Genomic DNA, 288,358 nt, shown 5'->3' on the forward strand with positions numbered 1-288,358 from the left:
GAGAAAAGGAAGTGTTCATTTTATATTTTTTTCCCCCTTCAACCCAAAAGGATGGTGAGGAGCATGAATAACTGTGTATGTCCCAGGGCAGCCAACCCAAGGGGATCTCATTCGCTCCTGCTCAGCAAATACAAAAAGCCATGGCAGAAGAACAGCGTATGAACATCACACCAGTGAAGTCAATGAGAACAGACAATGCCAGAAGGACCTGAGGTCGTTCTGGCCAGCTTGGTGTTTACTTGCTTCCGGCTCCTGTTTTAAATGATGTTACTGAGAACATGGATTTGCAGTGTGTTCCAAATCCAAGGGAGACAAGCAGTAAAAAAATTGCATATAGGCAGTGCAACGGGAGAAGTTTGGTGACTTAAGTACTGAAATTGTCTCACCACAAAACCAAAGCTAGCCTTGCTAGCCTGAGTGTAAAGAGTTTTCCCAGTGGACCCTGAGAGAGGTATCAGGGCCATCAGAGGTAGCCAGATACAGTGCTTTGGCAGTATCAGTTTCTATCTATCATGAGTTACAAAAACTGTTCCTTGACCATGACAGCCTGGAAAGCAGATAGGTGAGAGTGGACACTCGTTTCTTACAATGTGTAAAATGTGTCTGCGTAAAGCTTGGAGCCTCTATTTGTTCTCCTGCCATGAGACTTCGGGAGGTTTGGAGACCCTGGTTTGCATATGTCCTTCTGTGAATCCCAGTGTGGTTCTGCTCCTGATGTAAATACAGTGAGTATAGAATTTATCATTATTCTCACATCAAATACTGCAGGTCAGTGTCTCTGAATTGGTCTGTTTTCTTGCATATCCTGTAGTAACAGCCAGACTATCCCAGTGATCCTGTCTGATGGAGGAGCATTAATTTGCACTTCCTGAGGACACAGACCACCAAACAACAGGAATGTCAGTAACCGAGGACTTTTTATCAGAACAGAACAGAAACAGGTAACTGTTTCAGATAACTATGGGCTAAGCTAGTTATACAAATGGTCTGTTACTGCACTGTATAGACTTTTCCTTGTAATTTAGACTTGTTGAAAACTTGAGCTGTCACAAACAACAACCGGTCTTCAGGCTTTACATGATAGCATTTGATAAAGACTATGTATCAATGAAGGGCTGCTAAACTGCAGAATCGTAAGAATTTCTCTCTCTCATATTCTCTTGACTTTTCTCTACCATTTGCTAATCCATCACTACTCTTTACATCCTAGTCCTTTCTGTTGCTGTAAATGATCCCTGCATAAAAATATCAGAAGAGGCAAATATAATGTTTTCCTTCATTTGGTCAATAATTTTTTAATGTGATTGTTTTCTCACATGGGTGGCTCTGTAGCACCAAATTTATGCTGGTGAACTGTGCATACATATAACATCCTGAGCTCATTCATGGTGGTAGGACCCAGAGACCTAAGCAGGCCTTTCGTATCTAGGTCACCAGTGTGCAAGTAAGTCACAAATAAGTAGGTCTGTAAGGAGCGGAAATAGGTTATCCAATTGTAGCATGGGGTGAGGGGTGCCGGTCCATTTCTTGGGTACATTTCCAGAGTACAATAGCATCACAACTGACATTGATTTTGACTGGTGTCCCCCCTGGCGATCTCTGTGGATATGCCATGAAATAAATGGACAAGGAAACAAAACTACACTGTCACATGGGAGAGGGCACACCCAGGTCTTGGTGCAGGCATATTGGAAGAGCAGCACGTAGCCTGGTTGGTGAAGCTTTTGCTTTTCCATCCATTCTGTGCGTGATTAATGGACAGAAAAAGGACTTCATTTTCCAGGGCTTTATTCTGACACATTTCATCAGCACTATCACTTGCAAATACATATACGACAAATAGTTTCATCCTATTATGTCAGAACAAATGGCAGCCTGCAGGCCTGATATTCTGCTCCATTATGCCACTTTTACACTGATGCAGTTGTACTGAGCACTTACGAGCTCGGCCAGACTAAAACCAGCACTACTCTGCATGAAGATGCAGGGTCTTTATCTTCCAGAGGATACTTTATGTTCCAAGCACCTGGAAGTGCTTGGAATAATAGTAGTGCTCCTAAGCACAGACTTGATGAAAAGTAGAGCCAGATACTGCACTTTGAAGCTAGGACATTTCTACAACAAGGAACGGGAAGACATAGTCATGGTATTTGTGCAGTAGTTATGTTACAGCAAGTCCTGGTTTGGCTCTGTCAGGTTTCCATGCTTTGTGCTGGGAGGCGCAGGTTACAGAAGGAACTGATGGCTTGTTCCCAGAGCTGTACAGGGCTGACGGCAATTCAGAGCAGTGTTGCCCCTCAGCTCTGGCTCTGTTTACCTCTCAGCCCTGGGTAAAAGCATTTCACAAACTGTTTGGAAGAAGGTATGTCTGTAGTATCCATCCAGTGGTTTCTTTGTAAAGAAACAGCTGCTCAGAGGGGGAGAGGAAGCAAGAGAATGCAAAGCAGATGCTATGTGGTGCTTTGTAAGAGGAAAGACTTTTGCAAACTGATATTTATTTTTTTTTTTTATTATTATTAGGGTCCTTAGAAGTACCTGAGGATGATGAATGACTGGATTTGTTAAGTTGGTCCAGAGTTTGTCCTAGTTTCCTAAGTCTCTCCAGGCTAGCCAGTAAGCCAGTGAGCTTGAAGATGAGGAAACGGTCATACTGTTTCCCACCCGCCATATGTAGTTTCTTTGCTCATCTTCCAGTGTACTAGCTCCACATCCAGGCTGATTTAGATATAAAATCAAATTGAAACAGGGAGGAGAGGAATGAAGACATACATTAATCCAAATAAATCAGACAAATTGTGTATGTTACCTTTGCCTCTCTCTGGGAATAGAGTCTGTGTTTATATCCTAGCTTTTAACTGAATTCTCTTTAAGTAGAAATGCATGTGAGCTCTAAGCCTTTCAACAGCTGCAATGAGCCCCAGCTCACTCATAAAGTCTTCTGTGACAGTTTGACAATAGGAATAAGTGAGCAACACATGCAGAAGGGGGGAATGGCAGATGCCCTGTTAAGCAAAGACAAAATATATGACTGCAGTGATCTCAGCTGAAAAAAAAAATAACCTGAAAAGAAACGAGAGTGCTTTCAGTTTTTTTTCATAGGAATTTCATCAATACCCACCCCTGTAGTATCTGACTACTTCATTCAATAGCCTTTCCCTTGCTCTTTCTGCTTTGTCCTAGCCGCATCTCAGGCGCACTACTATTATCTGCAGTTTCCCAGATGCAGCATAACATGTGATCCAAGAACATCCTTCCTCTCTACTTCCCATCTCCGTACATAACAGTGCTTTGAAGAATTCATTTCAGTTATTATTCAGTGCTTCCAAAACCTCTGCTTTTTCTTTTGCTAGGAGCTGAAGACTGCTGGTATGTGTAATCCAGTATGGTTCCCTTCTATTTATGAATTATCTGTTGGATTTGTTCTATGTAGTTCTTGTATGGTAGGGAAAAAATAAAGAACTCACCCCAGTGTAACAAGAGAGTAACCAAGCATGGCTGCTTGGAAATGGCTTGATTTTTATCGGGGAGATAAGCATTCTCAGAAACTTTAGTTAAGCAGCAGCATGCGTCAATCCCTTTAAGACTTTTCCTTAGGAATAAATATTATATTCTATAACATATGCATATGAAGGACAAATTTGAGGACAAATAGTTGCTATATAGCTCCAGATAGAAAATTCCAGAGCACTTAAATGGATGATGATCCCAATTCACTGTAAGGTAGGTAAGCCACAAGAATCTCACTACATTTTTACCCTTCATCAGCTGTACTCTCCCTGAATCAGGGAGGCATGGGCTGCAGCTATACTAGTAATTTAATGCCCAGGACCGCTCTCTGGACTGAAGCCAACTGTGTTCCTATTCTTAAATTCTCCTGCCCTCCAAAACAGGATGGCTGCACCCAAACTGCTTATGGGGAGTGGCACTTGGCCTACCAAAAAGACAGTGGGCCAATCTATGGTGTCACAACCTAAAAAGGTGGTGTTAGCTGTAAATTAGATTATTCTGGTACTTAAGCACCTAAATTCACTGTCACTAACTGTAAGAAGGGCATTGTGTTGACACATTTGCAGGAAAACTCTAAGTGTGACTCTGAGTCACATTTCACTTATATTCACATTTCTATATAGCCTTTTTGCAGTGCTCTTGCTCTAAGCAGAACTTCCTATTAGTCATTCAATTCAAACTAATTATCATGACAAAAGCAGTTTTCCAAGTGCTTGCAGAGAAAGCAATGGCTTTTCATGGACTATTTGCTGTCCTAACATTTCAGGAGAGGGAACAAAACATGGAAAAGAGGAAGAAGGAACAGATTGTAAAGAAACAAAACTAGGGAAATATTTTGATTGCAGAGAAAGTTGGCTAGTCAAAGAGTCCTTATCTGCATATAATACTGTTTATTTTCTGATCAGTCTGGGGTATTGGGTATTATTTATTGGACATTGGATAGTGGATATTGGATAGCAAGACAATTGTGAAGAAAGTTTTCTAGCAGGTGGGACTGGTTTTATTGCTCATTAAGCTGTTGCAGAATAACCATAAAGAGGGCATTAAGTCAGTACCTTCAGCAAAGCTCTGAAAGGCAGAGTTGCACCCTCACATGTGCATATTTCACACACACCCCGCCCTTTTTCATTAAAGGCATTTGTGCATGTGATTTCCTTGTTCTGAGGAAAGAGTATATATTAAGCACACAGTGAGCCAAGGGAAGGGCAGTAATATTGCAAGCTGGTAAAGGGGAACCTCAGTAGGCAAGGGAGACTTTGAACTTCAACAGCCATTTCAAGTCAGAACTATGGGAGATTAAAAAAAATACGTGGGATGCTCCTTATGCAGTTTTACAAGGTGAGAGAATAAGCAGGGTATGCAATGCACACACAATCAGGCCTACATAGTTCTCTACCACCATGCAATAATTCACTGGAAATCCACAGATTTATTTTTTCTTTTTTAGTTGCTGGTACCCTCATAGGGTTTAAGAGTAACAAGAATTGACCAAGAATAATGATGTCACTGAACTAACCTGTGCATACAAGGACAACAGAAAAAAAAAAATCCTAGCTAAGTAAATATAATTTATTATTAGGTTTTCATTAAAGACTTTTTTTCTACATCCTTCTGGTGGGCTATACAGTATATTGCTTGGGGAAAGAAAGGAACTGATTCAAACCCCCTGAGGTCAGTAATGCTAGGTATTAGTTTCTCTTCACACCATTTCCGAGTTAACTCCATCTCTGTCCAAGTATATATTGGCATGATTTTTTTATACCACTTAAAGGGGTAAAGACAGTCATATGCTGGAATGCATCAAAAAGAGTGTGTCCAGCAGGTTGAGGAAGGTGATTCTGCCCCTCTACTCTGCTTTCATGAGATCCCACTTGGAGTACTGTGTTCAGCTTTGGGGCCCCCAACACAAGAGAGATGTGGAGCAAGTTCAGAGAAAGGCCACATTGATGCTCAGAGGGCTGGAGCACCTCTCGTATGAAGACAGGCTGAAAGACCTGGGCTTGTTCAGCCTGGAGAAGAGAAGGCTCCAGGGAGACCTTAGGGCAACTTCCAGTACCTAAAGAGGGCCTGCAAGAAATCTGGAGGGGGACTTTTTACAAGGGCATGTAGGGATGGGACAAGGGGCAATGGCTTTAAACCAAAAGAGGGGAGATTTAGGTAAGACATTAGGAAAGAATTCTTCACTATGAGGATGATGAGACACTGGCACAGCTTGCCTGGAGAAGTTGTGGCTGCGTCATCCCTGGAAGTGTTCAAGGCCAGTTTGGATGGAGCTTTGAGCAACCTGGTCTAGTGGAAGGTGTTGCTGCCCATGGTCCTGGGGTTAGAACTAGGTGATCTTTAAGGTCTCTGCCATCTCAAACCATTCTATAATTCTATGAAATTATACATTTGGGAAGGACCTTTCCTGTTATTGATGTGGCACAATCAGAAATCTGCTGTGTGATCACAAATTGCACACAAATCTTTATTTGTCTTTATTTGTAGGAGCTTAGGTAACACTTTGCAACAGTGTCCTCTCGAGGCTTGGAAAAATCCTGATCACCTAGTCTCAGTAACTGTATTTGTAAAGAAAGGTTGGTTGTATTCATCTGGTAGCTGCAACAGTATCATGACAACCAGTTACTCAGTGTTTGCAAAAGGATCTGATAACGAAATATGCTCAAGACTGCTTGTGTCCTGGGTATAAAGCATTAGGTTGTCTTAATACAGCATTAAAAGGCTGCCCATCTCCAGGGGCTGTTTCCCCTAGATGTAATGCATACCTGTAAAAAGAATGTGCAGAAAGCACACTTAGACTCCCTGTTTTTCATAACTGCCTCAAAAGCCTGTGGTCCACCAGTGAGAAAAAGCAAAGGCTCTCATCAGGCAGAAATAGGTAGGGATGTCATATATTTGTTTCCTCAATGTCTCTCACCCTTTGTGTTTTATCTCCAGAAATATCCAAAGGCTGTAGCTGGGGTCTTCTGAAGACAAAGCTAACAAGTCTTTGCTGTTCTCAGTTCAGGGACTGTACCCCTGAGGAGGCTGGCACTGACATGCTTGGTGTTTCAGTCATTGCTTCAAGCTGTCCCGTGTCAAACCAAACTTTGCTCATGTGTGGAAAATGTGTTCAAACCAGTTAGCTCCCCCTGAAACCATTCAGAGCCACACAGAGGGAAAGTTCTTGAAAAAAAAACTCCAACAAAATGCAACTAAATATATCTGAATATTGATATATCTCTTTCTATATGTATCTGTATATATAGATCTTGGTATTTATATATCTTACTATTTATATATTTATATGTGCATGTAATTACTAACAATCCTCTTGAGAACTGAACAGAAGGAAAGTCTAACTTTCATAATGAAGTGAGCAACATAGAGTCATGTGACAGATAGCTTATTTTCATTATGTGAGTCTGAGAGAGCAGGGCAAAAAAAAAGAGTAAAAACCCCAAGGGGCCTAAACTGCTCCCGGGTTTTGAACTCAAGCCAACATATAATAGTTAAGGCTGGTGCTTTTCAAGAGCTTCTAAAGCACATACAAGATGGAAAATGAGACACGCAGTGAAATCTTGACAGTGTTTTTTTCAACAAATGCAGTTACTAGCTGCAGTGATGAGGCTGTGGTCAACAGCAAGGAAGATTTTGTTGGAATTCTCCAAGGGAATGAATCTGAAGCAGCTGGAAGAGAGAAATTTTCTGTCCTAGCGGGTTATATTCTGAGACTCTGCTGTACTCTCGCTATAAACTTGTGTCATATTTTCCTGTATTTATTCCCACTTCCCAAAACTGTATGAAGAGCTTCTTCTTGTGTCCCCATTGCCTCTTCATCCCTGTATCACTAACAGCTCCCTCAGGTCAATTCTTCCCTACCTCCATCTCCTTCACAGGTCTTCCACCTTTACTTATCCCAGCAGCTGAGCAGAAAGCAGTGTGCTTTGTGGCTTTTCCAGAAGCCATGCAGAAATTGCTGTTTTGGCGGCCATCTACATTAGTGCTAACTGGCCAACTGTTTCTTCTAAATCCCTTTAGAACAAACCAAACGTTGATGACTGTCTTTCTATCACCAGCAGCATTAATGTGGCCACATCTCTATCTCCTTCACAGATTTACATTAAATGTAGGCAGCTTTGAGATCTCTTTCACTACATTTGCTTGAAATTGATTAAAGTTCGAAAGGTATTGCATATAGCAGCATCGATGATGAGGAAAACTGATGGACAGGCAATAGACAGCAGTTCACATAAGTCTAGTTTCCTTAGTAACCAGACTGAAAGCAAATTAGGAATGTTTTTAAAACAAAACAAAACAAGTCCTTCAAACCCCCCACATCTTCTTGTTTTACTTTGTGGTCAACAGATCTGGGATTTATGCTGTTGTTGCAATGGGTTCTTTGTTACTGTGTACTTCATAATATAATAGTACCAAAGAGGGTTAGTGCCAGGAGATAAGAAGTAAGTCTGTTGTCACATCAACTTCAATGCAGTCTAAGGGATATGATGCTGTGCTCTAATTAATACTGACTTCAAACACCTCAATCTCAAATTAACATGCTCAACTGACTTGTGGGTAAGATAGAGATGAGGAATGTGTGCTGTTCAGCCCTGGCCTGTGAGAACCATGAACAGGACGCAGTCCTTCTGGTTTTTTATTTGGCATCCAGACTCATAAGTAAAATACACCCCATGTAGACTTGTCCTTACTTTGTCTTCTGTCTCTGAAAGCCCTGTATGCTTGGCTTCAGCCCTCCCTCTCTCTGGCCAGACACTGTACTTATCTAATGTCCCTCTGGGTGTGCTTGGTGCTGCCCAAGCCCCGGGTGGAGCACAGCAGCAGTGACCTGCCTTCTCACCAGCAAGCCCTCAAAGTGACCTGAAAGGCTCACTCAGCCTTGGAGTAGCTCTGCTGGAATGTCAAAGACCTAGTAGCAGTGCTCATTTCTACCATGTAAAGACAAGCAAGCTGCACCTTCATGCCAATGTTGATCTTTTCTCTCTTCTCACAAAGGGAATTCTTTCAAATTCTTCTCTCTGAGGAGGGATATATCTGCTGTCTACAAATATGAGGAGGGAAACACCCGAAAAGAAATTTTATCCAGAATACATGACTTAGTCAAGAAGAAAGAAATATGAACTGATAATGAATGCCTGTAACCTGGCTATTCAAATGTTTCTAATTGACAGAGGAATGAGGTAATGAATGATTAGAACAGCAAAAGAGACAAAACCCTGGTAATTTAAGCCCAGTCAACATAAAGGGAAAACAAAAGGCAGTTACCTACCAAAGGTTTGTGTCTGTCAACATAGCAGTACCCTCTTTCCTAAACTCTTGGGGGGTGCTCTCATACCAACACGTCCTCCTGACTCAGACGCTGAAGCTGCAATTAAGCAGCAAGTGTGGGCGGTGAGTCATTCCATGCAAAACTATTCCCTTTGTGTGGAGACTGATGTGAGTAAAGGACCACAATGTCACCTAATGGAAGTCATCAGTGCCATAAACTCCATAAACTGCCATCTCTGCCATGGTCACAGGGCCTTTATTTGTGATACTAAGTATGATCCACTACTGCTGCTCAGGATGTACTCTAATTACAGCATTGGCTGCAGCTTTCAGCTTGCCCCTAGTTTCCTACTAAATACTCCTCTTTGAACCCACCATCAGTCTTCATCTCCTGCCAGCTCCTTCCTTTAGGAAGTTCTTGTGCTGGCAAGGACTCCATCAAACTTTCCATCAGAATTATCCACATGCCCCCATCTTCCTTTGAAAATCAAAAAGGAAATAGGTACTCAGATTTCATGGTGACGAAAACCCCTATAAAACCCCTAAGAAGGAAGGGAAACAATCTGTCTTATACCAGCACTCAAAAGGCCTAAAATGACATCTACAGCATGAAACTAAGATGGAGGACCAGGAAAACTGGGTCTCTGCTTTGATTCTGGATTGTCTGCCTGGTGTAAGTCAATGAAAGTCAGATCTGTGGGTCACACACAGCTAGACCCTTGTTGTCTTGCTCCACAATTATCTGCAAAGCAACAGCAGAGACTAGCACAACCCTTTTAAAGGGTCTGTTCCTCATCAGGATTTGATCATGAAAAATCTGCCTGCTGCAGAAGCTTTTGGTCTGAGATTCAGTGGTACAGGCTTATTATGTAAAGGGATACCAGTTTGCCTCTCAGACATGTAACGCTGTGCCTTTCCTCTGCTCAAGCACTCCTCTGGAGCAACTGCTGGCAAATAGAAGTAATAAGTCACTGCTGGGCAACTTTGAGTCCAAATGCTACAGCACATAGGAAAGAGCAATAGCATAATTTTCTTGTTCCAGGAAGAAGTTCAGTCATCTATATCAGGTTAAACTAGGACATGCGGCATGTCTAGAAGTCCTCTAATGTGTTCAGTCTTACATCTCTTGGCCTGTGTCTGTATCTGGCCAGGGTGTTTTGAGTTTTCTTTTTTTGACTTGTCTAAGTAGCCACTAGCTTTTGAGATGCATACAGCCTTCTACTTCACATGTACAAGTGGTCAGAGTGTGCACAACACTTTTCCTACTATTTGCATTTCATGTGCTAATAAGGATCACAGACAGTTAGTTCTTGCATGAGAGGCCTCCAAAGAAACTCTGTGTGTGTGCACCAAGGCTTAAGTTGGCATTCTAGGGCTGGACTCCAGATGACATCTTGGCCCAGGACAACATGTAGGCACATGCTTCAGTCTGTTTAAACCTGTAACCTAATTAGAACACACCCTTTTTTTTTTTTTGAGCCAGCAGTGAATCGATGTAAAAACCAAGTCACAACTGCCTGGCTCTGCCATGGCTCTGAATGCTGGGACAGACAGGAAGGTGGGATGAAAACCATGCAAACGAGTGATAATATTACATGTTTTACTGTGCCTCGAAGTTCATGCCAAAAGTCTGGGCCAGATAGTGTTGATTGTACAAAGAAGTGAGACCTTGTTCTAGTCAGTTTACAAAGCCATGCCTATATGAAGAAAAATATTTTTAAGGAAGCATTGACTATGCATTTTCAACTAATACGTTAAACATGCTTTGGCACCTATTGAGGACTCAAAGGAAAACTGATCTGCAATCATTAGTCATATGACATTTCTTATATGCTTTCTTTACAGATAATAAATACAGCTCTGAAATTGCAAGGAAGAAAGTACAAATGCAAAAGTTTCTTTAAGCAGCATGCTTGTTTTAGAAAGTTAATGTATAAAAAAAATATCAGCTTACTGTATAGTAAATCTGCTCCCTCATTCTATTCGGAGCCATGTCTGCTGCTACCAAGGGAGAAAGGGGAGATTACCCTTTTATTTTTCCTAGCAGCAAGGGGCTATTAATAAGCAGAATTCACAGGAGAACAGGACTTATGTACTACCCACTGTAACAACACTTAAATGAAGTAATGGAGAGCATAGTCCCTCATAGGAGCTGTTTTGTAGGTTGGCATGTGTTAATACAATAATGCAAGTGGAGAGTCTGTAAACACCCTGCTGTGGAAGATAAGATATGTTGTGACTCTGGTATCTTTTCTACCAGTGATGGTATCAGTGTTAGCAGAAGCATTGGTCTCTTTTTGGTTAGGAAAGGGGTTGTGTCAGCAGTCCTGGCGGTTCTGCCACTTCTGACTTGTGATAAAAGCTTGAGAAAGACTTTGATATGGAGTCCCACCAGTCATCACCCCATCAATTTTTTGAGAATGTAAGTATGTGCTAAACCCCAAAGTTTTGGTACCTCAAAGTGAAATTGATATCTCTAAGTGAAATTATTGTCTTGAAGGAGCTGAGGGGCCAGGCTTTGCCTTGCACAGAAGGGGCTTTGTGGAAACTGTGAGCTTTTGGAAACTGTGAAATTAGGCACAACTTTTTGTTTTCCAGAGGCTGCCGTTTCCTTGTCTTCCCCCTCTGTTAGTGTCTAACAGGCCAAACAACCTTCATCAGAGGATGCGCTCATGTTAACAGTCATCTTTGGAAAGAAAATGTTTCTTTTGGGGCCTAAGGTCAATCTGGTTTAACTCAGTATAAAACCACATTGGCTTTACAGACTTCACACAAGGGTAATTTGATGTACCAGAAAAATGCAAGCATCCCAGACTGGCCTCAGAGCACCTGTTTGTTGAAGACTTTGGCCAGGGCATTTTCCATGCAGGCGATGATGGGTGTTAGAGGAGATGAGGACCTGACAGGGTAGGTGAGTCTCTTCCACTCAAAGGATTCTGACTCCAGGGGATCGTGCAGGAGGGTCTCTGAGAGGCTCCATGCATGCTTCACTGTGCACCACTCCCTGACTGTTCTGGCTGGTGTGATGGCTAAAGGACAGAGAAAACATTTTTTGTTCTTGTATAGTTTGCGTGAGATAACAGCCAGGGGCTCTGAAGTAATATAAGAGTGGTGATAAGCTAAACCATGCACACATCAGGGTGAGCACATGGGAGGAGGGGCTGTGCTTGCAGGAACTGCAAGAGACTTTAGGTGAAGATCAGCAGAAATTAGCCCATGTATTGATTATTTTAAAGACCACAATGCCATTGCTTTTATTTGCACTGTCAATGCAAAGAAGTGGCTTTGTCTTGTGGTGGTATAGTCCCGGATACCTACTCACATGGAAAATATTAACAGAGAATAATGCCACGGCCAAGAGCCTTGTCTGAAGTCAGTCTTGCATAGGCACATGAACAAGAGAGGTTTAGGGAGCTTGGATCTTTGCTGCTCATTTTCTCTTTGAGCCCATCAGGTCCCTCATTCAATTTTAAGCTTTCTCTGCCATTTTTGAAGTGGTAAATCTGCAGAACAGCTCCCTATTTTTACATCTTTTTTAAGAGAGATACCTTCAGTTCTTTAAGTGTAACATCTTGAATTAAACTGTACATCAGCGATTTGAACATTCCATAACTTCTTATTTAGTAATTAATAAAAAATGCTTGGTGAATGGGGCAATCTAAACATTTTTAAACTCAAATTGTCCCGTCTCGACATCTTATAGCTTAGAAGACTGCAGATATTACTCAGCAGGCCTCTCAGCTCCACAGCTATGGCAGCTCTGGCCCCTTTCCACACCTGAACCAGGACTGGTGAGTCTTCTGGGGTTTGGATGCGCTTTAAACTGCTTTGCCTTCCTGCTGAAAGATTCTGGCTGGTAAAGCCCAGTCCCACTGATGCCAGTGAGGCCAGTGCAGGTTTCAGCATAGGTCTTCCAGATTATGATCATGGCTCTAATAGAACTTTTATCTAAGTTTTATGCCCTTGTCTGTTTTCCTCTGTGTATGCTTATGCTTGTATCAAATATTTAATTTTACCTTTGTGGATTTTTCCATAATATATTTTTGAAATAACATTTTTCCTTTCAATGCCTAAGATCAAAATATTGACATATTATGTGTATATTTTTACCTATATAGTATACAGAGAGTGAAAACTAAGTTTTCATAATTTATTTTTGATGGGGAAAAATGCATAAAGGAGGAAAGTTTTACATTAACAAATTGGAAATTACAAAGGAATTTATACAACATCCCATCCACAGACATCTATGTTTTGAAGTTGCTCCATTTCTTAGGAATTTTTATGGTGCTCTGTCAGCTTTGGACATCTCTCTTTTAAGATTTAAAAATATTTTGAGTCTGAATGTATGTTTGGGAAAATAATTTTGAAATTACAATTCTGCAGGATTGGTAAACTTATTTATCCTTTGTAGTCATTTTATTAGTGTGGTTAACTAATTTTGCTAATGTGCCAGTACAGTCAGTAATTCCAATACAAATTTTTAAAGTACCTTTGTTAATACAGATGCATAAAGGCCAGCCAGTAGAGGGCACAGAAGCTAAAACACTGTTTTGGTTATGTTATGTTTGGTTACTGGACATAGGCATCTTTTCCTAAGTGTGTTTGTGTATGTGTGCATGTGTGTGCATGCAAAGAGTAGAAAAGAAACATTTTCATATTCTTTAATTTACCGTTGCTAAGTTACTCAGTGAAAATGTGTTCTGTCTTAATTACACTCTAAAGAGACTGTTTCATTAACTACGTTGAAAGAAAGTGTATTTACAGAAGATATATAGCATTGCCCATCTGATGATTTACATCATGTATACAATTTTCCAATAGCAGAGCTAGAAGCTGCCTGTATGCTTCCATACTGTACTGACAAGAAGAGCAGGGGCAATAGAAAGGATCCCAAATATTTAAGGAGTCCCAGGATCCTGAGTGGCAGAATTCCATGATTTTATGAGTTGTCATTTAGGGAATAGCCAGCTCCACAGTCTTTACCCCTTGTGGATGTGAGGCCCACAGGGGAACAGGCAGAGGTAGATGACTACCGCAGCTGGATGGAACATGAATGGCTGCCGGAGAGCAGAGAACAAAAGTAAAGCAGATGCCCAGCAACCAGACATGCAGAGAGGTCAGGAGGGGACAGATAAAGGATTTTGCTACTTAAAACGGGGAGAGAGAGACACTTGGAGGACAAGAAGGAACACCAGCCACTGAGAGAAAATCCACACAAGCACTGACTCAGTCAGACACGCTGCTCCACAGCAAACCAAAGGGAGGAGGATTAAAGAGGTGGTTAAGAGTGAAGAAACATCTAACACCCTTGTGGGGGGAAAACAAGGAACACAGGGAACAAAGTGGAGACTGAATAATCTTACAAAAATAGCACTTTATTTGTACCTTGAGAACCTGGTGTGCACCAGAAACAGCCACAGATGGCGTTCACTAAAGCCTGCTTAGCCAGCACACCGTCGGGTGAATGAAGGCCCATCGGAAGTCCTTCAATAATCTTATATGAGAATTAAGCTCCAAATCTGAAACTTTGGGTCCACATGAGGAACCAGACTGCCTTAAAAGACCAGAGTGTTTCTACCCATTTGGATTTTGATTAATCTCTATCTTTTTTTGTTGCTAAATTCCCATTTACCTCAGTAGATGTTTTGCTTGAGTGACTCATTAGGTAAGGACTGAGCCTCACTGCAAAACATTGCAATATGTGTCTGCATGGGGCATGATGTTTTCAAGAATTTTATTGGTGGTCTTCAGAGTAAATTTACATTTGATGGTGATGCTAGCTTTAAACATTTGTGACAGAGGATGAAAGTTTCTGGTATGACTCTTTCTTGCGTCTTTTGATAGGCAACTGGTTCAGCATTTTTGCAAGAATAAAGATTTTCCTTCCTGGAATACAGTACAAACTGAATTTACTACTAATTTGAGTTCACTATAAACATAATCTATTACAACAGAACAAAGGTATACGGCTACCAACACCACAGATATTAGTATTATAAATGATATTCAGTTTGTTTTTAAATCCCTGGCTCCAAAGGTCATTTGAGTATGAGATAATTTCAAGCTCCCATTTTTTTAAAAAAGTAAGAAGTTAGCTCTCAGGCCCATGAAAGAAAAAAATTGGAAACTCAACCCTGGCCTGATCCTGAAAGTTCAAGAGCTAGGTGTTGAAGAACAAATAGTTTTTAAGGGCTTCCATATGGCTTTTCAGATTACTTTTTCATATGCCATATTAGCAGTACTGCCACTGATCATTTCCAATAGCTATCCATGAGTCTGTTCTGCTCCATCTCCTGCTCAGCACACAGAGCTGACACCATATATATCAGCTGTAAACCTGTCCCTAGAGTCTTTATTGAGGGGTGTTGCATGTAGGCAGAAGAGCATAGGCATTCCCAAGGAGGAGAAGGTGATCTGGAAGAGGGCAAACACCCCAATCCCAAATTAAATGTCCTAATTATGTAACAGATACCCTTGTCCACACAGACATTGGTTAAACCATAACATGGTGCAGATGGCTCCTCTGCCTCTGCATAACCTTCAGCCAGACTCTTTCCATCCTGCACTGGAAAGTCTGCTGCTCTTTTTCTGAGTGATAAATACAATGAAAGAGACTGATTTTTGACTGATAACTAGCCTGATACTTGCCTAGTAAAAAACAGTTGTGCCCTAATAGTTCTGCAGTGTTCTTCTGCTTCCTTCCATCAGTAATGATGACCAGGTATATTCCTAGGTATGTAGAGATGTACTTTAGAGTACATCTTGCTTAAAAATTCTCTGTAAGATCAGGAGAAACCATACCAGTGGGAAATGCTACTCAGCCTTAAAACTGTTTAGTGCTTTATATTTTAAAAGTTCATAGTCACTGTACAGGTTGCTTTATTGAAATGACATAAACACAATTGGCTAAGCTAGTTTGTAGGGCAGGAGTGCTATCAGTATCCCTCACTGACAATACACTTAGGCATCCTACTTTGCACAGGTAGTTTTATCTGACTGTAGGCACTGGCCAGAAGAGTCTCTTCTCTCCTGACAGACTATGATTCTGATGACTCTGTCTTTCACTAGATTACAGAAATGAAATTTCAGGCATGAAGCCAGCAGAAAACTCCAACTAACACAGTATATTGTCTAAGAAGCCAAGCCTACCATGAACATACGTCCATCCTCTGCTTCTCACTTCAGCCTCCTGTAGAGATTCACTTCAATTCAGTTTTGCTACTCATGCAATGGATCTCCCTGCAGATAGGGTATAACCTGCCGGGGGGGGGGAGGCAAAACCTTAAGGGCTGGCTTTGGCATCAGAGCTGATAAATGTGACTTTCAGGAGGGAAGGTCGGTAAACAAAGCCAAATCAAAGGAAACAAAAAATGTCAGGGAAAGAAACCCAAACCAGCTGACTACCTCGAAATAAAGCCCTCCTTCCCCAAGCTTGCAACTGCCCTGGGGAGAGAATGACAGGGCTACCAACATAGCAACGCTCAATTATGTAATATGGAAGTGAACTGTGCTTGCACAGTGCAATAATAGTAATAAATGCGTCAGAACTGAACCCAGCAGACAATTGCAGGTGGTGTGCCCGCTCCTCTGTCCTCTTAGGACTTGGCTGGACAGAGGCAGTGACCTCCCCTAGCTTTCCTCAACATCTGCAAGAATTGCAACTGTGTTGCCAGAGCCGTTCTTTGCAATTTGCCCTGCTGTGGAACCCCTCTTAGAGGAGCTCTCTCAAAAAGAGAAACCTCTTCCACTGAAAACCTGTGTGGGGAAAAACCCGAGAGGTCTGAGGTTTAATTTCTCCTGCTGCTGTTTTAACCGGGTAGACAACTCTCAGTAAGTTTGTAAATAAACGAAGACTAAAACGCAGAAGGGCTCGCTGAGGCAAACGGAGGAGGATGGGGCGGCAACGCCTGCATCCCGCACCTTTTGCTGGCCCTTGCAGGGACCCGGCGGGTACAGGTGAACACCCCCAACCCTACCAGAACAGTACCAGACGCATCCGCCAGCCCGGCATTCTCTCTGCCTGCCGAGCCGTACATGCAGGAACTCCGCGGTACCCGCGCGGAGCGGTGGGGCGGAGTCAGGCTGTGCCTGTCCTCCGTCGCCCTCGATAGAAGAGAGAGAGAGAGGGAGCGGCTGACAGAGGGGATGGGCGGAGAGCAAAGTAGAGGCAGAAACTTGTCGGCTGGGAGCTGGGCGCGTCGCGAAGGCAAAGTCTTCGGGGCGGAGGCGCTCCGCACCCGCGGACAGGTAAGGCGGGGGCCGGCCGGATGGCGGGTTGGCAGCCCCCGGCAGGACCCATCATCTGTCTGTCTGCCTGTGGTGAAGCCTGTCCTCCGCTGTTCACTTCTGTGGCCGGGAGCGGGCGGCTCCGCGGCCGCGGGATGGGGCTCGGGGCTGAGCTCGTGCTCCGCGGGGAGCGGCCGCTCCGGCCTCCGAAGCTGCCGAACAAAGAGCCGCGGGCGCGCACGGGTTCGGGTTCGAGTCCGGCGGCGAGCCTCTGCCCTGAGCACTGGAGGAGGCGCCGCGGGGGGCTGCCGGCCCCGAGTAACGGTGGCAGCCGCCGGAGCCCTATCCCCGCGCGCTCTCACCACCCCAGCTGCTGCGGCCGGAGCCCATCAGCAGGACGCGGGACACCTGGGCTCCGCCAGCGTCCCTGCAGCGGGTCTGGCGCTGCTCTATGCCTGTAGCCGGCGCGGGGATGCGAGGCTTCTAGGGAGCCCCTCTCTATCAGAGGTGTTCGTTGCAACACCGGGCTCAGCGGTTTGAGAAAACACAGATCAAAATTTCAGCAACACGAAAAAGATTCGCTGTCACAGAGCTCTGTTTACAGGTGATGGGGGGGGGGGGGGAGGGAGGATGGGTTTTCAAAGTAAGAAGTGAAAAGTGAAATAGTGCAGTGACTACTGATAATTTCAAAGGTCAGGCTCGTGGAAGTAGTTTTAAGGCTCGTGAAGATGAGTTTTGGATAATTTTTGCATTGAGTTTTAATAACGTGGAGTAAATTTTGCCTTTCTATATATCTGCAGAGGTCTTGTCATTTCCCAAGAGAGCTGCGTGTGTGAATCCAAGGGCACCACGCTGGGCTCCCTATGCATCCAGAACTCCCACTGAAATTAATTTAGTGTTTTGTTTTAAGTTAGCAGTGGGATTGATGGTCATTTTCTTTAATCAGCTTTCAGTAAAGCTATACAAGAAAATCCCACTGGAACCGTTGGGATCTCTTTGTATATGCAAAAAACGTGAAAGGAAACCAGTACTTTGTCTGACCTTTTTTTATCTAATTTTACTTACAATTATGTGCTTTTATGTTTTTGGCATGAGTAAAACTTACAAGCTTGCAAATATTTTGCTATGGATTTGGGTTTACTTCTGTGCCTGGTCCCTATGGGAGGCATTGGCTGGTCCCAGAGAGGCTGTTCTCTGTAGTGGGGAAAATGCAGACATTTTGCTCTGAATGCTTTTGCACTAGGATAAGCTGCTGTGGTCCCATTGCGTCCTTTCTCTGCCTTATACCAGTTCATCTGACCCTGTGGAAAGCCATCTCTGGGAGCCAGTGTAGCAAAAACTTAACCCAAACCAAGAGGGTTTTTTTTCTGTTGTTTTTTTTGAGCTTTGGCTTCCCAGAGGAGTGTCTGAGAGAGCTGCCAAGCCCCAGTGCCATGGAGAAGGAGCCCAGTGATGGGTGGAAGGGGAGGACCACTCTTATTGCTGCACCATCAGCAATGGTCAGATGAGTGTAGCAGGGCTGAAACTACAGTGTTGGGGGTATGATTGTACTTTGGGTGGTTCAGACTGACATAACCTGGTGTCACCCTGGCAGCCTCTGCGTACCTCTGCCTCTTTCTCTGTTCATGCCAGCACAAACGCCTGTGCTGCCCTGCGGTGAACTGGATCTGGGCACTGAGCGAAAACCAGATTTAATTTTAACCTGGATCAGTTCCATTATTTGGTTCACTGGGGGTAAGAGAAGAGGAAAGAGGGTGTGGAAAAGATAGGGCTGCTTTTTTTAAGGTGGCAAAGCTTGATCTTGCTGCCAAAACTGCTTGTGGAGCTCAGTGTGACTGTAGGTGCTCCCAGCTGCCTTTACCCCCACCCTGCTTCCCCTAGAAGCCTCTCCAGTGATTCTGTGCGTAGCCTTGGGAGGCTTCCCTCCCTAGGTAAAAATAAGCCTTTGCAAATTAATTCATTAATCATAATGGAGTAGTTTGTAACAGAAAAATTAAGCAAGTGCCCGAGTGTTTGCATAATTGTTGCTTTGGACAACAGTAAACACACACAACGTGCAGGGTTTTATGAAAAGCATCTGAGTCCAGCTGTTGCTGTTTTTTGCTGTTCTTCGCAGTGTGTCTGTCTAGCACTTTGTGTGCAGGGTGAGCTCAAAGTTTTACAGGCTGTCATGACACCTGTAGTAATAAGTAATTATCACATGGGCTTGTGATAGGAATAGGTGCTGATCCTCCAGGTGAAATAAGCTGCATGTGTTTCTCAATCCTGGAGCTGGTTGAAAAGTAGAAACTGGTTCCCAGTGTAAGGCAGCAAAGTTCTTGCTGCAGGAGCAGATGGGGAATCTGTCCTTTCCCTTCCTGGTTACAACCATCCCAACATAACTCTTGTGCCTGCTGTAGTGGGTCAGAGTCAGCTGAGTCAGATCAGGTGTCTGATAGGGCTGAAAATTAATGCTCACAATTGAAAAAACCCTCAGTATACTGACTGAACTGCTTCTGTTACAACACTGGTAATAGCGTGGCCCGAAGAGAGGATGCGGAAGTCCATGGCCAGAAATGGAGGGTGCTGTGAGACCTCCCCATCTTTTTATAGTGGCAATGTAGTTTTAGATTATATTGACAGTGCAGTTGCTCCTTCCAATTCCCCTTATTGCAGTCCCTTTGAAAAGCTGCAAAAGGTGCTCATGTCCTGGGGAGAACTCACTGTCTCACATTAAACCCTTACTATGAGTATTCTGACTATCTGTAAGTAATAAGTGTTGCTGTAAGTGCAAATGATAATTAGTTCTTATGGCTGGTTATCTACAGGAGAGAGGTAAGCTCTATGTTTGCATGCAGAGCTTGATGATATTGATCTATGGCATTTGGGCACTCTTCCCCTTGGGTCATGGTTCAGCTTGTTGTGAGGCTGACCATGAGTTGGTTGAAGGACTGGTTTTTGTTTTTAATAGCATATGTACTTCTAAAACCTTCATTTGTCAGTGAGATCTGAGTTCTTTCACGCTCAGCTGATGGTGTTACCACCAAGCACTGCTGAAGACCTCTGGGAATCACCTTCAGTGAGATGCCTGCAGAGGGTGTCATGGGTCCTTGCCCACTGATGCACTGGAAATCTCACAGATGCACTGGAACAAATTCAATTCAGACCTTGTGTTTGATAGGCACATTAATAAGGATCCTTCATGCTGCTGTGGAACAAGCTTACAGATTGGCTGGGTTGCCGTACCATTTGGAGCCAAATGTAAGATTCTAATGGTGCCAAAGTAAAGTGCATTGCTTCTGAAAATGGAATAATAATAATATGATGATGATAATAATGGAAGAGAAAAGTTACAACTGTTTCTGTGTATGCTCTCAAATTCTCAGCGGGGTTATTTTTTCTCTCCCCTTTGTAAATTGCAGCGACACAAAGTAATGCACTGGAAAAGTTTGGACAAATGCTACCAATGAGATTATATAATACAATAGCAGAGGAATTTATTATGAAGCCTGTTCATGATTCAAAGACGAAAGATTTTCCCTAGTGGATTGTGGATACTTTATAGCTTCCTCTCCCCTCTCAAAAGTGTATGTGTCGTATTGTGTAATCACAGATGTATATGCTTACTCCTCTTCAGCAAATGGCTTGTGAGGCCTTTAATAGCAGTTACAAAGCTTGTAGTTCATTGCTGGCAATAGCATAGCTGAAAATAGGTTTTGCTGTTGGTGGTTATTAAAATGTGAACACTTCTCTGGGCTTTATTTCTTGTGGACTACGATTAAATATAGGAATGTCTAGATTTAGAAGTGCTCCTATTGTCTATAATGCTGAGATACAATTTGCTAGGTGACCTTGCTGCCTCCTTTCTCTCTTTAGAATTGTCTGTTTCTTTATTTTAAAATAAATTATTTGAAAAAGAGTAATAAGAGTAAAAAAGAGCTTGTGTGTGGTTTTGTTTTGTCACATTTGCCACTGAATCAAATGTGTTGTGATATGCAGTTTGCAAAGCAAATAAGTGATATTGAGAAGCCTTTAAAGTTTTGAGATCATGGGGAAGATCACAGCAAAGGAAGCAAGTTTGCTTTGCTTTAGGTGCAATTCTTATCACTCATCTTTAATTTTTCATTCCTTTCATGGTTTGTCTAGTTTTTTTTTTTTTCTTTCTTCTTTAGTATAGGGTTTCTTATTTCTAGGATGTATGTGCTTATATCCCAAACACCAGGGAAGCATATTTCTCTGCAAACAAAAATAGTATCATTCCAAGGGGTGAAGGGTGAGAATTAAACCCTCACCAGGTGCTCACCTGCTGAGTAAACAGTGTCTTCTCTGTTGTGGATGCTTGGTACCTTGCTGTTGGGACTGGATCAGCCTGTGCTTTGGGTCCAGTGTCATGGGACAGTGCTTTGGCTCCTCTTTGCTCACCTGTGGGCTCCTTTTCCCTGCGCGATGCTGTGGCTGTGTCAGAGAGCCATGGGGTTATGCAGTTGCCCACTGCTCATGTGTCTGTAGTCTGTCAAACTAGATGAAGGAGCACGGCTGCCACATGCCAGCATGCCAATGAGTTGGAGAGAGTCTTGATTTTTGAGGGTACCAGAATGGCCTTTGGCTGCCTTGTCACCTGGTTGTGCTGTGTCCTTTGCTAATGTGGTTTCCTACTTGCTGGCCTGCATCTTAATGGAGTTCTTCAACCACACTAAATAGTTGTAATAACTTTTGCCTGTCTAGACAGGGCCTTACTGTGTCTGATTAGATCCCAGCCTTGTGGCGTGCATCGCTGCCTGTTTCTTATAAATGCGATGAAGGAGAAAAAAAGTGCATGTTAATAGTGCTTAGTCTGTTTTCTTGCTTTACAGTGTTAGTATAAAATGTCTGTAGATGTTTACTTTTTTGCCTGCAGGACAACAGTTTTAGTCAAATGTCTCTAGGACGCAATTTAGAAGTGAACTCCTTATCTCCAGTTAGGAAGGAAAAGACAAATATTCTCACTGAGGATATTCATTGGGGCTCCTCTGATGTCAGTTGCAGAAGTTTGTTGCTCACTCAAGTCAGCAACTTTTTCTCATTTCTCTGAATCATTAATAAAAACTAAAAGCAGGAAAACTTCTCCATGCTTATTTTTCTTCGTTGCTGCTTTTTGGAAATGAAAGAAATTGAATTTAACTTTATCACTGTCGATATTTAAGCCTTGTAGAGAGAAGGCTGTATAGAATAGATTTCTACTGTATTTTTAATTTAGGGTTTTGTTTTGTTTCAATTATTGTCGGGTTTTAGAGAAACCGGTCTTTAAAAAATACAGAGTTTGAGATAAATTTAGTATGGCAATAGGGTCTATCTTGTCTTTTTCTTCCATGCCCTCCCAGAAAAGAAAGATTTGGATTTTAAAGTCTCTTCATTAAAAAAGATGAAACATCTTGGGAGAGAAACAGACTTCTAATTTTGATTCAAAAAATAAATCAGACAGTGCACACAACGTGCATGCTTTTCAGTAGCTTTTGTAAGTGTTTTAAACTCTGTATCACAGTAATGACTACTTCTGTTTTCCTTATACGGTTAGGATGGATTTAAAGAAGAAAGGAAACATGTCAAAAAAGTTAGCAGACTCTTCTGGTGTCCCACAGGAGTGGGAAGTAAAATTGCATTTTTTGGAGCTGGGGGGAAGCAGACGCAGCTTGGCTTGTGTGCAGTGCCTGCCCAGAGGAAATTCCTACTTTATAACGAGAGAGTGGCCAAGGACTAGAGCATATTATGCTAATTAAATCATTTAGATTGCATCATCGTCATTTGAAAGGCTCTGTGCATCTTCTCCGAGTATAAAAGTGAGAGTTATAGACCTGTTCTGCAGGGATGCTGTGAAGAGTTTGGATACTTAAATGCCAAAATGCTGCTTCAGTTGATGCTGTAAAGTTTAAATTGCTGATTTGTTTTGATATTAGTTACTTGAAAATGTTCTTAGAAGCTATTACCTCTTCAGAGGTAGGAGGCATATTTATGTGTATATGAAGAATTAGTTTCCCTTATGAAGCACCATAATATTAATAAAATAGCTTTTAAAATGAAACACTAAATGCAGCCCTATAAAAATAGGACATTCACCTCGCATTCTAGTTAAAAAAACCAGTCTAATGCACAAAGGCTGAGTCCTGGATCTGGAGCTGATGTTGTTGTAGCCATGCTCCTACCAGGGAGTGTTCCTTTAGGCCAGTTGATGCAAATTTTATCTTGACTGCCCATAAACGCAACCTTCCCATAGATACAAAGAGATTGCACTTTAACGTGGTAGTGGTACCAATAATTAGTGTATAATTGTCATGATTTCTAATAGTGCGAGATATTTGTCAGTGTTAACCCCCTTTAATTAACTTGTGTGTTCATTGTAACTACAACAGCAGAAAGAAGAGAAACTTGAACCATTAAGATTACCATTGTTTAGACTACAAAGCTTGTTAAGTAATTATAAACTTTCAAGCTTTACCAACTGACTGCAAGGCATCTTGTTTGAAAAAAGAAACTGTTAAAATTATTTACTTTTTTTTCTGTGGTTTTAAACAACAAGAATGTTGTATTTGAACTAAATCTATTTATTATATATTCCCCTTTATCAGATCTCGAGGGGGAAAATATTTGCCAGAAGATGTTCAAGTTTTCAAATAAGTAATACATTGCTTAGTTTCAGGTGTTTCAGTCTAAACTAATTAAGTTGAAATCATCAATGAATACATGCCTGTGTTGGGTTGACTTGCTCTGAATGTGAGCCTTCTAAAATCATTCTGATTGTGATTAGTTTGATCCTCACACTTCTTTCAGCCAAATTGTGTGTTGACTGATGTTCAGCTCCATCCCACTGCTCACCAGGAGGAATAACTAGATTCAGTTTGAAAGGATTCTGCTTCCATGAGCTTTCATTTCTTGTTGCCAAACAAATGTATGATCTGACTATAAGCCCCTTTAGTTGTCTTTCATATTCAGCTGTTGGTGGAAGAATAGGGTATGTGGGAGATACCTGCCCGTGCTTTTTATTCTCCATGTTATCTTCAACTCAGCATCAGCTTTTGAGGAAGGTGTTAAAAAAAAAAAGGGAAGGAAATTCCCAGTCTGCTGTATACATGCAAGCAAGAGGGCATATTGTCTCTTGAAGTCCAGTGAGTTTTTCTAACACTTTGATGCTCAAAAATTACGGCAGTTAGTTATTTCTGTAGGAGGAATACATTTGTTCATTTAATTGCATCACGCTTTTTGCATGCAAGCTTTGAAGTTCCAGTTGTGGTAGTACTGGTGCTAAATCCAGAAACCAATGGTGGAAGAGATCTCTTGTTTGAGATTAATTTTCACTGACAAAATAAATCAGTGTTGCCTGACCACAGTGATATCAGTGTTGCCTGACCACAGTGATTTCAGTGTAGCTATTTATCCACATAACTGTGGTCCCCATTTGGCATACTGTACCTATAAAATTCTTTGCATGTGGAAAAATGTTAAATGATGCTAAGTGCTTTTATGTTCTTTCATTATCACAAAACACAAATACCACCTGAAAAGCTGTTATGAATAATTATAAGTGTTTTTCTTTTCTTTTTTTAATAGTGCAGTTACTCATGCCGACTTTTCTTTTTCTTTAACTCCTTTGTCTGGGTTTTTGTGACCTCATGTTCATGGTCTTGCTATGAATCTTCCCCTCTCCCTTGGTATATTTTATTTGGTGAGAGTGTCTGTTTATATAATGCCAATAAACATATCGAACATTTGATAAAGGAAGATGCTGCTAGCAGGCAGCATAATCTAAAAATATCCCTCAAGGATAATATAGATTGCAATTGGCAATAGAGATTGAACAAGGGTTTAGCATGTCATATCATGGCTGTGATTTTTATTTTTTGTAATTACTCTGTAGGCTTCTGGTTTTCTCTGCATCTGTGACTTACTTGTCTCAAGCCAGGTCAAGGCCAACACAACATTAGTAAGATTATTAAGGTTTGTCTTCTGACTGGCAAAGTGATAAAACTATTATTTTAAAATTTGAAATTGAGTTGACATTTCAGGGACATAAAATGATGTGAACTTTGATTCTTGGCAATCATGATGTAGGCTACTGATGTATGTTGACACTCCCTTCTTGTTGAGCAGATTTGTTGTAGTTGGCATATTATTGCTAATAGCTCTCAAATTCCTAACAGTAGTCCTGTCCTACCTTTGCTCTCATTATTAACAACCCGTTCCTAGGCTGGCAGCAGGCAGGGAAATTGTAGGGTAGTGGGCAGTGAACTGTTATATCAGCCTTTTGAAAGCGTGCAATAGATAGCAGCAAGGCCTAATTAACAGCTCCAATTGCGCCGTTGGGAAGTATCTGCACATACAGAGGAGCCTTGCAGTCTGCTCAGGGTTGCCTTGATTATTTTACTGGGTAGTGTGGATGCTTGAACCCCAGTAAAAATACTGTGTATCTGATTACTTCTCCAGAAACAACCCCTTAATAGCCATCACAAATACTTAAATGCAGTGTGTCTTCCTAAAGACCAGGTCAGCTGAAGTTTAAATTCAGTTAATGAAATCTATGTTCTATTTTTTTTCTTCCTTTTTTTCCTGTCTGGTCCAAACAGAAGTAGGAAAAAGGAGAGTTGTGCTGCTTTTTCCATTACTGAGAGAAAATTCGCCAGAGCACCTATCTGAACTGAAGTCAGTCCATGTTGGTTGCTTTTAAACTCTGACTCATGGACTTCCTTTCATCAGCAGTAAAGGCTTTACCTTTTTACCTACCCTCTGTTATTATGAACAAACTACTTTTTTTGTTGTTGTTGTCTGAGTTACTGACGTGAACCTAAAACTGTAAGGAAATGACAGAAGGAGTATAGAACAAAATAGGAAATTTGGGACCAGTGTTCATGAACTGCTTTATTTGCTTAGGTGTAGTGCAGGTGTCACTTACTTGAAGAGTGTTTGTTTCCTAAATGAATGAGTAGTGAAAGATGGGTGTTAGTATTTTCTGCCATTCTAAGGTGATGAGGTCTTTTTCGTTTTGTGAGGTAGTAGAAGGCCCTGGAAGAAAGTTATGAGGTGCATGTATTGTTGTTTAATCTTCCTGTTGAGGTATGCAACAACATTATCATCAGTACTGCCTAATGAAGGAAAAGAAAGAGTTGAGTGTTACAGTAGCATATTTGATGCTTAACAATTAATTATAGCATTTCCTAAGCGTTGTGCTTTTTCATAACACTACCAAGCCTGGGTCTTTGAGAAATGTTTTCCTTTACCTTTTTTCTCTGTTGGGAGATACCTTCTAGACAATCCTCTTTCTCCCCTCTATTTCTTTTGGATCCTGACAGCTGCTACATTTGGTCATGGAAAAGACATTTCCCATAGTGGAGAACTACATTAGAAAAACAAACCACTGAACAGTTGCGGTTCTCTTGTTTGACAGTTTATGGAGCAAAGGCTGGCTATGCACCATTTAGCGTTCTCCAAGACAAAGTGCCCACACAGTGCTGCCAATTTCATTAGAGAGCTACACCAGCTACTTTTAAAGTTTGGTCCTGTTTACATAGGAATTTCAGTTTTACTACCATACCCATCAAAAGGTTATTGTCTGCACACAGAGAGTCAACTGTTTTTAGCAAATCTGCCTATAAATCTAAGTAACCAGTAATTAAATGGAAGTCTGAATACCAGGCAAGGAATAAAACTGAGGGTCTCCCTGTGGATTACAAGGTTATGCTTACCATGGGCTGGTTTTAAGCACCAATCAGCCAAAAAATAAATTGTAATTCATCATGAGGACCTACCTTTCCAAGAAACTGAAAGTTAAATTTCAGCAAAAGGTGAGAGATGACTCAAGGAACAAAATGGTCACCATGAAGTGATGATTTTTTTTTTTTTTTTTCCTATCATGGAAAGGTAGCTGGAATTGGTGCTGCTTTTCCAGTTCATGGAACACACATGGGAATAAAAGCTGGGTGCTTGGGGATGGTGTCTGGAAAACTATATCCAAAAGCTTTGCTGTTTTCTCTGTTACAGCCTAGGCCTCATACCGGTCATCCATATCTATCTGCTTTTTCCCTTCCCTCCCCTTTCCATGGCCCAAGATCCACAAAAGGACCTCAGCAGGTTGAGAAGCAGGGTACAGAGTTCACATACTATACACATGAATTATATGTCCACAGTGTATCAGGCTTTGCCAGAATCTGTCTATAGCCAAGGCATAATGTATAGCAACACTTTTTTAATGAGGAACATGCATCTGTTACACGTTTAGCAGAGGATATTTCTGGAGCAGTGTTAAGAAAATATGCTTTGGTTTTACAGTCGCATATCCCTCTGTCTGTCTGTAGAGATGTCATTTTTGAGTCAAAGACCAGACACAAGGGCTTTCAAAGGCTGTAAGTCTTAAAGCCAGATAGAAGCCTTGCAGCTCTACCCACTGTAGACACAGTGTAAGTCTCATTGTCTGCTCTTCTACTTCCCACACCCACCCACTAAACAGGCATGCTGTTCTGAGGGTTGAGGAAGTATTTCCGAAGAAACACTTGAATAAAAATGCTGTTTTGTTTTGGAAGTCTCACACAAATATGTAAATTCCTAATTTTCAATAGAAAAGCTGTTGTGAAACAGCGTAATTCAAAGCTAAAATCAAGTGTATGCTTTAGTTAGACTCTTATTTCCAACATCTTTCATCACCTTCAAAGTGAAATCTTGGTCGAAACATGGACACTTGAGTCAAAAACTGGCTTGAAATGTTTTTTGTTAGATTGATAGGTAATGTTTATTAATGGCCCCAGGATTGAAGTGAAGGCTTAAGGACAAAGCTGTGAGTGTGACAGCAGCTCCCTTGGTGTGTTCCGGACAAGGCAGCTGGGAATGAACTCTGCTCATGTTTTGAGCCAGCACGAAGCATTATGAACACAGCCAGCATGTGCCGAGCCCATGGTAATGGCGCAGAGCTAAAGGTGATGTCCCTGCGGCTCTGCAGAGTTTATTAGTTTGGCCAAGAGCCATACTAAGTGTTCAAAAGGCTTTTGGTTATCTCTGAGTGTGGGCAGGGATTTCTTGTGTCTGTTCAGTACAAGTTTGAACCTGTCGGCATTATAACCTATAGACATATTCTGTGTTTCTGCATCTTTGATGAAAGGAAACTGGCATCGTTTAGTATCTTGCCTCTCTTTGACTGCCTTTGAGTTTGTTAATTTATTTTTTTCCTTTTTTTTTTCTTAACCATGCAAAACTTGCCTCACTGTGTAGAAATATTAAAAGAGGAATAAGCAGTTGATTCCTGATCTGGTGGCTGTCTAAGTTCAGAACACCTAAAGATCTTTTCTGGACAGTGTTTCACCTCCTTCATCAAGCCTTCTTGTTTGAGTCCTGTACCTTTAGACTCGGCAGTCTTCAGTGTAAAGCTTCTTGAAAGCAGTGTTTTCATGTGAGAAGATAGGAGAGAAGTTTTTGAGTCGATGTAATCACACCCTTCCTCATATGCAACTGAGGGCTCCTTTGTTTCCTCTGCTACTTTGGTCTGCCTTGGAGAGAGCCTTTGGGGAAAGATACAGTGGTATAAGGATTTTTTCTGGTGCACATGTCCAGCCATTTTGTGCTTCAGGCTCTGTCTGCTTCAGCTGTGCTTGGATGGCATGTTGCAGGTTCCTCTGGGAACAATTGCCAGATGACCTGAAGAGGAAGAGATGCCGAGGAGACCTCGTAGCTGTATAGTAGAAAGTTGCATTGAGGGAATGGTGGCTTAGTACAAGTTAGAGACGGAGGTCTAATCCTCATCAACAGCACTAGCCAAAGATATTTTGTTGAAGCTGAGAATCAGGTGATGCAGACTTTGCATCTGGTCAGGTTTTCATGGCTCTGTCAGCTAGACAGCTGCAGAGAAGGCCTCTAACAGGCTGATGGCTCTCAAAGTTTTCCCATGAGGCATCCTACTTGGATGACTTGCACGAAGCAGTCTTCTGCACGGTGTCAGGAAGAAAGCATTTGACTTACAGTTACATAGGTCCTTGGTTCATCAGTGTATCTCTGGTTAGGCAGCAGACAGCATAGTGCTGTGCATGGTGAACAGGAGGGAAGGTGTGTTCTTCCTTTCCCAAACAAGTGTTGAGGTTGAATCCCCCTTCTACTCTTGTTCACGGTTTGTGTACAACATTTATATTTGGGAATTGCAGTGATGGCCTGGTTTCTTCCCATGCTTTGGGTGTGACTTTGCATGATGGGGCCAGGGAACAGTGCAGCGCTGTGTCACATGTGGGGTGTGCTGCCAAATCTGGCAAGTGCCCTTTGTGTAACACCTCATGCCCTTCAGTGCTGCTTGGGTGGCTGCCAGCCCAGGCCCGTGTCTAGCCCTTAGGCATCAGGGCTGGGTGCCCTTGCCTGGTGCTGCAGGTCACCCTCAGGTATTGAGAAGTTCCCTGGCCAGCTCCCTCCTCCTGTGGCTCCCCCTGCTCATGTGTGGTAGCACCTTTCGGGTCTCGTACCCCTCACCCGCAGCCGGCATAAGGGCGATTGAGCTCAAGGTGTTGTCTGTTTGCCTTTTTATCTAGGAGCAAAACAGATCAAAGTGTGTTTGGGATGCTGTTTCAGTATATATCAGAATACCTTGCATTATTTTGCTCTACTAGATATTTTAATGCTCTTACACTTTGGCCTGTGTTAGGATAAAAATAAGTATAGGGCTATCAGACTTTCCCCGCAGGACAAAAATTCCATTTTCCAACCATCTCTGATTATTTCCATTCTGCTGTCTGGAAAGGATCTGGAGACAATTTGGGAAGCCAATTTATAATTGACTTGGGAAAAAATTATGTACCCTCCTGAGCCTCCTTAGTTGTGCAGCCAGTGGCATGTGATCAATAAGAAATCTCATGCTGAATGATTTCAATGCTCATGGAAGGACCTTGAGACCATGAACCTCATCCTGGGTCCTGCTTACCTCTATGAGCAATATTTGTAGCTGTGGTGGACTGGACTGCCTGTTTGTTGTAGAGCTTTTTGTGGCGGGCGAAGTGGTGAAGGACCATTAAAAACATGAAAAGGGCATCTGTGCTCTGCAAAATGCCTTGTTGTCTGCTTACTTCCCGTGGGACCTTGGGTGACCTTGCAGCTTCTGGGCCCAGCAGTGGTATCTCCAGGTGCCAGTGGGGCATGCTGCTAGCTCCTGCAGTTCTGAGAGTGCCTATGAGTAGCATATGTAGCTCCGACAACAAAGGGAGGAGTGCACCTTGGGCCACAAGCCACTGCTGCTCCCAGAGCTTTCTGTCTGATCCCTGCTCTACAGATGGATCCAGACTTTTCTTCAGCTTCTCTTACATACCAGGGCTGCATACATCATCCTGCATACCTCTTTAATCCTATTAGGGCTGTGTTTAACTGGGGTTAGGATTTGTCACTAATGAGTGTGTTGAGGTTAGTAATTTTCAATTACAGTTTTCTAACTCTCAATTAAAAAGGTGGTTTACTTTTTATATGGAGAATTTAAAAACTCCAATTTTTCACGTAGGCTGGCTGCAAATTGTAAAATCAGGACTCATGGGTGCACAGAATTAACATTCTTAAAAAATATTGTAAAAAGTGTTCTTCATGGTTAACATTTAGATTTTATTTTAAGACTTTATGTGCATTATGCGATGCTGGCAAATTGAAAAAATATTGGATCCTTATATGGAGAACCAACAATTTCCCACATCCCTGCTTTTACAGTGCTGAACGCATTTCATTTTGTGTGATTTTCCCCAGTTGCCAGCTGACTACATCATACAGTTTTTTTGGCTTGTTCTTTCTGTCTTATGACCATCAGCAGATATTTTGAGTAGCATATTATAAAGCCACAGATCCTTTTTGCTGCCTTGGTTTTCTCCTGTTACCACTGGTAATGGAAAAGTTTTCATTAATTTTGTGGCGTCACTAAGCGTTTCAGATGAGGCTTCGAGAGAGCCTTTGTGCATGACCCCAGCGCTCAGCACTGGTTGCCCTCCACGCTGGCAAAGGAGGAATGCGTCTGACCGTCTCCAGTGCGTTCTTCAAAAGTAGCGCAGGCTTGCTCTGGAGGGGGATGAGGAAAAAGATTGGTACTTGTAAACAGTTCAAGATGCTCTGCAAATCCTTCAGGAAGATCTAAGTGTTGAAGAGACAGAGCTGAATTTGAGGCATACTGATGAAACTGAGAATAACTGGAGGAAAGAGGAGATGGGAACAGGCATGGGGGTGATAGTAGTGGTTGTAGACTTAGTGTTTTCTGGAAATATAGACTGACCACCAGAAACTGAGTTATAGAAATTGGGTAGGGGATAACACTGCTGGTCTCTTGCAATTTTTGTAGGGCTACATAGAATCGCAGAATGGTTTGGGTTGGAAGGGATATTAAAGATCATCCAGTTCCAACCCCCCTGCCATGGACAGGAACACCTTCCACTAGACCAGGTTGCTCAAAGCCTTGTCCAACCTGGCCTTGAAAACTTGCAGGGATGGGGCAGCCACAGCTTCTCTGAGCAGCCTGTTGCTCAGCTGACATCTGGATTATTGGCTTCTGGACTGGGCACTGCAGCAGTAGGAAGGAATATGATGTATATGAACTATCAGGCAGTTGCCAGCAATCTATAAAGATTTATGGTGTTTAGGACCTTGCCTGTATTTTGAAGACAGTTTGTAAGATAGTAACAAGTGATCACGTACTGAAGGCTGATTCAAGTGGAGTAAACTAAGATGTGAACATGGGGTTAGCTTAGCTTAATGGTGATGGGGAGATGGCTAACATACTAATTGGCATACCTGGAAGCTATAACCCTTGTGCAGAAGAGGCTGTTACTAAAGACGCTGTGAGGGATTATGAATGGTGACGATTGGAAGTAGTAAGCTTAGTAGCAAGTTTAATCTGAATAAAAGGAAGAGCATCTTCACAGTTAGATCTGCGAAGTAGTAGGGCATTTCTTTGGAGAAAGGATAGGAGTCCTGTCCCTAGAGACATTTAAATTTAGGCTCTGCAGGACCTCAAGATTGTGCATTGCTAGGAAGCAACCCTTCACTGGCAGGATGAGGATTGGTTGCAGTATTTGGCCATCAGCGATGTTGCTATGATGAAATGTTACTTGGAATGATACACATGGGTTTAATACCATAAAACATTTGTTTTTTTGTTGATATAATGCTTGGGGTGAAAATATCTGTGATGAATTGTCACTGTCAAATCTCTGAGTCAGCGTTTTTATTAGAGAACATGTCCTGCAATATCTCCACATGCAGTTATCTGTGTGGAGAGGGTGTCACCCAAGGCTAATACTGATAGATCATTCACTACATTTTCTGTTGTAAATGGCAGTGTGTATCGAGGACAAGTGTAAAGGGTGTCTTTTATTACTGCTTTCAAATTCGCCTTTAGTCAATTACTTTTGTCCTTTTGCACTTTATGAATGCTGAATCCCAGTCATACAGGAGAGGAGATATTAATTGCTGAATTCAAACTGGGACAATTCTTAATCTGTTGCTACTTCTTACTTGTATAAAACTGGTATAGAAATGAAGACATTTGGCCTGCCACCTATAAAGAGTAACAAATATGGCTGAATCATCACAAAAATTGTTATGGTTATTTAAAATACTTATCTTTTACTACTTATTCCTCCATCACAAGGTCATAATAAAAGATTTTTCTGGTTTCTGAGCTGTGCTCAACCAATAAGCCTATTTAAACATTTTGTTTCTTTTAAACCAATTTACTTTGGTTTGGAACAGTTCTTTGTTTCCTCTGATCTACATGTTGACATTGTTCTTATTTCTTGCAGTGTTTCATGTTTCACTGGGACTTCTGTCTTATAGGGAAGACAGTGTCCCACATAAAATGTTTGGTAAATACTTCAAGCAACTTTGTGGAGCTAACTGGTTTTGTATCTCAGGATGAGAACTTGACATTAACTTCTTGTTTGCTTGTATTCTCTATATCCTCTTAAGACAGAAGGTTCTTACTGTGCACTCATCATCCTCAGCCAAAGAAAGACCTTTCTTATGGAGAACTTTTATGTTTTGCTGATGGTTTTTTCTTTCATCTCAATAGATCTCTTTGTAGAATTGCTGTAGTTAGGTTGTTAGTAGAAGCTGAGTTTGTAGCACATAATATACCACATTGCACTTAATATTATGGTATGAAGTAATATTAATAATATATGCATCATTGTTTTGAGTAAAGGTTTTTCCATTCAGTATTGGCATTTTATTATAAGTATATATATTGTTATACTTATTGAATATGTTAATGATATACACGTATTTATAATACTTTTTATATAAAATGTTGCAGAGAAAAGATAGGAATGATTAAATGGTTCCCTCAAAAGTTCATGGGAAGTTTATGGGGAGAGCTGTGTCAGTAAAGGCACAGTAAAAATTCTTTCTGCTGTATATTATCCTGGTTCCTGCCATGCTTTCTGGACTGATTTTGGCGTAGGAGCCATAATCTCTGAAGCTTTAAGTGCTAAATCCTGAAAAGCTCTAAGTTTGTGGTTTTGCCATGTGAGCTCTTTGTTATCACATGGGTAACAGACATCCTCTTTTGCATTCCCTGCATAAAAAGTGAGTCAACTAGAAGCATATTTTTCCTAAACCACATCAGAGTTAGCCTCTGAATTAAGACTATGTAATAGGTCCTTTAAGAGTAAATTTTTACAAAATGGTTAGGTTTTTTTTTTGTTAGTTCAGATATAATTTGACAGCTCTGGTTTCATCCCTATTAAATTTACTGTTGTATTTCATCTGAATGAATCGGAGTGTGGTTAATTTGTATGCATCTTAATATACCACTAAAAACTTCCGTATGGAATTTAGGTTAGATAAGATTCCAGGAAATGAGAACAAGCTTTATATTTGAATGACTGCAAACATGGTTAAAAGGGTTATTCTGTAAGAATTAAATAATGTTTAAAGTTCATTCTCCTGATTATTTTTTTTTTTCCTTTTAGAGAACATGGCAAACACTGTAATTTGAGTCCTAAAATCCAGATGCTTTGCTGCCTTGTAGTAATTCAAGGGCTGTGCTACTTGACATAGTAAGGCAATAGGTGCTATGCAGAAAAGTCAACAAACGTCTGACTTCTGGAGAAGTTTTTTTTAGTGGATGGGGATTTTGTGTCATAGCTGATTTGGAATAGGAAGTGATGCCTTTGACATTGCTCTAAGTCACTGCCCTGAAGGCAGGGCACCAATTCCCTGGAGTTTTTGCTGTGGAAAAGCCATTTAGTCGATCATTCTTCAGTAAGTGAATGTTGACGCACTCTGCCTGCCCATATGGTAACACTGCTCTTTCTGATGCATGCTTTTAAATTTTTTATTATAATAATGGTTTTAGCTGAATGAAGCTATTGGTTGTTCTAGTGAGCCCAGTATATACCCAGTGCTAAATAGATGACTGTTTCCACTGATTTAGATGGTAGCAGACTTGTGCCTGGGATTATGCCCATGTTAACTGGCTTCTCTGGTTTAAAGCTCATGTGACAGAAGAATGTGACAGTTTAGCAGTCCCTTGTGGCTTTATGCTTCTTTTGCAACAAGAAACACATTTCACCTTGAGGTGTTGTTCTTGGTTGTTGATTTGGTTTGTTTTTACTTTGTGCATGCAAAGTATTCTATTAAGTAGTAAGTATTGTAATTACGGTAGTAATTCTTTGCTTTCTGTTCCCCAGAAACATTAAACATGTTAATCTCCTGAAGCTGTTAATCTATTCCGTCAACCTTTCCTGATGCATCCTTTCTTTTCTTGGTTGTAGATGTATTTTTTGATATTTGTTGTTAAGGCTTCATGGAGTTTTATGATTCTTTGAAACCACCAAGGTGCTGGCTTGCTTTTCTTTAAAGTCCATTTTGCAAATGGTTGGAATGGGGTCTGATACAAACCTCATTGTTTTTTCAGGTTTTTAGTGGATTTATATTGTACTCTATGTTTACCTTTTCTGAAATGCAAAACCATCGAGGAGGCAAATTTCTAAATCGTGAAACATTCCCTTAATGCTTCATAAATGGCAGTCAAGACAGGCTGTGAAGAGTGTGTGGCATGATCACGTCAATTTTGTTTTGTTTTGGGGGGGTTTGATAAATTCATTAACACTTCCTCAAGTCAAATTCTGCAAGTTGCATCCCAGAAATTAGTTTAAACTTTTCAAGTAACAGAAGAATCCCTTCAAAATTAACTTGCCAATCAAGGTATATTAGACTGAGTATTTTAGTAATTAGAATTGATTAAATGTTGAAATCACCCTAGGAATAAAGGGTCAATCATAGGATACAAACATTTCAAGATGTTTCTGGAAAGTAAGTAAAGTAGCCCAGGAGCAGTAGCAGTATGGGATGGGTCACAGGTTGTGGCCATTCTTTCAAGCTCTGTGAACCAGACAGTGCTGACACGTTACAGAACTGACAAGTTACAGAAGCTGAGATGCAGAAAGTTAAATACAAACTAGTCATGGTGCTGTCAGCAAACATAAATGATGTAATACTACCATCATTAGCCCAGTGCAGGATAATTGGCTGGTAAATGCACATTGGTTATCTTCTTAATTTTTAACCCTCTCGGTTCTAGAGTTTGTGTGTGTCAGGGCACTGTCACAGGGAGAGGCTGAAGACCTGCCTGGTGCAGAAGCTGGTCCTTTGGGTAAGACAAAAAAAATGTTCTAAAGGAAAAGTGAAGGAGTTTTGACAAGGTGTTTGTTGTTGGTTAATAGACGAAGTCGCTGTAGTTGGTCAGCCCTGGTTGCTGAGTTTCTTAATAGACTTGACATTGCAGCATGTTGTGCTCTGCCTGAAGAGCAGTAATCTGACTTTCATGGGACCTGCAATAAGCAAAGCTGTGAAAGATTAATATAACTCATGTGCTGATTGCACTTTTCATCCCTGTTATTTGAAATATTTAATGTGTTCTTTTTCTCCTTTTCAGGCCGTGGTCGCCCTTCGGCTCTTAGTATTTGATGTAGTTGAAGCCTATCTTTACGCTAGCAATAAAACAGTTCTGAGCACATCGTATTACTAGGAAGGCTGGCAATCTGAAGCCATTATCTCATCTTTCTTTGTATAGACATGCCTGTGGATAAAATAATCAAATCAAATTTTTCCAGGTAATCTCATAAAGGTTCAAGAAAACTATGAACTTTTTTTTCCTACTGTCCCCACTCACATTTTACATGTAGATGTTCAGTGTGTGTGGAAACTTCCCCTCTGTGCCCCTCATACAAGTTACTGACTTCGAGAGTGTAACTTCTGCAGAGCTGTTCATGATAAAAATGAATTTTTTCCTGTAAAAAAAAAAAAACAAAAAAACAACAACAACAAAAAAAAGGAAACAAAAAAAAACCAACATCAATGCTTTTGGGGTTTTTTTCCCTTTTGCCAATTTTAGCAAGTCTTCTATCCCCTGATAATCCCATCATTTTTGAGTGGTTTTCGAAAGACCCCCCAGGGAATTTTTCTCAGTCTCCTCTCTCACACCTTTTTGGCCACTGATACTTCGTTCCTAAAAAAAAAACCAAAACAAAAAAAAAAAGTTTGCTGGTGTGCCAGGTGGTTCATTGGGCAATCTGTGAGACCATTAAGATAACTCTCAATGGTGTTGACACCCTTGTGTTAACAAGAGTGAAACAAGGAGGGCTGAGGCTTGGGTCTAACTTAAAACCAAAGTGGATTTCATCACCACTTGGCTTTTGCAAATGCTGTAACTTGCTTTGTGGGGAAGGGATCATATGAAGTAGTTTTTCTCTGCTATTACAGCCTGGTGTGGAGCTCATTAAAATCAGTAGAAGTCTCTCCATCAATCTCTTAGCAAGCGATGCCTGCAATCTTCTTGTAATGCACAGCTAGGTGAATGCCTCATATTTTTCTACTGCTGTTGCATAGATATTATTGGACAATCAGAGCTCACATAAAAATGCTGTACAGTAATAGCAACAGGCCTGTGCCTCCACCCTGAGTCAGCCCGAGGGAGATGCAGAAGTAACCAGTGGTTGTTGGGCTGCTGGGCTTCACCCAGCCTTCAGCCCCCTCCTTGCTCTTCTCCTGGCTGCTCTCCTTGTGTGCCAGTTGCGCTGCCAGCAGCAAGTTTGTTAGTCAGGGATTGGAATGCATGGGATGATCAGGGAATGGTAAAGTATAAAGGGAATTCAGGAACTGAACAGGGCAGGGACCTCTCAGATTAATGTGCTACTGCAATATATGTACCAACTGTAGACGCAGTCTGTGTTTAAAAGGGATTAAATGGTTAAGTTCAAAATTCTTTGTATGCTGAGCATGGTCTAGATGGTTTGTAGCTGTGAGCGTGCACAAGGTTTACTTACAAAATTGATTTATATGTTCATTTATGTTCTTCAATATTGAGAACAGGCAAGGAATTAGCAGTGTTGCATGAGCTGCACTAGCACATTTTTCACCTTATATGGAGAATTGCCTGCCACTTATCAGGCAGGGTCAGATTTGCTGTTATTGTCGCATTCCTTAAAGTTGGAAGCAATCATGTTTCTCTGACTGGAGTCAACTCGTAAGCTTATGGTTTTGCAGTTTGAATACTGTTATTTTCATCCAGGAATTGTTGGGATGGGCAGTGCTGCTTTAGAAAAAAATAGCAGAGTGCAAATTTTCACTGCTGTGTTACAGAATTCATTCCTCAGTTCGGGTGGAGAAACTTAGATGCTTGCAAGGGAAAATATGTTTCTGTTTGGAGTTGTATGGAGTTCATCCTGGCTGCCTCACTTGGTCCTGTAGAATGCAACAGGAAGGAAGGTCTTGGAGAGCGAAGAGCAAGACCTGCAGATTGTGTACCCATGGTATTTAAGGGGGGAGACCTCACTGCTTTGTGTTGTCTTTATTTCTGCTGGTGTTTGAAGCAGCCTTTTCATGGGCTTGTTTAGACAGTGACTGACAGCTGTTGGCTGTGAAGTCATCGACCTTATGTAGAAATATCTACGTCACAAATTCATCATCTGAGCGTGAGGTTAAATAAGTGGGAAATATGTAAGTGGAGATGAATCGCTTGTTTAGTCACTGATAACTCAGATTAGAGAAGCCAGAGAAAAGACAAAGAAATGCTTGAAAAATTAAGAGGATGATGATTATGAAATGTCTTATCATGATAGTGTAAAAGTACAGCATAGAAGTGCCAGTGAAGGCTATGTTCACTGAAACACTTGAGTTTGGAAAGTAGAAGATCAGCATCAGGTCTGACTTAGTTAAGTCTTTAAAATTAAAAATTAAATACTTTCTGTTTGAAATATTCCTGGGATTGTGGCATTCAGTAAATCTCACCTACTGCTGCTTCTTTCTTTATGGAATGTAGACAATTATAAATTTTTAGAGTGTGTGCTCCACCACTGTTGTGATTTGAGTTTGCATTGTGTTTGGAGAGATTTTTCTATGGTACTACTTGAAAATGGTAGTGATTAGTTGCAATGATTAGAAAATCTGACCTGAAATTACTGTTCCTGATTTCACTTTCATGCAGATCCACAAGAGTTAACTGGAAAATGATACTCAGGTTTTTCTTGCTCCATAAAGGCAATGTTGGCTGTATTTTTTTGAATAATAAGATGTAAGGAAAAATTCATGAGCCTAGGAACATTTGAAGCCAACAGAAACAAAAGGGTAGTTTATATGGCTAAATACTTTGAAAAACCAACATTTGAAACATTTAGCCAAGTGGTTGCATTGAAGTATCCATGCAATTTCGAAGGAGGAGGGTGAAGATACGGATTTTTATTTTCTGTTTGCTTTTTTGTGGTTTTCCCATTCTTCCCCTTTTACGGCTCACCAGAAATGGGCCAGACTTCTTATCATGTATGGAAATAAAAGATCTTAAACTATATGTACTTATTTTTAGGACTCCACCCTTGGGCTTTGGATTTTGAGAACAGCTATTTCAGTAAATTTACATCTATATGGGGAAACTCACAAATTGAATACTGTGCAAATCCACATTTTAAAAAAAGCAATTGCTATTATAGAAGGTAAATGATATCATAACAAAGCCGAGTAAGAGAAGATTGCTTTTTTGTTTGCTACTAAGGGAATGATCAATGCTTCCTGCTGGCTTTTGCACCCTGCAATTGGAGATTCTGGTGTGCAAATGGTTTAAATAATGCTAGGTTTTGTGACTGGTTGGCGCTGTATAATACTGGGACTGGGGTGACTTAAATATACAGTGTGGGCCAGTCCCAAAGTCCTTTCTCAGGCAGAACACCCACTGAAATCACATTGAAGTGTCGTCAGTGAAAGCCTTGCCAAAGAAATCACTGTGGATTTGACCCTGAAGTTATTACTACTAAATTTCGTATGTAAGCCTTTCATTATTGTGTTTTTTAAGAATGGAGTACTCGAGTGAATCCTGGAATTCATTATAACTTTAAGTTTTTAGCATGGTATTGGCCTCTTAAACTACATTTCCATTCTTTTTTCCTTTTTTTTTTTTTTTTTTTTTTTCTTCAAAAGAGGTAGAAAAAATACTCTGTGGCTCAGATCCGTTTCATCTCAGGCACACAATCTACTGAAGTGCCTAAATTAGGAGCTTGGTCTTCTACCCTCTCCATGTGCACATTGGAGAGAGTCATATCTGGAGGGAATTTTGTTTGGTGTCATCTTCTGGCTGTGACTCACCTACCCCATTAGCGCTAGGGGTGGTGTAGGGTGCACTGATATGGGAACCTGGAGGGATGTGGTTGTCAGCAAAGGACCTGCTGTGATTTGTGCTATAAGCAGTGCGTAATTTGTTTCAAAATCCGTTTTGGGAGTCAGTGGGTTGGTTTTTTAATTAATTATTTCTTTATTTTTACTTTTCCGCATGAGTGATGGGGATTGGCACTTGAGCTGTGTCCTTCAGTATAGAAAATTGCCTGTTGCAGCAGGAGCCTTGTGTGGTCTGCAGTCTCTCTTGCTCTCTCATACACTTTGTGTCTCTGGCTTTGGTGCCTTCCTGCAGCCTGCAGGTTTCATGTTGAATCTCGTATTTTGTGAGTTGTGATGTGGATGGGCAGATTATATGATCCACAGACCCTTCGGACCAGATGTCTGCAGTGCCGGGCTGCTTGTGGCAGGACTGGCTGAACCAGGTGCTGTTTTCCTGTCCTCAGATCCTAAGAGAGGGATTTTCAGCACAGATTCAGGTTAGATATAAGGAAGAAATTCTTTACTGTGAGAGTGGCAAGGCACTGTAACAGGCTGCTCAAGGAAGCTGTGAATGCTTCATCCCTGTCAGTGTTCAAGGCTAGGTTGAATGGAGCTTTGAGCAACCTGGTCTAGTGGAAGGTGTCCCTGCATGAGGCAGGGGGGTTGAAACTAGGGGATCTTAAGGTCCTTTCCAACACAAACCATCCTATGATTCTCTATTTCATACTTCATCTTGCTAAAACTGCAATGATTCTGCCTTTCCATGTTTAAAATATTGAAGCAGCAACAGAAAGGGTGGGTCATTAATGTTTTAAAACTGTTTTAATATGCCTTTACATGTCCAATGCATCATACAATATTATGCATAAAATATGGTAGATAGAGGTGGTAGGAGCACCTTTAAGCATTCCTTCCGTACTCCAACATCATAATTTAACCCATGTTTAGTTCTTGCCAGCCTTCAGTCATTCATATAAATTCATATAAAATAATTTCTATAATGTTTTTTTCTGCTTCAGGCTGAAACCTCTTGGAAAGGTTTTCAACAGAAGAACTTCAACTGTTATTAAAAGAATGCATTACAGAAAATTAGAGAGGTTTGTCAACTTTATTTAGCCAGCCATTCCTTCAAAGAGTTGTTATACCTTCAGGGAGCTGGGGGGGTGAGTCAAGATGCTTTTTACAGCCCCATAGAAATTAACTCAGATTTACCAGCCTGCCAAAGTTGGTGAAAATTGTTATCTGCATGTGCTCGTAAGAGTAGGTTAGAGGATTGCTGATACAATCTCTGAATGCTCCCACTTTATAAAACGTGCTTCAACCCCACCAGCATCTGTCTGTGCCTGGGGTGATGAGTATGATAGGTTGTACTGAGGTACTAGCTGGGTAGCTCCATGGTTCCCATTGCCTTTGCTTTGTCAGAGGAAAAGGTATCTGGGTGTTTAATAGTCTTACAAATTCAGTAAATCTTTATGCCAAGGCATTTTTGAGACAATAATTGAAAAGCAGTTGAAATCACTACTGTTTTACTAGTTATTCATGCAGTTAATTTCTCATGGAGCTGGGAGTAGAATTATACTCTGTTCCATAAACTGCTCTCAGGAGTGCCTAGGATGAGAGGTGCGATGCCCAAAGTTAGGGAACAAGGTTTGACAAATAACTTTGTTTTCCACCTTTCTTTCTTCCAAATTGCAGGGAGGCTCTAGTACTGCTGGGTTTTAGGGTTTTACTGATAATCTTTGTTATTTTAAAGTCACAACTGTTGGAGTTATGACTTCCATAGAAGGGATGGATCTATCTATTTTATTTAAAAATAGCTAAGCATGACAGTACTACTGGAATGTTTTATGAAGATTGAAATAAAACAACAAAATTAAGAATCTGATGTGTGTTATCTTTAAGCTATTGAAGAAATTGGGATGATATTGGCAGATGACTTGAGGCTGATGGCAGGACTATGGTCAGGTCTGAGTCATTCTGTAGGGTGGGAATGAAGTTGCTGCTGATTTGTCAGCATTGCTCTGGGTCTAAAGACTTCATGGACTTTAGGTTCCCTCCTCCCACATTCTTCTTGTTCTTTCATGTTTATAATGGCATTGATAACTCTTGCTTCCCCCTATCTTAAGCGCTTTGAAAATACTCAGCTTGCTCAGAAAGCACAAAATACTCCTCTTAGTGAGAAGTACTTTAGATTTTGCTTTCTCCATTGTGATCCCTGAAAGGCACCAGGAGGTTTTCTGGAAGGGAAATTTATATTTGGGCATGTGAGGTGAAAAGAGATAGAGAAGCTCTTGCCAGCCTCTCGTGTTGACCAAGTTAGTGGACTAAGAAATAGCCCCGGGTAGCAGCAAATAGGTGATTGCTTGCTGACTATAAACGACTAGGTTGTTTTCACAATCTCTCAGCTAATTTGTTGTATTAACCATGATGAAGAATGGTGTTTTGTCCCTCTTCTAATTTGTATTCATTTTTCAAACCCAAAGGTGAATGTTACCATGGATGTCCTAGCAACCTGCAACAGTCATGATAGACCATTTAGTATTTTCAGCCTATTCAGGCTATTTGATATTCTGAAAGGACCGTTCCTTTGCACTAAGAATGCCTGTCTCAAAGCATGCTCCCACCAACAAAAATGCCACTAATTAAAAGTTGTATAAGTGGAAATGTTATCATCAGCATCAACTTTATGCTTTTAATTTGGAAAAAAACATAAGGGTTGTAGAGTGAAATAAAACAATTAAGCAGTTCAAGACCATGTGTTATAAAATCTTAGATAAGACTTAATCAGTATGGAGAATTATAGGTTTGTCTGTTTGGCAGCTGGAGTTAATGGTGAGTAACTTCCCAGGGAGTTTGGGTGCTGAGGTAAGAAGGAAAACTCTAGTGTTTTCCTTAAATATTTATCCTGATTGCTGATTTTTCACAAACTTACTTAAGCAAAAAGATGAAATTTCAGCCTATATTTCAGGTTAATATTTTGAAGTCAGTTTTCCCCAGCATTTCTGTTGCTTTCAACCAATTATGAATGTTCTGATGAAAACACAGAATTAAAACATGGGGCTGTTTTCTTATGCATAACATAGGGTACTTAAAAATTATATGCCGGATGAATGTGCTGGAAAAGGGAAAATGCATACAAAAAAGTACTTTGAAAAGTGTAAGATAATGCAGTATATTCTGAATCACTTTTGCAGCATGTTACCTGTAAAATGTAGATATCTAAGTGTTAAATTTGGTACCTACCACCAAGTGTGAGCAATGACCTGTTGATAATGCCTCTACCTTTATGGGAATCTGAGGCTTGCCTTTCTACACGCAACTTTTTTTGGCGTTTTTAGTTAGCTTCGTGAAGACTTGCACAGGCATAATATCTAACTTATTTTCTACTAAAGGTTTTAATTTCTTTTGAAATTTTGCCTAGGAAATTAAGAGCTTCCCACCCTCAGATCCTTAGCAGCACTGCCTTCTGTGGGTTTTTCCTGGGGTATTCAGCCTGAGTTCTGACAGAGAATAATGCCACTGTTGCTTTAAGCCCACAGCATTGCTTTATATAGATATGGCCTGGTTTATAGTGTTGCTTTAAATACACAATAAGAGAGTTCCTCTCCATTTCAGAAAACGTTTATGACTGATCTCTGCCTGGCTAGGAATGTTTATTTTCTTAAGTTGCTTCACTGTAAAAATGTTTTGTAATTGAGAATCCCAAGCTGGTGATGGGGCCTCACTTTCACTCTCTGCAGATCTGATCTGTTCACGACTAGAAAGCTGTGGTTTTGTGATGGACCTCACATAGATGAGGCTCAGTTCTGGTATTTCTCTGTCCTTTTTCCACTGATTGCTCTCTTTGTAAGTCTGCATCATTGAACTGATCTATGGGTATCGGCAAGACCATCAGAAGCCTCAGTAAGATTTGATTATTGGTCCCAGTACTTTGCAATAACATAGGCTTATTTTTTCTTTTGCCATAACTTGATGATGAAATAACCTTGAAATAAACAATTTTAGAAAAAAAAAAACAAACCAAACCCTTTCTACAAGCAGGCACAATAGCAACAGAGAAGGGGTTCACACTGGATTGATTCTGGATGTTCTTAGAATGGCATGCTGATGTAGGATCAGCTTTTTCCCTTGCCTTCTGCTGATGCCACTTATTGATTATTCCTTAAGTTGACAGGGGCCAATAGAAAAATCCTTTCTAACCATGTACCAGGAGTCTGCAGGCCTGTGGTGTGACCTGCATAGTGACTGGTGCTTTGAAAGTGAATAAATGCCAAGTACAGAAAGAAGCATATACAGGAGAAGAGATGATCTGAAGCATGTAATTTGGGATGTGGAGGAGAAACCTCTGCTTCTCCCTCCCTACCCTGCCTAGCCTGGCTGTCCAGTCTGCCCCGTGTCTGCCTTCCTAATGTCCCTTTCTAGTGACCTGGAAAACGACTGGGCTGCTTGGATACATAGAATCGAGTCACCAGCTTAACGTACCACCTTGCAGGAGACCTTCCTGGATAGAAGGAGATGGAGCAGGAGGGTTATTTGTTTGGAATCACCTGGGGATTGGTGGTTTTGTCTATTGACCTGTGAGAAGGAGATGGCCTCCTCCTTGGTTACAGGGCAGTAAGCAAGGAGAAGGTCATGCCGTTGGGATGCCTTCTTTTAATGTGTAGGGACCAGGAGGGGATTTTCATGGAACTGGAGAAAAGTTAGCCAGTCCTTCTTGCTGTTCAGAGCATCCCCTCACAGAATTGTTACCCTAAGGGCAGATGAAGCATGAGATTTGCCAAAGTAAGGGCAGTGTGAGTTGTGGTGCACAGATACGGTCAGGGAAGACTCACTCATTTGTCAGGGGTAAAAGATTCATGATCAGGCTGTAGGCCAGCCTGCATCTGGAGAAATTTTGATGAGAGCTTAAAAAAAGAATGAGGAAGCCTATAAATAAGGTTTTCTTTTTGACTGTCTTCCTAGGTGGCAGACTGAAACCACTTGCTGCATGAGAGTATACCTGGTTTCAGTTGTGGTATGTACTTAATGCTGTGTACATTCGTGTTAAGTATCAGTGTCATCCTTCATTGCTTGCCCAAGCCAGCTAATTCATGACTGCAGTTCTTTGGCAGGGCTTTGCAAGCACATATTGACCTTCCAGCCTGGGTTTTTTTATTTCGTAAAAACACAGTAATTAAAAAAAATTAAATAGGGGGCTATGAAACCCAAGGCAACAAAACATGAGGCTTCCTAAAGAGTTAAGTGAAATAAAAAATACCTCAGAAGTTTAACACTGAAAGTCTTTTTTTGTGTTGTTGTGTTGTGGGTTTTTGCTCTTTCTGAAGTTGATTAAAGGGGAAAGGAGCTTAATGCAGAACTAATTAATGCACATTTCTCTGGGGTGGAGTGATCTCTGTTCAGTCACACCTTCCCCAAAGTAACTCAATCGATGATCATCTTTCTACTTAAACGGCTGAGTAGAGAGTTAGAAGCTTTAAATAATGATTGTTTGTTGTGTGTAAAATCCAAGATCTTCCTTTTCTCATAGGATCAGTCAAAGGTTAGGAAAAAGGTCAGCACTTGTTCATGTGCTGCCTCTGAAATGTAGATCGTCAATAAAAATAATAAAATACTTTCAGATTCTTGCAGAAATATGTTCTAAAAATAGCAAGAAAGGTGTGAAAAGAAATGCTTCAGATCATCCCAGACACACATACCTGCTTGGCTCGGTTCAGCATCTGGCATATCAGTTAGGGTAGATCCTGAAACTCTGCTTGGGAATGCAAAGTACCCTGAAACAAGCAGCAAGGCACAGAGAAGTGGAGTTTTCCTTGTGCAAACAGCTTCTGCCTTCTGGGCAGAGCTTCACGCTGTGGCACAGCCCTGCCTTTGTGGTCAGGCCAAATGGATGCACTCAGTAAATGGTCCTGACCTGAGGTTTTACTGCCTGTGAACTGAGCTGATGCTCAGTGTGTCACTGGGCAGCCTGGATGACCAACCAGAGTTTTACTGCTGCTTCTACCAAATATATACTGGATGTGTATGTCCAGTACATCGGCACAATTAAAACAGTTCAGTGGGGCTGAAAAAGTTGTGGGATTTTTATTTTCTGTAAGCAGGAGCAGCTTTCCACGGTATTACATCTGATCTGCAGACTGTTCCCAAACTTCTCCAGGGGAAAGGGAAGGTGCTGAAATCCAAGAAAACCCAAGAATACCACATACAGCAAAGTGATGGACTGTTGCAGAGAGCTACAACAGCTGCCAAAGGCTGTTCACTAGTTGTTGGTTGTACACAGGTGGCACAGAAGAAGTTAGAATCTCACTCCTTTCTGATGATTGAGAGGTGAAGGTCTGAATGTGCATAACTATCCTGGAGAGCTCATTGCAGTGCACTTGGTAGGAGAGCACTGTGCTGTCATTAAGTTTGGCTATGAGCAGCTCACCCTCCAGGGGAACCACATGAGCAAGTGTCACCTATCTGCTTCCTTCTTGCCAGACCTGTTGAGATTTGGTAGCATCTCATTACCTCCCTTTTGACAAGATGTACTACAGCTGAAAGGAATGGAAGTGTTTGTTAGGCTGTGATCCTGAATTGCTCAGCACCTGGTCATTGTACATTGGCTTTAACCAGAGGCTATGGTTTGTACTGAAGATGTTTGGGAACCCAGCAGAAAAACCTCCAACAGTTGGTGTTTGCTCCCTGCTTGTGCAGGTGACACCTACCATGAGTTTGCACAGCCCTTCCCAGATAGAAATTGAAGGACTGCATCTGTGACACTGAATGTTGCTATTGAGTGTATATTGTAATTCACTGTTAGTTTACAATAGAGTGAGAAGGACTCATGGTATCTTTGTACTAATGTCTTGTCTTCACTGTTGTACCAGCTAGCCATTTACTGGTGCTTATTTTGATGTAGCCCCCTATTCAGCAGGAAAATCAAAGTGTAAGTACAAGATTCATGACAAACTGAAGTTACAGTACCATAGCACTTACTGTCTAATCTACTTTGTTAAGATATTCACAGCTATGCCTCGCTGTCTGTCTTTAACTAAATGGCAGATCCTATGGTGTTGTATTTTGCCATGTTTAGTGCATGGGATTTTGTCTTTTATATAGTATACAGGGGACAAGAATTTCAGTCTGGGATGTGTGAGGTTTGTGTGACTGTTAATTTAGATAGCAGTTGTCTTTAAAGTGCTACATCATCTTTTATGCCCTTCTCCCTTTCTTTTTTGATGCATGAAATATATATATATTTTTTTTTTTTTTTTAAATTCAGATTGATTTCTTCAGCAGTGCTTTGCTTTTGGTAGAAATTCAATGAGAATCCTTGGTGTTAAAACACTTGTTTTAAGGAAAAGCGAAAGAGGGGTGCTGTAAGATCAGATTATTCAGGACTGTGCAGATAGGGGGAAATGGGTATCACAGAGCTGGCAGAACATTGCTGGGAAGTTTGCGTTCACCATGGCACGCTTGATGGACAGTTTGCAGAGGAGCATTGTGACCTTCCTTAGAGGTAGCTTGCTGGGAGTGCTGGAAGCACTTCAGAAAATCTGGCTCTCTTCCCTGGCCAGGAAGTTTTCTTCAAACAGAGCAGGTTATCATCCTTAGTAAGTCTGTAAGACCTGACCGGTAGGAAGCTCTTGTATTACTTTGCCATAAATTGGTTCTTTTATATCAGAAGTAGTACACTATGTGTGCTTGCTGTAAACACTGTGCTCTCATTTCTGCCTGTTCTTGCCCAGACTGAAATGTTTTAGCTGTACATTTGCAAATCTGAAATGACTGAGTGTTAGTACCTTGAGGTCACCATGACTGTAACTACCTAACAGCCAGCTGCATTTCTCCTATAGTTATAGTCGCAAAAATGCAGGGGTGTCAGGTTTGCTCATGAGGGCAGAGTTTAACTCTACATTGATGAAATTACATGTGTATGCTGACACGGGTCTTGCATTTAGCATTGTATTAGGACTCGCTTCATGTCTATCAAAGCATCAATAAAGAAGCTGTTTTTGTGAGGAGCTGGAAATACAATTCTGGCAGGGAAGGAAAACGCCTGAGCAGCTCTCTGCAGAGAGCTGGAACATTGGGAATAAAAAGGGCACTTCTCAGGGATTCTTCAGTGATTTTGCAGTCATGTGGGTGGGAACAAACCACTGTCCAAGTCTTTTGAGTCTTAGTTGCTGGTGTTTGGGAGCTGGGTTCCATGGTGAAGGAAGCGCTGTCTCTTTGAGGATTGGAACCATGCTGTGCCATTCTGTAGAAAAAGTAAATATGACAAAAGGTCCACGTCAGGCATGGTAGCAGTGCTGTGAACTTTGCAAACAGAAGGGATCTGTGACACATGGGTCACAGTGGTGTTTTCTGAATGCCAGCACCGTGGCACTTGCAGCCCTGCAGTACCTGTCTCTGTCTCTTACAGTGATGATGAGGAGGGTTTTGGTGGTCTGTGCTCTGAATGTTCTGTATAGATAGATGCATACCCTTCCCTGCTGGCAAAGTGAGTCTCTGTTTTTGTATTTGGAACTTTATAAGTGGTTTTACGGCAACAACTGAAAAAAAAAAATAAATTACTTACACCTCATTACTCATGTTTCCTCTTGGGTGTAGCTTGCAGCCCGATACTGCTTTTTTTAGTTTGCCGGTGCATTGTTAGTTTGTCCCTTTTGTAAGCTTGTATTATTTGCTGTTTTGTCTGCATTTTATTTTAATGGGACAACCTTTGTTTTCGATGAAGTCAGTTTGGGATTTTGCTCTAATTCCACTGAGTAATCTTATCAAAAGAAAACTTCTAAGACTGTGTTGCCCTATTTGTATGCTTTAGATGGAGGAGTAACCCCTAATTTCTATTTGACGTATTCATATGTAACATTTTAGGTTTGCTGTATGTTGACTCCATCACCAGGCTTATCAGTAAGATGTGCCTTTTGAAGCACGAGTACGATAAAATCCTTGCTTTGGTTTTAATTCTGTGTTATGTCAGCTTAACTGTTGTAGAAATAAGGATATTTTTATGACAAGGTGCTGTGTGCCATGAAGAAGCTGCTGAAAAATCAGCTGTGCCAATTTAAACCTCACAGAAAATATTGTTGTACAGTCTGACACTTTGCAGCATGGGAATGACAGACTTTGTAGAGCACGAAGTTCTCCTTGCCAGCTTTTGGGAGCTCAGTTAGACACCATCTTCAGTGTATTTGCATTGAACAGGAAGAGTGGCTATGTCTTCTGTCTCACCATTTTAAGGTGATGTGGGCAAAAAAAGCAGCTGGTTCATCCATATGAGTTTGCTCAAAAGCAGTGACCAGCTTCTCAGAGGCTGGCTCAGCTGATGCAAGAAAACTTCCATGGGAGATCTTTTTAGCTGAGGTGCAGCTATACTGTAGAGGTCCTGGCTGGGCTTTTGGTAGTCTGTCCAGGCCTGGAATGTAAGAAACTTTAAAGAAGAAAATATGGGAATGGACCTGAAGGTTCTCTTGCATGATTCACAGTCATGTGCAGGCACCATCCATGGTCAGTGCCACCACTGTAGGAAAGGGACTGTGATGGAGCTGGCCTATTTCAAACCACCTTTCCTGGGTGATATGTTTCCCAAATAGAAACCTGAGAAACAGATATAAACCAGCTTAATGAAAGCTTCTCTTGAAGCACGTGTTTGTAATGTGTTGCATTATCAGTTTTCCAGCTTTCCTTTGTGTACAGAAAGCTTTTGGCTGCTGCTTGTGAGCTGTCTGCACAGAACGTGTAAATTGAGATATGAATTGAGCAGAGGTATCTAGGCACTTTTTTTCACATGTGAGTTGTTGCCTTTGCATGGGAGAGGTTAATGATTTACTTGGCAGTGGTTCAGAATGAAACTTACTTCTAATGTATCTAGGGATATACCTGTTAACAAAACAGTTTTTGTTTTTCAGATTGCCAGTGCTACCAAAACAGAGACTTGCAGCAAAAAGTTCTTCAGTTTGTGGAGCGGCAAGGACAGCGTTAAGAATACATCCCACCCTCCATCTGTGCTTCCACCCCAGGATGCATAGGGAAACAAGGCTTGCAGAGACCAAATAGCGTGCAAGGTTTGTTTGTTTTTATTTCCTCTGTTTGTTTATTTCTGAATGTATAATTTGGATTATGAAACATTATAGGCCAAGGTCCAGGTACAGCCAGCTTAAAATTTGCCGTAGTCCCTGGGTCTTACCATTTTGTTTTGGCAGGTTGCCTTTGAAGTTTTAGAGTCAACCAATAGTGAACACCAGCTCTTGGGGAAATGTAGGCTATCTGAATTGTTTCTTTCAAGGCATTCATCCAACTTTTAATGCCTCTGACTTCAAAATAGGTTGTATATACAAAACTTCAGGCTGACAAGCATCCAAATCTGTAAATAGCATAGATGGAGTTTTCTGTACTTAAGGAGGGAGAGGGAGGGCTTTAGGCTTTTTCCTGCCCACCTATTAAGAGTCCTATGATGTGGGTAGGTGTCTGTCTGTCAAAGGAGGGGGAAGAGATCAGCAGTTTCTGGTGTAGACTGTATAGTTCCAGAATTAGACAGAAAATTACCAGCAAAGAGATGCCCTACTCCTGATGTCTCACTGTCCCCAGAGGATACAGCAGTGATAAAGTTTTGTTCTGGTGATCATCAGATGTTTTTCTGCTGTAGTCACAACTCTTACGCATGGCACACGAGAGAGAGACGCTTTGGTTGAGGGCTTGAAAGACCTGGTGCAACTGAGCTTATGGGAGGGCAGGTTTCCTCCACCCCCTTTAGTTTTGTCATGTGAAATAAAGGGGTTGGTTTAGAGATTCAAAAAGAGTTAACCATGATGCTTTAGAAAAGGGTGATGAGAGTGTTTATTCAACTTTTCATTATTTTTAATTGCTTCTGCATTGTTTGCCATCATTATACTATCTGCTACACCATGTGTGCTACTAGTTAAGACAAAATTCATATGTGTTTGGGCTTTGTAGCAGGAATCCACTGTGCAACCCTGACAAAGCCACCTTTTAAGAAGTTTAGGCCTATGGGCAGTTTTGCACATCACAAAGTCCTAGGGAGTGGGGTTGGACCTCAGCAGATCCAGTTCATCCTCATTCCCTAGGAGTTTAAGCACATCCGCTGGTGAGGGCTGCAGTTTCAGAGGGATTTGGTCTCATCCCTTGCTAGGACAAGATTGCTGTTCTTGCCTGACAAAAATGCTTTGGGGCAAGATGATGCTGAATAAACAAGGGAACTCTCCAAGCGGCAGTTTTTTTCTGACTGATGAGCACTAGGCAGGTGACTGTTAGAGCTGATTGTTATGTAATGTTCAAACAGTTAAAAAAATATGTATTTAGTTTATTTTGTAACCCACTCATCTCTCTCAAAATCAGTATATAATGGAGCATTGCTAGTTTTGTAATGACTTCGAAGTTTTGCCACTTGATTAGGACGCCAGTGCCACAGAAGCAAATATGCACAAGCTCTGTATTTGCTGCTGTTTGGTTAGCAGAGTATTTAGCCCATTCTTTTCTAAAACAGGTTATTTTTAATACTAGCTTATACATTCAGGATATATTATAAAATGAAAATGGATTTTCAGGAGTCATCAGTGTTATGTTGAACATGACTACAACAGTCTAGAAGCTCTTCTGAATTTTTGAGTTTTCCCTCCTCAAAAAGGTAAAGTAATACAAACAACCCACCCCAAAATAAGCAACTGCTAACTGATTTTGGTTAAAGGACAGCTGTGATGCTGTGCCACTGTGATTGATACAACCAGACTTAACTGTTCCAGTATGTTGTGCCATGCTTTATTGCCTCAGGTTAAAAGTGTCACTGAGATATTAGGTGGTGCAGCACTCATAAAAGTCGTAATTTGTCACGTTAGTCAATCTGATGGGGACTTGGGTTTTGGTTTTTTTTGATCTGTATTGGTGAAAGGAAGTATTGGACCTGATTCTAAAATATAATGAGACTAATGTCTGTTGGGGCATTATGTCCCACAACCATCAGAGCATGCTGGTGGTTTTTACCATGTTTCAGTGCTCTGGGATAGATACGCAGTGTGTTGCCTTGCAAGTTCTTCAGCTTTTCAGCAGCCGGTGCGTTTTGTTTCATTTTGGTTGTGATCACATGCAGCTTTCCAAAAAGCAGTGAAAACTGAGTGTGAGTTTGTCAGTGGAAGCAGGTGAGTTTGAGAACCATGTGAAGACATGGAAGAGATAATTATGGTATGCAGATTCCTAGTGATAAACATACCAAGAGCATCCTAAAATTATAAAGCAGTACAGTGCATTAAAGGATTAATTTGCATTTTGGCTAAGGCGTAGCTGTGTTTTTGGACTATCCTTTTAACTCTGCTCTTTTAATTACCTGCTGACCGGTTCCTGGGGTGGACGCAGCAGGAACTGGGCCTGCAGCAGTTCTCTGACGTAGTGGTTTCTAGCAGACAGAACAATGGGATTCCTAAGGTTGCTTTGAAACCTGGGGTCTCCTGCTATAGACCAGCAGACTGACTTGAACAGGAATCTAATTAAAAAGTCCAAGATATTGACTAAAGCTCACAAGTGCCATCTGTTCAGTTTTACAACCTGAAATTACTCTGTGAATCACAGAAACAAGTTTGGTTGTTCCCATGTTTATGTTGCAGCTGAATTTTGTTACAGCAGATGACCTGTACAGGCAGAGGTGTGCAGACTGTGTTAGTGTTAATAACCGCTTGAACTTCCTCAGGTATTCCAACAAAGTATGTGCTGGAGATAGAGGTGCTTTGAAACTTATTCTCATGAGGAAGGCATTAATATCCTGCTGACCCTGTGCTAATTTACCAGCCTAGAGTGTGCTTGGAAAGGGACAATGTGCACTGGGCAATAAGGACGTGCCTGTCAAGGTATGTTTCCTTGGGCTGTGCAGAAGCAAGCTCTTTCTTGCTGCTGGAGTTCCCACAGGACAAAGGCACATGGGCCATTCACTTTGCAGGGTGATGGGCTCTGGTTCTGAGGGCTCCTGGTTTGTGCAGCTGAAGAACCTGCTTGCTGCCCATTGCACATAGGCTTCGAAGTATTGCTCTGCCTCTGCACACCACTCGGAGGACACAAGCATGGACACCCATATTACACATTAACTCTAAAGTTGCTCTGGGGAATGACTTGTTGTGCATGTGTGAGGTGTAGAAAGCCTGAGTTAGGAAAAGAGCTGGTTAGCCTGAGATACAAACATGCTGAAGGTAGTAAGAGAGAAGTACTTACTGGTATGTGTTCACATGGGATCTTCAGTGGTGGTATAGCCTGAGGAAGATGGACACCTAATTTTTCAGAAAAGCCTCTTCTGAAGCATTGCTGATGCATAATTAAGTAGGTCACTGTGTGCTTACTCTAATAGCTGTTTAATTATGGCCAAGACATTGCTGGCATATGCAGTAGGACTGTGAATTCAGATGTTTGATTAAGATATGATCATAACTCCATCTGTAGACTCGTGTAACAAATTGTTCTTAGGTTAAAGTAATTAAAAAGAAGGCTTGGTTCTTTATCTCCTTTCCAAGTGAAAGTCTTACTCATGTGGTTGATTGGATGAGAAAATGCCATAAGTTTGTAGACTCAGGCCCAGGGTGTGTGTGTAGAAACACACTGTGTGTGTGTAGAAATGCATTTGTGATAGAATGATCGGGAAGCCAATCAAACATGAGGAGAATACTCACGAGTGCCTTCACATAAACCATGGAACAAAGCAGCCTTAAAAACTCTCTCAGGAACATATAAGGTTAGTACAGTGTACATTCAAACTTCATGTGAAACAAGATAGAGATATGGCAGAAGGAAGTTTTGTAGCTCTTTGGACAAGCCCCTGTGGCTGATGTTCAGGGACAGTGTACAGGAGGAGAAGTGTGAGGAAGCAGAAGAAAATACCGGTTTGCTGAGGGAAATCTTGTAGCCTGCTGTTAAAGCTCTGTATTCAGGAAACAATTTCTTACTGACAGGCAAAGGTGGATAAACTCAGTACAGCTGAGTAACTGATTTCCTAAAAAGTCAATCTGGTGTATGCATTTTTTGCAGTGTAATTTTAGAAGGAATATATAAGATCCTAAGTATTTGAAGTTGAGATAATATTTCTATCTCCAAAGCTGGCTAACTGTAGTTACTGTCTACCCTTATTTTCTATTTATACATTAATCTCCCCGTTACCTTGGTGTTCTCTGCACAGCTTCATCCTCCACTGCCTAACAACTCTACTATACAGGTAGCAAGGATCATCAGCCTTAGTAAAGATGACACCAAAAAGTTAGGCAAACACCTGACAAAGTTTAATGATGCTGCTCTCCCTGTTATATATTTTTGACACTTCCATAAGCTGGGACTGGTGGGAAGATGCTGGGGTGAAAGGAGCAAAGTGGAACCTTTCCCTTATGGAGATGTTGGGGTGTGTTACGGGAAGGCGAATGCAACTTCCTGGAGAAGTGCAGGGAGCTGACCTGCGGCCCCACTATGATAACTACCTGTGTGCCTGCTATTGCTCTGTGGTCAGCAAGATGTATCTCATCCATCAGGCTGGAGAGCTTATCCTCCTTTGCTGTAACACGAGGTGGCAGGGTTTCGGTATGTTTAGGTAGCGTAGCTGATATGCCTTAATCATCACCCCAGGTTTTTCCCGGTTGATATATCCAGGCCTTGAGCAGAAACAGTGGTACTCTGTGTGTGAACACAGGAGTAGAAGGAGTATTTGTGTTTATATTTCTCCAAGAGGCATTTTAGTGGAGCTCATTGTCAGTCGAGGTAGATCATTGTTCTCCCACCTGAGCCTTACCACTGTCATGAACCGGCTCTGGAAATCACTGCTGGAGGTTCCAACAGCTGCTGCTTTTTTGTCTGCTCAGAGTTGTATTGCTTCTGGTAAGGATGAGCTCTCATTTCTGCTCCCCCTTTACAGTGGCCTGTGAAACCTTACAGTGTGATCTACTGATATATTATCTTCTATTCTGATATATCAGAAAAGTCTGCCTTTGGTTGTATTTTTCTTCTTAAAGTTATGTACATCACATGTTCCCTACAGTCTTGTGTACAGAACTAATCTCTTAAAATGTATGTTACACTTTCATATTGGAGAATGATATATTCCAAAACCAATGACTGTCTAATAAACGATAATGTCAAATAGGATAGTAAAAAGATACTGGAAATAGAAGATCCAGAAAAGAAAATAATGGGTATTGAGTATCCCCACTTAAAAAGAGAGTCAGTGTTTCTTGTTCACATGCTCATGCCTTGCACAACCTTTGATGTCTTATAAAAGCATTGTGGACAGTATTAAAAAGAAATTTGTGGGTATGTTTTCTCTCTAAAAGACAACATTTAAGAAAATGTTGCCTCTTTATATTTGCTGTTACAAGCGAACTTAGTGCCTGGTCCATGTGACATGCTTTTATGTGACCTGAAATTTTATTACTGTTCTGTCTAGCTTCTTGTTGGGATTCAGAATATAAAGATTGATGTGCAAAATTAAAAAGCAAACAAACGAATTAGGTATGCTAAATTTGGGAGTTTTATAAGCACTTCCCTGTAGCAACACTGATCTGGTGGAAGCTGCAGAACTTAGTTTTCAGGTAGCTGGGCTGGTAAATGTAGCTACAGCTCCTCAGCTCATTCATTAGGGTCTTGCAAGAAAGCTCTGCTTTTCATATGCTGATACAGTGCCGTTTATGTCGCCCAGAAGTGGTAGTTTGTGCATGAGTAACAGCTGCTGTTGGAGTCCAGTATCTTATGAAATACATTTGGCCTTTAGGTATATTTCTCCCTTTGGGCCTACTGAGCCAATTGTTTTCCAGAAATGTCCTTTCTTTGAAGTTTGTGCAGTACATTTGAAGAGGTGACAATGTAATTGCAGAACTCCCTTTCATTTGGGACCCGAGTGGAATTTGAATGGAAACCAAATGGTGCCACCCACTTTCCTGCATTGCTGATAAGGTGATAAGGGATCTTGCACACTGATTGCTGAGAACTTCCCTCTAGCCTTAAAAAAACAAAGCAAAAGAAACCCCCAGTTTTAGGAAGTGCAATGGTCTGGATTGAGTCACTGTAAAACTGAGGTTTAATGTTGTGGATCTCTTCCTGCACTATTAAAATGCAACTGATGTAAGAGCTGCTGTGTTGGGTTTCGCTGGGCATGAAACGGTGGAAGGGGCCAGGCATGTTCCAAATCTGCATTACAGGGACCGATAAATCAACTACCTAAGCATTGAACCGTCAGCTTGTCACATCAGAGGGAGGGGCAGAAGTTGCCTGGAAGATCGAAGGCATCAGAAGTGGTGATTATTTGTTGATTTAGTTTTAGGTTGCAAAGCTTTTTCTTTACTCTTTTCTGCTTGATGAGTTGGCACAATGGATGAAATTCTGTAGCTATTCAAGTTAGTGGGAAGTTTGCCATCAGCTTTACTGCGACAGTGGTGTTTTTAAGATGGTTTGTGTGTTTATACAGCATGTGTGTATTTTATGATTCCTTGGTTTTCAGTTATCTGAAGAAAATTATACTTTACAGTGGGAAGTTTCACCAAGTTACAGCCAACTTTGTACTGGTTTTCTCAAAACTTCATTCTTTTTCTACAGGAAAGGGCATTTTGACTGGCAGACTGACTTCCACTTAAGAAAAAAAAAAAAACAGTATCTTTTGACTTTGAAGTTATACAGTAGTAAAACTAGTCCTATATTTCTTTGCTGCTTAACTGACATGCTTTAGGTATTTCACCAGCTATGTGTACATAATGGTAAAATTGCACATGAAATGTTTTGAGGAAAGGACTTCTGTTTCAGAAAAATAACCAAATGAGTGTCATGGAATTACATGGATGTTCTCCTCATTGCTATCTTGAAAAAGCCCTACTTAGGCCTTCTAGTGTGTAAGAAAAAATGGCAAGAAATAATTAACATTTAAAGTGTGTGCTAGTGTAATCTAGGTGCGTAGACCTCTGTGTATGCAAATTCATATAGAATACTTCCGCTTTTTTTTCTATAAAATAATAATATAAAGATTTCTCATATTGATTCTTAGCCTAGGACACTAATGTCAGATGCATTTGTTTGTTTAAATGTATTGTATATATATCTGCATATGTGCCTTTCATTTATTTTAATTTCTATTAAAAGGCTGTATGAAGGGTGAGTGGGAATAGAATATCGAGCAATAATGAGATAGTAGGCTGAGATATATCTTCATTTTCTGGCTATTTTTAACTGGTAAAATTTACTTAGATGAAAAGCAGTTCTCTTTACTGTGCATTTGGTTAAACCTTCATGAACTATGTCCTAGCGTTTCTTAATAAAATCCATGTTAAAATGTTGTGTTCATCTGGCTTCCAGGACATGTCTTCTGTTGCATGCTGGCAAACCCAACTGAGAAGCAGTCATCTCTTTATGACTCTTGGTATCTTGCTGTAACCTGAATTAAGTGTTCTCGAGGGCAGGGACTGATTTTTTTTTTTATTTTTTTTTTTTTTTTACTCTGTCTACTACTTAATGCAGTGGGGAGCTTGTGGCAAGTGAATGAATGCTTTTGAACATCAGAGCAGAGTAATATGTGCTAACATGGTGCTATCTGAATGGATGCGGGGGTAGTTCACAGAATCGCAGGATGGTTTGCGTTGGAAGGGAAAGGACATCTTATCCAAGCCCCCTGCAATGAGCGGAAACGTCTTCGACTAGATAGGTTGCTCAGAACCCTGTCTGAACTGACCTTGAATGTTTCAAGGGGTGGGGCATCTACCACATTTCTGGGCAACCTGTTCCAGTGTTTTCCCGCCCTTGTTGTAAGAAATTCCTTCATTGTATCTAGTCTGAATTTAGCATTCTTTAGTTTAAAACCATTATCCTTTGTCTGTTGCTACAGGCCCTACTAAAAAGTCTATTTCCATCTTACTTATAAGCCCCCTTTCATGAGGGAGACAGATGAGAAGATGAGAAAGCTCTGGCATGAGGCTTACTGCAACTTTTTTCCATGTGGCCTTCTTTTCCCCAGACATTACTTGAGCATTCACCACACATTAATCTTCACCTTTCTTGTTTTCACAGCTGCTACAGGTCCTCCCATTTGTCTATAGCCACTGTAGGTGAACCATGGCAGTCCTGAAAAGTTAATACCCAATAAAGCATATTTCCAGGTGGCAAATAACTAACTATGCCATAACTTGTTGCCTTGTTCATCCTTTTATCCTCTCAGGACCCAGAAACCATGCTGGGAGAGGGAAGCCTTTTTGGTGCTTGTTCATTCCTTGCGTCAGCAGCATCTGGGTTGTTTCAGGAGCTCAGCAGATTGCTGCACTAGAGCTTAGGAAATGATTGTAAGATGTCTGTGTTGGTTTATTTCCTGTGTGTCATTTCCTGTGATATTTCTACAGAATAGCCCTCCTTCTGTTACACAGATATACATCACCTGTGCTATAACGCTGCCATAGAAAATGGAGCAGTATGTTATGTACGCATGCAATAAGACTGCAGTGTTGTCTACTAATGTCATTAATAATACTTAATCTAGTGGTGGGTTTCTGGAAAATCAAAAGTGAATTCCTGTGGGAGTAACAAAATAACAAATTTATGAATATTTATGTTCTCATTTTGTGTTAAGTCTAAATGTATTTCTGTCTTCTGAAATGCTTTTGGAACTAGTTGAATTTTTAGCTGATGTGCATATCCTCTAGCTTTAACAGGCTCAAATTTCTTTACTGTGGTCTTTGTTCTCCCCAGAATATTTTTCATTTCTTCTTAAAATAATGTGAATTTAGATCAAAGTATTAGCAAATAGCACAGGATTGGCTGTATACCCAGAATCTCAACATCAGTATTTATCCAGACTATATATAGCTGATTGATTAAAGTGGTTTCAGGTTTTGTGCAAGTCAAGAAGCTATTTATGTGTGTTGGAATAAAAGCCATAGTGTTGAACAAAGTTTTGATTATTCACAGAAGTCGGGAATGAAAAGATATTTGATTTCCAAAGCTTTTGTAGAATCAATAAAGGAAGATTTATAGTAAAATCCAGGGATGAAGGATAGTTTCATAAGTTCTTTGGACTTCATGGGGAAAAACACAGAGTGAAATTGACTTTTGATAATTTTTTAAAATTGATGTATTGCAAGGCCGGAAGTGGTCACTGTTATCATCCAGTTTGATTTCCTGAGTAACACAGGTTACATGACTGATTTTTGTTTTTTATTTTTTCCTTTTAAAGAAACATTGGTTCACATATTTTTGTTTTTAAAAAAAGATAATAGGCCTCAATCTGTGGTAGACTGCTTCATGATTACTGTATTTTTGTAGTTCCCCCCAAACCATGTTTTGCCTCTGCTGCTGCTGGTCACTGATGGAGACTGGTTCTCCTAAGTGGACCTGTGAGCCTGACCCACCACATCCCCTTTCAGATTCCAGCAGAATGTGATGCAATAAGCAATATATTGTGCTTTACCAGCTGCTGCTTTTCTGCATTTGTTTTGACCAACAGTGTACAACATGAAATCCTTTCTTGCTGCATTAAGAGTCCAGCCTGTAAGAAAAGATGCAACAATAGGGCTTGGGGTAGCTGAGCCCTGTCCATCCCTTGGCTATCATTCTGCTGAGAGAAGCCCTCTTGTCTATGCATCTGTCTTCCCCCTTCCACTCCCCTGCCCTCAAATGGGGATAATTTTACCTCTTCAACATAGCACTTCTAGATTTGAAAATGAAAAGCCTGGCTCATTATGATAATATTCCTTGTATATGGTTTGAACATGCTTTGCCAGGCAGTAGCAGGTGGCATTCAGCAGTAAACAACCTGATTTTTTTTAGCTAGTTATGATAGTGGAAAACTGTAGTAATTTCCCTAAACAAAGTCTTGGCATCACTGAACACTGTGGGGATTATGCCTTCAACGAGATCTGGGTCGGCATTCATCCACTGTTTTTTTTTTCCTTTCTCCCCCTGCCCTTTGTAAATTGAGGAAGATTTGCCCTACTGGGACAGAGATGGCAATCTCTGATTGTTTTGCTGAGTGTTGCTCCTGCAGCAAACACATTTATTGACAGTCCTAGTCAGGACCACATCGTTAGTTAAAATGTTTTAAAATTTTAAACCCCAGGTTTTATAACTGACAGGATTTGGAAATCTGTGTAACTACAGAGTCACTGTAGCTACAGTCTTCTGTCTAGACTGTGGAAAGAAAAGAGCAAGTGTTAGAGTGAAGTGGTAGCTTAGTTTTTGGCTAAAAAGTAACAAAATAATCTGAATGTCATACAGAAAACTGACTTTGTCATGAAGATCAGTTTTCATTAGAGAGAGAAAAAAAAAAGCAGAACTGTGCTGTCAGCTAGTGGATGTTTCTTTCCAAACACTTCTGCAAGGACTGTATGGAAAATTTATACTGTGATTTTTCCCCAAATGCAGTCTAAATCTGAACAGGCTATTTTAAAGCGAATACAGTATTACAAAGTTTCAAAGACATTACTTGTAAGCTGCGCGTTATTTATTTGGAAGTGATTGCCTTTGCCCATTTCTGTGAAAAATGGATCCAACCTGCTGACACTTGCAACAATCATTTTTTGTTTCTTGTTGGCACAGTAAGTTGCTAGAGGCTTTTAGCACCATTGTAAGGGATAATACGTCATTTCCCTGCCGTGTTGCCTCTTTTAGTCATTTGTCTATATGTGTACCCTTTCTAAAGTACCTTGATCTTAGATGTCCTTATACTTAGAAAGCTTTCCCTGACATCTATACAAAGGTTTCCCTACTGAAAATCAAACTATTTTATTTCTCTTCTATTCTTGATGAGGCTGGCCAACAGCTGATCCCAAATCAAGAGATAACAGCCTTTTATATACTGGAAGAATATTATGCATTCCATATTTTGTTCTTTTCTAAACAGGCTTGTCCTTGCTTTTTCATTTCTTCAAATTGCCTGTGTCTTTCTTTTATATAACTGAACAAAGTAGTTCTCTAAAAGTTCTAACACTATTGGTAAAATAATTATCATTTTTGATCATTTTAAAGAAATCAATATTTTCTTTTTCTTTAAAATATTGCTGACTCATTTTGTGAGTCAAATTCTTCAAATTGCCTGTGTCTTTCTTTTATATAACTGAACAAAGTAGTTCTCTAAAAGTTCTAACACTATTGGTAAAATAATTATCATTTTTGATCATTTTAAAGAAATCAATATTTTCTTTTTCTTTAAAATATTGCTGACTCATTTTGTGCCTGTATCTTTTTAGTCGTAGTGTCATTCCTACTCCATGCATACCTGGAAAAAAAAAAAAAGGGTACTAAAAGAAAAAATAAAACAAATAAAAATAAAAAACAAATAAAAAGCAACACAAAAATGATGATTTGCATGAGGAAAGGAAATGTAAATTAACTTCCATTTATTTAAGGAAATTATTTGAGCTACTCTCCGAGCTTGTCCCTTTTTTCCCCTACCTGTTGTCATCATGATGCTTCATTCTGTGACTAACTTACAGGGTGTGCTTTTCAGCCAAATGTTAAAACGTGGACTTCATTTTGGTTCTCAGTTGCACCAATGCGAAAGATACAGGGTGGAGCTGTTGTTTCTGATCGAGAACGTGTCACATGCTCAGAGAAGTTTATTGCTGAAATTCAGCAAATACACAGTTGGGATATTGCTAGCGAGAGAAAGGAAGATGGTAGATGGATATAATTACAAAATGTTATGATGCATTTATCTGTTTAATTGGGTGATGGGGCTTGTGTTTCTATACTTGGCTTCTACAGATCAGATCTCCTTCCTTGCACTTTTGAGAGGGCTCTTGGACTTTGTGCTGGTGTCGAGTTCCTGCATGAAAATGCTTTCAGGCATTTTTGGTAAGATAATAGAGCATTTGGAGACTGGTTGCGCAGTATCGGGTCTGTCAAGGAGCAGCGTGGTCTGGGGTGGGGTTGCTGTTTAGCAGCCGCAACCAGTGCTGGGGTCTGCCTGGGTCACCAGATAGCAGCCAGGAGCTGTTAGAGCTGCTGCAGGAAAGGGGATCCCTCCCGAGGTTTCCCTTTTGTGACCTGGCACCCACTGGAGAGCCTATTGGAGGGGCTAAGCTGTTTGGAAGATAACCTTCCCTTGAAGGTGGGATGCCAAAACACATGAAGAATTGTCTGGGCTGAGCCATTCTTAATGCCCTTACAAAAGGGCCTGATGGTGGCCTTCTCTCAGGTTCAAGTCTTTGAAGCAGTTGGGAAAGGTCCTATGCAAGGGGCGCAAGCAGCACCTTCCTCTGCTCTCCTGTATGCCACAGTTGCGTGATGGTTCAGTTCTGGGGGCCCTCTGCTCTTCTCGGCTGGTAGTTAGGACACATTTGTGCTTGTCCTTTCTGTTTTCAGGGCAACAAAACCCCAGCAACTCAGGTGTCATGGTGCATTTAGCCTGTGAGACAGCTATCTACCAATAACTTTATATTACAGGGGAAAGCTGATCTTGGTTTATTGTCTGATTTTAGAGCTTCAGAGCTGTCTCTGCATAATATATAGCTCATATTTACTGCTTCGTTTTGTTTCTTTAGTAAACTGTTAGAATGGAAGAAAAAAATTATTCAAACATTACTCAAAGCTAGTTTTGATGCCCTTGCACAGACAGAATAAATAAATACAACAGAAGCTGACGCTCCTGCTAGTCAGGGTGGGCAGAGGAACTTGAAATCCAAGGATGTGAGTGGGAGAAAGCCCACATAAGCCCACAGGATGACAGCGTGGCCATCTGGCTGTCTCGCAGGCATAGGCACAGACATCCTTAGTTCTTTTCCTATGAGAGATTTGTAGCAGGCAGCTGTAGTAGAACACGTTACCCATATCCTAAAGGCCAGGTTGCAACAGACAAGTGATGTGGTGAGATAAGAGCGTGAGGAGAGCTAGGCAGTTGTAACGGCCAGGGCGGTGTGGCAGAGGAGTTCCCCTCTGCCAGGAGTTCAGCCTCACTTGCTACTGATGTTCCCAGGCAGCCAGCTTCAGACCAGTGTTCGCAGTAAAAAGCTGCTCTGGGTGAACTAAGGGGGCATGACCTGACCTGCCACATCACCTCATGTGGATAACTGGGTGCGTTTTGGGTCCTCATTCTTGGGCTGTGTTCAGAATGGGAGGTAGGGAGTAGAGGAGTAGGTGGGGTGTGCGTCAAAGAAGGGGGACTTCTGCAAGGGTGGGAGTGGGGATAGAGAATTGTTCAGCAGATGAAGTTTGTGGTGCTGATGTGAGAGTAAGGGAAGATGGGAAGAGGAGGTGACGAAAAATAGCTTGAAGAAGAATCTGGGAAGCACGGGACAGAAAATCAGTACACGGTGCAATTTGTGGTTTATAATTACTTGGTGAGCAAAAAGCCAACTATGAGATGAGAGGCAAATCTTGCCAGTAATTTGGCCAGCTCGACGGCACCCCCTTGTTGCTCAGGTTGTAACATACCTGAATTGCTACACTGGACTACATCCATGAGGATTCTTCTACCTAGAAATCGTTTGACTTTTCAATTAGGTTTTTTGTTAGAGAGGTAGCTTTCATCTAGTAATGCCCCTATGCACAGATGTTTTATTATCTTCTTGAAAAAGGGAGCAGGAGAGTTATTTCAGGGCAGAGAGGATACCCTTATCTGGTGCTCTCCTTTTTCAATTACTGCAAGATGTACAACTTGTCACAAAAGAGGAAAGGCTTATTTCCAGGAAAAGTAGCAGTTGAAAGTGTTGATGAGTACGTTACTGGGGGAAAAAAAAACCAAACCAACAAAAAACCCATACTCAACAAAACTGAAACCACCTCATGGAGTAGGTTGTATCTTGTGTTTTCATAGCAAGAGAGGAGGCATGCATATGTTCTTGCTGCAAGATTATTCAGAAGAGAACAGCTAGTACAAGCACTCAGCTTTCTCTGGCACTTATTTAAAAGGGGATGAATTAGTCTCCGAAATGCCTGGGTCATTCCACTAACTGTAGCAGGAATTTGGATTATTGGTTAATTTACGGAGCCATCTTGGATCAGAGGAGATTAATCCCACTCCCCTCTGCTCACTGCTGGAGGTGCCCAGTGCCGAAGAGCCATGCAGTGGGTGTCCAGGCAGCACTTTGGCAAGGTTTGGCCTGTGTGGCAGAGCCATGTGCTGTACCCAAACAGGAGCAAATACTGGCTCTTGTGCACTGTTCCGTTGCTGCACAGATGGAGTCAAAATGGCATTTCAGGCTGACTTCTCCTCGGTTGTTTATAGCTTGTAGTGGTTTCAGGAAACACTGCAGTATTAGCGTTGCTGGGATTCTTGGATGGTGCCATTTCTGTCACTTGGGGAGCCATTGTTCTGATGTGTAAAGGGTTGCAGAGCATTTGTTTGAGACAGGGATGGTACACAAGCACACAAACATTTGTGCTAGGAGGTACTGCTTTGGGTTTTGGTTTTTTTTGTTTGTTTTGAAACTGCTGTAATTTTTTTATGGCATAAAAATGTCATAAAAAAAGCAAAAGCTTTGTGATTTATCACTCTGTACTTCTTACAGGGCTTAACAAGTACAGTATTATCAAAGCCTTTAGTTAACACAGTTTTTTGTTTTTTTTTGTTTGTTTTTTTTTTTAATGTAAGATATGTTGGAAAACACCACCTTGGAAATTTCCAAACGTGTTGTTTTTACAGACCACAGCAGCTTGTTCACATATTAATAGCAAACGTAAACCTGCACAAAGTGGTGAGAACCCAGTGATAAGAAGCTGATCCGGGAGGTTCATACATTTGCAGTAGATTCAGAAGAAGAAACCTCTCCCTTTTCCAGATGCAGAAAACTCATCCAGGATTGCTACACTCTGCTTTCTTACAAAGTTGTCCTTGGTAGTAATATCAGCATTCACAGTGAGAGCAGAAACCTTCCACCAGCATTCCTGTGAAGCTGTGATTCATGCTTCTGTTGAGGTGCCTCTTGATAGGCTGCATGAACAATGGTAGAGATATTTATGATGAATTATAATATGAATGTGAACACAGTGTGAATTACAATATGAATTATCTTTGATTTGCAGAATGTCATGTCTACTGACCTAATGCTGCTCATAGAGATGGGGTTACCTGCAGTATTTACAAAGAAATGGTCTTTTCCAGTTATGTGGTTGGCCTTGTTAGACCTGCTTGTTAATCACAGAATCTTAACAGCCCCTCCCAGATAGATTAAGTAATATTCTTTTCAATTTGCCACTGGAGAAGCTAAATGTAAGGTGCAAATCACTGGTATTTGAAACCAGGAGCTCCTTCCTGTGTAGGTGGTCTTTTGAGCAAGTCTTTGTTTTTTGTGTGTGTTTTTTAACTCTGGTTTCTCAAATCATGGCTCATTAAAGTGAAATTAATCTAAACCCAGAATTTAGGTAGTTGTAGACACTGTAGTGCCTGATGTTTTCTCACTCGCTTGTACAGAAGTAGTTGTGTTGGAAGGCAGCCTCCGTTGCCTGTTGCGGCTGTGTACTTGGGCATGCAGGAGCTGGTTGCTTCTTCTGAATGATTTTGAAACTTTTGACAAGGACATCACGAGTCTGAATAGACGCTGTTGCTTTATAATTTTCTTCTGTGAAATACTGATCAAAGCAATCTCTTTAACTGCTGTAGGACAATATCTGCCTCTCTTTACTTACCTCATAAGATCCAAGATGATTAAATGATGTGGTTATGGTGCTCCAAGGCACAATATTTGATTGGTATATAGTAGCTCTTGTTTTTCATATGGACTAGTTTATTTCCAGGGCAGCTCCCAGGACAGTTTTGTGCGACTTTGAGGGAAGCCAGGGTAGGCTGCTGGGTCACCTGCAGGGTGACAAAGTGCTGAGGGGTTAGTGGAGTGCAGAGGAGCAGTCCTGGCGACAGCTTTTGCTTTCCTTTCTGAAAGCCAGCTCTTGGGTTTGGATGTTTGTATAAAAATGGACGTGGTCGTATCTGTTGTTCAGCTGGTGGCCGGGCTCTGCTCTGCCAGTGGCTTGCTTGTGCAGGCGCCTGTGCCCAGGGTTGGACTGGGCTGGCTCCTGTGCACTGGGAACTGTGCTTCTGTTACTGCGAGGCTGCTCAGAGTTAAACTGTGGGGGAGCAGAGAGGAGATGGGGAAAGATATGAGACATATTTTTTTAGAGACATCTAAATTTTGATGGAACTTGGAATTGAACATTTGTATGCACTTAATTAAGCTGGGGAGAGTACAGTTTTATTCTTACTGGCAATGATGCTGTCACGGACTCACACGTAGCCAGAAGTGAACGCATAAGAGCCAGAGTGTGACTGTGTGGTCCCTGCGGGTGTGGGCAGCAGGCAAGGTCTTTGTGAATTGCAGGGCTCAGTGCCACCAAGGTCTTGCGGTGCAGCTGACCATCTGCTTGTGCTCTGCTGAGTCCGAGGGCCAGACTGTCATATGCTGCTCTCTTCTCTTACTCCATCTCCTCTAGCTACTCCTCAGTCCTTCCTCTCTTTCTCAGGTATGTTGGCAGAGGTTTTTGTTTTGGTGAGTGCTTTTGTTTGCAGGCAAGAAGCAAGGTACTGTTGCCCTGTCTGCCTACCTACCAAACAGCTTCAGGCAGCGTGTTCTTCTACTCCCACTTATGGTGCAGAACTCTGAGTCAAGTTGAACTATCTGTCTTTAATACACTTTGATTAGAAAATGCCAGCGCCTTCACTGCTCAGCAGGAAGCTAGGCTAGGTGGGCTGCATCCCACACTGGCTATGGAAAATGGCAATTTCCACCCCCCTAGTACTGAACAGCTGTTTTCTGTCATGTATAAATCACAAATCTATCTCCTGCTCCACACCATACAAAACAATGCTGTTTTGTTTTGATGTTTTATTCTCCCTTGGTCAAATGTTTGTGTTTAAGACTTGATTAATTAAAGCACTTTGGGAAAATTAACTGACCGCCTTTTTCAATGGCAGACCAAAACATGAGGTGGTTTCAGTGGAACCAGTGTTTGTGTTGCTCACAAATGAAGGCTCAGATAATACTCTGCACATTATAATTGTTTTCTTTTAGTGCTTTTGGGTGCATCAAATGCCTTAATATGCAGCAGGCATCATCAAAAGCTAGCCTGACAAGCAGCCAGAAACACTGCTTTCAGCAATGTTTGTTCTTTCTTAGTGAGTTTTTAGATCAGTTGAATAATTTCAGCAGCAATTTTCCAGCAGATTGCGGATCACCGTTAGACACCTGTTGTATGTATTTAAGAACCTTCTTTCTTCTGCTTCTCACCTGGCAGCTGGAAACATGTTTTGCCTCTGGTTAACTCTGCAGTCTGACTGTTTGACATCTGACACTGGCAATGTTACCTCCATTACCATCACCATTCATTAAATTTCAATAACGCTAGCTGTTCTCTTATAGCATTTTGTGGTAATGTTGCCCATCACTCCAAATCATCTTAGATGCTTCCCTCTTGAGGGCATCAGAGGGAGGGGAACCAAATCCCCTCTAAGGCAGGGAGCATGAGACATAAGCTGTTTTCGTCCTTGCAAAGACTTCACAAAGAAGCTGTGTAGCCTTGTGCTTGCATACTCCCCTTCAGACTGCCCGGGCTTTCCTCAGTCCACCAGGACAGCCCCCAGGCTCCTGGGTGATCAGAGGAGGTTGTGTTACCTCTGGGGGGAAATTGGTCATGTGCTTCATTTTAAATAAGAAAACAGGGATTGTAATGGGGCAAATCAGTCTGGAAACTGCCCTGGCTATAGATGTGGTCCTAGGTCTCTGTTGCCTGCAAAATGTATGTTGTCCTTTTCTCTCCCTTTTTTCTTGTCAAAGTGATAGACTGCATTTTTGTCCCACCATTTTATTTCAGTCTGTGGAACCATTGAGTTCTCTAGCTTTTTTTCACAGTTAAGAATTCAGCAGAACAGAGGTTTTGATGTCACTGGTCATGACAGTACTGAACAAAGCTGTGCATTTACCTGACAAACATCTGCAGAGGTTTCTGGGCTTGGTCCATGTTGCAGGCTAGGTAGCTGTGTCATCATGGGTTGCGTATAAATATCCTCAGGACAGAGGTTTGATTAGGGGTCCTGCAGAGACCTGCTGCCTTGGCCTCCTGCCAGTACTGGGGCAGTGGCCAACAGCACTGGTGGGTCCCAAGTGAATCATCTGTGCCCTCAGTTGCTGGGGTCATGGGGTTTTGCTCCTGGGATGAACCCTGAGAAAGGGCAGATCACCTGGGGCTGGCCAGTCAGACCCTTCAAAACTTGGGGGGTGGTCAGGGCTGTAAAACCTAGTTAATAAGCACTCTGTTTTACTGGTGGAACAATGCATGAGACCTTTAAGAATCTACTTTATGTGCCATCCCAATTGTACTACAAGTCAGCACCACCTTTTTGGGTTTTATTTTCTTGCCTTTCATCTTCAGATTATTCCTGCAAACAGAGAGGAAATAATTCTGACAATCATTTATCGAAGGTAGCTAATAAAACAATGGAAGGATGTAGGCTGAGGCATAAAATGGGATATTGTGACAGATGTAGATGATTATTAACCAGCTGATGTTTCCGCAAGAGCTTCTAATCATAAACACAGCATGGAGTGAATCTGGGTGTATTAATAGCAAAGGTTTTATGGAAAAACCTAAGTGTGGGCCTTTTCTTTAACATCCCATTTCCTGCTTTAATTGATAGAGTGTGAAGCTTTCATACAAATAATTTGGAAAAGATTATTTTGCTTTTCTGACACTAAGTACATGGTAGAGGCCAGGAACAACATGCTGCAGAAGGGTTTCTTGAAAAGGACTCCCACAGTGATGCTTTTTTAGAGATGTGACTAGTGACAAATGCTAAACTTGGTGATATAATACTGCCAAGTGGCTGTGGTAGAAGAGTATCTATTTGTGTCTATGCAACCTATGTTTTCATGTGACTTTGCAAGAGAGGGGAGAGTATTATCACAGAGAGATCATTATGCTGCAGAACTTGTGGGGTACACTTCCAATTTTTCTCTGGCTTCCTATCAAATGTCCTCCTATTTAGTTTTAGTCCTGTATTGTCCTGCGCTATGGTTTGGGAAATGAAATGCTAGGTTTGTACTGTAATCACTTGGTTAGAGTTGAAATACTTTAAATGTGCACCTTTCTTTCTGAGGCTCTGCTGTAGCTTTAGCCCATCACTCTCATTTTCTGAATTTCTGAGGGGGATAGGGAATGAAAAGGTTAAACAGAAATTACCTAAATAAAGCAATGAAAGCTCTTTCTAATGTCTTATATCACAGCTCTGCAAATATGGAGTCCTAATACCATTTGCAAACATAAACTGTTTGTTTGCCTTATAGCAGCTGGTATTTCTGATGTGTAGAGTGGTTGCTTGCAGTGCATATAAAATGAGGTAGAAAGTGTTGAGGAAGGAAAATATTATACTGCTATTAAAAAGACTATATATGAGTGCTAATGCATGTGTTGTTTTAATAATTTGTATTCTGCCAGTATTGGCCAATGTAGTTCAGGCATTTTGTGACAGGAACGGCCCTATCTTAAAATTTGGAAGTAAGGGACAATAGCATAAGTTAATCAAAAGTTATGGACAGGAACCAGTTTCTCCACTGGTCACACCCAGCACCCCAGAAATGTGATATTAAAGTATAAAACCAAAGGGGACCAGAAGTACTGAACTTGCAGTGGTTCCTCTCGCTGCAGCATGTGCTTTCTGCAGGAATGCTAAAGGGTCCACAGCAAAGCATAGCACTTATGGCACATGGCCTCTTTTTCTTTCTCTTTTTTATGTTCTGATTTTTTTCCACCTCAAAGCTGTTGCTCTGCTAAAGAAATCTGCTTAAATTAAGCAGTCTGTGCCAAGTGAAATCATTCAATTATTGGTGGTTTTTGGTCTTGCCTTTGAATAAACAGAGCCTTCCTGACGACAGGGCAGTTCCTCAGGAATTCCTTTATGGTGAATTAGGCAGGGCAGTGATGAATAACTGGGGGCAAAGGACACTGAGCAGCGGACCAAATTGATTACCTAAGTCCTTAGATAACTTCTTGGGGGTGATTTTGGATGGGCCTGGTGTCCTCTAAGGCATAGGTGGAGCCTTATCTCACCCTAGGGGCCTGATCTTGTGAGTGTTTTCTAATGTCTTATCTATAACTTTAGACTGCTAGAGCTGTGTAATGAATTTAGGGTTTGCAAGAAAGACCAGGACCTGGCATCTTTGCACAGTCATGCTCATGAACCCCTGGTACATGTGGGATGGTGGTGGCAGGATGTTGCTGTGGTGTACTCGGTAGTCCTGTGGCCATCTGCTTCTTCACCCTCTGCTCCCCAGCTGTCTGTTTACCATAGTGGCCTTCCCTCTTGGCACATTGCAGATGTGGGCTTTGCCACTGGGACATTCCCCATTGAGGGGTCCAGGAGCTGCAGAGTCCAGCATGCCCGCACCCCAGCACAGAGTGTGCACCTGCCAGGGGAACACAGCAACTTGATTTCACCATCCTGCCGAGCTTTTAGAGGTTAGAGCATCTGTCAGGAAGCCTAGAAAGCCCTTTACCAATATTACCAAGCACATGATCTGCCCTATCTTGTTATAGGACAGAACTGGATTCCTATAAGAGTTGTGGCATGAACTGTTTTTAAGCGCACTTGGCTTCATAGCAGCCTAATGTGCTCCCTACTGTCTTGACGGACTTGTCATTCCCAGCAGTCATTGCTTTTTTTAACTAATTCTGGACACTGAGGCTATCATTGTAACAGCAGAGCAGTTACAGTGACAGGAGTGTGTAGTCTGTAGGAGTGTGGAGCATGATCCTCCCCTGTGTATCCTGTATAAAACTAACCCACTGTCTGATCACTATCTTGAAAGGCTGAGGTAGAATCAAAGGTTGTTTATTACGTGTATTTTTTTTCTTCCACTGCCCTTTCATCTCTTCTGAATGGTCTTCTCAAGCTCCATTAAAAATATGACCCACGGTTATCCATCTGGTTAGGTTTGAAGAGGCCCTGGATTTAATATTGAGTGCTGCTCCCTGATGAACTTGCTGGGGACATGACTGAAGATGAGTGAGGAAATGGGATATGGGGCTCCGAATGGGAGCAGGAGGGAGTGATGATTTTAGTTGTTTGTGTTTGCGCTGCCAATTCACTATACTGATAAGAAGCTACTTCAGCACTGTCTGGTATTTTCAGAGTTAGGTTGGTGACAAGATATGCTGCTTGTCATGGAAACACTACAGACTTATTGTGAAATAAACTTTGAAATGGATTTGGGAGCATCCCCACTGTTGTTTTCCAAAGAGCATGGACTTGGATGGGTAAGTCTTGATTCCTTTTACTACAGCAGAGCAGCACTAGAAGGGGCAGCAGTCAGACTGGGGATGTTTCCAGGCAATGCTGTAGCAACCCCTCGGCACCTATCCTGGATTTCTTGCCTTTTCTTTAAAAGAATTAAATTCAAAATGGTGCGAAGCTTCGAGGGTAAAACTTGAGCTCACAGGATTTAATCAAATCTGCTAGTGCCTGTGTAGCACAGAAATTCAGTGCCTGCTGGGGAATCATTTTGATCTGTGATATTTAATTCTTTTTTTTAATGTTTTATTTTAAATGGAGTGTTCCAGGAGGAAATAGGGGGAGCAGCAGATTGATGATACACAGGACAGCAGTTAAAGTTAACTCTTCCTAAACTCACTGGTGGCAGACTGGCATGCACTGTTTGGATTTACTTCCAGTTTCCATCCTCTTGCAAACAATTGCCACTTCCAATGGCAGGTCTCAAGGTACCAGCAAATTCCTGGAAGAGTAGCTTTTTCCTTGGAGGAAAGAGGAAGGTGAAACGTTGCAAAAGCTATATTTCATTATCTTGGATATACAGAACGGAAGTGAGTTCTGACACTGGCCTCTTCCTGCTTCAAGGATTAAGTTTTCATGCTCTGTAGAAATATTTCCTGGGGCCGTATGATTCCCACCAGTAAGAATTTAACTAGCTGTATCTTCGTTGGAACCAAACAAGGAACTACCCTTCTTTAGATGGCACATATATATCTTGGGATCTGTGCTTCTTGTTCATTTAAATTGAGCAGAAATGGTAGATGATGTGTGGAGAGGCAGGAAAATGGGAACGGCTGGGTAGGAAACAGTTCATAGATTGTCCAGGTCCAATCCATAGATTATTTTCTTGTCATGACCTTATGCAGAAAGTCATTCTCACATAGATTCACAGGTTGCGTGGTACAGAGGTCACACATGGAAGAGTTTGTCACTCACTAAATTTTGTGTTCAGTTTCTTTGCTTCTTAATGTTGTTTGGTGGAGAAGTCGTGGAAGGAGCATGGGAAGCTTGGCTGGGCTCTGGCCAAGGAATTGCAGCTGGTCTCCTAATTACAGAAAGAGAAAATGATATACAGGCCTGTGGGGATCTGTCAGACACATATTTATTGGACAGGATGGAGAAGGACTTAAAGCTATCGCCTTCTCTTAGTCACCCCCTCCCCTTACAGTGCACGTGCACTGAGTTTCATGACACTTTGCAGCCATGCAAAATTCATCATCTGAAGTATCTTTGTCATCTCCCTTCTCCCTGGTTCCTGCCCAGTTTGCAGGTCCCCCAAGTTCCAACTAATGGCTGCATAATGGAAGAAATAACATGAAAAAAATATCCTTATCAAAATAAGGGATTCTGCAGTTTAGGACTGCTAAGTGATAACCCGACCACCTTTGCTGTGTGTTATGCCTCCTCAGACATCAGTGAGGAAAAGCACATCAAGATTGACACTGATGAAAACAAGAGAACCCACATGTGCTGGCTGCTGCAGCACCAACTAGTTGGAATAGTTACAAAGAATTTTAAAAAGCTTTGTCAAAAGTGGCATGTGTCGTTATATACTGGTTTCTGCAAAGCTTGGGTCCTCAGATTTTTGGGACATTGACTGGGGACAATGGGGAAGAGGGATCAGGTCATATTTGGAGTCTCTGTGCTCTTCTCTTAGAAGACTTGCATGTAATTTGCCTCATGCTTTTTCGTTATGGGAAGGGATGAAAAATGGGTTGGACATGATGATCTTACAGGGAAAGTGGACAAAACCCTGCTTGTCATTTATTTGTGCAGTTCCAGGCTTTAGATAGTGTTCCTTGGACTCCTTGATGCCTTTGCCCTCCCTGCACAGTCCAGCACTCTCATGGAGAATATAGGCAGAAAGATGCACAGCAAGGGTACAGTTCTGTACCGTTTGTCTAATATTCTTGCGCCTCCAAGGACACAGTTTGTCCAAGCTAATCTGAAGAAAATTCTTAACTGAGTGTGAAATCCTAGCTCTGCAGTAAGCGACCTCATGCTAATTTTGGTCCGGCTGGGAGTTCACCTTCAGGAATGTGGAAGAAAATTCATCAAAATAGTGCTTTTTACAAGGAATAAGCATCAGTTAAGCCTTAAGCTGTAGTTCAAGGTACAGGACCTCAGTAGGATAAAGGTACGTTAAAAGTTAAACTTATGCTTAAAATGATTTTCTATAGTTTTTCACAAATGGAAACCTGAGTGCTCCGGTTGTGTACTCTGGCTGCAGTATTCTGGAGTGTATGCACCACCCTAACATATGTTTTTCAAAGCCGGGGGAACTATAGCATAGTATGTCGTTCTTCATTTCATGACACTGTTGATGCAAACCAGGACAGGAAGCTGGCTGGGATCATGATATATCATTTATATTTCTTTTCTCTGTGTGTGTGTATGTGTGTGTGCGTGTATCTTTTCCTTGCTCTCTTGAAGGGAAAAAAGCATTAAAGCTAAAAAGAAAGAAAAACCTTTGAAATCCAAGTGGAGAAATGCTTCCTTTTTGACAGAAACTGCACTTTTTTTTTTTTTGTCTTACTTGCAATGTAATTCTTAAAGACAAAAAAAAAAAAAAAAAAATTAAAAGCAGTGTTAAAAATTGTTTTATGGCTACTGTTTCCTTTTTGACCTTGCTGCTTGACTGTGATTACAGGAGAAGCTGATCAGGAGATCTCAAGAGTTGCAGCTTCCTGGGATTGTCTGTCAGAGGAATGAAGAGCAAAAGAATAACTTTCCGTCATGGAGTATGTGCCAGTATATTTTCAAGTGTCCTTAAAAGACTTTTCTTTGGACATAATAAAGTGGATTCAAGGACCCAAGAGTTCAGACCAACAAACAGATACCAGTCCTTAAGCTTTTTTTTTTTTTTTAATGAAAGTCAGCAGTTGATCTCAGTAACATTTCCTGTGTAAAATAGTGGCCTGCCTTTTTGGGTACTGGTTTGCTGTTTGGGTTGTTTACATTAGGAAGCAGAATGACCTGAAGAATGAAGCATTTCTCTGAGGAAGCATTGTTCCTTTATGGTGAATATATAAAGCTCCCTCTTCAGCAGGCAGCTGGAATCCAGCAGCAGGAGGCAGTAGGATTGATCTTCTCCTTTTCTTTAACATCCAAGTCCTCTTTTCAACTATCACTTTATTGAGACAGCACTGTCTTGATTTATCTCAGGGCCAGGACAAAAGTGTTTCCCTTGATGACCTTGAATTTCTTCAGCTTCCTCCATCTGCTGGTTTGATGTTTCAGGCTAGATGTGCTCATCTTCCCAGCAAATGCAGAGCCTAGCTGCTGCCTGGCCTTGCTTACAGCCTCTATTTGCCATCCTTGTGATTCACATGCTTTGCTCCAAATGGATGAAGTTTCTCGGACAGTGGTGGGATCACTGTCATGTAAATCTGGTATACATGCTTCACTGTAAGTGCAATTGGTGCCTAGGGTATTGTTTTTTGTTGCTGAGGTGTCTCATCTGCAGTTCAGTAATTAGCTGCATAATAAAAATGTTTGTTTACATCTAGAAAGTGACTCATGCCCAATTAAATTGCAAGTAGCACTGCCATGAATCCATCACTTCCCTGGCTGTATGAATGGGCATAAAGAGGCTGTACCCTACCTGTGGGGGATTGTGTGACCTTTCCCCCTCTTTTCAAAATTCTGTTTGTTCTGTTCTGGAAAAATGACAAGAAGAAGCATTAGTTGTCTTTTCAGGTGGCATAAGGTGCCTCAAAGCTAAGTGCTATTGCATCTAGCTGCCATCTGAGGGAAAGAGTCTTGGAAAAGGAGGGTTTTGGAGTTGCCTCCTCATGTGGTTTCCATGCAAAGAGGCCCCCAACTGAGCACAGCTATTGTATGTGCATGAAGCAGTAAATGGCATTTCGTCTGATTCTTATTATGCAATCATATTACCTTCATGTGTGGCCTGGGGAGGGAAGTGGGAAGGGAGGGCAGAATGAACCAACCCACTTACCTCCCTGGTGGTAAACCAGAGCTTTAAATGTGAACTGATTTGGGGAAGGAGAAAACCAGACCAGTGTCTGGCATCCCTGACTGTAGGCTTTTGCTGTGTTCGTATCCTGTATGTATGGAAACCAGCCTTCATCAACACAGGAGGGTTTGGAGCGACTTGTGCTGCTATGCCAAGGGTCACCTATGTATGGTATTAGTGAGTGTGTTACATTTATTTTGTACTGGGTACTAGGTATCTTCATAGAGCTGGGTTGCTTCTCCTTGGTTATTTAGCGTGACAAGCTTAGTTTTGCAGCTGAGAAGCTGTCATCATACTTATACCAAATTATGCTGAACCACATTATGCCGAATCATTCTTGTTTAAACATGTGTATGATTGTACCTAATTTTAGCAAATTCTTAATTTGGCACGTTCATGTGTACTTTTGCACGTGATGCTTTCATGGCTTGTTAATCTGTAGTTGTGGCAAGTTCTATATTTTTGAAATCTGAGGTGTCTTTAAAATGGATAAACAGTATATTTATTTTAGTTTGTTGAGCAGAACATCTTAACTGTGGCAGCTAAAAGATGAGACTAAAGAAAGTTTATCAAAATACACAGTCATTCAACTGAACTAAAAAAAGTTAGTTCAAAGGACCCATGGAAATGTGTCTCTGGTGTCCTCCTTCTCAGCTGTTTCCATGCCACCCAGGCAGGCTACTGCTGGTGGAGGGAGAAGCTAGAAATCAGCAGACCCCTCATGTTTCTGTACCCCTTTTTATTGGCACTGGAGATGTCTTGGCCTCCAGTGCCTTATGAGAAAAGCAAATGATGGTAAGTATGGAAGCAAGTAAATGATGCCTGGAAGCCATGTGATGTTGGCCAAGGAGGAATTTATTGTGGAAGGAGGAAGTAGGACTGCAATGAGTATTTGAGGACAGCATTGGGGAAAAAGATTAAAATTTGCCAGGAAGAAGATGCTTTTTAAGCCAAGTTAAAAGAAGGCACACTAAGATATGTGGTCTGAACAGTGATCTTTGGGTTTTGTTGTTTCTTTTTTGTATGTTTTTTCAATCTAATCTTGGCAAAATCAATTGTCTTAGGTGCTTTAGACTCCCCCTGCCACTCTGCAGATGTTTTGTGAAAACTTTGTGAACACTGAGCAGTCTGTGAACTTAGTCCAGGTCTTGACAACGGTTTTATGGGCTGATTAATGACCTGTGTTACTGTAGGTGCAGGTTTCCTCTTCTGTCTGCTGGTGGTGTAACTAAAACTTCCACAGATGTGGCGTTTGGAAAAAAAAAAAAAACCAAATCAAACAATAAACAACCCACCCCAAACCCTAGGGATGCACTCTTTTAAAGCACAGCTTCCGATGAGAAATCAAAATGGAGAACTTCCCTCCCAAAGGATGAAGAATGAAGAATATGTATGTCATATACTCTGTAGAGTTATGACTTGTGGCTCGTAAGAACTTTAGTGCGTAAAACAGGGAAAAGAAGAGTAGATGCCACCCATTGAACCAGCAGAGGAAGGAGAGCTGCGCTAGTTAGTTGAACTCTTGGTTAGGCAAACAGGATTCATTGTGGTGGATTAAAATTATCAGATCTGAATTTTAACTTTAGTTTAAGTAGGACCGCAGACCACGTGTCTTTGGGGAGCCCCATCTGGTTTCAGGCATTTTTAGTGGGAAAATGAAACAATTATGACACTTTCGTCATCTGTTGTGGGTTCTTTTCAGGCGAGGGGGGAGTTGCCACAGTTTCGATTTGTTCAGTTCATGAAGTTCCTGCTGGATTAATATTCTGTAAGTTAAATGCTTCATCCCTGCTGGTGTTCAAGGCCAGGTTGCACAGAGCCTTGGGTGGCATGGTTTAGTGTGAGGTGTCCCTACCCAAGGCAGGGGGGTTGGAACTAGATGATCTTAAGGTCCTTTCTAACCTTAAGTATTCTATGATTCTATGAAACGTTTTGTTTTTGTTTTCCCATTTGTCAGCTTTACTCTGTGTTTTCTTAAAGGTCAAAGACAGCTTGAAAGCTCAGTGCTCCAGCATCATTTCCCATAGCCTTCCCTGTCTTCAGAAAAATCTGTCGTGACCATTTTTTTAGAAGGAATTAGATTTTTTTTTTTTTCCCTGCTGTTCCCAAATTGACTTACGTAAGTCACTTAAACCTTCCATGTGCTCTTGAAATGCAGTTCTCAGTTCCCCTGTATTCCAGGATCCTTGCAGGTTCAGCCTTCAGCTAACGATACAGAGGAAGAAGAGAAACAGATGAAAATATAGTAAATAAACGAAACACAGTGAATCAGCCTGTTTGTCCTTTTCTCTGTCATTTCTTTGCTTCAGAATAATCGCAGTGTTTTCGTTAGAGTTATTCCTGATGTAAAAATGATGGTCAGGCCTTGTTAGTAGTGGTCTTTGGCATGCAGGTGGACTTGTAGGTGGACTTGTAGGTGTTACTAACTGAATTGCTTTAAAATACTACAAAAGTGTTCTATTTTAAAGAAAAAACTAATATCAATTAAAAAAAAATAAATTTTACACATGGCCTCGTGATTTAGAGTCATCCAAATGATGAAACTGTGAGGTGCACTTGATTTTGCTGAGGATAGGTTCTGGTTTTTGTGTGTTCTACCCCCCATTTCTGCTGTCAACCTGGAGCCTGCAGGGTAAAGTTACTGTTTCATCTGTCACCTCATTTGGATCCTGAATGGCTACATCACCTCATAGAGTACAAAGTAACAATAGAAAACATAAAAAATAATACTGAGCAAGACTTATAAGTGAAAGTGAAAGGAACTGGTGTTTCTAGTCCCCAGGGAGGAGAGGGGAAATAGCAGTACAATGGGTGAGCAGTGTAAGCCAAGCACAGGAAGACGGTTGCTGTTTATGGACTTCCTAAGTGTACCTACATGAAGCTCAATGTAGTATGAGGAATGCAATAATACAGAAAGAAACAAGAAATCAATATTTCTAAATATAAATTTGTTTATAGCAGAAGAACTGCAGAATGCTTTTCTCCAGGGAAATTGTATTTCCTGGTTAGTAAATGGTACTTGGGGTCACCAGAAATTCAGTTTCCCAGATTAACATGATAATGATGGTTTTCTTAGACCATGTTGTACAGTTGCCAGAAATGCCATCCTCTGAGTCTGTACTGTGAACTCAGCTATTTAACCCAGCTTCTCTTATTTTGAAAAAACTACTCTCCTTGCCGAACATACTTGAGACAAGCTCGATTATAACTGTTTCTTATTTTCTAAAACAATAAGAACAAATGACAGAAAGACCAGATCTGCTGTTTCTACTTTGTTCTTGAACAAAAAGTCATTTAAACATGGAACATCTCTCAAGAACCTTCTGTCTTTTGCATTCATTTGTGCTGTACAAAGCAGGAGAAAAGTGCTGCATATTGTGGTGGGTCAAATTTGATGCCCAGCCTGCACTTGCAGAATAAGAAACAGTCTTCTCTAGAGACTACTTTGAAGGGAGCTGAGTGTTCTTCAGAGGAGTGAAGTTTGATTTGTAATCCTGTCTTTGAGAAATGCACATGCATCCTTTTTTTTTTTTTTTTAAATTATTTATAACTTCTTATATTTAAGAGTCAAGGAGAGAAAAACATTTTACTTGTTATTGCCAAATAATGTGCTACATGTAAATAGAACAACTGCTTGCTTTCAGTGTCTATAAAGACCAGGTGTCCATTATAGAAACCTGTAGAAAACAGGCATGAAAAAGGGTACCAAATGTCAGTGAATCAGTGAACCTCATTTACTAGCTTCAGGTATAAATACCTGAAGGAAGGGTGCAAAAAGAATGGAGCCAGGCTCTTTTGAGTGATGCCCAGTGACTGGACCAGAGGTAATGGACAAAAAACTGAAGTACAGGAGGTGCCTGTGAGGCATGGTCCTTGGTTAGTTGACCATTCTTGTTTTCTAGTAATGGAATTGCTCATAGCTTAAATAATTTATTTCTGCATACCTTGACAGAGTAACATGAAACAAGCTCAAAAATGATAGCAGGCTCTACAAGGGTCACTGCTGAGTTTTCACTTCAGTTTGTGTTGAGGTGTTAACTGGGTTGCTGTAGCAGCGACAAGTGAGGTAACTGTAATTAATCTGGTTTATTAAAAGCAATGTACTGTTGCCACACTATTGGTATAGTTTCACTCAGTTCTTCAGATGCTGGTGGATCTGACAGGTGTCTCCCCTGGAGGACTTGCTGCCAGTAAGGGGCATTGAGCACTGACAGTTTATCTTAACCTTGTAAATACAGACCACCGTACTGGAAGTGAGGTGCTTTGCATTGTGTTTCTGTGTGTGTTCATTTATCCATTTCGTAGTTATCAGACTTAGCAGTTTGTTGAAAAATCGTTAGTCACCAGAACATGTTGCAGGTTTTTACATGGACTTTGTATTTTCCAAAGCTTCACATTTCAAGAAAAGTGTTTTACTAAACATGTGATTTTTGAAAAGTTTCAAGCACCTCTACTAAACGTAGTAATTTGTACAAATTAAGATATTACACTGGAACCAGTTTTAAAGTGTAGAGCTGAAATGCAAACTGGACTGTGGATTTCATTTATTCCAGACACAGTTAAGTGAAGCTTTTTGATCCAGACATTCCTACATTCTGAGTATAGTTCAAGATCTACATTGAGAAATGAATCTTACATTTGAAGTTTGACCAATTTGTGTATGTCACTGGGGGATATTTAATACCTGGAAGGTAATGACTGCCTAATATTTGTGATGAATAGACAGCAGTTAAAGATTTCCTGGGGATGGCCCTGAGATCATCTTGCATTTCACGTAAATACAGCCTACAGGAAGATGTTACAGACTGTCCCATACATTGCAAAACCAATGACAGCATTGATAAACTTGGTATATAACAAGGGTGTTGGGTGAGCGAAGTGTTTCTTTTCTGTATTTAGCACAGTTAAATGGGATGATAGTTTGCTTTATGTAAAGGTAACATTTTCTTGATTTTATTTATTTAATGTTTTAAAAAAATTATCTCAAATTTGCAGAAAAGTAAAGATGTAATAATCTGAATTTAAGCTGAGACAAGGGATCTATTTTAGTATGTTGGCTCAGTGTACCTTGCCAGCCCACCATAAAGTCAAGAATATTTTTAAGGGCCATACTGAAATGAAAAACAAATCTGTGTGACTTCATTTTCTGGGTACTTTCACTGGTTTTGGCTTGATCCATAGCCCCCAGAAGTCAATGGGAGCCTTTCTATTATCTGTGGTTGGCTTGGATTGGGCTCTATCTTAATAATGCCATTAGTTCAGCAATAATATTTCAGGAAGCTGAAAGACAGCTTGATAAGGTGGGAGAGAGCAGGCAGGGCTTAGACATCACTGCTTCATGGTAGAATGTTCATGCAGGCAGCGCTGTTTAGAAAGTGCAGAGCATTTTGGAAAAACAGATCTGCTTCTGCAAATTACTTAGGGATACTGAAGTCAAAGAGCATCCAAACATTGCTTTGTGAGTTGCCTTTACTGCAAATAGAGTTAATGTTTCATTATATATGGAAAAATGCTATAGAATTCCCCTCTAGGCCTCATGGAAAAAGTGAACTAGCACAAACGTTAATCTTAACCCCCTTCTCAGATGCCAGGAAGGAGGAAAGAGTCCTTGAGGCTGCCATACCCTAACAAGATATCCTGTTGAGGTCAAGAACGTTTTTTGGTTTTTTTTTTTTTCTTCCTGATCTGAGCCTTCTACCTCAGGCAAGGAGAAAGGAACTCAAATTAGTTGAGAGTAAATGGGAAACATAAAATGCTGATGCCTCACATGAAACTGGGATATGTGGGGAGAAAGGCCTCTGTGACTGGGATATGGATGGAAGCAGGATGACCATGCCTGGGTAGATCTGCTCTGGGGGCTGCAGGCAGTGCTCAGCTGGGACCAGAGTATGCAGAATTTCACAATGATCCAGACATTATGGGCTTCTGCGTATTGGGGTATTAAGGATTACATTCTTAAGTGGCTTATCTTTGAAGGCAGTAAGCATGGGCAAAGAGGACCTTAGAAACCTCTGGTCCCTGATTCCTTTTTGTCCTGGAGCTGAGAATTAAGCTTGGCTTTGCTGCCCTCCACATGGCTCAGACTGGAAGCGGGAAAGGATGCCCTGTACACAGCAAGGGGAAGAGGAAATCTCTGGCCACATGACTTTGTGCAGATGGTCTTAGGCTTCTCACATAATCCTATGCTTTTTTTTTTTCTTGGGAGGGACCCCACCTCTCCTTTGCCTGAGTGTAGGCTTGTGTAGGAGGCTCAGTGGGGGAATCTTACTGATTTAATTATTCCTTACACGTAGTTTGCCTGTGATGGGACAACTGAGCCCGTAATAATCAATCTTGCATGCTCTCAAATAGGAAAATGCTACGTATGATCTAAGCTGCATGCTGAAATGTGGTTATTTGAAGTGAATTTTATGGCTGAATAGGCATCGTGTTGTCTCTTTGCTTTTTTGGGCTTTTGGTTATTTATTCACAATGTCATGCCGGGAAAATATTTTATGTCTTTCCATTTAGCTCACTGCCTCAGTCTTCTGCTTCTGGAAATGCTTATATGCAGATGAAATAATATAGATTTTTCTGTGTAAACTGGTGGCTTACTTTTTGTTCATGTTAATTGAAAGGCTTATCTCTGTAGCATCTTTTTTAAAGAATGGGAAAGGAATTTCCTGAACTCCTATTATATGCATTAAGGTAAATTATTTTTGCTATTTTTTTATGCACGTTGCTGTTGCTTAGGAACAGAAGTAATAAGATTAATTTTGAAGTCTTCTCCTTCCATTTGTACTTCCATCAAACTATTAATTCCTTTTAGCTGTTGTGTTCCATATCGTAATTTACTAAATATTTAAATGTCTTCCCTTATAGCCTTTGAATGCATTTGTAAATCTTTCTTCTCACACATGGTCTGTGCTTTGGTAATAGAGGTCTATTGCAGGCATTTGTAATTACTAACATTCCTTACAAAGTTTACATGAGGAACTTTGTTCAGGTGCTACAATTTGAAGGGATTTCAGATTTAGAAGTGTTTTGATGCTGTGAAGAAAATAAGATAGTCTCTTGATTGTAAGACTGTTGCATTTTTTTCTGTTGTTCAGAAAGGTTAGGTTTACATGGGGTAATTACTGCTGCAGAGCATGTTTGATTACTGTTAAGATAAATGACTGAGAAATAATCCATCATAAGTAAAACTGCTGTTGTTCTGCTTCTTTACTAGTAGTGTTCCCCTTTATTTCTAGGGATATTAGAAGTGTGAATATTGTTGAATGATCTGGCTATTCAAATATGAGTGTCATTTGTCTGTAACCTATCATGCTGCTACATTAATTTGTTTATACCTGTCATCTGTCTTACGGCAGATGAGAAGAAAAACCAATAAATAGCTATTTTGCCTCCCCTTCTCATAACTTTCCATATGTTAACATGCTTACTTTTGTTCACTTAGTGTTCAGGCTTGAAACAGCATGTTTCAGATTTCTCTTTAATATAATTTGTTTACTTCATTTGGTAGGGGCAGTGCTTATCAGCAACATACATCCTCTTTGTTTAAACTGAGTTTTCCTAAAAAATGTTGAGATGATATACTGTGGTGTGTATCCTTGCAGAAGCTGGTGTCCTCCATCTTTTAATATACAGTGGGGATAATAGAAGCCTCTTGCCTGCTTAACTCATGTGATTAAAATGGGACACATTGTGATGTTCTCCTCAATTAGCATGATCGGCTCCCTGGGAGCCCTGGCTGTGGTGGTTCGCATTTTCCTCTCTAACAAGTAGAAAGAGTCTTTTGAGAATTGCTGAATAATTCAGACCATTAGGAACCTGTCAACTTAAACAATGCCCCCTCTGACCAGAAAAATGATTGTGAACAGTTGGACACCCTGGCAGATGTTGAACTTGTTCTCATTGTTCACTTTGCTTTGGACAAATAGCTTTGCAGCCACTCTACAGGATTTGTGCATTGCTCCTTTCAGGCAGTGTGTGTGGGTGTAATCAGTACATGATAGCCAGACTTCTTCTAGGTTTTATACCACAGTACTTCTTTTAGTTAATTTAATGGTATTGTGATAAGCTGCTTATATTGCCATATATCACTTTTTAGTAGGTTGGCCAGCCAGCTATAATGAGAAATCACAATCAAAGCTTAAAAAAAAAAAAAAAAAAAAAGGGAGCAAACAAACACCATCCCCCCCCATTTGACTTCTTTAATATTCCTTCTGTTGTGTTAATTCCTTATTTTGCATTTTGTGCTTATCTACAAACAGAAGGATTAGAGGTATTGTCAAACAGAATTTGCTGTACACTCATATAACCGTAGGATCTGAAATTTCAGGGGAAACATTCATGTCTTGAAACTTCCTATAAAATCATATGCATATGCAGGACTACTTTAGTTAAAACTCATTATGCAACAAGATCTATTTTATATGCCCTTTGGGGCATGCTATTGAAGCAAATACTGATTTAACACAATTTTCTTAGAAACTTTGCCATAATTATCCTTCTGTAATGTTTATTTATGTCTGCAGATTTTTTAACTTAATTGATGAACAAGTGATCAGTATTATAATGAAAATTTATTTAATACATTTAGTTAGAAAACAACCCCTTAAAGATTCCTGCCCCCGGCAACTGTTTGCACTTCTGTCTTGAATGGGTGGTAGCAAATAGTCAAGCTTCCACAAGCGATTAGCTGGTCTGTTGGATCAGTTAATGGAACAAGCTATGGTAGTAATGCAATGTGAAATAACATCTGTGCTTTATAAATATTTATGTTGTAAGATCTCCTAGTGTATTCTTGTGACAAACGACTCCATCTTCAAATATTTTTACATGTCTAATAGGCGTAAGGTTTTTTTAATGGCATGTATGAAGTCTTCAGTTCTCATTTTTTTAACCTAATGCATTGTAGACCTTTCCACTCCTATTTTTGTGGTATTTCAGTTGTTCATTAGATTTTTGTTCCTGCAAAGTTAACAGTATTAAGTTGAGAGCATTTATACATCTACCCGCTGTTGTAAAAGAACTTCTGATTATAACTTGGAAGATACAGTCACCTAGTTAACTAAAATTTGTTTCAGTCCATTAAGTATTGAAAAAGTGTACCGCTGAAATGGGGTGTTTGTCAAAACAAATGCCTCAGTTCTGCTCTAGTGATACAGAAAGTAGCAAATACTTTTCAGAAGGGGTTCCCATCTTGATCTTGTGATTCAGTATTTCTTGCTCACTTTATTTTTCTTAGTTCTGAAGAAAAAAAGACTGTTAAAAAGTGTGAGCCTCTGAGGCTGTGCAGGACAAGCCTCTCTGTAGTGGTAGCTGCCACCACTTGTGAGCTGCCATCACCTGGGTCTCAGAGATTAACTCTTATGCGGGCCTCGTTGATCTTGGACATTGCAATAGCAACCCTCCATTTTTTTTTTTGCTGAGCATGGCATTATATGGTATGGGATGTCCCTTTGGTCCTTTGGGGTCAACTGTCCTGGCTGTGTCCCCTCCCATCCTCTTGCTCACGCCAGCCTGCTTGCTTGTAGGGCAAAGTGAGAAATGGAGAAAATCTTGATGTTGTGCTAGCACTCTTCAGCAATAGCAAAAATTCTGGTGTGCTGTCAACACTGTTTTGGTCACAAATCCAGAACACAGCATCATAGGGGTGCCATGAAGAAAATTAACTTCATCTCAGCAAGACCCAGAGCAAGAGTATTGATTGATCATTGCAGGTCAAGCTTCCCTCTTCTATTGTGCTTAGTCATCTAAATTGAGGAGATAGGTTTGCTGTGTAATTCACCTATCTCTCCTGATTTCCTATTTTTCTGTAATGCTTCTGCCACTTGCCCTGCCATCACATGAGCATGCTTTCTTTCTTCAGTTAATCATACTGAAATTAATAAGACACTAACCAGAAGCACTTTGATTCTCCAACTATTCTCTGTAACTCACTTGAAAATAGATCATAACTGCAAATAGTAAGCCCATGCCTACAGCAGTGCTAAAGAACCACACAGCACAAAAATAAAGTTCATCTTGCTTTAAACATCCGGTATGGCTTATTACATGCCTTAAATGTCAGTGGGTTCTCCCTGTTTCAGATGTTGGGAAAACCGGTTTGAGAGGAGCATTGAGGTACATGTGGAGAGTGCCTGGACAGCAGCCCCTTTCCTCTGCTGAGCTGGGCAAGAACACACTGGCTCCACAGAAAGGTGGAAATGGGGAGCATCCCTTTGATCTCTTGCATTACAGCATTTCACAGGGAGAACTGCGGCCTCTGACAGGAAGGTGGTAGCCATTTAGGGCATTGTAAGTCTCTGTGATAGCTGAAGATATAAAATTGTGCTCATCTGCATAATTTTTCATTGCTTAACATCTATTCTAACCTACAGCCAGAGCTGTTAGACTTGTGTCGATGCTGTCATTCAGTAAGTGAAATGACCTGCTGGGGTCTGTGAACTTTAGTGAGAAGCTCACATAAGCTTCTGTTTACTCATTTCCCACACTCCTCTTAATCAGAGTTAAGTAACTGTCGTAACAGTAGCAGTGCATGAGCACTGGTTTGCAGAAAGGTGAGAAGTTCTCAGAAATGGAATTGACATCTTCTAGAGGAATTTCATGTGGTATAAGGTTTCCCTTCACCACTGGCTGAATGAGAGACTGCTGTATTCTTTTTTTGCAGTTCTCTTTCAAGGCTAAAGATACCAAGGATGGACCTTGAGTACAGCTCAATGAGAATATTTCTCTAGCAGATGTTGCATGATTCAGATGTTTCAGTAATGAAATCATCAAGGCTTTGAATCTCATCTCTGGTTATTATTTTGTTGACAATAACATGTAATTATTTTTTAGCAGCTTAGCTACACTTAGCACAGCTTCCCAGCTTTCTTCAGAGCTCCATTAGAGGTTTTTGATTTGAGAAACCCACTTTCTACTTCAAACTTCTTCAATTCCTACCCAAACTCTGTTTTTGAGAACATAAGTACATGTTTTGGATTTCATAGGAAGTCTTCTTACACCTCTGCCAGTCTATGGTTAAGCCATAATCGGCAAGATACTAAAATTTCTCCATCCATGCCCATCCAGTGCCCATTTGTTGAGTATTGGCAGAGGGACCTTATGGACCAAGGATTTTCACACAGCTCAACTGTATCAATGTCAGGTGAGCCAGGCAGGAGAGGGCAAAAGGCGAAGTGGTGAACTGGCCTTTCAGAAGCAGACTTGAGTGTATCTAAGAAAAGGTATTTTATAGGGGTGGCATATGTTTATACAAGTGGGCTGACTTTAGGGAAGGAGATGTATTGCCTTAGCATGAATGCTGTGATTATGTGCATTTTCTGAGTTTTCCTTAATGAATTTCTATTGCTTAGAAAACAGAACAGTGGTGACAATGGGATGTCTTAGTACTTTCAAAGTAAAATATAAGTGGTTTTGTAGTGTAAAAGTAGTGTAGAACATAGGTTAAAATAGCTGTCTTTATTTTTGATAATTCATTCATCTCCATCTATAAAAATAAGTTCTTGGCTTTAAAACATTCTGTAGAACATATGTTTAACATACAACCTTCATAACACCTTTTTAATCTAGAGTGTTTATATAACCAACCTGCTATCGAAGGCACAACTTTTAATTCCATTACAGACTTCACTGTGCAAACTACAGTTTGTTTTTACTGCAAAACAGAGATGTTAAGAGCCATTAAGCTAGCAGTGACATGCATTAACACAAGCTATGGAGCTTCCTGTTTCTGTATTGAAATACCCTTTAATTTCCTGTGTGACCTAGAAGCTTTCTATAAAATGAGGATAATGGCACCCTTCTCTTTCCCTGCCATGTTGTGAGGATACATTTGTGGAAGATTGTGAAGCACATAAATACTTCGCATAGTAAGAAGAGATTAATGTCATGTGTTCAGCATGGAGCTTGCCTACTCCTTGTTGATTTTCAGAGGATATTTCATTATTAGATTGTCCCAACAGATGATGGCAAGGCAATGGGTAGAAAAAGGGTACAAAGTGGATGTGGAGACTTAGTTTTGGTGGTGTAATAAACAAGGACCATCCTGCTGCAACCAACAAGCTAGACTCTACCAAAGCCTGTCCCCCAAGGAGCTTCTCAGGGATTAAGGCAGGAGGAGGCCCTGTGGTCAGGGCGAGGGCACTTGCAGCAGGCCCGAGTTGGGGGATGTTAAAGCCCCATTAAGTCAAGCCAGAAGAGTATGCCTTCAACATGTAATGCCAGTGTGCTAAAAGGTATGTTAGAGGTGGAAGCAAAAATAAAAAAAACCTGGGGGTATCAACTAGAGTCTTGAGACCAAACTTAATGACTGTTGGTTGCCTTGTCACGAAATGTGGGAATGGCTGATAAGTGGGAGACATAGTAAATACACAGGTAGGTTAGAAATAATGTAGTAAATAGCTGAATGACCTCTAGGATTAGAGCAATAAAACGTAGTGAACTTGAAGGAGAAAGTACAGGGTTGATTGCTTTGCACTAGTAGCAAAAATGCCTGTTGACATTTGGGAGTTACCCTCTGAAAATGAAAGCGGAAGGGAATCGACAGCTTTATTACCCGTTGCTGGAAGATTGTGAAGTACTAATGTGATTCAGCTGGGTCCTAGGTTATGTCAGTGCTGGACAGGCATCTTTGGGAATAGTATTTATACTTCTGAACATTCACCTTTAAGCAAGATAAACTCAACAAAATAGGTAATGATGAAAGGCTTCTGGGCTGGCTGGAGGCTAATCTTATCTAAGGAGTCATGTGAACATGGTTTGTTTAATCAAGTAAGAGGTGGATTAATGGAGGAAATACAGTACTCTTGTGTGAGAAGGGGGATGGGACCAGAGACCAACTATTGCTCCTGAGAGAGACCTCGTGGTTTGACTCGTTAGCTGTCATTGCTTCCACGTTAGTCCCAGGCCTTGGATCTGGCCTGCTAGTGAAATATTTGGACCACAGCAATGCTAAGTGAAGAGAATATAGCTGTACCGGGAACAGGAAAAAGAAAACAGTCTGCTTTTCACAGAGAGCAAAGTTGTTACCAGAACAAGCAGATGTGAAGCCCTCAGATGGGTATTAAATTGTAGAATTAGGAATATGGGCATAAGTCATGTACTGCTTTTTTAAGAGGTGAAATAGGATTTTATTCCAAATTACTCCAAAGCTGCTGGGTTCTGGAGTTCCCTCTGTAATGAGACAGGATAGCAGACACAGTGAAACAGAGGTCCACCTTTAGGTGGCAATTCCTGTGTTGCTATGCAAATTGTTATTTCACTTTTGTGGACATAAATATTGATTTGGGGCTTTTGTGGGCTACCAGTGATTTCTGTTATAGTGTTCATGTGTTTATTTTCAATTGAATACGTCATCTGCAGCATAACTTGGCTGTATTTCCATGCTTGGCACTTGAATGTGACCCTGCGATTTTATTAGAATATTTGAATAAATGCCTTGTTTTTGGGCTGAGTTTGCTCACCGACTGTTGCTGCAATCAATGAAGTGTTCAGCTTTTCTGATAATAAAGCAATTGTTCGTGTGCCTAACTAAAGATTTTACAGCCTCTGTGTATTGAAACTTGGGGATGTCATTTGCATCCAAAGAGACCTGTTTTATCTGAGGTCAATTATTAAAAACCAAGTAATTGTCTCCATAGGTTAGTACAAAAAATCTAACAAAAGCAGTGAGGAAGAGAGTGCCTGAGTTTGCGGTTGTATACGTGATGCTGTTGTGCATTTGTTAGACGCCACTGAGAGCCACTCTTAAGAGCTGGTTTTCATGACTACAGCATTCCCGCTGTGGTTTGGCAAGTTGTGTTTTTGCCAGGGCGTCTCACGCGGATGTTAGGAATACCTACTCCCTCCTAGCAAGTTAAAAAAAAGGATAAAACGAAAAACCTCAGAAAACCAAAAAAAAAAAAAAACAAAAACAAAAACAAAAAGAGGAGACCCTGGAGCTATCTTCAGGCAAGCAAACCCCTGTCCATTCAGCAGCCCTCTGAGGCAGCTTTCCTGTGGAAGCAGCCTGGAGGCTGAGGAATGCGGGGTCAGACAAGAGCCCAGTCACAGCGTATTCCCCGGCGGCTGCCCGGCATCGTGGCAGGCTGGCCCGCATAATCGTTTCAGGCGGCCCGTGGAAAACCACCCTCTGGTTAAGCCTGCATCATGCTGTTCCACCAATGGAAAAAATTGAACGGGAGGAGGGTGTGTAGCCTGCAGACAAAAATACATCCAGCCTCGCGCAGGATCTGTTTTTAGTTCCTAACGGCTGAGCATTTTGAAGTGTTAGGCACAGTTTCCTGGCGTGCCCAAGGCAGGGAGAGTCCCTCTGCCTGCGTGTCCGTGTCCTCATGGCAGAGCTGGGGCAGCTGGGAGGTTGAAGCCAGTGCCCTGGAGAAGGTAAGTGGAAGCGGGAAGGGGGACTGGAGCCAGCGAGGGAGATGCTGGGGGAGAGCATTCAGTTGCCTGCTTGCCTGCTGCTGGACAGACCTGGAAAACTGCAGGAAAAGTAGGGGAAGACTTGGAAAGCCTCTGAAAGCAAAGGGCAGAGCAGGCTATGGCAGCACGAAGTCTTGTAGCCTCCGCGCTGCCCCTGCTATCGCTGGCTGTACCCGTGATGAATGGTTTTCCTTCAGAAAACAGTTCTTGGTGGTCATCTGTCAAACTCAATTGCCTGAATTGCTAAATAAACCACCACTAGGATCATTTTCCAGCTCTGCTATGGCAGGGCTGGATTTTTTTAAAGGCAAATTATGAGAAAGTATGTTTGAGAGTGCTACAGTTTCTGCAACATTAAAGTGACTCTCCTAATACAGGGTGATTAATAATCACTCTGAATCTTTTTTTATTATGCTGTCTATTCTCATGAACACTCAAAGTAACCTGCAGTAAACAGACAGTGTATCCAAGCAAGGGTTATATGTTTGTGAAAATTTAGAGGACAAGTTTCAGTCAGCGCTACTACTACCACTGAACTGGGATGGTAAGGAAAACTGGAGCTCCTGCATCTGACAGAGGTAGGTCCTGCACAGGTTTTGATCTTTCTACATAGATTTTTAATATTATGTAGATTTTTAGTATGTAACTGTACAAAAATTGTGAAAATGCAATCTTCTGTGGCACAGGAAAAGTAAAAAAGAGGGAAATGCCCCGGAAATGGAGAAGTGCTTTCCACTACCACCTCCCCCCCTTTTTTTTTAAGCATGGGGTGATTAATTGCTTGTGCAATGCAACCAAAGTTTGCTACTTTGTTTATGCTTGTTGCTGATGTGGTCACAGAGTTAATTCTGTACACTGGTGACTTACTTCTGGAAATGGTGCATTTCTTTCCCTTTTGGGTGGATGATTCGATAACACTATACAATGTATGGCAAATTATTGGTTAGAGGCAATGGATGGATTGTATTTTTTTTCATGATCACCTTCAGCAGGAAAGGGATATCCACATGTCATGGAAGAGAGGACCGAATAGGGCAGTCTGTGGCTGTGAAGCTGCAAAGCAAGTGTTTCAGTGGGGAAGCCTAATCCTCAGAGTACTTTTTTATTCTTCTGATGTGTGAGTAACGTGCTGGTACTACAGGGATACAGAAAAGGAAGCCCAGAGCTGTGTGACTGCTGTAGGGCTCTTGGCATGCAAAAATCAAGATCTGCTTTTAATTTTCTGAAGGACTGTGTTCTCAGGTTTACCTCTGGTGTCTAACTCCCAGATCCTCTGTCCTTTTCAGGAAGTCCCGGGGCCGAAGGTGGGAAAGCATTTACTTTGGAACTGACACTCTCAAGTGTTTATGAATGTGTAAACTGAGAAGTAGAAAAGACTATGCCAAATGCAGCATGGGTTCCCCTCCCACTTGTGGAGTGGGCTATGTAAAAGGTGGCTGGCAGGGAGTCCCACAGCCATCCCAGGCCCTATCCCACAGCTTGAAGCACACTGTCTTGCAGTTGCTACTAGAAATTTTTCTCTGGTGCCAAGGGTTCAGAGTTGGTCCAATAGACTTGGGTGGGTTTACACCAGAAAGGATCTTTTGGGTCAGAATGGGCTAACGTTCCTGCCTGGAATTGCTCTGCTGTCTTCGCTTCTGCTCTACCTGGGATTGCTTGTCTACAGGGATGCTCAGGGTATGGTGTTGTTAGCTGTGTCCTAGTCCAGAAATAACCTTTCTGTTACCCTCTTCAAAGCTGATATTTTGTCATCTACAGTTTTGGGTGAATACAGGTCAGAGAATATCCCCATAGCTGCCTGCTGACTATGATTGTATTTGATGACATGAGTTGATTGCTACTGAAACAGACAAGAAGAGGGCAGATGTTCCTGGTGGGGATTGAGAATCCCAGTTTGACAACCTCCAGTTGTTACCATGAATAAGGAGATCTGAGGCAGAGATCTCTTCAGGGTTATATCTAGGCTCAGGCAGGAAGTCTGCAGATCTGAGCTTGGTCTCTGAAATGTTGTTACTCACTGGCCCAGGGCAGGCAGTGAGGCTGGAGCTGAAGATCCCTTGCTTGGAGCATTCTTGACTCTTCTCAGGCTCGCCATCCTCTCTGCCCCAGGCCTTGAAATCCTTTGAAAGCACCATATTAATCTACATGGGGACCTGCCAGTATGCTTACAACCAGAGTAGGTGGAGAAGAAAAGACCTTTCAAATCACTGGGTTCATTTCCCCTTCAAGGGTGGGAAATAGACCCTTTGACATATCAACTCTTTAACTACTGCAGCTACTGCATTAAGCCAAGATGTTAGCTGGCATTCCTGGTTGTTGGGGTTTTTTTGTTTCTTTTTTTTTTTTTTCCTTAAGCTAAATGGCTTTTATTTAAATGGATGTGCACTTTAGCCATTGTGTATAATTTCAATAACATTTACAGATGGTGAAATTTGTTTTTCCTGCCAAAGAATAAGTCCCTAGAGATTTAGATTGTATCAGCACTGGTGTAATATGACAAGGATCTCTAGGCTTGACTCAATATTCCATATTGCCCTAACTTGAAAACTGTAGAACATAATTTAATTAAGCTGCCAATGTTTTGGACCCAGAAGAATAGGCTGGGTAAAAGAAGGAGAATCATGTCCCAGGTAAGGAATGTGTAATTCTGATGCAGTATATATGTGATAGTGTAGATCTGTTTGGATTAATGTATTTAAAGAAAAGAAACCAGAAAAGGAGAGTGTTCCTTTCTTGCTTAAACTGTGAAATTAGAAGTCTATATGCCATGTAGGTATGATTCACAGCATGAAAGAAGTTTCTGGAGTCATAATGACTACTGACGTTTAATAAGAAAACTATTTGTTTTAATTTGATCTGTGAGCTACCAAGCAGTTCCTGATGCAGGAGACTGTAGCTTTAAAAAGACTAATGAGTGAGTGAGGAATTCTGGCTTCAAATTGGATTTTTAAGACAAAATAGTCCTATATTTTTTTAAAGAAAGGCATATTTGTGGTGTTTTGGTTATTCATTCTTTGAATACAGTGGTATATAATACAAAATATCCTGCCAAGAATACCATGGTATAATTATTATGGTATATTTTTGTAATAGGAATGTGATTGAGATTGCAGGAATAAGAAATCTGCTTCTGATTTGTGGAAGCATGTGACCGAAGTGCGTAGTTCTAAAAAAATACAGTAAATTGTTTCCAGTAAGAAATTCTACATTTAATCTAGCCACAATGTTGTGCTAACCTGCCTCCCTCATTAATTTCACATATCCATCCATACGTGCAGGAAGGGGAGGACAGGTTCGCATTCTAGCATTCTGTATTACTTTTGTTTTAAAAACTCAAGTAGATTAAAACTTAATTAAACTTCAAACTTGTAATTCCATATCCCTGTAAGAATTCACAAAGCACATTGATTGCATGCAAAGCTTATGAACATGTTAGTATATGAAAGTTAGTTATATACAATTTCTAAGACTTTACAGAAGCCATTTAAAATGGACAGTGTTTTAACAACTAGGTGAAAGAGAATGTAAAATGGAAGAAAAAAATAGGAATTGCTTGGTCAATTAAAAATACCCAAGCCAAACCAAAAACAGAAAAGGCTTTTCCTGATGTAAGAAACCAGTAATGTAGTTGCTGTACATGACAGCATGCAACATTTCTAACTGGATCTGCCATTGAAAGAAAACAAGTTGGTCATTTCATATAAATGAGGGGGCTTTCTGTTTCCTTTTTTATTGCTCTGAAATACTTTCAGATTCTCCATTATCCCAGTTCCACTGATCCTGATGATAGCCTCCTGCTCTGCACTTGTCAACCATGCACTCAGAGCAGCCACCTGTGTACAGACGCTGGTGCAGCCTTCCCTCAATGCCTCCCCTCTCCACCATGTGCAGCCTGGAGATGGCCATCTTAGTCCGACTCTGCAGTTGGGTGTCCTTACCTGCCCATGTGGAAATAGGGTTTTCAAATACAGCAGAAAGCATACAAGACTCTCTCCTCTTGCTTCATTACTAGAGAGCAGTTGATGGGATATCCTCTGCCCTTTGCATGTAAAGGCTCTTTGTACAAGTATTTATATCACCACCAAATGAGTTGGTAGTTCTGCCTTACTTCGGCAGATATTTATACCAATATGGATGGCTGAGAGGGACTGTGTCCAGAGGCAGGTGCCTTCTTTAAAGGTACTGCACTGGTGCAGGTAACAATCCTCCTGTTGATGAAGTTCTGAAGATGTGGTGACGCATGGTGGCTGCGTAAGCTACAAGTATGAATAAAAATACTTGGTTAACTTATTTCTTTCTTGACTAATTTTCTCAAGGAAATTCCTTCTTAAAAAGTTTAAACTGTATCCTCGTGTGTCACTGTAAAGAACTGAAAGGATGTAAGCTTTTACTTTTTAGGAGTGAGACAGGTAGCTCTAGCTCCTACCTATTTTTTTAGCTCTTGATCTAGCGCTTCTTTTAAAAGCCTTTTTGTTGTTAAAGACAGGAGGGTTTAAATTTAAGCTCTTCTGGTGTGCATGAAGAGTTCCTGTTCCTGGTATTGCTGAAGACTCACGAGTTCCTGCATTTCTTAATGAGTCCTCACTCAGTGGTGCTAATTTTCTGGCATGATGTTATCCTCATTTAGACCTGCTGTTTTTCTTTTCTTTTCTTTTCTTTTCTTTTCTTTTCTTTTCTTTTCTTTTCTTTTCTTTTCTTTTCTTTTCTTTTCTTTTCTTTTCTTTTCTTTTCTTTCCTTTCCTTTCCTTTCCTTTCCTTTCCTTTCCTTTCCTTTCCTTTCCTTTCCTTTCCTTTCCTTTCCTTTCCTTTCCTTTCCTTTCCTTTCCTTTCCTTTTCTTTTTTTTTTTTTTTGCCATTGTTTTTCCTGCTTTTGCACTGATGCCATGTTTTGTGAAGGAAGGATCAACTTCCCTGTACTTCATCAGTAGATTTTTTTGGAAAGCTTCAGCAGGTATTGAATGGTTTGTAGATCACTTCTTATACAGCTGCCAGTGAAGATTCATTGTCACCAGCCATCCAGAGGAATAAAAGCATCAAAATACATCAGAGAGATAGCTTTGGTGCATGTGTTTGTGTGCCTCATGAGGGTAACTTCTTGATCCAGGCTAAAGCCTAACTTTGCTCGGGCTGAAATTAGTTGAGCTGTTACAAGATCCCTGGATGGTGAAATTGTCAGTGCCAGTCAGGGAAACCTGCTGAACCTCCCTAGGAAGATGCTACTGCAGTCTCTTGCCTTTTTGTAACTGGTATATAACTACTGCCCAATGCTGACTGTGGTTGTGGAGCATTCAGTCTACTTATGGCTCTGTGCTCGCCCCGTATCAGTCTGGAGCTTGCTGTTTTCTGACCTCTAGTTTTAGAGTCTCAGCCTGGCTAGTGTGACTGCACAGGAAGTGGATGGCTGGCAGTAGCAAAATCATTTTTGTCTGTATTCCTACTGTAGCAGATGAGACCAACACAGGAGCCTATCTCCCTTGACTCAGATCTCCCACTAATTCATAATGTAATAATCCCTTGTTGTATCTTATAAGCAAACCTAGTACTGGGATGTTATTGTTATGGTTTGGTTTTGCTTGCAGTATGGTTAGCAAGTCAAGGTTTCTAAACCTGTATTCTGAGAGATTAAGACTGAGGAGGAAAGCACCCATGCAATTGTAGAGCACTACTTGTACATGCACTCACCTTCATCTTAAGAAAGGCATTTTCCCCTCTAGCATTTAGAGAGCAGTCTAGGTGCGGGGGTAGTAATCATAGAATAGTTAGTCTTGGAAAGGACCTGATCAGGCGCTTCTCCAGAACTGCTCGTGTGTTTGTATTTTGGAGCCCAAAAAGTCTAGGGGAACTTAATGTGGAGAAGCCCAAAGGTGGGGAAATACGTTTTTAGCTCTGGGGTTATGATTTGCGCTAATTATTGGGTGTGGTGGGGAAACATACTAATCACCCTAGATTAGTATGTTTGCATAGCTGGGTTTTTTGAATGTGTTAAGGGGAACCAGGGTGAAGATTAAAAACTTCTTTTTTAGGGAATGTGGTATAATTGAAAGCAAATAAACTCTTAATAGTCATCTTCAGGCACAGTGAGCTGCTTTCTAAATGTGCTGATTATAACTGCAGAAAATATTCATAGAAACTGGTTTTACTCACAAGAAGTATTCATCCCTCTGCATAAGAAGAGAGAAAAGCATGTTTTCTTCTGCCGTGGTAGGTTGCTGTGAGAAATACAGGGGAAGCTGAACTCTGTTCCCTGCATCATAACTTCCATTGCTTCCACAGTTCAAATAGTGTAAAATGTGTGACTGGAGCGAGCGCGGCCAGAGCTTGTCCACATTTACCTGCCAGCCCCAGTGTCCCTCTGCCCTTGGGCACCAGCTGATTCACTCTGCTCTCTCCCCCTACCCCATTCCCTTTGTAATCAGCAGAAAGAAAATTCCTCCACACAAGTGTGAGGCAAGAGAAAGGCATCACAGCTGATTTTCAGGTTAATGGTCTTTGTGCAGCCTCGCAGATGCCCCGATTGGTTATTGCAGTGTGCGTGAATGTTTAGCCTACTGTAGCTTTCTGGACAGCCAGGATGCTGAGAGAAATCCCTTGAGGCTATTTCTATGGGATTTATCAACTGTTCTGTTGCACTGCTGACTGATTCCTTCGCAGACTGAGGCACTGTTTTGTAGACATTGTACCCCGAGATGAATTTATTCGTTCACCCATTGTGTGACCTATGTATTGGATCAGACATATACAATAGACCCTGGTAGCAGCAGTTCGAGCCTTGATGAATTGGATGTCTATCTTCTGAGGTTCATGACAGCAGCTTGCTCGCTACCAACTCTCTTAAAAGGATTACCTAACCATTGCACAATCGCTATGGAGACCAGATGGTCTTTTTGCCTGTTTCTTTAGACAAATTGGGTTCAGTGTTCCCTTATGAATAGATATAAACCCTTCAAAGCCCCCTTGTTGAATGTACTTTCTGCTCCCAGATGAAGAATTCTGAATGTAAACTCATTGCTCATTTGTGGTCTGTGCCTCCTGGATCAAGGAAGGCAGTTTTGCTGGGAGTTCACAATTTGTTCAGCAGCTTGGAGTGTAGGAAGTTTGTGTGTTGTCTTCTGTTTACCTTCAGTCTTTTGTTTAATCCATGTTGCATATGACATTTTTAAAACTATTTACATAAACGGGTGCACTTAACAGTGTAGGCAAATCAAATCCATGAGGCAACGGTGTCTGAAAGAGGAATGTTCCAAATTGTTAGAGTAAGAAATTAGAAAGATAATTTTTTCCCTAGGCTTTTTGAGACTGTTTTTAGCTCTAGTTTGCAATCTTTACCTTTATTTTTGGTAAGGTTAGCAAAATACCTAGGTTACAAGTGAATTCTTTTAAATATCTTCAAGGTTCTTATACAGTAAATAGCCACAAAACAAGTCAAAAAAAGCAAAACTCTGCATATTCAAATCAAGCGGGTATTCAATTGAAAATTATGCACAGCAGCCACTGAATTTGTGCAGAGAAGAAATTTTTTTTTTGGGGTAGTATATTAAGAATGGTTTCTAGCAAAAAATGTGTATTCCAAAACTGAGCCTGAGATTTTCTACATTGTCTTTTCTACTGAGTGTTTCAATCCCTAAACTGCTGGTGTGTTCTGTGAGATTCAGCTTCTGTCTTTTTGATTTGAGTTCTGGCTTTTGTGTGCCAACTGAAGAGAAAATATGTTCAGATGGTCAGGAAGAATTTAGGTCTTGTTCCTTTATGTGTGTGAAGTGCTTGGCGCTGCGTTTTTTTTGTTTTACTGGCAGATTAAGTTAAAAACCAGAACAAACCTGAAGAGGGTGGTTGCTGGGTAGTTGGTGGAGTGAATTGCACAGTGGTCTTTCATGGCAGGGGTCATAGTTGGAATCCAGGCTTGGGGAAGGATATAAACAGGTGCTGTGGGACATTGCTCTGACCAGTTTAGTCCACATTGTAAAGATCACTGCACAGTCCTGCCATCTGTAATTGGTCTTCCAAAAAGAAAATTGGAGGGGGCTCAAAGTTTGCCTTAACTTGTTATTGAGAGGGGACAAGGACAGAATTAGAAAATGAAACACCCAAACAGTGACTTAATTGTATTAATTCAATGTCAGTTATTAAAGTATGTGTATAAAAATATATGTCTAAAGTCCGGGAATCCCTGGAACAGACCTCTCTTCTCCATTTTTAACTTCAGTCTGTGGGGGTTTTTTTTGCAATTGTTTTGCTTATAGCTGGAGTAAAGTGTAAGTTCTATTTGACTGAGAGACCTTCTTTGTCTTTTTGGTGTTTTCTAGGAAGGCTGCGTGCAACCCAATCCTGGTTTTGGCAAGTGTAATGGCTGGCCACAAAGACAATGCCGAACATGTTAACTGCTAACTGTGCCCGTGTTTAAGAGTGATTCTACAGGTTTGCTCTTCATTTTATACTATGCTTTTCATCTAAAAGTGCTAAGGGATAGACGTAGGAATTTTAAAATATGTACAGACTCTAGAAGATAAGATTATGCTTTTGCAGTGGCTTATTTTGACAACATTTTAATGAGGCTATAGTATATTCTCCTAAGAGTGATAGTCTGAGATCTGACATGCAAAGAAGCATAGTGCCAATGGAAAACCACTTCAATGTTGTTTCTGTAAATTACAAAACAATGGAGATTCACGTCTAATAACAAAAAGAGCAGATAAATCTTTTTTACTTTGGGGTACACTTTATGTAGGTCCAAAATCTTCAGTCATCTCACTGGGGCAATTTGACTGCTCCAGTGTGTGCTATTCACTGTGAATTCAGTAAAAAGCTGAAAAGCATTTTACTAACTGAACTACCAAACTGTGCCATGCTGAACGAACATAATGCTGTTTTGTAATGGAAGATGAGGCTATTCAATAACCAAGGTTTTTTTTATTTGGGTCTTCTTTTTCCTTTATCCTGGATTGACTCCACTTAAGCACAAAGTTGAGGTTTGCTGAGCAGTTCACTGAGGCAACACTTGGTTGCAAAGAAACCAGCCAAGCTGAAACTGCAGTGGGCTTGTCTCCTGACAGAAGGGATTTCTTTGAAAGTACCGTTCACTTTATGTCTAAGTTATGATTATCTTGCTGTCTCCCTTTCATTATGCCATTGTTCTGGGGAGCCAGAGATTTTGTAAGTTACAAGAAAAGGACATTGCCAAGGGTGTGGGTGGAGAAAGGTGTTGACATGATTTCAATGGAGTTAGATTCCAGCTTTATAACAGAGGGGCAGTGAACCACACAGAGAATAGGCTTTCCTAGCCTGCCCTTAAAAGAAGTTCAGTTATGAATTTAATGTTGTAAATGGCTATTTAATGGCTTTTTTAAAAAAAACCAATTGTTTCATATTATTTTTAAAGAGGCACTTTCCTGTGTAGATGGTAAAAATGGTCTGTTACTTTTTGCTGTCTAATAGCCATTGTTTCTAATGAAACTCTACTTAATTTAGTGGAAAATGGGGAATTCAGAAAGCCAATACAGTCTGCAGGGATCAAAAAATCATGCTGCTGCTACAGCCGGTGCCAAGCAGAAGCCTTGTTCTCTGAAAATTCGCAGCATTCATGCTAAAGATGAAAAGTCTTGCTCTATGCACGGATGGGGACATACCAATAGTGGCTCAAACTACAAATCAAGGTCCCTTGCCAGAAGCTGCCTTTCGCACTTCAAGAGTAGTCAGCCTTATTCATCTAGACTCGGTGACACTGTGGTGAAGGTCTCTAAAAGCAATGCCCATGCCAAACACAGGACAAATACCTCAGGGGACTACTGCCAAGGAAGTAGCGCAGTGTTTTTGCCAGAGAACGGTTTCCACTATATTGGCCTTCAAGCTGGAAGTAATCACACTGCCTCTCGAGAATGCAATGGGCACATTTTAAATTGCTACGGAAAGAATGAGAGTCTTGCATCAACCTCCCCATCAGAGGACAGGAGAAGTCCGAAAGTTCTCATAAAAACATTGGGGAAGCTGGATGGTTGCTTGAGGGTCGAGTTCCACAATAGCAGCAACAGCAAGGTACCAACTGAGGAGTCCAGTGGACCAGTCCAGTTGCTGAGGTATTCACCTGCGTTGGAATCTAAGCCAAATAACCTGCTCGATGTTAGGAGGAACTCCAGCACAGACTGTTCTTCAAGCCATCGTCTGTCACCTACCGACTCAAGGCTTCGATCTAGTAAAGGAAGCTCCCTCAGTTCTGAGTCTTCATGGTATGACTCTCTCTGGGGAAATGCTGGGGATATCAATGAGCTGGATGGTCCGTACTTGACCAGGAGCACTCCAGATACAAGCTTTCATGCCAGTTTCCCAGCAAGCGACAAGAAGAAGTCCTTCAACCAAAGTTCATCTCTTTCCTCACTCCGAGATCTCTATAAGGATACAAATTTGGAAAGCACTCCTTCACCTGGGATCAGGCTGTCTGACGAGTACATTGACACTCATGGAAGCCTAAGCAACCGTGTCTCATTTGCCTCAGACATTGATGTTCCCTCCCGGGTAGAGCAGGGAAGTCCTGCCCATTACTCCTCCTACACACTCCCATGCAGGAAGTCCAAGCCCCTCAGTGAGGATGCATCCAAGAAGGATACATTAAAAAACCGAATGCGACGCATCAGTGACTGGACGGGAAGCCTCTCGAGGAAGAAAAGGAAGCTGCAGGTATGTAGGAAACCCCAGCTTAAGTGCCTGAAAGTTGATTTGTAGATTCCTCTTACAAATGTAGCGATTGCATCATGTTTGTCTTTCTCACAGGATAATTACTTGCTAATCTGATTTAGTAATTTGTGGAATTCTGAGAAACATTTCATCCCTGGAGCTATCTGAAATTACAATAGCAAAAAAAGATAAATTTTGTATGTGCAAATTTTCCCTTCCTATTTTGTCAGTTTCTTAGTTAACTCCAGTCTCTGCAGCCTAATCTGTCAGTGAATTAGCTTTTGAAATAATTTTTGAAATCATTGCATCACTTAAAAGGTAACTTAGAGTTTTTAAGCCTTCTCTTTTTTTCACCTGTGCCATGAATCAGCTTATGTTTCTGAAGAGTGTGGAAACAGCAGTAGAAGGAGGATGTTATAAATATCTTTGAAGGTATTCTCTATTCATATTATTGGCTTTACCATTCACTTTGGTTTCATTGCCCATCCATCTCTAGCAAGGCAAGCAACTGTTGAGTATGCACCAGGGCTGCTGGTTCTGCCTCCACCTCCACTAAGGCATTAGATGGTGCTTAGTTCACCAGATGGGAAAGCTTGAGTTGCCATCTGGCTCGCTGGGAGATGGTGGTGTGAAGAAGGAGATGGGAGGAGGGCAAGATGGAGGGAAAGGATGTTTCCTTAGAAGAATTTAAGGCTAATCCCATTAACAGGAATTTAGGATGCCTGTGGTTAGTAATGAAGTTCTCATCTCTAGCTGTAGGTCCCAGAATCTGCTCTTTAAATGCCAGACTGTGCCTGGACTTCTGCCTCGGAGTTCACAAGCTGAAATGGAGGGCACAGACTGGTTTTGGTTTTGGTTTGGATCTTTTTTTATTTTTTTTTTTTTTAATCTTCCCTAGTGTTTCTTATACAGGAAGAGTCACTCTGCTTCCCTAAAGGAAGGATCTGTTCCTCTTCAGAAACATTGGAGTGCTGACCACTTCAGAAGTGAACAGAGTGAAGGCAACACCTTCTTCTGTAACTTAGGCAGCAGCTATGTAGTAGATCATAACACGTTTTATGTGGCATGTAAAGCAAATACTGTCTCCCGTGCTTGAAATTCAGACAGGTATCGTGCTTAGCAGGCACCTGTCATTGCGATGTAAACCACTGACAGACCCTTAGGCTTAGAAGTATGGTCGGCATAAGGTTTGACAGCATAAATCCTATGTACAGGCTACAGAACCTGGGAAAATGAGAACGAAAGCTGTTTATTTGGATCACTTCTTTTGTGAGTTGGTGCTCATGTACTTTATCAGATGCTGTCTCTTCACCTTTTTACTTTGCTGTGAAAGAGAAGGCGAGGCAGAAAAACTGGAATCAGTGAAAAGCCTCAGCACCTAGAGCTGGGATTCTTCACTGGTTTCAACATCTGTAGTTGTTCTGGATTTTTCAGCCAGGCTTTACGTATGATCTCTGCATCCAAGACCTTTGCCATGTATTACTTAGTTATGACATTTTCAGAATGGTATTTGTGGTGCACGATTCATAGCTGTTTTGAATTCACTGTGCAGTGAGCTGACTTCAGACGCAGCAAGGAAATCTGGCTGGTGAAATTGCATCAAGCTTGAATCTGATTCTGGAAGAAGGAAATAAGCCCTAGCTCAAAAATGGTGATTTCTTAGAAAAAGGCATAGGATATAGTAATTGATTTTTATCAGACAAATACCCAGTGACAGGAAGGATAAGAGGGATGCTGAGTGCTTTATGATTTTTGCCTTCCTTGTGAGGCTTGGTCAGTTCCTTTCTGCCTTGCATACTTTGAGTAACCTGCCATCTCTTCTGGGGGTTGCTGTGTTGTAGTTTGGTAATGATTAAACTCTCACTGGGTCCTTTGGCTTAAAAATGCAGAAGTACCGTGTGTGGTTATGATGTGTCAGAGGGTTAAATCCCTGTTTGTAAGGCTGTTAATCACAGTGATTGTAGCCTTCGTGCTTTGCTCTGAACAATGTGTCCCTTCCTCAGCACATTACTAATAACTGTGAGTCACTTGGGCTGAAGGTAGGTGAAAGCTGGAATATTTCCCTATAAGTAGGCCTAAACACCGGTGCTGACTGGGTGGATAGGTCCCTCCAGCTGACCCAGTGGAAACAAGTTGGCCAAGACTAATGCTTCGCGGGGCACAGGACCAGGAGGCGCAGTCTTGGGATATTGAGGCCAGTGCCCTGCTGCTAGAATAGCAGTGGAGCTTAATCTCCTTTGTGAGCAAATTGCAATTTAAAATCAAGTGGGCTTTTCACCATCTTGAATTCTGTTCCCAGACCCTCTTACTCCAATACTTGCTAATTTGTAGAGTAAATGTAGTCCTGGCCAGTTTGTTCTGATGCCAACATTGTCTGCTACATTAATTATTCTTCCGTATTATTTAATCTGTTATGATTTGGTTAAAGGGAGAAATGGTATATTTTCTCAGGCCACATTTGAGGGGTTATGCAGACTCTTTTTCGTCTCCTGTCTGAAGATAGGAAGTCTGTTTCCTTTTTAATTCTGGCACCCTTCCTCTGCACCTGTTTTAAATCATCCATAAACAGATTTGGATATGGGATATTTCAGAGGAGCCCGTGGCTGTACCCTGTCTAGTGACTTGGATGTTTCCTTATGTCTGACTTGATCTGATACTTGATCTGATATATCCTGGAATTTAATTTGCGTTTCTAATAATGATCTCATGTTAAGACTTGCAGCCATTCTGTGCCATGACCCAGCTTTCGTGGCATGAGAGTGTCCTAATGTGTTCCCTGGCACTCCACTGCACAGCATGTCCTCACTTGGTTTAATCGTTGCCGAAATGGCATTGGGTAGATGATGTATCAGGATACATTCTGTGTGAGCAGCAAGGTATATATGATGCATGTGCAACCTGTGGAGAGAATTTAGGCAGGCTTGTTGCACAGTCAGCCACTGCTAAGGTGGTGGTCTTAAGTCAGTGTGTAGCTGTGTAACATGGAGAAATTGCTATCTATAATGAAAATCCAGCCACCAGATACTGCTGCTGCAGATAGATTAAATAGTAAATAGGCTTTTTATGAGAATAATTTCTGAAATCTCCTGACTTCATAAGCCAGAGCCCTGAAGTGTGGTGTAAAGAGAATTTAAAGTTAAAGTACTTTGAGACAACCTCTTTCTTTGGCTTGAAAATTAGTATTAGATTCTACTTTGAGCTTGGGCCCTAATGAATTTAGCAGGCTGCATTGTTTCCTGTATTGTTCTTCACAGCTTATTATTGCATACATCACTTTGTCTAATTGATATCTTAGCCTTTTTTTTTTTTTTTGAGCCTCTTTCTTTTGCATAGTCTACAACTATTCCAGGGTGTATCTCAGACACTGAGAGGTCTGCTTGGATGCAGCTGAGCAGAAACAGTGGTAGTTTTCTATCACTAGTAGATGCAACAGAGGGTAAACCAGTGGTGGATCACCTGGCAGGGAAACCACCACCAGCAATAATTTGGGTCAAAGTCAGACCTTTTCAGTGGTGAACAGATACTGCTACAGTGACACCCTCACTGAGGACCAGCAGAGGCTGCATGACTTTGCCGATTCTGTTCTTTTAAAAAAAACCCAAAATACAAGTGAAGTTGTCATGGTGAAGTGTACGTATTAATTTTGGTTCCTGTGTTTACTCTGCTCTGGTACTTCCTCATTTCTACCCTTTCTGCGTGCGTGGAAAAAAAATAGGATGTGGTTAGTGGTTGTTCATGGACAGGTTGTATCCCACCCTTTTCATTAATGCTTGTTGTTTCAGTAGTGACCCTTCACAGCAGACACCATCTCGTGTTGTTTTTCTCACTAGTGCTTTGGGACTGAAAGAAACACATATTTTTCATAAACTGTATGTTAGCCTTCTAGAGGACACTGTCAGTTCCTGGAGAATAATCCAACAATTAAAATAGAGCATTTTGGCACACGTGTACAGTGACAATAATTAAAAAGAGGGTGAAGAAAGCTTCCAGTTTCCCACTGAACTGTAGATGGCTGGTGCGGTTGTATGATCCATGTTGTACAGTCGCTCTGTGGGCATAAACACGTTGCACGTGTGATTATTCCATTCCCCTTATTTCTTTCACTTTACCACATAGAAAGCAGAACTGCTGATGTTTAGAGTAACTCCTTAGGCAGATGTTTCGCGAGTTCTCTCAGAGAACTCTGATTAACAGTCTGCAATAAGATTTGAGGAGGGTGCTCCATTACCAGAAGAATTGAATTGATGTCACCAGACACAGTGATCTGAAAAACCAGACTTGATCTTCAGTGTACTGTAAGAGGATGTGGGTTTCTGTTCAAGTTGGCTTTTGTGAGGCCATGACCAGCAGTGTCCTGCTCTTTGAGAAGTGGCTTGTCTGGTGACACTTGGGAGAGTGTGTGATCCCACTGTTGCTCTTGGCTCCATTCTGGAGGTCCTGATGCTATCAAAACATGGCACAGCTTTTCCACTGAAGTCTTGAAGAGCACTGGGTAGGAAGCAAAGGAACAAAAAAAGTAGTTGCTTTCAAAGCGGCTGATGAGAGCTCACAGGAGACCAAGGTTTATTTACTTCATTCATGTACAGAAGTCTATGAGCAAATAAATGCTTTTAGAGAGGCAGTCTAAACTTGAAAGCATAATAGCTTTATTATTACTGAGGCTAATAGCTTTGGTTTTTGAATTGTTCATAGCAGTCACTTCCCTCACACTTTTACTGCAAAAGCCATCAGGTTCTTTTGTGTTCTTAAATCGTAGTTGCTTTTAAAAAAGCATCAGCAATGCTTCAGTTGAGACCTCACTTGGAGTATTGTGTACAGTCCTGGTGTCCTCAACATACAAAGGACATGGAACTGTTGGAACAAGGCCAGAGGAGGGCCACGAGGATGATCAGGGGACTGGAGCACCTTCCGTATGGAGATAGGCTGAGAAAGTTGGGGCTGTTCAACCTGGAAGAAGAACCATGGAGAAGAGAAGGCCGTGTGGAGACCTCATAGCAGCCTTCCAGTATCTGAAGGGGGCCTACAAGGATGCTGGGGAGGGACTATTCTTCAGGGACTGTAGTGACAGGACAAGGGGTAATGGGTTCAAACTTAAACAGGGGAAGTTTAGATTGGATCTAAGGAAGAAATTCTTTACTGTTAGGGTGGTGAGGCACTGCAATGGGTTGCCCAGGGAGGTTGTGAACGCTCCATCCCTGGGGGTGTTCAAGTCCAGGTTGGATGAGGCCTTGGGTGACATGGTTTAGTGTGGGGTGTCCCTGCCCATGGCAGGGGGGTTGGAACTAGATGATCTTAAGGTTCTTTCCAACCCTAACTATTCTATGATTCAGTTGGAAAGATGATAAATGGCTTTGTATGATGGATGATGTGATTCTCAATAGTGACGTTAGACCAAGGGATCTAACCAAGGATGAAAATGCCTGTCCATTACTGGACCCTGGGAGAGTTGGGACCATTCAGCACATTACTGGGAAAGACTTAAGAAAGAAAAGGCCTAATCTGCCAACAACGTCCCATGTTAACAAGCAATTGCAAGAAATGGGCCTAGGTTAGCATCTATACCATCAGGTCTGAGTATTTCAAATAACATTAGCCAGCCCTTTCAACACAGGGGATGAAGTTGCACAATGTAATTCGGAGAAAGGCCTGGCAGTGCTTGATGAGGTAGTCAAGCTTCTGGGGGGTTTCCAAGAAGCAAGAAAATGCACACCTCTGTGGTCTGGAGACCGGATTTGTGCCAGTCAGCAAGCATGTCTTTTTTTTTTTTAATCACAAGTTAGATTTTTGTCAATTGGTCAATACTGACTGCTTAAAATAGTCTCAACTTTCGACCCTTTTTGTGTTGGCTAAGCAAAGTTTATATGGCAAATAGAAAGTGAAGGTAAAATCAGCCTAGCTCTGCTGAAGCTAAATATAGGTGTCACTAAAGTATTGAAAACCCTGCAATAATAAAGAAACTTGTTGTGACACTTTTCCTGCTTATATTCAAACAGGCGTGTAAGTAGTGGTTGTTGGGTTTCAGCTGGATGATGTGGTTGTCTCCTGCAGTCCCTCAGGTTTCAGCCAGAGGAAGCCCCAGTAGTTAGTAGTGAATTTGGATATTACTCGCATGTGTCTGACTTACCAAAGCTCACAGACTTAGTGGTTAAGGTTTAACAGGGTCCTTTTGAAAAAACTGTAAGTGGTGGCACTGACAGTGTCAATGACTGCTGAGGCAAAGCCTATGATGTAATGATGAAAAGAGGTGGCCCTTGATGAAGGATCTGGCTGTGCCTAAACTTGAAGCAAATTTAAATACCGAATATGTGTGTCTTTTCATCGTAGCTGTGGCGACTGATCGCTGACAAATTCCTTTTTCCTTTGCGCAGGAGCCAAAGTGTAAAGATGGGAGTGAATACTTTGACAGCAGAATGGACAACTTCACTACAGACATGTTGGCACCGTCACAGCTCTCTGCTTCGCTGTGGTCACCCGGCTCCAGCCATGTCCTATCCCAGAGAAGCGAGTCCACCAACGCAGTCAGCAGTGATGCTCTGAGGCAGAACATTTATGAAAACTTCATGCGGGAGCTGGAGATGAGCAGGACGAACCTGGAGAACACTGAGACTTCTTCAGAAACAGAGGACTCCAGTGGCGAGTCCCTTAGCTCCTTGGAACAGCTGGATTTGTTGTATGAGAAAGAGCAAGGAGTGGTGCGCAAGGCAGGGTGGCTGTTCTTCAAGCCCCTGGTGACCCTGCAGAAGGAGAAGAAGCTGGAGCTGGTCACACGGCGGAAGTGGAAGCAGTACTGGGTCACACTCAAAGGTAAACCATCATGTTGCTCGTTAGGCTTGGCAGTGGCAGTTGTTTCCATTGTGTTTTGGCAACTTTTCATGCATGCTGGTTCCTGTGAGCAGATTAAGTGGGATCAGAAGTTCATGCCTAACTTTACATGGTCTACACATATGCTTAAAGTGGAGCATATGCCTAAACAGCCCGCTTAATCAAGGTGGTGCTCATGTCTTTGGGATTGTATGTGCAGCCTTGTGGTTCATACCATAGCAAGAGTGTTGTTTTGTTTGACTTCCAAGTTCCTGTACTCACACGGAACTGGGGGTTTACAAGATCCTTTTGGATGTTTGGAGGTCCAAGACCAAATTAAACCAAAACTGAGAAAAATACAGAAGCCACTCCATTGTCTCAGGAGGAGTCAGAATTTAAGGATCAGGACAAGTCCTGGGTGCCCAGTTCCCAGTCACAGGCACACAATTCCCTGGGCTTTGCTATGAGGTTTACTTAAACTTAGGTTAAGTTGATGTGAAAATTTTCAGTTCATGTGCACTACTTCATGTGGCAACATAGTGAAGAGGTGAACTGCCCATGCTAGAGCATTTACACTGAAAAGTGTGCAATTCAGGGCAGAGAAGGCTGAAGCAGGAGGAGGGGAAACCCTGAGGTGCCTGAGGCTTAGCTGCCATGGGCAGCATGAATGCCAGGCTTGCCATTCTCCCTCCTTTCCCTGATGACCTTTCACTTTGCCTGCTCCTCACAGTGCCAATCCCTTCTGGCTTTCAGCTTGCCCATTTTCCCATTTTCCATGGCTGCTCCTGCTGTGAAACAGCCCTTTAGGAGCTGAATCTGCTTGAAAGGGGCTGCTGCTAATGGGGCTGTGGTGCGATTGCTGCTCTCACAGTGCACATGCATGGCTCAGAGTAATTGAGCGGGTAGGTGTGCCGCAAGAAGTGCATGGGTGTCAGGCAGTGCGAGACGAAAAATAACATCTATTGTGGGGAGGAAGAGGAATTTAATGAGTGAGTTCATAGTCTTATTTTTATTTTTTGAATTGCATCCAAAGGATTTGCCTTTCAGTAAATATAATGCTAAGTTAATGAGTAAGGAAATGATCAAACTTAATAATTTCCTAGCATATCTGGGACTGGAAGAGAGAAAATAACAGCTTTCCCACAGGTTGCCCTTTTCAAAATCCTGCATGGGTGTAGACCTGAAGGAAAATGAACAGCAAACAGCAAGTGTTGGGCATGTTACCGTTGATAGCGCTGATTTAAAAGAAGCACACATGCAGGAATGTAGCAGTTCTGCCTAATAATTCAGAGACCTGTTATCAAGGGATCAAAATGTAGGCAGTCTTAACAGTTTAAATCACTTATCTTGATCACCAGATAGCATGATTCAGGCTTGCAAGCAGTCTATACAAAAGGGAAACACAATATCTGAGTTCTACCCTCTTATTGTGTGTGTTTGTGTTTTGGAGTATGAATATGAGTTTGATTTGCCTCTTCTAAAATTCAAGTTATTTCTAAACCTATCAACACTCTAAACTGAAGTACATTGTATACTAGTAGTTCATGAATTTCTGGGATAATGAAGCTCTGGAAAGGTATTTAGTACTTCATGTGCAGTTCTTTGCTATAAAATTGGCCCACTGGTGACCTTGAACAAGTGGCATCCCTTCTTCTTCCTGAATTTTCCCAGCTATAAAAAGGAATAATGAAATTCTTTGTAATAAACTTTTATTAACTTCTAACATTATAAGAAGGATTAAGGACAATGCTTTTTACTTCGGGTGCGTGATATAGCTGCGTTCATGGTGCAGAATCTCTTCCGCTTTGTTAGCTGTTTTAAATATACATTCCTCATTTCCTTGATCTTGTACCTTTATTGTCCTGTGGAGACTTCTGATGCCAAAATAAACTTGCCTGTCTGGATATCAAGGCGTAGTTCTGTTTTCATAATATGCTATATCAAGATCAAGGCACTTGCTTTGGTTCTCCTTATACAGAATTTTGAATAAATCTGTATTTAATTTGTTCTTGAAGTTTAAATAGCCAAGGTATTTAAAAATATGGCTAAAAATAGCCACGTATGCAAATGGAGAACAGCATGTTTCTTTGCACTCTGTTGAGATGTGTTTAATTATAAATATGCAGAAGGCTTATAACCATCTGGTTACCTGCCAGACTTCAAAGTATACATGTCCTGAGGCCCCTCGCTCTACTTTCAGGGCCACCAAGACCTGAGCTGGAATAGTAACCCTTTAACAAGAGGAACCCTCTTTTCCATCTGTCCTGTCTAATTAGTTTATTTTAACCAGGGAAATTGCATTCCCATTGCCCTCCCCCTTTGGTTCAAGTTCTGATTAGAATACTTGGATGCTAATCAGTCCCAGTGGGTCTGTCAGAGTTTATGAAACTAGCTGCTTCCTGGGATCACTTGGCTTGACCTAAACATATACCTGGGGTGCCATACACCTGAACACACATGCATGCCCTTCAGAATTTTTTATTAATGTACATATAAACTGTCAGGACAAAAGTGACATACCATTAGTTACGTTTTTGATAACACATAGGGGAACATATGGAAGTTTAAAATAAAACTTAATTTTCTTTCCTAAAATGCAGAAGTTGAAGTGGTTGTACAGTCCTGTTGCTGCTGCTGAGTTCAAGAGGGGACTTGGTTTTGTTGGTGTAGTTTGCCCTGTTGTGTTAAAATGATGACAGGTGCCATGCCTGATATGCAGAATATAACAAACCATATCTTTCTTTTCCAACAGCAGAGATCTCCAAGTGTTTTTGTGTCATAAAGATCGAGTGAGGGCTGCTAAGCGGAAAGGATGGGACCAACTGTATAGGATTTGTTCTTATCCTAAATATTCTGCCAGACACTCTAGACAGTAATAGCAAAAGGTGCACTTAAATAGTATGGAAGCATTTCTATTCGTTGGATTCCTTCCTTTGACAACTGTTCAATTATCAGATGATTTGGTCAGTAAGCTCTGATACATACTTCCTTTTTTCTTGTAACCGTACATTAGCACTGGAGAATGTGATTGCCTGAATGCAGTGGAGGAGCAGGTATAAAGTACTTCCATTGAGGATCAGTGGGATCTGTCTCTGCCAAATATAGTAGCAGAGACCTTCTGGCCCTCTGGAGAGTTGTCCTGGCCGTTTCTGATGCTTGTTCTGTGATGGACCTCACTTTTTGTACGCTTGAAATCTGGGCTGTATGAGGACAAGTGTATTCCATCTCATAACTTGTTACAGCAGATGTGTTCCATAAACTCTAGCATGCCCAGCTTTCCCCTTTATCAGTCAGAAGAATCAAAAAATCCCCTTGATATTGGTTCTGATGTCAGATTTTACCCTTGAGGAAGTTCCCCTCAAATTTATGTGACTTTGGATGATGTATTTGGGATTTTTAGTGCAGCATTAAGTGCAAATGTTAGAGAATTGCTAAAATAAAGTTTGAACTCTGGTTTTACCTAAGTCTTTTGCAAGCATTCACAGAGGAAACATTTCTGCTTTACAAGTTTTGCTATATCCCCTTGATACACTGCTAGGTGCATGTGCATGTGAACACACATTGTGTCACACAGAGAAACAGCGAATGACTGAAAATCAGCATGTCAACCCAGAAATCTCAGTTTTGGTGCTGCCCTGTGTTGTGGTGCCTTTTTGATTTAAAAAAAAAAAACAGCAAAAAGCAGGCTAGAGAGATGACAATGCTGTAGCTCTAGCAAACTCAATCCTTGTATTGGCTGAATTTTAAGTCCTCTACTGAATATGTATCGGTCTTGCAGAAGTAATATATACATGAATTACTAGGCCCTAAGGGACCACTGTGATCCTTTAGTCTGACTTGCTATGTAACACAGCCATAGGTCATCTTTAAATTAATTCCTGAATGAATGTGAGCTTATCTTTTGGGGAAGGCTTGCCTTGCTGGAGAGTCCATCATCAGCCTCAGATTTTTCTAACTGCTTAGATTATCCTCAGTTTTCAAAATGTATTTACAGTATCTGGTCTTAGTTCTTCCAGTTTAAACCTTCAGCCACAGTATGGTATTAATTTATCTTCCAAATTAAAAAGAAGAAAAAGGCACCAAACCCTCCATTATTAAGCTGCCATTTCCCAGGAATGAAAGTGAGGGTTATTTACTTGTTTTTCTGGATGCATAACTAGCCTTAGAAATCCTTGAGAAATCTAATTTAGAACTAGAATATTTTAGTAACACAGTTCAGTCGGTGATTCCTTGAACAGGCAAATTGATGCGTCTCAGGGGACAGTGGATTTTAACATGAGGCAGGAATGGAAGGCTAGTTGGGATGGAGGAGACAAGGCCTTCTTGAGCCAGCTTCGCTTCTAAAGGCAACATGGCGATGTAGTCATATTGTTTGGGACTGGGAACAGGTCTCCTCTGCTGTTCTCCAGAAGTAATTCCTGTTGTTACACTCAGGATTGTCATCATCAAGTTTTGTACCTTGGATATTACACTATTTGCAAAACTGAATATCCTGAAACTCAGCCCCTTTAAACTGTTTTAAATTGATCAGAATTGTCTTAGTCTCCAGTTTGCAGGTAGGTGGAAGGAAATCCAGTTTAAATATGAGAAGTTTATTCACTATAGAATCATACAATCATAGAATAGTTAGGGTTGGAAAGGACCTTGAGATCATCTAGTTCCAACCCCCCTGCCATGGGCAGGGACACCCAACACTAAACCATGCCACCCAAGGCCTCATCCAACCTGGCCTTGAATACCGCTAAGGATGGAGCATTCACAACCTCCCTGGGCAACCCATTGCAGTGCCTCACCACCCTCACAGTAAAGAATTTCTTCCTTAGATCCAATCTAAACTTCCCCTGTTTAAGTTTGAACCCATTACCCCTTGTCCTGTCACTACAGTCCCTGATGAATAGTCCATCCCCAGCATCCTTGTAGGCCCCCTTCAGATACTGGAAGGCTGCTATGAGGTCTCCACGCAGCCTTCTCTTCTCCAGGCTGAACAGCCCCAACTTTCTCAGCTTGTCTCCATACAGAAGGTGCTCCAGTCCCCTGATCATCCTCGTGGCCCTCCTCTGGACTTGCTCCAACAGTTCCATGTCCTTTGTATGTTGAGGACGCCAGAACTGCACACAATACTCCAAGTGAGGTCTCACGAGAACAGAGTAGAGGGGCAGGATCACCTCCTTCGACCTGCTGGTCACGCTCCTTTTGATGCAGCCCAGGATACAGTTGGCTTTCTGGGCTGCGAGCTCACACTGAAGCCGGCTCATGTTCATTTTTTCATCGACCAACACCCCCAAGTCCTTCTCTGCAGGGCTGCTCTGAATCTCTTCTCTGCCCAACCTGTAGCTGTGCCTGGGATTGCTCCGACCCAGGTGTAGGACCTTGCACTTGGCATGGTTAAACTTCATAAGGTTGGCATCAGCCCACCTCACAAGCGTGTCGAGGTCCCTCTGGATGGCATCCCTTCCCTCCAGCGTATCAACCGAACCACACAGCTTGGTGTCATTGGCAGACTTGCTGAGGGTGCACTCAATCCCACTGTCCATGTCACCAACAAAGATGTTGAACAAGATCGGTCCCAACACTGATCCCTTAGGGACACCACTCGTTACCGGTCTCCAGCCGGACATAGAGCCATTGACCACAACTCTTTGCGTGCAGCCATCCAGCCAGTTCTTTATCCACCGAGTGGTCCACCCATCAAATTGATGTCTCTCCAATTTAGAGACAAGGATGTCATGTGGGACAGTGTCAAAGGCTTTGCACAAGTCCAGATAGATGACGTCAACTGCTCTACCCCTGTCCATCAGTTTCGTAGCCCCATCATAGAAGGCCACCAAATTGGTCAGGCAGGATTTCCCCTTAGTGAAGCCATGCTGGCTGTCACCAACCACCTCCTTGTTTTTCATGTGCCTTAGCATGTCTTCCAGGAGAATCTGCTCCAAGAGTTTGCCAGGCACAGAGGTGAGACTGACTGGTCTGTAATTCCCCGGGTCATCCATTTTCCCCTTCTTGAAAATGGGGGTTATATTTCCCTTTTTCCAGTCATGGGGGACTTCACCTGACTGCCATGATTTTTCAAATATGATGGACAGTGGCTTAGCAACTTCATTCGCCAGCTCCTTCAGGACCCACAGATGGAGTCCATCAGGTCCCATGGACTTGTGTACGTTTAGGTTTTTAAGATGGTCTCTAACCAGATCCTCTCCTACAGTGGACCTAGGGTCCTCATTCTCACAGTCCCTGCATCCGTCTTCCAAGACTTGGGTGGTGCGGTCAGAGACTTTGCCAGTGAAGACCGAGGCAAAGAAGTCATTAAGAACCTCAGCCTTCTCCAAATCCAGGGTAGCCAGTTCTCCTGATGTCATGTTGTATAAAGAGAAGAGTTTCTGCAAATCTTTTCAACAAATACAAAGATTTCTTAGGTGGCTCTTTTGAGAAAGTTGGTTTAATTTAATAGAGAAAAGCCGATTTAACTATGCAGGCATGAGTCTTTTCTACAGGCTTTAAAATTTTAATAGGCTGAGTTTATTCACAGAATCACAGAACGGTTTGGGTTAGAAGATACCTTTAAAGATGCAGAGTCCAATCCCCTGTCATGGATATCGACATTTTTCACTAAATCAGGTTACTCAAGCCCCATCCAATCTGACCTTTGACACTTCCATTCTGAGTTATCCTGTTTTATATTTTAAATCCAGGAATGTTTGTTACGTCCCTACTAGATGCCTGTTCCAACTTTTCATTGGCAAATTCATCATTGTCTTTGGCTTTTTTCGAGTTTAGATGATTTTCATTTGTTCTTTTTTAGAAGAGGGACTGATCAGAACTTATGTTCCCAGTTGTTGAAGGATGTCTTAATTCACAAAAGCATTAAAGTGAGAGAACTCAAATGGGAGATCCAGAACTTACCTTCTCCTTGTGTTTTTTTTTTTGTTCTTCTGAACTGCAAAGGTTGCACTCTGCTGTTTTATGAGACCTATGGAAGAAACTCGATGGAGCAGAGCAGTTTGCCTCGATATGCCCTGTTTGCAGAAGACAGTATAGTCCAGTCTGTTCCAGAACATCCCAAGAAAGAAAACGTATTCTGTCTCAGCAATTCTTTTGGAGATGTCTACCTATTTCAGGTAACAGTATGCATACGGAACTTTGTAGTTGTTTCCATTTTAGAATGTATTTATGAGTATGACTTCAGATATATGGTATTACACCAGTTGGCTCAGTCAATTATGGTTCAGATAGAAAAAGAGCAAAGATCACAAATCTGCAAAACCCTTTCAGTACACGATTGTTACAAGCTTCTAAAAAATCGGCTTTTCTATCAATTTCTTTTGCATCTGTTAGCATTCCACCCTTAGAGAATGGTGAACTCAACCCTGAATCTGCAGGCCTTGAAGAGAGTTTGCTTGAGCAAGATGTTCAAAAGTGAAAGCTAAAAATAATGTAAAGATCTTGGCTGGTTATCTGCACCACTGGAATTGTTAATAAAGAACGGTATTATGTAGAACTACCTGCATAGAAACATGTTGATTCATAGTCAACGCTTGTAAATAACTCCAGAAATAGCTTGTGCATAGATACCTGGGTGTCCTCTCTCCACTAACTTAGCATTTTTTAAGGAAGGAAACACTTTTCCTCAGACCTTACATGTAAAATCTTACATGTTGCAATGTTGCTGGCAGAAGAGGAGGTTTATCTTTGCAATCTGGTGGGGTTTACCTTAATTAATTGGATTTACATCTTTCCCACAGCTCATGAGGCACTGTTGTGCTCCTGGAGCTCTCAGACCTTGCAGGTCTAAGAAGCAGAAGGTGAAGGTTGGAAGCAAGTTATGATGGAGTGGAGGAAAAGCTCAAGCTTCCTTTGTTTGCACAGTTTTAAAGATAAAACCTTATTTCACTTGTTTGAAGATAAACTCCTAAGATCACAGAGAACCTGTCAAGCACCTCATGTCCTAGAGCTGCTGATTTTTATTATCTTTTTTTTCCCCTCTTGTCTGGTCATAATGTTGTGCTGTTGATTTGTTTCACAGGCAACAAGCCAGACAGATCTAGAAAACTGGGTGACTGCCATACATTCAGCCTGTGCTTCCCTCTTTGCGAAGAAGCTTGGGAAAGAGGACACTGTTAGGCTGCTGAAAAATCAAACCAAGAGTCTATTCCAGAAGATTGACATGGATGGCAAGATGAAAAAAATGGCAGAGTTGCAGCTCTCAATTGTTAGCGATCCAAAAAACAGGAAGGCCATAGAGAATCAGGTACTGGAAACAATATTTTTACACGAGTGTATTTACCATTATTTTGGGCTCTGACTGATGCTAACAGTTTATTTAGAGTAAGCTGAAGAGTATTAATGCTGCTCTTTAATATCTGCTAATTAGATGCTCTGTCCTTGAACAACTGCCATTGTTTTCCAGCTCAGTCCCTGGAAGAAGTTGGCTGTATTTTCCCAGAATAAAAATCCATCACTAGGGCTGCAGGTTTATGCCTGTTAATCTTCTGCCTATGAAAGAATATTGAATGAGGGCAGACCAGAGGGACAGAGTGTGAGATGGATCATGCGCAAATAGCCACTAGTTAGCAAATGGTAAATTTATAATGAGCCTTTCCTCTGGTCTTGATCCCTTTGATCTTTATAAAATCTTACCTTACTGCTGTTGAAGGTTTCTTGGCAAAGTCACTTCAGAGAAAAGTCAATAGGTAGCTGGGTTTCCTAATCTTCTGATTTGACATCTCAGAGATTGACTTTTGCAAAGAAAAAAAAATCTTGATGCAATTAGTAACCAAGAATTCTTGATATACTTAGTAAGCTAACAGTTCTGAAAAAACATTATTCCTGAGGGAAAAGTTTGCATGCATGTAGTTCAGTTGTTTAGTAACTGTGGTTATTTAGTTGTCTTTTTCCCACTTTGAATAGCAAGACGAATATGAATTCTGGATTTGGTTTTGTGTAAATTTGGTGGTGTTTTCAATCATGTGGCAGCTATCATTCCACCATGCCGATGTATATTGTATTGCCAACACTGTAGTTTACAAGCTTGCCCTACATCCTGTGGTGGAAAACTTCACTGGTGATATATTTTGGGAAGTCAGCGGAAATGGCGTGTTTGACTTCAGAAGGACCGTAGTGGCTTTCTTATGTAGAAAGATGAGGCACAGTCTTAATTTATTTCCACTGGGAAATTATCTTGGAAACTGTGATTTCTATATCCTTTCTCCTTTTCCTTCCTCTTCCTCAGAAAAGCAACCACACAACCTCAAATTTCTATTTTCTTTCACATCTGTATTAATTTAAAACCAATACTTCTCTGTTGAAGACTTAGTAATTCACAGGGCTTTACAAGCAAGCAAAACCTTCTTTTGTTTCACAGTTACCATCACCCAAAAGGCAGTTGCAGTATGGAAACCTGGACTTCTAAAATTGCTATACCTATTTCAATGTACATACATGTTTCTTCTTGGTGTTCAGCAGATGAGCTGGAGAAGCTCATCTGATACAGTCTTTTAAATTTGGTGGATTTGCAGGCTATCAATTGATAAACCTAGTGCTAAACAGAAATGCAACCAAAAAGTTATGAGGAAAATTTGGGTTTTCTAAAGTAATGATTGTATTGAACTGCTTGAAAAATGTCTTCAGCCTTGTGGCCTGAAGACAGGGAGTCTTGTCTGTCTGGTCTGGTAATAATAATAGACTTAATAACTGTTTAAGAGAAAATGGTAACCTTTCACACAGCTGTTGGTATTTTGGGGCAGTTTAGAACAGATAAGTGAAGCATCTGCAAGAGCATTGCACATAGAGCAGCCAGTGCCAGTAGTAGTGCCAGTGCCACTGGCAGCATGGCTGGAAATCCCAAGTTGGCACGTACTACCTACAAGCACATGTGTTTTTGTTTCTATATGCAATAAATATGTTGTGGGTGTTGGTATTCCCCCAGGGTGTAACTTCTCCCCTAAACTGAAGAGAATTAGGATGAAAGTTTGAAAATCCCCTGGCACCAAGATGAATTTCAAAGCCTGTCTTTAAGAAAAAATTACTTTTCCTCACTGTTCAACCTGCTAGAGAAATCACTGTGTTTTCTGTGAATATGGAGCCCTGTCTAACTGCTACTGAAATTAATGAAATGGATTATTAGCACTTATTTGGAGCTCTTTTAACAAAATATTGCACATTAAGTCAGAAGTGGGGCTGTCTGTGCCTGTAGAACTGGTTTTAACGGGATGGAAAATCTACCTCACAGTGAGGGCACTGCAGCTCTGGGTGTACTTTATGTACCTGGTACATAAATCTATTTCATTTTCTCACTTTAGAACAATATTATGAACAATAGTTGCTTGAAAGCATTATGGGGTTTTCTTTTCAAATTTAAATATGTTGGTATAATCATGTTTTCCAAGCTATTCAGAGGTTTCTGATGTGATTCATATTTTCTTTGTACATGATACTCAACTTATCAGATGGGTTATGAACACAGGTATTTACTTGCAGGCGCTGAAATGATAAGGCATTAATGAGAAGAACAGGTGCATGCTTGGAGGTATTTTTAATGGAAGTTTTCATGTGTCCTCCAACTAAAAGTTACTGTAAAAAAGAAAGGGGTGGAGGGTGTAGGTAAAGTGGTGGTCTGTTTACTCTGGGCAGTCATTAAATCTGTTAGTACCTTTCTTCCCTTCCCTTCCCTTTAGCGGTCTTTGGCTTTTTACACAGAGCGTAACTTCATTAAATTTTTTTCATTTAAAATGTACTAGACCCTTTCTCTTTTCCCTCTCACATTTATAGGAAGAAGACAGGTATAGTTTTGGGAATTTTATTCTTCGGGCTTCCCAAATCCCAAATTACACATCTTAATTTTCTATAAAGCATCTGATGAAAACTCACAATAACACTCTCAAAAAGAATCTTTTCAGAGAACTTTGCTAACACTTGCCAGTTTTGCCTCATATAAATTCAACTTGAATCACGATACACAGTTACTTTTCTATCTTCCATACCATCCTACACTAAAAAAAAAATTCATCTAAACTGGTTAGAACAGATCTTCAGGTTGGGTGGTCTTTGAACTGGCTAGAGCAAGGCTCCACTTTCTGAGAGGTTCAGTACTCTTTTCAGGCATCACTCTTCAGTGTAGGATGGTCCCTCCTTGCATCATTCACAAAGTCCTTCTATTTAGTAGTAGTGGACTGTCTCTAAGGAATGAAATGAGTAGGCAGATAAAAGGTTAGAGAAGGTCATCCTCATCCTTCTGACCATTCTAATTACTGTTTTGCAGATGGATGAATTTCAGTCTTTGTATTGCAAGGATTTAGTATAAAATAATGAAAAATTAATAAACTATTCCTGAACATGGAGTTGCACATCATGATCTCATGCAATGAAGCTGGTGGGGGAAATGTGCAGAAAGGGCTCGTCTTCTGGTGGTTTTTTTTTTTTTGGGGGGGGGGGCAGCTGAATAATAAGATTCATTGACTTTCTTAATTGCATCCCTAGCTGTAGATATGCATGTGGTACTGCCAGTTTCGATCAGATTATTAACAAGAATGTAAATTGGGTACATGTGGGCGCAGTTTTGTGCTGTCCGTGGTATTGGGAATAAGATTTCTGCTGTTTTGGTTAGAAATAATGAAAATGCTGTTCTCCCACAACAAGCAGAAAAATAGCATTTATTATGAAAAAAACCCTATTGTTATTTCAGGAAATTTTCTTAATCGTTTTTTAAGTCACTAGGAAGAATTAAGATTAAAGGGTATTTCTAATTACGCATCATTGTTATTGAGCTCTATTGTGTTCCCTTTTTATTTCTTTGAGCTGAAAGTTATGACGGTATCTCTGTCGTGTCCTTTAAAGTAATGGAATTTCTGGGAGAGTAATGTTTTTGCTTCTTTGAGTGTTCTGTAGGAAGTAATGACAATAAAAATCTTTTTCTTGTCCCCAGAAACCAAGTGACTCATTTATCCAGATGGGTACAGTATGAATTGTGTCTGAGAACCAGGGACTGGAATGCAGTTTGGTGTTGTTTGTAATGTGGTTGAAAAGCTGTTCATATAAAACAGCAGCAGAAGTTTCTTTTAAATCCATAGAGTTCCCTACATCAGCTTGCAGAGATACTTTCCATCTGGGAAGAAGATGTTGCATAGGGGAAAATTCTGAATTTTTTACTGCTATAGATAGTGAATTGTGTCAGCCAGGAGTTCGTGTTTCTATATGGTATACAAAGTGTTACTAAATCCAGTCAATTTTTTTTAAGCACTGAGAGAAGGCCCTCCTTCCTGTGCATCTTCTTCTGTGTGGCCTTAAATAAGTGCCAAGTGGAAAACTGATATTTTGTTATTAGCTGAGCTGTCCAGGAAGTTTCTTGCATCCTTCCTCCAGGTTCTTGAAGTATTGCTGCTTCCAGTTGGTATGGTGTCATTTCTGGCACTGCTTTTCACAGTTCGCAATACTGGTTTGGCTTTTATTACACTGAACTGCTCTTGCTTTTTACAAAACAGTTATTTGAAAGTGAGACGGTCCTTCCCCAGCCCCTTAAAAGATGCTATTTGCACTGTAGTGTAAGATGGGCAAGGAGCCAGAGGCCATTTGAGAGCCACACTGTTGGGTCTGCAAACCGTAAGCATGTTCAAGTGAAGGTGACACTAGAAATGTCACCTACAGAGAGAACTGTATAACATGTAAGAGCTATGGATCTCCATATCGCCTGCTGGAAACCACAGATCTGTATTGTCTGGTCTGAATGTATTTACTCCTTTGCTGTTCCCAAGCTCCCACTTCAGAGTTCACCTATAGAAAACCTAGCAGGGTTATTGAATCAGCAGACACCTACTTTCAAGCGTCTTCCTTTATGCCATCTGTTCATGAGATTTAAAATGTAATTAATTTACAATTGTTTCTTGATGTCAGAATAGATTTTTCATTAACCTGGAGAACAATCGGCTATTTATGTTCTGAAAATGATCATTACAATGAAAGTACTGCTGAAAGTATTATGCTGATGTTCCTTTGTATGGTAACTCAGCTCATTCCTGAAACTGTTTCTGATGGAAAAGCTTGTCCCCTCACTTAGCACTCCCCATGTAATTACTGTCTTGCTCCTGCATGAAGCTTTCTTGCATGAGTTCTCCTGGGGGCCCAGGCTAAATAATCAATGACCCTAATTCTTAAGGTTTCCTACATTTTACTCCTTTTTGTCTCTCATCCACAGCCTCCTTTTCATCTCTAACTTACAGGGCTCCTATTAAGCTGAAGACATTTATTTGGGTGTCCCCTCCTTGCTTTTCTCCCAGGCTTTCCCAGGCTGCCACTAAACCCAGAAATTCTTCGCTAGCATGTGCCTGTACTGAGAATGACATCCTCCCTTTCCTCTAGGAAAAGCCTTTAATGCTTTTACTAGAAATTCACATGGAGGTTTTGAAACAGTGACTGAGAGAGGATGGTTTGGATGCCCTGGGTACTGTAGCTGGTAGTACAGGCAACAGCTGAGCAGGTCATGTGGGGAGCATTTCATGTGTGTTTGGTTGTTTTGGTGTGCCTCACATTTGGGATGTCTATCTTATATGTTTGCAGACTTGCTTCACGCTGCTATTAGCCTTTGTCACTCATTCTTGCTCTCATGGCTGCCTGGTGCCTCCACTTTTTCCTGTTTGCTTTCGAGAAGATTTCAAAAGGGCTGTTTTGTCTGTGCATGATTAAGTTAAGTCCTTGAGCATCTTTTGGGCAGTCCTCCCACGTGGGGTCGAGATTTGCCTCACACAATAGCAGAATAAGGGTAGCAGTGGCTACTCTGCAGACTGTAAATTAACTTCATGGACCAGGTCATACTGTGCTTTGAAGTTGTTGCTTTTTTATTTGTGTGCTTCCCCCATTTACTCTTCAAGAATATAAATCTTTAGGAAGAATTATCATAGTTTAAAAGGCTTAGACAAATAGCAGCTGGTATTGCTTCGTGGTCTCCAATTGGTTCCAGACATCCCTGGTTTTGATAAGACTACAAGACAATCCCAGAAATTCCCTGCCTACAGCTTTTGCTAATGCCATTAAATGTAACATTGTGATTACTGATGCTTTTGGAGCTGATTAGCTAGCATCCTGCGTGACTGATAAACATGGTAATTTAATTATTTCTTCAGAGTGTCCTTGTGTTATACCCCACTCCCTCTTCTTTAGATTATTTTTGTTTTAAAATACAACTCAGTACAATGTTTTATGGAGATTTTGAAGAAGGCCACAGAAACAGATGGATGCCTGTGTTCAGCTTGTGCTCAACAGGGACAGGATGCTCTACTCCAGCAGCATCCAGAACAAGCCTTGCTCTGTTCCTGAGCTATTAAAAGTTGGCTTGGCTCTGTACCTATGAAGGTGTCATCCCAAAGGGAAAGACTTCACCTGAGCTTGTAGCTTTTGGCTTTGTGAGAAGCTGACAACCATGTTTTCATTCTAGTTGGGTGTTGACACAGAGAAAGAGCTCATCACAAAACCTCCTATTGGAGTTGTACCATCTGTAAAGTACTGGCAAGCAGAAACTTGTACTCTATGAGGACTGTCTGAGAGCACAAAGGAAGCAAACTAAAGGGCAATGATCAAATAAACTCAAGAAAAAAATCGTTATCCTTTCAAAGATGCATGTTTTGAATGTTTGTGGTGAGAGACTAGATGTGGCATCTTCATAATGTGGATATGTCTGTTCTTTTTCTCTGGACTTTTGGGAATTGCTCTCATAATATTTTGTAAATTCTGTCTTCTGCTTTTAATATTGATTCCCTGAAAAACTTTTTTTTAGTGTACTGTAAATCAGAATTTTGCATTTGCAAACGTACAAAATAGTATCTTGTCTTCCATTTCTTCATCCTACCTGCTTAATAAGATTACCTCTTACTTCCAAAAGTATAGCCATAACTGATACCACAGTTTGTGAGCACACGTGTAAGAAAGCCAGACTAGGTAAGGTTTCTATCAGTTGTAGTACAAGTCTCAGCACTGTTTGTTAACAGGGCCAGTTTTGCCCTTTTATTGCTCACTTCTTCATGGTTGAAAGAAGCAAGATACTTGTTTAGCTCTTGGAATATTTGGCAGCATTATAAGGAAACTGAACTGATTTTGCTTCTAGATGAGTCTGCAGGTCATAGTTCACCTGAGATTTTTATTATGTGTGTCAGCTTGTTTTCTAAGTCACAAAGGTGTTTGCCCAGCCTTGGCTAATCTCAAAGCAGGGTGATAATGTCCTGTGTGGACAGGGTCAGGCAGGGTGTGCCAGGGAAAGGTATGAAGTCAGTGCACCTTACAGAAAATATTATGAACTTTCTCTACAGCCTCAAACCACTGGTTGAACAAACAAAATGCAGTGATTGGAGCTGACATTGAAAGGTCAGCATTGTTAGAGGATTTTCACTATCTTTAGTACATGAACTTGGTGTACATTAACCTAATGAATGTGCCTTTTCTGCCTTCCCATATGTGAATGTACCTACTCCATTAAACGCAACTGCCTTTTTATTTGAACTATTTATTGTTATTAATGGATATTGTACACCACAGGGCAAATTTTAGCTGCAACTACCAATCTGTAAGTTGTGGAAATGAAAAGGAAAATTTTACTTTGTGCAGTGCATAAGCATATGTGCTTGTGTAGATGATTGTGTATGTACACAGATACTGAAGATGTCATCCAAGCCTTGATTCAGAACTTTATCTCTCTAGTAAATATTTGAGTCTCTTTCCTTTTCCTGTTTTTACATTGAAACTGGATTAAGCTGTCTGTTACATCTGTACCTATGTTAGCTATGTTTAAAAGTTGCATGAAGAGTACACGTACGTTCTTGCTTTTGGTCCAGTGGTTTGTGTTGGGTATATATATAGCTCATTTTTGGAGTTTGCCTGAACATAAGCATGTTTTAACCTATTAGTCAGGCAAAGAACCACACATGCTAGTGCTGGCAGTATTGTCTCCTGTTCACAGATAGCAAGGCCATAGGATGGTAGTAAATTATGAGTGAGGCCTATCAGTGTTACTTCACTTTGCCCAGTGTATTGGTGTAGCTATGCTGCTTTGCTTTCAGCCAGCCAGCTATACAATATGAGCTCGTAAAAATGAAGGAAACAAAATTAATTTCCAAAAAGGAGAGAGAGAGAGAGAGAAGTGGAGAAACAACAACAAAAAAAGCCTTCATGAACCACAGGGTTGTGTTTTTATGTAACTGCTTTTGTGACTATCAAACTACCCGAAGTTCATGGTATGTTCATCTTGTCAGTATGCATTTAAGACCACCAGCTTTGTTTTATTTCAAGCCATCTTTTGGGTTGATGTAACACAATATGACTGAATGTGTCTTGGCAGGGAATAACTAATCTAATCCATACACTACCAGATGAAAGTAATTTACTATGGGTTTGGGGAAGAGCTTGAATTTTCAGTGAAGCCCACAAAGACATTTTTCCCCTTTTAATTGTCCCTTTTTATACCTAAACAGATCCAGCAGTGGGAACAGAACTTGGAAAAATTTAACATGGACCTTTTCCGAATGCGATGTTACCTAGCCAGTTTGCAAGGTGGGGAGCTCCCAAACCCAAAGAGCCTTTTGGCTGCTGCCAGTCGTCCTTCAAAATTGGCACTGGGACGGCTCGGCATTTTCTCTGTCTCATCCTTCCATGCATTGGTAAGTCTAAATACTCTTGTCATGGGGGCATTGCACAAAGCCTTTGTTAGTATTGTACTTAGATGTGGAACTGTGCTGGGATAATACATGGTTGCAGCCTCGTGCATTGCTTAGACAATCCTGTTCCCTTCTCATCCTTTCTGCCTATCCCTTGACTGCAAATAAGTTGTCTTCCCGAGACAGACTTTGAAACCATGAGTATATGGCTATGACCTTTTTTGGCCCCTGAGGACTCCAAAATTGGGTATTTCTGACCTGTGCCTAAAAAAAAAAAAAAAAAGAGACAAACCAAAATATTCTGCAGATGTAGATGAATCATTGTGTTGAAGTGGTGTCACTGTGATTTCACCTGCACTGAGTGAAGAGTTTACAGTCTATAGGAACTAAGCCACTTAAAGTGGCTAACACTGAAATTTCCGAAAGTTCAGCTAATCTTGAGCTGGCTTTTTTTGGAGGTCCCAGATGGCTCCATTTTTCAGAAACAGTCTGAATACCCTCCTGGAGAGAAAGTATTTTTAGAAGACTAAAAGTAGAGACAATCCAAAATTATAAATCACTTTTTAAGAACTGTGGGCTGTGTTTACAAAGAAGAATGAGGGAGATCCTCAGCTACTGAGAGTTGTCGCCCTGCTGGCTTCAAGGGAAGTATAGCAACAGCAGGTTCACCTCTGCTGTTTAGTCTTGGCAGGGTTGTGAGGCTGATCTTGGCAGAGAGGGATGGACCACATTTGCTGCATGAGAAGTCAGGACTACCACTGTCTTGGAATGTGTTTCTATCTGCCACTGGTTTTATCTGTGTGGTTTGTGTCATTGCTTGTTAATAACTTCATGCCATCACACATTTATCTCTGGCAATTTTGAGAGTCTTTCTTCTCTAATAATTTCATATTTGAATGATGGATTCTCATTCTTCTTCAGAGCCTTTTCGTTAACTTCTTTTATTGTAGAATGCAATATTTTCTCAGTTCCTCCCTTCTTATGACCTTCTAATTTCACCTTATGACAAAAAAATTACACTATCATGCTGTTAGAATACCAAAGTAAGCATCACTGCTGAAAGTTTAAAAACTTTGTCCTTGCACTTTGCCATGTTACATTGGGATGAACTGAAGTAACTCTCATTTGATGTCTCATGCTGAAATAACTGCCAGTATTTTGCTTTTATGAAAGTGATATAGAAAGGCTTGTCTCTGTGTTTAAATAGATCTGCTCCAGGGATGAAGCTGCTCTCAGGAAACGTACCCTATCTCTGTCACAAAGGGTCCGAAATAAGAAGGGTTTATTTTCTTCTCTAAAAGGACTGGACACATTGGCAAGAAAAGGAAAAGAGAAGCGACCTTCTATAACTCAGGTAGATCTTGTTTGCTGTGGATAGCATAGAATTGTGTTTTTTTTTCTGCTGGAGCTCATCCCGCAAAGTGCTGTTGCTGCATGGGGTAGGAGATGTCTGTCCCTCAAACCTGTGTTTGCAGTTTCAGTAGACATGGCAGACTTGCAATGGAAGCATCCAGTTGAGAAGAATGTGTATCTAATTTTGTGTTTCTTTGTGATAAATAAGATTATAGTGAATGAGGGGTTTGGCCCAGTGGGTTAGTTTATTAGCAGCAGCACAAGACCATCAGGTTTGAATTTGTAAGAAAACCTGTCTTCTGGCACATTGCAAACTGTTTGGAAGCAGGGATTCTTTGGAGATAGCCTGTATGCGCTGTCCTTAACACAGTGTGTGCTGGCTTAGGGCTGAGACTCTGAAGTACTATTGCAATGTAATATAGAGTAACACAAGTGAGTCTTCAAGGAAGAAAGCAAAGATACGGCTGCAAAGACATCAATCTTTGGGGTGGCCTCTCAACACATGTTGCTTGGAGAAACATTTTAGCCAACAAGAGTAGACTGCTGTCATGCAGGAGGCCAGCTGTAAGTGCAGACAGCTGACAAAAAAAGCCATGCCATTTCATGCCAGATGAAGGCTTGGTGCGGGTTTGATGTGCTAGATCAGGCTGGCCATAGGGAGAGGGGCTGGGCTCATGTCCCCCAACTGAAGGGCTGCATTGCTAATGACATGACAGCCCCTCACATGGGTTCTTTCTCCCTGTGCAATTAATGCCCCATGCATGCATATAGTGTAAACCCTGCACTTCAGGAGTCTGCATTTTCTCAGTAAAACCACAGTTAAATGTGGAACAAAAGTTTGCTGCCTTCTTCATTGGGGAAAAAAAAAAAAAAAGGTAAATTACAACAGAGGCAATCCTTTGGTGGGGATATAGTGGTGCACCCACACTCAGAACATTACTGCTTTCACCAGCCCCTGCTATGTCTGCTGTTTATCCTGCAAAGCAGTATCATGTGCATTGTTCATTAGGTGACTATGTTCCTATTGTTCCCTGGCCCTTGTATTTTGATTTTATTAGTCAAGAAATCTATGATCAGCACTTAAAAATTGGCTGTTTCTGTATGTCTGGTAATCCGCTTGTGGAATATTTAAACAAGCCTATCTGTGCACATACTGCAGTAGTCCCAGAGCTGAATGCAACAGATTTAATGTTGTGAAATAACATGTCAGGATTTTCTGGTCTAGTGGTTTCTATTTTTAATAGGTAAATATTTAGCTATGTGTTACACTGGGATTAAGCTTCTTTGGGTGATTGTTGCACATTTTAGCATATCGATCAAGATGTGTTTACATGATGAAACTGAATGAGAGAAGAACTCAAGCCAGTCTTATGAAAGAAGGAATCGAAGGTGAAATTTTGTCCAGGCCATCCATTTCACATCATTTCCCCTATGTTTCCCAGTAGATGAGGCTGGTCTGCAAGTCCTGCACCTTTATTTCTCTGCTAAGAGCCCTGAGGGAAGGAATGTTATGCCCCTTAGCTCTGTTCCTAGCAAAGCTGATACTTCTCACTGTCTTAACTGGGTAATACATCTTCCCATATGCTTTATAGTCCATGAAGGGGATTCTCCAGAGCTTGGGGATAGGGAATCTTATATCCATGGCAAGGAGAGGAGGCTCCTGCTGCCCTCCCAGCACTTTTCCAAGCATGGAGGAGGGAGGCGTGGCACAGGTGAAGGTGTCCTTGGCATGTACTCACTCTCCTTATTCCAAACCTTGCAACCAGCTGGCCCAAAAGCATGTTCATTTTTAATCCATGAGCTGAGTTCCTGCCTTTTTCTATTTTTTTTTTTTTTTTTTTAATCCAACATCCTACAGTAAAATTAAGGAAATGTAAATGCTGAGCTTTGCATATGAGTAACTCTGGGCTATGACTCATAAAAGTAAGGAATTTTTGAGGGCATTTCTTGAAAACTGACCCATAAACCTAAGAAGGTAGCTGAAAAGAGAGTCACATCCTTGCTCAGACTTGTGTGTTTGCGTGTAACTGTATAGCAAAATCAGAATAGGCCTGAGGCTGCCTTTCTTCTTGTCTCTTTCAGCCCACTGGGAAACTGGGTTAAGCAGAGAAGTGGAGCTCGCTTCTCCACTCACTGTGATGTGATGTCTGTGTCAAACAATAGGTTAAAAATCTCTTGCTTTCTTGGATTTAATTAAATTTCCTTTGACAGGAGCTGGTATGTTTTAGTCTGCTGTACCCTGGCTTCAAACTTAGTTGGTATATTCTTGAGCAGTATTGTGTCAGAAGTTTTTAATTTTATCTTAAGTTTAATTTTATGGTATTAATAAAAAGAGGTTCAGAGATTCTGTGCTGGGAGACTTTTGTAAACATTAATGAGTCTTTTGCAAATCAGTTAATAAAACTGCACTGTAGCAGATGGGGGATGTCTAGGCTCACATTATCCTCAGTTTCTTAAATGCTTATCTGCTTTCATGTATCTAAATGCTAAACTGTTTTGAGGAATCATAAACAATATAATACTTTATATCTTTGGATGAGACAAGGAAGAGGAAGTTCAGAAGTGGTGCTCTTTATTTGCATTGCCAGAAACTGGATTTCGTATGAAATTTTAAGAGAAAGAGTTTGTTGTTGTCTTGGATTATCCAAAAGGCTTTTGCTAGTACCAAAAAAGAAGAAAAGAAAAAAAGCTCATATATAAGCTTGGTATTGTCCTGATACGTTGACTGAGAAGGGTAATGTTTTTACCTGCACATCTCAACATTATGTATAAATTGTATAGGTCTATCCAGGTGTTTATACAACCCTTATCATCAAAATATATCTGATTGTATCCATAGCTATTTATTGGATCTTTCAAAATGCCACAAATAAGCCTAAAACCTCTGGGAGATACAAGCAGTTAAGCTTTCAAAACAGATGGGGAACGTAAGTCTCAATTTCTGCTTTCAGCACTTTCAAAGCAGATGTGGTAGTCAGCTATTTTTGTTACTTCATAGTGCAGGTTTTGGGTCAAGTATGCCTTTAAAGCTAAGCTGAAAGTTTCCATCAATAGTGTCAAGCTAAATGCTTGGTTAAAAGAGATGGAAAACTATAGGGTAAGAAGTTTTAGAAAAAAAGCAACAATTATTTGATATAGTTCCTTTATATCATTATGGGATTTGTAGCTGTACCTAACAGGATCCCAAAGAGTGAAACTGTTACTTCCAGCATAGTACGTGATTTGAAGGTAAATGACTTCAGTCTTATTGCTGAACAGTAGATAGGAAAAAACTAAGGACATTATGCTTTTATACATATTTAAATGTGACTGTGCATGGAGCCTGAACGAGAACACTCGCTTAAATTTTGTTTATAGAGGAAGATTTGGATTTCTTTAATACTCCTTCCAGTCAGAATAAAATGATAAAAAAACCTCAAAAATATCTCCAGAGTTTAGCAGGTTGATAGATATTTATTAATTTTGTTTTCATTTTTATTTTTTTAAAGAATTAACACAGGAAACCTATTTATTCATCTGTAATATTTTTAATAGATTTTTGATTCAGCTGGAGGACATGGATTTGCTGGTGTCCAGGATTCGGCCAACTCTGCTGAGGTAATATATGCCTGTCCTCATTCTGCACCATCTTGGTTTTAAATTCCTGAATGTAAATCACGAAGTGTCTGGTCAGACTGGTTCAGAAACCCCACAGAAGTTCATAAAACGCAGTTAGCATTAGATGTGCCATCTAATTATAACTGTGCTAATGAAGCTACTTTAACCTAAGTTTCTGAACATGCATGGTAGTCTTTTTTAAAATAAGAATAGTTTAAAAGAATTCCTAGAATCTTCTTCACAGCACTAATCCTTACAAAGTGTACACTGTCTGAGAGAGATTTGGAACTGAGCTTATTTAAAAGCATCCTTCACAGTATGGTGAAACCCAAGGTGTATTTTTCCCAATTGCATGCTTCAACAGAACCTGTGTATTTTGGGTATGAAGTCTAATTAAAGTCTGTGGAGAGTACCAGCAGAGAAGCGTGAGTTATTGTATGGCTGGAGACTGCCCAAGCAAAGGAAGAGGAAATGATGTCCCCTCAACAGCATTACCCAAGTAAATAGCTGTGGCTGATGTTCTCCAGTGCTCAGAGGAGGAGAGCTGCTGCTCATCCCTGCCTGGTGTGAGTCACAATCCCTCTCAGCTCCCACATCCTCCCTGGGGATAACATCACTGTCACCCAGTCTGGAAGCAAAGCAGGAAGCTCCAAAATCCGTAACTACATTTAGGACCACTGACTGTTGTCTGTGTACTGTGAGGCTTACATAGACAGAGTCCTTCTCCCTTGGTAGGCTTGTGCAGGCTCCAAGTGACAAATTCAAACTAAGTCTTAGGCACAGGATTTCTGAACTTTGTTTCCTGTATGCTATAGCTGGATTTCTTTAATGGCAACATGTGCCAGACTCGAAGGGGTATTCGTCTTCCCATCTACCCCTTGTCTCTTTCCCTCCTTTGTTCCCTGAACCAGATATTCCTCCAATACAGTTTAAGACTTGAAAGAAGACTTTAAAAAATGATCCCACCGTATTGTTCCCTCTCAGCTGAGTTTGTGTGCCAGGTATTTGACAAAAAGTCAAAACCTGCATTTAAAATGAAATATTACTCTTGAAAATTATTAACTGTAATGAAGAGCTGTAATGAATCGCATGAGGGAGGTTTGAACAAAGTTCATAATTTCTTATACATGTTTAGGTTGGTTTTCTTGTATCATTATGTGCTACATGGTTTATTTTCTCATCAAGTGTATTCATTTAATGGCTAGGTAAGAAAGAAATATATAATTACATGGAAGTTATACCACTGAGAGGCATCTCCCACTGACAGCAGCTAATCCTATAATGCTGTTATGTATCCTCAAAGGATCTTCATGTTTTGTCTGCTCTTTGAAGAAGTATATTGAAACACCTGAATTCCTTCAGTTACTTGACCACTTGCTCATTTTTTTTCCTGGGGCAGGAAAGCATTTAAATGAAATCACTCCTCTCCTTTCAAAATAGATTATAATTATGAGGGATTTCTGGGTGAAATGATCTCCTGCAGAGAACACTTACAAATTCCTCCAGAATGTACCACTGGGTGTGGTGTGAGATGGCATCCATTTCCCACCCTAGAGACAGCAAACTCAATTCATTCCTGCCCAATCTTGTTAAAACATGGACAGCTTTGGTCCCTTCTAAAACTGAGAATAGGCAAACTCTCTTGGGTGCATGCCCGGAAGGTTTCTCCTGAAGGGCTGTGAGGCCAGTCCCTCAGTTCAGCACCAACCCTCTCAGGGCTGGGAGGTCGATGGTGCTGCCTTGTGCAGTGGAGTCTGCTGTGGGTCTCTCGTCCTCTGACCTAGCAAGAATATTTGCTCTTCCTGAATCCTTCTGAGGAGACACAGAAAGGTACCAGGGAGAGGCAGAATTTAGTCCTTTCCCTTTGGTGCCATGTCAGGGAATGGATGAAGTCTGACTTCTTGAGCCAGCTCTGGATAAAAGCATCTTCTCCAAATTCAGGCAGGGGCTCGTAGCCCCACTCCCCAAGCAGGGGGGGACAGTGTCACTTCAGATTTTGGGCCGGGCTTTTACAAAATTTGGCAGGGTTGTGTTTCAAAACTGAAAACCCATGTCAATTTAGGTGCTGAAGCAGATCTCTGGAGCTCAACCTTATTTCCAGAAAAACTGTTATTATTATTTCAGCCTTATTTCTGAACTTTTTTTTTTTTTCTTTTTAATGGCAATTAAATATAGCATGGGCATTTGTAAGATCCTGACATTTGATGATTCATATGACAACTCAGAAGCGATTCATCATAACTCTGAAAACCGTTACCTTGGCATCAACCTGGTTTCACTGACTGATTTCAAAAGAAAAACAAACCAGCATCAAAACATTTATAAAATGTTACCTGAGGAGTGCAGAGAGTGACAAATAGTGAAGTCTGCCACGGAGGCTGTATTTTCCCTGAAAAAGATGATAAAACCAGAGGCAAATAGTGGGAGGAAATTATGAAGTAACCTATTGGTCCTGCAGCTGCCCTGTGGCACAACATGTGACAGTCTGCAAATCCTGGCGCCTATTTCTGGAAAACTGGATGGGTTGTTATAACTTTATGTGGCAACGAATGAATGAACTATTGTAGAATTAGTCGCTGCAGGCATAACAGGAAAAAAACCAAAAACCTCTCTTCATGTCAGATTTTCTGAGATGGAAAATGTGGGTGAAGCAACAGTACCTTGACTGCAGCTAAGGAACATAGTCATGTTTAATAACAGAGGCGAGTTTATCTCAAGGCATATGCTTGAGCACCAATGTACGTGGCAAGGAAAGGGAAGTTTCTCACACTGGCTGCAGAACTTTATGTCCTGTCTTAAAAGCTTCTGAAACAAAAGGTGGCCTTAAAAACCTCTTTCTCATCACCTTAATCCTCAGTGTTTTGGTGTTTGGTTTTGGGTTTTTTTCTACGTCTGGCAATAGTATTTCAGTTGCACAGATTTGAAGAGCTGCTGTTGCAGTGCAATAAACCACTGTGGCAGTTGCAAACCTCTGAGCTGCTGGCAGCATCAGCCTTGCTGAGGCAACTTAGCTTTGATTTTCCCTAGAGGAAGCCACTGGAGAATTTAGTCTGACTTGTTCTTGCTAAACTCTCACAGCCTGGCTGCCTTGCCCTTTCTCCTTTCTGTTATTTACATCGTGGAAGGAGGTTAGCATTTATTCCCAGTACTTGATTTAGTGCTGAGAGGACCACGCTTCTGTGGGAATTACCTTCTTCAACAAAACCAGTGTGTTATGCTTTATGAGCAGTCTGGAACCACAGTTGCCAAGGTGAAACTTAACCTGGTGTAGATTTAATCGCTCCATTAATTGCAGTAGCATAACAGGATTCCTGTTACGTATAGTAGTTGCTGAATTTTAGTAGGATTTCATGGACTTGTGTTAACGGAAATTTCATTTTCAACTAACTAAAAGGAGCACTTGAGCAAGAGATAGATGATACGTGAATGCCATTAGTTCATTAGTATTATTCCATCAAAACTAGCATTACTTTAGCATCAGATTATTAGTGTGCCCTACTCTGGATTGGCTGCAACCTGAATTTCTGCATTGTTTGGTAATTATCTGGATAGGACTGCTTACTACATCATTTTCATAGCCGTAGTTGTTATTTGAAAAACAAAATGATACTGATCTCTGTTGCTACTGGTAGATTGCTGTCAATAACTTTGCTGCCTGTAGCAAAGGAAGCAGTCCCAGTGTAGTGATTTTACTACAGCTTTTAAATGCAGTGCACCAGGGGCTTGTGTCCCTGCAGAGCCAGGAGAAAGAATTGGATAATCAAGGGGCTTTATGTAGGCACAGCCCCCCTACTTTTGCCGTATCAAAACAAATATTCACACAAACATACAAAGAAAAAGCATTAGGGAGGTAGGTGCTACTGAGAACAGCTCAGGACAGCTGAAGATATGTCTTGGATGGCAGTTCTGCCTCTTAATGGAGTTATTGTCCCTTTCCATTGCCTATAAGGGGAATTGAGGGACCCTATCTCCCTAAATTTAAATGCCTTGATATGGGTATTTAAGTGATGTGCAGAATACGCAGACACAAATATAAAGATGAAGCTTCGAATTCTGAACAGCTTTCAGTGTTTTAATTCTCCTTGTGTGGTGGCTTCCTTTGAAACCTGTAGTCTGAAGTGTGGTACAGGAGGAAGCGTGAAAACGAAGAGTGAGAAAGCGACAGGGAATTTATTCAGGGTGGATGCTGTTATTTGACCAAGTGGAGTGTCTTTGGAATGAGGATGACTATGAAGTTGAATGGTAAACAAGCAAATATCCTGTGCTACCTGTGAAATAATTTGTTCTTAAACTCTAAATAGGATAAGAACACTTTGTTCCTGCTTTAGTCCTTTATTATGTTATGGCAAGCCTTGCTCCACAGTGCTCTCTGCTGGAAGTTTACTATGTTATCATTTTCTGTCAGCTTTTTTTTTTACATTTGTTAATTAGGTGAAATTGTAGTAGTTGGTTCTCCCTAAGAATTTGTTCCCACTGTGATATAACGTCAGGTAGCTACATATTTTCATGTTTAGTCAAATCAACAGTTCATAAAGGCACAAAAGCCTGTAATGGGAATGCAGAGCGAAACCTGTTCTTAAGAGAATCAAGTCCTTGATAGTGAATGAGAGCAGGTAATAGAACTTTATCCCTGTCTTGCCATGGGGAAACACACAGTACCATCAAAATGCATATCCACGGCAAACTGCCAATGTCAGTGTACTTTTGGTTTGTTTGGGGTTTTTTTGCAACATCCACATATGTCTTCCTTGTTCTCAGCAGCAAGTCGATGACTTTTTGAATGTCTACTGCTCAGTGCCAGAGAGCATCCAGAAGGAGAGTGCTTGGGAAACACAGACATATGTTCATTTCTGTGATGGCCAAGGAGTGGCACTGACCCTCAAGCCAGAGCACAGGGTGGAAGATGTTTTGTCTTTGGCATGCAAGGTACTTGTTTTTTTGGTGTATGATTGCCCTTTGTTAATAGCTGTGGACTTGAGAAAGAATGTAATATATCAGAGGATGCCTAAATAGTGAGAGCATAATACCAGCATCTCTCTCTCACTGTATTTAGGGACATTCTCCTGTTTCCTTTAGTTGTGTCATTTATGTGTTATAGCCAAAGTAGCAGGGCTACAGAAAGGTTTTCAAGAAGCATTGCTTGAGACAGCGCACAGTGAGTACTTAAAGAGCAGTGATGGTTTGCCAGGTAGTCAGCACATGTCCACTCTATGTTGTCATTGCAGTGAACCCAATTGTTCTGTGCAAATTAATCACAGAGGAGTAATGGGGACTGGTTTAGTTAATGCTAGAAGATTAGACATTTAAGACTGCTGTGACAAAGGCTATCATGCATGTTTGCTCCTTAAAGAACCCTTTTAAGCTTTTAATTAAATGCCAGCTCTACTTGTGAATGTCAAGGAGTACATTCCCTTCTGAAGGCAAGTGCCAGAAATTTGAGAGGGATTGCTGTAGATCTTGGGACAGAAAACTGAGTCACAGGTTGAAGGTAGAGTAGAAATACTAATTTTAACTACAGGCAAAAGACCAGCACCTCTAAAACATACCAGTGTGCCCCGGCACCTTTGTCACCTCACGTGTCAGTGCTTGAATTTAGCTCTAATGAATCATGCAAAAAAGCTTTTTGGAAAAACTAACTTCTTACACCCACGTTCAGTTTTCTGACAACTGGTAAATACAGTTTATTTACTTCACGAGTAAAGGAGAAAACAGGAAAAAAGGAGTCATGCTCTGTACAAAATCCAGCTGTAGCTTTTGGCATCAGTTAGTGTGAACTTTCAGGTGAGCTCATTCAACTGGCTTGAAGTTAATGACTTTTGGGTCTTCTAATGGAGGAAAGGACCCAATTTAATGGCTCTTTGCAGCTGGTAATGTTGTAAACAAACAAAAAATTATACAAGTTTTTAAAAATCCAGGGTGAACTATATTTTTTTAAATCAAAACCAGCACGCTGGTTTAGCCAAGTGGCAATGCATCTCCCTGGCATCACTGAGAAGAAATTATCTTCTCGTTGCTTTTGCTGGTGGAAACTGAATCCTGGAGAAACAGTTTAATGCCTGGCTTTACTGTTTAAACATTCACTAAAGCAGTTGTCTGAGATGTTATTTGACCACGAGATGGCATAGTAGAGCTGAAACATTTAGAAATAGTTACGGTGCTTCGCAAGACCCCTGAAAGAGGAAATAAAATTTATAAACTTAAAGGAAATTCCTTACCTCTCTTACTCCATCATTCCAAAACAGTTGTAACTCTAAAGCTGACTTTTAATTTTCATTGTCTGTATCGCATTTAAAAAAAAAATAGTTTTGAATTATTTGATGTTTTCTTAAATGTTTTTCTGTTTTATTTGTTCTTCTATTCTTTGTGTAAAGCTTTTCATAAGCATTCTCTAATGCTGAATACTTTCTGCTCATCTGTCCTGGTTCTTTTCCTTCTTACATTTTCATTCTGCTCTGGTGAGTGTAAGGAATCTTTCTTCTTAACAGAACATGTTTGGGTGTTATGTGTGGAAGGATAAAGTTCAAAGGGGTTGTTGGGCTTTTTTTTCCCGTCTTCATTCATACTTTATTGGATTTATACTTTTCTCATTTCTCTTTTCCATCCAAGGCTTTTGGATAGCACATATAGGAAAAAAGTGCACATTTGAATACAGTTGTTAAGGATACAGAACATAATGCAACTCGTAAACTGTTGCACATAATAAAACGTTAAGGTAATTACTAGTTACTCAGTAGATTTAGATTTTGTAAGCTGCAGAGATGTGTTAAAGAGGTTAAATAACCCTCAGGGATGCAGTCATTCTTCGTCTTTTAGAAATATTGCTTCCTCCTGCTTTAGAAATGTTGCTCTATTAATATGTAAAAATGAAATGTTTTTGTGCAGTGGTCTCACCAGCATCCTGATTCTCAGAGACTTCAATCAGGGGCTCGGAGCTTTCAGGCTAATATCCTTTGGGAATATTCCTATTTCCCTTTGACTTCCTGTTAAGACAGGATTTTTGCTTGACCTCACGTGGTGGAAAAAAATAGGTGAAACTCTCTGATCATAGATTAAAACCAGCAATAAAAATAAAATCCAATAAAGGCAAACCCTTAGGGAACCTGCTTTCCATCCCATCCCCTCTCCTAACAGCCCATACATGCATATACATTTTCTACACCAGAAGAAAAAGTTGCTGAGAAAAACTGAGTCATTAAATAAAGTCACAGAAAAAGGTGATTGTGAGTGCAAGTTGAAAAGGAGAGAAAATAGTTCTGGTATCTTTGGAAACATCAGCAGTGCTCACTTAATCTAATAGCCAAGATACAGTGTTTACGAAAGGATTTGGGAGGATCATAAGGGAAAATGGAAATTGCACTTGAACCTTATCTTCTAAACAATGTAGCTAGTTTTGTTTATAACACAAAAGTAGTTAGAAAATGACTTGTTGAGGATTGCTTTTGCATGATTTCTAGGGGGAGGGTTGTGTGTGTGTGTCACTTTTTTGTCTTCTGGGACTCTGGAAATCCAAATCCCATTCTCTTTATTCCTTAGATGAAACAGCTGGAGCCAAGACATTATGGCCTACAACTCAGAAGACTGGTTGATGAAAATACTGAGTATTGTGCTCCTGAACCATATGAATACATAGTAGACCAGGAAAGTGTGACTCCTTTTAGATAAAGCTTCATGATGTCTGAAACTACAGTTGAATTATCACCTAGGAATGTGTGAGATTTATGTCTAAATGAAAGTTTTAAAGCTGTTCCTGGATTGCATTCTACCATCTTCATTCGCACACTCCATGCCTATGAAGACATAAGTGGGGTTTCTGGTGGAAAAGCAAAGTGTTAGTCTCTACTGCAGGCTGGGTTTACTGTCTTTAACTATGAATTTAGTCCCACTGATACCGGTGATGCTTGCACAGTAATGCAACTTCTGTATGTAAAACCAGCGAAGTCTGGCTCTTTGTTGATAAAAAGAATATTATGCTTATTTCTCGTGCTATACATTTGGGTTTTGATGCTTGCACTTTCATAATTTGATGACTGCTGTTGTTTTTTCCCAACAGGTGTATGATGAAATAGAAATTTGTCCATTGAATGTCTATCACATTCATCTTACAAAGACTGAAAGCATAAGTGATTTTGGTAAGCTCTCAGGAATTTTTCTTTTTATTCTCCTCATTACTTTCTTTCTTTAGGACTTTTCTGTATCGGAGAGCAGGTAGAGCCATCCTTGATAGCTCAAAGTCTGAGTCTGCAGAGGACTTGAGGCATTACAACAAAGACAAACTGGTTGTTTTACACTGGCAAGCAAATTTTTTTATGTTTGAGAAGGGTCCACTTCTGCGCTTGCAAAATGACTGAAGCGTGGAATTATCACAAGGCAAATGTCCTTTACCGGAATTAATAAAATTGTTCAAGGTCTGCCTTTTTTTGGTAGTGGGATCCTCTGTTGGCACTCTATCAACAGTGTGTCTTTTGGTACAAATTCTGACAAGCTTTTTATCCGTGGGAGAAAGTTATACCTAGGAATAATAATGTCCCTTGCAAAGATACTTCTGTAAGGCAGCTTTGTGCTGTTCTTTAGCTGCAAGTCTGTTGGTATAAATTATTCCTTTCTGTGCTGTCTCACTCATGGTGTATATGGATTTTCTGCTTTACAGTTTGGGTTTCCAGGTTTTGGATCTCTTTAAGACACCTCTATGTGTGATGGACACACTACAGAACTCTTACTGTAACAATGGGCTGTGTTATTGAAATGTCATATGGGGCTGAGGTAGAAATTATTTTTTTTTCAATATAATTTGCTACAGCACAGCTTGAGTTTTCCTGGAAGTTGAAAAGTTCTGTTAACTTTTACTTAACCTCGCAATGACTGAGAAACAATGTGATCATTTCTTTGCTCTGTGGGTGTGTTCTCACAAGAAGTATTCTCCCTTTTGTTGTGTAGAGTCTACTACATACACGAAAAAAAGGGAAATGTTCCCAAGGGAGTTTATTTTATTTAAACCTCTTTTGCTTTAGGCTTTGCTGTCACAGCACAAGTTGACGAAAATCAGCATCTCGCCCATATATTTGTAAGTGATGTTCTCCCTGATGGACTGGCATACAAGGAAGGTATTGTACCATATTTATGTTTAAAACTGTACTTCATTATCTTTTTAAAGCCCCAAAACATGAAGGAGCTTTAGTACTGCTGTCTGAAATGGTTCTTGTCTTTTATTATTCATGGGTTTCTTTCCTGAAGTCCATGGAAAGTATGTGATATTAGGAAAGATAATGTACAAAGAGTAACTGAATTATCCTTTGAATATAGTGGGGAGAGTTCTTGTTCACCCTTGGAAACAAAATCTTTGTTCAGCCATCTGACCAAATGCTTTTGCTCAAAGGAGTTCATCTCACACTGAGGAACCTCATGGGCTTGGTCAGTCTCCAAGACCCATCATTTCCACTTTTGCTGGCAACAAAAAGTAGCCTCCCTTCCCAGAACAGTTTTCTGCATATGTTTCTGTGAATGCCTTCTTTACTACACTGCTCAAAAACTGTGCTTCCCTTCATTGGCACAGCAGGATCACATGAGTTCTGCTCTCCAAAAAGCAGAGAGAGAAACCCGGAAAAAAGACAACAGTGAGTTCCATTTGCTATCTGAGGGTTAGAATAGAATCATAGAATCATAGAATAGTTAGGGTTCAAAAGGACCTTAAGATCATCTAGTTCCAACCCCCCTGCCATGGGCAGGGACACCCCACACTAAACCATGTCACCCAAGGCCTCATCCAGCCTGGCCTTGAACACCACCAAGGATGGAGCATTCACAACGACCACTTGGCTATAGCTGACCTTGAAAGGCAGTGATTCCCACTGTTTATATAAAAGCTGACAAAGACTCCATCCTCTGTTGTTCTAGTTTTGCATGAGTTATTAGACCTGTGTGACTACTGCCTTGTTCTTCTCACATAACAAACTAGGTGTTATGGTTCTATACACTGGTGGTATCCGATTCATGAGAGATGCCTCTATGCTAACTTCTTGAAAGTTGTGCTGCCCTTCCATTCACAAATTCTGTAGCATCTTTTGAAAGACACAACTCAATTGCTTTACTGTGTGTAACACCTATCAAAGTAAGCATGAAGTCAGTGGGTATATTTATAGCACAAATAAAGCTCCTATGGATTCTAATGGATTTCTTGCAGGATTAGGCTATTTGAATTAAAACCATAAAAATAGAAGGTGGATCAGTGTAAGCTTTGTTTTGTGACCCTTTACAATTGTATTCCCTATTTCTTTTTTTTCTCTTTCTCCTTCTTTCCTTTCATATGCTCCCAGGGCTCCGAGTAGGCAATGAGATCCTGAGCGTAAATGGAGAGGCAGTGTCTGATCTTGACCTCAAGCAGATGGAGTTACTGTTTTCAGAGAGAAGCGTAATGCTCACTCTGAGAATGAACCAGTATGGGACTCAGCAACCCTTATGTGCGTCCTGGTCTGAGGGTGACATTTCCAGAGACCCAAAGACTTTGTTGCCCCCTCCAAACCAGTCACAGCTCCTAGAAGAGTTTCTAGATAACTTCAAAAAGAACACAGCAAATGGTAAGAGGTTGACAGTAATTCCATTAATTTCACCTTACTTCCAATACTACTGTTTTTCAAAGCTCAGGTATGTTTAAAATCCTGTGCTTGCCTTAGTGAGAAACCCAAGTACAAGTTGTTTAAGTTCCATTTATGCTCTGCATCTGTTGTTATATTAGTTTCTAGAAAGTAGAAATGGAAGCGAATATGAATTTCTGCATGGAAATGATATTCTTTTAATCTGTTTAGTTGCACATCCAGTATTATCAAGTGTTCTCTTAACTGTTCTGTGTCATTTTGGGTAACTCTAGTACATCTATTTCCTAGGCACTAGTTGTAGAAATGATGCAATGACTTTTTGAGGCAGAAGTATTGTTCTATGTTTACCATGCTTTACATATGGTAAAGTACCACATGCATTCAGAGTACCTTAAATGCAAAAATCATCTTTGCCTCAGAAAGGAGTCATTTAGCTCTGCTCCCACCCAATGATATTGCGTTCCCATTGGACACAGCTACTCGCTGCGGAGAAGAAAGTCTGTGAAAACAACTTTCACAGGGATTGTTTTGCTACTACCTGCTTATATTTCTTACTTAATGTAATATCACTGTATTAAGCATTGCATGGAGGTCATATTCTTAAAGTGCTGTTTCAGAGTGAGATCTTGATGAGTTTCCATATGAGGAGCACCAGGCAGGGAAGGTGCCAAAAGCCTACGTGATAAGGACTATTCCTGGATGGCACACAGCCCTCCCTAGCCTCCAAGAAGGTTCTAGTGCTCGCTGCTGGATTGCCTTTTCAGGTGGAAATAGATGGTGGCACATAGAGGGGTACTGCTGTGCCGGGTCGAAAAGAGTTGTGGTCACCCTTTCCTTCCTTTAGCTGCTCTTACTTTATATAAGAATCTCATCTTGTGATAACAGAATACTTGCAGACGCCTGTCTGAAGTAGAAAGTATGTGGGGATATATTGCTCTCCTTCCTTCCCACGTCTTGATTATTTTTCAAATAAGATAGAAGCAAATTTAACTCTAGTTTCTTGAGTGTAAAAGGTGCAGTTTCCTTGCTGCACCTCTGGGGGATGCTAGTAAAATTCTGCAGGAAGGCTAGTCAATGTGCACGGCTGTGTGAGGAGAGCAGCAAGAGGTGCAAAAAGGGATCCTGATTTTTGTATATAATTACGGTGGCAAGTGTTTTCTGATTGGAATTTTTTTCGTAATTAAAAATGGGAGAAGAAAAAGAATCACATAGGAGAAGTTGTTAGAATGGATTTAATTATAAAGCAATTTTATTAGGTCATCTTTTGAAATTAAAAGAAATCTGAATACAAGATTTGTGATATGGTAAGTAGCATCTCTCTCAGGGGCCTTGTTTCAATTTAAAACGCCATTAAATTGACTAGTGGCACATAAAAGTTAGTGTCATAAACCAAAAATTATGATAGAGCTAATTAATTACATAATTATACCAGGGCTATCATTCAGCTTGTTGGCTTGCTATCATAGGCCAGCATTACCTGGAGTATTCCATATAATGAATGTATGTGTCCATTCACTAGATTCTTCATTCCTCCGGGATAAATTTGCAACCTGTGCAAATATTCCATTATAATAGGAAATTACTGGAGTATGTATTATACTCTAAGCACTAGTGGATAAAGGGACATAGTGTATTTGCTTTTCTGCTTAAAAGCAACTAAGGAAAATTTATTTTATTTTGAAAGTGAACAAATAGTTCTAAATTAAGCTTCGTGAGAAGGACTTTCATGTTTATTGAATTCAGTGCTTAGTGTCTGATCACCTGATCGAGTTCAAATAGAAACAGAAGAAAATGGCATTACTTTGAATTAATAGATAATCATAAAGGGTTTAACTGTTCTGTGTCCTGTTGATCAGGATTTTAATAACATTTTAGATAAGAAGAGGGAGTGTTTAATGATCCAAGCAGGGATTTGGAGAACAGAGCCTCCTAAATTCATATCCAGTGTTTAATACTGTTCTATCTCCTTTGGTAGAGTTGAGTGAGTCACTCGTAAGACCATAGTTTTCAGAAATAATTTGTGACATTTGCTTGTCCATGTTGAGCCTGTTCTTCCAAGGCAGTGCCTTTGAAAGTCGGTTAATGCCAGTGGAGGGGAACATCTTTCAAAAATCAAGCACAATTTGGCTCAAGGTACATACCTGGAGTTAAAACCATAAATGATTCTGCTGTCACCTGCCTGCTTTTAAAAATTAACTGCCTATATGTATCTTTCTAGTGTATTATGAGGGTTAATGAGCTGAAATTAACAAAGTGTTTGGAAAATGGAAATTTTCGGCACTGAGTCACATGGTAATACCCTGCCTGGTGCTTGGTGGCAACCACCAGGCAAAAGCAAAACAGAATTTACTTTAAATCACTGGCTTCATATAACTTGGATGGTAATAGTTTCTCCACATTTGTTTATGGTTTTGTAACTGCTTAGCATAACTGTGATGAATGCCTTTTTCTATGTATTATGCTATGTTAAGGATACCAATTATATTTCATGGCAACTCTGGCAGCCTTTACTGCATAGAAGGGAAGTGATTGACTTTCTCCAAAGCCACTAGTTCTGCCAGTCCTAAAAGTAATTCCCAGGGAATTTTCCGTGAGAGTGATTCATTTTCTCCAAGAGGTTGCTATACCCTTGTTAGCTGTATTTTGGACCTGCTGTGGTCATATCATTTGATCTCCCACATGGCAATGCTATGTGGTGACTGTTTAGCCACTTGGCTGGCAATAAGCTTATCCTGGAAAAGAAATGAGATCAAGTACTTTTAAAAAATGCACTTGTAAATGTGGAAAACCAAATAACAGAGCAACTAAATTTGCTTCAAGCTGCAGTGCTAAGGAAATTAAACAAATATTTGTGTAGAAATAAAAAATGAGGGAATTGGACTGGAATTCTTACAACTGGGGAAGAAAAAAAAAGCCTCATTTTTTCCTCCCAGTGGATATTTGAGGAATAAACAACAGAGAAGGCACAAGATTGAAAACTGTATATTTAGGGCAACCCCAAGTGGGTTAATGGTATATCTATAGAGTGCTGAGGTAGGAGGTAGAAGCGTTAGTAGGTGTGACAACCCATTGCCGTATGTGAGTTGCTGTCTGAGTTGTACTTAATTTTTTTTCCCCCAGGAAGTGGAGTTTTGCCACAAAAGCTGTCATTTCTGGTTAGCTGAGACTGTTGAAATCAACCCTAACTTGTAAATAGGTCTCTATATTAAGAGGAAAAAAATAAAAAGGAGGAGGGAGAGAAAAAAGTGGTGAATGGCAGTTTAGATATGCTTTAATGAGTTAACACACTTTCATCTTGGTGGGTTAAATAGCTAAATGGGGGAAAAAAAGATGGTCATAGTGTTCCTTTGCTCCCTGTTGTAGTCCTCAGCTTTTGGGAAAGGCACTTAGCTTCTGTATGGGGTCTCGGTTCCTGTCTGGCCCCTATTTCTAGAGGTGTGGTACCAGGAGCATGAAGAAGTCTTGGGTGCTGCCTACAAAGTTAAGGCTTGCTCCTCCTCTTCCTCCTCCCCTGCACTGCCTTAGCCTTTTCTTCCAGCCCCACAGCACTCACCCCACCCCTGTGCTGGCAGTGGCACTTGCTGGAGCCTTTGAAGAAGCCAATTGAGGAGAAAACTTTCTTTCCCCCTCCCCTGCAAACTCGGTGAGTTGAACCAGTGGGTGCAGAGATCTGACAAGAGCCAGAGCCAGGTAAGGAGGATAAGAATGAGGGTGAGCAGGCAGGTGCCAGGGAAGAGCTGGTTGCAAGGAGAGTTACTGTCAGAGAGGACAAGCTCTCTTTCAGTTGACCTTCCCACAGAATACCTCTTCAGCCATTTTCATAGAAACTTTGAATGGTTTAGGTTGGAAGGAACCTTAAACATAATGTAGTTCCAGGCCACCTGCCACAAGCAGGGAAACTCTCCACTAGGCCAGGTTCCTCAAAGCGCCATCCAACCTTGCCTTGAACATCTTCAGGAAATGTCCCGATTTTGGAGCACGGGTTTTGCCCTCTGCTTTCCCAACTTTTGCACTGATTCCTGAAAAAGAGCATAGACTGCAACAAGCTGTTTTGAGTCACTCCTGATGAACTTATTTCACATTGTATAAAGCATGGCTGGAGTCAGAGAGTCAGTCTTCATGGTGTTTGACAAGTAGCTGGGATGTGTGTTGGAGATTAGCAATGACATTTCAATTCTTATTCTGCTGAACACTGAGATGCTTTTGCAAAATGCAGTTGCTTCAGGAGGAGGACCAGGAGGATCCCCCCTCACGTGGGAAGTGGCTCTTCTGTTGAAGACATGAGCCATTTCTGATTTTTATCTTAGTAAGCACTCACAGAAGCAAAGCACATCAGTCAGCCACAAGCTTAATTTTGACACAACTAAATTATTATAAAGACCACGTTTTTAAAATTAATTGGTTTGGATTAAATTCCAAGGTGCTTTCTGTTTCAAATAAGCTTCACTAGATGGTTTAGATGCCTCTGTAAAGTGTAATTGCAACTCAAAGCTTCTCCAGAAAACTTTGCTCCAACCAGGTTCATCAGATACCACCAAGTTGAGAGAGGAAAAGAAGGGAGACAGAGGTTGACTCTGCAGCCAGCTGGCTGTATGCATGTTTCTGCACACACCTCCCAAGGCAGCAGTCCCTGTATCCTCCTCCAGCCCCAATCCAGCCTGAATATCAGAAAGACCTGTGTGTCCCTCTTAAGAATAGAGACTGGTCAGGAGGATGTGAAACTAAGGTGATCTATAGTCTCCAGCAGCTGGGAGCTGTGCCTGGAGCACTGGCTCAGACCACTCTGCTTGTTGCTGTTTGCCTGTAGTTTTTAAAGCATTTTGTACTTGTCTTTTAATATAAAGTTTTTAATATAAAGTTTAGTTTTTAAAACTAAAACTTAACGGAGAAACATTTCTAAAATAACTTCTACATTTAGCTGTTCCCAAATCAAGTCCTGTTTGTTCACCTAGCTGCTGTTTCAACATTTAAATTCTCTTGATTGTGCTGTAGGTCATGGCCTTCTTTCCACTCCATGTGTGAAGAATCAAAGAATTTTTTTATTCTTTCACAGGAAACTTTCTAGCTCAGAAGAGGTGAATATTGCTTCTTAGCTTCCCAAGTTCTAAGGGCACCCACAGTCCTGATCTGTGTTAGTTGTGAAGGTCTGCATACATCTCTCACTCTTGCCTAGTAAGTCTCATCCGGTGGTTTTGTGTGGTGTGGGGCAACACACTAGAAACGCATTGCTTCTTTTTAACATAGACATGTAGTTGCCTATGCAACATGGCTGCTTATCTGCCTGAAGATAGATGACTGCTGGGTTTTCTTGGTTTTAATCACTACCTAATTTACTTCAGCAGGAAGCCACATAAATGTGATTGAACATGCAGTGGCTGTTCATCAAAGCAAGTTCAGAAGTGAGGTGTGTGTTTACAGTAGTCTTGGACAATTGTGGGAGGTTGGCTCCCACTCCAGCCATTTGTGTGCCGTTAATGCAAGTGTCTGTCCTGTGCTCATGTGAATCACTGGGAAAAGACTAGGTCTGGCCTGTGACAATACCCAGAACCTTAGCAGCATAAAGGTTAATTCAAAGAAAGTATTTGCCTCTTCAGTATATGCAAGCCTTCAGAAGCTGGATGTACAGGAGCACTGGTTGCCTGCTGCATGTTTTGCAATGCAGAGTGTTTCCCAAGAGTTTTGGTTTAACGAGCTCTTGCTGGCACTTGACAAACTGTCCTGTTGGCTTCCTGCTAGATGTGTATGCTGCAAATTAGAAGATTGTTTAGGCTATAAAATGGGACAGCCTTAAATGCTGTTCGTTGTGCTTTTCTACTGAAAGAGCATTCTGTTCTGCTTTGCTAAGTGATGCTATGATTTAGTCCCTGTAAAATCAGTGGGCCTAATTGTTCTTTCCTGGTATAAACTCCATTAAACCCTGTGGAGCTACATCTTCAGGCTCGGTGACAATATGTAGGCATAAATCATGACATTGCCTGTCCTACTGAATTCTGTGGCATGACAATATGGACAGCAAGAAGATTTATTATGATGATAAAGTTAGAGACATCTAGATATAGACCAGTGTCTTAGGCATGACTTAAAGCACATCAAACAGCAGATATTCTGTGTTTCACAGAGGTAAGATAGTTGAGTAATTATAAAACCTGTTTAAGCTAGCCACAAATTCTTGCTAAACTATTAAGTAACTTGTTTGTTTGTTTGTTTGTTTCCTTTTTTTGTTCTGTTTTCACTACTTTTGTGCCTCTAAATCTGAGATGAAGGAGAAAATGTACCAGTAAGGTGATACACTTGGTACCTGGACAGGGCCAGCTCCATTTGCTTTCCAACTCTCCTCAGTGCAAATGACCTCTGAGAATGGCCAAAGCCATTCTATGTGAGCAATCCTACAGTAGCAGCAAAAACCAGGGGAAGAACCACTGGCAGCACCTCTGCATGTCCAGTAGCCCCAGCCTAGAATCCTAATAACAACAGTGGGCTGCAGCCTTCGCTGAGACTTGTAGAGGATGGTGGCCACCCAACATGGGCTCTGCTGTATCTTCCTCCTCTGTATCCCAGACACATAGCCCCAGTTGTTGAACTGGAGTAGAAGGGTGATACATAGCTACAGCTAACACTGGCTTCCAGTGAGACTGTATAAAGAAGGCATTTGTTATGCACTTAGGAAACAAATGTATTTAAGTAACAATTTGAGAAGCAAGTGTGAAGTGTTAAGCATAAAACTGAAAAGCCTGAACAGTTGTCTGACTGGCAGAACTTGGACAAAGGAAGTTTAGAAAGCTAAATAACCTTATAAAAAACATACCATTGACATGCAGAGGGATAATCAGGCATTGCTACAGAATTGCAGGCAGCTATTCCCTATTGTGTTGCTAATTTTTATCTCCTATTGATTACTGAATTAGCAAATGAGTCAAATTACTTTGCTTCATCATGAACAGTTAAATTAACAAAGGAACTCCCAAGGGATCTAAAGGACTCTGCTCCAGCTTCAAAATGGATAATTCTGCGGATATTAAAAAAAATACAAACCCAAGAAAACCCAAAAAAACCAGAGCATAAAGCAACCTACACTTGCAGAAGGCAAGTGTAGAAGGCACACTTGCAGAAGTAGGTGGCTGACTGGAGCTAAGCCACTGTTCAGTATGTGGCACAACATGTCTTAAGCAAGCTGTACGATACAAGAATATTTGCACTAACATACTGGCTTTTTCTAAACAAGAAAATGTGGTGTGTTTAAAGCAAAGCATCACTTGCCTCACTGAAGGATGAGAAAAAAGGAGAGTCTTGTCCTGCCTGAGCATTTCAGACCCTGGCCAGAAGTATGAGTTTCTCTTTATCTAGGCAGTATCAGATCTACAAAAAGAAGCAGCCTGGTTGCACTGTCCTTTGGGAAGCATGTAGAGCACCTTCCAGTGTTTCATAGTTTGCTCTTGAAGGCAAAACATATGCATGAGAGGGGCGATGAAGGGAACTTTTTTCTCTGGCCTGTGATTGCATGTCTTGTTTGGTAACAATTTGTCTTGTCAGTGACAGGCATCTAGTAATTCTGTGCTTAAGAACCCTATTTGAAGACTGGTATTATGACAGCTGTATGCTAATTTTCTTCCCAGATTTAACATCTTGAATGAATTTCTGAATGAAGTTTCTAGCTACACCAGAGTCAGTTGTTACAGCCTTTATGCTAAGCTGAGAACATACCTTCTAGCCAGTCCCAAAACAGATTGCAAAATGCCTTGCACAGCAACAAATGATAAAAGACAAAATACTTTGCAGAGATTAAAAGATTTCGGAATTATTAAAATCCAGTGCATTTTTTGTGAATTTCTTTAACATGTTTAGTTTTAGTTGTCTAGAAACTGAAGTTACATCTACTAGGAGACTCAAGTCATATTAATTTAGCAATAAGAATATGTGCTAGTTGGTATCTGAAGTTAGGTCAGAGGCTTTCAGAAGAACTTGAAAATTTTCTAGGCAAAAAGAGAAAGGGGTTTTGAATTGGTAACAAATTTATTGTTTCACTATCTTTTTATCTGTTGGCTAAAGCAGCATGAAAGCTGTAAACCACTGTACAGTTAATAACCACAGTTACCACCCACAAATTGATTTTAATTTACTCCAGCATCGCAGTGTGAATGCCTAAGTAATAACACATGCCTGTTAGTACCAGCTGTGGGGTAACAACTGAATTGGCACTGTGCAATAGTTAAAAACTTAAATAAATTCCAGTTAAAATTACTGAATTTAGCTAACACTCCCATAAGTCTAGAAAACTTAATTGAAGATTAATAGGCACCTGCACTTAGGGTCCATGGTACCTTAGTTGTTTGCCCAGATTCATAGAGAACCCCAGTGAAGATGAAAGGTAAATCAAATTGCTTTGGCTTTCAGATTGATGTTTCAATTGGTGTTTCTCATAAGTGGCTGCAACCTACCTGCCTTCTCTTAGATCTGTTTCCTTAGTGCAGAAGGTACCTGGAGACAGCTTTTAGTTTAGAAATCAAATGTGGCTGTAAAAACTCCTTGTGCTAAGCTCAGTGCTTAGCAGCCAGTTTTCATATATGGAGACTTGTACTGGTAGGGCAGAAGAGTGCAAAAAACCCCCACAAAACCAAGCCCCAAAATCATTTGTTTGTTTGCTGCTGTGACATGCAGAGGAAATAGATCAACAGCTTGAGGTAAAGTAGAACCTTTCAGTGTACTTTTTCTAGGTGGAAAGTAGCTCTTCAGGCATCACTTCAGCTGGACCATTCTTCTGTTACAAGCTCTGAATTTTTTTCAGCTGACTTTTCATTAATTTTGTAGTCATTCTTCTCTGGCCAAAGATGGTTTAGAGGAAGAAATCTGCTTTTATATGAAGGTCTTACAGAACTTTATGCCTCCAAATGCCTCCTGACATGGACCTTCATGATGGAAACTCTGGAGCAAGTCCAGTGTCCTCTTGTATCATAGCTTTACTGAACCTACCTAGCTTTATCCCCACACATCATCTTCTAGACCCTCCTCACTTTTACCAGCAATTTCTCCAGTGCAAATGGCTGTTGTGGAACAGTTAATGAAGCCTGCATGGGTGTTTGAATTCTCCTTCCAAAACTCTCTTGCTTTTCTCCTGATCACAGTTAATGTGCTCTCTGCAACCTGGATAGAAATTTAAAGGGCTGCAGAGATTGCATGGGCTCTGTACTGAATGCCAGTTGCAGGCTGTTCCCTGCTGATCTCAGGGGATAACATGAGCCAAAGAACTGAAAGGTCTGATCCTCAAATAATAAGACACACAAGTTATGAATAACTGAACTAGTGAACCCAGCACCCTTCATATCACTCTGTTGAAACTTGGATGCCTTCTTTAACAGAGATTGTGAGAATGTCTCTTGAAAGCCATTCAGTAAATTCCTTTGGATCAACTGTTACTTTTTGAAAGATCTTTCTTGAAGTCAGAAAGGAAAAGCAAACAGAAGGAAATGCTTACATACCTATTTTTAAACTTCACTACAAAATGCTGTTGAAAACCTGAAATATATTTGATTGTATCAAACCAAAAGAAATAAGCACATGTGTGCTACCTGCCAGGTTGAACCGTTTAAGTTATAGGTATTAGATCCCAAAGGAGTACATTTAGAGTTCACCACACTGATACTGCTCCAGGCAATGCTGGAATGCTTCACCCACCACTCCCTGTTTTTCAGTAAGTTTGAAGGCATTAAGACCACCAAGGCTTTGTACCTTTCTGAGAGCTGGCTCAGACTTCAGTATGATTTGCACCAGGGATTTTGGAAATGCTTGTTATCTTCTCTTGGAAGCTTACTTTTCTCTTGGTAGTGACATTGGCTAGAAGAATATGGGAACTGCAAGCTTGTCATAATTAACTGATCAGTCTGGAGAATTAACACAACAATAAAAAATGCACCATTCCATATACCTGGCTTAACTTTATTACCCAAATGTAAGATCTCATTTCCATCCAAACCATGCAGCTGTGTTATGGAAAAGCTCTGTAATGGGGAGAGGGAGAATATTCTACTTGCTGAAGATGGGCTGTGTGGTGTTTTATTGTCAGTTTCTAGAGCACTTGGGAATTAGTGAAAATATTGAATGCATTCTTTCCTAGTGGATAGACTGGACCTCCTATAATTCCTTTTAATTACAGATCCTAATTTTTTTTAAAGCTAAAATTCCTATTAGTATTCTCAGAAATAAGTTGATGCCCACTTTTTTTACAACATCTATCTGAAATCACTGGATAATACTAGTGTTTAAAAATGCTATCAGTTGCTCTGATTTGAGATCAGAGTATCGGTACTTTAAAGCCTAGACAAAGCTTGAAGCTCTGCGTGTGTGTTTTAAGTACTGCAGATAAAAAACTGCATGAGCAAGGACATGAAATGAGAGCCCCATTTCCCTCTCAAGTGCCAAAGAACTACAAATAAGAAAAAGATCAGTTTGTAGCAGAGTAACCACTGGAGTTCATTATTAAATGAACATCTGAGCTGGAATCAGCAAGTGACTGGGGTGTAGGGCAGCTCTTGGGGTTTCTTCATCAATGTGCATTTGTGATATAAGCATCCTTTTACCCATAAACACTCTTTGCCAGTATCTTTACACACCAGTACTAATGAAACAAACTATTTCTTGCACTCTACTGAACAAACAGAGCCTTTCAGTGATCTGTCCATGCAGCTGTATTTAGGCATCAGTGTAACACTCGTGCTACATTGGTGACAGAGAAACCTAGGATGGGAAAGAATTTCCAGACTCAGTGAATCCAGTCCTCTGGTAGTCGAAGCTTTCAGCAACCCTATTGACACATTTATCATATTCAATTTTCAAATAGGATAGAGTGTTTTTATTGTTTGCTCCCAGGTAAGTTGTTTATGTGATGGTTGAAAGCCAGTCTTGTAACTGAAAACATATATATTGAACACATGTATATTGAAGAGAGAGGCATATTCCTGGCCGATGTTATAACTGAACAATATCTGCTGGCCTTGACCATTGCTTAAGTAGCTCTATCTCACAACTACATGTTGTTAACCCCTTCTTCACACTTCCATGCTTCTTTTCTTTCATGTTTCCAACTGAGGAGCCACAGCTTATAGAAGGATTTGCTCTTACTGGTCCCTGAAACTTTGTTCTATGTAATTTCATTATGGGACTGTGACCCCATCTTCAAGGTCATCTTGCACCTCCTTTATGCATCTCCAGTCATGCTCTTAATTAATGCTGTGTATTAACTTTGAATAATTAAAGTATTTAATAAGAGTAATTCCTGTTGTGCTTTCTTTAATGAAACAAATAATGAAAACACCAAGTAAAATTGGTCTCCAAATCCATGCTAGACAAAATCTATCATTAGCTTCTCCTGGGCTTAGAAGTACATTCGGGCTGATCTACTGTTATATTATCTGCTAGCAGTTCTGCCTTAATTCCTATTCTTTTCATTTAGCTAATAATTTCCCTTGGGATATTATAAAGATTTATTTATTTATTTACTTACTTACTTACTTTATTTTTAACTAAGTTTCCAGAAGGTTAAATTTACCAAAAGCAGATGTCATGTTAGTTTGACACAGTCTGTTTACCCATACCATATGTATATAACTTTCCATTTATCTCCACATTGTAAATTTATCTTTCCTAAAATTGATTGTGAAAGCCTTAGGTTACTACATAGGTCACAGATCTCATTAGATTTCCCCAGCATTCTTGTTTCTTCTTTAAACATAGCTATTGCTTGTTGTTCACCAGCTGCATCATCCACTTTTCCCCATCATCAGTAAAGTAATTTATTAAAATCAGTGCTCTTTGAGTTTCAATTTCATATGCCAGGTTTACAGTGTTGAGAGCTGAAGAAAGTTTAATCCTCTAATGAGTTGCATGAGTTCAAATCCGATTACACCCACCTCAGATATATAATTTTCTAGTCATTAATTGCTACCCTGCCTCACTCTTCTCTGTTGAGGACAGACAAATTTCAGCCTGAGTCAGTCACATCCTATGGGACTAGCTTTACCATGGACTTTAGGCTCTGAATCTATTTGTTGGAGGGAATGTTTGGTGATATGGTTAAGTGGATCGGTGGAGTCAGGGATACCAGGAAAGACTTACAGCTGCTAGCTGTTAATCAAGCATCTTACCTTCACAGGAACAGACCCAAGTTTGGTTTCCTCACCTGAATCTGACAGAACAGGTGATTTCACCTCAGTCTCCTACATCATGGATGAACATCTTTTGGTGTCAATCTACTTCTTTTTGCTCTCTGTTAAGGATAATGTAAAGGGTATGGTTTAATTCTGATGCAAAGCAAACTGTCTTTGAAATCTCAGAAACATTGCAGAATGGAAACCTGATTTTCCATATTGGCATAGTCACTATATTTTTACTGAGGTCAGGACTGCCTGTCAAGGCGCCTCTTTACTTGCTGAGGGTAGTTATTAAGTGATGCACTGAACTGCTGCTCCTGCTAGGCCTGAAAATGATGCCCTACAGTGGTCTTAGTTTGTCTTGGAATGAGAGACTGAGTACATTTAATTTTGCTGTGTTATCTGCTCATGTAGAGCTAGAAGGAATGTTGTGTTCAATTATCATTGTCAGTAGAGTGGCAGGTGGAAACACACCCTCTTGCTGTAGTTTGAAAAGGGGGTGGTTACACCACCTGCGTAGTGCTTGATGTGTGATAACACTTGACATGCTTGTGATGGTTATTTGGCATTTTTTTTTAAATTGGTGGGAAAAAAAATTATAAACCAGAACAAGTTCTGAAGCATTATAGGGAAAAAGAAATCATAAAAGAAATAGGATCCTCTGTTCATATTTTCTTCTCATGGTAATTTTACCTTTGCAGTGAGTGGCTAAAGTGGCAAGAGCAGTGCTGACTAGAAAGTAATTAAGGCTTCTTCATTAATTAAACAGAAAAAAAAAACAGATAAGTGACATTTCCATTTGTTGATGGCTTCTTTATGGTAAATGAATTGCCGGATGGTCGATGTTGATGTTTTCTGGTTGATTTCCTTTGGTATCTTGGCTGGGATTGTAGCACAGATTATTATTATCTCACACATCTGCTAGAGGATGTGTTTCCACTGTACCTCACTGCTCACAAACATGTGAATAACTTTCATATTGACCACTTGTATGTGTATCACCACAGTGATGTGGGAAGACATTGCTGTAGGCGTACAGAGCTCCAGAATATGCTGTATGTGTTTTTCTCACCAACTGTCCCATCTGTGTGCTCTATGCCTGCTTTTAACTGAATGTTGAGTAGTGAGGAGCATGACTTAGGAAGTATGCTTTCTTTCAGTTTTAAGTGCTTACATTGTAATTTCTCTTGAATGACTGTGAGTCACGTATCTGCCTGCGAGCAAGACACAACATTGTAGGAGTAATGGCATTCTTCTTTGGTGATGCTATTCTATTGGTAGCTGAAGGTGCTAAGCAGGTTCTTAGTACTTGGTTGTTCATTGCTAGAAACCAAGCAAAAAGTTTGTTATGCATTTCATATGGTGTAGTTAAGCTTTTCACATAATGGCATTTTCCACCTGTACTTTTCTGAGAATTTTAGTTTTTATCTGAGGTTGTGACTCTTCTTGTTTGCTGACTGTATTGGGTTTGCGTGGCAAGGTTTTGGTAGTGGGGGGTCTACGGGGGTGGTTTTTGTGAGAAGCTGCTAGAAGCTTACCCTGTGTCTGATAGAGCCAATGCCAGCCAGCTCCAAGTTTTGTTTAACTCAGTATTATCAGTCCCTTTTTTCTTCCAGACAGGTTTATCACAAGTATGTTAATAGAATAAATCCGATGTACTACTGTAATGGAGCTGTATAGTCAGACTGAGTCATGGTATACTCACCACTGGTAAAAGAGCTGGAAAGCCCTTTAAGCAATGTTGCCAGCAGAGCAGTCCATGTTCTCTTTAACTAGTCAGTAATGTAATTATAGTGAGGTAAGCGACATTAGAGATAGCTTTTTAAAAATAATAATATTAGTTAAAAAAATTGTCGGGAAGTGCTGATTTGACCTCACATTTGGATGATTTTTAGGAATGTATATCTCTTTGCATTCTTTCCTATGCTCGTGGCCAGCAATGATCCAGAATATTATATACTGGAATGATTTCATATTCACACAGCTGTGAATTAATTCTGTTCATAGTATCTACAGTTTTATTACTAGTTTTCCCTGAAGGGATAGTGGTTACCTGCCTGTAACGTAACAGTTTACACTACTACTTTTGAACATCTTTGTTAGTAAGAATCCCATTGTAGAGCTAAATCTAAATTTGAATGTTCAAAGAAAATACATTTTGTATGGTTTGGCTTGATGCTCCCTTTCCGTATAGTACTAGAAGCAGAGAGAATTCCAATATTAAACTTGCTGCTGTGTTGATGTCCTTAGGCTTTGCACTTGAAGTTACCCATTCTCCAAGGTAATACTCATTTTCTTTGCCCCTTGATTTGGTTGGGGTTTTTTTTTGTTGTTGGTGGTTTTTTTTGTTTTTGTTTTTTTTGTTTGTTTGTTTGTTTTTGTTTTTTTTTTTTTTGTTTTTATTTTGGTTTTGGGTTTTTTTTTTAATTGTTTGTTTTTAGCTATGCAGATGATATTGGTGCTTCTGTGCTCTTTGGGAATAATTTGGTGGTTTATAGGAGCAGATCCAAAGGAAGTCTGCTTCCACAGTAAGAGAAGGAAAGGGAGACAGGATATGGATGCTAAACTGATCGGCGAGCCATACGTCCTTCCTTCCTTCCCTCCTCCTGTTAGTTTGTCATGCAACGTGCAGTAGGATGTCCTTTTTCACCTTGGATCCTTTCCATGTAACTTTTTTTAGGTTTTACTATTTAAAATGACATTTACTCTTGCTTACCCTAACTACCGTCAGCAACGCATTCTGCCAATAGCAAGTGCTATAAAAATGGTCGAGGCTATATAGACCTGCTGCTGACAGTCCTATAGGCTACAAAGGAGAAACAAAGATTGGGGTGAAGAGAGGAAAAGATATATCATCTGGACAAAGTGATATAATGTTCTGTTTACCTACTTGGGGAGTGTTATCCTGATTTTTTCTGTTCTTCTTGTCTGCTGATACTTTTATTTTCCTCTTCCTACTCTTAGACTTTCTCTTCATTGCTTGTGTAGGTTAGTTTTACTTCCTGTTTTGTAAAGGACAAATGTATTGAATGCTCACTTTGTAAAATCAGAGAAAAGACATAGGGGTTTTTTTCTCATTAGATAGCTACCTGAGGTTAAACTCTAGATCCTTTATGCCACTGCAGAATCTATCTCAGTTGCATGTTGCTTGGAGGTATAGGAGAGAAAAGTGATAAAACCCAGAAGGCAAGTACAAAGAGTGCAACCAAGAAAAAAATGGGAAATAATATCCTTGGCATTGGCTCACCCCCCCAGAAAATGTTATTTAAAAGTCAGTTCAAATTTTAGAAGTTAGCTTACCTTTTGTATACCCAGGAGTAGACAGAGGTGAAAGTCAATAGGCATTCCTGGCTTTACCCGTATATCAAAGAGAGACTCAAAATTACTTTAAAAGTAGAGGGCAGGAGAAAATTTTTCAGGCTTAGTGGAGGAAGAAGGGTAAAAGCATAATAAAATGAATAGACAAGTCACACTCTTTGTTAAGTTCTTAAAGAAGATGGGTGGTTGTTTGATGGACTTGTGTAAAATGTTTTTCCTGCAAAGGTGGTAACTTGGGGTATTTCATGTTATGTAGGCTCTGAAATATCAGGAGGCACACCTGTCTCCAGGAGGAAAAGGTAAAAAAGCTTGAGAGAAAAGCAGTGGGACCTTGGTTCTGCAAGGATGGGGAAATGACAGAATAGTCACATCTTTGGTATCTGGGTGGAAAGTGTCAACCTTTATGCTACGCTTGGCATAGGCACCTTAATAACGTATGGAAAAATGAAATATCAAGATGACATCGTGCTTAGGTATTTGCATCTTTCTGGTTTTCCTGTAGAGTCTGTCTGACATGTTTAGTCTTCCCAGGAAGACTCCTCATAGGCCCAAGGTGCTCTTTTGGCCATAAAATTCCTGGTTTACTCCTGCTTCAGTCCATATTTGTCAATTCTTGCTAAGAGGAGCTGGTCCTGCTTTGCAGGGACAACAGCAGCACCCAGGCAGAGAGATACTCTTGTCCTTCACAATTCATTATTGCTAACTCTCATGATTTTACTGCAAAATGAGTGATATTTAATTACCACCTCAGTTGCTGGAGTCAGTGATTAAATGAGAATCTTGCCTTTCACTTAAAAATAAATCTCCAGCATTTGTAGGTGTTGAGAAAGAGATTGAAAATGTGGTAATGTGGTGTGAATTATACTCTAGAGGCTTAAATGCTAGAAAACAAAGCAGCAAATTAAAACAAGGCTTCATTTCATTACTATTTTATCATTTGAGGCTACTCAGATTGGTAATACTGCAGCTCAAAAATCACTTCTTCACTTTTAGGAGTTTTAATTAGAATTTCCATTGAAATGTCTCGGCAGATTTTAAGCAGCCGATTGAGGAACTGTAAAGAAAAAACCCATCATTTTTATATGAATGTTCAGTATTGTTGAATAGATCTTGAGTTTACACATAAATGTTATTAAAAGCTACAGTCTGTCAATAAGTAGAGCAGGGCAGCGCCTCCTCTGGTTTTTACAATGTGCCAGCTACTATGTGCATGGACTCCAAACTTAGAAAACTTGGTGAACTATTAGTAGCAAGAAGAGATGTTGTCTGTATTATGAACTGTGGTGCCTATCCCAAGGCAAAATTCTCTTTTCTTAAATCTTTAAGGGATTGAGGACTAAGTCATGATGAACAATAGTGTGCTCATCCGAGAACAACTACTGAGTGCATTTAATTATCCTCACTGGTTGTCTCAGCACAGTGTGCTTATTACAGTTAATGCTGCCTTTCAAAGCACACTGCTAGAAAGAGTGTTAGGTTTATTTTGGTAGATCAAATTTGTACATTGCTTCAGACAGTCTTAGGTGCCCAGCTGCTGTTTTGAAACAGAGTTTCCAGGCATAGTTGCTCCTTGCTTTGACCTTTCGTGGTTTTTTTCTGGCAGGCGGAGAGGATCACAGATTTTGTATTCCTTCTCTACTATTATTTTGGCTAGTACCAAAAGTATTTGCAGATAAAAGCAAATAATTTTCCTGTCCCTGTCCTATAACCCTCTAATTTCTTTATTTTTTTTCTTCTGAATGCAGATTTTAGTAATGTGCCTGATGTCACATCCAGCTTGAAAAGGAGCAGTACTGATGGCATTCTGGACCAAGTACCGCACAGGGAGAAGACTGATCCACCTTTCAGGGTAAGAAGCTTGATGTAATGGTTGTTATGAACAAAAAGACAGTGTTGTAGTGTTAATGCTCTGCATTTGGTGAGAAAGAATTCAATGTATGGCACTAATTTTGAAAAAAAAAAAAAAAAAAAAAGAAAAAACCAACAGAAACAAACAAACAAAAAACCCACCACCAAAAAGCCCCAATTTTTGTATTACCTTTATTTAGTGTTTTATTATCTTGAGGTCACCTGACAGGTCATCATCTTTGGCACAGCTGCTGGATCTCCGAAAGCAGTGTGATGAGTGCAAATGGCAAATAGGTTGAGACTTGTCAAATTCATCTTTCTTTGTTGCTTGAAGCCAGTTCTCAGAGATCAGTAAAGCTGCTACAGCCTTCAAATTGATTCAGTTTGGTTCATGTTTTCTTTTTGCTGGTACTTCTATGGCTGTTGTTAAGACTGCTGTGACCATAGCAACACTTGCTTAATATCAGTGGTTTTAGACTGGACTGCAGACTTGGAGAGGCACAGTGTTTAAGAGCCCACTCTCTAATTTGGAGTGCCTTTGTGTGTCTGCAGTTACTGTTTGACTTTGGTTGAAGTAATGGATGCTCAGACCTTTTCTCAGTCAGGACCTTGGAAGGTGAGGCAGGGACTCCCAGAATCAGTGTCCACCTTCAAATGTGTTGGTCTTCAAAGAGCAATTTTGCTCTGAGTCAGTCAAATTGCAACTTATGTCCAACTCAAGTGCATATTGTTTAGAACCCCCTAACTGCTACCGTGGGAGTGTTTTCATGTTGGTGGCTGTAATTTTACTAGGCATTGCAATCCTGACAACAGAAACATTTTTGTTACTTCTGTTGAGTTGGTTATATCTCCAAGCAAATTTATGATAACACTTGCATTACACTTTTGCATAATATAAATGAAGTTATAAAGTTCTTATGGTTCTGCAATATATTACTGTCTTGTACTAGGCTGTATGAAAAATTGGTAGAGATAAGGCAGAACATAAAAACTCAGGGAACAAGAATAGGGATGATATTTTGTTCCCCTAGCCATACCTAGAGAAGCTGATCCTCTCTTACTTTTGGAATTATTTTGTAACCTGTCTTAGTCTATATAGGTGACTTTATGCAGTTTCCCTGGCGATTGTGAGTCTTCAGCCCATCTCCTGCTGCACAGGGGATTCCCACAGAGATAATCTATATCCTGTGAAACATATTGCTTACACTACTAAAAGTCTGCAACCAGACAAGAATCAACTGGATTTTCCTCCCCCCTAGGACACATAGTTCCTTTGGAAGGGGAAATGTAGATTTCTGTACTGTCCTGTTTCAGGGCTTCTGCAGTGTTTTAGGGGCAAGGATCTTTGCAGAAGCACAGAAGAGGTGATCCCAAGGCTTAGGATGACTCTGTAGCTGACTGCACCAGCAGGCTAGTGCTTGGTCAGGTTCCCCCAGGTGCCTCGGGGTGCCCTGCTTGCCCTGGCTATATGCACACCTGCTCATGCGCTGTGTGGATATACATGGCTGAGCTCCTGTGCTGATGAAGGGGAGGAGGTTTTGGAGCATCAGCTTTACTTTAGCAGAAAAACAAAGCCAGTACTGATCATCTGTGTCAGATACACCAGATGACAGAAAAGGAGAGTTCAAGAGGATTTAAATATACGAAGAACAATTCATGTACGCTGAATGCACTAAATATGCTCCAATGCTCTAAATGATGTGCTGCAATTAAAGATGAAAAAAAAGGAGAGGGGGAAACACAGATCCACTCCTTGCCCTCTCTGCAGCCTCAAATCTGTCATGTCTAGCAGTATTAATGGTTTGTACACAATTTGCTGAAGTAATGGGCTATGCCATGTGGCAGTTCACCTCTTGGGTTGGCATGCAGGTCTGCTAGTGCCCTTTTAGAAAATTATCTGAAGCTGTCCTAGTTTTGTAGGTGCAAGGGCGGAAAACGGCTTGGCAGAGGCAGTCTGACTTGAACTGCAGCTGTAAACGAGCCTGTGACAGCTCTACAATTTCTGCAAATGGTCTGTAATTGATTGCTGTCTTTCTGTTGGAAGGTGCCTATTACTGTCAGAGCTTTTTATCTGAGCTTTTTGATTTCTCGAATAGATGTGGAATTAAAAACACCCAGACCTTACAGTAAATGTAGGTAATGTGCATATAGTAGGTGCTTTTGTGATTGGGTATAAAAAGAATTAAAACAATTTCTGTCTTTATAGCTGTGATTTGAGACTGCTCGCCGGATGAACAACAGCTATTGCTAATAAAAGCTACTTTGAGGAAATTGTGCAGCCTCCAAAAGCGCAGCATCTGGATTTGGGTTTATTTTTTCTTTTCTCCTTTGCCTTCTGTTTCCTGCATGTGCTAACTTGACCCACGCCTGTGGGAGAGCAGGAGTGCAGACACCTCAGCATTAGGCAATGCTGCAGAAGTATGGGTGAGAGATCTGTAGGCTCTGCTCTGTAGAGGAGACATTGGTGGCGCTAAGAGGTTCTGAGCACAGCCTGGAACAGGCAGCTTGAGATATTTCAGGGGAGAGACAGCTAGAGATGCTCACTTCCCAGTTGACAGACACTGTAGATACAGTTGTTTGGCTCTGAGGGAGCAGACTCCTTTGAAGTTGGGTTGATTTTTGTCCCATAACATGTAAGTAAATAACAGAAGTCTTAAAGCTTTGGATTTAATGGTTGCATGTCTGATTTCTAGATTTTGTGTTTCTCATTTGGAGCATTTTTGTTTGTTTTTCATTATTATCTTTTTCATCTCATACCAACCTAAGCTTAAGCATCATCTTAACTGAAAGTACAGTGAGGCATTTCAGAAGTTCCTTGTAATCTCACAAAAATGAGTCTTTTGTTGCACGTGTACTACATTCAAATATGGGTTCATTCAGTCATTCATTTTTTGTAGCCCAAGAAATGAATCAGTTTAGAATAGTTGTGTGTTTGTGTTTCACGTGAGAACTAACAAATTAATTAGAAGGGTAATAGAGGATTGTTTCATTCCAGAAAAGGAAGCCATTCCTTAAGTTATAAAATAATATTAAAAATATATGGACATCAAGAGCCATCCATTTCAGATGCTCATTATTTTTGTCAGCTCTGTAGTTCTGGGATGCCCATTTTTAATGGGTAGAATAAAGGTATAATACCTTTAACTTTATTTTCTGTTTTATTTAACAAGGTTAGATGTTATACTGCTAACACGTTTTGCTGCAGTACATTTTCAAACTGTGTTAAAATACTGTTTGCTGTGGCATATCGTCCTTGCAATTGTTGGTTCTGGAGTATGTAGGCGTGCTTTGACAGAAGAATAGAGGACCTCAGAAAATGTGGGAATTGAGTATGCCTGTCAGTGCAATTAGTTTTAGTTGTGTTTATTCATTTTGAGAACTAATTATCTGTGTTTCTGGTTCTCAGTTAAATCCTGGTGTGTTGACAGTTGCCAAGAATCACATTCTCTGTACATCCAAGTAGCAGGAAGCTGAATAAATAAAAAATGCAACTTTTCCTTTAGCTACTCATGATTTCTAATTGCAAACTGTATTGGTTAGAAATACTTTCTCTAACCCCCAGTTTCTTTAAAGATGAAGTTTAATAGTCTGTTACTAATTTATCTTTAATTTGTATTTTCAGTATATTAAAAATATCCTTTTATGAAAGACAAACATAGCTAAAAGGTGAAATTTTACCATATAAGTAGCTCTTATTCTATGGTCTCTTGTAAGAGTGCTGCAACTTGACTTCCAGTTGCTCTGAATCTTTTGAATATCATTGGAGATAAGTATTTCCAAAATCATGTTAAATTTGAACAGACAGAAAGAAGGAACTTCATAAAAATGCATGTGTGAGGGGGAAGGTATTTTACAGTCTTAAGAAAAAGCCTTAGAATAAAGTCTGTGCAAATATTTCACATAACTTCATTATATTCTCAGCTGTATCTTAGAGTTCTTTATGAAACCTAAGAAACCCAGTAAAAATAGCTAATGTGATGCTTTGTAATCATGGTAAAAATAGTAAATGAATGCAGAATGATTTTATGCTGGCATCTTCAAAAATTAACATTGCGGATGCAGAAACGGAAGCTACTCTTCTCAGTGATGAGACATTTTGGATGTTAACAAGAATTTGCTCTCTAAAGAATGGCCAACTGGTTTGATTTTGTAATGTTTTTGAAGTAGTGCTGTATTTCTTTCAAAGAATGAAGCAAAATTGATTCTGGCAATAAGTTGGGCATACAGACTTACACAAATTGCCTTTGCTTTACTGTTAACTCTTAAAATAGTCAGTCTACTCTCAGAATGGGTTATTGATCATTCATTAGTATGTGTATATATGGCCAAGTCTATCCCAGCACTACTTAATAAAAAATAAGGAGAAAATACTACACATGGCAGAGGGAGAAAACTTTTTTCTTGGGAATACCATTCTTAGTGTGAAGAACAGAAAGCATGATGAAATATTTCTGAACGCCTTCTGTTAGCATGGACTATCTGTTAGATTAGCTCAGCTCACTGTTTCTCCATTCCTATGTTCACTTTCCATCTATCTGGTGAGGGAATGATGGATTCGTGACAAGTCTGGTCAGCAGACCGAATGGCATCTTTGGCAAATGAAAATCTTCATCTCCTGCAGGATGCAACATTTTCATCAAATACTTTCAGCTTTTTATAGGGCTGAGGTGCAGATGAGTATTATGGCCCTACTTGAAATGTTTATATTTATAGATATAGGGGGGAAAAAATAAAGTAGAAAAACCTATGTACTTGGGCATTTCAGAAGTCTGCTTTTGGATGCTCAAGTTTCCTATTCAATGTCAAATCATCCTTCCAGTGCTGTTGAAGTTTGTGTATTCTGTTTATTGTGATGCCAGTTGTGGACAGTCCTCCATTTGCCAGACAGGAGTTTTTGCAAGTGCAGTGAGAAGCAGATGTTTTCATGAACTCTGTGTGTCTGGGACCATGTTGAGGAATCTGGTTTCTGCATACAGTCCTGCTTCCTGTGCTCAAGGAGCCAATGTGCAGATGTGCCTAAGCTGTATAACTGTCAAAGTTCTTCTCCAACCCTTCCAATCTAAAATGTATGTGCAATTGAGCTGCTGATTTGCATGTCAGATGCTGCCCAAGTAGTGTGAATGCTGAGGCTGAGACTGGGTCAGAAAGCATCTTCCCACTTCTGAATCATCCAACTATCACCACAAGTTTCCCAAGATAGTGCTTTCAACAGATGAAAAATGTGTCATGATTTCAAAAAGGGAAATCCTTGTGTTACCTATTAGCTGACTTCATATGGCTATTTCCGTAATGAAAATAAACAAGTATTGTAAAGAGTTTGCTACATTTTTTGTTTTGGCCTCTTGTATATACAGCATAGCCATGTACCCAAGGGATGGCTTTCATAAATTGAAGAAATTTTTTGTCTTCAAACTGTCTCAAATGGATTTTGAAACCTCTTCATTAGAAGTAGTGCTAAAGCCATCAAGTTCTCATTCAGACAGAGTAATTTAAAGGTAAAAATCCTGAGATATAACATGCATTCAGGTCTGGGTTTAAACCTGAATTAAAGAATGTCTGTCCTGTTGCTAGTGGCTGAATTCTCAATTGTTAAACTAAAAAAATGTGATTTGATTTTTGGGGAGAGGAAGTGAGCATCTATGACAGTTGCTATGGAATAATAGAGGCAAAAGCAGTTAGTAATCATTATTCATGTAGTCCAATCTCAGTAGAAAATTAACACAATTGTTCAATGTTTATGGTTTATTTGAATGGTATTTTATTTTCCAGAAGAAAGCAAGTGGATGCTGGGAATGATGTATTCTTCTGATTTGTTACCTAGAAAACATTGTACAAGCATGTGATTTGTAGCATATGTGCTGTAGGATAGTTCAGTATGCCATTACTCAAAACATACCCAATGACCTTCTCTTGGCACTGTCACTAAATGCTATATATATGGTCATGGTGGTTAAATTACTTATTTTGATCTGGTGATGACACTCACTTACTTCCAGAGATGAGATAAGGATCATCAGTCTGAGTGTGTGTATTTAAGAATTGGATGATTGTCTTTCAGTGGGTAAATGTTGAGAGATGTGGGTTTTTTCCCATCAAAGTCCAACAGTTTCCTAGTAAAACTTTCCAGTGAGAAAGTTAAAGATTTACCAAAATATACTGAATCAGAAAGAAGATTTGTAATGATATGGTGCATAAAACATAAAAACTGACAAGTACAAATAGTATTTTGATTACATTTAAGATGGTGTGGCAGTGTATGTATGTGTGTCAACATGGTCTGGTAGGTTTTAGAGCCGTATTTCTCTCCATTTGGTATAAGTGGCATCCTTTCTTGCTAGTCAGTTAGTGACCTTTATACCCAAAACATCCCAAAGGAAATGTTAACACTGAAATAAAACTAGAGGAAATCTAAACCAACCAACCAAAACCAAAAAAGCCCCCCCCCAAAAACAAACAAACAAACAAACAAAAACTCCAAAAAAAACCAAACCAAAACAAAAATGTGTGTGGAGTAATTTTAAGCAAAGACTGTAAAATGTCCCTCATCAAGTAAACATCAATTGTTGAGTTACATTGAAAGAAAGCCAAGCAGAAATGACCAGAAGCTCAACAGAGGTCCCTCTGGGAAAAGTAAAATAAGAGGACGAAAAAACTACTGGGATGCCCATAAGGCTCCAAACCTATTTCTTGCATGGAGGCAATCTCGGTTAAATGATGTTCATGGCGATAACTTCTCATTAGCTCTATTTTGCATTGCCCAGGCAGTTTGCACTTGCACAGCATGTCATTAATTGCAGGAGAGCTGCCTGCCTGAAGGTTTACTCAGCATCCATAGGACATTAAGGATCTTTCCTTTATTTTAATTGTGAGAACTTCTTTTTAGCAGTTGATGAGATCCAGAAGCTTGGGGAGTAGTCTGCAATTAACATCCTTTTTTTTTCCTGTTCTTTGTAGGAAGAGGTTTAGCAATGTAGTACTCTCAAAATTATGTATACTTCTCTGCAATACAAGTGTCATTTCCTTCCAGATATGAGATGCATTTAGGGAGTGTAAGAGGTAACATGGGAATGTAGCATGTTCCTCAGCAGTGGTTTTCCTTGATTCCATTGTGCCTGAAGGAGACAGTTCTGCATCAAAAGCTAAGGAGAAGCCTATGGGGAGCTCTGCTAATTATTGTGTTTCCCTTGCAGCCAGCCCAGCCTATAGTGATCCCAACCAGAGTTGCTGGTTCCAGAAGTATGAAGCCATGGCTGGGCCCCTGCTGTCATCATGTCCCATTTGAGAAGAGTATCAGTGATATGAGTGAAATTGTAGCCTGTTAGAAGTCTGTAAGAATTTTTCTAATTAATTTAGGCTTCAGTATTTCATTCCATCCCTCAGAGAAGACACCAAAATTGATGGATTACAGGTTACAGAATGCTTGCCATTGACCCCAGACCTGGATTTCACTTTGTTGTTTTGATCCCGTCGTTCTTTAGATGCATCAGACCCACAGAATAGATTGTCTCAAATTCAAATGCAACAGTTGACTGTTTGGCTAACATAGTAAGGAGCCCTGAAACCATAAAGCTCAAAGCATGAAAGGTGCTATATTTACAGTAAAATCTGTAACAAGATGTTAGGTCAAGATAGGGTCAAGGATGGAGACCTGTATGCATAGTTACTGGTAAGGAGGCACAAGAATTGCAATTAAGAAGAGCAAAGGAAGACTACAGTTCTTGCATGCAGAGGTGTGAACTTGTGTTGCTCTGTTTTGTGCTATTACATTGAGTCACTGGCATTTGGGGGTGATATTTGTTGTCTTTCCTCTGGCTGAAGGAAACCTCCTTTCAAAAATACTGTGGCAGTTGTGGTGCAAAGTGTGCAGATGGTTTTGATCAGGAGAAGAAATTGTGATGTGTGGATACTTGCAAATGAAAGAAGACAGTGGGAGAATCACTTACAATGCAGCTTTTCTTTGTAGTCTTCTGGGAAAAATCCACAAGGCTTGCCTGCAGGTGAAAAGAGAGGCATATGACAGCAGTTCTGGTTCATTGCGACAGGATGCAGTTAGCAGTGTCTCTGGGGATGCTTGTGACTTCACCGATGAGGGACAGGAATTCGCCTGGGAGTCCACCACACTGGGCCTCCTAAAGGCAGCCCTCGTCACCTGCAGTGCAGGATATGATGGCAGCATTTCACTTTGCAATGAAAGGCAGTTATCTAATCACACTTCCGACAGACCCCAGGGAACTGGGTAACCTCTTTGCCCATTGTAGATTATTTGGTGGTGTTAAGACTGTGATACTATTCAGTTACTGTGCTGACTATCATGTATGTGTTTTCCCCTTGTGGTGCAGAACATTAGAGCACACTTTTAGTGCATGTCAAGGTATGTCATGTGCCCAACAGTTACCCATAAGACACAAAGTCTCTTAAGGTTTCACAAAGTTGCAATACAGAATTTCAGACAAATACTGAATCATGGGTGCTATTACATGCTTCAGTGAGGCTTTGATCTGTATTTTGTGCTATCAGGAATATGTAAGACCGCAGGTAGACCTGCAATTCCAAAACTTAATAAAATCTGCTACCTGCAGCTGATTCTGCAAAATCAGAGATAGTAAGAGGTCAGCTTAGTCAGATGCACAGGAAAGTTCCATCAGATTTTCATGTTTTGTTACCTGTTGTCCATAGCACTATGTGCCTGTCTATACTTAATTTACATAGACCTTTACTCACACGGTGATTATTTCCTTCTGAGGCAGCCAAATCCTTCTGTAGTGCCTAAATGCCAACAAAAGTAGGGGAGAGTGATGTGGAGTTTGGAGGGTCTGTATTTGTATTTTACAGGGAGATTATTTTGTCTTTTAGCATTTGAAACACAATATGCCTGCTACTAACAATGAGATTAAGTGTTGCCCTCTCTGACTCCAAAGAAGGCACAGTGCAAAAATATACTGTGAAAGATGAATGCAAAGATAATGTCTCAGTGGTTGCCATAGTTTCTAATTCAGCACTTGAGGGAAGTTTTTACATTCAGCCCAAAACACTTTGGGTGAGAATGTTACAAACAGTATTTAAGATGCTTGGAATTAAAAATTAAACGGTAATTCATTTTAAACATTTGGAATGTTAACTATTTTTTCAGCACTGGAATTTAAGTGGATGTCTTCATTGTGGCAAATTATGCTTTGCAAATACATCTTGAAGGCATTTAAAAGCCATGTTATTAGTATAATAAGTGCAATAGAAAAATATTCAGAAAAATCATCCCCCCACATTTGTAAAAAGTAACAAGCGGAGTCCCTGTAGATCACTGCAGAGATCTGGAGACCAGCTGAATTAAGCCTGAGCTTATAACACTTAGAGACCACTAATGTCACAGGGCTTCTCTTAGTCCAAGATACCTATGTACATATTGTATATTTATGTAAGTGTGTGTATACATATATGTACATACATACACACACATATTCATATCTAAAAAATACAAAATGTATATACAAATTATGCTTCTGCTTCTCTGGTGGTCCAGACTGAACTTACCAAGTAGCCCACAAGTGCTCAGAATTGTCCCGAAGGCAAGCTGCTATTTCCTTTCATTCAAAGTACATACAGACAGAGCAAAATTAGCCTTTTACCTTCATGCATTAAAGGCAAAAGCAGGATGGGAAATGAACTCGATGACGGTAAGTGCACCTAGACATATCAGGACAATAGAGGGAAGCCTGTATTACAAAGGATGTTACTGTTATGTTAACTATCAAGCCTGGTGCCTCTAAAATGGGAAGATGAAAACCAGATGTCTGTAAAGGGAATGTGCGTTACTCAAAGCACACAGGAACAAACAACAAGGCTATGTAATTTTTCCAGCCATCTTAAAAGTATTTCAAGGTGATTGATTATTTTGCATGTAAATTTTACGTAGGAGACATATTCTTGAAAAGGGCTTGAGTGTGTGTTTGTGTGCTTCTAGAGGAGAACAAAATGCTTTCATTAACTTGGCTTATTTTAGCTTCTTTTTAACTTTTTTGATTTATCCAAGTCCCTCAATACAAGCTGGAAGGATTACTAAAACGTAGTCGGGTTTTATTCTAATGAATACATACTTTAAAAAAAGCTGTTAATTGGTAACATCTTTTAGCTGGCATATGGCTAGCTAATAACACAGGTTTAATTAACAAATCTGGGAAGAATAACTCCTAATATGGAATTGAAAAGGCCTGTCATTGTTTTTCATCAAGATTGACTATATTGCTTGGACCTGAAATTTAGCAGCCTGTTATTTTTTCCCAGATCCCAGTGGATGAGCTGCGTTTTAAGACATAATCTGTTATGAGCTTGAAATTGCCACAACTCATGCTGATAGGAAACGAAGAAACAGTACTTTTCCAGACAGTATAGTTATATTCTTAGTAAATGTGGATCTGGTGACCTGACCTGTGTTATTTTTAAAATGCCATATGTGGTGCTGTAAACCTTTAATTTCCACAGAGTAGTGATTTTTTTTTTTTTTTTTTTCTTCTCATCAGAATTGCTCTGTGTATCCCTAGGGTCTGGGGACTACTGCAAAGGTAACCACTAATGGTGGATAAAAAAGCCCTTGTGCATGCTACACAGTAGTCCATATAACTGGATTTTTAAACCAAGCTGTGTGACCATTGAAAAATGAAATGTTAGGGAGCAGGTAAAACTTCTCTCAATCCTTTGAGGCCATTTCCTCAGTTTTCTGTTACATAGTCCTCTCACCCATTGAATCTGTTTCCAAAAAGGAAGAAAGGGCAGAGTACATCAGCTAAGCAAGAGGTTCCTACTACACCATTATCAGCAGAGTGTTGTTTCAGGGCTTGCATCATTGTTCCTCTGATAAGCAGCTGCTCAGCAACTGAGCTCTGCAGTTTGGCAAATGCTGAGCTGTCAAGTTGCACTAATGATTTGGAAAGAGATGGATGTAAGTTTAATTGCAGTAATTAAAGGAGAAGGCTGCACCATTCCCTTGCTTGTATGAAGGTGAATATCCTTGAAACCTCTGAAGCAGCACCCTCATAACTGAGGATATAGATACCCAGGCTGGATGTATCATTTGGGTTCTAGAAAAGAGTTTTCTGGAGAGCAATAGGCTGTCACAAGGGCAGTGTGGAATGAAGCCTTATAGCTCAGTTTCATTGCATACTATCAGTGCTGTGATATAGGGAACATGGGAGTTTTATTATGCCACTGGTATATATGTATAGTTGTCTTTTCAATGAATTGCTTGTCAGTCTTGTAACTCTTAAGCTCAATGGCGTCATGTCCTATTATATTTTGTTTAAAGTTACATTGGTTTTAGAATAATCTGTCTGTAGACGTGATTGGTTTTGTGTGAATATGTATCAGCATGCAGACTTTGCCTTTCAAGCCGGAATTTATTAGTGAGCACAAGTTAGATTTCTCTTTATTGGTGTAATTATGACTAAAAAGTTCAAACAAAGGACAAGCACAATTATGTAAAGAAGTCATCCAAAGAGCTGCCTATTTGTTTTTCATTTTATCATTGTAAGAATATTTGTATGCCACACCTTTTAGCAGCATATACCCTTGAGAGAGCATCAGTACCATTGATAATTCATGCTGACCTTCAGGGCGGTCAACACCCTCTAGATATTTTTAGGTATTTGGCTAACTTTCTCAAAGCACCTGATGTTTTGTTTATGCAGTAAATTTAACAGGCAGGTACCTTTATGGGGAGCTAAAACCCATCTTCCCTTGCCATGACTGCACTTTGTCCTGCATTCACTACACCAAGCTATTTATGAAAACCCCATTCTCATCTGGCACATTTTCCCTGCATTTGTAGTAATAAAGGGAGGCATTGCAGGTCTGTTTGTGCTCTCTCGTATGCTGCTTAGCTCTGTTACACTGCTATGTCATCAGCGTCTCTGATTTTCGTTAATCGGCACAAAAGAGAAACTTGAGCAGCTGAGCTCAGAGAGAAGAAGGTGTGTTTGTGGGGGATCGCAACATCTGTGGCTTCCTTCTGAGGGGCCTTTTCCTCTGGCAAAGTTTGTATTCGCAAGCCACAATGCCCGCCTTCAGGAGGAGTAAAGCCAGAGCTAAGAGTTTGGCGCTGGCTCGCAAAACCCAGCAGCAGGCAGCAGCAGCGTACGGCTCCCTGCACAGGATGTTTTCTATGGTGAGTTCTGCAGCGGCACGGGTTAAGCTGTGGGGTGCTGCTTAATTAGGCTAAGGTAGGTGACGGGGCTGCAGGAGCATTCCAGGCTGTCTGAGCTTTATAAGTAGTGACTGTCCCAGCATTAATAATCGAATAATGGAGTCAGGTGAGGTATAGTGTTGGGTGATTTTATACCAGCACTCTGCATGAGAAAAGGCTTGGGCTTTTTGAAGTTTGGGGGAGGGAAGGGTGGGTTGGTTGCCTGCACTGTTTGCTGCTGGGCTCAAGCAAATAGTTATTTCTCGCTTCTGTCAGAGGAAGGACTAAGTCATGATCCAGATTTTGATGAGAAGTGGGATGGTTGTAACAAGATTCTTCAGGGAAATTTGGAAAGAACTGCAGCAAGAATGTTTTAACTATTTTTCTGGATTTTCACAAATAATGTAGGATAGTGGAAACAGGGATAAAAAAAAAAAAAAAAGAGCTACCATCAAGGTACTGCTGTGGGAATATAAGAAGGCTGTAAATATGTTACCCAGGTGGTAGAAAAATACATTAAAAGTTGACAACATCAGGATAAGGACATGCAGAATGAAAGAATTACAGTATTTTCACAAGATCAGGGTTTGGGAAAACTTGCAATGTGTGCTTTAATATTACCTGACAAGAGTCTCCTTTTTGTGACCTGGGCTGTCAAGGCTACTTGCTTTTCATTTTACTGATGTTCTCAGCTTTACATTTTGTATGGTCAGGATTTAGCATTCCAGGATGGAAGTGACTTCTGTTTTGCCTTTGACTTTGTTATGCACTGGGTCAGGTGACTTTGGAGACTGATTTTAGAGAAGCTCAGCACAGCATCTATGAAAGTGGGAGCTGCTGGTCCTTGGGACCTGGGCCCAGATCCCTGCTGTCTGACTTGGTTTATAACAACCATTTCAGTCAAGTACCCAAATCACCAGCAGTCCTTCCTTTACACCCAAGGAGAAGGATGGGCATCTCTCTCTGTATGGCAGGTGAGAGGGAAGATTTGCCACTACGCAACTCGTGTTAATAGCTCAGGCACCATGTTAGGTGGGTTGCATCTTAGCTGTTTTACATAGACTGCGTTCAAGCCTTCTTTCAGACCTTGGTCTGTGCTGTCAGGAAAGAGTTACTAGGTCATCAACTCCTCTTCTTACTGCACTTGTGATTTCTAACTGAGGTTGGTGACACCTACTTGAGTTATGGAACAGGTTGACTTTGCTGATGTCAATCTCCCTGAAATTAGGACATTCTGACTCAAAGACTAAAGTTGGTAGTTAATTCCTCCCCTGTTGTCTGGTCTGGTAGTGTTGGTAGGGCAGCTTTTCATAATGTGGTGTAAAGGGCTTGTTTCTTTCTCCTTAAAGCATAATTGTAAGTATCCTTGACTTATTGCTAGAAAGGATCTGAGTGGACACTTGAAAAAAAATACCTTTTCTTTATCAGTGTTTTACACATTTTAATTAGAAGACATACAAGATACATAGCAAAACAAAACAGACCCCTAAGATTTCAGAAGTGTCAGTCAGGAACAGTTTCATGTTCTTGGAAGCTGGGATAAAAAAGAGAAGTGCCAAAAGGTAAGTGGTGACTGAGGCTACTACTTTGTTTTAGCTTCTGTTGCCCAAAGCCGAGTGGCAGTTTTGCCCAGATACATATAGTGGAATCCCACAAGGCATTTTTCAGTAAAACTCTACTGACATTCTTAAGTGTTAATAAACAATTAAAGGGAGTGCACATACTGCATTGGTGCGTAATATAAGGCAGTGATCTTTAAGGAAGCTAAGCCCTGGAGCTCTCTAGCCGTTCACATTGCTTGGTTACAAAGTACTTCCCTGTCTGAGGATGATAGAGATGTCTGTAGGGTGATGGACCTACAAAAAGGAAAAAAAGGTCTGTTACGACTGCCTTTGTTCTAGAGAGAAGCATCTTCTAACACAAAGGAAAAGTGATGGACATCTCCAAAATCTATCTCTTTCCGCAGACTGAGGTTGTTAAGAGGTCTCAAGCCAGCTGTTCAGTTCTCAAAGTCCCATGTAATTGTATTTCTTCTGTTGAATGGTGCATTCAGTCTTCCTGGAAATACATACATCAAGCTGAGCTGAACTGTTAGCTGTTTGTTTTTGGAGGGTACAAGACTAATCTGTTTCTGCAGGATGTTTTCTGAGCATGCTTCCTCTTTGGATAAGGAATTCAAAAGATTGGTATTCACCTTGTAGATGTGGGCAATGTCCTGTGCAAGGCTACAGAAATCTGGAAACTTGTCAAAAGGCATGGCTTTAAGCCCCCCTCCTCCCTCTCAAGGAGTCTTTCTTGAGCTGTAGTTTTCTAAGCCTACTCAAAATACTCTTTTTCATCACTTTTTCAAACGAACCCTGACTGAGTGATGGAGTGTATGAGGTGTATAAATGAGGATGAAATAAACAGCAATGAGCAGAGACACCATAACGCTAATTGACCTTGTGCAGCATTTATGCTCAATCAGTATCATTCAGTAGAAAGTCACAGGATAGCCATGAAATTGTTCTACTAATGCTTAACCACTGGTGATTAATGTCTTCTGCTCTCTCACCAATTAATTTTATGGAGTTTTTAAATTCTGATGGGAATAGCACAGCCTCAAATTATGATATGCTTGTCTTCAAGAAGCAAAGAAAATCTGCAAGAAGTTCTTTGTAAGCGTATCCTTTTGCTCAATTTAAAGGAATAATCTTTTAACATTTCATATTAGGAGTATCACTGAAAATGGGATGTGCTTCATCGCCATCTGACAAGCTGAGCATCACTGTTATAGCTGACTGCTATGGGTCAAGCTGACAACTATGTGCACTGGAACTTTCCCTTCTAAGGTTACTGTGAGCAATCCACATTAACAGGGAATACTCCCTGCAAAAGGACATGGGTACAAGTCCAAACATCCAGGGATGAAAAAAACTCCATTCTCAAGGCTGCTTCTACACATCTTTCTGTTCTCTTAGAGGCCAGGAGAGAGGCAGGAGGCTGCTTCCCCTAACTGCTAGGTCTGTAGAAGGATTTATACAGCTTTGTGGGAAATCTGTGAAAACGGTCAATGAAACTGTTCAGTGCTGCTTAACTTCATCCTTGCTAGAATTGCAAGTATTGTTTTTTTCTATAAACCCTGCATAAGCTCCAGGTGTCTTTCCCCACTCTATCACTATTAGTCTAAATTTTTGCATTTTCAACCTTCTCTGTCTGCTGTTCAGTGCCAAAGGTAAGCTGAAGATGCTTGCAGTCTCCTGTGCATGTTGCTGACAGTGGCATATGTAAGCTCAAGTGACAGATCTTGGAGAAAGTTTGTAGCTTCCACTGTATGCTCTCCTCAGCTTTTTCTCTGCACCCAGTTAATTTTTTTTAATTAATTAATTTAATTAATTTTATTAATTAATTTAATTAATTAATAAGCAGCCTTGCTCATAGTCAGTCATCTGCAATTTTCTTTTTGTCAGTTTAAATTATTTCATTCTGATAAGCTGCACACTATAAAGGTTGTCATAAATAAATTTCTTTTTGCCATTTACTAAGTAGAGACAGTCTTGTTGCAAACAAAAGAAGAAGCTATATTCTTGAGGAGTTTACCAGATGTACGAGAGAGTCACATCTGCCTGTGTTAGCTAATGCAGTGTCATTGTCAGAGCAAATTCAGGGTTAATTCAAGATTACAGTGGGTGTCTGTAGTATCAACTTGGGACTCCTTGGCTTAAGGACACTAGAGCACTGAACTATGCTTTGGCATCTAGAATGCCCAGGTAGCTTTGGTAGCTTTGAAATCGCAGCTACAATCAGTAACTGTAGAGGCTGAGCCTTTTCTGCCTATACATAAAAGTTATAAAGGAGGCGTTCACAGGGGTTGTCACTAGAACCTTTCTAAAAAAGATATGTTTTAAACAGCAAAAATAATAGAGTGCAGGACATTCTTCAGTGTGGGAGGCAGAGAGTAGCATCCAGAGCAGTGTGGAAAAAAGTAGAGATCCCAACCTGGGTGGTAAGGGTATTTTGGGAAGAAATGTAAGCAAGAGTATCTTATATTAGTCTCCACTTATTTGTTATTATAAAATTTTTTATGCTGAAATAGTACTTATGTTGAAGGCTATCATCTATTTCCATATGCTTTCCTATCCAGTGCCTCTTGATGGCAGATGCAGCTCTGGCCCTAAAATGGAAGGGGATAGAGAACATAACATGTTCTCCAATGTTTGCCTGCCCAATGTGCAAAGGTAGTTGGGGAAGAATAGAGGACTTCTAAGTCTTCCTTATAAAATTGTACCTCATGATGATGTTTATGACTCGCTTTCAATAGGCTGTCTCATATCCTTTAGTGTCCTTGACCAGGTATCCAGTAGCTGCCCACACACCTTGTGCTGTAGAAAGCAAAAAAATCCGAGTGATTCTGATACAAATACAAATCTCTCTGACATCAGAAACAAAGAAAACAAAGCTCAAGTACATTGGCATTCAGCTATTTAAAAGTTGCTTTAAAATACACACACATTTCCTAAAGTAAGATGTGATTTATTTGTAAAGCACTGATTAGTTTTAGTGTTAGAGTGTGACTGTGATTTCTAAATATATTCCATCAGTGTGCAGCTGTAATTCCAACAAGCATTCAGTTTACATTGTGTTTTGTTGGGTCCTAATAAATGTTGTAAATACAAAATGTATCATATGTGTGTGAGTGATGTACTTATGTTTTGTCACATGAATGTTTGTGATTTAATATTGTTAGTGCATTTAACCTCCACCTTACAGAAGTCTTTGTATAGCTCAGCTTAGTTTTAGAATAACTTTTACATTTGCTTATTTGATGGCCTAGTATGTTGGTGAATCTAGCTATACAGACAATCAGTGGTGAATCAGGAGACCCCCAAAGAACCACTTGAAAGAGCATGGGAATAAATTAGTGCAGATTAAGACAGTTCTGAAATGCATTTGTCTCAATTTCTTAACTGACACAAGACTTCCACTTGAATGAAATAAGGCAGCATTCATGTAGTCCTCATGCATTTGATCAAGGAGGTATGTATAAGAATATAGAAGATATTAGATGCACAGCCTTCTTAGAGACAGTACTGAAGAATTGCTTTGTGTAGTACAAAAAGACGGATACCAACAGCTCTTATGGTAGAATTGAGTAATGGTAGGAATACTCTAGCTTTCAGGAAAACATCATGTAAGAAAGAGAACAGTGGAATAGTTTTAAAATTAAGCATTAATGATTATTGCCTGCAAAAGTAGCTCTTGGATGTTAGTGAGTGGTGGTCATGCAAGAGTGAGCTACACAACCATTTCTTAATGTCAAAAAAATCTTTCTTTTCTATCTTTTCCTTATCAGATTAATTGTTGTTCCATCTCAAATTCCTACCTTGCTTGAAAATTTCTGGTGTTTTGGGTGTGGGGTTTTTTTTTTGTTTTGATTTTGTTTGCTTGTGTGGGTTTTTTTTTGTTTCAGGCTTTTTTCTTAAATGTTTATCATTCTTCCAGAGAATCTCAATGGTTTTTTTTCCATTTTCCATTCTTGAAAGCAAAAAATCTTGATATGTATTTGTCTACTTGGAGAGAAAGTGTCTAAACTTGACAACCCAGGACACTGGAATCTGAACCTTCAGCTCCATGCCTCATTGTCTGAAAAAAACACCTCACAATATAGGCAGCAGGTGACAAATAAAACAGTTATTATGGATGCTTAAAAGATCTTTCTCTATTAATTCTTTCTGTTTTATGAAGTCAGTGTTGCAAAATAAGAGAGATAGAAAACAGTGTGATGCTTGTGTCGTAAGAAGCAAAGTACATGATATACCTTAGTGCTCTCTCAAATTTTGCATCCCATAAGCTTGTATCTGAAGACGGAAAATAATCTGTGCTGGAAAATCACTAGAAAATTTTCATTTCATTTTACTATTGTGATCTGGATCTGCTATATATTCAAGCTGTTTAGAGCTGTCAGGATACATATTTAGCAAAAATCAGTGGCGTGCTCTGGCCCCTGAATTTGGAACATGAACAAAATTTGAGGAATTAAAAAATAATTGTAGTACAGCTTGTAGTCTAAAACATTGGCGCTTGTCCCTATCCTCTCATTTAACAGAGCGCAGAACAGATCAGTGCATTGTGCCGAAACTTCCAAGAAGTCCAAACAAGCAGTATGGAAGGACAGAAGGACAACCAGGACCCACCACCACGGCCACTGGCTCGCCACCTTTCTGATGCAGATAGATTGAGGAAAGTCATCCAAGAACTTATGGACACTGAGAAATCTTATGTTAAGGTAAAAAGTAAAATAAAATCTGGCTACCTACAGCCTTGTTTTTGAGGCTGACCATGATTTACGATGGTCTTAACATTTTCATGCTTACCCATTATATAACCAGCCCTCTACAAGGGTCATAATCTATAAAGTCTGCTTATCCTGTTGTTTTCAACAGCCTTGCTCCTGTAATAAAGGCTGTAGGATTTGATCTAGTACCTTTAAGTCTAGTCAATTTGTATTGATATTGGAGAGTGGCAGTTTGTGGGAAGTAGATACCTGCAATATGTTAACATAGGGGTTTTCCAGGGGATGTTTCCCTAATTTTCAAGATTAAAATAAATCTGGTAGAAGAACAGAATATTCTCCTACAAAATGGAAAAAAAGTTTAATTGTGGAAAATGGTGCAAATTTTTTTTAATCAGCACAACTAAAAGGCACGACTCCAGTTGGTTGTAGCATCACATGTATGTTATTTCAGCCCTGATAAGTCCATGATTTGTTAGATATATATCTCTTCTTTCTGTAAACCCCAAATTCATGTGACTGGATGCCAAAACCCAAAAACATTGAATTCACTGACCATCAGAAAGGAGGAATCATTTACTTTACCGGAAGTCAAAACACATGCTTACAGATAACAGTACTTACTGCAATAATGTATATGGAAAAAGAGAAAACACTTCTAGGCTTTTATTGTTAGTACCTCCATCAGTGCACTAATGCAGCCATATGCTGAAAAGGTCGAGGAAGTATTACAGAACATGAACCCCCACATATGTCCAGCTGGTGTTTATTATAGGGGAATTGCTTGAAGAAAGACATGACCCTGGAGGTCACTAACATATGGGAAATTTTGCACCACGCAAAATCCTGGCACATACTCGTTGCACATACTTATTGTGGCATTCTCAGGGAGATGCTCGTTACTCCTCCATAAGAATTTCTGCTGTTTCCCTTCTCAGCGCCAGAGAGCCCTTTGGTGGGTGCTAGCTTTGGTGTCGTGCTTTGATGTGGGATAGTAAGTCTTCAGAAGTGGCACCAATTCTTTGAAGAAATGACTGAAAAAGCCCTTGATCACATCCTCCCTGAAAACATAACTGAATACTTTAATAACTAATAGGATTTTAAAATGTTAGGTGTCCTGAATAGTACTGCTGAAGATTAAATGAGTGGCTATCTATGTGGTTTATCTAACATACCTGATTAAGACATTTGGTGCTGTCCGTATACATGGACTCTTTAGAAAGCTATCATCTGTAACATTTCTCCTCATGCTATTCTGAATATAATTCGTTATAATCAAGCTGTAAAGCCTTAAGGATGAAACAAAAGCATTACTCAAATCAATTTGTGTCCAATTTAGCAATCACTTTAGGGCTAATGACATGCAGGTATTGTTTATTATAGAAAAGGAGCATCTCTAGTTTGCTCCCCAAAATTACCCCTATCCCACAGCTGTCACATAAAGAACAATTTCAAATGGTTACATAAAAGTGAACAAGTTCTCTCTTTTGCAGGACTTGAGCTGCCTCTTTGAGCTATACTTGGAGCCTCTTCAGAATGAAACCTTCCTTACCCAGGATGAGGTGAGGGAAAAACTGAAAGATGTGCTTTTCTTTTTTTTATGGGTTAAGAGTTTGCCACTTGGTTTTTTTGTTGCTGAGAGCATGACAGGAAAAGCAAACAACAAAGAGTACAATAGGAATTACATCAGTCAGTGCCTTTCTGTCTGGTGCTTCAGTCACTCTAAAGGGTAATTGTTCTTCTGACTTAACTGCTGAGCAATCCTTGCTTTTTTTTGTAAGGATTTTTTAATAAAAATACAGTTTGAAAAGCATTAATGAAGACCTTACTGGCCTTTGCAACCTCTTTGTGTGCACATCTCCTTATGGGACTGTTTTTCTCAAGACCAGTGTTAGGTGCATGAAGTGCTGTCCCTCATAGCCTGATGTTCTTCACAGATGGAGTCCTTGTTTGGCAGTCTGCCGGAAATGCTGAATTTCCAGAAGGTGTTTCTGGAGACCCTTGAAGAAGGAATATCTTCATCCTCAGACTTTAATGCACTGGAAACACCATCCCAGTTCCGGGTAAATATTTTGTCATTTAATACTTCGTGGTATGCCTGCAAATGTTCGTGAAATCTGGCTTTAAGGGCTCTTAATTTTCGTATGGTTGCTTTTATGTTTAAAGCTTTACTTAGGATTACAGACATCTATTCAGCTGTGAGAGTGCATTTTGTCATGGTTTTATCTTCCTCTTTGCCATGGCAGAAGATGAAACGTAGAAGATGCAGAGTAGACTTTGAGTATGTTACAAACTAGCAATGCTTATGATGCAGAACTCCTTTGTAGAAAGGTTATGTTGCTGTGCTGAATTCTGCCCTGCCAGGTGCTCCTCGCAGCTGTGCCCAGTTCACCCACTACTGTCTGGGAGCTTTTACTGTTAAACGCTGCATGAGTTCCTCATGTGTGGCTCGGGACTGGATAAGACTGTTGGCAGGTCTCCTGGAGACTTGCCGCCTTTTGTGGAACAAACATTGATTTAAAGAGGGAGAGGGCTGCTCTCCTTCTCTCCCTCCTCCTCCCTCACTACTCCTCTTTCTTATCTTTGCTTTGTGAAGCAGTTTTCTAAAAACATCTCCCTTGTGACTTAGTCCCTCCCACATCTTCCCAACCTCTACTTCATCCCAGAACATCAGAGATGCCCTGTGATTACCATCTCATGAAAGAAGGAAAACAGCTGGAAAGCAATCCTCTGTGTTTGTTTTACACTGTCCCCTCTGGCTTTGGCACTTTTATGCCTTGCTTCCTATTGCTCATGCTTTTTGCCAGCACAATATATCCTGTTATGTGTCTGTTAATTTTTGTTCCTGTGCTGCCCGAAAGATACAGTAAGACAAAGTGTCTGCAGTGGTGTTACCTGTATGGGCAGAAAGGAGAAAATTGCAGGCTTTGACTAAATAGGCTGAACTCTACATTCAGAGAAATACAGAAACGTCATGGAGTTACTGCTAGTAGTGTATTCATGTAAAGTATATATACATATAAAAAATATAGCATATATATATATAGAAAGAGCAGATAATCACACCACTGAGACTGTGTGCTATGTGCCTGAATATTTATTTAGGATTCTAGTAATGAATTAATATTTTGATTGTGTTTTCAGAAATTGCTTTTTTCCCTTGGAGGCTCCTTTCTGTATTATGCTGACCACTTTAAACTGTACAGCGGCTTCTGTGCAAACCACATCAAAGTTCAGAAAGTTCTTGAGAGAGGTAATTTATTTTCTTAATTATTGTAATTAATTTGCATGAATTTAAACTGCTGAGAACTACTGTAACATCTCATTGACTTGTAGACAATATTGGTGAAAAGTAAGGACTAATAGATGACTTTCCATTGAAATAGCTAAGATCTGCGGTTCTGCAGAACTGAAGGGATAAGATCCTCTTTGTAACATCCAAGCAGTAGCTTGAATAGCTACAGAAACATCTTCCACAAGTTTGTCCTGCTTGCAGATCCAACTCATGCTCCAAAAAGCAGCAACAAATGGTAGAATAAGTTACTTCCTCTGCCATCCACTGCAGTGTGGTGGAAAAATTACATTGAAGAATAATCTCACCTTGATATAATTGCTGTCTTAGCCCTCATATATGTTATTTAATGCAGGAAATGATTATGAAATGAATAGTGTAAACTAGTTTATAAGCCATCTATTAAAAATGGTGAGGCTTTTGGTGCTGGTTACAAGTTGCAATTCTGTGTTTTCAAATGATTGTAATGTCTACTGTGCTTTTGCCAAGAAAGGTTGGACCAGATGGTCTTTGAGGTTCCATCCAACCTGGTGTTCTGTGATTCTGACTTCCATGTTCAACTGACCAACTCTTTTATTTACTTCTAGCTAAAACAGATAGTGCCTTTAAGGCCTTTCTGGATGCCCGAAATCCCACAAAGCAACACTCTTCTACACTGGAGTCGTATCTCATAAAGCCTGTTCAGAGAGTGCTGAAATATCCTCTGCTTTTAAAAGAGCTGGTGTCTCTGACAGACAACGAGAGTGAGGAGCACTATCATTTGACAGGTAACTTCCTCTTTTCTTCTACAGGAATGAATATGAGTTAAAGTTTTCTTTCTAGCCCATTCTAAAGATGCAGTAGCCATTCTGTTATATAGCACAGACTTGTCAAAACCTAGAGGAAATTCTCTCTCTCTCCTTAAAAATAAGAAGTAGCTTTTTCATGCTTATAGCAAAAAAGTCCTGCTTGGTATGTCCAGGTCTCTTTGAGAAGTAGATATGACTAGGATTTGCCATGGCAAATAGGACTGGTGTCTTTCCCCTCACTTCCTCCACAGGAGCACGTCAGCTCAGTGTTGCTTTTTTTCCCACTTGGAAACACTGAGCAAAGCTCCATCTTGTGGTTGTTACTTAGTTCTTGAACTCAAAGTTGAAGAGTGCCACAGAAGGAAATTTTAGTTGTTTGAGGTTTGGCTGTGACTCTTGCGTGCATAGAGGAGATCTGTGTCAAAGCTTTGCAGTCTTCCCGTGTAGAATGACGTGTTCGTCTAACGTATATTAGAATTGATTGCTTTTCTAGGCTCAGATGCTTGGGACTTGACCCTGGCAAATTACAGTTCAGGTCTGTCGGCACCTGGTAGATGAAAGTCTAGAGATCTATTTTATGGTTGATTGTCATTTTAACAAAATACATTCAAGCAAAATACATTGTCAGCAAAAAGTCACAAGGCTGTTACTGACTTTAAGGGCAATTTCTAATACTGTTCCCTTGCCCTTACAACCAAGCTGGGGGTAACTTATTTGCAGGTCAATTAAGAGCTGGCAGGACTAGAGAAATCTTGTCCAATTCCTTTCTAAATTAACACAGAAGTCTAATGAATTCTAGCATCATTCTTGCTTCAAAACCAAAAATTAAACAAAACCTGGCCACCAGCATTTATTTTATATATACCGTCTATAAGGAACTTGTACAATCTAGCACTGTATTTCCTTTTCCATTCTGTGGTGAGCCAAATGGCCCTAATATATACAAGAAGCAAAACTTAAGTGTGGTTACTATCATGTTGCTATAAGTATCTGCTATAAACATCTGAGGCTTATCACTGGAATACTACTGAAATCTTTCCAGGCACTTCTGACACCACATGAGCATTTTTCACTTACTCAGATCAGGAAGCATTTCTTTCACTGTTGCCAAGAGAAAATACTGTCCACCAAACCTTGGGGACACTGGGTCATTTTGCCTGCCCCAAGTGGAATTCAATAAAAAAATGTCACGTTTAGAAAATACAGTTGAATTACATAGCTGTCTATGAAATTTTTAAACCTTGTAGAAGCACTGAAGGCAATGGAAAAAGTAGCAAGTCACATCAATGAGATGCAGAAGATATATGAAGATTATGGCACTGTATTTGACCAACTGGTTGCAGATCAAAGTGGAACAGAGAAGGAGGTAAGAGAAGGAACAGCACTTTTTATTCATCTCACTTGCCGTTGGGTCTTTATCTCTCCCTGAAGTTGATTTTGTCAACTTACTTGTGCTGGGCTTCCTCCATTTTCCTTCAATATTTTAACTTCTATTTCATATCTGCCTGTCAAGTTTCTTTTTGTCAGTAGGTTACGGTAAAATTTTCAGACAGCTGCCAGAGATGCCTTCTGGACTGACAAGAATTGCAAGCAGGAGTAGACATAGTTCTCAGTAGGAAAAATCTTCTCAAATGTTGCAGAGATTATCCATGCCCCAAGGCATTCACGTTTTATGCTACAGAATTCTTAAGATACTTTTTCCACCCGTATAAATGAAAATGGCAATTCAAGGGATTTCACATTGAGGTCTGTTATTCTCATTCTCTACACTTCCAGTGCTGAGGCATCCATGGGTATTTGTCAGAGCAAAAACCGTTAGTTAAACAGACTGTGCACGCATCTCCCAGAGCTGGGGCAGCAAGGTCTCAACTTAGCCATTTATATCAAACAGTTATAAGCAGATGAAATCCATGAAGGTGGAGATCAAATATGAGAGATGCTGGGTCAGTGGTTTTATTTCCTCCTAGTAAAAGCACCAAATTGCTCCCATTGGCTGCTTGGTATCTCATGATTTATGGAGAAACAAAACTTGACAGCCTGGGAGATTCTTCACAGTGTCGCGTTGTCCTACAGAAGAAAGCAGCCCCAGAGTACAAGACCTCCATTAATTCTGCCATTGGCAGTGTCATTAATACTAATTACTCTATAGAAATTAAAGATACTTACAGCTAATAAATCAGCCAGTTCAGAACTGGCTATATGTAAGTGACAGATCATCCGATGTACTTAATATTCTTCTAAGATATTAATAGTAAGAACTTTTATCCAGGTTCCATAGCTTAGGGGCTATTACTTTTTACAGCTGTTACCTATTTTAAAAAGGGAATTACTCAAGCTTATCCTTCTGTAGTACAGATCTCTCTGCCTTTCTCTCTGTACATATATAGAGAAAATATAGATCCTTAAAGTTACTGATATATACTCATTAATGTTTCACCCACATATTATCTACTGTTTTAATTTAATATAGGTGACAGAGCTTTCAATGGGAGAACTTCTGATGCACTCCACAGTTTCCTGGCTGAATCCTTTCCCATCGCTGGGCAAAGCAAGAAAAGATCTTGAACTTACAGTGTTTGGTAAGTGTCTTCCTTAATGACTCTCTGCTCTTTCAAATCGAAAGATTGCCACATTAAATCTTCTAACAAGGTGAAAGCCACAAGCTCCTTTCCCTGTAGCCATGTGATATCTAGGGCAGACTTACATCTGAAAAAGTACATAGTTGTATTTGCTAATATGAGAAAAGTTTCCATTCATTTGTTCGCTGTTGCTGGTTGCTTTGTGAGCCAGGCTCAGCTGCTGTCCTGCCTATATGTAAAGTGTGGAAAGCAGTGATTTTCAAGAGGCGATATTGTCATTAGAGCAATCTGCTAAACCAAGCTTAGGAAGGAGGCTGGTAGAAAAATCATGGTTTATTCTACTCTTGTGTAACTTCTGCTTTACAATTACTGCAGTTATTTACTGAAAAATGGATGTGGAAATGACAGCATACAAACAAGAGTTTTATTTAATAGTATATGTGCTATTAATAATTTAATAATTACCTAAGTAATTGAATCTTCCAGTGAAACATCTTAGGCACTTGTCCAAAATGTCACTGGATAAACGATGACAGAACAACTCCAGGTTGACAAGACACAAGTTTGTCTTTCTCAGGGCTGTCACGCACTTCTTCCCTCAGAAGCATGATGGGTTGGAGATGGGTTGCTTCTAACAGAACAGTAACTACTTGCCAGATTCCTTGGATGAGCTTCTTGATGATCTGTGTACGCCAGACACTTCCCAGAAGGACACATATGAATGAAAGGACTCTGGCCTGATGCTTAGCTTAGACTGATCATCTGCCACTTGGGAAACCAGATTTTATTCTCACTTTAAACCTTATGTGGGCAGCTTAGAAAATGTACCTAATATGGAACTGAAGGAAACTGACAAGCTCTAGGGTTAATGCTGTGCTTGCTATGGTTGCATCCAGGCTTCACATAGGGATGACAACTGCATATCATCATACCTCTCTCCTCTTCCACTGGAAGGAAACAGGGATATACAAGCAGGGCTATACTGCCCTAAAGTCCAATCTGGACTCTGGTACTCTCTGTAGAGCCATCCCCTAGCTTCCTGCAGCTTCAGTGCCCCCATGTTTCTGTTCCTCCTTACAGCTGAGAGACAACATGTCCCAGCCTCCCTGGAAGCTGAGAGATTAGGTAACATTAGTGAGCCGCTCCAGTCAGATGTCATGGAAGCCAGAGAATTCCTGCAGATGGAAAAGTAGGAATTTGGATGTTTGAGTTTCCAACAAAACAAATGCAGAACTGCAGGAAGAACAGGCTTAGTGTCCTTTGACATGGCATTCTCTTGCTGTATAGGCCCTTCTGATTACAAAAACGAAATCTGAACCTTTACATCTAACCTACATCTGCTATATTTGTTTATGTGAAGACTTACAGGAGACAGGTTGCTGCTAATCTCAGAATAAATGTGCAGAATGGCTTAATCCTACATGTTCGGAACAAAAACTGAGGAAATAATACTGCCATTGCATGAACAAGTGTAGGATGAAAAACCTAGTTGTCATTCTAATGCAGGGCAGGTGCTTTTAAATCCATTTGCTTATCTCATCCTTCACATTCCCATGACTACAATAAACAGCTTCTCTGAGACAATATTTTCATTGAATATTACGCCTGTAATTAAGTTTTCCTTTTCTGATTTCTTTTTTAGTTTTTAAGAGGGCTGTAATACTGGTGTATAAGGAGAACTACAAACTAAAAAAGAAAATGGTAAGTCAGGTATCAGTGGCGGTGGTGGGTGTTTAAGCACAGGATCCTACTGCAGTGTGTGATGGACAACACCAGCATTGAAGGGGGTGTGACTGTGGTGACACCACCTTCCCTTACTAGTCTGGAATTTTACTTATCACAGCCAGAACAAGTGCGTCAGTATCCGCGTACCCATAAATATTTTTTGTTACTTAGTAAGCAGCAGCATCTTCTCTGCATGAGCCCCATTTTAGTTTTGTCAGGTGGAATATGAAACATTGCCATGTAGGAATCATTAATTCTTTCAGATGGCATTTATAATGGCCTCCTTAACATAGTGCATTGGCTAAAAACCTCTGTTTATAGACACTTGATCACCCTGGAAGGGAAGGAAAAGGGGCATTATAAACATAACCTCCTCTGTCCCCCATTTAAAAAACTGGAATGCTGAAGTCAAGTAGCAGGTTGCATATTCTGAGTACCAGTGGTGAAGTACTGCTCCATGCTTATAATAACAGACGGAGGGGCTCTAAAAGTAGCAGCAGCAGCTACATGATTAATGTATTCTGCTAATCAACAGTCTGCGGGTTCCTTCATGGAAGGCTTGTTCGCTAGTAGTACTTATATGCAAAGTATTATTTTTATCCGTTAAAAACAAGTGCTTTTAAAAGTTGAAGCAATTACAAATTCCAAATGTTGTGTCTATCACTATTTCAGCTACATTTGCAAGCACATATTAGGGTACCAAAGTCTAATGAGTTTAGTTTCTCTTCAGAGGCAGGTCTTCAAGAGCAATTAAAAAAAAGAGACCCATTTTTTTTACTTCTGGGGAATATCCTTGGTTGTTTTTCTTTTTGCAGCCTACCAATGTTCGTGCTGTACATAATTATGGTGACTTGGATCCATTTAAATTTCGTTGGCTGATTCCTTTATCTGCTCTTCAAGTTCGACTGGGGAACACAGCAGGTAATCCCCTTGGTCTGAATACTTTAGCACTGAATGCTTTTCTGGGATTTGTAATACTGCTGCTTCCATATGTCTTTCTGGAGCCTCTGGAAACAGGCAGGTGCGGAGAAAATACCATCTGCTGTTGTGTCTTGCATGCAGGGGAGCTTGATACATTAACAGACTTTCTTCATTTGGTATGTTGGGTTCTTCCGCAAGTTCAGGAAGATGCAACATGATGTAAAGGAATGACAGAATGGAAATCCACAATGAAAAGATCCCATGAACAGAAGGTGATTTACCATGGTTGATGTCCTGGTGATGCCCTCACACTGTGTGTGGGCTGACCCTTCTGTTCCTCCAAATGTGGGAAAGATGACTGTAATTTGTGGTAGTAGAGGGCTGCGCTTTTATTCTCCCTTTTGAGTTGATCTTTATTATCCTATCCAGTTCTGTATCTTCTGTAGAAGGTGACACTAGGTATTTAGAGGAAAATTCAATGCTTTGTGCACCTTGGAGCAGGCATTTAAGGCTGGAAAGCAGCAAGAAGCAGTAAGAATGGGGAAAGCAACTCTCCAAGAAAGCACCTTTTAAAGGGAGCGCTAGGCTGCTGCAACAGGAGAGTTCAGGAGACTTTCCTTTGGGTTCCATCTTGAGTGAGATCTTCTGTGGATCCACCCATGGCTATGTTAACACCACCTTCAGGAGTGAAGGAGCTCTATGCTCATCTTTCTAATGACAAAGGTTTTGTGAAGTATATACAGAAATAATGAGTTTTTTCCATGTGCAGGAACAGAGAACAGCTGTATCTGGGAACTGATTCACACCAAGTCAGAACTGGAAGGCAGGCCAGAAACAATTTTTCAGTTGTGCAGCAGGTAAGTTTTACATGAAGGTTGTATTTGATGAATCACATTAATGGAATTAAAAAAAATTACGTATATATTTTCCCCTGTCATGACCCTTGCATCAGCACTTCCAATGCATCTCTCCTTGAATCCAGGCACTATGCCAGCATTTAACTGCATAAAGTGTAACAGTTTGAAATGGGAGGGAATTTGGCACAGTGATCCAGTGTCAGAAATCTGCACAGACGTATGATCGTAAGTTCCAGTATGAAATGGGCAAAGTAACTGCTTTTATCAGATTCTCAGCTGCTTAGCAGAAATTACTTTCTGACAAAGGCCACTTAAGAGGTGATCCCTTGGTATAAAGTTACCTTTCGGGCTATTTGTCTAAGGGGAAGTAACTAAGATCTTGAAGTGTGTGAAATGCCTAATAAGACATAAAGATGTTAGCTGCAAAACCACTACTAAAGTAAGTTACTGAAAAACCCCACTGCACTAAAGCATGGCAGCAGAAAGAAGGCAAGCAAACTTTATGCTAATAATGTCTTCTTTAGAGGAGAAAATTATCTGTTTCCTTAAACTTGCAGTGACTGTGAGAACAAGACTAACATTGTGAAGGTGATCCGTTCTATTTTGCGGGAGAATTTCAGACGCCACATAAAATGTGAGCTACCACTGGAGAAAACAAGTAAAGATCGCCTTGTCCCACTCAAGAACCGTGTACCTGCAACAGCCAAACTGGGTAAGAAAGAAATGTGTTCTCAAAGTGAAAAATGGAGTCTGTTCTCCAGCACTGGCAGAAGGTTTGCAATTATTACCATGACTGTAGTGTGTCATGGTAGAATTTCACCACCACTCAGTGCATGGCAAAGGCTAGAGGAGATAAGCAGGCTTTCCATCCCCCCCCCCCCACTGTGCTGTGTCATTAGCTGTCTTAAGGGAAGACTTAATAACGCCCAAATTAATTGTGTCGGGAAGAAACAGACTCCCTTTAGCATGCAGTGTTAGTGTTCTTTCCTCTGGGTTCCCTTTTGTAACTCAGCCCTGAAAACATTTAGAGCTAAAACAACTGGCAAAATGCAGGAGTCTTGCGCCTTTCAGTGCACTAAACTGGCATCCCAGCAGATACCCTAATTAAGTACAGGCTTTAAACATTTTAGTTAAATGAGTAGCTACTAATATTTCAAGTTTGCCATCTGATCAGTTGTCTATAAAATCCTCTTAACATCACAGGAACCAGGACAGCTCAACCTCCACCTACAGTCTGGCCCTTCAGTGCTTGAGGTGCCTGACTCAATCTTGCTTTCCTGCATAAGTGTATAAATCATTACTACAATTGTTGGAAGATTTTGTATATAGTACACATGAAGGCAAGCATAGAGCCCTGGGGTAGGTGGAATGAAAACTCTATGGGATCGCACTGTATGATATGGGCAAAGTAACGTTTTTTTTTAAAAAAAACTAACAAAGTAGCAAAGAATGCTGCCACATCGGACCCGGGATGATTATCAAATGAGACTATGTACACTGTAATTGTAAGTGGGTGATTGAGACAAAAAGTATAACCACCTGATGTTCTGCTGCAAAAATAAACCTGTCTTTTTCTTCTGCACAGCTTCCACAAGGCCCTTGAAGGTACTGAAGAATTCATCCAGTAGTGAGTGGAATGGTGATCCAGGGAAGGGCACTTTCCAGGACTCTGATGAATGCAGCCTGAGCAGCAGTACTCAGAGCAGCAGTTGCCACACCACTGAGAGCATACAGGAGCCCAAAAATTCATCTCTCGATAAACACGTACAGAGCTGTGCATCTGATTTTTCTAATGTTCTTGTCAAAGAATCTGATATTCTCAGTGATGATGATGACGACGACGACTATCAAAACCTAAAGAAGGGCAGCCCTACAAAAGACATTGAAATACAGTTCCAACGTCTGAAAATTTCAGAGGAGCCAAGTACTGACTCTGAACGGGATCTGGCTGCTGAAAATGAGGAAGGAGACGGCTTTGAGACAGGAGACATGCACGAGCATCCAAAGCTCGTGCGTGGCCATTTCTGCCCAGTGAAGAGAAAAGTAAACAGCACAAAGCGCAACAGGGGAACTTTAATGGCAATGCAAGAACGCCACCAGTCCCTCGACAGTCACTCTGATGCTGCAAATCTGGATCTGAACTCTATTTTAGAGAGAGAATTTAGTGTCCAGAGTTTAACATCTGTAGTTAATGAGGACTGTTTTTATGAAGCTGCGGAGAGGCACGGGAAATCCTAGCTTTCTAAGCACTATATTTAAAATATTCATTTGAAGTCCACATAAAATTCAACAAACTTATTTTGCTTTAAAACTAGTAAATTCATGGAAGCTGCAGGAAAACTTCTCTCTGATTTTGTGCACTAAGACATTTTTCCACAAAAACAGCTGTAAAGGATTCGTAAGTTATTTTAATTTATTGTGGTTCAAAAATAGATTAAGTTAGCCAAGGTCTGTAAATTAGTTTATCCCTTTCAAGCAGTTATTAAGATGATGTAGTATTCCAGGGGAGGGGAAGGATGGCCTCATTAGTAGATTAAGTAAGTAATGTGGAAAAGGTGCTAGTGAGTGGCAAAAGGGTTTACAATGGGAAGGAGCATTGCAAAATGAATTTTTCAATACCTTGGGCATTTTAGTTCTTTGGTTTTCATTTTTGCTTTATTTAAAGCAGAATTAAGTTATTTTAATGTGTTTTAGTGCACAATAGTGCAAGAATTTCATTTTTGTAAGTTTTAAGATGCTGTTTATACTTTATACATATGTGTAAATACAAAAACAAAGCTTGGCCTGTAATCTTTTATTTGACTGTATTTTTTATTTTCTATACCAGCCTGTACAGTAAAAGACAAATACGTATTGTACTTAGCCATGTTCTCTACTTTTTATCGTGCTGCTTTTCCCTAGTTGCAGCTTTAAATCCCAAATTCTTTGCTTTTGCATAAATGAGGAGAGTATTAGCAGACCTTGAGACAATCTGTGCACTTTATCCTCCTGTAAGCCAGTCACTTGAGTATATTTATACAGGAGTTTTGGCTTTTGTTTTTTTCAGTTACCCTGCACAGTAGGCTGTTCCAGGATAAAAAGAGCACAAAACACCAAATACTGTCTACATGCTGAAGTATGAAAAGTATTTTTTCTTACATTTTAATAATGCACTTTCGTTCATACAGAACTCAGTTATTTCGGAAGTATCCCAACTTAATTACACATCTTACAACATACCTTGTTCTTGGTATGTGTTCTAGCCATTCCCCTGAAGTAAAAAAAATCTGTAGGCACCTTGTAACTGGACTGTCTTTTCACTTATGTCTGCAGCTGAATGGAATGAATAAATAAAATGGGAAAGCCCTTTCTCTCCAATACTTTCTCAAAAGTAATTCTTCCAACCCTGCAGAGATGTAGGAATATATAAGCCTCCTTTTACTGAATCAACACCTCTAGCTTAAGGAGTTAAAACTAATAAAAAAATCAGTCTGCTGCAATTACAGCTGTTACAGCTCATTTTCCTCTTCAGTCTCTTCAGTACTTTTAAGTAATTTTCTTGTCTTCTTTTCCTTTAGTTCTTCTCTATAATTGTACACAAAAAGGCAAGGGTCTTCATCACACATTTTCCTGTATGTATTGCACAGATTTCTAAATTGCGACATGGAGAGCTGAAAAGGACGCAGAGTTGGATCAACATTTGCTGTCATCATCAGCTGTTCTGTTCTTTTCAAACGTCCACTTTCAGGAAACAAGGTCCTAAAAGGTGTGGGGAGAAGACAATCAAATTCAGAGTTCAGACAGACAATTCAGTTTCCCTTAAGAGTAACAGAATCCTTTTAAGAATGTATTTAATAGTAAACCTATATTAAGTATGTCATTATTTTAGCTTTAGCACTCAATATAGCTCATTATCTAAGCAAATGGAAACATGTAAGGGCCCTTTTTCTGCAAATTATGACAACATAGAAAAGCATATACGTACATTGTACATTAATGTTAACAAACAGGAACAAACATGCATATGTTTAAAGGGCGATTTGGGTACAGATACAGTCACAGAGTCTTAGAATTCACCTCATATTTAGAGAGCAACAATAGATTAAACTGTGGAAAACAGATCAGATCCAAATCATGACTTACATGGTAAGTGTTTCATTCCAATGGGAAAAATATTATTATAACTTGTCATTAATATTATAATTCTAATGCCAGAAAAAAAAAGCCAAGGAGGAGGAAAGGAATATTTAATTATCATTCACTTTTTAATATTTAGAACTTGGAGTATGTGCTAGGAGTCCTAGATTTTGTTTTCAGCTGTCACTGTTCATAGAGTTAATCATCTACTCTGTTGCCAGATGCATTAGCACCTCTCTCTCACAAGTTCCCTAAATTTCGATGAATAGTATTAGTTTGAGTAATTTTAATGTCTCATAAAAATGCATACTACAAAATGCAAACTATTGAAAGTACCGGGTCTTATTAGCAGTAGTTCTCAGTCTACAATGGGTCAGGAAGGCAGAAAATTTGCACATGGTTGGTGTGTATGTCTCAATTTTCAAACGAGCTGCCTCTATCATACATACCTAAGACCTAAAAATGCTATGCACCTAATACATTAACACCCCCACAGCCCTAGCTGTTGTTCCACAGGTTGGCTGGTCAAGCTACTCAAAATGTTTTGTACAAGTAAGCAATAGGTGGCTCTTGGTGAACAGATGGAATACAAAGTTAAGAAAGGGTTTAAAATGACAAGAGAAGGATTGAACTTCTAGGAATAACCTGGCTTCAAGTACAGGCTACTCCAGGCCTTGGTCAAAAATGTATCCATTACTTCAGCATCTAGGGCAACAAGGTTAAAATGGACCAATCCTTATTTTGATATCCCTCCTTAACTTACTCTCTTTGATTTGGTAGTTAAAAGAGGTACCTGAAGCCAAAAATGTTTAATCACCTTTTATATACAGAACCATCTTATAAGGTTGCTTTCAGTGATCCATGTGGGTGCTGGTGATGTTGATAGCAGTAGCCTGGAGAACATAAAGAAGGACTACAGAGCCCTGGGAGAGGTGGTTAGGGGCTCTGGAGCTCAGATTGTCTTTTAGTCAATTCTCCAGGATACAGGGGAGGACCTTAAAAAAGCTAGGAGGATTGGCCAGGTTAATAAATGGTTAAAAGGATGGTGTCATAGTCAGGGGTTTGGGTGTCTTGAACATGGGACCCAAGTTAGTAGGCCAGGTCTACTAGGGGCTGGTGGAGCTGGTCTGACAAAGAAGGGGAAGAGTAGTTTTGGTAGGAGGCTTGTCAGACTGGCCAAGGTTGCTTCAAACTAGATGTGTTGGGGGAGGGGGGCATCATTCCATCCCAACACATCCAGTCAGTTCCCAGCACCTATAATAAATGCTCGGAGCAATGCAGAGATACTCCAGCCACTCCAGCCAATGAGCTTGCTTCATTTGGAGCTCGGCTCAGATGCCTCTATACAAACGCCCGTAGCATGGGGAACAAACACGAGGAATTAGAGATGTGTGCATGTCTACGGGGGTATGATATAGTAGGCATCACAGAAACATGGTGGGATGGCTCCTACAACTGGAGTGTTGGAATGGAAGGTTACAGACTCTTTAGAAAAGACAGGCCTGGCAGGCGGGGAGGGGGAGTTGCTATTTATGTTAGGGATAGGCTGGAGAGTATGGAACTCTGTCTGGGGACGGGTGAGCAGTCAACAGAGTTTGTGGGTCAGGGTTAAAGGGAGAACAGCGATGGGGGACATTACTGTGGGGATCTGTTACAGACAGCCTGATCAAGAGGAATCTGTGGATGAAGCGCTCTGTACAGACAGACAGGAAAAGCCTCATGCTCACAGTCCCTTGTTCTCATGGGGGACTTCAACCACCCTGACATCTGTTGGAGGGACGGTACAGCCCAGCACAAGCAATCCAGGAGGTTCCTCGATTGTGTGGAAGACAACTTCCTTCTGCAAGTAATAGAGGAGCCAACAAGGAGAGGTGCCATGCTTGACCTCGTGCTCACCAACAGGGAAGGGCTTGCTGGAAATGTGATGCTCCAGGGCAGCCTTGGATGCAGTGATCATGAGATGGTCGAATTAGAGATCCTCGGGACAGTGAGAAGAGCGTGCAGCAAGCTCACTGCCCTGGACTTCAAGAGAGCAGACTTTGGCCTCTTCAGGAACCTGCTTAGGAAGGTTCTATGGGATACAGCCCTAGAGGGCAAGGGGGCCCAAGACTCTTGGTTGATATTCAAGGATCACCTGCTACAAGCTCAGGAGTGTTGCATCCCAACTAGAAGGAAGTGCAGCAGAAGGGCCAGGAGACCTCCTTGGATGGATAAGGAGCTGCTCAGGAAAATTCAAAGGAAAAAAGAGGCTTATAAAAGGTGGAAGCAAGGACAGACGGCCTGGGAAGATGTTCTTCGGGAAGCTAGGGACCAGGTTAGGAAAGCTAAGGCCCAGTTAGAATTAAACTTGGCTAGGGATGTTAAGGATAACAAGAAGGGATTCTATGGGTACGTAGCAAATAAAAGACAGAATAGGGACAATGTAGGCCCCCTCCGGAAGATATCGGGAGAACTGGCTTCCCGGGATTTGGGGAAGGCTGAGGTTCTCAATGACTTCTTTGCCTCAGTCTTCACTGGCAAAGGCTCTGACTGCACCACCCAAGTCTTGGAGGGAGAACGCAGGGACTGTAAGAATGAAGACCCTAGGCCCACTGGAGGAGAGGATCTGGTTTGAGACGATCTTAAGAACCTGAATGTGCACAAGTCCATGGGACCTGATGAAATCCATCCGCGGGTCCTGAAGGAGCTGGCAAATGAAGTTGCTAAGCCACTGTCCATCATATTTGAAAGATCATGGCAGTCAGGTGAAGTCCCCGATGACTGGAAAAAGGGAAATATAACCCCCATTTTCAAGAATGGGAAAATGGATGACCCAGGGAACTACAGACCAGTCAGTCTCACCTCTGTGCCTGGCACTCTTGGAGCAGATTCTCCTGGAAGACATGCTAAGGCACATGAAAAACAAGGAGGTGATTGGTGACAGCCAGCATGGCTTCACTAAGGGGAAATCCTGCCTGACCAATTTGGTGGCCTTCTATGATAAGGCTATGGAACTGATGGACAGGGGCAGAGCACTTGACGTCATCTACCTGGACTTGTGCAGAGCCTCCGACGCTGTCCCACATGACATCCTTGTCTCTAAATTGGAGAGACATCAATTTGATGGGTGGACCACTCAGTGGATAAAGAACTGGCTGGATGGCCGCACACAAAGAGTTGTAGTCAATGGCTTGATGTCCGGCTGGAGACCGGTAACGAGTGGTGTCCCTCAGGGATCGGTGTTGGGACTGGTCTTGTTCAACATCTTTGTCGGTGACACGGACAGTGGGATTGAGTGTGCCCTCAGCAAGTTTGCCGATGACACCAAGCTGTGTGGTTCGGTTGGTACGCTAAGGTGGGCTAATAACAACCTTATGAAGTTTAACCATGCCAAGTGCAAGGTCCTACACCTGGGTTGGAGCAATCCCAGGCACAGCTACAGGTTGGGCAGAGAAGAGATTCAGAGCAGCCCTGCAGAGAAGGACTTGGGGGTGTTGGTCAATGAGAAAATGAACATGAGCAGGCTTCAGTGTGTGCTTGCAGCCCAGAAAGCCAACCGTATCCTGGGCTGCATCAAAAGGAGCATGACCAGCAGGTTGAAGGAGGTGATCCTGCTCCTCTACTCTGGTCTCATGAGACCTCACTTGGAGTATTGTGTGCAGTTCTGGTGTCCTCAACATAAAAAGGACATGGAACTGTTGGAACAAGTCCAGAGGAGGGCCACGAGGATGATCAGGGGGCTGGGGCACCTCCCGTATGAAGATAGGCTGAGAAAGTTGGGGCTGTTCAGCCTGGAGAAGAGAAGGCTGCGTGGAGACCTCATAGCAGCCTTCCAGTATCTGAAAGGGGCCTACAAGGATGCTGGGGAGGGACTATTCATCAGGGACTGTAGTGACAGGACAAGGGGTAACGGGTTCAAACTTAAACAGGGGAAGTTTAGATTAGATATAAGGAAGAAATTCTTTACCGTGAGGGTGGTGAGGCACTGGAATGGGTTGCCCAGGGACGTTGTGAATACTCCGTCCTTCGCGGTGTTCAAGGCCAGGTTGGATGAGGCCTTGGGTGGCATAGTTTAGTGTGAGGTGTCCCTGCCCATGGCAGGGGGTTGAAACTAGATGATCTTAAGGTCCTTTCCAACCCTAACTATTCTATGATCCTATAGACTGGGAGAAAGTTGCTCAAGGCTGGGAGAAAGTTATGAAACCAGTAAGGTCACTGTAGGAGGTTTACAAGAAGTATGGATGTAACCCGCCTGAGGGCTTTTGGGAGGACTGACGTACACAGGGTGATAAATATTCTTTATGCTTTTTCTAAGGCATCTTGCAAAAGGAGATTTACTGTGTGAGCCAACTGCATCGCCCAGACACCAGCAGCCTGACATTTGTAAGTCTTCATGATGACCCCAGGAGGCCGGGTGCTTTTAAAAGAACCGCCACAGAGCTGCAGTCCCTTAATTTTAATGCTGTGAAGAAAAGTTGGTTTTACCAAACTTAATAAGGAGAGAAACAGCTTTTTAAAGTGGCCACACAGCACTCTGGGGAGTTGGATGTGTATATATGTTTTTATGTTTTGTAAATGTCAGTTAAACCCAATAGCCTTGGACCAGCCAGATCTGGGCAAGTGTCTAGCGGCTGGCAGATTCCCATGGGCAGCCGTGACATCAGGAAAACTGGAGCTTCTGCACGTGCTATAAGGGCAGCAAGGCTCTGGTCAGGCCAGAAGAAGCATGGGGTTGGCGCACTGGAGGGTCCTGCCACATGCCTAAAGGGCTGGGACAACATTTCCCCAGCATCCATCTAACCCCACTACCATCCTCTTAGTGGAAGGTCCCAGTGATAAATGGATACATGGAATTTACCAGTGCCTCATCCCATGGCATTTGCTTCTCATCCTGCCCTGGATATACCTTGCATCCAAGGGTTGCATTCTTGGTTCACACCACAGTGAATAACTAATAACCCCATAAAATCTCTACCTGAAAGACGTTAGCCCACCTCGATTCACTCAGGCTCTCCTTTTTGGGTTGAGGAAAGCTATAAGTAAAATGATTCCTAAATATCAGGTAGCTAAATACATATATGAGATCAAGAGCAAATAGATGCTCCTGAGAGACTGGAGATTAAAGGGTTATTTTAACCATTATCTGGCCACAAAACAAGCTCAGGAACTGGGTTAAGTTTCTCAGCCAGAAGTAGGTGTCTGACTTTGGTCATCTGCTTTCAATCCACATCTAAATCTTCTCCAGCTTTCCAATGCAAACTTCCCTACAAGGCTAGCTGAAATCAGAGCAGGATGCCCACACACCCCCCCCCCCAAACCTCACTTCACAAAGCAGAGAGGGGAAGTGAGGCAGTGTCCTCAGATTAAGAGCTCCCCGCTTATGCAGGTGGTGGGAGGCAGGAGACCTCACCGACCTGCACACAGGGACTCCCCTGTTCCTTGGTGCCTGATCAGTGACAGGGAATGCCGGTTAAAGTGTAAGGAGGAATCCCCTTTACTCCTCCAGAGACAGCGCATTGGTCATGGGTTACTGGGTACAGTCTTCATTATAATATTTCTGCCATGTATTATCACCTCTTCCTCACACCAGAATCCTGTCTTGGGAGTTATTTAACTGATGTGCTGAAATCTAAATTTAATTTATAAATGTCCACGAACTGCGACTTGGGCTACAATATATTTCTTTGTGGATTTAATAGCTTTATACACTATGTCTATCTCAGATCCCAGAATTTACACACAAATGTAAACTGATTCTATTACTTTGGTTTTATACAGTATATGTGATACATAGGTAGACAAATACCTTATAATGAACTCAGACTTATTACACACCAAAATGTGTTATTTGTTTTCAAGTCAGCTGAAGAGTAAGAGGATTGTATTTCTTAGCTGCACACTAGGGCTAAAGCGTAAGTTGCTATGGGGTATGGGATGTGCAAAAGTTCAGGCTCCCACTCCTTGCCTCAAAAAAACCCCAACATTGAGCAGTTAGTAGCCATTTGTGATTGAGGTTTTTCTTTTTAAACTTTGCCAAATATATTCTACATAAAGTAGACATGCTGACTGCACATGCCTCCTGCTTACACTGTCAACTGAAATGATTCTTTCCCAGAGAAAAAACCCAACAAAATAAAAAACCCAAATGACCACCCTGTAAATCAAATACAAACTGATCTAGAGATTGACTACATCATTTTCTAACAACCTCAAACCTTAACACAGGCAAATTAATACTCATTTTAGATCCAGTGTCTGCCTCCATTACATCAATAGCATTTACTATGTCAAGAAAAAAAATAACCACACCACAAAATTTCTATAATCACCTTTAAAATAGTGAAAATTAAGGCTTGTAGTTTCATAAGGTGGCATCCTTCCTAACTCTGGACTACGTGAGGGCCAAGACCATGCCCAGTAACATTCAGCTAGCCCACCCTGCAACAGCATGCCTCTAGTCCTAACAGCAGCTCCCTCCCACATTCTACAATGCTGAATGCTGGGCTTTTCCCATACCAAGCCAGACACGTGGCCATGCTGGAGTTTTAACAGGATCCTTGGTGAACAGACTGCAGGTTTCTCACATCGCTTAGAGAACCTAGTAAATTCCCTCAGTAAACTTAGGGATTTTTAAAGAGTCAGTAAGAACTCTATAAAAGGGAAAGCACAGAAAGAATTTAACCTTTTGACATTAACCCCAAATAAGTAAAATTTCCCACAGGCTGCCATCTTTGGCTCTGAATTTTGACACTTTCATTTTGTAACTCAACCAAAAAATGCCGTAGTTTTGGTTGTTCGCTTCTTTCCAAGACATAAACTATCACTAATTTATCCTAGTAATTTTAACAACTTGAATTACACTAACAGAAACACACAATAATTACTACATAATTACAGCAGAGATTCATCTCATACTTTTGTCTCCAGAAATTATTCAAAACCAGAAAGATCTGATGAACTATGTTGACAATTTTAAAATGGGAGGAATAAAATCAAATGTATAGCTACAAGTGCCGATGCATTTTCAGAAAACAGTATCTGAGACTTTATCATAAAAGATCCTTACTCAAGTCCACGGAAGCAGTATTTTCTTCTAAACTGAAAAACACTTTTAACCACTTTTTCTACGAGTTCAAACGGCTGTTCTATCTTTGGTTGCACCAGTGGAGTAAAATGCACCACAGCCACATCCACCTACATGGAAAAGAAAGAGAAATTTGAGTAGATATATTCCTCTGAGACACATTATTTCTATGTTAACCGGCTAGACTTCAGGAAACAGGCAGAACACAGGAAGACATTATTGTGACGGGTAACATAACTGCAGTGACAAATGTCATGGTATTTGAATATAAAAATTCAGCTTAAATTTCATGGCCCTACAGAATTTTAGTCATAGTTATCTACATATTTCCAATTAGTTCACATGCCATTAATACTCAGTACCTTTTTCCCCATGGCACTTCCTCAATCTAGAACAACTTCCATGTAATCTGTAAAGTAATTAGCACTCTGTTCTTCAAATCCTTCCACAAGACAATTCTGACATGATACACAAATTAGGCAATATTCGATATACAGGCTGAAGGACAGCTGGAGAAAATTGGTACTATAATGAGAAATCAAACCCATTCCCTATATGTTTTCTGTTGCTCTAGGGCTTTTCTCATATGTAAGCCAAGGAATGAGTTTTCAGCACATTAAGAGTGTAAAATTCTTGTCCGTTTAAAGGAATGGTAGGTAAAAATAAGTTTGCACCCATTTTAAGTGACCATACAACTCTGTATTTACAGTGTGTATCACAGTTCATCAAAAATTATATTTAAATAATTCTACAAAGATCTTTTTCAACTTTGTTTTATTTTTTATACTTCTAAAATCAGCTCTGTTCAACAAAATAGTTACTTTCCCTGTATCTGAAAACAGAATGAAATAATATCCTCCCTTTACTATACATATATATATATAAAACCCAAAAATACGTATATATGTCATGCAGTTACAGAGATACTGTATTACGCAAAGATGCCCTAAATTCAGACTTCTGTATTAAAAAAAAATAGAGGCTGGGCTAAAAACCCAGTTCTGCACAACACCCAAGTAAAGTAGTTTGCCTTCCATAATAGATATTAACAATAACATAAATGAAAAATTCCTGTGAAGACGTACACTGACAATTTATACGATTTCTACAAGTACTGTTACTGTATGACTACAAAATTTTTGAGCTCCAGACTTTTAAAAATATTCAGTTTCTTATTAAAAATGTCTGCTAGTATGATGGACAAAAAATAATTCATCTTTTTAAAAGGTCTGAAAGCCATATTGTCATTCATGGAACAGTCTATGTCACATTAAACTGAAGACGTGCTTGTTCTGGCTGAAATAAGAGAGATACTCAGACCAAAGAACACCTTTTGTTCTAAGCACACTCTCAGTGTACCAACTGTTTGAGAAAACCCATAGCAAAAGAGTACTTCAAAAAAAGTGAGGTCTTTTCCTATTGCTTTAACCAAAACTGCTCTAAGTTTGTGGAGGGTTTTTAAATCAATTAAATAGTAGTAACCTCTGATGTGGACATATCCTTCTGGCACAAAAGTGCCATCCATCCATGTTGTACTTTCAGTGAGAACAGCTCAGCTGTCAAATACATCCATCTGCTACAACTGCTTCAACAGCAGAGGTATTGTATTTGCTTTCAACAGAAATGATTAAATTCAAACAACAAGTTTCTTCACATAGACAGAACTTATGAAGCTGAATGAAAATACTGTCTAGGAAAAGGAAAAAAACCACTGATTAATGGTGCTGATGAAAAAAGCTACAGAAAGTTTCCAGTATCAGCAGTGCTAATCTAAGTAAATGTTACAGATTTTTTTTTCTGTTTTTCCACCTTTTCTGAAAGCTAGAGCTAAGAATAAGACACGAAAAAAACCCCATAAATTATTAAAATGTAATGACACAAGAACATATTTAAAAATTACGTAACAAAGAAAATTTGACATAGGGAGACTGCAGTGAAAGACACATAAACTTGATTTCCAAAGCAATTTCTGAATTTCTGAAGTGCCGATAGTTTCTACCTTTGCCACAGGTTGCTGATACCTGCCAGGGAGATCACAGGAAGGCAGCAAAAACTTGTGTTGACACTGAGGCAGAATAGGGCAAATACATATTTCACATAACCAACCAGCTCCTTTCACAGACATACTGTAGGCTTTCATTCACACGTGTATACACTTACCTATGCTTTAGTCAAGAAATGAAACAAAGTATTTTCTCTACAAAATTAGGGATAAGAAAACAACCAGAAAGACCATTTGGGACCTCAGTTTTGCAGAACTGCTCACAAGTGACATACAAGGTCTCTCTGAGAGCTGGAGCTGCACCTTTAACCAAAATTTCTGAAGAAGAAAGAAACCACCACCATCTACATGCAGTGTACAGTTTAACAGAAAAACAGCTCAATTTGTAATCTCAAGGCCAGTGGGCAATAATTTCTGCTTCTGAAACAAAACACAGCACTTCTCAGCATTTGTTCCATTATAAATGCTGTTTTCTTTGGACCCCAGGAAAGCTGCCTGGTTACTATGGCAACAGATACAGGGGAAAGCTTTTTGCTTGTAATTGGCCACTCCTTTAAAATTATACACGCTATTTTTCTCTAACCTTTTTAATATGCATAGAGTAGCATTATGAAAGCCAATAGAGTACATAACAGCATACATTAATTTGTTGATAATTTTACCAGTGAAACTTTTCTTTTTCACCCTACCAAGAATGTTTGAAATATTTGCAAAACAATACTCAATTCTCACAACATAATGAATATGAAAATTACTCAACTGATATACCCTGAACTGTCAGTAGTATGGCAATTATTCTCCCCTTGCTGGCTTCACGTATCTGAACATTGAAGGTTTATGTTCTGGTAGGGTAGGAAGAACACAATTTAGTTCAGAGAAGTCTGCTGCCTTACTGGTGAAACCAACACTATAAATCAGAATAACCTTACATGAGGCAATATTTACTTAATAATTGTTGACAAATAAGGGTCCCATGATGGGCAATACATGTATCTTGCAACAGGGCCGTATTGAAAGAAACCCAAAGATCCTTTTTCAAGTCATAATTTCCTCACAGGGACCTGAAACCTAAGCAGCATATTACAACTTCATTAAAACAGACTGCTTGAGATCTTACTAAGACACTTCTAAGCAAGCACTCTTATCAGCTAAATGTTCAGTACCAGCATTTTATCTGTCTACTACAGATAAATGTTACGTCTAACACCACATGTGTATCTCTTAGCAACCTTGTTCTGATGCAAAGGTTTCATTTTGGTTCACTTTTCACAGAAGATAACTGTGCCACTACACTAACAGCAATAATCTAATTCCTCTGTAAGAGCAGCTTTGTAATTAGTCCATTCATACTAGGATCACAAACAGGATCACAGGAAGCTAAAAATCAGGTGCAGAACCCATGTGTATATCACTGCTGCAGTCGGCAAGACTTTTCTCCTAACTTCTTGATTTAACACAGCAAATTGTCAAGGACACTTCTTTGATGTGCTGCAGTTACCACACAAGCCTTTCTAGCAGCTTTATCCTTTCATCCTTTTATGCAGACCCATACAAAGGCAATAAAGTTATAGAATGACCTACAGAAGGCTAAGGCCACCAAGAATAGATAAACAAAAAGCGTACTTGAATAGAAATGCCCTGCTGTTCCAATTACAAGTTAAAATAAATTGCATAGTTCTTTCCCAGCAAATTTAAACTCTTAATAAGATTATCTGTGATGAAAAAAAAAAAAAAAACAAAAAAACCCAAAAAAAACCAACCCCCAAAAAACCAACAACTGACAAACAACAAAACCCTCTGGGTCTCAGTTCAACTTAAATGAAGCCTACCCTCCCCCCTCAGCCTCTAACCCACCTCTCACCCCCCAATCCCTAAGTCTACAGTGTCTGGATTCCCAAGATTTTATTCCTTTTAATCACTGCTCACAGTTTTCATCATAGAACCCAGAGCTTTCATCACAGAACCTGGATATCATTATGTATTTAGGACTAAGGGCCCCTATGTGTTTTTCTCCATAATCTCTTTGCTTTCCCTTACTGAGCATTTTGTCAAACAAAACTCATTAAACAAAGTACTCCTTTATTCTCGGGTGGATGGAACTAAGAGAGCGAACAAACAGCAGTAATGCACTTGCTGTAGAGAAGAGAAAAAAACAACATTCCAAGAAATTTTGCTAATGCAGTTTTATATGAGAAAGGACAGTTCCATTCAAGAAAAACTGCATTTTTCTAGGACATCAGCAGTGAAGGAAACACCTCAGACCTCACATCCAGCAGTAAGTGCTACAAAAACAGGAATGAAACGTAACTCTATTTTTTATTACACTTGCAATGCATATACTTAGATGTATTATGCCTTTAATTTGGTTCATCCCATTAAATGTAATGCATGACTACCACTTGCAATGATTTGCGTTTATGCTTGTGTGTTTTTATACGCTGAAATTTTAAAAAGGAAGCAATGAAAAAAGCTAACTCAAGATCCTAATTAGCTGTTCCAGAATATGCTTTTGAATGAGTTCTGAGCTACCAAGACATGTCAGTTCCTTCTGTAAAAGGAAGTTAAGTCATCTTTCTCATAGGCCTGATACAGCAAACAACATACTCTTCAGTCTGAACAAAATTAAGGGATTTGGAAATAGGCATATCTTTGAAGTAAGATTTTAAGAATAAGTAGCTGTGAATAGTCAAATCCTTAACTATAATAATTTTTAAATAGATGTACGCTGGACAAAGTGAGCACATCCTTGAACAATCATCTGGACTATGTACAATATATAAATTAGAGAATTACATGTTATGTAATGCCACCAAAGACTGATATATATTGATCAAAACCTTGTTGTCTTACATACAATGAAATAAGAGTACAATGAGACAGATATTGTGTTCCACTTATTTCAACCATAACTCTTATTATCACAGCTTTTCAAAAAAAGTTCTAATGCTAAACAGCAATTTTAATATTATTGTTCATATTGAGAGAGAATGTCTCAGGAAGCATAATCCAGAGGACTGCCCTTTCTGTTATCACTCTGATAAAAGACAAAACTTGCCAATTACACTGCCCCACTTGAAAGGCAGGCCATTTCTAATCCTTCTTAAAGGTCTAAAACCATTGTTCTTCATCTGCTGTCCCAAAGGTCCAGCTGATGTAACAGCTGTGGTTCTGTCTTCCCAGGCGCAGTTATCGTACTGCCTAAAATGTTCTCATCTGGCAAATGAAATTTGACTCTTTATGCAGGAATAGCAGGGAGCATTTTTTTTAATGAATTTTTAAAACTGCCACTTCATAACGAATTTGTAAATTCTTTCAGACAGGTAAGTGACTGATACTGCTGCTCTAAGTCAAGGACTGAGAATCACTGACTGAAAACAAAACATTGATTTACAAAAATCACATGACTTAATTGTGAAAATACTGCAAAAAATAAATTCAATCTTATTCCCCTTCAAACCCAGGAAATGTTGCAAGTTATTAAACAAAAGAACAGACAATATTAAAATAACTGAAGTAAAGGGTTACCTTTAACCATTCTTCAAACAAAAGAAAATATTATCAATATTCATTGTTATAAAATAGTCAACAGGAACCGACTACAGCCATAAACACATTTAAAGAAGGTACTTGAAGAGTAGAATATATTTTCTACCACAGTGTTTTTCTGCAATGATTTCTAATCTGCAAGTTTCTAATATTCCATTGTCAATGTATATTTGTCTAGCAAGCCTGCAAACTGCATACTATTACTACAAACAACTAGAGTAAGATAAGTTTTGCCTGATGGCTTGCAATCATGTAGGAAAGGGCAGCAGCTCCTTGTTACACGCAATTCTAAAACACTGCCCATTTGCCATCATTTATGCTTGAGTACCTTGTGTACAGCTGCTTGGCTGCTCTCATCTGCTTCAGGGTCATGTTCAGATATTCATTCAGGTAACCCTAATTTTAAATGCAAGCTTTTGTTGTTTGCTGATTTCTTTTTCTTTCCCCCTCGCATTTCTCCTCCCTCCCCTTCGTCCCTGTTACACAGGGCTACAGCCTTGGCTACAAGCTACCGACCAGTTACACTCATTTACAAGAGAGAAAGGGCAGACAAAAGGTGACAGCAGATAATCATCATGGCATCAGCAAGTCTGCAGTTCTTTGCTTTTATTCTGGCTTTGTTTGGTGTTTTTGGAGATATCACAGCCACCTTGCTACCAAACTGGAAGGTAAATGCAGATGTTGGTTCAAATATCATAACAGCTATAACACAGATGCAAGGACTTTGGATGGACTGCACATGGTACAGCACTGGGATGTTTAGCTGTACCCTAAAATACTCCGTTCTCTCTCTCCCCATCTACATCCAAGCTGCACGGACCACCATGGTACTGTCTTGTATCTTATCGGCCTTTGGGATCTGCATCACTACAGTTGGAATGAAGTGCACAAAGTTGGGAGGGGACACTGACAGCAAAAGTCACGCTTGTTTTGCTGGAGGAGTCTGCTTCATTCTTGCAGGAATTTTTGGATTAGTACCAACATCCTGGTATACAAGAGAAATTATTTCAAATTTTCTGGACCAGACCGTTCCAGAGAGCAGTAAACATGAACCGGGAGGAGCGGTTTATACAGGATTTATTTCAGCAGGGTTTCTGCTTACCGCAGGTGTTATCTTCTGCACTGCATGTTTTAAAAAGCAGCAAGGAGCATGGATTTACCCTCCAAAGCAGCACCATTTCCCATCTACAGAGCAGGAGAGCAACACAGGCTACAACCTGAAGGACTATGTGTAAATACAGTTATTTCTATCTATTGATGCCATTTTTTGTGCTAAGTGTAGTTTGATTATTTCAAAGAATGTATAACATAGCACTTTACTTACATCTGAGCTGAAGTTATGTTTAAGCAAAGTATTTAATTTATAGCAGCATCCACAAAAAGAATAAAATTAAGAAACAATGCTTAAGTCTGCTACAAGAGTAGTTCTCTGCCGATTTTTCAAACCATTCTTTGTGACTTTCCAAGTAACATTTACTGAAGAAAACAGGAACTATTTTAAAATATAACTGACAGTACAGTTAATGTACTGATGACTTATTACAGCAAAGATGCTTACAAACTAACTGCTTTCTATTTAGCAAATCAGGCTATCAATAACATATAATGTTTTATAGCGTATTTTACATTTTGATCTTTAATTATGGTGCAAGGAAAAAAACCCTCAACCACTCTTTGTCCAAGGAGCCAAATTGAATGTTTTTTAAATAGCAGACCAATCTGCCTTTCATTTTCAGTTCTAAATTGCCTCAGTAACTAGATTTCTTAAAATACAAAACAAAATAACCACACACAAAACCCTCAAAACAAAACCCCCACCAAAACCCTGTAAGCCCCAAACCTCAACTGCATTGTATATTCTGCATATCAGGCTGAAGAATCAGCAGTACCATTCAGATCTTGCCAAAAATGGCTCTCTCGCCTCAATTTGCCACCTGCTGTGGGTTTCATTTATTATTCTTAAAGAAATGTCTACTGGACATTCACTAATAGCTACTAATCTATCACTACACAATGAATGTTAGATTTGAGGAGCAATACAACAACAGAAATGTAACCACAACTATGAAAACACCTGCAAACTGTAACATAGAGGATACAAACTAAATAATCTATGTTCAAGAAAAATCTGGAAACGTTCTGGCTTATACTTCCTCAAAGTAGCTTTTAACAGCTCAAATAATATAGCTACCATTTATTGTCTTCTATGTTTCTGGCCTTCTAAAAGAACTTTGTAAGTCTTTTTAATTATCACTTTAGGCTCTGTTTCAGGCCCACACCCACATATTTTGTTACTGTAAAATGTAATATACAGTGGTGATAAGGAGACAAGTAACTCACTTATTTTGATTAGTAATCTTAGATCCTTTAACCTTTTCTTCCAACACACAGATTTTGTTTTGTACTGATCTTTGGCAGAGTATGGTCTGTCTAAATGCTTTGCTAAATGAGAAATTGATGTGAATTTGCTAGCACAGTTAAGAGAATGAAAGGGGTATAACACAGGCCTGTAAATTTAGGAATATGATAATGCTGGACAAGTCATTTAACATGACCAACTGCTATTTATTTATATACAACTTTCATTTCCCATATTATTAGCTTGAAATTCACTAAAACAGCATAAAGGGGCCTTAACATTATATGTATAGTTTGATGGAAAAAGATCTTCTGTTATAGCATTTGAGAAAGTGGAATGTTTTATGCATCTAATGTGTAAAGAGGCTTTATTCTAACACACATAGAATGGAATTACACCTTGCTTGTGTTATTAACGTTACACACAATTGCTTTGAGTTTCCTATGTATTCATCAAGGAGCTTGTTTTGTACTAATCCTAATGCTAGTATGAGTAGTTATTCAGCACTGCAGAGACTTAACTGACCAAAAAGCCAAATTTTCTTTTGCTTAGACAGTGCTGTGCAGCACCATTCCACTCCATAAACCAAGAGTCTTTTGCATCTCAACATTCATAGTATTGTTGAAATACTATTCAATGAGCAAATGAGGTAAACAACTCATTCCCAAAACATGCATCTCCACCTATTGTAAGGGGGTTGACATGATACTGATGTGCGATCATTGCTATGTATGCGAATTAAAATTAACACTGTAAAATATGAACCAACAGCATTTTTACAGGTGGGCATAAGTGAAATGGAAGAATTGCAAACTATAAGCAAAACGAAGTATTCATTGGTTACAAAAGCAGTAAATTTTATACAGAAGTACCTAAACTTCTTTGTATACCTATGAAACAAAAATCAAACACTGAGCCATTTTGTTCAAAATACACTGAAGAGCTTTCCATGAAAACAAAAGATTTTATCAGAAATGGAAATATCTAAACCCACATGTCAGTCTACGGCTAAAAGAACAGGGACAAGGCAGGGGATCCATGTAAAACAGAAGTTTGAAGGAAATAATATACTGAAAACAGGTGCTAGGTCTGTCTGAAAAATTTGTACTTTCTGCTTTTGCAATATAAATGGTATTGTTTTAAGTCAAAGAAATATATTAAATAAAGATATGCTTGCCTTTAGTGGTACTGACTTTTTTACTCAACAGAGCACCAACTGACTGTAGGATTTTGCTTATACTAAAACATTTGTCACAATTCTATGAGTTACCTATCCCTCAACCAATTGTGGTCTTTTCAGCACAGGAAAATGGGAATATCGGGTATAGCTTCCTAATTCTGAGGCACGGTCTGCACAAGACTTTTGTCTACACTAGCTCTACTGTGCCCTCACATTGCATCCACAACTGTGGAATTTTGGCCTTACTGGAGATTTTTTCACATATTTTAAAGGGAGATGATATACTGAATTTATGTTTCATTTACCCAGGAGACAGGAAAAAAACCCCTTCACCAATCTAAAAATGCAAAGCAAAAAATGTCTTAAGCATGGTCATTTTTCTTCACAACAGACTGCTGTCACGATTAATAACTGAACACAGTTGATCAATTACTTGCTCAAAAAATAGTAACAAACTTTAAATTATCATTAGAATATGCCCAGATAGAGGCCTGAAAATTTATTGTGATAAATCCAGAGGGGCCATCCAGAGGGACCTCGACACGCTTGTGAGGTGGGCTGATGCCAACCTTATGAAGTTTAACCATGCCAAGTGCAAGGTCCTACACCAGGGTCGGAGCAATCCCAGGCACAGCTACAGTTTGGGCAGAGAAGAGATTCAGAGCAGCCCTGCAGAGAAGGACTTGGGGGTGTTGGTTGATGAGAAAATGAACATGAGCCGGCTTCAGTGTGCCCTCGCAGCCCAGAAAGCCAACCGTATCCTGGGCTGCATCAAAAGGCGAATGACCAGCAGGTCAAAGGTGATCCTGCCTCTCTACTCTGCTCTCGTGAGACCTCACTTGGAGTATTGTGTGCAGTTCTGGTGTCCTCAACATAAAAAGGACATGGAACTGTTGGAACAAGTCCAGAGGAGGGCCACGAGGATGATCAGGAGGCTGGGGCACCTCCCGTATGAAAATAGGCTGAGGAAGTTGGGGCTGTTCAGCCTGGAGAAGAGAAGGCTGCTTGGAGACCTCATAGCAGCCTTCCAGTATCTGAAGGGGGCCTACAAGGATGCTAGGGATGGACTATTCGTTAGGGACTGTAGTGACAGGACAAGGGGTAACAGGTTAAAACTTAAACAGGGGAAATTTAGATTGGATATAAGGAAGAAATTCTTTACTGTTAGGGTGGTGAGGCACTGAATGGGTTGCTCAGGCAGGTTGTGAATGCTCCATACCTGGCAGTGTTGAAGGCCAGGTTGGACAGAGCCTTGGGTGGCATGACTTAGTGTGAGATGTCCCGGCCCATGGCAGGGGGCTTGGAACTAGAGGATCTTAAGGTCCTTTCCAACCCTAACTATTCTGTGATTCTATGATAAAAAGAGAGAAAATAACCTTCCAAAGGTTCTCAAGAGGTAAGCCTGAAGAGTAAAAAGACCAGGAAATAGACTGCAATAAGGGAGAAGTGATACGTACTGATAAGCTGAACTAACCAGTTTAAGAGGAACTTTCAGAAGCTGAAAGTTCATTTCTGAAACAGAACAGTACATTTCCGCACGCATTCAGGGAAAACAGACCCCACTCATGTGTCAGGCACACATTTTTACATAACAAACAGATAAACAAAGGTACATTCTTGCCCAAAATACAGTTTATTAATTTTTGGCTCCTATTATCATAATGCTATTAATAAAAACCAGTAGATAATAGGACAGCAAAGAGACTGTTCTGTACTGAAGAACAAAGGGAGAAAAGATCATTACTTTTTTAAATAGGCAGTGGGAAGTAACTGACAAAGTGCTATAGTGAATAGGAGGGAGTTAAATATGCTAAAGATGAGTAGGGTGGAATTTAAAGATTATAGACATGGTAAAATTAGAGATCTTTGACAAAAATGACAAATGAAAAGCTTTTATTTATCAGGGTCTTTCAAAAGACCCATCAACTCTTCTAGGCATAATTCCCAAACTGTTTATAAATGCAAACTGTAAAACTGTAGGCTTTCCAAAGATGCTACAATCCTAACAAAGTATCATTATCATTAAATCCTGATCAGCTTTTCAGAAGCATCCAAACCAGTATTCTGATCTTGCAGACAAGCTTGAAGGCCAAAGCCAAGTTCTAAGTAACCAAAAAGAAAAGCACCTTCTTGAAGCAAGTATGTTTTGTTTACAGGAAAATCACATCACTTCATAGTATGGAGATGAACTACAGCACCTGTTTTTCCTTACTCAAAATCAGATATACTGTTTGACTAACAAATGAACAAAAAAGACCGAGAAGAAATAATCAAAATTTACCTCTGGCTTTGGAACAAAAGCTTCACCTGGAATCACGAAACAGTTTTCAACAGTGCAGAGATGCTGAGACATGATGGACAGCCTGCTACGTTGCTTACCTCCTGGATTAGCTGTAAGCCTCTATTGAAGAATCAAAACATAGTAATTCAGTTTCACAGATTCACATGTGGTGAGTTACATTAAAGCTTGATTTTCAGTATAATCAAAGGCTAAGACAAACTAAAACAATTGTCAAAAATTTGTATCAAAGTTTATGCCCAGTTAATCTAGATTTTTTCCCTCCAGCATAGCAGCATTTCACTAAAACACCATGCTAATTTACAACCCATATCCTGAAATCAAATGCATGTGAAAAGATGCTCCTTGAACTTCTGCAGAACTTAATGGATGTCAAATAATTGTGTGAGCACAAGAGAAAACTAAAACTATTCTGACTGCAGGATTCAAAACAAACATAACATCAGCTGACATATTCTTACAGCCTTTTCTTCCACTGTTTCTGTATCAAATAATGCTGGGTTTTTTTTCCTCTTTCAAGATAAAATAAAGCTCCATAAACTCAGAATCAGATAGAAAACAAAATTTTCTACATTATTGACTGGTCTACACTTACAATATATGCAAAAGGAAGCAGGATCTACTTTACATAAATTTAGCATACCAAACAGTAAGAGCGTTTAATACTTAATATGCTCATTTTAGCATTCTTCTGATTTTCCCCAAGAGATTTCTTACAAAGATTATCAAAACAGTAGCCTGGACAGAAGTAGTCTACACTTTCATAACCTGGCAAGAAACATGTTCTGCTAGCACAAACAAAGTTGAAACAAAAAGAAGCATCCAGTAAGACAAGTTTCAAATGGTAGAAGACATCGCACTAACTATTCAGAAATAGAATTTTCAATATTCCTGTTCTTATTTAGCAGTACCTTAATAAAAAAAAATGAAATATGAAAACCAATTTGCATATCTGGCAATATCTGTACACTACATAGCTTCAGATGAAAAGAGAACTCATGAAATGCTGCCATGCTTATTAAAAATATTCCAGAAAAATAAAATTAAACCTACTGCTGAAGTTTTGTTTTTTAAAAACAACTCTCCTGAAAGGCAGTTTTGGTATGAGCATAGAACAAATAAAACACATTTCAATGACTTTTCAGAAAGCTCTGTGATTCTTTTTGCCTACATCAGCATTTAAAACTACTGTCATCATTGTTTCAGAGGAAACCTACTAGAAAAAAACCCCTCTCTATCCACAGTTATTATTCTCTGAAAAAAATCAAAACAACAAAACAAAACCAAACCAAAAACCAAACCAGCCTGCAAAGTCTACACACTTCCTTCACCTCTGAAGTAGAAATGAAGCAGACCTAATGACATTGCTTGCAGTCCTTCCAAATGCCAATTCAAACAAGCTAATCTTCCCACAAAACCCATGTAATGAGCCTCAGTCAGTTAGTTCCTGCTTCTCAGCTGCAGAAGAGATAACTTAAAATCCACCTCTGGGCAGTAGCATCTTAAACTACTTCAACCCATGTCAGCAAGAACATACTTGTGCGTGACATTGCTCCAGGAACACAAAAATGCTGAGAATAGAATCACAGAAGGGTTTGGGTTGGAAAGGACCTTTTAAAGGTCATCTAGTCCAACCACCCCACAATAAGCAGGGTCATCCTCAACTAGATCAGGTTGCTCACACCCCCGTCCAACCTGACCTTGAAGATTTCCAGGGACGGGGTATCTACACCTCTCCAGGCAACCTGTTCCAGTGTTTCACCACTTGCACTGTAAAAAAATTTCTTCCTTATGTAGTCTAAATCTACCCTTTTTTAGTTTAAAACCATTACCCCTTGTCCTGTTGTAACAGGCCCTGCTAAAAAGTTTGTCCTCATACTTCTGCAACATCCTATTTTTGTAAGTTTTTTTTTTTCTCCTCAGTTCTCAAAATTCAGTTAGTTCCTACACTTAAAATACAGAGAGAATCTGAAACTGCATATGAACACATGCTGAAGTTCAGCTAACTAGGAAACATTCTGCTATTAAAACTTTTGCAAGGCATGAAGCACAACAAAGATTCTGAAGCTTAATACAATCCAGTGGTACCTGCCATCTCTTTTAATGATGCTCACTATCAACCACTGACTAACTTCAGGAATGACTGTTTTGTTCTTCAGTAAGCTATACCACACAATTGTGCTTCCCATAAATGTGTATTAAAAACCCATTATTAAAGAATCTGCAATATCTGTCACAGTAATTAACCTACCTGAAGAATGAGACTGTCAAAGCTGACCATATAAAGGAATACTAAATACATTTTAGTATATAAACCACTTTCTGCAAAACAACTATTTTATTTTAGAATGTATTTATATCCAACCTGTATCAGTTATGAAAACATAATAGTAATTTTTCTTCTGTTTACTGCTCAAAGATCTGAATTGTTTTCCACTTTATTAACACCTTTTGCCTAGCCTTCTAAATAGACAGCAGCATTAGATACAAAATGATTAAACCTTCCACATGCCTGTCTTCTAGGTACCCCACCTCCCAGCTTGCAGATCATTTTGGGAGAGCAGTTCAGGCAAACTATTCCCTACCCAGTTTTACTCAGAATTAGAGACTGACAACGATCTTCTAGTTAAACTAAAATATGACTCATTTTAATGGAAGTGGGCCTGGAAGTACATAGCCCAGGTTACAGACTAAGGTGACAGAGGGCTGGGTCTGAGGAATCTGATGCAAGGTAAAAATTCTTATTCACAAAGTAATTAACCAATTTACAAATTTAAACTACAGAGAGACAAAAATTATCTGCTCAACACTTAAAAGTACCGTTTTTACTGTTGTGAATATCTGGCCTTATGCTCATTAACAGGTCTTAGAATTTGGCATATAACAACTGCTGGCTCTCATCAACCAAGTTGTAATCAATTTAATCAAATCATATCAGAACAGAGTGGTCTGTACTGACATCAACTCATGCCAGCATACCTGCGCTACAAGGAAACAGAAGAGCAGGAAACTACCACTGCAACAAGGGCAAATGTATTTTCTACTGTTATACTAGCAAAACTGAGCTTGACCACAAATAATACTTTCTTACTGTTAACAGCAATTTATCCTAACTGATGATAAAGCACATGGCTTCATTCCATGCCAGCTTTCCTACCCTTCTGCAGAGTTTATGGCACATACACTGAGACTTCTTTGATATTTACACTCTAAGCTTAGAAACATGACTGAGGACATCAAACTTCTGGATATAATACATTTCCCTTTCAATAATATCAAACCACAGACATAAATTATCAGTAGCAACTTATTATCTGCATGACATTGTTCTCTATTTCCTTGTACTGAATATGCTTGTGTATGTCAAATTACAATTATTAACTTAAGCAACTCCAGAGGGCCAGAAAAAGACAGAGATTTTGATTACCATTCTTCCTCCTAATCATAAACCAAAATAGTTTCTCTCAAAAAAGTTTTTCATGATGTCAAATCAATTACGGAAACACAAACCAGAAACCTTGAACAATTCAGTCTTCAGTGGAAGATCAGAGTTTAAATAGATGTAACAAAAAAGAATCAAGAGATGCCAGAATGTAAACTCAGTAATTAACACCTATTCATTGCATGACCTTGAACAACATACTCAGTTTCCTAGTGTTTCTAATTTCTCAGCATTCTAAGTACAAGAAACTTAGAAAGAGTGCATGGTATTTAAGATCTCAATGAGCTATGCTGGGTGAAGCAGCACTAGTCACTAGTAGCACTAGTGCTACTATAGCTGATTACAGCTATATAAAGTGAGTGCACTTTTTTTTTATATAGCACTCTCAGTGCTAAGCCAATTTTTTCACTGCTGTCACAAAACATTGCATCTTGCCCATTACCACTTTGCAGTTAGATATATTTTGCAACAAGGTATGATCTAATATGACATGAAGTTCTTCCGGAAAAGTGATCCTAGATTTTTTTAATACCTGAAACCACATGAGCTGAGAGCTGAATTAAGAAATCCAGCTTATTTCATGTTTGTCCCTGGTGTTCTCTAGAGCCATCTACTGGAAATATCAGTACTTGTCTTGAATGTTGATTGCAGGGCTAGAGTAATGACAGCACAATATGGTTTTCTGTGACCCCCAAAAATGACTACAGACATCCCACTTGCATATATACTTGTTACTAATTTATGCACAAAAAAAACCCAGCAAAATTTTACCATTAGATTTTTTACGTTGAAAGATTAAAATTAAAATCACACACACATTTTAGGTTGCACACCAAACCCCTGATATTTACGAACACTGCACTAATTAGATGGAAATTCAGTTTTCACACTGATGTGCAATTCCTTTTTCCTTTTTTGTTTTTGTTTTTTTTTTTTTTTTAAGCAAGTAGATGCTGGTAAGAAGCCATACTGCTTTCATAAGTACAAAGCAAAAAGTCTTCCAGCTTTTGTAATATCACAGTATCACAGTATGTTAGAGATTGGAAGGGACCTCAAAAGATCATCTAGTCCAATCCCCCTGCCAGAGCAGGAACACCTATGATACATTTCATCCAATGGCAACAGAAACTGTTAAAATCTGAAAGCATTGAGGAGTAGATTAGTTTAGCTTTGAGAATCTAACTATTGACACAAAGTAAAATCTCAATTTGCTCTTGGACTTCCTCTAACAGAACTCTAGTGATGCCTTTCTACACACATAAGACTGGCAGCAATCCATTAATAATTCTGATTATCAAGTCTCATTCAAAAAAGCAAAAGTCAGAAAGTGTTCGTCAAGACCATGGAAGCTGTGTGTTAAGTGTTTAATCACAACTGGAAATAATGCAAACCCTCTATTCTTCCTTATTTCAAGAAAGGTATCTTTTTAAAAGAAAATATTTTTAATTAAGAGAGCAAAGGAAAAAACTGAGAGGACTGAAAGGTAAGGAAAAATAGACTGATGAAATGGTGCATGAACGACTGAAAGAAAAGATAGTTAAAAAACAGAAGAGTGCTGTGGAATCTATTAATGTTTAAGAAATCGATACTTCAGAAAATAACAGATTAAGTACCTCAAAGAAATACATCTCTCCGTAAGGAAATAAAAAAATAAAAAAATTATGGGCTGTGAAAGAATCAGAGCAGATGATTAATTCAACATTAAAATCCGTAATTTACAGCCACAGAAACTAAAAATCAAACCAACTCTTTCCTCTCTTTTTAAAGCCATCTAAGATTAGGTTTGTACTTTTAAACAAGAGGCTGCAAATTTTTGTTCAACTTAGCATCTGTAAAATTTTGGGAAAACATTAATATCTTACCTCTGCAACTTCCTTCTGAAAAGTCAATGTCATCTGTGTCCTGCCATAAATAAAAGGTCCATCCTTTTTGGAAACATTTTCAAGCCATTTGATGATCAGAGGAGTTGAAACACTGAAGGGGAGATTCCCAATGATATGTATACCTGGTGGCTCTGTTAACATTTGAAGGAAAAAAAACAACTGTCAAAGAGTTTCGTATGAGATTTTGCCATGAAAGAACATGTAAGAAAGATATGTGCGTATCAACTTAGACTTAAAACACAAAAACAATTTTTATTGTGCCTCACCAGAATTATGCCTTTCCATTTACATTTGTCTTACACTGACAAAACTGTGTTACTATTCTCAGTAATTACTTGGAAAAAAGTGGTTAGGTTTGATTCTCATTTACATTTGAATAGACCAGTAGCTTTCAGCTGACTTTCAGCTCATCAGCAGATTTCAGCTGAGCTACCCCAGAATAGCAAAGCTGTAACAGCAAAACTATGACAGTGTAGTTCATCAAGTCTTCATAATCCCCAAAATAATCACCTAGATCAAATTGGACAGAGATCTCCTTCTGCACAGAGTCCTCTGAAATCAAAAGGGTTTAGGGCAAGTACAAGACTTAACCATTAAGAAGTGATAGGTATCTTTCAATTATGGATCCTATCAGTATATGTGTGTTGTAAAAACACAGAGCAGGCATTACATTAGTGGGGATCCTTATGTCTACCCAGCAGTGCAATAGAATCGGGCAAAACAAATGCACATGTGCTGTTTCTTAGACACTACAGCATTTAATAACATGCATTTAATGGCTGGACTTGATGATCTTAAATATCTTCTCCAACCTGGTTGATTTTATGATAATATTAATTCAGGCTGCTTTTCTGGCACAATTATGCACTTTTTAGGCTGTGATATTTCTAGAATATTTGTGATATTACATGCGTATCAGAGACGGCCAAGTATCTTTCTAAAACCCACCAGCCTTTCAGATTTTCATATGACAGTAATACAGAAAAATTATTTGCTTTTATACTTTCCAAGAGTCATTACTGTACAGTCAAGACATTCAAAGGTTAATCACTGCAAAGCTCCTCACTGTTGACTAACATGAATGTCACATCTGTTCCACTGTTTTGTCTTAGAAGAGGATTCTGTTTCCTTCTGGAAAGGAAGTAAACAAGCTCATCTCTCTCTTCTTACCTTCAAAATGTACCAGAAGAGAGTAACACCTGCACTCAGTGAACTCCAATTATACCACCACACTTAAGATATAAGAAGCCTTAAAAATAAACCAAATCCAAATACTAACCATCCTCCCAGTTCTTTTTTAAGTGCTTTGGAAAAGCCTTCTCCATCTTGTATGTCAGGATATCTCCATGAACAATGCGCACTTTTCCTGGAGCTGCTTCAGATAACAACTGTTTGTAAGCAAGCAAGCAGAATTCACAATGAGTATTAACCAAAGGATTTCCAGTTTCAGCCACAGCAGAAATGAAAACATTGATATGTATTTATCTTCAATACACAAAAAAGCACAAAAGTAGTTAAAATTGAGGTACTATTAGTAAGTATTTACTTTCAAAAAGCAAACACTAACAAAAAAAGTTTAATGTGTGACTCTCTAAACACTGTTCACAGCCATAGAATTCTCAACAGTGAATTTAAAATTGAAAAGACTGCTAAGAGTGTCTTCAACAAGGACAATTAACAAACCTGGGCCACTAATAGAAACCCACCTGATTTAAGTAGCAATGTAAGCAGCAGGTTTTGAAAAGTTTTCAGATCCATTACCTTTGGAAACAATGCTCATGTTCTTTATTCTGTCTCCCCTGCAGTTGAAGGGTCTATTATCCAATTTTAGCCATACGTGATAGAAGGCTGCACAAATATTCAGTCAGTTTTTCTTTTACATAAAAAAGGGGGAAAACAATCTCTCAATACTCCCTCTGTAGTAGCTTGTACTCACACCATTAAAAGCCAAGGAGTTCCCCAAAATGAGGGAATGAGTATTTAGTAGCAGAGAAACATCTCAAAAAACTGTATCTTTTTAAACATTTCAAAAAAATTCACCCTGTTGCAAACTTCTCTATCCTACTTCTGCAGCTTATCTCATATTTAATAAGGACTGAAATGAAAACTCAGAACAAGCTGTGGTTTGATGACCAGCTCTTTCATTTCTGGTGTCAGTTTACACAACCACAACTAGCTAAGTTTTTTAGTGCCACACTCATCTTTCTCTTAAGTATGAAGCTTTGCACAAACAGCACAATTCAAAAGCAAAGTCAACTTTTACAAAGATTTTGGGGGTATTTTTTGTTCCTACATCAGAATAATGAAAAATGGCTCAAAGAACAATTTTTCTTTTACACAGAAATCCAAAACCATAAACAGTTAAGTGGTAGTGCTTGGCTGCTGAAATAACTGCTCACCAATGTTAGTTCCATCTCCAACCTGAATCTTGTTTATATGCTCAGCGGCACAAACAGCTTACACAGGTCTCTTGAGCCAAAGGAAGAGCTGCTTTCTCATATTGTTCTACAATCTTTGGCGTGAATTTTTTTTGAGTAAATGTTTTTTTTACCATCAAAACAGCTAAATCTTAGAATACTAAAATAAAAAAATCCTAACTAAATCTGTATGTTCCTATGTGATTTAAACGCAATTATTTTCAAATAGAAGAAGTACATCTAACCCCAACTCCAAACTATTTTATGTCTTTTTCAGCATTACACTAGCAATTACATGGCATACAGATTCACTAATCTGCCATGATTTGTCAAATCTTTCTTTGAAGCTGTAATAAATGCTGTAACAGGATGAATGATAACGTAAGATCAATAAAGTTAGAAAACAGCATAAGAGGAACCAGACAGCTGCCTACACAGTAATGGATTAACATATGTTATGCTGTCTTTTAATAATGGTTTTCATGTCAAGAGGACTTTGGTGGTTTTTTGAATATCACAACATAAATGAGAACTGGATTTAATTTGTGAGTAGAAAAATCACAGTTGTATATTTATAATTGGAAATAAAGACTTGGAAACCCACTGAAACATTCTCCACTTTAAGGCTGATGTGTGCAGCTACAAGTTCCAGGAGCTCTTAAGCACCAAGCACATTAGTCGAGTGATTTTCCATCATACAGATCCTCTAGTTGATCGCACACAACCAAAAGGGCATGATAAAAACACAAAGGGCACAGTTTAAAAAATAAAATTGTGTTCCTGGAAGAATTCTGTATTCAATCCTCTCTCGGGCCGAGAGCCTCCTTTCTCTCCTCATCAATCTTTTCAGCCTAACAACTATGAGGGCATAGGGCACAGGGAGTTTGTGATTCTTTAAGAGTGAGACAGAACTGACAGACTCTCAGCTTGTGTAAACTTTTACTCTGTACACATATGTTTTTCACTATATTTCAGTTTTGCAGTAAAGAGGATCACAACTTCAGTTTTCTGATGGAGACCACAGCCTGAAAAAGTCAATAAAAAACACTGTACACTTTAGATTGGTGATTTCATAAGTATCTAAAGAAACATTTTTAAGTAAGAGTCCCCAGTTGTTATTTTAATCTCTGCTATTTTGTTATTCAAACCTCAACCCATTGATGAGCATCTGGTTTTGATGTTTTTAACAAGAAACTAGAAAAAATAGGTATTACAACCCACATTATCACAAAAAGAAAGATTCATTCTATTATGCATCATATTTGGAGGGAAAAACCAAATTTAACAATAATGGATGCAACATATATAGTTTTCATTCACATCCACTGCTACCAAGTTATAACATCTTTATATTCAATAACCTCATTCAGGCATATTTATTTCTACTTTAAGGAGGTTGCTAATTAAAAAGAATGACTACTGTTAATTCACTTGAACAGTAAAGATAATTACATACCAAAACCTCATTATAGACCCTGAAAAGTATACTTTTATTCAGTTAAATCTGTTGTAGTGGCTGCATTTTGGAAGATGAGGAAAATCCTGTAAATACTTAGAAACCTGTTAACAACTACCATTGAATCTCAAATTCTCTCCAAACCCAAAGCAGTTCTTAACATCTGAAACAGAAATGCAGATTTGCCCCCACTCAAGAAGTGAAAACATGAAGTTTTCATACTTCATAAAGTAAGGATGGCATAGGATAAATTATTAATGGCCGAGCCTACAAAGACATAGTTACATACATATTGAGGTTTAAGTATATGAGCATTTTCATTCTTATTTTAGATTGGTTTTGTCCTACAAACAGATGGTAGCAGTTCTCAACTGAACTGCCTATTTATTTTCACTGCTGATTTACTACAGAAGACACAGTACAATATAAGGAAAGACCTTTGAGATTGTAGAGGCACAAGAAAACAGTTAAATCTGATTTAAAATGGGACTTTTTCCTGGTTTTCTTCATAGATTTATATATTCAAATTCCATAAACATGGAACTTTAAGAGCAACACAAGTAAATGGCATTTAAAAATGCCACAATAGCTTGTGACGTTATACCAACTTTAAAAGAAAGGAACCAAAGTTTAAGGGCATTTTTATTTTTTTAATGTAAAATAAACACTGGTTTATTCTTCTGTATTTGGATACAAAAGGACATAAAAAAGAAATGTGACCAGCAGGTCGAAGGGGGTGATCCTGCCTCTCTACTCTGCTCTCATGAGACCTCACTTGGGAGTATTGTGTGCAGTTCTGGTGTCCTCAACACAAAAAGGACATGGAACTGTTGGAACAAGTCCAGAGGAGGGCCATGAGGATGATCAGGGGACTGGAGCACCTCCCGTATGAAGATAAGCTGAGAAAGTTGGGGCTGTTCAGCCTGGAGAAGAGAAGGCTGCGTGGAGATCTCACAGCAGCCTTCCAGTATCTGAAGGGGGCCTATAGGATGCTGGGTAGGGACTCTTCATTAGGGACTGCAGTGACAGGACAAGGGGTAACGGGTTCAAACTTAAACAGGGAAAGTTTAGATTGGATATAAGGAGGAAGTTCTTTACTGTAAGGGTGGTGAGGCACTGGAATGGGTTGCCCAGGGAAGTTCCATCTCTGAATGCTCCATCCCTGGCGGTGCTCAAGGCCAGGTTGGACAGAGCCTGGGGTGACATGGTTTAGCGTGACGTGTCCCTGCCCATGGCAGGGGGGTTGGAACTAGAGGATCTTAAGGTCCTTTCCAACCCTAACTATTCTGTGATTCTATATTACCCATACTGAACATGAACTGGAGTGGAAATAAGCTTTCACAATTTTATAAAGCATAATTATTAGGTTTAAAATTCAAAATAAGACCAAAAGACATTACGTTCAGCCTTCAAACTACTAGTTCATCTGAACTGTGAAATGCAACCAAAACATCTCAATCAGAAGAAAAAAAAAAAAAATAAGACTCAGCACTAATTCAGTTGCAGGATCAGGTCCCGAGGGGCCTAGGAGAAAGCAGGAGCAATTAATTGCTATACTGTACATTTTTATCTTCAAGCAAACAATAGCTCTGATTTAAGCCAAAAAAGCAAACCTGTTTTCAATGCTGAGATCTCAGCAAGACATCTGGCATCTTTCTATGTTCTTAAAGTGTTCTTATTCAATAGTATGGATACATTTATACTAATTATTCCCCAGCTGGTACCTGTAATCCTGGAATAAATCGAGCATCTTTTTCAATTAAAAGGAGTTGTTCAACACCAGCACTGAGAATGGATCTGGTAATCCCTCCTGGCCCGGGGCCCACTTCACAAACATGGGCATTTTTCAGATTGCCAGCATGTCTCACTATCTTGTCTGCAAGACACAAAGAACATACAAAGCTTTTATACTGCAGAAGATCCAGCTCACTTAGATAAACTCATTGTTTATTGTTAAAACACAAGTGTGCTTACCTCAGAACAGACATAAACAGTGACACATCCCAGTTAATCACACACCTGCTACACTGCACAGAAATCAGATTTGTTTCCTACTACAAGATACCCTCAGCTCTTTTAAAAATAGTATTTTCAGCTTAATGTAATATACATTGTTGCTCATTACAGAATCAAATGAAAACAAAATATTACTTCTCATCCGTAAACCACCAGGACTATTCTCCTGCAAGTAAGCACTTGTGTTCAACATCCTAAAGTCTCGCTACAGTATTTCACTACATTTCCTTACAGCCTATGTTTCAAGGAAATTTAAGAAGATAACAAGATTTCAATATGAACCCAGCAATTGTATGAGGGAGGAGTTGGAGTAAACTAAGAGTTGGAATACAGGCAATTGGTAGTCACAGAAAGTGGGACAGATGAAAGGTGAGGAAAGAATACCTATACATTAGTGGAAAGATACAATACTGAAAGGTATTACAGCCAGGAAAGAAAACAGATTAGGTTTTAAAATAAACATTAAAAATGTAGTCGATGAAATAAAGGGATCCTTAGGAAGCATGGAGAGAAGATGCTGAGAGAAACTTTACTGCTCATTCCGTAACTTCTTAAATATGCAATAAGAAATACCTGAAGACTTGCCTACTCATAAGGTTTTACTAAATGCATGCAGACATTTTAATTCCAAGGTAAGAGTCCAGTTGTTCAGGAAGTGGAGCTATGTCTCATGTTCGCACTCTAAATCTTTATCAGCCTGGATCTTCAAATGTATTCAAACCATCAGTTACATGAGCTGCACTGCATTTCTTACTGCAAAACCCAGCCACTGCTAAAGCAGTAAAGAAATGCACCAACTGAACAGTGCCAGCTTTGCCATCATTGCAGACATGAAAATGCAGAAAACTGAACTGTTCAGAACAATAAAACTGGTTCAAAAAAGCTACATTTCTGATAAACTAAGACAAATTACCTTCCTAACCAGGCTATATAGGAAATAAAATTGCACAATGAGTTGCAGTACTTTCTATGATACATAATAAGCAAAAAAAATAGTATTTTTTTAGATCAAACTTGTAAACTACAATAGCACCTGAATTGTAAAAATACTATTAAGGCTTGGACTTTTGCATTTCAATCAATAATCCATATTTCGTATAGGAATATAGTTTCTACCTAAAAGTTACTGTTATTTATACAGAAACACATTTCCTAGGCATTTACAAGTAAAGTTTGTCTAAGCTAAAACTAAAGTAAGTCTTTAACGGTTTACCATTAAGCTGCTATTAACTTGACAGATTTCATCATACAAACACCATCTCCTTAGCTAGAATCGGGATTTTGAAGGAAACCAGAATACATGTTTTATAAAGGATAAAAATATAACAATAAAATATTTAACCTGTCAGTCGCAAATCCAGTAGAAAATTCTGGGAAAGTTGTTTCTGTGCTTTAAGGCGATAGAGTTTAATAATCTCTCCAATAGTTGGCAGGGGAGGCAGACGGAAAGCTGCTGCCTTTCCTGGAGCAGCCATACGACAACTTTTGCCACTTCCTCCTGAAGAGACATTTAAGAGATGGTTCTAGCATATGCAATAAATTCTAATATACTTAACACTAAAAACTCTACAAAGTTTACAAATACATGATTTACAAATCATTATGCAAGTGCTAGATTTTAAACATCAGTATTTTGACTATCGTATGTAGTGCTTTGCACATGTTCGTAGGACTTAGGCAACTCTCGTTTTGTAGCTTTGCCAAAACACCAGGTAAAACAGAAACCTCTCACAATTGTTCAATGCCAATTCCTTTCACAATTGTCCAGGGTCTATCTCTCATTACTGTATAAAAAGAACCATTAAGGATAATCTGCTTGAATAAATGTATTATTTCTGTGATGCCATGAAAAGTGTCATCAAAAAAGAATTAGACTATTTTTTATTAATCACCTGCCTTCCTAAGCAGAAGAATCCCAAGTGTAACTAGTAACATTAACTAATTAAGAATAAAAATTCTTTTTACTTTGAGGATGACAGGTCCAAATGTTTCACCTTTCTCTACCTTAACCTGGCAGCCCTGACCTCGCCATTACAGATCCCGGGGCCAACAAGCTTCAGCACTGAGCGCCCACCCTGTGGTAGCAGAGCCTGCCACACAACGCTGCAGCCCAACACGCAACAGCCTGTTCGAGGAGTGGCCGCTAAGCGCACTTTAGATCTTAGCGGGCTCACGACAGGGACCGACGGCGGCAAAGAAGTGGAGCAACAGGACTAGGCGGCGGGAGAAGGCCAGTATCCAAGTGCAGATGCCATTGGCAGCTGCTGATAGGCCGGGGACAGAGCACGGAGCATAAGCCTCTCCGCCCGGGTCAGAATCCCTCGCACGAAGCCGAATCCCAGTTCCGCCCCATGACAGCCCCAATCCCGACCAGACAAAGCAGGGTGAAGGACAACTTCCCCCCCACATTGGCCACTCCTTCCCCTGACTCTCCGACGACCGGCTCCGCAGTGCGCATGCTCCCAGTGACGGCCCGAGAGGGGTGGCACAGCAGTGCCCGCACAGGCGCGGAGGCGCTTAGCGTAGGCGCAAGCGGGGTGGTGTAAAGTCCAGAGGAGAAGCGGAGCGGGCCGGGACCAGGGCAGAGGCGCCATCCGGCCGCGCATAGCTTTTCCTCGCTCTTCGGAAAAGGAAAGCTCAGAGCAACCCCCCCCGGCACCGCGACGGCTCCTTACTGTGTGCCGTGGGAGCTGACCCGGAAAAGGAAGTGTCTTTCCTCTAACGCCGGCGTGTCTCCATACGGGCGCATCCGGCTGCTCGGCGACATGATTGGCTGCGTGTCCGGGGGAGGCATGGCCACGAGTATGCTAATAGGAACGCAGGCGCCGTGCTGTGCGTGTAGTCGTGGTGGGCGCTTGTTGTGGATGTGTTGAGGGGGTGTGCGTTGCCCATGCTTTTCCGCGGGTTAAGGGCTCTGCCCGCTCGGGTCGGGCGCTGAGGTGTTTTGCGCACGCAGTGTGGACTGTACAGAAAGCGTTCATTTGCAGCTGCCTGGGAGGTATTCTGTTGCCTCTAGTCCCTGACCAAGGCCCCGCTGGAGCTGCGGGCTTTGCTGGTTGAGGAGGGCATGGTTGGGGTGACGCCGGTTGTGCGCATTACCACCGCGGTGGAGGTTCTAGACAATAAGAACACCCTGTTCTCAGTCGTCATTGTGGGTTAAAGTGTAGTTTGTTCTGGAGTTACTCGATTTGTCTTACACTCTTTCAGATGGGTAGAACTGTTATCTGCAGGCTCCAGGAAAAGGCGTTTGGGTGTTGATGGTATGTTTTCACATGGCATGGAAGTAAGATTGGAATGCAGGTTCACAGATTTGCAGGTCAGGCTAGAATTGAATTGGCCTCCATACTTAGAGTGGAGTTTTTCCTATTTTAATTTTTATTCTAATTGCTAGGCCATTTTACAGGTAGTCTGGATACTGCATGGATGGTTCAGCTTATTTCTATGTATCAAAATTATTAATAGAATGTAATCGGATTATTAATATAGTACAATCAGAACCAATGGCTCATTTCCTTTGAAAATACAAATGTTTCTGTATTTCTGTAAAAGTTTGTTTCAGTTTTACTCTACAACACACAAGTCTTGATCTGACTGGGAAATTAGCATGGAAGAAAAAGATGCAATAATAGTGTTCTATGAGTAATTGCACTGTATAAACTGAGAAATTGCATATTGCAACAGAATTGTAACTGCAATAAATTGTACCCACATGTAAGTCCATGTGTTCATTTATATGGGCATGTATGCATATGTATATACTGTCCAGGTTTGGTAATCCTAAAATTCACTGGTAGCATCAGGAGCCATTTTAGCAGAGTATTTCTGCATCATTTCTTGTCACAGTGGATTAAGGAAGTTCCATTCCCCGCAGCACTTTGAACAATTATTGGATTTTAAGGGTTTTTTTTCCATTTTGATTTAAAATTCTGTGTTATCACAGTGAAATTGAATGTTGTTTCCAGAAAGCTAAGCAGCTATTAAAAAGCCACAGATAATTGAGGATGTTGTTAGATAGATGTAAGAAAATGAAGACATTGAAGCATTTGCAGAAAGTAATTCCTCACTCAGGATAAATAATGGGTGCAATTGTAAATAGCTTTATGCATTAGACATGGCTTCAGCCATCAGTAGCATGTTCTAGTTAAGTAATAACAGCAGATGCAGTAAGGTGTTCTGGTGTTGTCCTGTAAAGAATTGAGTGAAAGAAGGTTGATAAACAATATCTGCATCAGTATCTCTCTACAGATGAGGGTTCAGTTTGATATCAGTCAGTTTATCACAGTTAGACCCTAGGCATGTGAGACAAGTAAGATGTGTGTGAACATTAGCAGAGCCAACAGGAAAGAGAATATATTGTGAAGGGGCCACACTTAAAGGAAAATGGAACTAATTTTGTAGTCGTTAAAAACGTTGGGAACTTTGCAGTTGGTGTCAGTAAGAAAAGAAACTGGCCTAGGTTTTGATGTTTACATACAGTGAAATATTGGGATAAAATGTCATGGTCCTACTCTTACCTGAAACACTGGAGTTTTGAGTTCGTGAGGTATAAAGTATTCATCTTAATATATATTATTTGATTTTAAAATAATTATGAATTAAGTATAAAATGTAACCTCCACCTGGGGTGACAGTGTAAGATTCCAAATAAAATTTATTTCTTTGTCCAGTTCCAAAAGGGCTTTACAAGAAAATTGTGTGGTGATTTTTCGACTTAAAATCTGGAGAAATTTGAAGAAATATGGGCTGTGTCTTAGGAGGAGCAGGTGTGAAAATGGCATGGGATGGATCAGTTTCATGACCAGATGAGGCATCGAGGGTATTTTAGCACTAAAGCAAAAAAGATGTCAGTTTGAAATTTTTTATCAGTACAGAAAAAATGTCAGAATTTTTTTAATGATGCATTTCATACTTAATCATCACCAAGGCTGAGCTTTTTCATCTCAAAATCTCAAGTCCACTCAGTCTTTGTATACGAATATTGTTCTGCCATAGTTAAAGTACAAGTTTTTGTTGATTAGAAGCACATACAGAAGTCTTACGGCCACATGAAGTACTTGAACTCTTACAGTAATAAGAGTGATAGGACTGATTTTCTGGTATTTGTGTAAAAACAAAGGGTTATGAGCACCACGGTCAGGGCAGTCCTTAAATATGTAGAAAGCAACTGAAATACAGGAAGCACTACCATAAATAATAATTATAAAACTTTCATGAGTCCTCAACTTGGACTTTGAACAGCTGCATTTTCATGCTGGAGGTTGGCCCAAGAATCTATTAAAGAAGTTTTAAATCTGTTTTCTTTCCTTCCTTCAGGGTGACAGAAGTTGACCAAAAAAAAACCCACCAAAAAACCCCTCAAAAACTAAACCCAAAAACCAAAAATCAACCCACCAGCGAATGTCAGGCATCCATCATCTGAATTATTTCATCGTGTGGTTTTGTCTTTACCTTAGAGACAGAGCCTGCTAATTTTGAAGTTAATGAAACATTAAGCATGTTTTCCACAGATCAGATAGATGCCAGGGAAAACTAAACTGGACATTTGAAGCAGCTCAGATTCAGGTCCTGAGATCAGTTGTGCAGAAACACTCTAATGGGATTACTTGGAGTTTTTTTGTTGACTGCAGCTTCAGTTCAGGTTGCAAGGATTAAACCCACAGTTGTGGCCGTAATCATGAAGGAGCATATGCACCAGTGGAAGGCTTCCACAGTAGTTACAGAACTTCAGTGGCAATTTCAGGTCTTACTTTTGCAGACTTGCTGAGCTCATTCATAGGTACTAATTATTTACTGGTTCTGTTCAGGTCATTATAATTTAAAAATAACCCCCTCTAAAAGGAGGTCCAGTGTGACTGACCTAAAACAGTTGTGTTGCTGGGATTATTATTACTAGTTTCATGTTCTGGCATCATGTTGTAGAAAATGGGGTTCACATCATGCTTTTGAAATGCCACATTCCGTTAAAAATGTGAGACAGAAAAATCTATTTGACAATTATTTTACATCATCTTAAGGTAAATCAGATGACAAGTTGTTAGTGGTCAGATTGCACTGAAAAATTATAGCGAAATGTAATACGCAGAAGAGGTTAGATACAGAAAATCTTTTATTTTCCACCCTGCTGGAAGTACTTTCATATCACAAGGCCTCTATTCTTTGGCTTGTTCTCAAAGACACTGTTTTCTATTGTTTGTTAAAATAAGATGTTTATTATTTCTATTGCACTAGCTCATAAAGATCCTAAATAGATTTTAGAAGCCTGTTGCACCAGGCACTGTACAAACACACAGTGACTGCCCTCCCTTAGGAAAACTTCTGTTACCGGATAAAATGCAGATGAAAATAAATTAGCAAATAGGAAAAAGGTCAGGTAAGATAACAGCAGAGAGGTGTACATTTCCATAGTCGCAGTAATTTTAGAAGCCACAGGCTGCAAAGCAGTGCAAAACTGTCATGAAACATCTTCAGTATTAACTCTGTAGAGGATCTGCAAGATCGTTTCTTGCTCTTTAATGTGGAGGCAATGCATTTTAGAATACTGTTTTTGAACTAAATGTTTTGCTTAGAATCATAGAATAGTTAGCATTGGAAAGGACCTTAAGATCATCTAGTTCCAAGCCCCCTGCCATGGGCAGGGACATCTCACACTAAGTCATGCCACCCAAGGCTCTGTCCAACCTGGCCCTGAACACCGCCAAGGATGGAGCATTCACAACCTCCCTGGGCAACCCATTCCAGTGCCTCACCACCCTTTCAGTAAAGAATTTCTTCCTTATATCTAATCTAAACTTCCCCTGTTTAAGTTTGAACCCGTTATCCCTTGTCCTGTCACTACAGTCCCTAACGAATAGTCCATCCCCAGCATACCTATAGGCCCCCTTCAGATGCTGGAAGGCTGCTATGAGGTCTTCAAGCAGCCTTCTCTTCTCCAGGCTGAACAGCCCCAACTTCCTCAGCCTATCTTCATACGGGAGGTGCTCCAGTCCCATGATCATCCTCGTGGCCCTCCTCTGGACTTGTTCCAACAGTTCCATGTCCTTTTTATGTTGAGGACACCAGAAGTGCACACAATACTCCAAGTGAGGTCTCATGAGAGCAGAGTAGAGGGGCAGGATCACCTCCTTTGACCTGCTGGTCAGGCTCCTTTTGATGCGGCCCAGGATATGGTTGGCTTTCTGGGCTGCGAGGGCACACTGAAGCCGGCTCATGTTCATTTTCTCATCAACCAACACCCCCAAGTCCTCTGCAGGGCTGCTCTGAATCTCTTCTCTGCCCAACCTGTAGCTGTGCCTGGGATTGCTCTGATCCAGGTGTAGGACCTTGCACTTGGCATGGTTAAACTTCATAAGGTTGGCATCAGCCCACCTCACAAGCGTGTCGAGGTCCCTCTGGATGACATCCCTTCCCTCCAGCGTATCAACCGAACCACACAGCTTGGTGTCATCAGCAGACTTGCTGAGGGTGCACTCAATCCCACTGTCCATGTCACTGACAAAGATGTTGAACAAGATCGGTCCCAACACCTATCCCTGAGGGACACCACTCATTACTGGTCTCCGGCCAGACATTGCGCCATTGACCACAACTATTGCTTAGTGCAATAGATACATTCAGTGTTAAATAAAACAGAATATTACTATATCAATGTCTTTCCCTAGAGCAAAACAATCCAGTTATGGTGAAAATCTTCCTACTATTGTCAGTCTACCACTGTGGATTCATCAAGCCGCATTATGATCAAGAACAGTGTTTTCCTTGTTACCACTTCAGTTACATTGTGTGGCAAAAACTGAACAGTCAAGGATCAAAGAATTACTGTTAACAGAAAATCTGGCAGAAAATTCTGTCCACACTGCTGAGTTCTTTGCTATCATAACTCAGGAAGTGCAAAGATCCATGGCTTTCAGTATTGCCACAGCAGATGTCTAAAAATCATGATATTTATTTTGAAACATTAGAATTTCTTTTAATGCTTGATTCTTCTGGTGTGCCTTTTGATTTGTGGGTCATTTAATCTACTCGGGTCACATGGCCAAGCTCTAGCTATAGCCATCCATATTAGAACATTTATTTTTAGTCGACAGTTTTGATTTCCTCTTGATCCTACTGTTTTAGGTGCTAGCATTTAGAAGGAATATCAGTTAATGCAAAGTAAAATTTTCGTAGTGCCAGGAAATCAGGAGAATCAAAACTACTCTCACTTTATCTGCTGGACTCTGTAGAAATGGGAATTTTCACACTGCAAGTAGAACCCAAAGCCACAAACCCACAAAACTAATGGTGCAGACTCAGCACTGCAAGCTGCTGCATCATTATCGCCCATTTATCACTGGGAATGTTACAGCATTGTGGAGCATTGGTGTTTTAGAGAGCTTTGTCTTGTTCACCAATACCCAGGTCTCCATCTTGGAAAATGTTTCTATGAGGGTAATAGTTGTTTCCATCTTAATTAGGCTGTCTAGCAGAGTGTTTTCAAAATTGATGTTCCAGTTTTAAGCATTAAGTATCCCTAAGTTAAAGAAAAAATATGAGAGCAAAAGCTTTCTCCCTACTTGCAACAGCTGCCACAAAGAATTTCATTAAAAGCACAGCATACGATATTAACTGAAAGCCAGACTTATACTCTGATTGTATGTCATGAAAAATTAATACAAAATGACATGAACCTCTGAGAGGCCTGTTAAGTGTGTACCATCACACAGGTAACAGCGTTTATCACCACACTATGTTGCCCCCTACGACCTATGCGTCCTTTGCAGCAATCTAATTCATGGTCTTGTAAAACCAAACCCAGCCACAGACTGGGAGCAGCACAGAGCCTGTGTGTTCCCCATGAGGGGAGATCAAAAAGCTGGTTCCATCCCTGGGTTCTGCTTTCCTGCTGTCACATTTTCTGTGGGACAGTTTAAAAACATATGTTTACCTTATCTGGACTTATTGGACAATGTGTTAGAGTTAGATGAGGTCTTTGAACTCCTCTTTCTTCTGTGCTTATGTCAGGCAAGTCAGTCACTGCCTGATCCCTCAGAAATAAGCGGTACCGTTTTGAAAGTGCTGTGATACCTGTGGTGGATTATTTATGCTCTCAGAAAAAGTCATACTCAAAAAGAGTACAGAGAGGAAACCTTTTTGCTTCAGTTCTCTACCTTCTGCCTTTCAAGTACAGAGGTAGGAGAGGGGTCTGCAAACTTGAGCACAGAGGGATTTCTGTCTTCAAAATGCTGGGAGGCGATTTATGAAATGCAGAAGGCGGACACTTCAAGACGTGAGTATTGGTTAAGCTCTCTGGCCACTGGGTGCCACTCTTGTTCCACGGCGAGTGAACTGCATAGTCTTTAGCAAGGACCAGAAAGTTAACTGACTCCACCTCATGTCCTTACGTCGAGTCAGGCTGCCAGAATACGAATGCTGTGTAGTCCGCCTAGCAGAAATAAAAAGCAGAAGGTCACTTAGACACTTACGGTAAACAAGAATGGAAGATATAGCAAGCAAAATCGAAGCCGTGAAACCTGGATATTTAGGCTTACTGAATATACCACATGAAAGTGTAAGTTGTTGATCATAGTTGCTCTGGTTTTTGGGAGCTCCTAAGTAGGCTAGGTCAGAATTTGTATTTTTCTAAGAAAAAGGTAGGAAGACTGATAAAAAATATGTTTTAAAAAGAAAGCATTTCATTAACTGCTAAATTTTAAGTCAGCTTTTTGCATCTAATGCAGCTGGTACAATAAAACATAATGCCTCGGTCTGAACCTTGACCTGCATACATCATGGGGGTGCTGTAGCTACCACAGCGTTCTGACCATACGTTTCTGAGTTGGCAAGTGACCACCAGTGCTGTAGTGATGAGCGTGGAACAGTAATGCTAGCTGGAATGATTTCTCTGTTGAGATTAAGGGAAGTGCTAAACTGAAATTAAAAATCATCTGCAAGAAATTGCTCCCCTAATCAGCAGTGTCAGCTTTTTCTAAGTATATTGTGCTGAGGCTTTACCTGGCATAAATTGCTACAGTTCTGTTAAAGTCACAGTGACTGTGCTGACTTCTAGCAGGTGGGAATACTTTTCAATTCTTTTATGTCATCTTAGTTCGATTTGGTTTAAAACTAAAATTAGCATCTTTGAAAATACAACAGTGATCAGCTTGCTTCCAGATATTTTCTGTCATACTGCAGTCTGAAAACATAGGTAGATGGAGGATAGACTGGGTTGTTTTTTTTTTTTCTGGCTCTTCACTTGTGAAACTCGTTTGAAGTTAATTTGGAATGAATGTGTCTTTTTAGCCCTGTGTATTAAATAGGCACTATTCAATGTTGTATTCAAAGCTTAGAATGGATTTTTTTTTTTTTTTTATTGTAGTTACACCCAGAAGCCCCCAGCAGAACTCCATGTCAGAAATTGTACTAACACAGCAGAAGGTATGACCTCTGTCAGGAAAACCTCACCATGTGATCCAGAAGAATAGGGAAAAGTGGATACTAACAGATTAAGAGAATAAGGAGGCAGTGAGTTAGTACTGGTCAGCATGACAAACTGTGGTCTCAGCAAGGCAGCATTTTTCATGTAGCATCACAAAAGAAGGATCTGAAGGGTACAGTAAGGGAACTTTAAGATGTTTACAGAGAGGGCAGAGAGGAAGAAACATTAAGGTGTTTCTTTGAAACATGGGCTGCTGTCATGAACCAGCTGTCCTCTCAACAATGAGTAAGTTTCCAGGAAGCAGACTCTAAACTTTGTGAAGGGGCAAGTGAACATGAGGGTTTGTGGCATGTGTTGCAATAAAAAAGGAGAAGCAGTGGAAGGTGTAAAGAGAGGATGGATTTGGCCAGAGCAAGAGGTAGATAGATAGTGATGAAGGGTAGATATGACAGGTGGGACAAGGAAGCATTTATGAAGGCCAGAGTTAAGATGGTTTCCATATGCAAGGTATGAAACCTTGAGAGTTGTATGAAAATTTTAACTACATGACTGAAAAAGTATCTTAGAGACATTGTGCAGAAAGATCTGCAAGACAAAGGTTGGGAGTGAGGCCCAGTTAGAGGTCCAAGGTGATAATGATAATCTGATTGTAAGAATAGATAGGAGCACAGTGATAATATTGTTGACAGTGATCAGAAAACATATAGTTAAGAATGTGCACAAAGAACATGTTTTTGTCCAGACCGTACCATCTCAGGCCTCATTCTGGGCACACAGGTACACTCTAGAAGCTTTAACTTTTGCCCCCTACTCTTAGCATATGCTAAGAGTAAAGTGAGAAGATCAAGATCAAAAGCAATCTTGAAAGACTCCGCGTAGTGGATACTGAATAAAAATCAGGAAAGTATTTAAAGGATAGGAGGAGACTACTAGGATTGAAGCTATAAATGAGAAGGTGTCCTGGGTTCAGCAGCAGCAGTCAGTTTTTCTCCTTCTTAGTAGCTGGTGCAGTGCTGTGGTTTTGACTTTCGGCCTGAGAATAATACTGATAAAGCCGATGTTTTCAGTTGCTGGTCAGAATGTTTACCCTGACCAAGGACTTTGTGAGTCTCATGCTCTGCCAGGGAGGAGGAAGGGCCGGGAGGAAGCGGGGACAGGACACCTGGCCCAAACTAGCCAAAGAGGTATTCCATACCACAGCACGTCATGCCCAGGGATGTAACTGGGAGTTACCCGGAAGGGCACGTCCTCTTTTCTGTCGGGCTCTCTTTTCCGGGGAGCGGTATCGTATTCTCTTCCCTTGTTATTTCTCTTATCACTATTATTGTTGGTGGCAGCAGTAGTGATTTGTGTTATACCTGAGTTACTGGACTGTTCTTATCTCAACCTGTGGGAGTTACATTCTTTCGATTCTCCTCCCCATCCCTCTGGGGGGTAAGGCGGGGGAGTAGACTGCCTGGTTCTAATTTACGGGCCTGGGCTTAAACCACGACAGAAGGATACAAAAACTTGTATCTGGCTACAATCTAGAAGAACAGTTGAGCATGGAGAAGGATACTAAACCAAGACTCTCAAAGTTTGTTGCTCTGAGTACCTCAGAAACTTTGTTACCGTGTTAAATAGAAGGCTTTAAACCAGGAATTAAAATCAGCAGGTAATCCACTTACTGACTTGTAGTATTACACTAGTGAACAAGAGCTCATAAGAGGAGTGGAAATAGGGCATTGGGGGGATTTTGGGGTGAAGATAAGTGACATATTTGATGTGAGAGAAATGGAGACTTCCTTTGATTAAACCCACTGTAACTAAGCTGCAGAGGATCTAAACACCTTATTAGATATTACTAAAGCCTGCAGTCAATTGTGTGACATTGTTATAGAAAACGTCCTTAGAGATTTGAGGAGTCTCATGTCTATGCAACTCTCTGTCTATGCAAGAACTCAGTTCACAGGGTGGTGTATCAAGGTGTATGTCTGAATATCCACAGTAACAAAGTATCTCCTCTTCAAGTTGTCAGACCATTCCATTTAGCCCTAACAGCAGGATGTGGAACAGGTACAGCTGATATAAGAACTAGAGAGGCAGTTAATGTAACTGTTGGTTTTCAGGAATAACAGAGCTTGCCAATATACATTCATTAACTCAAGATTGTTTTTTCAATGGCTGTTCCCCAAGTCTGTTGCATTTCATCAGTTCAAAGCATCAGACTGGGACAAATTCAGCTGCTTTGTTTTTAGTACCCTTGTAGTAATCAATACAAAATGCAGATACTACAAGCTAAAACAATTGGGACTTTTCAAAGATACTTAAATGAACTGGGTTTTGCAAGTATTTCTTGGTCTTTGACAATCACCTCACAAAATGTTTCCTTTAACTTAGGCAGTAGTTCCATATAGTTAGAAAGGTGCTTAGCTGAGCTGGTTGTAAACACATCTGACACCTTCCTGACCAATGATGTCGCTTCCTCTTTGAGATTGATAGATTTTCTCTGAGAAGTCATTCAGATCCTCTGCCAAGACACATACTTGAATTGTTAGGGTTAGTTTGGATTTTGAATCTAACAATTTGAATTTAACACGTCTTCCCTGTTTTCCAAAATTGCAGTAGACTATCATGGCCAAATTTCCCTTCTAAAAAAAATGACTTTTTCAGATTCCCCCCTAACCTTGGTATCTCAAATGAGACATGACAATTACCGACAATTTGGTGTTGTATTTCATCAGAAAGCAAAATCTGATCAGTTTTGTGGTACATTACTGAATTGCGTTACTATGGAGAATACTGTGTGGCATATAGGTTCTTGGCAGAGGATCCAGCTCCATGCAACTTCTTCAGATTGAGGGTGTGTCAGATCCCATTTTTACTTCTGGTCCCTGGTAGTTTGTTTTTTTCTTTGTGTATGGGTTGGGTTTGTTTGTTTGTTTTTGTTTGGTTGGTTGTTGGGTTTTTTTGCATTTTTTTTTTTCCTTGCATGTTCAATATTCCTTGGTGCTACGTTATGTATAATAATGGAAAGGGAGAATTCCATAGATGACCCTGAGACTTGTTAAATTGCAAACAAGAAATACAGCAGCATCTTTAAAGAATCACAGAACTGTTTAGGTTGGAAGGGAGCTCCTGAGATAATCTAGTCTGATGTTTCAGTTTGTGCTTATATCCTCCTGTTCTGTCACTAGGAACCATTGAGAAGAGTCTGGATCTCTTTTCTTCATTTTCTCCCATTGAGTACTTACACACACTGATAAGATCCCCTTGAACCTTCTCTTCTCCAGGCATTCTCAGCCTGTCTTCTTGTGAAAAATGCTCTGGCCCCATAATTGGTTTTATGGCTCTTTGCTGGACTCACTCCAGTAAGTCTGTTATCTGTCTGGACCCAGCAATTCTGGTATGTTTCACCAGCACTGAGTAGAGGGAAAGGATCACTTTTCTCAAGTGGTTCTCCATAATGCAGCCTGGGATTCTGTTGCTCTTGTCATACTGGGAATCAAGATCTGGTGTTGGGAAGCCCTGATCACTTCCTTCGGTGCTATTCTCGTGAGGATGCCTACATTCCCTATGATACTGGGAATCCTAGTAAGGGATAAACTGGCATCTCACTTGCCAGTCATTTGAAGAGTGAACTGAACAACCTGGTCACCTCTCTTGGAATTTTTTCTGCCCCAGAAAGTCAACCTGCAGAGCCTGTTTTTTGAGGGTACCCTATTATCCTCCAGTGAGCAACCATCCTAGACTTAATTTTCATTGGTTTGAAGTGATAAGAGAAAAGGATGGTTTCTTCTAAGCAGTTACACAAGTGTACAGAACTTGATCATAAAGATCCATAACAGGAATCAGTGTCCTAAGTCCCAGTTTCAAGCCTAAACCTATATACAGCAGGGTCACAGCCATTTGTCATCATCATCTTACATGACTTCAGCATCAGTGTCTCTTTGGCCACATGGCAGGATTCACAGCTGTATCCATAAACATGCCTAGGGCCTGTTACTCAGCTTTGGGAGTTCTGAGTTGTCTGCTGTGTTCTTCCCATTCTAGTTTTAGAAGCTTTTCATCAACCTTTGAGATACATCTACATGTACTGAACATGAAGGAACCATAGACATTAGGTTTGTGACTTGTTCACTGTGGAATAAATTAAGGACCTCTCCTTTCTGCTAAGGTGCTCACCGCTCCTAAATTACTTCTGTTATCTACCATGGTTCCCAGTGTATAGGCACAGAAAAAAGTTTATCCAGTCTAGAAGGGGAGCTGCCTAGAAGTTCAGGAGGAGTTGACAAACTTAAGAACTCAAGACTTTAGGCTTTTAGCTTTTTTGATTGTCTAAAGCCTCAAGTCAAAATTCTATCAGTTTTCTGCATGTTACATCATTTCCTCAGGGCTAGAGACATTGCTGGAAGCAAAACTTTGTATAGTGCAAAGTAGAAAGCTATTGCAAAATCAATTATTCAGCAGGGGAATATGCTTCTGGGGGAGCTGCGCAAACTTCTAAGCTGCAGTGATGCTGTCCTGAAAAGAACATTTCCTGCCTAAGTCATCATCAGTAGGCATTTTCACTCACATAGCTACAGTCAGGGATGGCTGATCTATGCACCATTTCAGTCACGCAAAGACAACCCATACATGCCCAGGATATTTCTAGGGCTTTCATATGACTCTGGAACATCTGTAAAGAAGCTGCTGCTATATTAGCCTCCCCTCTCCTTGTGTGTCGCTACGTTAAGTGACAAATCTGAGCCCTGTCCAATGGCTAGAAACAGAATTGTTGCTGGGTCTCCACAGGCTTTACAGCCTCCTACAGCCCCTGCTTCCCTAGCACCCATTCTTCCATGACTGTGGCCTCATTGTCCACTTTGCTCCACTGTAGGACTAATCTTCATATCTTCTGACTATTACAAAAAATTACCAAAGCCTTGTTGGTTTGCATCTCACAAGCAGTCTTAGTTTGCATAAATCACAACAAATCCAAACACCAGGCAGAAGAAGATGCTAATTCTCCTTCAGGACAGCATGAGAAAGCCTTCCAGCTATTCCTGGTTGAGGCGAAAACTGTGCTTCACTGAATGACCTCTACAAATGCTGAGCCCCCTGGTATGCTTCCTCTGCCCCTGCTTTCCCTTAGCTTCTTCTGAATTACAGTGTGCTGTTTCCCAATTCAGTGAAAGGCCTCATACCTTTAACATGGGTTAGTACTGAAAATACTGATCTATATATGTCATATATTTATGTCACATAGATGCCTGCATTGTATTGAAAGTCAATGTGATTTAGTCTCCTAACTCAATTCTTTTTGAAATGTTACCTTTGATAATCCCACGTATTTGATGAAAAATCCAGTTGTAAATATAATTTTGATTTAGTTGATAACCTAGCCAAGTAAATGTTATGATTTTCAGCAGCTGTAGCATCATTTAGAGACATTAGCAGATGTGGTTTTATAGCCATATACATCTGATCGTCTTCTCCCAGCCTAAACACACATTGAAATCTCATTCTTGCCTATTTGAGAAATCAAAATATCCAAACAAAAGCAGCTAGGAATGCAAATAAACTGGAAGAGTCTGAAAGGACTGTTATGTACAATGTCCCAGGTTAAAGTCAGTTTGCAAAATGTGAAAGTAACTTGGAAATATTCCAGTCTCATAGCCTATGTCAGAATGATCTGTGTTGTTTCCCACTCCTAAGGGAAAGCGATCTGCTCAGTCTATGCTTGGTTTTTATTTTTATATTCTTCCAGACATCTGCATGGACAAATTCTTCTGGTTAAAAAAATATGCATAGTTGATGCTGTCAGTGTCATTGTTGTGCTTTGATACTAGGATATTCCAGTCCTTTACTGAAGCAGCTGTGTAAGACTGAGCTGACAAAGGTACCTCCTCTAGAGCTTCCCAGCAGAGCTGTGCGAGGAGTAACGGTGCAGATAATTAAATGATGCTTTTTGCATAAACCTTTTTTTTTTTTTTTTTTCCCAATATGAAGTTGTTTTGTATTTAAATATCTTAGGTGATCTTTGTTTTGTAGGAGATTTTAATTTAATTGTTCATCTTTTCCCTTCCCATAGCAGAACTTAATCATGTGCTCCATTCTTTTAGTGACTGGGAGGAATTTTAAGGGCAGCATACTAAAAAACTGATTCAGCTGTGGAGCTGCTATCATTCTGATGGTTTGGGTTCAACCCTACATGAGAGCATTAATTAGCTTCAGTTCATGAAGCAAGCTTTCAATGACTGAATTTCTAGATTCATATTGTCTTTTAGAATAGTTTTCATTCCTCTGCTTAACAGTCTGTCCCAGTGCTTTGTGGTGGTGTCAGCTAGCAGAGTTGTACTTACACAGTAAGGTGTGAATTACTTCTCCCCCTCCTTCCCGACTTATTTTATTGACAGGGAATTTTGAAAATTTATAGATCCATTTTCTCTGATGAGTTTCATTTTTTTGTACACTAGTTAACACCAGTCAAAAGAAATAGGATATAATCAGCATAATAAAATGCCTTCTGTTCTCTTGCTTGCATCACAATTGCAAATGTTCATAAATGTTTTCTCATTACTTCTGCAGGAGGTGAAGTGTACTAAATCCTTTCTCCCCTAGCATTAATTTAATAGAAAATATTAGTGGATGGAATGAGAAGGAATGAATTTACTCTGTAAATAGTATTATTGCAGACACAGCTTTAATGTACCTCTAAGTAGGGCAATAACCAGATACCATTAGGACTTTGGAGCCAGTAAGAGAGGTGATAAAGAGTCGGGATGAAGACTTTGTACCTGATTCTTTTAGAATTTATTTTAAGCTGTTAATGGAGGGTAGCAATAAGAAGTAGCAGGGTCCACCTTTGTAATCTTAGAAAATTCTCTTAAGTATAAGCAAGATGGCAGAAATCAGAAAGCAAGGAAATGTAGTGTTGGCCTCAAATAGTCATAAAGGGGTAAGTGTATCCCAGGAAACTGAAGCAGAATTTTATTTATTTACGTAGCTTTATTACTTATTATTGCATATTCTTAACATGAAATATTTGAAGAAGAGTTTTAATACAGTTGAGAATTTCCTGATGTTCTACATGAAAATGAAATGTTTGCTTTCCTGACAGCACATGGCTGTGCTATGTGGTGTTTAGCTGGATCCTGTTACTGTGTGAGGCAACAAGCATTTTCCTGTGCTCTTTGCTCAGAGTAGGATCAGGCTTGAGTCCAGCATCAAAATCTGTACTCAGACATTTAGATAATGCTGCTTAGTAGAAAATCTTGATTCTTTTCTGATACTTTTTTTTTTTTTAACCACCTGTTTTATCACAGAAATTACTCATTGTATGTCAGGAGACCTACTTTTCATGCAATGACTTTATGTCATACATATAATTCTAAGAGTGAGCAAGCATGTATCATGCTGGTCCTGGGAATCAGAATACTTGCTTTTCAAACCATGCTGCCTAGTAACAATATTAACCATGGCAACTAATAAGAAAATAATTCAGTTCAGTTTTATGTTCATTCAGAAAGCTCACAGACATTTTAAGGATCATGTAAAATATACGTAATACAGTTTATGGGAGAGGATGATTGCTGTAGTAGTTCAAGGAATAGTCTTGGTCCTGAAGGCTGTGGTTTAATCCTTGTTCTGCCATTCCTTTGAGAGCTTGAGGCAAATCGCTTAGTATTTCTATGTCTCAGTTCCCCATCTAAAACTGGAAGTAATAAATTTTCCACCTGACAAGGATATTATGAGTGAACATACATTCAAAAGCATTTTGAGCCCCAGAGGGACCATTACATCTTTTACCCTTGGTGCTTTAGTAGCAGCAGCCAATAATTTGAACTCAGTAAGTGAGTTGCACCAATAACTTCCACTTAACTGAGCCTAACTTGTATCTAGTGAGCATAGATCTCTTCCAGAGTAGCACCCAGGCTTGACTGGATGACAGCAAGAGATAGAAGTTTTGCCATTTCCACTGGGGCCTTCCAGTAGCTAACCACCTCCTCTGTTGCGAGTGCCTATTTTCCTCTTTGAAACGTTTCTCTTATGCTTTAAGATATGCTAGATTAAAGAGCCTGCTAGTGCCTAGATTTTCTCCATATGAAGGTACTTGTATGCTGTTATAGAGTCATCTCATAATCTAATTTTTGATACAATAAACTGATTGAGCCCTTTAATTGCAAGGTGTTTTCTCAAGTCCTTGAATATGTTTGTGGCTTTTTTCTCTACCCTAATTTCCTAACATCCTAAGATATTCAATAGAATAATTTGCAATATGCCAGCATTAGTCTCATCCCTCCCATGTATAAGGAACAATTATCTGTTTTGCTGCATTATTTTACTGAGTGCATGTGATGAAATGTTTATCTAGTAAAGCAAAGCCTCAATTTCTTCTTCAGTGGCACTAATTTCCGAAGTCCAGCAGTATGCTATGAATTTGGCATGCTTCCCATGCCCTGAGGTGTGCAGCTTCTCTGTTGCCTGTGTTCAGACAGTTTATCTTTGAGTGACTGCTCTGTGCCATTGCCCATTTGTTAAAGCTTTTGAAGTATTCAGACCTTTTCTGGTGAAACTGGCTAAGAGTTTGGAATAAGATTATGTATCTTAGATCTTGGTTGAAATTGGTTGGCAAATTAAGCAGTATTTGCTGAGGAGTAGAGGCGCAGAAAAGAGAACCAACCAGTAGACAGATAGACACATTGTAACTGCATAAATCTTATTTCTTTAAGGAACCACATTACTATCAGTTATTATGGAAAATGCAAATCTAAGAATTGAGATTGGTCGTACTTGGCTTCCTAGAAAAGGCGACAACCAATTTCATACCCCTATATAAGATAAGATTTATTTGGAGAGCAAAGCCAAGGAGATTCCCAGTTTCTTCATTAAACCTGTAAGAAAAGTCCCTTATAATTTAGGGAAAACTTCCCTGTGGAGTCATTTGGTGTCTCACTTGAACAAAGCTCTCAAGATCCAGACTGAGCCTTGGGCATTTGTCTAATCCCCTTGAAAAAAAAAAAAAAACCCTATCTTAAACGCTTTCAACAGAGCATAAGCACAAATGCTCTGCTGAACTGGAGCCTTGTGTAGTAACATTAATAATATAATATGTATTACATATATATGGATATAATTGCATCCATCCCCCAAAAGGTGTGTCCTCACCTTCAGATTTAATTATTGATGGCTGCCTACATGTATAGCAGTAAGACAGTCGGCATGTGGTAAGGCACTGGCTATTTCATTATAAACAAGTCAGACAATTTGAAGTGAATTATTTTTTTTCCTTCAAAGTTCAGTGTTCGATATTTGCAACATATCATTCTGCACTGACATTGACTAACTGAGCCAAATTCTACAGTCCTCGTTTTGGCAAAACTCCAGTTAATTTCATTGTCTGGACTCCAAAGGTCTGGTTCCGGAGAACGCCGAGGAGATGCAGTTTCTTTTAGTTTCACTAAAAGCATTCTCAGCTCAGCACCTCCCAGCATCAGACCATTTTTAGATTGTTGTCAGGCCTATTTATGAATGCACAGTGTTACAGAAGGATGATGATGTACTTGCTCTAATACACAGCATAAATGGCTAGCATTTGTGATTATGCTTGATGTCTCTTAATATAGATGCATCTTTGTAACGATGACCACAGCTTCCAATAAAAAATAAAATATTTGATGTACATTCCTGCCAGAGAAATTATATTTGGGCATGTTTGTATTACACAAGGTCCAGTTAAGTCAAATGTAGCTGTTCTCCACATGATTTATATTTGAAGTAACTTCTGTATTAACCAGTATCACAGCATATATTTGTTTGTTTCATCCTCAGACCTTTGATATTGCATTCAAAGTTCTCCAGCTGTGCCTCTTAACTATCTTCCTCTTGCCAGCATAGTAAGGAATCTAAAAAAGAGAGATCTTAAATGGCTAACTCTACATTGGTATGCGTTCTGTGTAGCCTTCTGAATTTCCTTAGCAGCACATAAACTCGGAAAATTGCATGGATATTTTGCTAATATTAATGAGCAAATGATGGGCATTCTTCAATCTGAACATTTTTATCTAAATGTAATCTAATTGTATAGTAATGTATAAGTAATGAGTGTGATGTGTTGCAGTTCGATTGTATGCCTGTGACCTTTTAAATTCAAAGTTTGTCTTTAATTTTTTTAACCTTGATCAATTCCTGGAAACATGAGAATAAATACATTGTGCTTGTTACCGTAAGAGGGAGTTGTGGACATCAGCTTCTGTGAGACCTAAACTAGATAGATTTCTACAGATTTCCTGTGTGCGTTCATGCCACAGCTACTGTATGCTAATTTGCACTTGTGCATGCTTCCTTACTGTTGCTCACAAAGTCCCACTTTTTTGACAGCAGTGATTTCTGTGAGGGTTTTTGCAGCCTTGGACAGTAGCAAGAGGAAAGATCTGCTCTTGTGCAGGAAACCCCTCTCTCAAGCAACGGCACAGTTCTTTGAATGGGCCAAGATACTCAATGTTCAAGGCAGCGATGCTGGCGAATGATCAGCTGTAGGCTGGACACCAGGACTTCTGTCTCAAAAAAACGGGCTTGTGTCTCCCTCCTGCTGATTTGCTATATTCACATAATAAAATGTTCAGATCTGTGTATTTGTCATTTGACCAAAACAAGAGAAAAACTTTCCTCAAACCCACAGTTTTTTGCTTAATAGAAGCTGTAAGACCACTGAAAAACAGACTTCTATTAAAGTAAGTTCAGTCTTATTTGTGTACCTTAAGACAAGCATGACTGTAAATTGTCTTTCATATTCAGAATTACTGTACCAGAGAAATGGTCTTTAGACAAGAATCAAGACAGTCCAGTAGTTTTAACAGCTGAATAATAAAGATCAGCCTTCGGGACCCATCCTTGAGCCTGACATCAGTCTTCTGTGCATGAGCTTCAAAAGAAACCATATTTAGTCCTCTAGGACAGTAAAAAGGTTGTTTGAAGTTAGTAAAGCACATGTGTAAGCATTAGCAGGCTCTGGGCTTTTATCCTCAATGAATACAAATGTCTTACCATGTTAGAAGTCATTATTGCTTAGTAATAATACTTGCAAATACTTGAAGCAGATAGCCTTCGAAATATGCTGGCTTGAATGGTTGACTATACTATACAACTTTTGTTTGTTTCTATATATTCTGGAAGGATATTAACATATCTTTTAACATGTTTAAGCCTTTTTGACCTTTCCTGCTTTTGAAAGGAGAAAAAGTATGTTTCCATGTCAACTAGCACATTTTTTCACATATATTAAGACCATTGTGTAATTGAGATTTTTTCACCATAAGGTGTAATTTGTTGAAGGTCAAGAAAACTCCTGTTGGATAGTCTTAACTGATTACAGTTTTTGAAATGCAGATTGTCAGTCCTCTCTCACTGAACATGATCAGTAGCATGTAAGTAGACATTCTTGGGAAATTATGCTTTTTGTGGCTGCAGCTTTAGTTTCAATAAATTGGATGCCCAAATTTATTCCACAGAAATGCACAATTAAGTGCTTGGATGAGTTAGAGTTGCTGCTGCAGAACAGATAACCTGACTTTGGTGAGAAAGCCTCAACTCAGCTGGTTTCCAGCACTAGGAAGGTTCAGGCCAGCCAATCATTAGTAAAGTGCCCTCCACCTTACATGTGGTCACCAAGATGACTTCACACCTGGTATTTGATGGTCTAAGAAGTGTCAGGAGAAGAGCTGATGGCCTAGGAACAATTTGCCTCTGCTGCATATGGGTTTGCATTCCTTATTAGTTGACTAACTATGCATGTTTCATTTAAGCCTTTAGTATTCAGAGGGCAAGCTGGGTGAAAGCGCTCACATTTTTCTTTAATTTTTTTCTGTTCCTGGGGAAATTCAGGTTAATTTCCCCCAAAAAGAAAAAAAATCCACCAACACCCCCCCCCAAAAAAAACAAAACAAAACAAAACAAAACAACAAAAAAACCGAAACAAACCCACACTGAAATTGTTGACCAGTTTTGATTGTAAACCTACCATGTCATGTAGTTTATTATTTCTCTGGGGCATGTGACCTGTCTTTAAAGCAGTTCTTATAAAATCTCCTACAAATCACTCAAACCTATGAAAAAATTGTCACATTTTTGCCATTAACAGTATTTCGTCTTAACCATTTAATTATATCTAAAAGCAGGAAAGACGCAAGAAAGTCCTTATAATGGTGATGATACGGTACAAGCACCGTATGATGGACCTTCTATTATAAGTGACAGTTTCTGTTTAATCTTTCAGTGTAAACTAAAGAGCAAACTTATTTAAATAATTTCTACTACATGCAAAATGTGGGAGGAGAGGGGGAGGGGAGGAACCCAGACCATATAAACCCATGTATTTCAATTTATACTTGCTAGCGAATAAGCTTAAATTATCATAACACAACTTCAATCATTATAATACCATTCTTTTTATTGTAAGAGCCAAAGTAATTAATCTGTATATTTATGATCCTTGTCTACGATTAGTTTTCTGTCACAGGATGTGGTGAGTCTGTGCTGTTATGACTATATTTTATTTAATAATATTTTCCTACACAGTGCTGAACACTTCCCTCTGAAGAAGCTGAATGGACAAATCCATGAAGATATCTTTCATTTTTCCTGACAGTGAATGATGTTTCCATATATAAACATAATAATAGAGTCATTACATATGCAGTCACATTACCATAGCTGCTGTGTGCTCAGTGTTATTCAAAACAAGGCAGGAAGCCAATTCTTCCAAGTTCCCATTTTGATTTAAATTGTATTTGTAATAAAGGGATTTTCATTCAGCTAAAATGAAGTTTTCTCCTAGTCCAACAAACCTCCCCACTTTATTTTTTTTAATTATTATTATTTTTCCTTTATTCTAGGTCAGTCAGTCCTGACACAAGTGAAATTCTCCTCTGGTGGTGATAACAGCAGTGCCACTCAATGAACTGTAACAAGGGCTCTAAATGCATCTCCTGTAGCATACCACAGTGATTTGCAAAAGTGGGAATAAATCAAAGCAGTGAAGAGATGCCATGTTGAGCCAGAAGCTAAATGTTACATCTTGTTGCATGAGGCTAGGGGGAGAACAGATCCTGTTTTTCTGGCAGCACAATATCTTTGTGCTTGTTACCTCCGATCCAACCCCATTAAAACAATCATTCAGAATCTGCAGGAAATTGTCACCTCTTTCTTTGATGCAATGGCAGCTGGTATTGGTGCCTACACACATTTCTCATTTTCTTCAAGATTTTCAACACACATAAAAAAAAAGCAGCTTAATTGATATTAAAAAATGTGTCAACTTACCCTGAGGCTCAGCACGGGCACCAGAGGAAAAAATAAAAGATAAATGTCTCTAGGTGAACTGGCAGAGGCTCTAATTCTCCGCTCACTCTGCTGCTACACAGTATGCACCGCATTAATCATTTCACATAGGCAGGCATTTAAAAATACTTCAACAATTTTAAAACAAAGATTCATTGCCCTAAACTTAATAATAATACAACTGTATCTTGTACAGCAATCTCTGTTCACACATACTCTATCCCCTAATAGAAGAGGTATAAAATAATATTGGAGTCTTCTGGGACACAAATTTTATTATTCTGTTTCTTTTGTCTGTGCAGTTACGTCCCCTCTAGTGGGCATTTTGTGTGTGTGTGTATAAGTATACATATATAATGTTGTCGTTTGTCTTACTTGAGTGTTGACATACACAGGATGTTTTCTACCTTCTGGTTTTATTGTGTGGCTGAGTAAATGTATTATAGGATGCTAGTTAACACCTCAGTCCAACTCGAATATAGTTTTTCTTTCATTTTCTGTGCTGGAGAATAGGGAAATATGATTCTCATTTTTCTAGCTTACGTGCATGTTACAACATTCCCATATTTTATATTTTGCTTCTCCCTCATTCCAAACTTATCCTGTGCTCCATGTGCTTAATAGTGCTAAATTCACAAAGCTAAGTACAAGTAATACTTGAGGATGCAAAGTGGAAGACAACAAGCAAGTGCCCACAGCACAGCTGTAACACCTCTTCTGGAAAACCCCTATGACTGGACATCTATCTGAAGTGCCTGTAGACTAACACATGTGGCATGGAGAGGACACAGATTGAATTCCATGCTTGAAAGGATCCCATGTAATATGGCCCTGGAGAAAAGAGGAGTCTAGGAAAACTGGATTATTTTCAAGAACTGCCTCTTCCAAGTTCAAAAATGATTCCTCTTGAGTGGAGTAAGTCACGCAAAGGTGATAGGACTCCTGCATGGGTGAACAAATGCCTCCTGACAAAACTCAAGCATAGAGGAGGTGTACAAGAGGTGGAAGAAGGGATAGGTAATGCAGCAAGACTATAGAGACACTGACTGTGGAGGGGTGGGTTTAGGGAAGCCAAAGCCCATTGGGAGTTGAATCTGAAAGGTTAAGGACTAGAAGGGCTTTTACATGTGCATGAGTAGCAAAAGGAAGACTAGGAAAATGTTGGTCCACTTCTGAATGGGATGGGGATGCCAAGGGCCATGGCAAAGGTGGAAGTACTCAGTGACTTTTTCACCTCAGGTAAGGCTGACCTTCAGGGATCACAGGCTTCTCAAACAAGTGGGAAAATCTGAAGCAATTAAGACTTAGTGAAGGAGGATCAGGCAAGGAAGCTTTTAAATAAGCCCATAGGAACTGATGGGATTCACGCACAAGTGCTGAGGGAGCTGGCCATTCTTCATAATCTTTGAATGGCCATGGCAATGGGATGAGGTCCTGACAACTGGAAGAATGCTCCTGTGTTCAAAGAATAAGCTGTGAGAAAGGGGTTTAGGGTAGATGATCTCTATGGGTGCCTTCCCACCTCAGTCACTCTGTCATATATCTGTGATCCTGTACCTATTAAAGCCCATTCTTCAGTGCTCGGGAAGCCATGTGACATTTAAAAGGCTCCTGGAACTTTCTTCCATAGTTCCAGTTGGCTGTCTCGGGACATCCATTTGCTGAGTGCAAAAATATCTGGAGTCTCCTTAAACATACTAATTCTCAGAACATATTAGCTTATGGCATGCACAGCCACCATCACTGTGGAAATGGCAGGTTTAAATGGTGTATGGTTTGATAAGGAAAAGGATTTGTTGGACAGTGTACATATAAACAGTATTGCTACAGCGCAAAAGGGGATGTGGATATGGATGTGTGTGCAGTGGGAGGCTATAAGCAGTGCAAAATCAGAACACCAGGAAGGAAAAAGCTTTGAATGCCTGGGCATGATTTAAACAGCAGGAATGTGAGTATTGCCTGCGGTAGTAGTTTGATCACACACAACAGTGAGGAACAGTTCTAAATGTCCATTTTACTCATGCCTTTTGCTTCAGAGGTTAGTGGTTTGTGGTGGTTTTCACACAGATGTAGATGGATTCACAGCACCATTAAGTAAGAAAGGAGAATCAGCTCTTCAGTTCTTTGAAGAAAAGGCTAAGGATGGGGTCCAAATCTTTAGTGGCCTTAAGATGGCATTTTTCTACCGAAGTTAATGTACCTATGTCTATTTACAATTCCTAATATCTGGCCTAAATGATGCAGATTGAGTAGAGGACAGGAGAAAGTGAGATAAAAGTACAGGATTTGGTAATACCTATTACTACACAGTTAAGAAATACAGCCTAGAAACTTTCTTTGTTATAGTGAAAATGAACTCCTCTTGGATCAATTGATGAATACGAGTTGCATGTCTTTTGAAGGATCTTAGAGAGATTCTTGGGTCCACAGAAGAATACTCCAATACTGTTGCTGTAATTGCAATAACAACAAAAAAAATGAAAGTAGGAGAGTAAATGCATAAACTGTACCTTTTGGCTGCCTCCAGCTTTGCGTCTTTTGAAATGGCTTTTTGAAAAATACAGTTGAAAAAACTTGTGTTACTATCACGAAGTATTACAGTATAATTATTTTAATACATTAGTGTTTATTATGTCTTACGGCATTATTTATTTGGATTGCTGTGTTAGAGGTCACAAACTGGTTTAAATGGTAGTTATTTGGGTTTGATCTTCATAGGTTTTTTAATCAGAGAAACAAACACACTACTTGGGCTGAAAAATTTCAATGCGTTTCCTCCAACTGAGTTAATTTTTATTATTTTTTTTATAAAAATATACCCAAAATTCTCAGTTACTTCTAAGTTTTTTTCCTCCCTTTTTTTTTTCCCTTTTTTTTCTTTCTCCTTTTATTTTAACATGTTTCTGCCTATGTGCAATTTTTAGATGTCTGATTTAATAATAAAGTTTGTAAATATGACCAGTGTAACAAATAATTGTGTTCATAAGCAAATTGTGTTACAGCAAGCTGGAAACAACCTGGTTACTTGCTTCAAAATGCCTTAGAGGGTTTGCTTCGAAGTACATAGCACATATTGCTTTAAAATATATATATGTACACACAGATGCACATGCTGTGTTGCAGGGGAAAGCTCAATCTATGTACACACAGTGCAAGTGACAAGTGACAGCATGAGTTTCAGAAGGTTTGCTCCTGTGAAGGAGGGGCTGTAGATACCATTTTGGCGCCCAAGTAATAGTCTCCAGAAGTAATGCCAATGTTGCTGTGGTGCTCGATTGCACTAGGTTTAACCTGGAGTGGTATATTCCTGCTGATCCACTAAAAGATACTGTTGCAGCAAAGGGAAATTCCATGGACCTAAGTGTGGGGATCCAAAATTTAGTCAGCTTGTAAAAGCTGATTTTTCCATCACAGATTAGAAACTCTTGAGTTTCTTTGCCTCTTGAACCTTCTGTAGCTCAGAACATGAAAAGGTAGGGTATTTTATTTTCTCATAAGAAATCCATATGTCATGCAAGGTTTTCTTTAAAAGGTTCAACCATAAATAAGGGCATTTAGGTTCAGAACCAAATGCAGATTTTTGCTGTCATTATAGCACTGGCTTTCTGAGGAAGTACCACAAGATCCAGTATAGAAAGTTAATGCTCATCTCCCACCTTAAGCATCAGAAAAACAGGTTTTTCTCATTTGTCCTTAACAAAAGGAACAAAAAGTAGTATTTCAACTATAACTTTGAAAGCTCTGTTTATGCAGTAGAATCCCTATAAATGGTCTTTCAAAAATTGTATTTTCTACTCTTGGCCTTTTTCTATTTTTAATCTTTCATATTTCCTGATTGTATTTATTTTGACCTCCATCAAGTAGTTTCTCTATTACTGTTATTTTTGCACTTTTATGGTATTCTTGTAGCTTACTGTATTCTCTTTGATCTCATCCTTTTCAGCTTCTTCTTGGGTCTTTTTCATCTTAAAAAAAAAGTTTTCTTCTTTCTGTATCTCTGTCTCCCAAGTGCAAGCCTTTATTTTGTATGAGCAGGTAAATGTTTGGAAATCATAAAGAGTCACAAAGATTCTGGAATTTTCTACTGCTGAACACAAAATATTTCAAATTCTTGCTTCAAAGGCTTCCAGGAACAAAGAAGCTTTTCTCAGACCAGTAGTGAATCCACCAAGTTCAAATGAACTGTCTTTGCCAGCAGAGATGAACTAATAACAGAACAGCATAGTCTTGCAAGAGCAGCCAAATATGTTAGGGAATAAACATATCCTTGACATCATAAGAAAAAAAATCACAGTTTATCTCTTTAATAACCATCTTCAAGGGAAATTAATGCTACTTTGTCCTTTGTGCAGAACAGTAATTGGATTGTGTGTTTCAATTATATCTGGACAAAGGCCAGGATATTGAAATACTTCTAAATATTAGATTTTCTTTTCCAAAAATTAGATTTTATTGGCATTCTCTTTCCGAGATTTCTTCATTAAAAGCTTCATTAAGCATAAATCTTCTTTCCACACAGCAAAAAATGAAATTATTTTAAAAGGGTCATTTAGAAAGGTTTGCCCTCCCCTTCTCCCACTGTTTATGCTGAGAGAAGAGTTACCTAACCAAACTTAGAAGCCAACCTGCCTTACTTACCTAGGATGGTTTTCGGCTAGTTGCTTGAACTCATTGTCCCAATTTGGCCTTCCATAGTAGGTCTTCTGTCTCAATCCAGTAATTACATCCATCTTGTCATCATAGTGTAGGGCTATGCGAGTAGCCTAAAGGCAAATTTACAAGATAGTAATTTTAGAGTCAACAACATATACTCCAAGTAAGAGGAGAGAGCAATATTGCTGCTTAGCTGTGAGAGATGCAAGTATTAATGAAAGGAAACTGTATTTATCAAATGGCAGGAGAGGCAAAGAGGAGAGCAGAGGAAAGGAAAAGAGAGGAGAGGGGAATGGAAGGAAGGGGAGAGATTTACAAAGTTACTAGAATTGTGAAAAGCACTTCCAAAACTGCCCAAGACCTTAAAGGAGTTCAGTGTCCTGAGATGGAATGTTTGAGATGAGCTAGGAGTAAACACCTGTCTTTATTAGCCTGGGCCTAAGTGCCTCAATCACTTTTACAGGCAGCTCTCAGCCTTTAAATATCTCACTCTACACTTCCTTCATTGCAGATCCTGAAGTGACAGTCACCATTTTAAGGCTGAGTTGGAGTTTAGGAAAGAGAGCAAAGTGTACTGTAGTAGAGTTTGACAATAAATATTATCAATTACGTGCACTTTAAGTAAGTACAGAGCATTTTGCTGCTGATGGAAGAGATAGCGGATGTACCAGCTCAGCAGGGATAAAATCCTGAATGTTTTGACTCTTTTCCTTAGGTGGAGGCAGGTGCAGAAAGTGGATCATCTCAGGTGAAGCACTGAACTAAGTGAACTGCACAGCTCCCAGTGCCAAGAAAACAAATCCTGACTTTCATGATCATTTACTGTCTCTCATCCCCTATGCTATGCCCATTACTGTGCTATCTGAGTACTTCTTGGATGCATCTAAAAACAAAACCACCATCTCTCCTAATTGTGCTGTGATTGTGTAGGAGTAATATGCTTGTTTTCACTACAGACTATCATCATTACTATCACTGTCAAGAAATTACCAGAGCAAAGCTAAGTTAAAAAATAGGCTTTGCATTTAGTTCAGGCCCTAGCATGAACTAGGCATCATTATAATCTTTTGCAGAAGTGGTTGCTGAAATTTATTATGGAATATTTTATATTTCTTGTGCTAATGAGTCTTCGATGTTGCTTAACAACTCAGTTATTCTGGTCAAGCACAGTTGTCACAAAAGGTCATGTTTCTGAGAGGCTCTTGTTAGTTCAGGCCAATGTCATGGACAACTTGGAATAGTCTAAGAAATAATTGAAAGTGCTTGGGGGGGAGTGGGATGTGGGGAACTGTGGGATTTTTTCATCATTTACAGTGAAATTGTGCCACCATGAGCAGATGGGCTATTTCTGTCCACATTAAGTGGAACTTCTCCAGAAATTTTGGTGTTGCCCCTTGTTATTGCTCACAGCATTAAAGTTGCCTAGAAATGTCAGGGGCAGTGTAAGGAGCAATAGGCTGAAACATAAGTTCTTGTTCAAGCAGAGGCAAACACGTGCTATAACTGCCCATCAGTTGCCAACATGGAATCTACAGAGAGCTCGAAGCATTGAACAAATATATGCAAGGAATAAACACCTGCCAGTAGTGGAGGGTGCACTAGGAAGTGTAAATTGCCCCTCCTAACTGAGTTCAGCCTCACTTGACTACTGGTCAAGACTATGTGGTGAGATAGAGAATGTTGGTTTTGTTATTTGCTAAGGCACAAGCGAAGTAAAGTCGAGCTTCATCCAAATATTACTGGTGCTGAAGCTCAATTTTTGAGGAGTGATGAACTGGAATTTACTACAGATATAGTAAGACTTATAAGAAGAAAGAGCTTTGTGGATGCCTGAAGAAGGTGGAGATGTTACCCAGCACAGTTCCCTAGGGCTGGTCAGAGTAGGAGTGGCCACTGAAACACATTCCTTTTCCTCCACAACCTTTTAGAGGTAAGGTGATAGGGGCCTTCGGGAGGCAGCACAGCTCCTATGTCACCTAACCAGCAGCATGGGATAACGAGGCAGTGCTGACAGGAGACTGGAAAATGGGGTTTGAAGAGAAGAAGGAGGCATTTCAGAAAAGTGAATGAAGAGTCAGGCATTTCAGCAAGAATAGTGTCTCCCTACCTGATGTCTGGCCTGAAGTTTGCCCAAGAGGGAAGTGGGATGATGACAGTTGAGAGATAAGGGCAACTTTGTGTTTTGTTAGGTTGCTCAATAGTTTCCTTTAAAGCAGGTTTTAGGTAATACCCTGTGATATTGCTAATGCAGAGTGGTAGTGTCTGTAACTGCCATATACTTCACAATGAGAATAGATTTTTCTGAGTACAGCTTTATGCACATGCCTCATTACTTGACAGAAACCCTAAGGAAAACAGAAAGAAACAATGGGTTTTTTGTGTCAGCAGAGGCAGGAAGGAAAAAGCTCTATGAAATCTATTTTTTTAATCTATGCTAGACAGTCCTTCATTCAACAGAGGCAGCAGGAAATAAAACAGTAGAGAAAAGACTTTCCTGTGAGAGTTTTTCTGGCAAGTGCCTAACTGGTCACAGTGTGATCCAAGAGATCCATTTAAAGAAAAGAGAAAGTAACTCATTTGGGTCTAGGTAAAGACTAAAGAAGTTGAGTAAAATCACCCTGTCTAAGGACTAAGTGCCTTGAGCTGGGATGATCCAATAAAATTATGAGATGACAAATTTAAAGTCAATCAGAGAAAATGTCTTTTCAAACAATATGAATTAGACCATACAATTTGTTGGCAAAATGTTCTGAGCATAGCAGGTTTCAAAAAGTGCACTGGCTGTATATGTGAACAACCAAAATTACAGTAGAGAATAAAGTAAATATTGAGTAAATAATTGAGTAAATAAAACTAACACTTTTTATACAACCCTCCATGTTTCAGAACAAAAATGCCAGAATCTATTTAAAGATCATTCCAAAGATGTGGACAAAGTGTCCCTTCACAAGCTCCTGAAAGGCTCTCTGCACTTTTCTGTGAGACATCTGGTAATCAGTGCTCCTCAAGACAAGATATAGGATTGAAAAGATGGCTGGCCTGATTTCTCCATTCCTGTTTTCCTAAATGCAAGATGCAAACAGACAGCTTGGTGTCTTTATATTTACAATCCTTCAGCTCTCTGCTCCATCCATCATTTATTCAACTGTTCCTGTTCCATATGTTACCATACTGGAAAAGCAAGGTACATTAACTCAGACTCATAAGAGTTTCATTATTACCTGACTTTCATCCCAGCCTGTAAGAAATATATGATAGCTTAGAAAATCATTTTTCCCTTTTTCAGCCATTTTTGATTCCAAATGGAACAGAAGATCAGTAAACCATTCAAATGCTGATGGGTCTCTACAAATCCAGTAAAAATAAACCTGTCAGATAAAAGTAAATAAATTTAACAAGAAGCAAAATTTCAGTCAAACTTCTTAATGATTGGCTCAACTCATTAATCAATAGTGTGCGACTCTTCTCCACTATAAAATTTAAACATAATTGCACATCATTTTATGTAGTTTCTATCTCTTAAAAATTTCATTTTCATCTTAGACATTGAGTTAATATATTAATGCACTAGTGAAGGTAGGCAGTGTACATCTCCCCCTGCCAGTGCATCTCAACTTTGACTTACAATGCCTAATGCTGCATTTCTTGCAAATAACTTCATTATTCTTTAAAAGTTTGGATTTATTTTCAGTTATGTTTAAAATGGAATTTCAGTTTCTCAAACCTTAATGCCATAGGTTAACAGCTGAAGTGGTGAAAAGATAGAGTTATGTTCTTCAAGTCAGATGCCCTGTATAAAACAGGGTCTGAAATGTCCCTACTTCTTTTATAATATATCTCTTGTTTAAATTTGAACACATAATTTCTAGAGAAACATGAAGTTCTAATTTTAAAGTTGCCAAAGGGGTAAATTGAACCACTATCCCATGACTGGTTTTCTATTGGTTGAAAACCTCCTCTCTATGAAAAATATACACAGGTTTTCTCATCCAGATTTCTCTAGCTTCATCTTCCATATGCTGGATCTTGTTATATTTGTCTATTGATTTGGAAAGCCTGTTATTAAAGTTTTGTTCCCCAGGTAGGAATTAGAGACTGGCATCTATATAGTCATACTATAATCCTCTCAATGATAAACCAAACATTCCCGGGATCTGTCACTGAGAGACTAATTTTTCATCCTTAAAATATTCCTGTGGCTTGTTTCTGTCTATTCTTCCTTGACTGCAATCAGATAGAAACAAAGCAGAGAGTTTATCTTTTTTTTTTTTTTTTTTTTTTTCTAAGAAGCTAATTCATTAGGATCTTGGCATAGGGCAATGCTTGCATAGGGAATAAAGTATTTCAAACAAGATGGTTAGTCAGTGTCCATATGATGAGAGTTTCTATTTCAGGAGTTATTGATGTGGCATTTTCAGCCGGATCAGCTGAGACTCCTCCAAACCCTTTTTCTGCATAGTTCTTATAGCCAGTTGGCCCAGGAACTGCTGTGACCACTCAAGCATGTGCATGATATAGTGCAATCTATTGCCCTTTACATACGAAGCATTTTCTTAGCTAATTAACTATATATAAATGACAGTCCTGTGTGACCACTCCTGCAGGAACAGTTTCCGCTGACCAGTTGCAAATGTCTTATCTGTGAACAAGTTCATCAGTTTTGCAGCAGGAACTGTCTGTGTAGTCTTGGGACTGGTGAGATTCCCTTCTCAGGATCTGAAACAACACACTGAGACATAGGTTGTCCCAGGCCAAGCAGGAGCAACCTCAAGGAGTCTTCAGGGCAGTCAGAATTTCCTACCTGGAAATCTCCTCCAGCAATGCTGTGCTGCACAGAGGAGTGGGAGCACAGCCCATCCCCTGATTTCAGCTCCATTCCTTGTCTCAGGGAGGTCCAGATGTGCAGTTGACTAGACTGGGAGTTCCTTCACCACCCAGAGTATGAACGTCTGAAGTTCCCCGGCCATCTGTCTAGGCACCACCCTGGTGGCCGGCTGAACCACAATTACAAGGCAAATCTGACTGCCATTCTTAGAACTTGAATTCTGTAGCTCTTGCCATGCAATCCATCATTACTTTTGAACAGGGGCTGCCAGACCTTGAATGGGCCTCTGTGAACAGTGTAATTTTGAGTGTAATTATTTTTATAGTGCCTCCAAAGAAATAATTCACAAACACAGTGGAAACCTGAAATACACAATTTCAGGTTAAAAAGGGATGGCACTGAGGACAATGTATAAGCTTATAACAAAGGGGTGGTTGGAACTTGTTTTATTGGAACTGTGATTTTTATTTTGTTGCAAAATCCCTTCATTTCCCCCAACCCATCTCACTTTGTGCTCACCAGTCCCTCAGTCTTTTATTATACCTCAATGTCAAAGGTAATCTGAAAGGTCTGTCCCTAGGACAATCATTGTGGGAGCTCTGATATTTTGGAAATTGTAGCCCTTTTCTGTAGGATCAATGAGATAAAGATGCATATTAGACACTTCTGAAGTGAAAAATTAGAGAAGAAACCAGAGAGCTATAAAGAGATTTCCCGAAGATTTAATACACTAGCTTGTCAGACTTCTGGTAAGGTGGTGGGAGAAAAATGTGGTAACACCATGCTTCACTGGAGATTTGGTGACAGAGACTAACAGTAATTTGAGATGTTTCCTAGATCTGAGTGTACTGTAAGGGACCATCTGTGGTTTCTGTGAGAAATATAAATGAAGTATGATCCCTGGAAACAGAAATAAAGTATTCAGGGTTAAGTAGTGTATTTTTACAGCCCAGGAATACGACTGCCTGCAGAACTTTAGTACCAACCATCTTGACTGTTTGCTTTTTCCCCTCCTGTTTCAATGTTTTGCCTTAAATATGACCTTATTGCTTTACAGGAGTGTTGCTGCTGATTTACGCTGGCTTACGTAAGGAGGAGAAAGCCCACTCACTTTATAGCATTTCATTTCTGTGACTAACAATAGCGTTATTTTAAATTACCCAAACTAGATAAGATTTATAGCCTTAACCTTTATGTAGTTTTTTGTGTCTGAATCCTGAATTTCCTGCTTGTTCCACATCCTCAGCACCTCAAAAATCAGCCCACTGAGTGCTGTCAGTCTGTATCACACCATGGCTGTTGATTTGTAGTGAGAAATTTCTTCCCCCAGCCTCTACTTGATCTGCTTATTTCTCAAGTCTTTTCAGCAGTTCATTTTATGGAAATGTATATTTAGTACATGTGTATGGAGTGCTTCTAAATGAATAATGAATTGTGCATGGGGTAGCAATTGGGAGCATGTGGGCAGGACTGGGAGCCAAGCACATTCAGGGAAGGAGGAAGAAAAGCTAGCTGATGAGTTGAGATGATGTGGTCTTTCCCCAAATGGGGAACTGGTTTCCAGAATGTCAGGCTATGGAGCTTGAAGGAGTGCTTTTAGCTGGTTGCAAACCTAGCTGTTACAGTAACAGCCAGTCCAACTGAATTGGGTCAAGCCACCTCTGTCACAGTCCTCTCAATAAAAGATGTAGCTTTCTGAAGCTGCAGTAATTCCTTGAACTCATCCCTGGTGTGGTTCTGCTGAAGCGGTACCCCTTGCACTGCTTCTGATTTTCACATTAGAGGTGGAAAGCATTTGGTAATGAAGAAAGACTGTCACTATAAGAAGTATTTTGTGCCAGGATTGTAATCTTAGGCAGAAAAGAGGTAGTGAAGAAGGATGGCGTATGGGCAAAAAGGTCCTGTTCCCATTAGATCAAAGAGGACTTCTAGTATAACATGTTAAAATAAATGGTGTTTACAAAGAAGTCTTCCTTTCTTTACACTGACTGCCCATAGCATAGCATAACATATTACATATATAATTAAAATACAATAAACGTACAATAAAATTAATCCTTATTAAAAACTGTAGAATAAGGCCAGCATCAGTGCATTTCTATAATTAAACAATTATTCTGAATCTTTTTTTCTTTTTGTGTGCCTCATGTTATTAACTGACTGCAATTATTTAAGACCCTTAAAATCTGTTTTAGATTTATTTTTCATTAGTCTCCACCCACCCTACCCCCATTGACTACATTCATCAGCTTGATGGCTTGCCCAAGTAGACTGTCTGAAATTTTCCAAGTGCTCTTTTTGCAAATCGGGTTAGATGCAGTATTGCTATTAATCAGATCCATAATGCAGGGTTATGAGTAGCTGCTTATTTCTTTAATACTCTGCTCTCTTACAATGCGTACATATTTATCATTCAGTTTCCCACATCCCGAGCGTTGTACAACAGATTAGAGCAAGAGTTCTGATACCTCTTTCCTGTAAGGTGAAAAAGGTATCTTGTAAATCAGCTTCCATCAAGTGGAAAGTCATTAATAATTATCTGTTGATGATCATCCATTTGTTTCTCCCTGAAGACGGAGCTGGAGCAGCAGCTCTGGGCAAAGCCAGCTTTTCATCAAAGGTAAAAGGTGATGAAGTAGGGGATGCCCAGGGAGACACCTTCATCCTTGACTTTTGTTTCTCCCTCTTAGGACTAGTCCCTGCAAAACCTTCTTACACATTGCACTTGAGCACCTCCCTGCAAAACCCCAGTCCTTTGTGCTCCTGAGTATACCACACTACCTGTGGGCTGCAGCATACCAGAAAAAGATCTGACATCTTCAGCCTAATCAATGGATCCAGTGGAACACTAGAGGTAAGGTGCAACAGTGCCTGCAGCCTGGAGCATTCAGGGAAGGATGGGGGTTTGGGCACCTACATGAGGCACTGACTTAGAACTAGGGTGGCAGCAAGCAGCCTTTCGTGTAAATGCAGGACAAGACTTGAATTCATGCCTCTAAATTTGAAACAGGAGTCCTAAACTGTTCTCAAACGCAGCTCTGAAAGATGGTTATGTTTGACAGAAAAAAGAGCCCAGGTTTTTAGGTCTTTGAGGAAAGATATTTTATGGAGAAGGCTGTGGACTAGAGTAGAGCTTGCAGCAAAAGTTTACCTCAGGCAGGGACAGTTGGTCTCAAAGCAAATGGAAAAAGCTAGTTTTGTTTTCCTCACAGTCTGTAGTTGAACTTACTACCACAGCATGCTCTGGTTGCCTAATGTCTGCATGTATTCAAACAGCAATTATACAAATTCATGGAAGAAAAAACTGCTAAGGATATTAAGCAGAGAGCTGCAGCTCTTGCATCAAGATATTACTGAACTGGAAGTCACTCAAAGACGAGAATGTGTCCACTAAAGGCTTATCACCATATGATTTTCTGGGCTGTATACTTTTCCCTAGGCGTTTATGAAGAGCCAGTGTTGGAGACAGGATGTTGGGCTAGATGGATCTTTGGTGATACTCAGTAGGATGTTTCGTACATCCTTATATAGGGCAAAAGTGAAAGTGGGTGTTTGCTAGCATTAGTGTCTGATGGATCAGTATGATTTCATCAATTTCAGCAAGAATTGATCTGAAAAATGAGACCACTAATGTGAAAGAAAGATCGTTTTACGCATAAGTAAAGCTAGTAGAAACTTTCCAACCATGACTAGTAGTAGTGCCCTTCCTCACTGCAGAAAAATGACAGGGAAATTAAGGCTCTAAGGCTATTTAATTGTGAAGAATCAATTAGATAAATGTGTATTCCTTTTGATTTGCTGGGTTCTTAAAATTATACAGCTGCAGACATTATGGAAGCTATGAGTATTTATATCTAAACCGTATGTGGGTAACACTAAGAAATATTAGTTCAATAAGCGTAATGATAGCTGTACTCAAATCAAAATGAAGTTGTTAAAAAAAGAAAATCCTCTTATTTATTTCCTTAATAGACATTTCTATGGTACTCATCATGGCAGAAAGAGAGTGCTGAATACTTTGAGGAAGATTAAATTATTTGTAATTATACCACAAGTGGAAGCTTTTAACCAATGGAAAAAAACATAAATGTGGAGCTACCCTGAGATTAATCGTTTTTACTAAGATGACTGCTAAATTTTTTAAGTATTGCTGTGAACTTCCCCAGGACCTTTCATCCAGGCTTTCAAAATATTTTACAAGCACCAATAAAGTTTAGCCTCTTAACACCTGTGAAAAATAAGCATCACTGTTCCCACTGCACCAGGAAGGAAGCCAAGATACAGAGAAAGGACATGGAGAAATCATGATACTTTTGTATTTCACAAAAATTCAGGAAAACTGAGCTCTATAGTGGAAAAAATGTGGCAGAATGCACCATGCATTTATATTTGCAGGCACACTTACCGAAGATTCTCCCTAAGCTATGGATGAACACCCTGAAGTATATCAGACTCTCAATGCAGAGTTAAATTGTTATTTTCCCCAGAAGATAACAACAGCAATGACAATAAGAACAATTTTACTTGTACACGTATAGAATATACATGATACACATATCTAATGTGCATGTAAGTATATTTAGCTCTCCTGGAGACGATAATTCTGGTACAATAGTAGTGTTTGCAAATACTCTCCTCTTCACATCTAACACATATTTTCATTTATATTTCCCTCCCTTCTCACTGCTTTTTCTGCCTCAAATATCCCCCCTGGCAATTTGAACCTGTCCTTAACTGCTCAGTTACTAAAATCCCAGATGCTTTTTCAGTGGCAGCTTGTCATTAAGATGCCAGTTTTAACACTCCTTCATTTAAAAAGATCAGCCTGTGGGTCCTGCAATCAGCTCCATATGTACTGACCCTCTCAGAGATCTGTCCACTCCAATGTAATTTCAACATTTGTCCTTAAATGTGAATGAGGAACTGTTCCTGATTCAGCTTTTACATTGGAAAATGGGCTAAAAGAAGCTCTAAGGTCCACAAACTACCACTTATTATGATGGGTAGGGTTAATGCTGATTTTCTTTTCTGTTACCTACTTATCCCTCACCCTACTTCACCCATATTATTTCTTCTTTGTCTATCCTTCCCCAGTGTGGTCTCATGTATCCTCAGCAGAAGATGTATAACAGGTAAGCAGATTGAGAGTTTGTTAACTTAACTGGTGCCATCCATGCCTTACAGACCCCAATATATTTCTTCAACAGAATAATTAAAGTGGTTTGAAGCAGTAATACGCATCTTGATATATGCACCTCATCCAGAGCTTAAATGCCTTTTTTTTATTCCTTCTATGCTGGAAAATATCCTGACTTTGCAAGGTGTGAAAAGCAAATAATGGTTACTGAATGCAGCATTCTCAACCAGGACAAGCAGCCAAAGGGTCCTCACGAAACCTAGAGCTGGACAAGGAGCAAGTGCCACCCTTCACTTCTGTCTGAGATGACCTTGGAGGATTTATTTTTCGTAGGAGAGAGGTCAGATTTCTATTCAAGCTCTCAAACGATCTGTGCAGTTATGAAAGATGTTCCACATTTATCTCCAGTTGCTATTGAAAACTGAATTCTTCAGTTTTTACTAAAAACACTGCAGCTAGGGCTACCTTCTTCCTCAGGGAATGACAGTCAATTCAGGAGACCCTACCCAACAACACCTCCTGACGCAACTGGAAAATGACTGGCTGCTTCTAAGATCGAGTTAAAGAGCACTCAAGTGAGTCTCCAGCTCTGAATTGCCTCTCTCACCTGGTGAAATAGGCTTGTTTGTGTAACTTTTTGATGGAGCAATAAACTTCCCTACGTACCTTCTGCAGCACCAGTTCTGTGTTAGGGTTGCAGCATTTGTACCAAATGGATTTTAAAATAGAGGCAAATGGTGTAACTCCGATTCCTGCTGCAATGCACACACTCACTCGGTAGTGGAAGACGTCTGTGGCTGCTGATCCATATGGTCCATCCACAGCCAGTCTACAGCAACAAGACATTTAGTCAAGGGTCAGCAACACATAAAATGATAGAAAGCTTACCGTTTGTTGGGCTACATATTTTCAAAACTGACATTCTGTTAAAATAAAAGAGAAAAGACATGTCTAAGATGGCACACAAATTACCCATAGAAACACATTTAATTTTCAGTGGGGGCCATTTAATAGCAAAGCAACTGTTTTTTCTGAAGTGAAAGAACAAGAGCACCCATGTGGATTTGAGGCCTGGCCATCTATTTAAGCATGCAATTGCAATTTTCTGGCTTTCTGAAATGTGATTAGTCATATAATTGCATGTCCAAATTTAGCTGTGGAATTTGCATATTTAATTACGAATTACTGAAAAGCATCCTGGTTTAGAGCTTTATTTTCTGTATTGTGTATATCAAAGTAAAGAGGAACAGATTATAGTAATAATTTTGAAAAGTTCTTTATATATGTTAAAGTAATAAAAGAGAAAGCAAGAAAGAGGTCATCATATGCAAGGAAACTACTGTTTTCTCAGCTCTTTCTGAAAAAACCCCAATATTTTAAAAATACATTTTTGGAAATAAAACTGTATTTAGTAACCTGACATAAAGGCAAAATGTAAGTAAAAATGCTTGTTTATGTTACTACATCCTATAATCAATGCTGCTGATGCTGAGGCATTCATTTTGGTCAGTATTAGAAATGAAAAAGATTATTAAATAGTCGGATTCATTCTTCTAGCAGCATGAATGTAAATACATGCAGTACTTTGGAGATCTCTGTCCAGCCTGTCTTTAAACAATGTAAGTGCTCTGGAAGTTGGTTTCACTAACACCCAGTCCTTAGAAAAAAATTTTTTTTTCCTTCTTTCAGATTTTCAATTATTTTGTGCACTTTATTTCATTAATCATCTTTAAAATTCAGCTTAAATATACAAGAAGAATGAAATGCTTTAACAGGAAAACAAGGAGGGATCACCAAGCAATTGGTACACACAAATATGGAGACACAATGTATCTGAAACACTATTGTTGCTTTCTTAATGTGTACCAAAGTCTTAGCAAGTATTTTCCCCTTCATTTGTACTTGTCACTTTTATTTCAAGATTCCAAACGGTCTGCATGTGCTGTATCAAATGAAACAGCTACTCAGGGATGACTTTTGGAAATCTGGCCTCAGATAAAAAGAAAGTATTTTTTTAAAAATTGTATTTTTATTTGGATTATTGCCCAGTTCTATACTTTTTAAGCACTTTTAACACTGTAAAATATGATTAATTTAGGGTATGTATGTGAAGTGCCTAAGAACTGCTTTTAGGTGAACTTTCTATGAAGTTCAATGTGGGTTTGGAAGCAATTCTCACTATTGTTAGCAGATTGAGAAAAAATTGTTTGGGAAGGAATTTGAAGAGGTTATTTAATCTGTTTCTCTGGTACAAGACAGGATCAATTATTTCTGAATCATTCCTTACAGACATTTGTCTCATCAGTCTGCTCCTAACTCCTTAGATGACAGAGATCTTGTTACTGGTTTAAATACATTGCTCAGCTGTAGCTAGAGGGCTTAGCCAAATACAGTGGCTCAGAGAAGTAGGGAGGAGAAAGCAGAGAAAGATAAACAGAGCTATACAACCCATTCGTTTGATCTAGAGGGGGTGGAGAAAGGTAAGATGATAGTAAGCAAAATGAAAACAAATGCTACATTTGTGCTCACTAAGGGAGGAGTAGAAAATAGGGCTATAGACTGGTTCTAACTATGCGTTGGATTGTCTGTATTCTTTGTGCCCATCTACGCAATTTGATTGTAAAGAAGCTTTACGCTTTTGAGGAAGGCAGGGGAAGTATTTAGTTTTGGAAAAGTAACAGTAATGGATTCTTGTACTATTTTTAGAATTTAAACATTTGCTCATCATTATGATTGTATAGTACTCCTGACTGTAGGAGAAGCTAGATTTTTGGACAGTGTGCTAAAACAGCAATTAAGTGAGCCAAAAATCCCGAAGAGGCATAATACAGAACTTGATTATTTTCACAGCAATAGTCTTTTTAATGGTCTTATCTCTCAGATTTGCCATAAATCACAACTAACTGTCTTTGCTACCTATATACATGTACGTACCTTTTATTTTAGTCTTCTTTTATTACTTACAATATAAAGATTTTATTTTTAGAACCTTACCTTATCATTCAGTTTCTACAGGTCTTCTATCCTCTGCTCAGTTTCTGCTGTTATTTTTTAATATAGTCACCAATTTGGTGTTTATCTTTAGATACTGAAACCTTTAAAAAGGACTTGTTTTTTTTGCTTTATTGCTAGCTTAACTGTTGAATTATTATTTTTAATATATTGCAAGAAAGCAACTGAATGATGGCATTAGGCACCTTAAAAAGATTAAAAAGAAAAGTCTTTATATATGACACCACTGTTAATTTCAGCTCTGCATTGTTGCCAGCAGCATTTGATAACAGTTTTCTCTTTCTCATTCTCTACACTGGCTGTCAGTCATCTTGGACCGTTTTTGCTCCAGTTCTGCTGAAATGGTATACTTCTCATTCCAGTTGCCTTTAACAAAGGTATGGCTTTCAGTTGTAATTTTTATTAACTGATACAATGAAAGGACTGAAACAGACTTTCTTCTCTGCCCTTACCTTCTTAGCTCAGTGGTATCTATAAGCTTTTTGGGGGAATGTTCTCTAACATCCAAGTCCCATTAAATTATATAAATCCAGTTAAACAAGTGCCTTTTGCCATTCAGTTTTACTTGAACTGCTTCATCAAAAGCAATTTTCCAGGGGGAAAATAGGCCTTTCGGTCCCAGGCTCTACACACTCCACCAGAATTGAAATGATCCTGTGCCAGACCTTTCTTTGCTGAAAATCGCCACTATGCCTGCAAGGAGCTACATGGCTTGAATCCATTATGTATAAAGCCAGATGCTTAGCTGGTGTAGGTCAGGGTGGCTCCATTAACTTCAGAGGAACCCTCCTGACTTGCAGCAATGAGGCATCAACATTTTGCTTGGATTAAGTTGTCACAGATACAGAATTTGAACACCAGTAACCTTTATAAAGTGGAGCAGAGTTTGGAAATTAGAGAGACAGAGTTGAGGGACACTGTTGGAAAGAAGTAAGATTCAAGCATAAGTTTCTGGGGCCATATGTCTAAGTAATGAAAAATGTCTAAGTAACTGAAAGGGAAAAGCTGGAATTTTGAATGGCAGGAGATAGGTGCCATGAGAGCATAAACATAGAGGCACAAAGGTAGCAGATAGATTCCAGTGTTGTTCTAATTCAACTCTTAATCTGTCAAAACAGATTACTTTAGGTGTAGATATAGAGGTTAGAGGTTTAAATGATAGTGACAGAGATATAGGTATTGATATGGACTTTAAATCTTGGATTAGTCATCATGTCTTCTTGGTAGCTGTGGCCTAAATTCCTGACTGTGTTTTTCTGTGTTCTTTTTAGCATAATGGCATATTTTGTATCCAGAACTACTATCTAATACTCTAACATAAAGAACACACACAAAATTAATGAAATTTATATTATTAACATTTATTTTAAAACATAGAAATAACATTTTAAAATGTATTTTCTGTAAATCAAACCTTGGTAACATCCACAATTCCTTGAAAGCTTTTTCCTGTGCTCCGAAAGCCTTGAAGAGGGCTGCAGTCCAGTCCCCAACGACCCGTATGTGAACACTGAAGAAGTCCTCCTCAGGAGCTGAAGTGAGGGTGAAAGGGTGCCACTCCAGCCATGAGACAGATGGGCACTGTAGAAAGATATATTGACCAGGTCCCATTTTAAAGCCACATTTCTTCATGTGAAGCTCAAGGACTCCAGAGGAATATGTCACCACCTAAACAGTAATAAAATGACCTGGTTTATTTTCCTTCAGAAGAATAACTATTTGTTTTCATTAGGTTACAGGTGACTTTGCAATCACTTCTACTTGAGTTCAACAACAAGTTAATGCAAATTGGTAGGCACAGTAATTATTAAGTGTCTTGTAGATCATATCCTAAACTGCATGTTGCAGTGCTGGTATTGCCCAGTAGCTTGGGAGCACGTACCGTGTGTATTGTGGGGCAGCTTGCTTTGTGAGTGTAAGAGGCAGAGGAAAGACTGTAACAATTCAACAATTTGTGAACTTTCTGTTTTAGTTGAACCTCTTCCTTAATAGACTGGAATAATTTCCAACTTTTACTGTTGTGTAACAGTGTTAACATGAGTGGGATTATTGTTGGTTTGGCAAGAAGAAAAAAAGCTGTATGAGCTCAATTCTAACATACTATTATTAAGAGGTAATCTCAGTTAAGCAGCCAGTTTTATATGTCATACATACTAAGATTCTCAGATCACAGGCACTCTGTGAAATCAGCAGCAAGATTTATCTAACATGCTTTTCCCCTCACAAAAAAAAGACCCAGTTTCTGATCTTTGTCTTGATACATGTGGACTCTGCTATTTCAATAGCACCACTCTCCATTCATTTTGCTGTGACTTAAATAGGCCCTTAGCACACAGAGATATTTACAACTGGAATAAATTGTTACGTTGGTATTAATGAAACTTAGATTATTTATGCTGATAATATAACCCTTAATCTTCTCAGAAGCCTCCAGATTTGAAAGTAAAACCCATGTCCTACTGAAGGCAAGGGCATCTCTGGCATTTACTGGAGTGGAACATGGTTTCAGTTCATTAAAAAGAGCGAACGTCTGTGCAGATGTTTGTGTTATGATGGTGTAAAGCCTGGCACTTCATTAATCAAGTTTGGATCTGTATGGAATATTCTTATGGACTTGCTCTTGGAGTAAACGTAAAATCTGATATCGATACTTGGCTGAAACCATGGTAGTGATGGAAGAGCTGCTGAAGCTAGGAGTGAAAAGTGAGGTCATAATATGGAGAAGTTACCTGTAAAAATAAAAAATGTCATTGACATGATTTTTTTTTTTTACACAGACATGCAACTTATGTTACTTACCTTAGTAATGATCACCTCCTGTCGAAATCTCCAAAACCGAACAATTCTTTCACAGATGTACAACACCATAGGACTTAAAACCCACTTCCAAGCCTGTAGACAGTTGTATATTAACAAAGAACATTTATTTGAATGTCTACAAAAATGCTTTGCATTGCTGGCTTAAATCAGCAGGTAGGGTAAAATTAAATTATTTGATTTTTCTTCTGTGATTTCTGATTTGCTTTTCTCAAGGGAATATTTCTCTTGCTACTGTAGCAGTTCTGGCTTTCTTGTGGAACAGACATATGGAACTCCTTCACAGATGCACTCTAAAAGCTGTGCTAATATCTATCTGTATTCTGGCCAAGAAGAATCCTTTTAAATCTTTTCCTACCAAAAGGCAAAAGGATTAATGAATTTAGGCGTTACATATAGGTATCATTGGACCTGAAGACATAGGGTGCATACATTTATACAAAATTACCCACAGCCTTATTATTTTTTTGCTCTTCAAAGTCTAAAATATTTCAGAAGGGTCAGATAGGAGTAGCTGTTGTTGTCAGCTGCAAGTTTTCTGATACTGTATGAGTAAGCATTAAGTCCCAAATATTCAATTAGAGGAATGGGATACATTTCCATTTAATCTATGACTTGGGTCTGTATCAATAAATGTGGTTTTTTTGATCTAGGATACTAAGCTGGTCATACTTTAAGTATTGCAGGTAATTATTGTGCTTCTACTTGCTAATCTCATGTACTGATCACTATGACAGAGATACTTGGCTATTCAAGTATACTAGCTAACAATTTCACTGACTTGTACTGATAACTAAGGTAATTGGCTGTTATTGAATCTTCATGATATTTTTTTTTTTTTCTAGAAGAGATACTGTTTTATTTCCATTTTTTTAAATTACACAGCTCATTCTAGAAAACTGAAGACTCCACAATTGCGTAGCTTTTAAAACCTCCAAAGAGCAACTTTACTTGCTGAAACATTGACTTTGCTCCACAAGCTGGGTAACAGGGGTTATAAAGTATCTTTTATGAGAAGCAAGCCATAAAATTATGTGACTTCCTTAGAAAGTGCTAAGAGGATGGAGTGGCAATTTCCCAAGGTTAAGCCTTGAAAATTAAATAAAAATATGCATGATTTAATAATGGGAAGCAACCAGCATAAGCCAGAAGATTGTTGGTTAAAGCAGAAACTCATCACATCCGTTGTCCTTAAATACTACAGGTGTCTCTGCACAGTGGGTAATCTCACGTCTTGAATATATTTGCATATATCAAGCCACAATAATGATGAGACCTGTTTTTCCTCCTTTCCATTTGTGCTACTTGTAAATAAAAGCTTGTGACAGGAATGTTAAGGTTGGAGGCTACCCTCTGTGAGCTCATCTGGTATTTCAAATGTGCCATTGCTCCAGTGCAGCAGAGCATTTAGTCCAAAATATCTTTTGGCTGGCTTGGGGCAACAGGGCTACCGCCAGGAAGGATGGGCTGCTAGGAGACACAGCTCCTGGCTGGCTAATCGGGGCATCGGTATTCTTGCCCAAGTGGTGTTTCCTCCTGTAATGAGAATGAACTGAGATGGGACAGTGATGGCTCAGGAGAGGCTGTAAGGATAAAAGTCCAGGCACCCTGGGTGCAACAGAAATGCTTCCTTGTCCTCAAGCGGGATCCAGATCAGGCTGAAATACGAAGCAGGGGAGCATATGTGACATGACTGAGAGAGGGTCTCTGCCGTGGTAGCCTCCGTTGGGAACCGTGGCCAACAGGGTGTGCACTCCAGTGTCACCTCGTGCACTTCCAGCTACTTACGAGGCTGTCCCTTCCCTTCTCAGTCCCATCTGCACCTGCCCCTGCTTGTGCTGCACAAGCTTTGCCACGGCCTTTTAGCCTCTGACTGAATTTGTGCTATCTATCTGCGGTGTCTAGCAGGTATCACACCATAGTGCATTGCCCATCGGCAAAGCACTGTTGCACTGTTTTTACAGATGATTTATATGCCATATGGTATTATCACAATTCATTTAAAATAATGTGACTTTGTAAATATGGCCTTGGGAATGCAGGAAAGTCTGGCAAAATAGGTTTAACACAGAGAAGTGGAAGTTCTCTCCAGTTGGCTTTATGATAATGAATGTCAAGACATGCTGTTGGAAGCAAGATTGTGTCTGTATTCATGGTGCGTAGCCATGTATTGATTTTTATGGTGACATTGTAGCTGATATTTTTAGAGAGGCATTCATTTTCTCATTAATATGCAGGTTGGATAGTGGCTAACAATAGTTTAGTTTAAGAAAAATCTATGTCAGCCATTAAAAGAGCTACAAGACACTGAATGCTAATTTTTCTCCTTTACTTCAGGATTTGCTTTGGTATGTTTTTTTCTTTTTGGAAGAAACAACAAAAACTTGCATATGAGCAAGCTAAATCTTGAGCTGTAAATGTTAAATGATTGTGTTTGGATGCGAGACATCTGACATACTGTACAAGTCTGCTACTTAATTACCCCCTGTGGATTTGCAATCTTGTTGCAGAAAAGTCACCCTTCCGTGGGACATTTTTCCTGCCTTTTCCTTTCATAATTCATTGTTTCAATTTCTCTCCTTTTTACCTAACTTAAGACATCAAGGCTGGACGATATGAAGAATGTGCCCTAAAACAAGGACATAATTTTAACTCTGACTTATTCTCCCATGGTATTTAGACTATCCATATTAAAGTACAGTTAGTTAGAATAATAATACTAACTTGAATTCCTAGCTTTACTGTTCCATTGTATTTTCTGCGTCTGTACTCTCATAAGGTTTTCACGTGGAGCCTATGTTTGTGCAGTGAGAACATCAAGGATATCGTTGATACTGAATAATTAAAAAAAAAAGTACAGAATAGAGTATAAATCTGAAATCCATACCCTTCATGAAATCCATACAAAGGTAATGTTGCTTACCAAAAGGATCTTCCAGAAATAAAAATTGTTATTAATGACACCAAAATTTTATTCATCACTTTTCATCTGTACCTGTCTATACTGATTATAAAAGAGGTAAGGATCACTGTTTTAATGCACAGGGAGAGGTCATGGAACAGAAATGTGCAGCTGCTCTCTAAACAGTCACTAGCATACACTTCAGCTCCCTGCTCCCTAAGACATTTAGCCTTCCAAAGGAAGGACACCGAGTTACAACCAGAAGGCAAACATCACTCTTACCACAGGTTTGTTGCCAGAAAACTGCGGCAAAGGGCACTGAGTGGCATTCTCCCATTCCAAGTAGTGATCTTTACAGTAAGTGGCGTTGTGGAGCAGCAGACTCTGAGCCGTCTGACCTCGGACAAGCTGACTTAAAACAAAAATGTCCATCAGTGATATGCTTCTTTGCAAGGTTTCTGTGCATCTGTGTGTTTTGAATTACTAGTCAAATTCAGATTCGGAGATAGCTGAAAGTTCAAGAACTGGCCATTTCAACCCTGCTCTGCTCTCTTGTCCAAATTACCTTTCCTTTAGCTTTGCCATGACTTTTTGACCAAATGGAAGAAGTGCGTTATAGTATCGGTATACATCAATGCAGCTGAAGCGTATAGAGTCCTTGCATAGAGAATATACATTTTGCTGTTTGTGGCAAAAATCAGAACGATTTCCAAGTTCTTTAGAACAGACACTTTGACTTCCTCTCTATATGAGCATGTTGTATTGTTTAGAAAAATAATAAAACTTAATAGTGACAGACCTTCTGTTTCCTTTGCTGCTTTCTAAATGCATTTTTAAAAGCTGCAAATAAAGTTGGAGGACTGTAATTAGATGTATACTCTCTAAAATACTAGCTTTTCTACTTCTGAGAATGTTAATGATATGAATTCTCCCAAACATATCAATCCTGACTGTTCAGTTTAAATGGGTTTCAGCTGGTGTTGATTATGGGTAGAGAAGGAAGATTTTTATGGAGAAATGGTGTTTGTTTCATATTTTCTCTGAATTTTCCATTTTTCCACACATACTTTGGCTCTACAACATTAGCCAGTCTTGCCCATGAGCCTAACAAGAGACAAGGAGGTAAGAAGTACTGCCTTCTTTTACATGAAGATTCTTTTACTTGAGAAGAAACTTCTTCTCAGTGAGGGTGACAGAACACTGGAACAGGCTGCCCAGGGGGGTTGTGGAGTCTCCTTCTCTGGAGACATTCAAAACCCGCCTGGACACATTCCTGTGTAACCTTATCTAGGTGTTCCTGCTCTGGCAGGGGGATTGGACTAGATGATCTTTTGAGGTCCCTTCCAATCTCTAACATACTGTGATACTGTGATACATGGCAGTGTTATCACGTACCACCAGTTCAGGCAGAAGGACAGAAAAGGAGGTAAACTTGAGTGAGTTTTGTTCAGTCACATGGGAAGGAGAAAGAGATGGGAAGAGAACAAAACTTTATGTTTTGCGTTCTTTTCAGAAATCAGGTAGTGGTAGGGATTTGCCGGGGCAGCAGGAAGCTGCTCTGTTGCAGTGCACTCCCAGCCTGGAGCAAGCAATGTGATCATTGAATGGTATTGTTAAATAAGTGTCCCCTTTTCAGGGAAGTCTCTTGCTGAGGAGTGTCGATCAGCTGGCTGGGCAGAGGGTGCTTTCAAAGCTGGAGGCTTACAGGGTTCATTATAGCTGTTTGAAATTGGATTCTAAAAGATTTGCTGGAGAGAGGGGAGGGGGCCATTTTAATCAGGCCAGGATACAGTTTACAGCATTTGTTTGCAGCTGTGCCTCTGAAACTTGGGACTAATTAATTGAGCCAATTTCAAGAACACTCAATGCCAAACTGAATGTGGCAGCTCTCAAATTGCAAGGAAAGAGGTGAGAAAAGTAACACACCACAAAACATTGTACCACCTGTTCCCTGCTCCACGGAGACATCATGTAGCTCCAGAACACAGGCACATGCACACGGTACTAGGAAGTTCCTCTGTGTCAGAGAATAGTGGTCTTTATGTACTTTAGTGGTGGGCGATACTAATCTGCAATCTGACTCCAAGCAAAGATCCCAGTAGTTTGTTAATAGGAAAGCACAAGATCAGAGATTTGAATTGTGTTTCATCTCATACTGTGTACATATACACCATGTAGTTTATTCAGACACTTACCCCATACCATGGATTATTAAACCAATGAAGAAAGCCACAAAGAGGTGATGGGTATACCAGAACACCTCATAGCATGACCTTCTGATGAGCTCAGTAGATGAAGTCATAATCAGAATTAAAGCCACAGTTATCACAACTCCAGTTATTCCAGCGATGGTAGTTAGTACCTCACTTGTTGTGTTCTAGAATAAGAATACATTATTAGTATTAGTAGTTATTGTTGTTATAATCATTATTTTTATTATTATTTCTGTTACTGTTAGTATTGCTTCTGTTGCTGCTATTAAATATGAAGCAAAAATCTAAGATATATTTTCAGTAAACAAAGAAAACCAGAACGAGATGTGGAGGCAAACCTCCATTTTACCACAGAAAAGCATAGAAAAACATCCCTTTGCTCTATTTTCACTCAGGCTTATCACAGACACGTGTAAATATTTACTGTCACTTATTTGTTTCAGGAATTGAAGGAAGGAGATCAGATAGTCTCATTAGTAGAATCATGGAATCGTAGAATGGTTTGGGTTAGAAATGACCTTTAGATCATCAAGTTCCAACCCTCCTGCCATGGGCAGGGATGCCTCACACTAGACCATGTTGCCCAAGGCTCTGTCCAGCCTGGCCTTAAACACTGCCAGGGATGAGGCATTTACCACTTCTTTGGGCAAACTGTTCCAGTGCCATAATACTTTTATTTAGTTTACTTATGTAAAAGTGTCTCAGAAAAAAAGGGAAATTATTAGAGAAGTGAGATTAGTCCTAGAGATAAGTAAAACAGCACTAGAAACCAGCTTATTCATGTTAAGGTGATAAAATGAGGTGCTAAGACACCTGGAACCATAAAGGTGTGGAGCTCTTTTGTGGTTAATTTACTTCAAAGTTTGTGGGGTTTTTAGCAGCCCTGAAATGGTGTATTAAAATGGCATGCTCTCATTTACCTAGCAGAATACCTCCTTTACTTGTTTCTTACATTTATCTGGAGATACATTGGATAATACTTGGGTTTATTTTTTAAAAGACATATTTAAATTCACATTTGTATGCTTGTCAGTGATGAAACATCAATATGCTGGGCTAGAACATGTTCCTTCTTGTTCATGACTCAAAGGAATCAGCACAGGTTTGTTGCATCTGTCTAAACCCACAAAAATAAACTGAAGTGAGAATGAAGATGTATTTTGAATACAACAGTCAGATGCTGATCTCAGTTATAATGTGCAAATCATGAAGAACAGCAGTAAAAATCTCACATACAAGACAAGACTCAAGCTAAATATGCCAGCAGAATGCAAATGAAGTCCCATTTGGCCTGTGAAGCATATATATCAGTTTTCTTGGTGCTGATGCGCAAGAATGAAGGAACTCAGTATGCCTTCTGGATCCTGAGTTGGTTCTACAGCTTAATACACTAGGAGGAAAAAACCCCTATATTGTACTTGTAAAGTGCTCTGATTTGATATGGAAATCCTAGAGGTGATAAAGTACCACAATGCCATTTTTCCAGTCACTTTTTACAGTAAAATCATTCTTTCAAATGTTCACACTTGACAGCACACAGTACATTTTCAAATTGGTGCCTGTGAAGAGTGTGTTCAGATCCTATTACGTATTAGCAGCACTGATATAGGTAGTATTTTGAACATTTCCACTACAGTGGCTAGTTTGAATGTTGAGAAGAAACAAGAAAAAATGTCAGACGCTTAGTACATTGCTACTACAGGGGTAGGATGAAGCTGAAATGGAAGCCTGAATTGTTGCTCTCAGAACTTACTTCTCCAAAGGTAGAAACAATCTTTTATTTGCTTTCCTTCATAATTTATTAATTCTGAATGTAGCTACTGAGGCATGAGTGGCTGATAAATGAAATATAAATATTAGAGGTTGGGGTAAAATCTAGACTGTAAATTAGAAGGCATTGTGGGGCATATTAGTGTGAAAAATCTAGGAAAGTATCTAAAAAAATGCTAGCCTTCTTCCTCAAGGGTATTTAGGATGTTAATGCTAATTAGAGGCATGCCTCACAATTGTACCACCTAAGTGAAGGCTTAGTGAAGAAAAAAATGCATATTGAAAAATAGTAGTTTCACATTCACAGCTGTGAGCTTTCTTCGGTTCCTGGGGAATCTCTCATGTGCAGTGAGAGTGGGCACTCTGTTCTGAAAGACTGTGCAGCTGCATCCTTGGCTCACTGTCCTGTTCTGTTAAACCTGACTACTTTGTCAACACTAACATGAAGACTTTTGTGTTCATATCGCTGAGACCATTTATTTGCTTGATTTTTTCAAACTTGAGAATTATTTACTTTTTTATTTTGAAGGATGCAAAAATCACACTATCCAAACTGGAAAGGAAGTGAGATAAAACAGAACAACGTGCCTTGGATCTGAAAAGTACTGTCAAATCCTGCTGATGGTTGTGCAGCCATTGTCTCACTTTGTTTCTTGTTTCAATGAAGCACACTACTGATCAAAAGAGCCTCACTCCATGGTGTTCAAGCAATCTTTATTGCATGCTGACTATGTGGAAATTTTCTGAAGAGCAGAAACAATACATGTGGAAGTCTCACCAGGGCCATTTCAACCCTGGAATATGTAACAGTATATTACATTATACACAAGCAAACATATAAATGTGATGTATACAGTAATGGAAAAAGGAAAAAAGCAGATGAGCTTTTGCATGTTTTACATGCACACCTTGCAGAAAAGGGCTGTTTTTCTTTATGTTATGAGTATTATAAGGATTAGCTTATAATGCTGTTGTGAGATACCAAGGAGGTGGACAGGAGGCACAGTCGCTTTCCATCTATTTGCAGGGCTGAGGTGCCCACAGTCCTGCTTAGCTCAGAAGAGTACACAGTTTCCCCATGCACTGCTTCCTATACACAGAAAGTCTCTGGGTGTTTTTGCATTACTGTTCCCTGGGCCACCACGCTCAATATGTAACAAGGCAGAATCAACCCCCAGGTTGGGAAAGTACTGCATAACCTTGGGGAGAGGCAAATAGCAACTGTGAAAGAAATATTATTAAGCACTATTTCTGTTTTGTTTGGGGTTTGGTTTATTTATCTTTCTTTTCTTTCTAGAAAGAAGTTGTGTTTGTTCCACATATTAATAGTTTAGATTTTGTTGTTTGGGTTTTTTTTTTTTTAATAATTCTTTGCAGGTTTATTTCATTGTCTACTATTCACAACACTCCTTACTTATCCTTCCCCCACCAGCTGTCTCCTGACAAGCTAATTAAAATACTGTAGACATTTCTTTGAGCTTAGTAACCTGAAAATTGCAGCTCTCAGTAAGTGTTTTCAGCAGAAATTGAGGTTAACCTTTGGCAGCACCTTCTCGCTCTGGTTAAAAGGCTTTGAAATACAGTTTTACCGACAATAGAATCCACAGAGGAAAACTTTTTAGATGAGGAAAAGCAAAAAGTGACAGCTTACTGTTTCATAGGTCCTGATTGGGTTCAAATAGCTTTCATTTGGACCCTTGCCAAGGCCAGAAAGTTTATTCCGTAACTCCCCAGCTTCCATAGATTGGCTGGTATGATACCGCTCAACGTTGATCAAGTGGGCAACAATATGGATGGCTGCATGAGAGAGAGAGTGGTGTGAAATTACAGACACACTTGTACGTGTCCACAGTGCCATTAAGCACATTACAAACTATTTGAAAACCTTGGGCATACATTGAGGACTTTGCATGGGTTAAGGTGACAAGAAAAGGAAAATTTTATAAAATACATGTCTAATATGAAGCAGCTGCTTCACGTTGGAGAGGAGACAAACAGCTCTGGGGTCACCTCCATGATTACAGTCAAGTGCCCACACAGTCTTTGGTGTCATCAAAAGAGAACCTCTTGAGAGATGAGATAAAGATGTTTGCCTCTGATTTTAAATTGTTCAAAATGTGCTAAACTGATTAAAATCTCTTTTGCTTTCATTAATATATTAGGATGTGCAATGGTCTAATATTGCTATGCAGGTCACTAATTTATCTCTTTTAGGCATAGACCAGTTTGCAGCTTGCACTGGGGATATTTAAGAGACGCGTTCAATATCTGTCCTCTATTAACAAGTAGCTATAGCATAACTTTACACAGGTGGAGCCTGGGAAAGCCACCAGAACTATGGTTTTAAGGGAGAAGTCTGAATCACAATGTTAGATCTGACTTGCTCTGAGCATCATATATCACTTCCACTTCTGGCCTGCTCCCAAAGATATATGAAATGATCAGTTTAGAAAAATACTTTAGAGTGAACTGAGAACCCCTGTAATTCTTTTCCTCAGTGGAAAGGTGATAATTTCAAAAAAAGAAAAGAGGAAGAACTTTGTTTTATAATTGGCTAACAGGTAAAGTCGTAATCATGCAGAGTTTCAGTTTTCAGGATGAGAGATTCTGAAATCCATTACAGTAAAGTTGTAATTAATGCAAAATATTAAATGCCAAAGGATGAAAAAATGACAATGAAAAACAATTATATGTTTACAGTAGAGCTATTAGGATATGCTATCTCTAGTTTTTATAATTAGCTTCCTGTTATCATCTCTCCTTCAGCGTTTATCTGTTCCTGTCCCTGACCATTTAAAAAACCTTTCTAAAATGCAGTATTTGTAGGAAACCAAATGCGACCTTTTTCCCTGAACATCTCTCAAAATAAGGTTATTTTTCTTCCTTTTTCTTTCTTGTTATCTTTTTTATTTCTCCTTTTTTCTATTTTTTATATCTCATTTTTTCCTTTTTTATTTCTACTTTTTTCTTTTTTCTTATTTCTCCTTTTCCTTTTCCTTATCCTTTTCCTTTCGTTTTTTCTTTTCCTTTTCTCCTTTTCTCTCTTCTCTCTTTCTTATTCCTTCTTTCTTCTTTCCTTTTTCTTCCTCTTTTTTTTTTTCTCATTTTTTTTTTAATTGTAACTGTTTGCACAAAAATAATGTCTTATTGTGCTAGTTGTGCCAGTCACTGTGTAATCACAGATGAAAACACAGGATTAAATTCCTTGATACTTTGGTATTGCTAAGTCTTTTAGGTGCATATCCACTTAGAGAGCTCTCTTCACTCTGATGCTGGAGTTCAGATCCTCTGCAGCATCTATGAGAGCTGTGGGCATGGGAATATGCCATGGACATGCTTAAAGCAGCCAGTGCAAAAAGGTAGAAGACTGCTTTCTTCCCCAACAGTAGGTTAGTCCATGTGTCCAGGCTGAAGCAAGGTCATTTTCACTCTCGTCTTCTGAGGTGATCTTTCTAGAGCAGTAGATGTGCTGGGGTTGGCTGACTTTCAGGTTTCATTTCATTCAAAATGCTATGTTACCTTAGGGACTCCCCCTGCCAGTCCCTAACACCTGCTTCACCTCATTGCCGCATGCTGAGGTATTCACTAGGAGATGAAAGACCCATTTGAAAATCCTTGTTACATTAAATTTGAAGTCGGGCTTTAAACTGAATCACATGTCCTAGTCACTGGGCTGACTATTCGCTTGTGAGCTGTCTCCCGATGAAACCCTTAACAAAAATAATAAAACATTTATTGACACAAGCATCCCAAGGGAATGCCCTGAGGACCCAAACTGCAAAATCAAGCTTCCATTTTTTCTGAATCTTTGGCCCAATGAATAATAAATTATTTATACAAGCTGGAATAGCTTCAGCAGAATGGAGACTGAATCCAAATGGGTATGAACTGCACAGAGATAAAATGAGCCTGGAAATTAGAAGACAGATTCAAGCCATCAAAGGAATGAGACTCTAAAATAACCTTTCAATAAACGGGATAATGGGATCAAGCAATCTAAGCAGCTTTCAGCTGAAGGTTGGTCATTTTATGAAATAGCATATATGACGTGACCGTGAGCATTAGAGGGTATTGGACTCAGTGACCCGGCATGTCCTGCGTATGTTGTTATGGATTAGGTGCTGCATGTGAAACAACCCAGCCAGCGTCAGGCAGAAAATGCTCCTGTGAACCTGTATGTGAGGGGGTGCTCCCAGCACCTCTGCAGTGCTGGGATGCTGGAAGGAAGGTTACACTAGACCACAGGCAGCAAGTGAAATATGTGGATTCAGACTGTCAAAAGCTAAAAGCCTGAGAGTTTCTGAGCTGCAGGGCTTAGGTGGCAGCTCTGTGGGGGCTGTGGCAATCTGTTCCCCAGCGTACAACTGATGTATAAGCAGTATATAAACACTGCTTATGTGTTTAAGTGGAACAGCACTTTTAAGTGCTGAGTGAGAAGGGGGGAAACTGTTCAAACAAGAGACTCCTTTCAGAACAGATGTTTTGGCCTGGTAAGGATGTTATCAGATCCAGCTGGAAGAGAACCAAGTCATTGCTTGACAAGGACCTGATTTCTCTGACATCTCAAAGTGTACTCGGAGGACAGGAGTGTGGGGTAACAGACCACAGTCTGTGGTAGGTTGTGGAGTTACATGCTGCATGTAGTGAGGTACTGGACTATGGGAAAGGGGAGAGAAATCTTTAAAAGAATAGAAAGCCCTGATAGTGATTCTCTAAGTGAATCTATTGAGCAGTTATATCTTGACATTTGCTAACGATTACTGGTGCTTGGGCCTCCTGTCTTCTACACCTGCAGGATGCTCTTTATAACTCTGGTATGATGTAATAGTCACCATAGCCTTGGAACCATGTAAGTTTCACAGTTATAATCCATAGTGTTGTTTTACCAAGGGTTCTCTGCAGCATGTGAACTGCAGGTTTTTGTCTGTCCTTGCTCATTTAGAATAGTAGCTGACTAGAGACAGAGGTTTGAATCTGTTCATAGCATAACACACTTTCCCTCTTTCACCTCCAAAACACACAGATTTTTTAAAAAGCAGTGCTGCAGATTGTGATGTCTTTGCATGAAATGATGACATTTCCGTTGTTTAGGAGGTTATGAAATCCCACACTTTATTCAAAGTGCAGGGTTGTACATGATTTGTACAAATTCTAGTCATGTCAGCAGCAATAGGAAACCTGGTGCTATCTGATGTATGCCAGGTGTTGATAGTGAAATGAGGTGGTAGTTTCTTTCAGGCAGACAGAGGTCCACATTTTCTATCAGAGTATTTATTTCTAGTCTTGAACAGAAAAAAAATGGGTTGAATAGATGTAGCTTCCCAAGGTCTTGAGCCAAAGATTTAATGAAAAGTAATTTTTTTTGTTGCAATTTTTCCCTGAAAGAAAAGTTCCACTTTCTGCAACTTTAACTAGTCAGATTTTTCTGCAGGCTTTTAAAGGACACCATTTTGTCTATCTGCATATTGTTCTGCTTTCCTGTAAGTGTTATGTCAATGGAAATATCATACCTACTTCTTTGAGATTTACCACATCTTCCCTTCTGGGTGACATGCCCTCCAGGTTTCAGCTAATGGGTAGAGGATATTGAAAACATAGAAGACTTCCAGAAGGAACAGGAGAGTTTGGGTTTTTTTTTCTACAAGCTTTTCTGTGGAAGCTGTTAATGTACAGAGTATAATGGTACACTGAAAATATTAACATTCAAACTGATGATATACTGAATATGTTGGTTTACCTGAGTGTCCCATCGTCTTAAATATTGCCTAGAGTGTTATTAGATTAATACCTCTGATGGGTTTTGTGTGCTGCTAGGAAAAAATGATGCAATCTAAAAGTGAATTATAGCTGGATGGTAAGAGTAATGCAAAGATCTAATTCCCTTTTCAGTGTGGTTCATTTAATGTACAATAGTTGTGGCAGACTAAAAAGTCTGGCACTGGATACATTACCATTAGCTAAAATATTTTACATCCCTAAAGTGCATTTTCTGAAGGCCTTTGCATCTGCAGTGCATCGAATTTACTAAGCAATTCCAAAATTAATATGCAAATTTCTGAAATCTGAGCTCAGAACAACTGTGAATTTTTTTCCCTGACCATTTAGGGAAGTTAACCATGAGAGCAAAGTTTAAGGTATTATATCTTAGGATTTTCAGTTCAATTTTTTTCTCATTCTGCATAACCAAATATAAAGTACAGAATAAATCATGTAATCTTCTAAACAAAGAGGTTTTTTATAACTGTACATGAAGACTGAAGGATTTTCATTGTTGGTTTTAGTAACATCTGGAAACTCTGAAGCACTTAACATACATTAATTTGTATTTGACCCCAAGATGGTATATCTAATCCACCTCTGAGATCAAATAAAAGGTTTTATTGGGAGGAGGGAGGGAGGAAAAGGGTTGCTATTAGAGCAGAGTGTTTACTGTACATATTCTTAAATACAAAGAGATGTAATTAAATTATCTTGAAAGTCTGGTCAATTGAGCTACTCTTATTCAGCCAATTGTGCCTTCAGTGAAGCATGCACAACTCTGATTGAACTAAACAGAAATTGCATATGTTTATCTGAGAACAAGATTTCACTCTTTTTCGGCATGCCTGTACAGGATAATAATCAAACTGGAGCTTGCTGCTAGCAATTAAATGTTTTGGTTAACAAACCCATCATGATAAAATCAAAGGGTCAAACCCTGGGTTTTCTGCCCACAGTGAAGAGAACAGCTTTGCAAGCAGCTAACCTAGACATGGGGAATTCTGCGCCTGACCAAGCCTGGATTCTTTAGCCACACGCTGCCTTGTGCCTTTTCTAGTTACACAGAAACCTTCATTCAGTTTCATGCTGTCTTTGCAAACTAAAAGGTGCAGGTTCTGTAAAAATTACAACAATAGTGACCACACACATACTTGCATTGGATTATTTTTTTTTAGAATGGTCACAGACATCAAAGAAGAATCCAATGACTTGGACCATTTTTTATCCTAGCTAGAAGCTTATAATCTTTAATTTAATGTAGTTTCTTTCCTAGTCCTTGCACTAAGTCTGGATTTAAGCAGCATGACTAAAAAAATGCAGTTTAATGGAAATTGGATTTCCTGTAATTTCTGGAAGTACAACACTGAGATATCAGCTCAACCTGTTTTGAAGATAAGCATCTGCTTTTCTGAAAACTTCATCACTTCTACAAAAGTGTAGAATCACTTCTACTTGGGTCACCAAAGCTTTTTACACAGCCACCACTACCAAAGCGTGGTTGCGAATGGAAAGGTTTTCTGGTATTTTTAGCTATAGATTTTTCAGTGCTTGTAAGAAGCCAAACATACCTGTCATTGCTGTATTTCAGTCTGTTTTGCATGTTTCTAAAGAAAATTGCAGTGCTGGAATTTTTAAGGAGCAGCAACCACCCTTTCAAACAGCCTAACTACAAAGAGCCTTACTGTGCTTCCCCTACTTTTCCTTAATTGTTTAAGCTTTATTCATATCATAGTTCAAAAGGTGTTTGAGCAATATATCTATACAACCTTTCTGAAACATCAAAACAACACAAGAAGCAGTTTGTTCTTCAAAATATGCACCATATGTCAAAGTAAAATAAAACTCCCCCAACACTTCCCACATCAGAAAATGTATGAATGTACTTCCTTAAGAGGCTAAAAACAACACATTAAGAGGAAGGAGTTGTATGAAATGTTATTTACTATCTCTCGTATGTATCTTTAGGCTCCAGACAACTCTGTCTCAACTGAAAAGTCTCTTTTGCATTAGAAAGCCTAGAATGATTCTCACTAATCAAACTGAGAGTGCATGAAACTATGATTTTATTCTAGCAGAGTTACGGGTCTATAAGGAAGATTTATTAGTGGGTGAATAACTCCCAGACAGCTCTTATCACAGACAGGCATGCAGAACGCAGGAAGCCAAACTAAGCAGAATTCCCTTTACTGAATTTTCAATGATGCCCTTGATTATAGATAGCATTGTTTACTCTCTCTCTTTCCTCCAACTTCCCTCTTCCACTAGTCTCTAATTATATCCCTTTATGGCCTGACCAATTAAAGCTTGCTCTTGAATTTGTATTAGAGCTGATGAAAAATTAAAGGTACAGATGTAGTTCTTCCAAGGCCATGCAAACCTCGGCTGACCTGGCTGCCTGTTAGAAGCCAGACAATACTAATATTATACTGACTATTTTTAGCATGCTATTAAATAAATATGCTGAAATAACACCACCTGGCATGCTGAGATGAATACATGTTACTTCAATAATAAAGGCGTCTACAATTTCATATTGTGAGGCTAAGATTACTGATCTGATCTTCAAATTGGTTTAACTTCTTGCCACCACATTTAGGCTATTGATCATACAGGGAAGAACATTAATTTAACTAAAAATTACTAAATTGCAATAGATTGATAGAAGTTGACTATGTTTTTGTGTAACAAAGGAAATATAGGTAGTACTTGCATAAATAATATGTCAGTTGAAAGGAAAATGAAATGTTTACACATCATTTTAACACTTTAATTTTATTAAAAGGGACTCAGTATACTTGTGGGTACCTCTTTACTCTGAAATGTATCTCTCACAATATCTACTGGTTTTGGTTTGTTTTGGTTTTTTTTTAATTAATTTGAAATTTAATTTCTGGCAACTGTGTTTTTTTGGCCATTCCCCAAGTCTGACTATGCAGTAATGCAGTGTTTTCCCAAATATGATAACTGTTTCTCGCTTGTCTGTTAGGGAAGCACGGGTTCATAAGTCATCATACTTTGCTCATTAGACCTCCCTGTGTTTTATTTTCTTCCTCAAATATCTCATTGACTATTTGTTCATTTTATATTCTGGAAAAAACACCCAACCCAAATAACAACCCAAAAATGAACCCTCATTTTCTCCCTAGAGAATGACAGAATTAAATAATGGTGTTTTCTGTCATTTCACATCAGCTCCTGTGTCTTTTTCCTTGGAATTACTGAAGCCATAAAGTAATCACTTTTCCGATAGACTTGCACTTCCCAAAATGTCCACCTTAATGCACTAGCAAACATTTTTATATGAATGTAAAAACCAAAAACATTAAAGGTTTGACTGTGCAGTTTTACTTTCTTTCTGGAGCATGACAAATTATACACCAAGTAGAAGTTGGTTAATTTACATTCCTGGGTTGATTTGTTAATTAAAGAAGCAATGTTGCATTCTGTAAGAATCTGCTTTATGCTGAAACTGAACTCTGATAAATGAGTGGCCATGTCAGATAAGTAAATCATCATAATGCCCTATAAGATACATGTTCTCATCCCTAGCCTTCTCCTCTGAATTCTTTAGCACTCCATACAAAGGACAAATTTCAGCTATTGATTCCTGATGGCAATCCTGACTTCATATTCTTGTCTCACTACGTGGGAACATTAGAAGCCTATACACACAAAAGCAGCTACTCCATGTAGACTGAAAAAATACTTGGTCCAGGATCCACTCTAACAGCCTGGGGGTAGAACTGTTACTCTGAAGTGTCTCATGCTTGCAAATAACCCTGTGCCTCCTTCGCATTTTCTAAGAAAATTATCTGCCCCAGATACCTCTCCATCTCTATGTGCTTATGTCCTTCCTCATGTTGGCTTTTGTTCTTCCTTCTCCCGCACATCCCTTTTCCCCATACTATCTGCTGTCCGCCTCATGTTCTCTTAATTCCTACAAGCTTCAGTCTTCTCCAGGTCCTTTAATCACTTGGAGAACAGGAAGGTGCCATGTCTTCTTCCCAGCCAGGCTCAACCGATAGCTCAGTAAGTCACTAGCACCATCAGAACAGATAACTTTTGATTTCAAGATCCAGTTTTTCCCTCAAGGTTGCCATTAATTCCCTGTACCCACCCCCTATTTAAAAAAAAAAAAAAAAAAAAAATTAGAAACCTAATGTTTTTGAGGCAGCTGCCCGTCAAAAATTCAGACTAAATTTATTACCTGGTTGAAAAATTGTTGAAGAAGAGGTAGAGGTGCACAGATGAGTGGTTTTACTCATAAGCACAATTTCCTTAGGAAATCAGACTGTAATACCATGTCATCTCCCCAACATCTACCCTCAGGAATTTAGTGAAAGTTATTTACACTAAATGTTAAGAGCATACAAGCTGCTCACGTTAACTAAATGGCAGCTAGTACTTATTGTCCAGGTTGGGAGGTTATTGACTTAGCAGTCAAACTTTTCTCAAGCAAAAAGGGTTACAAATAGTTAATCAGATGGGACTCCTATACCTATTTAAAGCTGCAGTCACCAAATGATTGCACTAGAATAGCATGTCTCAGAGCTGATAGGGATTACAGCATTATGTAGAATCACTGTGAATTTCAAAACAGTTCAAAGGCAAAGAAATAAAAAAGATGAAAAGCTTACTTGCATTTATAGCTATTCCATAGGCAACCATCTTGTGAAATGTGATGTTTTTGTCAAGCTGTCTCCTCAGTGCTCCTCCACAGCACTTGGTGAAAAAGCAGAACTTCTTTTATATCATTCCTATTACTCTTTACAACTTACATTTTGGAGAGAAGACAGGAGTTCAGTACTTTTAAAAATGGAAGTTGAAGGATTTCAGTGGGAGTTTTGGGTTAGCCTTAACTTTGGCGTTCAGGTCACTATTTTCAGCATAGTGACACTCCAGAGTTTCTTAAGCTACTCAGCTGATGTAGGGGCTCAATAACAGTCTTGATAAAACTCTGCTACATTTAACTATGATTTGCAAGTGGTTTATCTGGGCTGGTGATTAACTCATTTGCTGGTATAAGGGTACCATTATGGGCTACCACTGAGCTGCAGGCTCAAGATTAGCTGCATAAACACAGCTGAACTGCTGGCAAAGCCAGCTTGCAATGTAAACATTTTCACTGCTTTCGTGAAATGCACACTCCAGGAGGGTGAGGCTGTCTAGACCTCAGGTGTCTTCTGTGTTACTGAGCTGTCTTCCCATTATTGGAAGTGCTCATGGTGGTGTGCTCATGGCCAGCTGGCTGCCTCTGCAAAGAGCTGGCCTGGGGCTGGGGTAGGCTGCAGTGAGCCAAAATGAGCATGCTCTGCTGGAACCTAGACAGCTCTCATGGACCTAATTCAGTCTCTGAATGGTGCTGTGGGTGCCTGGATTGATCTCTTGACCTGGCACAGTGCCATGCGAAAGATCCTGGCATGTATCTGCATTGTTTCCTAACTAATAAATCTTCCAAGTATCTGGAGCACTGCTGGGTGCAATGCCAAGAACACAGCACCTCATTGGAGAGTTGCTGGATGCAGCCGTGTGCTGGCCATGCTGGAGCCAGTCAAGTTGCTGTGTACCATGCTCCTCGAAGCAGAATATTGTCCAGAGAGCAAAACATTGGTTTTCTATGAGAAGAGTTCCAGTTCTCTGACTTCTTACTCAGCATGTAACTGGGCATGCATATATTTAATGTTAAATCACAAACTGATTTAGAAGTCCAACGAGACTTTGCTTTCTTAAATGCTCAGCTCCTGGTCTCAGACAATGATAAAACAGTGTTGATTCCCAGCCTACTAAAGACTGCTTGAAACGTAATTCTAACTCTGAAGGGGGAAAAAAAAAAAAAAGAAAAGAAAAAAAAGGTACAACTGAACTGAGAACCAACTTACAATAAAATAATGTTACAATTTCTAAATTCCTATTGCTCTTGGAGTCATGAAGTGATCAGTGATTTTTTTACCCAAACGTGTGGTATTGGAATTGCCCTGACTGTAGTAATACACTGCAAGTGAATTCACTGCATCTGACCAGATGACCACTCCATTACAAAAACATGTGTAAAAAAAGTTAAGACCTGAATGGTGGCCATTCAGGCAGCAGGGTTTAAATATGTTCCTTATTATCCTTATGCCCTCACTTTTATCTATCTGTACGTTCTCCCTCTCTAGTTTTTACTTTGTAGCTACACAGGATACACATGATGGATGCATATTTCCTCCATTTGGCCAAGTTGCATGATTACATTCCCTTTTTTGTAGCTCCTCACTTTTCTCTTCATGACTCCATGATATGCAGTGGCTGCCAAAATCAGTGTTGCGTTTACAGCACTGTGTTAAACAAGCCATTTGTTTCTCTTCAGTCATGAATTTAAGTGGTAATAACTAAGCAATAGTGTATAGACTTCTCTATCAAAAATTAAAATTCCTTGGAAAATGTTTGATATGGATAATACTGCTGAACTATGGAAATAAAAAAGGGAGAATAATGTGGCTATTTAAGAAATGATACTCACAATGCTTGCTCCTCTTAAGAATGAAATGAGGTTTCTACTGACGGGTAACAGGATTAGCATGCAGTTAAAATTAAGGCATGTTGCAGAAGCTCTTGCCCAAGCCAGGGTTGACTGTAGATATAATAGCATAAAGAAATTAAATTACAAGCTTAGTATAGGAAGAGAAAAATAAAGCGAATACTATATTAACATAATACTATTGTAGGAGAATATTACTATTGAAGTATCAAAAATATTGTTATGAAGGATGTCAATAAAATCAGACTATGCATACGTTCTTCTTGTGGAGCCCTTTAACAATCAAACTTGTACTTACTCCCAGCATAATCCGTGTATAAATGTAAGCATCTTCGTCTTCATACCAATGGAAGGTATCAATAAACAAATAGAAATTCAGTCCCAGCCACACCAGCTACAAAGCAGACAGGCTACAGATTAGTGACACTTGCAGTATTTTTTAATGCATATAAAACTGGTTATGGTTATAGTTTTTAAAGTATCTGAGAGATACTTCAAAATCAGCATGCAGTGCAGTTCTTGATCACAGATGACTGAAATCATGAATGCCTGTGGAATGAGGCTATCTTTTAGCAAATGCACAATTACAATCCTATACCCATTTCCCTAGTAGAGGAGATAGATGGTGTTTACTGTGTGATGCTAAACTTAAACACAGGTCTTAGCCTGGTCTCTAAGAAGGCTATAAAAGCTAAAATTAAAGAATTCCCTAAATGGAGGTAGTTAGAAGCTGAGGAAATTCCTTTCTCTGTCCCCCATACTTAGTTCATCAAAACCTCTGAAAAAAAATTTCAATTACAATTGCAAACCCTTATTCCCTTTATCTGAGGTTTAAAGTATATGGACTTAAAAATAATTAAAAAAAAATAAGAAAGATTTTAAATTGTTTTTAAGACAAGTTATAAAAAGGCTGATGAATATTTTATAGCAAGTTTTACATTAAGCTTGGGAGTATTACTGTAAGCAAACCATAAAATGTCTTTTAAACAAGCTTAAAATATTTATATGTATCCAATTAGATATATTTTAATGCTAAAAATACTCACTAATAACAGCACCGAGAGTTTTTCATTCAAAATCCAGCATCCCATCCTGAGTGCCTCTCCCTATGTTAGCAGCAGCTGACTCCTGCCTTCCAGTGTAACCTGAGTTCTCCATCCATTCCTCAGGCTTTTCTACTAACTCCTTTTGTCTTTAGTTTTTAATAAGCATGTAGTGGGAGTGGGAGCTCTGTCTAGGAATTTTCTAATTAAGAGCTGCCTGACAAGAGCAGATCACCCAAGTGACATGTCTCATGACCTGTGTAAATAAAATGCTGGTCATTGTCCAGTCCTTTTTCTCTGCAGAGTTATATCTCAGCAAATGAGAGATGCTGTCATTAAATTGTCCTGCTGTACTAGAATGCTTTGTCTTTGCAGATTTAACAGAGGGCAGCATGTCTTCATGATTTGTCTTTTAATTTAGCGTCAAATGTACACATTCCTTATGTGTACATTGCTAAAAGAACTTGGGAGTGGCAAAGTCAGTCAGAAGTTGGCAATTGTCAGAATGAAGGGTGCCCCTCTAACATTCATCTGGATTTCTTGCAATTATAGATTCTGACAATGTTAAAATGCATGATAATTTTTCATTCACTTGGCTTCAGTCCTAAAATAAGCAGCTACTTTCTCTTTTTCCTATTATGTTGTTCTGTGTAAAGACATGAATCCTACTTCCTTCTCTCTCTGCTAGGAGAAGTAACAGTTACTGGGCTTCTGTGTCAAGCCTCACAAACATCAGCTGCCTTCACTCATGCCCTGTGAGATGAGGAGAGGATGCTTATTTCAGAGATCTGAGCCCAGAGGGGTTAGGCAAAACCATTCCTGACTTGTGCATGTGGCTTGAGCAGGTCTCTCCATGCGCTCCAGACCCTGCTGCCACATTTTGTCTGAAAAGTGATGTTGCTTTGGCAGGACTTAAAGTACTCAGGAAATATAAGACTCTTCCAAATACAATCCACAAACACTGTCCCGCACTAAAGCTTAGCCGTTTTTTTCCCCCCCAAGATTAGTTTTTTTATTTATAAAACCAGATGTTCCTGTTCCTCAGAGTATGTCCTAAGGACTGTTCAGCCTACTTCTTTCTCCTCAGAGGTTTACTCCTGTGAGGATATAACAAGCCATCTGCAAAAATAAGTCAGCAGGATCCAGTACCTCTCAGCAAGATCAAAACTTTTTGACAGGCCAGTGTAACAGAGAATGCTGTTAGTCTATTCAAGACTTTTCTATAGTAGGTGGTTATTTGAGCAGCCAACACCATGATTATATTCAATATGAAGAGCAGATTTCCAGTTTTGCTTTTACTAAGAGAAAAAGTTGTTGACTTTAATACACTTCTCCAGCGGGAAATACATTCCCTTTGGCCTCCGTTACAAAGTAGCACTGAGAACTGGGGTAAGGAAGAGATTGCTTTAAAACATGGTCAGCTCCGCTGCAGAGAAGTTCTCCTGGCTGACCAGGTCTTAGCTCCTCTTTTGTCCTGTCCTGGTGAGCGCATCACATTTACCCTTGGCTCCCCTTGCCAGAAGCCATACAAACTCTGCTTGTAGTAAACCCATTCCTTCCCCAGTAAACCCATTCTTTCCCCAGTAAACCCCTTTTCTTAAGGCCTTCCTGACTTGGCTGTGAAGGACACCTTTCTGTCACAGAAAAAATTTCTTAAAGTTGAAATGCTATTAAACTCAGCTACTTTTTAAACCAGGGCTAATGACCAGTAATGTGAGTTAGCAGAACCATGGGAATGTGATTTTGAATACTTTGAATGCAAGCAGTTACAAGGGATTTATTTTGAGCTTTATTTTTCTTGGATGATAAAATTAAACATTACTTTTTAACAAACTTTATGATAAACCATGTGCAGTAATTGGCCACTGTCTATTATGTGACTTGATATAAGCTATTCCCACAATCACCCTCTTTATAGTAGCTTTGGTATTGCAGGAGCTAACAAGATAATGAGTATTGCTGTATTTTTTAGAAAGGTCAAAAGAAGAAGAAATAAGAGAGAAGAGAAGGAGAATGTGCAGAGGGTGAGGAGAAATACTGGTAAGGTCAGACGCCAATTTTAACTACTTAAAAAAAAGGGGGGGAGAGAAAACCCACTATCTGGATTAGCTGCACTTCAAAGGGAAGCGCTGCACTGCGATGTTCTGCTTTGAAGTTCAGCCGATCCAGACAGCAATTTTCTAAAATGAGTCAAAACTGGCATCTGAAATAGTCTTTTTTTTTTTTATTTTTTTCTTTCAGAGTACAGCAGATTCATATGCTGGTTTCGGCTCCAAAATTTGTCTGGATCAGCAGCTGTACTTCAAAGCAGTACATCTCAGTACAGCATTTAACTTTGAAGTGCATGTGGTCCAGATGCCAGTCCTCTTAAAGGAGCCAATGAATCAACGGCATATTATTTTTTGTCTGTTGAAACAGCTATGTTTTTTTCTCATATATAACGGTAACGTGTGTGTTCTCTAGTATGGTATCTATCAATAAAAACGTAAAGCTAACACAAAAGCTCTTTATTGTTTCATTTTCTATAAAGGAGCTGGTCATCATCATTTTATGCTGATTTGCAGTGGTCTCAGCCAATTTCTAACACACACTATTCAGACAAGACTCAGAGAAGTATATTTTATTGATTAAAGGTCTAAATAAAGTCTCAAAAAATATTCCATTTTGTTATTGTTTTATCATTATCATAAACTGCAGCTGTCCTAAAAAGGATATAGAAGAAGGATGAAAAGGGATTTGATCTGGCAGCTGGGGAAAAAGCAGTGATGGGCATGCTGAGTTCCTATGCAAGAGACAGGCAACTCTGACTTTAGCTTAAAAGGCCAGTTTTTGCATGGAAAAAGGTTTATGAGGTGCTGAATTCTTCCATGTAAGTATCTCAGCATTAATGTCAATGTTTATATCAGTTACTGCTGCAGATCTTAATCGCAGTTACTTATATTCTCTTTGACAGCAACCTCTATCTGAGGTTGTTAGTAATTTTTTTAAGTACTTTCAATAGTACTTACCCTTTGCAAGCAAATTCAAGATTAGCATGAGACTGTATACATATTCCTATATATATTTCATTTTGCTAGGCTATCCTAATTGTACTATTAGATATGCATGCCTTGTTTTTCAAAGGCAAAATAATTTCAGTTGACTCTAAACTTTGCCCTAGCCATTCCGTAGTTTTCCTGTGTGCTTGACTTTATGTCTGTTAGTAACCTGGATGACCTTGATAAGCTTTACCATATTACATATAGAGACGGATATAGATAAACAAGTGATCCAGAGGATCAGAGTGCTTTAATTTTGCAGACCATCCTACAGCCATTTAATTGCTGACTATACCAAGAGTGTATACTTTGTATTAGACCGTACAAAATGGTGGTTCTACTGTGTTCTCTAATTTTTACATTATTTCTATGTAACGTTTTGCAATAATGTTTAAGAAGTAAGAGACAGATTTGCCTCTGTTGAGTGGATGGAGAAGCGGCACAATATATTTGATAAACCACTCAACTTTTTGTGAGAAACTGCTAAAGCTGATTAGAGTGCAAACCTTTTCCTTTTCTCCTCTTTTTTTCTTTTAAAGATGATACTGAAGGAATAGAAGATGAGGCTCAGCTTCGGTTGTTCTTCAGTGCTCTGATTCTAGCTTTGTAAAAGAAACTTACTGAATTTCTCCAAACAGTGGCTGAGTGACTAGTAGCAGAAAAACAGCTATATAATTTTTAGAGATTTTCTTATAGTGTGGTGGGGTTTTTTTTTTTTGACTACCTCATTAATGTTAATGGATTTTTTAAGGAACTGTATTCACATTATGAATGAGGGAACTGTTTTGCAGTTTGAGAACTGCAAAGGTCTAAAAGACTTGTCAGTGCCGAAGATTCAAAAATTATCAGATTGTTCTAAAATTCATGAAATTAAGATTAGGCAGTTTGGGGGAGAGTGCTGCCTGAGTACTAAGACTTCAAGGGCATCTGACTTCTTGTTTACAGCTTTTTTCGGTAACACTGTGTTTATTTTTAAAAAAAATGTTAAAAATATTGGCCTGAGAAGTGGGCTTGAACAACAACAAAAAATCATGCAGTTATTAAAACACCTGTGATGCAGCTGGCAGAATTAGCAATGGTATAGCAAGTATTGACTATGCTCACAAACCCCATCAGTGGTCACAAGGCACAAAATGGAGAGAAAGTCTTCTGTGTCTATCCAGAAAAGCAGAATAAAGTTTAAGAGCCCCTTTAAAAATAAGAAAAGTCTTTTGGTTACAGGTCCAGTTCCTCTTGAACTCCACAAGTCAGGGCAATAAAACAGACACAGTGCAATAAACCACTTCCTTTGCCAGCATTAGAAGACCTGATACTGGTATTAGTAATATCTCAATCACCAAGTAGTGCCAGCATCTGGAATTGCAGCACACCCCAGCAATGCCTACAGAAGTCAAGAAATTGAGTTGAAAAAATGGCAGAATACAAAGGTCTGGGATCAAAATCAAAGGTCATTTTGGAGGCTAAAAGGGAGACTGCCACTGACCAGTGTGGGAACTGTTGTTTCTGCTTGAAGCGGGACTCAACACCCTGTTTGCAGAGAGCAACCTCAACTCTGACTCTTTCCACAAGCCAGTAGAAAGGTTTATCAATGAGAAACCCAACAGCTCTAGCTTGGGAGATACTCCAAATTATATAAATATTTGACTGCAAATCTTTTTTCTCTCAAGGGCCTCTTTTATTACCAAGCTCACACTGTAATCAAAATATACTCAGGAGCAATTTCAGACACTGAATAACTATTTGTTTCAGTAAATGCCAGAATTTCCCACCTCTTGAATGTGCATCTCCAGGAGTATCCTACCTTCTTAACTATATATGCAAAATTCTAGTTTTCCCACACGAGCTGTTTTCCAGCTTCATAAAAACCCCAACCCCTCAAACAGCTGAGATCTTGTAAAAATAGACGTGTCCATAGGTTACTCAGATGAATTTTAACTATTTCTTAGAAACCAAGCTGTAGAAAACAGATTAAACATAAGCTGATTGTATCAATGTGTTTAAATACCTGAAGGGTGCAAAGAAAATGGAGCTAGATTATTCCCAGTGGTGCCTGGTGAGAGTACCAGAGGCAATGGGCACAAATTGAAACAAAGGAGGTTCTGTCTGAATATCAGGAAACACTTTCTTACTGTGAGGGTATCTGGCACAGTTTTCTCAAAGAGGGTATGGAGTCCCCCTCTTTGAAGATACTCAAAACCTACCTGGACAAAGCCTTGAGCAGCCTTGTGTAGGTGATCCAGCTCTGAGCAGAAAGGTTGGACCAGGTGATTTCAAGGGTTCCTTTCCAGCCTCAGACATTTTGTGATATCTGTGATTTCCACTTAGTTTACTAGAACAAAGTGAATGGAATATTCAGAAATTTTTCACCCTAGTCTATGAGCACACTTAATTTAACTAAATTAATTTGTCTTTTGTTAAAATTTTTATGAAGAAATTATTAGATTAGTCTGGTTTTATTTCTGGCTCTTATTCAGAACTT

At 39.9% G+C, this 288,358-nt stretch overlaps 4 protein-coding genes across 8 annotated transcripts; 2 read left to right on the forward strand and 2 right to left on the reverse strand.

The window, feature by feature from the left end:
- Positions 1-49,516: 49,516 nt before the first annotated feature.
- TIAM2 (TIAM Rac1 associated GEF 2) lies at positions 49,517-187,084 on the forward strand. Of its 2 annotated transcripts, XM_080615675.1 has the most exons (27): positions 49,517-49,634; positions 97,454-97,565; positions 98,616-99,818; positions 106,184-106,619; positions 113,559-113,731; positions 114,637-114,861; positions 123,062-123,247; positions 124,452-124,598; positions 128,132-128,194; positions 132,953-133,120; positions 135,728-135,832; positions 136,245-136,323; positions 137,203-137,295; positions 138,505-138,765; positions 155,987-156,090; positions 174,347-174,526; positions 176,026-176,094; positions 176,470-176,595; positions 177,677-177,785; positions 178,412-178,591; positions 179,860-179,978; positions 181,083-181,191; positions 182,834-182,892; positions 183,732-183,837; positions 184,607-184,694; positions 185,252-185,406; positions 186,280-187,084. In XM_080615675.1, the coding sequence occupies exons 3-27, from the start codon at positions 98,622-98,624 to the stop codon at positions 186,930-186,932; spliced, it is 5,190 nt and encodes a 1,729-aa protein (XP_080471801.1). In that variant the 5' UTR covers positions 49,517-49,634; positions 97,454-97,565; positions 98,616-98,621; the 3' UTR covers positions 186,933-187,084. The 2 variants fall into 2 exon arrangements, with proteins under 2 accessions (XP_080471801.1, XP_080471802.1); XM_080615676.1 differs by lacking the exons at positions 49,517-49,634; positions 97,454-97,565; positions 98,616-99,818; ... (9 more) ...; positions 137,203-137,295; positions 138,505-138,765 and adding an exon at positions 142,348-142,426.
- A 188-nt stretch (positions 187,085-187,272) lies between these two features.
- On the reverse strand, positions 187,273-221,397 carry TFB1M (transcription factor B1, mitochondrial). 4 transcript variants are annotated; one of them, XM_080615677.1, is made up of 8 exons: positions 220,867-221,135; positions 219,816-219,964; positions 218,182-218,333; positions 213,864-213,972; positions 212,564-212,715; positions 207,242-207,361; positions 195,856-195,983; positions 187,273-188,432 (listed from the first exon to the last, which is right to left on the reverse strand). In XM_080615677.1, exons 1-8 carry the CDS (start codon positions 220,929-220,931, stop codon positions 188,183-188,185), a joined length of 1,125 nt encoding a protein of 374 aa, XP_080471803.1. In that variant the 5' UTR covers positions 220,932-221,135; the 3' UTR covers positions 187,273-188,182. The 4 variants fall into 4 exon arrangements, with proteins under 4 accessions (XP_080471803.1, XP_080471806.1, XP_080471804.1 ...); XM_080615680.1 differs by lacking the exon at positions 220,867-221,135 and adding an exon at positions 220,478-220,858 and having other exon boundaries at positions 187,274-188,432; positions 219,816-219,971; XM_080615678.1 differs by lacking the exon at positions 220,867-221,135 and adding an exon at positions 221,149-221,397 and having other exon boundaries at positions 187,275-188,432; positions 219,816-219,971.
- Positions 193,102-202,656, forward strand: CLDN20 (claudin 20; the record flags this gene model as incomplete). The annotated part of the gene is made up of 2 exons (XM_080615681.1): positions 193,102-193,172; positions 201,909-202,656. The coding sequence occupies exon 2, from the start codon at positions 201,997-201,999 to the stop codon at positions 202,654-202,656; it is 660 nt and encodes a 219-aa protein (XP_080471807.1). The 5' UTR covers positions 193,102-193,172; positions 201,909-201,996.
- Positions 221,398-244,513: 23,116 nt separating the features above from the next.
- Positions 244,514-282,889, reverse strand: NOX3 (NADPH oxidase 3; the record flags this gene model as incomplete). The annotated part of the gene is made up of 13 exons (XM_080616533.1): positions 244,514-244,640; positions 246,828-246,952; positions 250,064-250,210; positions 257,471-257,633; positions 261,231-261,484; positions 262,616-262,708; positions 265,818-265,947; positions 267,731-267,912; positions 271,170-271,315; positions 279,916-280,000; positions 281,781-281,891; positions 282,097-282,192; positions 282,845-282,889. The coding sequence occupies 13 exons, from the start codon at positions 282,887-282,889 to the stop codon at positions 244,514-244,516; spliced, it is 1,704 nt and encodes a 567-aa protein (XP_080472659.1).
- Between the last annotated feature and the right edge of the window lie 5,469 nt (positions 282,890-288,358).

Source organism: Psittacula echo (assembly GCF_963264785.1).
Source record: "Psittacula echo genome assembly, chromosome: 4".
Classification (NCBI taxonomy): domain Eukaryota; kingdom Metazoa; phylum Chordata; class Aves; order Psittaciformes; family Psittacidae; genus Psittacula; species Psittacula echo.

Bases quoted from the DNA above. Each gene is read 5' to 3' on its own strand.
- TIAM2 (XM_080615675.1), top strand. From the start codon at position 98,622: ATGGGGAATTCAGAAAGCCAATACAGTCTGCAGGGATCAAAAAATCAT. The intron at 99,819-106,183 runs GTATGTAGGAAA...TCCTTTGCGCAG, and splicing joins GGAAGAAAAGGAAGCTGCAG to GAGCCAAAGTGTAAAGATGG. The intron at 184,695-185,251 runs GTAAGTTTTACA...TTAAACTTGCAG, and splicing joins ATTTTTCAGTTGTGCAGCAG to TGACTGTGAGAACAAGACTA.
- TFB1M (XM_080615677.1), bottom strand. From the start codon at position 220,931: ATGCGCACTGCGGAGCCGGTCGTCGGAGAGTCAGGGGAAGGAGTGGCC. The intron at 213,973-218,181 runs GTACCAGCTGGG...GCTTACAAACAG, and splicing joins GATTTATTCCAGGATTACAG to TTGTTATCTGAAGCAGCTCC. The intron at 188,433-195,855 runs GTAAGGATCTTT...CACACCTTTTAG, and splicing joins TACTGCTTCCGTGGACTTGA to GACCTTGTTTCCTGAAAGTG.